A 288358-nucleotide genomic window follows, 5' to 3' on the forward strand; every position below is an offset into this window, starting at 1 on the left:
CCATTGACACTGCAAAAGCCAAACCAACAGTATAACAACATTTGGTGAATAATCATTTACAGTTTGACACAATACCAGTTATGCCAGCATATGTATTGCCTCATGCCATCTATCTCGAATTTTAAAAATTCCGAATGCCTTAGATTCAACTGTGTGTTTTAGATTTGTGTGCCTGTTAGTGTTACTTCTGTTGCTCCCATGTCAGTGCTTGGTAAACAGAGGCTCTTCTTTGGTATAAAGTATTGTTGATGTTGTGTTCAAAGCTGATACGGATATACTTACTTTCTAACAATTTATTTTATGTGATCTGGCTTTTTACTAGCAGAGAATGTAGACAAAATCATTCAACATTAAGGTTATTTTAGTAACATTGGAAGTGTAATTATCATTGTGGTCATTTACTAAGTAGTGTGATATAGCAGTTAACATCCAAGACATATATTCAGAAGATATGGTTTACAAATCTCCATTTGAAAGTCCATTTCTAGGCTTTTTGTGATTTCCTCAACTCATTTAAAGTGAATTCTGGATAAAAAGTTAATGCTGGGTAGGATAGTTCTTTCAATTAAGTGCGGTTAGTTCAGTTGGTAAAAGCACTTCACACAAAAGCCCAGGGATTAGGTTTCGATTCCCACTCCAGCACACTGGTTTATTCTGTTGGGAAGTTTCAAAACTAAGATGTTTTTGATGGTGATGATCTGTGTAGATAATGACAATGTGACTCAACACTTGAACTCATTACAGCAAAAATCCACCCTTCAGAACTTGGAATTCTCAGAATATCTAAGAGTTTTATAGTAAAATGACTGAATCTTCATTTGGCAAGAATGTTTTCAAAAATATTACCATAGGAGTCTTGAGCATAGAGCAGTGAAAAGCTTACTAAGAACAATACTCAGGAACATTCTTAAAATTCACAGCTTATTACTGTAATGACACAAATATGAATAAAAATACTTTGATTGGAGGTGAGCATTGCATTGCTTGTTTGTGATTATTACATAAACAGTTAAGAGAAAACAGACATAATTGACTTATGAATTGAACAATGTATTTCATTATAATAGATCTTTCAAGAATGGATTTGAAAGAAGGGTTGGATTAAACAAAGTTTCTCCATCATTGTTTTTGATGGTTAAGGATCAGACAGTGGGCTAAGCATGATCACCCAGCAACTGAGGATTATGAGCACTAAAGACGTCCAAACCATGAGAATGGAGCAAAAGTTCACTATACTGTACTCAGTTACTGCGATGAAAGTTACACGAGATCACTAACATTACAAAGATCTTCACTGACCACTTTCTGCAAAATTTACATACAAGTTTTGGCTGTGACATTTTTCCTCTACAGTTAGACAGGACACCACTTTAAGGTATTTAGACTTGTTTAATGTAATCCACTAAATCCTCCAGTATTTCACAACAGCAGAAGAAATATGCAGCTCTCATTACATGCAAAGGATCATTTGAAACAAAGGATGACGAAAGGAGAAACTGCATCAAAGAAAGTAAAAATGTATCCACTGGGAGACAAAGTAATGGCCCTAATTTCTGTGATTCTTGAGCTTCAGAGCTTTCTGATAACTCCCTTAAGTGCATGCAGAACCATCATCCTCAAATATAAGAGTTCACTGCTGAGAGAACTGAGTAATTTATTGAGGCTTATCTTTCACAGTTTGTGAAGGAGAAAGTTCTCTTTTGTCTTGATAATGTGCTATCACACATGTCTCAGACTGTTGTTACATTCAATGGGTTTCACTTTCTGTAGTTACTTTTTGTCCCAAAACATTAAAAATGTTTTTTGGATGAAGTTCCCCATTAGATGTTGTTGCTTAAGCTTATTTTGCACTAGAGGATTAAATAATATTTTAATTAAGAAGTTAGAAAACCATAAAACTAAATATATTCTATAAGGACACTATGTTGGAAAAACAGCATCTATCCCTTAACACAAGAACTATGGAACTTTTTATATACCTGAAACCACAGCAGCGATGAAATTGACTGCAATGGTAAATCTATCCTTTTTCTATTTTTATGCTATGTTAATTGGATGGGAAAAGTTTTGTTCATGAAAAGAACATTCAAAGTGAAGTCTCACATTAATTCCATATATAGTTATCATTTTTACATGCGAATAATTTCATTTCAGAGTAATGATGTGATAGAAACTAAGATTGGGTTTTCTTAGCGGTCCTGAAAGCAAAAGATGCATTACCTTAAAATTGCTTCCATACATTTTCCACACACAGGTTTATTAGAAGTGTTATATGTCAGTTGTCTTATTCTTGCATTTTAACACTCTGGACTGCACTTCATCACAGAAATTTCTTACAGTGGTGCTTTTGACATTATTACTGTTTTTGGTATTGCTCTTCTTGATCAGTTCACTGTACTCACTCTAAGCTTATACTCTTACCTTCCAATATTTTAACCAGATGCAAAGATGTGAAAAAATTATCTGCTGTCACACATTCCTTCAGCTTCCAAGGAATGGTGCCATGTGCTTCGTGACAATACATTTGAAAATGGTTGGATTCTCTAGTCAATTTACTCCTTAAGAAAGCAAACTTGTCTGTTTTGAGTCTTTTGAATTTTTGTGCTTGATATCTAAGTTTAAAACTTTCCTAAAAAACCTCTAAAGCAAACAAATACTGAGACCTGAGTAACAAAGTCCACCTCTAGCAGAATAAATTACATTATACTTAGTAAACATATTAAGTTAAAGACAGTGTCATGTGCAGAAATATTGATTTTCAACACTTTGGCCACAAATGTCAGTACACAAGTATCTCAAATATGACAAAAGTTGTGGAAAATAAATTATTTCTAAAGGATCATAACATCAGTGCCGTAAAAATAGTGACTGAGGATTAGGATCTGATTTATCAGGCTAAAGGGTCAGAAAACAAATTAGCCAAATTCTATCATATTACGCTAAGACATTTTGCTTTTGCTGCCCAGTTAAGGAAATACAGAGGGTGCTAACCCATAACCAAGATGTAGAAAATCCAGGTTGCCATTTCCAGCAAATAAGATTAAACTCGGGTAAAATATTGAGGACCTGGGTGTGCTACAAGAGTCAACAAAGCTGCAGAATTTCAGGGATAAGTGTAATGAATCCAGAAAAAAAATCTTTCAGAAAGAGCTTATAAATCTAAGAAAACAGATGTACAGGAATGAAATAGCTCTATCAGCCAACATAGTCAAGACTTCATGGAATGTAATAAATAAATTTTGCAAAGTCATTCCAAAACCAGGAACTGAAACTGTAAACACTAGATGTGAAGGAAACACAGTTTAAGATCTAATAAAGTATGCAGTGTTTTAGTAAATATTTTATATTTGCAGCTGTCAATCCAGTTAATACCACAAATGTAAGTGTTAAAGCAAAGCTCTGCCCCATGCAAGAGTCATTCTGTGAATTCCAAGAAATGAGTAAACAGGAAATAGGCATGATAATAAATTACTTAAAGAGTAAGTACTCATCAGGTGGTGTAGTGTTGTGATTAAAGATGTAGTTAAAATAGTTACTCATCTGATTAACTATAGTATCAGAGAACACACTTTTATAAAATACAGTGAAGTGTAGCACAGTTAAACCAGGGCACAAAAAAGGATCCAAGGAAAAGGTTTCAAACTTTAGGCCCATAAGTTTTAATACGCATCTGCAGTACAGTATTTGAAGTTGTACTGCTGACACAACTTATTGACTACTCCTCTTTCTCAAAAACTAAGTTACAAACAGAAACACAACATGGCTTCCTAAAGGATCACAACACTATCACAGCAATTATGGAGTTCCTTCATAAAGTGTGTGGTGGTATCTTTGATCAAGAGGAGTTTCTTCATAAAGAGTATGGTGGTGTCTTTCATCAATGAATGTAAAGACCCTGTTAGCCTACAATTTGGTAAACCATGATTTACTCTTAAGTAAACTTGAGGCATACAATGTACATGCCATACCCACTTAACTGATGACTACATACCTAGCTAATCGTAAGCAGTGTACAAAGCTGCATTACAAAGTAAATGAGGTCATAAACTTCCAGTCCAGATGAGAAACAGTCACACAAGCTGTATCCATGGCTCACTTCTGGGCATTTCCCCCTTCCTAGTGTAAATAAATTATATAGAGCCACCTCTCAACTCCCAATTGCTAAGCTACTTAGACGATGCCTCACAACTATTTGTTGGCAAACAAAATGATGAGTTAACATTGGCAGCAAATTTGAGGGTCTAGGTCAAATAACTACTTATTTCCATGATCAGGGTTTGAAGATTAATGTCAGTAAATCTCAATTAATTGACTTTTAAACTCGCAAATTCACACTAAACTTCTGTCACTAACATAGGCAAAATTGAAGCAATAGAAACAGATGAACATCAATTTCTAGATATATACCTAGATGAAAATCTACAATAAATAAACAATATCAGTTTTATATGTAATCGAATCAGTAGTTCACTAACCTAATTAGCCAATCATCAAAAGTAGTCTCTAATAAGACATTATAAGCAATTTATTATGGGACAATTTTTGCACTGATTAATTCTGGGATAGAGACATGGGACTGTGCTGCTGACATACATAAGAGCAGAATACTAACCCCACAGGAAAGAGCGGTCAGGAGTATCCATGGACTAGGGTACAGAGACCCCTGCAGGGAAATTTCCGTACATAACACATGACCACAGTTTACTTGTTGTATCTTTACAAATTAATTACATTTTTTGTGACACATCAAAACAATGCAACCAAGTGCTCTGATATGGATGTCTACAATATAAAAAAGGAAAGACTGCTTTTATAGACAAACAACTAAACTAAAAACAATATGTGATGGTCCATGCATTGATGTCCAGATATGTTATTACAAACTGCCTAGTTCTTTGTCACAAAGAGAACTGAAATAATTCCTGATAGATAAGTGCATATACTCCCTGAATGAATATTAATATTAAACTAAATTGAAATCTTTTTATATTCTGTTCTGTAAAATCTGAATATACATAATAATTACGGTGTATCACACAATTTTGTGGTCTTATTAAGTACACTGATGTCTGTATTATGCATATATAAAATGTATGTATTCTCTGTTTGTACAAAACATGTAAAAAAATTGCTATGGAGTTTGCAAAAGCCATCAGTTGGTGGCTCCATGCAAAAAATACAATAAATAAATAAGCTACTGCTCAACAGTTCATGTATACAATGAATTCTTTTCTAGGCACATTAAATTGTACTGTATGAGGAATTTTCCATTATGATTATGACAATTTAATTACTAAATGTTACTTTCTTTGCATATTTTAAAAATATGAGATGATTTTCCTGTGCATAATATGATTCAAATACGAAAATATGTAGAAAATAATTTCATATTATATTGGAAAGACAGTCACAGTAAATGCTATGACTACTGGTAGAAAACACATACAATAAAAGGTAAATCATAATTTTGCTTTATAAAAGCAAAATTGCTACAATTAACAATGTGAGAAATGAACATGTGTAACAAATCAAGACAGAAAAATCTCGCGTCACTGGAAATATTTTAAAAATAGTTTTAGTTAAAAAATGAGAAATTTGTGATATATTTACACTCTATATACAATGACTGGAATTCAGTGAAATGTCTCATTTTATACTGATTATTTCCCACATATGTCCTCACATTTAGTACATTATCACAGACTATAATTTAACTTCTTAAAATGTGCACCCAACACTTCCTGTAAGGCCTACTAATGAAAGACTTCTGTTTCATAACACATTAGTTTTATGGGATTTCACTGGTTACTGCCAATGTAAAGAATCACATGTTTCTCCTGCAAAACTCCCAGTCACATTTAGTTTCTTGCGGTGTCATCTGCTGTTGAGTTTCAACATACATACTGCAATCATTGTTTGCACTCACTATCCTGTTCTCTGGTGTAGTTTTGTCCTCTTTGCCGTTGTATTGACCGCCCTTAACTGAAGGTGATCGGATTGTAGGAACTGTTGCCAAAAGACCTGCAATGCATAGATTACACATACCAAGTTCAGACATCAGTTCTCTGCAATAAGCTTCCCTTCAGCTGTAAACAGTTTCCCCTCATGCAAACTGTTTACAGCCAAAGTTTCAAATAACTAATACAAAAATATCACTTCTTTAAAAAGTATTTTTTATAAAAATATTAATAATTCTAGAATGAGGAAAAATTATTCTATAATCTTTCAGCAGTGAGTATTAAGACTTTGCTGATGAGCGAATCATTTATTCATTTTTGGTTAATGGCTAGATTTGTCTCATATTATTGGCATTTTAATAGACCTCAATTTCACCTGCATATGATCAAACTGAGGCTGCCTTATCATGTAAGTATACCTACTTTCTCCTAATGGTCACATATGCGTTTTTGTTTTTTTTTTTTCCTTTTGGGGTTGGGGGGGGGGGGGTGAAGATTATAGTATTGGACTACAACTAACTGCTCTTCAGTTTACAAGCTATCATCCTGGTATCTATGGCTATTATTACTTCCAAAATGCTTCTAATGCATTTTTAAAGCTACATTAGACATTCTACTTAACTGTATCTCTGTTACACAAAATTGTTAAGGCTTTCGTGGCCACTTGTTGACAAACTGCCTATTGGCTTCTGTCTCGGGTTCTTCGGCCGACGTTCATCTAATGATTTTTCTGACGTTTTGCCAGCACGAGTGGCTGGCATTGTCAAAGCTTCACCCTCCATTGCCGGTGGTGAACTGGAGCCGAGCTCGCGGCCGCAGACTACATGTACCTGGTGCACCAACGTCTGAGGGCTTCTCTGCAGTCATTTCCGGTGCGGTTCTCCTCTTGCTACCCGCGACAGTCATTCCTCGGACGTTGGCGCGCCAGGTACATATAGTCTGCGGCCGTGAACTCGGCTCCAGTTCACTGGAGGGTGAAGCTTTGACATTGCCAGCCACTTGTGCTGGCGAAACGTCAGAAAAATCATTAGATGAAAGTCGGCCGAAGAACCCGAGACAGAAGCCAATAGGCAGTTTGTATCTCTGTTGATGTGCCTGATTTTTGTAGATCTAAACAGTTTACTTAATTATAAGTGGTATATTATGTCTTATTTCCAAGTAAGTAAAGCATACAAGATTATAACAGATCCCAAAGACAAGATGTGGGCTTGTTGGTGGTAACAAGCAGACAGGTGATAATGAGGTGGTTGACAGAAACCACTACACTACAATAGTCCACTCTACATTACACTACATTACAACCATTGCATCTTCCATCCCAAGCACTGGAACACTCAACTGACACAATAAGTGAGATTGGCAGATACATATTAGCAGCAAAGTTTAGCCTCCAGGAAGTACCTGAACACAATTACAAAGTACATTACAATAGCTGTATTCCATGAATCTTGTCGACAGGGTTCTCTGAGATGTGGAAAGAAGGCAAAGACATACATGTAATTTAAGTGTGTAAGTGCAATGCAGTGAAATAGTGCAGAGGTACAATACAGTGAAATGACTCAATATTACAAAAGACTAGTATATTAATGTGCTAATATCAAATAACTCAAAACATCACATTTGAGAATTTCTGTGAAGACACTTCTCAGTGGTACAGAGTGAGTTGTCCAATAAGAAGTTCCTTAATTGAGTCTTAAACTTCACCATATTATGTGATACTTACATGACATTTGATGTGCTCTAATAGGCAGTTGATTACATGTTTGCTCATGTATCTGACTCCTTTGTGTACTAATGTTAACTCTTTGAAATCTTTGTAGAGGCTGGGTTTTGTCTTTGTGTTATATTCACACTTTTCATATTTTTTTTTATATATAAGGAACTGGTAAAATACCAAGTTCTTTTAAGCAATTTCTGCAGGATATTCTAGAATGATCTCTGTATACAGTTTTATAACATGCTTCTGCATTCTGAAGTAATGTTCCTAAAAGTTGAGTTTCTAGACAAAATTATTCCATTACTAATCAGGAACAGAAGTAGGCAAAATAAAATAGTTTCTATGTTTATTAAATCACCAATACCATTGATCATGCATATTGCAAACTTCGCTTAACTAAGGCCCCCCATTAATTCTTGTCAGTGAGTTTTCCAATTAAAATTGTGATCTATCTCCAGTCTCAAAAACCAACACCTTCTACCTCTTGTATTTCATTATTTCAGAAGACTCTTTTTATAGCTCGACATGTCTGTGACAAATACAGAACTGCATGTACTGAGTTTCATCAAAATTCAGTGACAGTTTATTTGCTCTGAAGTACCTTCGATGATTTCGAATATTTTGTTAGCTGCCTTTTCAGTAAGAGGACTGATGCTACTTTTTATTCCCATACTTCTATCATCTGCAAAAGTAGAAAATTTGTGTGTTCTGAAACTATGAATGGAAGATCATTTATAAATATCAGAAACAAGAGAGAACCTCAAATAGAAACCTGTGGTACATTATGTCTGACAACTCTGAAAGTCTATTATGTGGTTGACTTGGGACTGATACATACTGCTTTCTGTCTCAGATAAGATAAAAATTATGAACCTCTGTTGAAATGTTTTGTTGTCATAACAGACATGTACAGCCACATTTGTGAGAGATGTAAAAACAACAGCCAATCAATATACAAGTCAGCATTTCTGAATTTTCAAAGAAAAAAAACATAGCAGATTAAAGAGAAATCCAATAAAGAAAGAAAACCTTTCTTTCTTCCAATGACACCACATACTGAGAACCATAGTTCAAAGTACAGGCTTCAGGTGACTAATATTTTTACAGACAGACACCAAATAGGGAGGAAACACAAAGACACAAGAACATTACGACAGTCATAGAATATGAAATAGAGAGTATGATCATGTAGTGTGTCCACTTCTGTAGCTGAGTGGCCAGTGGACTGACATGCAGGGGCCCCGAGTTTCATCCCCCTGTACTATCAGGAATCTTTCCTTGGTGGGAGGATTGTAATGAGGACCCTACATCACATGATGCCAACTGCGAAGCTACATGAATGAGAGGTAGTGGCACCAAGCTCTGCTGAACTGACGACAGGCAAGAGAGCAGTGTGCTGACTCTCATGCCCCTCTATACAACATCCACTTCATGCCATGGAGTAGATGATGGTATGGTAGTCAGTTGGTTCTGATAGACCCATCTGTGGTCAGAATGGCAGTGCTAATCTTGCTAAGCATCATGTAGAGTTATGATGAACAATACTCAATTGCCATGCACCTGACAAACATTGTTAGTGATTAGTAATGAAAACTTCATAGAGACACCTTAAACACATTAGAGCAAGGTGAAGACTGGAACATGAGATGCAACAACAGAAATAAAATGGAGACAGGTACTAAGGAGAGGAAGAGTCAGTCTGGTTTATGAGGATATAAAATACAATGTAGGTGTCTGGTACATGAGCATCGGAACACACACTGCCTAGTTATGGAAGTCTCAAGGGAACAGTGTTAGCAAAACCACCAATTTAATATAGTTTTTCTTATGGAATCATCCCTACTTGAAGGGTGTAGTGGAGATTCACAATGTGTTTAACTAACTTTGGCAAGCTCACAGTAGGGAAAAAAGAGCAAGGTCAAGGTGGTACAGTGGTAAAATATAATGGACCTGCATTTAAGGGGAAGGATGAAAAGCTCCTCCTTTCAGATGAATTTCCCTGTAAATCGCTAGGAAACACAGTGGAAATCCTTAAGGTAGGATGGATATTGCTTTGGTCAGAGTGGATGCTTCTGGCATTTAGCTGACCAAGTAGCCTCTTACTGATTTTGTGTAACATTTGCACAATATCTTATAGTTATTGGATAACTTAAAATTAGTTTACTACAGCAGTTTCATTTGATAATGTGAAACAACAAGTGGCCAACAACCATGAAGGGTCTTCTTTACAATGTCACCTATAAAACTCTCTCTTTGTCCCTGTGAGTATTTATTAATTAATTAATTTATTTTTGGTGTGCCACACATGTAAATCCAAAATAATTCTTCTATTTATATAATTACCATTTTTTGTAGCTGTTCTTTTATTTTAGTGCGATGCCAAATTAATCCATATACTATGAGCAAAGAAATTATATATCAGAGGTTTACATGAATGTGGTGATGGAGCAGAGATGGTTAGAAATGTGCACAGATATCAAACTACTGCAAGTCTGCCAGTCCCATTTAAACTGGAAAATATAGCATTTAACTTGTACTGCCACAGTTCCACCTTAATTTTTATTTCAGATGTTGAACCTTAATTATTGTTCCTTTCTTTTAATTTTTATTGCCATGGCTCTTATTTTACTGCTTTTAATAATCCGGTGAGTTCAAATCCCTGCCTGATGAAATATCCGACAGCAGTAAATTTCTGTTTTTGATCATTTTTTAGTAATAACTTAAGAAAGAAATGCAAGTTATAATTTAGGTGCAGTACAAAAATGATTTTCTTTAGAAAATTACTACGAATTCTACTCTTGAAAAATTAATACAATTAAAATTGAAATAATTAGTTTGTCAGTGTCTGCTGCAAGTTGCATACATTTATTCACATGATCTCTTATGAAAGCAGATGCACAGAAATCTCCTTGCAACAAATAAAAGTAAAGTAGATGTCAATAGAGCTTCAGGGTGGTTTGTGAATGGATTAAAATCTCTTCAATATACACTGAGTAGTTATAAGTTATGGGAAGGCCAAGGGATATTATAAATGCTCATCATTTGCTGAAGCCTAGGCAGTGCATTTGTCTCCATGCTGTTGTGATAAAGATAGATTCCTGATGCCACAATTCAAACTGGCTGTGATATCATTAACAGAACATTATCGATCACCTGATATGGCTCCAAATAGATGACATGAAATCAATCAAACACCTGTAGTCACCCTAGCTGGTGGTTTACATACACTGATGGAAAAAAAAATCACAACACCAAAAAATAATTAATGTTGAATAACAAAATTTCAGGAATAAATTTGTCTAGGTGACATATTTAAATGATTGACATTTCAAGATCACAGAGTAATGCAAGTGTGAGATAAGCCACTGCAAATGTGACATGCTGGCACATTAATAATTGGTATAACTGCTAAAATGTTGAAAGCAGGCATGGAAATATACATGCATTGTGTTGCATGGGTGGCCAGAAATCAGTTAGTAGGATGGAGTTCTACATCTGTTAATACAGGCATTGTTAATGCTGTCTGTGGATGATGCTGGAGTAGTCGTCCAATGATGTCCCATACATGCTCGATTGCGGACAGATTTGGTGAAGCAGGACAAGGCAATATGATGACACTCTGTAGAACATGCTAGGTATATGGACAATATTTGCATTCGGTTTGGGACTCTGGCACATCATACTCCATCTGCACCAGCAATTTGAGCAGCAGTTGCCACACAGTGCCACAACGAACTGTTACAATTCAACTACTTCAAGGACAGTTCCGAACCAGACACCCTGTAGTGTGCATTCCACTGAACCCAAGATACTACCATTTGTGATAGAGAACATCCTCCTGACAAAATATGGGGAAATTGTTTTTCATGTATCAACAAATCCAAATACATGATGGCAACATACAGTACAGTCAAAGACTGTAGGTCTCACAAAAATACTTTTTGTGGTAGCAATATTCCACATAAAGACAACATATTGGTGCAAGCTAAACAAGAATATGATGCCACAATGAGCCATTATATCAACACTACTGTGGCCAAAATAATCTTGCATTTGTCAACCTTGCTTTGCTGTGGGAAAGGACACATTACAGAAATCAGCTGGATGCAAATGACCATGAACTCTTGGCTGCTCATCTGCAACTGATGGACTCACCCTCAGCCTTAGACTGGAACTTAACTGATCTGGCCACAGTAGAGCCTCAAAAGTCTCTTGGAAGATATCCACAACAGAAAAAAAAATTCAGATGACCTTTGCAACCACAACATGGCGCACAATATAATTCATTAAAATGCTCCATACAGTAGCTTTATGCAAAACAATGAATGGTGTGGAACATGCAGTATACAAGATGCTAAGATGACAATGAAATTTGCTGTAAAATGAGCCGGATCCTTTCAAAATCCATACAACCAGCTCTCAACTTGACAAGGGCTGAGAGCAACAAGTCTCTCTACACTATTCAATAATCCTCCATTGTCATCCAGTCAGCTAACAAGAGCATAATTTTGGAAAAAGTTGAATATGACCTGAAGATCCAGTTGGTACTGGAAAAGGTTGTCTATCACAAATTGCCATATAACCAAATCTCATGGATAATGTGAGAGACACTAGAGCTACTAACTGGTGATCACTGGAAGAGTATGTTATTAAGAATTTTCTCCCTCACATCTTGCTAGTGTCTTTACTTAAAATGTGGGCTACTGTACATGACATATAGAATATGGGTGATTTTATCAGCCATATTAAGCATCTGCTCTCTTAGAAATTGATATTGTGATCAGCTCTGATGTGTTCCCATCAAACACCTGGTGGATCTGTTCAAGCATACCCTGAAATTGTCTTATTTTCATAAGGCAGAAAGTACGAGTCATTCAATCAGATGTGCAGTGTTCTAATGGAGCCCCTGTTACCTCCAACTGTAGCTAACCTGTTGATAGAGAACTTTCAGGATATTGCCCTGGACACAAGCTGCATTGTTTTCATTGCTATGTCAACAGCACGTACATTGTTTTCCCCCCCGAGGGCTTGAAAAATTGGCAGAGTTTCTGGAACACATCAATAGCATCCATGACCACATCAGGTACATGATGGAGGTTGAAAAAGATTGTGCCTTGCCCAGCCGTGACATTCTTGTCCACCAAAAACCCAATGGATGCCTCAGCTATGACTTAAACAAAAAATCCATTCATACGGACTGGTATTTTCATGTTTTAGCTATCACTACCTGGTCCAGAAGCACATTGTTCTGAGGACATTGGTTGATTGAGCAAAAGCCATCTCTGGTGTCAAAAGCTTCTCATAAGAACTGAACCATTTACAAAAAGTATTTTATGAGAACAGCTACAACAACAAACAAATACTACAAGCAATTCCATAAATTATACACAAGCAGACCATGATCAAGTAGAGGAATAAAAACTGGTATTTTTGCCTTTCTTTGATTCAGCTCCTGTAAAGGCATAAAATCAAGGCAATCTTCAGGCCTTTAACTAAAATACACCAAATCGTGAAGGCTGTGAGAGACAATGTATGCCACAGGCCTGCTGGCATACAATATACCACTCAACTGCAAACAATCGGGCATACCATACGCATGACAGAAAAATACCAGGATGAGCATGAGAGGTGTCTGTGACTACACTGTCCGGGAAATCTTTTTCTGGGATAGTGCAATAAAAGAAGCTATACAATATGGAACACAGCCCTTGTTAGATTATAGTGGGTGTAGCAGATGCAGGCAGAAAACATTGCCTTATAAGACAATGGACTGAGCACCAGTAACAGCACAGCTAGTACAGCAGCTGAGGGACATTTGGCCAGAAGCTTGTGCATGTGTAACCACTTGACTGAGCATGAACCCTGAGAATATTTACTGAAGCTCAATTTTTGTTCATTGGAGTCTGTACAAAATAGATGCACGATGAAAATTTCCAAGTAGTTATTAATAACTAATGGTATATTGTATGAGTGTTAAGTTGCACATTAGAACATAAAATTAACTCCCCCCCCCCCCCCCCCCCCCGTGTCTCTCTCTCTCTCTCTCTCTCTCTCTCTCTCTCTCTCTCTCTCTCTCTGTGTGTGTGTGTGTGTGTGTGTGTGTGTGTGTGTGTGTGTGTGGTGACTCTGAAAGGGCAGATTATTACTAGGCAGAACCTGTGAATGGTTATCTTGAAAACAGTAAAGCTGGTCAAATCTACACGTGCTACAGTCATAAGCCTTTACGGAAAGAGGTAGAAGAACAGTAGAACTACCAATAGGTGCTAAATGGTTGGACACCTACAACTCTTCACAGAACATGGGGTTCAGAGGCTTGTCTGCTCTGTAAACTAGGATAGATGGTGATTGTGGCATCTCTGCTGAAAGAGCGTAGTGCTGGTGCACATACGAGTGTTTCGGAGCAAACCATTCACAGCACACTATTGACCATGGAGCTCTGCAGCAGACCCCCCCCCCCCCCCCTCCAAGTGTTTACATGCTGATACGACGACATCATCAATTACGACTGCAACGGACGGAGCACCAGTAACACCACAGCAATGGAAACACATCAGCTCTTCAGCTGAAACACAGTTTTGCTAGAATATATTGCTGGTCATCTCCAAAAACACTATCATCGAGGTGAACGGTGGCCCAAACGTGCAGTGCAACACAGACATAGGCTGGTGGGAGCAGTATTATGCAACGGGAGATATTCTCCTATGTTTGCATGGGACCTGTGGTAGTAATCGAAAACATGCTGTCAGCTGCAAACCACCTGCATCCCTCATGTTTGAAGTCTTCCCCAATGGCGATGTCATCTTTCAGTAATATATTTGCCCATGCCTCAGAGCCAGAACCATGCTATAGTGGTTTGAGAAGCATTCGGTGACCAAATACACCTGATATAAAATCGTGGGGAACCCATCTGGATCATTATTGTGTGCCATCACCACATCCGCTAATCAGCAGCCCATTATTTACATGAATCACTGTGACCTGTGTGTGGACATCTACTGCCACATGCCTCCACATGCCTACCAACAAACTGTTGGATCCCTGATACACAGAATTAGTGATGTACTTTGTTCCAAAGACGTATAACAAGCTATTAAGCAGGTGGTCATAATGTTTTGGCTCATCAGTATAGATCCATCACCATCCTTTTAGCAGAATCTAACAAGGGAACCTCCCCATCGCACCCCCCTCAGATTTAGTTATAAGTTGGCACAGTGGATAGGCCTTGATAAACTGAACACAGATCAATTGAGAAAACAGGAAGAAGTTGTGTGGAACTGTGAAAAAATAAGCAAAATATACAAACTGAGTAGTCCATGGGCGACATAAGCAACATAATGGACAATGCGAGCTTAGGAGCGCCGTGGTCCCTTGGTAGCGTGAGCAGCTGCAGAATGAGAGGTTCTTGGTTCAAGTCTTCCCTCGACTGAAAATTTTACTTTCTTTATTTTTGCATAGTTATTATCTGTCCATTCGTTCATTGACATCTCTGTTCACTGTAATAAGTTTAGTGTCTGTGTTTTGCGACCGCATCGCAAAACCGTGCGATTAGTAGACGAAAGGACGTGCCTCTCCAATGGGAACAGAAAACATTTGATCGCAAGGTCATAGGTCAACCGATTCCTGCACAGGAAAACACATCTGATATATTCTATACGACACTGGTGACGGCATGTGCGTCACATGACAGGAATATGTTGTCGACCCACCTAACTTGTACACTTGGCGAATGGGTAAAAAGATTCTTCTACTCCGCCCGATTTAGGTTTTCTTGTGGATGTGATAATCACTCCCAAAAAAGTGATGAAAACATAAGAGTTTGTCACATAAACTGAAAATAAAGAATTAAACTTTTCACTCGATGGAAGATTTGAACCAAGGACCTTTCGTTCCGCAGCTGCTCACGTTACCACGAGACCACGGCGCTCCTGCCTCCCCATCCTCCTTAATGTTGCCTTTCTTGCCTTGAACTACTCAGTTTGTATATTTTGCTTATTTTTTCATAGTTCCACACAACTTCTTCCTGTTTTCTCGATTGATCTGTGTTCAGTTTTTCAAGGCCTATCCACTGTCCCAACTTATAACTAAATTTGAGGGGGGTGCGATGGGGAGGTTCCCTTGTAAGAACTATATGAGAACAGGAAATCAGAGATCTATTGAACTGATTAAGAGACAAGGTGTCTCTAACAGCTGTAGTCTCACTCTGGTACTTTTTCTAAAATATGTTGATTGGAAAATTAAGGCATGTAGCATTATAGTTACAAAGCTGACCACCAAAATTATGAGATGGAACTGGCTCAATAGACCAGCCTGGAGTTTCTGCAATACCTGATGATAGTAGTCTCTACTTAACAATACCTCCAACATAACCTCAATGTTTGGATGGAAGTATTTAAGAATAAAGGAATGTAGGTAAATATCTGAAAAAGCAAAGCTATGATTATAAATAAAAAGCATGAAAGGCATAGCATTATATGATTTAACGACTTGGGAACCCACAGCTTACATACATGATGGAAGTACTTTTTTTTTTAACTAGTAAAATCTACTAATAAAACTTTTTAGTAGCTGCATTAGCTGTTCACAGGTATAGGATCATACACAACTCATAGCATCTTCAGATGTACACATATGTGAATAAATGTAATACGAATTAGAAGGTATAATAATGGTAAAAATAAGGCAATTAACCAGAAAGACACCAGAACAAATACTCAATTAACTAATTTAACATTGGTTTGTTAAAAATACATGGTTTCGAACCTTCAGGTGGCATTAGAATTGCAGAACTGCCTAAATTTGATGGTTACAAGATGAAACAATCAAAATTTCAGTGGGTAGTAGGCACAGATAGTGCACATGAGCACTGCAAGCCACAAGTATGGACCTACACCCAAAGGGGTTGAAATAAGACCCCAGAGAAAAATTTTTTGGAATAAACCATTTTTGGAGATAAAAATATAATGACTCACCAGTGATGAAAAAATCAACAAATTCCCACAAATGCCACATGATGAAGATGTGACTATGCATGAAGTAGCTAGGAAGGCCAGGCCACCCAAAAGTCCAGCTGATGTAGTATTATTGAAATTCCCAGCACACACTGTGCCAAGAGAAGCAGCCAACAAGCATTATGGAAAATGTCACTGGAGGATGCAAAGATGGAGGCAGAAGAAACACTATTATGTACCAGCCGAAGGCTGCAAACTGTTGCAAAATAAATTAAGGAGGAACAAGTCAGTGAGAAACATAGCAAATACGTAGAGGGCAATTACAGGGCGCAAGTACTATACAAAAACTTCCTGTGATAAAATATGAGTAATATAAAGATTAAACAGTGACCTATAGAAATTGTTACAATAGCAACAAAACTGATTAGGAGAACATATTAAATGAAGACTAGTAACTTTTGCATAGCCTGTCCACATATGTATACGTACTACCTATGTCTGATATCATGTTATGAGTGCAGACTGGTTACTTGTCTCAGTTTAATGTTCCAAATGGGTTTTGTTGCTACTGTAACTATTTATAGGTCATTATATTACTATTGTTTTATAACAGGAAGTTTTTGTGTGGAACTTTTAGTTTTAATTTTATCTTAGTGACTCTTACTGCACAACCTGTAAATGCCATTTGTTGTATTACTTGATGTCTCATTCCTCCTCAATTTATTTTGTAGCAGTTCCCAGCCTTCAGTTGGTATGTAATTGTGTTTCTTCCCTCTCCAGCTTAGCAACTTCTCATGGCATGTTTCCAAACTTCTTGTTGGCTGCACTGCGTGCGGTTGTTTCAATAACATTATGTCAACTGGGCTTTTGGGTGGCCTAGCCTTCATACTTCAGGCAATGTCATATCTCTACCAAGTGGCTTTTGTGGACATTTTTTGGGTTTTCATTATTCATGCTGAATTTCCTCAAAAAGAGAGATATATCAAAAGGCACAAAGGTAGCAGTACATAGATGAACTTATGTCTTGACTTTGATCTATGATTGTGAATCTTAGACAATTTTGTTGTTGTTGTTCCGGTCTGAAGACTTATTTGATGCAGGTCTCCGCACTACTCTATTATGTGTGAGCTGCTTCTTCTATGCAGAACTACTGCAACCAATATCCATATGAGTCACTGAATCACTTACTGCACTCAAGCCTTTGTCAACCTCTATGATTTTTACCCCCCCCCCCCCCCCTCCCACAGACCATTCTTCCATCACTATACTGACTAGTCCTTGTTGCTTCAGGATGTGTCCTATTAACCATTATCTTCTTTTAGCCAAACTGTGCCATACGTTTCTTTTTCCGCCAGTTTGATTTAGTACCTCCTCACTAGTTATTCGATCTACCCATCTAATTTTCAGATTCTTCTGTAGCACCACATTTCAAATGCTCTTTTATTCTTATTGTCTGCACTCTTGATCATCCACTTTCCGCTTCCAAAAATGACTACAGTCCATACAAATGCCATCAGAAATGACTTCCTAAGATTTAAATTTATATTTGATATTAACAAATATCGGTTTTTTTAGAAATGCTTTTCTTGCTACTGTCACTCTGCATATTATACTCTTTCCCCTTTGGCCATCATCATTTATTTTTCTGCCCATATAGCAAAACACACCTACTACTTTCAGCGTCTCCTTTCCTAATCTAATTCTGTCACAATCAACTGATTTAATTTGACTATTTCCCACAACCCATGTTTTACTTTTGTTGACATTCATCTTACAACCTCTTATCCATCCCATTCAACTGCTCTTCCAAGTCCTTTGTCAACTCTGATAAAATTTCAATATTACTGACAAACCTCAAAGTTTTTAGTATTGGATAGATAGTAAACAAATAAAAAGTCAGTAGTAGAAATGAGACACCACTGCAAAATAAACAAGACAAGGGCAAACATCATCTGAAACACAGTGATTTGGGAAAATTTAATGCAGTGCCTGCACAGATGAATATCCAATAGTAAAAACACAAGTGGCTTGGACACATCCAGCAAATTTCAAAAGACAGCATGCCAGTGTTAGTGTGGGGGGGGGGTAAAGGTGAATGGCGAACGACTGGCAAGGACGGCCAAGAAAGACATGGGAAAATGGAATCAAAGAAGTGCTGAGAGGCAGTAACCATGGCTACAGACAGAAAGAGACAGAGATATCTCGTATTCTGTACAATGTGAAGTAGTTGAGGACCAGGTAAAGTAAGTATTACACATATGTTCAGAAAAAACAGAACACCTTGCACAACTAGAGATAGGATGGTCATATTCATAGGACATGCACATTAATGTCTTTTGCAGAAATGATTAACATTTCAGTCACTTCAGTTGTATGGCCATCCATGCTGCATTCACCTGGTTCCAGAGTTCATCTGTTGTGTTTGGCACTAGATCACAGTGCTGCACCCATCATTTCACCATATCCAACACATTTTCAATTGGTGACAAGTCTGGCAATCTGGTGGGACAGGCCAAAAGGCTGACATCCTATGACACCAATAAGGCACATGTTCATGCAGCAACAAGTGGTCATGCATTGTCTTGATGAAAAATAGTACCTGGGGTGGTGTGCAGAAAGGGTACGGCTACAGGTTGCAGAATGTCATTCATTCACATAGGTCACAGTACCCTGGACATGTGCCAACTGTGATTTGTGGTTGTACCGAATAGCACCTCACACCACAAGGCCTTGAGCTGGTGCTGTATGTCTTGTGTGAATGCAGTCACTGTGATGCTGCTCCCCCTGTCTGCAACGACCCAAAATACGGCCATCATTTTCAAACAAACAGAATCTTCCATATACCATGGCTGTCTAACATGTTTCCGCATATTTTTCAGAGGCAGGCAGAGAAGTGGACAATGTGCATGAAACCCATGCCATAATAAACAGTAACAGACTGTCACATCTGATAGTGAACAATGTGTTACACTATTCCACTGTTGTGCCAGACCCAAGGAAGACACAGATCTGTTCTGCAATGCCATTCAGATGAGGTGTAGATTACATCTTCATGGGGGGGGGGGGGTTCTGGGTGGTGTGACCTGACCCATCTTGTCGTGTTCTTCGGCCTTCTGTGAACCATTCTGCACACACCCATTACACTGCTGAAACACTTTGTCCCATATCAGCAGCATTTTCCTCGATGGATGCACCACATTCTCTCACGCCAATAACGTCCCAGCTTTCAAACTCACTGGTTTGATAGTATGGTTTGCACTTATGACTGCGAGGCATCCTGCATGTCTGCTCATTGCACACCAATCCATTACCTTCCGTTTAGAGCAGCAACAAGAGCTGCAGGCACGTTTTACCAGTAGGTGGTGTTGTGCTGCGATATTGATGTTGACCTGGAACCCACATGACTCAAATGCTAATCACTTCTGCAGAGCATACTAATGTACATGTCCTGTGAATATGAACGTCCTACAGCCAGTTGTTCAAGGTGTTCTCTTTTTTCTGAGCATGAGTGTATAATCTAATGCATTAACATAGTACTACTACAGAAAATTATTGGTTCCATTACAAATAGTGGTGCGTGACAGACCATTGATAACTGTACAAATTGAGCATTATATAGACACAAAACCAAGTAGCACTGACCAGGATATAAACACACAAGGGAGGGGGAGATGGTGTGTTCCATCATATTACTATTATTACTTTTAGTTTAAACAATGCATGATTTAGACATGAAGACATGTCAACTTTAAGTAACAATAATGACTTTAGTAAAGAGTAAAAACAAACTGACAAACAAGCCATGAATCAAAAAGACATTCACCCCTCTTTGAACCAAACTCTACAAAGTACACAGCTTATTACTAGTTCCTTATTTGGGGAAAGTGACAACTGACACGAAAAACTGGTAATTTAGTACCTAAAACACATAAAACCAATCATTCTGGCTCTCCAATTGTAGCAAACTTCAAAGTTCCAACCAGTGCATACCGTTTCTGACACATAACGCTTGTAAATGCGGAAACCATTCAAAATAGCGTATCTGTTCATATGAGATTTTTCGCTTCAAATACTGACCATTCCTCCTTGGACACCCTGAATATGAAGTGGTAAACTATAGATAGTCACTTTATTAACTGTTTTTTCAAAAGTAATAGAGACAGTCGTGAAACACAGGGTAACAAATTACCTTGAACAGTTCATCTTTTGTCTGTAAATAGACAAGCTTTTTACAGAGGAATGAGTACAGTCACTTATTACTCAGTTCCATAAAAATATTGATAGAAACAACAGTGTAATAGGAATAAACTTGGTCTTATTGAAGGCATTCAGTACTGGCAAACATGATATTTTACCACATAAATTAGAGGCTATTGCTATATGTGTAGTTGTTAGAAACCAAAGTGCTGTTTACAAATCTGATATTCAGACTGCACCAAGAGAGGTACAACAGAACAGTGTTGTAGGACCTCTCTTTTTACTTATTCATGTAAATGACATTAAGATTTGAATCTGTGGTATTTACAGAACTCAGTTTGCTGATGACACAAATGTTATTGTAACTGGTATAAAAGTATTCCCAACATCTGCAGCCAGAGTTCTGGAATATATACAAAACTGGTTTGGAATGAATAAGTTAACCTTGAATCTTTCAAGAACTAATAATATTCATTACAAAAAACAAACTCACATCATAACATGGACTGCAGAATTCAAACTAAACAAATTGAGAGGGTAAGCTGTCATCAAATTTTTAAATGTGCATATTTACAAAAATTTGTACTGGGAAGTCCATAGCCTCTACTTCACTAACAAACAAAGTTCTGCTTGCTTTGCATTACAAGTAATTAGTATTGTGTGTATTAGACAGTGTAGCAGTACTGCCTACTTTGCATACATTCATTCTGTTATTACCTATGGCCTCACAGTCTGGTGTCATAATAAGACACACATGGAACCGAGCTGTTAGAATAATTATAAACAGTTCAACGCTAACACCCTCCAAACAATTATTTCAACAGCTAAATATTCTATCCTTGTCATGCCTCTATATACAAAAAGGTGTAATTTATATAAAAAGGCACACTAAGAATTTCAGAACTAACTCAGATCTTCTTTCTCACAGTTCAAGACTGTGAAATGACATCCATATACAAAGAGAAAACAAGGCTTCAGCATAAAAGCAAACTGTCAGGTTACTAGTGTTCACAAACTTCCAGCATAGATTCAAAAAAATTAAAAATTCTTCATTTAAGGTAGCAGTACTCAAAATTTTAGCTGGTTAGTTAATTAGTTACAAGTTCTATGGATAATTTTGCACGATAGATCATAATGATGTGGAATGAGTCATAATAAGACAAACCTGGAAAAGAGCTGTCAGAATAATTACCAACAGATCAACTGTTGTTCTACTTGCAGTAAACAAACTGCAACAAATTTGTAGCAAATAACTATATTCATTTACTTATATATCAATAGTGTTTCTAGTCAAATGCTTCCTATAATGTGAACAGATGTTTTGAACGAAAGTGATACAAATGAGATTTTATTTTTACATAAATATCTACTATGTATTCTGTATAAAATACCTTTTTCATACAATCTAAAATCCAGGTTGGAATAATGGCAGTATTATAAAAAGGATAGATTGCTACTCACCATACAGTGGAGATGTTGAGTTGCAGATAGGCACAACAAAAAAGACTGTCAAACAAGTAAGCTTCTGGGCAAAAGAAATTTTACACACACACACACACACACACACACACACACTTTCCGATGAAGGCCCTTCTGCTCAGAAGCTTACTCGTTTGACAGTCTTTCCGTTATGCCAATTTGTAACTCAATATCTCTGCTATATGGTGAGCAGGAATCTAGGCTTTTCATAATAATAGCTTTTTCACACATTTCTATAATTCATTACAGTTGTATATGTTATTTTGAATGTGTTATTGTGTATGGCACTATGCATCCTTGTATTACGCGGGGGACTATACACCCTTATATCCTTTACGCTGTGAGTTTTCTCACAAAATTCATGCAATGTATATTGTCTCTGGTTCAATAAACTACTACTACTACTACTACTACATACCATGGTCATAATACAAGAAGGAAGGCTGACCACCACTGTGATCTCAAAAATCTAACTCGAGGTACATGAAGAAGATGAACATTATTCCAGTATTACAATATTTAAATCATTGTCAGAATCAAAGGTCTACTTAGTAATAGCAGCACATTGTTTAAAAATAAATCAAAGATGTATTTACTTGATAAAACTTTTCATTCACTAGATGAATTTTAACAGAAATGCGTATACCTTTCAGGCACATACTTTTACTGTTTGCTTGTTATGTATTGTACAACAAGTGCTAATTATTATGTCTTCTTTTCACTTTACTTCTGTTTTGTTCTAGTTTTATGTCTTTATTTTCTCCACAACTGTTTTTGTAATATGCTCTATATAACCTGTACTTGTATATCCTTTAACTCATTCCATATCCTAGCGTCTCAAACCCTAAAAGGATCTACAAAATATGTATACAGATAAAAATAAAATAAAATCACAATAGATCCAGATGATGTTTCAATAAATCTGTTTAATGTTCTCCCATGAGGTGCACTGAGCAAGGTGGCGCAGTAGTCAGAACACTGGACTCGAATTCGGGACGACAATGGTTCAAACCAGCATCCTACCATCCAGATTTAGGTTTTCCATGATTTCCCTAGATCAGCCAGGCAAATACCAGGGTCATTCATTTGAAAAAGGACACAGTCACATTCTTTTCCCATCCTCAACACAATCTGAGCTTATGCTCCATCTCTAATGACATCAATGTCAATGGAATGTTAAACCCAATCTTCCTCCCTTCTCTCTCCCCACAAGGTGCATGCATTTATTGAGATGAACCAAGATGGAAGTAAATGAAATAAAATTCAACTTGTGAGAAATAACTGTCAATCAAATTTTACGAAAATAGTGATTCACAGTCTGCGAAGAAGCTCACGTGAAACAACACTGTTCTCAGGCACTGCAAATTTTTGACAGTAAATGACAAAAAGGACAGAAACTGTCAATATTTAAAGTGATAAATTTGTGAGATAATGGAAAATTCGAACAATAAAGTGTTATAACTGTGAACATACTAATAGGAGATTCTTGGGACGCTCTGCATATGATTCATAAAACCTCAACCTCAATTTTTTTAGACATAAGATTTTTATTTTGGTAAATTACGCTAAAAGATAATACCAAAACGTGTGATTTGTAATGCCATCCGAACAGGCCTTGGAAGGCCCAATGGTATCAACCAACCACCATGTCATCCTCAGTCCATGGGCATCACTGGATGCGGATATGGAGGGCATGTGGCTAGCACACCACTCTCTGCTGTTGTCAGTTTTCATGGCTGGTGTCACTACTTCTCAATCTAGTAGCTCCTCACTTCGTCTCTCAGGGGCTGAATACACCCTGAAACTTCCTGGCAGATTAAAACTGTGTGCCCGACCGAGACTCGAACTCGGGACCTTTGCCTTTCGCGGGCAAGTGCTCTACCATCTGAGCTACCCAAGCACGACTCACGCCCCGTCCTCACAGCTTTACTTCGGCCAGAAGAGCTTCTGTGAAGTTTGGAAAGTAGGAGACGAGGTACTGGCAGAAGTAAAGCTGTGAGGACGGGGCGCGAGTCGTGCTTGGGTAGCTCAGATGGTAGAGCACCTGCCCGCGAAAGGCAAAGGTCCAGAGTTCGAGTCTCGGTGCGGCACACAGTTTTAATCTGCCAGGAAGTTTCATTGATAGAGTTGTTAGATGTCCTTCTGAGGATATCGTGCCAAATTCTGTCCAACTGCCGCGTTCGATCGTCAAAATCACGAGGTGGTTGGAGGGCTCTATCCATGGTGCTCCAAACGTTCTTAATCGAGGAGACATCCTGCGACCTTGCTGGCCACGGTATGGTTTGGAAAGCTCGAAGACAGGTAGTAGAAACACTTGCCACGTGCGGGGGGACATTATCTTGCTGAAATGTGGGCCCAGGATGGCTTGCCATGAAGGGCAACAAACTGGGGCGTAGAATATCGTCGAAGTACCGCTGTGCTGTAACGGTGCCGCGGATGATAACCGAAGGAAAGTAGGAGACGAGGTACTGGCAGAAGTAAAGCTGTGAGGACGGGGCGCGAGTCGTGCTTCGGTAGCTCAGTGGTAGAGCACTTGCCCGCGAAAGGCAAAGGTCCCGAGTTCGAGTCTCGGTCGGGCACACAGTTTTAATCTGCCAGGAAGTTTCATATCAGCGCACACTCCGCTGCAGAGTGAAAATCTCATTCTGGAAACATCCCCCAGGCTGTGGCTAAGCCATGTCTCCGCAATATCCTTTCTTTCAGGAGTGCTAGTTCTGCAAGGTCCGCAGGAGAGCTGCTGTAAAGTTTGGAAGGTAGGAGACGGGGTACTGGCAGAAGTAAAGCTGTGAGTACCGGGCGTGAGTCGTGCTTCGGTAGCTCAGTGGTAGAGCACTTGCCCGCGAAAGGCAAAGGTCCCGAGTTCGAGTCCCGGTCGGGCACACAGTTTTAATCTGCCAGGAAGTTTCATATCAGCGCACACTCCGCTGCAGAGTGAAAATCTCATTCTGGAAACATCCCCCAGGCTGTGGCTAAGCCATGTCTCCGCAATATCCTTTCTTTCAGGAGTGCTAGTTCTGCAAGGTCCGCAGGAGAGCTTCTGTAAAGTTTGGAAGGTAGGAGACGGGGTACTGGCAGAAGTAAAGCTGTGAGTACCGGGCGTGAGTCGTGCTTCGGTAGCTCAGTGGTAGAGCACTTGCCCGCGAAAGGCAAAGGTCCCGAGTTCGAGTCTCGGTCGGGCACACAGTTTTAATCTGCCAGGAAGTTTCATATCAGCGCACACTCCGCTGCAGAGTGAAAATCTCATTCTGGAAACATCCCCCAGGCTGTGGCTAAGCCATGTCTCCGCAATATCCTTTCTTTCAGGAGTGCTAGTTCTGCAAGGTCCGCAGGAGAGCTTCTGTAAAGTTTGGAAGGTAGGAGACGGGGTACTGGCAGAAGTAAAGCTGTGAGTACCGGGCGTGAGTCGTGCTTCGGTAGCTCAGTGGTAGAGCACTTGCCCGCGAAAGGCAAAGGTCCCGAGTTCGAGTCTCGGTCGGGCACACAGTTTTAATCTGCCAGGAAGTTTCATATCAGCGCACACTCCGCTGCAGAGTGAAAATCTCATTCTGGAAACATCCCCCAGGCTGTGGCTAAGCCATGTCTCCGCAATATCCTTTCTTTCAGGAGTGCTAGTTCTGCAAGGTCCGCAGGAGAGCTTCTGTAAAGTTTGGAAGGTAGGAGACGGGGTACTGGCAGAAGTAAAGCTGTGAGTACCGGGCGTGAGTCGTGCTTCGGTAGCTCAGTGGTAGAGCACTTGCCCGCGAAAGGCAAAGGTCCAGAGTTCGAGTCTCGGTGCGGCACACAGTTTTAATCTGCCAGGAAGTTTCATTGATAGAGTTGTTAGATGTCCTTCTGAGGATATCGTGCCAAATTCTGTCCAACTGCCGCGTTCGATCGTCAAAATCACGAGGTGGTTGGAGGGCTCTATCCATGGTGCTCCAAACGTTCTTAATCGAGGAGACATCCTGCGACCTTGCTGGCCACGGTATGGTTTGGAAAGCTCGAAGACAGGTAGTAGAAACACTTGCCACGTGCGGGGGGACATTATCTTGCTGAAATGTGGGCCCAGGATGGCTTGCCATGAAGGGCAACAAACTGGGGCGTAGAATATCGTCGAAGTACCGCTGTGCTGTAACGGTGCCGCGGATGATAACCGAAGGAAAGTAGGAGACGAGGTACTGGCAGAAGTAAAGCTGTGAGGACGGGGCGCGAGTCGTGCTTCGGTAGCTCAGTGGTAGAGCACTTGCCCGCGAAAGGCAAAGGTCCCGAGTTCGAGTCTCGGTCGGGCACACAGTTTTAATCTGCCAGGAAGTTTCATATCAGCGCACACTCCGCTGCAGAGTGAAAATCTCATTCTGGAAACATCCCCCAGGCTGTGGCTAAGCCATGTCTCCGCAATATCCTTTCTTTCAGGAGTGCTAGTTCTGCAAGGTCCGCAGGAGAGCTGCTGTAAAGTTTGGAAGGTAGGAGACGGGGTACTGGCAGAAGTAAAGCTGTGAGTACCGGGCGTGAGTCGTGCTTCGGTAGCTCAGTGGTAGAGCACTTGCCCGCGAAAGGCAAAGGTCCCGAGTTCGAGTCCCGGTCGGGCACACAGTTTTAATCTGCCAGGAAGTTTCATATCAGCGCACACTCCGCTGCAGAGTGAAAATCTCATTCTGGAAACATCCCCCAGGCTGTGGCTAAGCCATGTCTCCGCAATATCCTTTCTTTCAGGAGTGCTAGTTCTGCAAGGTCCGCAGGAGAGCTTCTGTAAAGTTTGGAAGGTAGGAGACGGGGTACTGGCAGAAGTAAAGCTGTGAGTACCGGGCGTGAGTCGTGCTTCGGTAGCTCAGTGGTAGAGCACTTGCCCGCGAAAGGCAAAGGTCCCGAGTTCGAGTCTCGGTCGGGCACACAGTTTTAATCTGCCAGGAAGTTTCATATCAGCGCACACTCCGCTGCAGAGTGAAAATCTCATTCTGGAAACATCCCCCAGGCTGTGGCTAAGCCATGTCTCCGCAATATCCTTTCTTTCAGGAGTGCTAGTTCTGCAAGGTCCGCAGGAGAGCTTCTGTAAAGTTTGGAAGGTAGGAGACGGGGTACTGGCAGAAGTAAAGCTGTGAGTACCGGGCGTGAGTCGTGCTTCGGTAGCTCAGTGGTAGAGCACTTGCCCGCGAAAGGCAAAGGTCCCGAGTTCGAGTCTCGGTCGGGCACACAGTTTTAATCTGCCAGGAAGTTTCATATCAGCGCACACTCCGCTGCAGAGTGAAAATCTCATTCTGGAAACATCCCCCAGGCTGTGGCTAAGCCATGTCTCCGCAATATCCTTTCTTTCAGGAGTGCTAGTTCTGCAAGGTCCGCAGGAGAGCTTCTGTAAAGTTTGGAAGGTAGGAGACGGGGTACTGGCAGAAGTAAAGCTGTGAGTACCGGGCGTGAGTCGTGCTTCGGTAGCTCAGTGGTAGAGCACTTGCCCGCGAAAGGCAAAGGTCCCGAGTTCGAGTCTCGGTCGGGCACACAGTTTTAATCTGCCAGGAAGTTTCATATCAGCGCACACTCCGCTGCAGAGTGAAAATCCCATTCTGAATACACCCTGTTTGCCAACAGAGCTCAGCAGAGCCTGACAGTCATCCATCCAATTGCTAGTCAAGACAACAGTGCTTAACTTGGGTGATATGATGGGAATCGGAGTTACCACAGCGACAAGACTGTAGGCTATGAATACTAGCAGTGGAAGTAAAAAGATCTTGTAACAATTATGTCACCAATATTCAATGTCCTCGTAGTTACAAATATGGCTGAAGTCAATCTTCTTAAGGTCTGTAAGGTATGAGGTGAGACTAATATCTACATTTGTAACATTTAAGAATTTTGTGCAGTACTCTCTTTGTATCTGTTTACTATTGTGGAAAATAGGTATCTCCTACGGGCTTCTGTGATCAGCATAACGCTGAAGGATGTATGTTTGGCTCAAGTTTATTGGTAGTGAATTTACTTTGAACAAAGTAAGTTTGTTGGCATCACCTCTGTGTCAGTGGAGAATTTGTTGTCCCTTATAATACTAGTGTCAGCAGCAAACATTGTAAACTCACAAGTTTAATAGATGAAAATTAAAAGGTACTAGTTGTTAAATGTTTTTTGGCTTTGCTGCAAACGTCACAGAATTCTCGCAAATATTCCTGCATTTAGATATATATTCCTGTTTGGTTTCAACTATAACAAATAAAAATAATTTATATTATTGTATATAAATAAGTGTATAACATGTGTAATAAAATGTACACACCACTTGCAGATTAAGCCTTAGGCCTGTTCCGACTGACCAGCTGCTGCCTACAAGGCACTACGAGGAGCAACCTATGATTATATTATGTGTAATGGAAATAATTTTTCCAATATAGAATAGCACTTATAGTCCCAGTAAAGCAACAAAATAAAGCAAATAGAAACTGACCCTATGAGAGAATCAGAGATGGGCTGCTGCTCTGTGGTAACAGTTGTCACCTCAGCTTGCCTATATCTGATGTGATTATCTACAACAAAGTGATAAAGTGAGACATTGAACAAATTTTGGAATTAGTATTAACTGTATCATGTAACTGTGTAATCAACAGCAACTGGTCTATATGTAAATAACAAGTTATACTTTCAGTCATGTAGTTAATTAGAGACACATTAAGTCCTCAAGTAACTACAGTAGCAGAAATTACCAATATCAAGAATACAATGTTCAATGAATGTTTAAGTTTAAGTGTTGGCAAAGTAAAGAGGAAGTTTCTATTAAGTGATTAAATTATAAGAAATTGGTATCAATCCACTAACTGGACAGTTTTCAGTACATATCCCTCATTAATCTGGATGGTACATGGAAGGCCTGTGAGATAAGTCTGACATCAATACCAGACTTTTACACAATAGGGTATCTAGTCAGTGATTGGTACTCACCAGTCAGAGGATGAGAAATCCTGGACAAACAGAATTAAAATTCTGGGATGGAAACAGTGGTTTTTGTTTTAAAGAGTGGTTATAAAATTTCAAGGTGGTTTTTAAAAATTATACTTCGCTAATTTGTATGAAAGCCTATATTTCAGCCAGTAACTGAATCTGTGCAAAATGTCACAGGCATAGCCATCCACTCTTCAGTTACGTCTGCATATACAGATTTAAGAAGTAATGGACTATGTTGTTTATGTAAACTGTTAATTAAGGTGCAGTGCAGAAAACATAGCGCAGCTCATACAGTTGTGTCAAATTAAGGAAATCCCTGACACATTGCAGCACAATTGACAGCTTTCAACTGCATATCACAAATGGTTGTAGGCAAAAAACAGTATCCATCTATAGAGCTATGAAGAGGCATTGCCATAGCGATGTTTGCAAAATAACATTGTAGAGACATGGAGCAGCTGTGCTCATTATAGACACATGGGGTACCTGTGCTCAGCTACCTAAACTGTCCGGGATCATGTTTCTTAATTTGGATACTGTACTTATACATTTCTACATTATGCATATTTCTTTGTACGAGTGTCACAATTTCAAACATGATTCAATGAATACACAGAAATGAAATTTTTTCAGTGCTTCACTACAAACACAGTTAATTTTCTTGTTTTCATATCTAATAAATAAATAAATAAAATAAAAATTTAAAAAAAAACCAGGAAAATTTAATTCCTGGGCAATGCTGGGTATGGCAGCTAGTACTAATAAAAGTGTCAGAATTGATTCCATGCTAGTTTAGATGAAGAAAGATAACAAAGAAATAGCTATTAAGTTAGCCCAATGCAGCACAGCATAATCTGTAGAGTCTATAATCTTCTGGCTTTTTCACAATGAAAAACGTTTTACAGAATGAATATAACAGTACATACTGCAGTAATTACAGTATATGCTTCTCCCATGACAACATGTCATCTATTATCAAAATATGAAGAAAATAGTTTGGGGAAATGATTGTTCATATTCAGCCACTTGATTGTAATTTTCCTGCTTTTTAAAATTTATATAATTTCATGGTTCTACTCTGTTGTACACCAAAAGAGAACCTATTAAAAGTGATTTCCTCTTATCATCCTGTTATAAAAGTTATTCCTTTTCTTGTTTTGCACCATGATTCACAATGAAGTAACCTCAGATGAAAAAGATCTGATGTTCAGTTAAGAAAATCTTACTACGCCAAGGCACAAGCTATCTAGAGCTGGAAGCTCATAAAAAGTAAATGTCCTCAGACTCGTAGATAAATTATTACTTTTTGCTCAACCAATTCATTAAAATTTTTAAAAATAAAACTGTATAAGAGGGTGCACTCAATCCATTTTACAGGGCAGGAGCATGTGGAGGAACTGCAGCTGAAGTTTAAAAGAATAGTTGACCATGCACTGGATAGGTATGTACCCAGTAGAAAGCGTTCATTATGGGAGTGAACCTCCGTGATATACGATCACTGTAAAAAAACTTCTAAAGAAACAGATATTACTGCAAATAGATGTCAAACAAAGTGTAGGACTCTAGATAGAGAGATGCTGAATGAAATGTGTTTGGCTGCCAAGAGAGCAATGCATGATATGTTCAATGACTACTGTAGCAGCATATTGTCAAGTGATCTTTCACAGAACCCAAAGAAATTCTGGTTGTATGTAAAGGCTGACAGTGACACCAAAGTTTGTGTCCCATCCCTAGTGAATGAGACAAGAAACAGAATTGAGGGCAGCAAAGCAAAAACTGAAATGCTTATCCATCATAGACCCTTCAAAGAAAAAACCCTGCCCAGTTCTTGGAAAGAGGCACAGGTCATACCTGTCTACAAGAAGGGTAGTAGAAGTGATTCACAAAACTACCATCCCATATCTTTAACATCGATTTGTTGTAAAATCTTAGGACATATTCTGAGCTCAAACATAATGAGGTACCTTGAACAGAGTGACCTCCTCAGTGCCAACTAGCATTGATTTCAAGAACATCAATAAAATAAAACCCAACTCGCGCTTTTCTCACATGACAAACTGAAAACTTTGGATCAAGGCAATCACATAGATGTTGTGTTTCTTGCTTTCCGAAAAACTTTTGTCTCAGTACTGTAACTACTCTTATTTTCAAACGTATGGTCATATGGGGCATCAAATGAAATTCGTAACTGGATTGAGGGCTTTTTGGTAGGGAGGACACAACATGTCATCTTGGATGGAGAGTCTTTGTCAGATGTAGAAATAACTTCAGGTGTGTGCCACAGAAGTATGTTGGAACCCTTGCTGCTCATGTTGCATATTAATGACCTTGCAGACAATATTAATAGTAAACTCAAGCTTTTTGCAGATGACACAACTGTCTATAATGAAGTTCTATCTGAAAGAAGCTGCATAAATATTCAGTCAGATCTTGATAAGATTTCAAAGTGATGCAGAGATTGGCAACTTGCTTTAAATATTCAGAAATGTAAAATTTAACACTTCAAAAAATTAAAAAAATGGTATCCTATGACTATAACATCAGTAAGTCACTGTTGGAATCAGGCAACTCATAGAAATACCTGGGGGTAACACTTTTTAGGGATGTGAAATGGAATGATCACATAGGTTCAGTCATGGGTAAAGCAGGTGGTAGACTTAAGTTTATTGGTAGAATAGTGGAGAAGTGCAATCAATCTACAAAGGAGATTGATTATAAATCACTCATGCAACCCGTTCTATAACATTACTCAATTGTGTGGGACCCAAACCAGACACGTCTAACAGGGGATACTGAACATATACAGAGAAGGGCAGCATAAGTGGTCACAGGTTTGTTTAACCCATGGGAGAGTGTCACAGAGATACTGAAGGAACTGAACTGGAAGGCTCTTGATGATAGAAGGCAAAGAGTTTGGCTTTACAAATGTCTGCTTGTGTCTGTGTATGTGCGGATGGATATGTGTGTGTGTGTGTGTGCGAGTGTATACCTGTCCTTTTCCCCCTAAGGTAAGTCTTTCCGCTCCCAGGATTGGAATGACTCCTTACCCTCTCCCTTAAAACCCACATCCTTTCGTCTTTCCCTCTCCTTCCCTCTTTCCTGATGAAGCAACCGTTGGTTGTGAAAGCTTGAATTTTGTGTGTATGTTTGTATGTCTATCAACCTGCCAGCACTTTCGTTTGGTAAGTCACATCATCTTTGTTCTTAGGTATATTTTTCCCATGTGGAATGTTTCTCTCTATTATATTTATATCATAGATAAAATAATATTATGATATCCATTTATTGTCTTAGGTTCTTGGCATAGCCTACTATTGTGCTCCAGTATGAAGCCAGTTTCATGGTAAAGTTTATAAATTAGTTGTAAAAAGTAAGCTTTAATTGTGAGAAGGGTAAATAACTCACAGAAATGTTTGATACAGCACTGAATGGAGTATATCTTAAAAGTTTTATTCCCCCCTAACACTATTGATCCCCTACATTCCCATAGTTGGAAAATGTGAATGAGTTATTCCAATAGTCATCATGGAGTCATATTACTGTGCAGAGCATGCACAGTGTTGTTTATGGTTTCATGAATCCAAATCTGCAACCACAGAGACAGTTCCAGACTAAATAGCACAAACCACCAAAGACAAACTGTTATTAATTGGTACAATCGTTTCATTGAAACTGATTGTGTATCACATAGGATGCTGCATCAGGGTCAGCCAGCAGTCTCTGATGCAGCAATTGAACAAGTCTGTGCAGTCTTACATTCATAGTCCAGGTAAATCAATGAGACGTACTAGCTTAGAACTGAAAATGTCTAGTGTTCAGTGTAGAAGGTATTATGGAAATGCCTATTATTCAGACCCTACAAATTGGAACTGTTGCACACTTTAAGAGAAAGCGACAAAGAAAAAGAGCTAAATTTTGTGTAGAAAATTTTAACAAACTGCATACAAAATGCATACTGATGACAATTTTCTTAATAAAATTGTGTTTAGTGATGAAGTCACCTTCCATACCTGCAATAAAGTGGATCGGCATAATGTTCAGATACGGAGTGAGCAGAAACTATGTCACATAATTGAACATGTATGAGATTCACTTAAGTCCTATTGTTTTTTGCTGAGTCAACTGTAACTGGCATAGCATACCTGGACATAGTTGAACATTATCTAATACCTCAGTTATAACAGGATATGGGCATAAAAACAATTTTCCAGCAACATGGAGCACCACCACAACGATATCCCGACCACCACGATCGCCTTATTTAATCTCAATGGATTTTTGTATACATTAAAGACAGAGTATTTATTCCCCTGCTTCTGGGAAATGTTGATGAACTATGATAATGGATAACACAAGCAGTTGCCACCATACATCAAGACTAGCTTCAGAGAATTTAGCAGGAAACTGATTACAGTTGGGCATTGGTCATGTTACAAAAGGCAGCCACATTGAACACTTGTAAATAAAACTTCAATGTATACAGCATACAGTGCTGTATCAAACATTTCTTTAAGTTCTTTACCGTTTTCACATTTAAAGTTTACTTTTGTAAAACTATTTACACATGAACTGTATAAGTTGTGAATAAGGATTCCTTCTTCACATTACAGGGATTCACTAATAAATATGTTTTCTAAATTACTACAACAATTGTAGGACTAACCAATATCAAGATTTCTCCTTGGTATGTTTCTTTAGTCCTGTGGATGCTGTAGTAAGGTAGAAAGTATATTTATTACTGTACTGGCTTCATAGAAGATTAGAAGTGCTGAAATATTAAATTAAATAGTATGCATGAGATTTTGGAACTGCATAGAGAGTGACATAACAAGCCAAATCATGGTAAACATAACTGTTTGGGGAATGGCAAGTGAAGATGACACATTCTACTGTGAGTTGGAGATGAAGCACAGTGAAATTTACAGACCATTTAAGGGCTATGCATTCAGAAATCAGATATTTGAAAACAGGGTGGGCTCTTGCAATCCACGAACTACAAACAACAGATAGCCACATTGATAGGCAACTCAGAAGGAGAGGAAGCACTAGAGCAAATATAACAAAAAACTGACATATAAAAACATGGCAGCAGAAGGGAGGTAGAAAGTGAAAAGATACTGACCAGAATCATAAAGGAAAATGATAGATTACTAATAATATCATTTCAGAAGTATGGACAGTGACGAAATACTTAAAAATCAAATGAAGACCTGTTAAGAATATCTTCATACCAAAACTATGGCTATCTGATCTAGGCAGACTTATTAAATGGAAAACACTTTTAAATTAATTTAGTCATGAACATACATTAATTAATTACAATGTGTTCAGAGAATTGCAGATGACAGAATACCAAAAAGGACAATTAAAAGAAGGTTTCATTGCAACAGAAGAAATGAGTGGTCACAGGTAAGAGGATGTGCTGACTGAGACTCACTAGATGAGACATGTGAGGACACACAAGAGAGCAAAGAACAGATACAAAACAGAATTGAATTGAATTGAATGAAATTTTATTGTCGTTTAGCTATTACAGCAATTGACAAAGTCAAGTTACATACCAGGTGATCAAAAAGTGTGTCAATTTTTACCTCTCTATCTACATTATTCTGTGGTTTATTAAGTTTTCAAATGTATACTGACTTTTTGATCACTCGGTATATACAAGTTATACATGGGTTGAAGATCAATTTGTCACTATTGGTTTTCCATAAAAGACAATATTTAAAATCAAATAATATGAAAACATTGCATCATAAATTACTCAGTTAAAGAAATTATGCTGTACTCTCCAAACCGATACCACTATGATATTTTACAGTCATAAAATTCCTGAAGTGAGTAGCAAGGATTTGCAGCTAACCAACTGAATAATTTGTCTTTAAATAAATCAAATGGAGCTTCTACCCATTCTAGTGGCAGTTTGTCAAACATCTTCATACCCACCACTTCGTAGCTGTTCAGTGACTTGGATAATCTGTAGTAAGGTATGTCAATATGGCTACTATTTCTGGTTCCATGAGAGTGTAGATCTCTTCTATGCTAGTATTCTGATAAGTTGCTCTTTATATGGAATAGGGCAGTGTAAATATACATGTTTATGACAGATAATATTTTTAAGTTGATAAACAGTGGTTTGCAGTGGGCCAGTTTATCACTGTTTGTGATAATTGGAATTACTTTCTTCTGAAGTACCAAAATGCCCTGAAGATGTGAGCTATTGCCCCATATTAAAAGCCCATAAGATATAATGCTTTGAAAAAAAGCAAAGTAGGCCGATCTTACATAGGCCGCAGGTACATGGTTTTTTAAATTCCTTAACAAATTCACCACTCTAGATAGCCTTGCACTAATGTATTTAATATGTGGCTCCCAAGTCAATTCACTATCTATAACAATACCTAAGAACTTAACACTATCCATGAAGTCTGCTACTGGCAGATCTCTTAAACTAAATACAATCTTTTGAGTTTTACTCTCATTAAGCAGGAACCCATTAGCTCGAAACCAGACTGATGCTTGTGATATTGCGTCATTTGCCACAGTTTGGAGCATATCCATGTCTGAGATGATATTGAAAAAAGTGGTATCATCTGCATAGAGAATGGAGTGAGTATTTATGTAAGATGGTAGATCGTTTGTCATTAGGATAAATAGCAGAGGTCCTAATACTGAGCCTTGTGGCACAACGCACTTAACTTCAGCTACCTGTGATCTCTGTTTACCAATACAAACAATTTGTTTACAGTTATCAACTCCACTGTTTATGATTCCGTAATAGACTAGCTTGTTGATGAGTGAAATATGCTCCACACAATTGAAGGCTTTGCTAAGATCACAAAAGGTAGCCTGAGCAAAATTTCTTCCTTCATAAGCATTAAACACTTTTTAAATCAGGGAGTCAATGGCATGGACTGTGGATTTGCCCTTCCTAAAGCCAAATTGTACCACAGTAATAATGTTATTACATGTCAGATAATCACACAACTGGGAGCTGATGATGGATTCCAAAACTTTAGATAAAATAGGTGTCAGAGATACTGGGCAATAGCGGCAAATTGCTGAGAAAAACAATGTATGGCAAGGACTGCTAAACAAAGGTAAAAGAAGAATGAGTGTCCCACATGCTGAGAGAAAACTTACTTCACAGTAAAAATTTTCCTGTTTTCTGATATAAACTTCAGAGGGCTTCTTCCTTCCCTTATTTACATATGTCCCTGACTATTTGTTGCTCCCAATAAAGATCCTATTTTTATAGATCCCTAGTTCAGATATAATCTTTGCTTTTCAGATCCAATTTTTGCTTTTCCTGTTTATATGCATATCAGCTTCATTCCAGTGTTTTTGTTTTGACAACTCCGGAGCAAGCACCTTTCCATAACTTCTGCACTTTGAAATAAAATAAAATAGATGCTTTATTTTGTACCAGACATAACTATCACGTTCTGCAGCGCAGAAGGTGTCAGTCCATTTGCTTAAGTTTCAAACAATGGCTCAAATAAAAGATCATTTCTACACACAATGATATTCTTACTCTTCATTTATATGCAGAGGCTGCAGAAAGTGGCACATTGCCATAAGAGAATGCAATGTCACATTCAGGCACAGTGAAATGATGCCGACAATTTGACAGAAGCCACAAACAAGTGGGTGATGCTGATCAGGAAGTCCAGATCCTGCACCATGCAATTTCCATCTTTTCACACCAGTACTATGACCTTGTTCTGTGCTCAACAGGTTTAAATCCATTTACCAATATTTTTGGTATCCTGAAAGAACGCCGGGGGTGGGGGTGGGGGGATGGGGGGGGGGGGGGGGGGGGGAAGAGATTTTCCAGTGATGAGGATGTTCACACAGCAGTGACAAATTAAGTGACTGGTAGTTCTGACCACTGTTTACAGACAGCTCATCATTATGTTCAAAAATAGTGTCATTTATCTCTGTCACTTTGAAATGTAAGGGAGCACTCAATGAAGGTTGCTTCTCCTGCCATAATAAAGTGTAAATTACTTTTTGAAGTCCCTCTTTATATCATATTATCATTTACTTTGACTGCGAAGTAGTTCCAATTCTTTGTTGTGGCCCAGAATTCAGGACATGAGGAATCAAGCTTGAAAATAAAGCACAAGGATATAATATGGTAGTACTAATTTTTTAATGAAATAAAAATAAAAATTATTTCATTCATTTGTTCACTCATCGTCTTACACAAATCCCATCATGAAGGAGCATCTTTAAGAATGTGGAATGTGTCAAATTTTACGTTAATTGGCAGAAGCAGCCGCTGCAGGCTACATCTATACCTTATACTGATAGCAAGTTATGACTACTGCTAGTCAGCTCACATTGATAGCTGTATATATAGTAACAGAAAGTACTGATGGAATTTAAATAATTTAGGGAGTAAATGTAACAATGGATTGAACAATAGAGGAGTTAAGTCATCAAAAGGTACACAAAAAAGCCTGAAGATTCTGCTAGCTTTGGGACAAAACCTTTTTTAGTACTATAGAGTGCTTGTGCATATGTGAGCGTGTGCCCCCCCACCCCCCTCTCTCCACACACACACACACACACACACACACACACACACACACATCATTTAAAGCCAGTTCTTGAAACTTTTAAGTAGGCTGTTTTGGGATAGTTTATGTCTATCTTCAAGAGTCTGCCAATTCAGTTTCTTCAGCATCTCTGTGAGACTTTCCCATGGGTCAGATAAACCTGGGAACATTCGTGCTGCCCCTTTCTGTATACACTGAATATTCCCTGTTAGCCCTGTTTGGTATGGGTCCCACACACCTGAACAGTATCCTAGGATGGCTCACACAGGTGATTTGTAGACTGATTACATTTCCCCAGTATTATGTCAATGAACTGAAGTGTACCACCCATTGTATGCATGGCTGAGTGTACGTGCACATTCCGTTTCATACTCCTACAAAGTGTTGCACCCAGATATTTGTATGAGTTAATCGACCCCAGCTGTGGCTCGTCAATACAGTAGTTATAAATACCATGTTTTTTTGTTTTGTTTTTGTTTTATGAAGTGGACAATTTTACATTTCTGAACATTTAATGCAAGTTGTCACTTTTCACAGCACTTTGAAATCTTATCAAGGTCTGGCTGAATGTTTATGCAGCTTCTTTCAGACTGCACTTCATTGTTGATAGCTGCATCACATACAGAAAGTCTGAGGTTATTATTAATATTGTCTGCAAGGTCTTTAAACTACAAGGGGCACAACATACTTCCCTGGCGAGCATCCAAAGGTACTTCTACATATGTTGTTGACTGTCCATTCAAAAACTTGCTGCACCCTCCGTACCAAAAAATCCTCAATCCAGTCACAAATACTCCATGTGATCATACTTTTGATAACAAGTGTAGCTGTGGTAATGAGTCAAATGCTTTTCGGAAATAAAGAAATTCTGCAACTGCCTGTCTACCTCAATCCAAAGCTTTCAGTATGTTATATGAAAACAAGTGAGAAGTGGTTTCACAAGGTCAATGTTTTCAGAATCCATGCTGGTTGGCACAGAGAATGTTATTCTCTTCAAGGTACCTCAATATGTTTGAGCTTGTAATGTATTCTAAGATTCTGTAACTAATGAATGTAAAGGATGTTGGACAGTAGATTTGTGAGTCAGTTCTACTACCCTTCTTATACAGGCTGTGACCTGTGCTTTCTTCCAATTACTGGGCACATTTTTTGTTCAAAGGCTCTACAACAGATTGTTGTTAACAGAGGGGCTAATTCAGCTGGAAATTCAGTATGGAATCTGACAGTGATTTCTTCAAGTCTAGCAGATTTCTTCAATTTTAATGATTTCAGATGTTTCTCAACATCACTGACACTAACATTCATTTCACTCATCTTTCCAGCTGTACAAGGATTAAACTGGTGAACTCTACTGGGTTTTCCTTTCTAAAGCAGTACTTGAAAACAGAGTTAAGCATTTCTGCTACTGCTTTGCTACTCTCTGTTTCAGTTTCTCTTTCATCTATGAGTAATTGACATTAACTCTGGTGCCAACAACAGCCTTTACGTGTGACAAGAATTCCTTTGGGTTTTGTGAAAGATTGTTTAGCAATATTCTTCCATGATAGTCACTGAAGGCTCCATGCACTGCTATCTTGACAGCCAAATGTGTTTCCTTTAGCATCTCTCTATCTACAGCCCTAAGATTTGTTATACTTATTATGCAGTAGTCCCTGTTTCTTTAGAAATTGTCTACAGTGATTGTATATCATGGAGATTCCCTTCATTTATGAACTATTCTTTTGGGTATGTATCTACCCAGTGCATGGTCAACTATTCTTTTAACCTTTGAGACAAAATACTACTGTTTTATCTAGTTTGTTGAACAGATACATCTTTCTTCTTGTATGAGGGCTATTCAGAAAGTAAGGAACAGTCAGGTGAGAAATGGTGAAAATAAAAACTGTTTTATTTGCAACAGTAAGCTACACCTTCCAGCTATTTCTCTACGAAGTTGCCACTCCTACTTAAGACATCTGTCATAGCATTGTATCAACTTTCCAATGTTCTCAATACGGAAGGCAGCCTCCTGTGCTTTCAGACAATTTTCTATGCTGAACTACAGCTTGTTGTCTGTGCCAAAATGTTGTGTTCACAGTCAGCCATTCATAGGAGCAGAGATGAAAATCAAGGGAGCCAAGCCCAGACTGTATGACAGGTGATCAAACACTTCCCACCATAAACATTGCAGGAGCATCTTCATTGCCCCTGCAGTGTGCAGCCGAGAAGTGACATGAAGATGAAATTCGTGCCAGTTACGTTATGTGGGGTTGCATGAAATTGGGTGAAATTGCCTGGCAGGCATCCATACTTAGCAAAGACACTATTTTCTAGGCGTCTTATGTGCTCACTGTGTGCTCAGAACTGAGAAGAGCACCATGATGCTATCTAGGCCCGTACTAGAGACACTGTCCAACACTTCTGTACAAAGTTTCATCACATTTTCATTGTGGTTTCAGTTTTGCGACCAATCATTCTTTACTTTCCAAATAGACTTTGTACTTTGGTAATCATTGTTGCCAGAACTGCCTCATGGTCACTGATACCATTTTTGATGTGGACATCCTCAAAGAGGTCAGGTCTATTTGTTACCGTTAGATCTAATATATTTCCATCGTGAGAGGATTCCAAACTATCTGTTCTAAGCAGTTTTCAGTAGAGGAATTTAGTAACATTTCACAGAATCCCCTGTCAAGCCCATCACTGAAAAAACCGTAATTTTACCAACTGATCATTGGATTTTAAAGACTCCACCAATAATTACAGTATCATTGGGGAACTTATCTCCTATCGAACTGAAGTCTTCTCTAAAGTTTTCAGATACATCAGAAAGTGAGTCTGGTGATCAACAGAAGAATCAAATTACAATTTTACACCCACTGCTGCTAGTAGTCTTGCCCAAACAGAACCCTCGAAGTCTCTCTCTCTCTCTCTCTCTCTTTCATGACAACATGGTGAATGATCTTACCTATGTATATTGCAGATAAACCTGACACAAACTAAACTTTGTAAGAAATTAACTGTTTGTAAATGCATTTTGGATGGGTTTTGTTGATGTAGTAGTTCATTTCTAAGAGAAAACTGCCAGTGTCAGTGTAAAAACAATATGCCATGTATTTGATGAGAATAACAATATTTCTACTCTTGTTTGTCCAAACAATGCAGTAGCTTATGTTGTTTATGTACTACAACTAGTTAGAATGATAACTTCCAGATGATTACAGAGAGATTATCATCTTTTCAATTACAGATGAAAGTAATAAACAGTAAAATATGAGAATGCAAAACAAAATATGTCTCAAAATCAATGATAAATAAACAAATAACACAACAAAATAAAGATTCTGGGGATACATTATTCAGGTTAGTGAAAGGACATACTGGAGAGTTTTGAATACGACAAAAGATTACTCATAAAAACTAAGAAAGTTGTTTCACATTTAGCAAGCTTGATAGAAAAGTACTTATTATATTGATATGAATCTAGGTGCATCCCTTTCCTAGGAAGATATGTAGGATTTTTGAGAAGATATTGATGACATGTTGGATAAATCTTTTGCTCACCTAAAACCTTACACGCGCTTGAAGTAATATCTTCCTTGCCTGCAAAATTGTTGAAAAATTTCATTTAAAACAGTGGTTGATCTGCTGCCATGAAAATTTTGCTGAAATGTAGAGGAAAAATGGCTGAGATTAAAAAAAGTGATTAAAAACAGAAAATAATGAATCTTTCTGCAAACCTTTCTTTAATCTCATTTCATTTTGTATCTAGTTCCTTCAGTAACTAACACAATATGGTTCATACTGAATTACCATAAATACAATGTAAGTCTAGTTGCTGCAGCAGAGATTTTCGATGTGTTATTGAAAGCTTCTATTTTTTCAGTGTATTGTATGGCAAAACTGCATGTAACAGTACTCAACCCTCACCTGCATGTTATTTAAATATTTTATAAAATCCCCAATTAGATTTAATCATCGTTCATAGTTACTCTTATAGTGTCCAACCAGTCCATTGTTACTTTTATGAATTTGTGATTATGAGCGAAATAATACAACATATGATACTAAAATGGTACAGTAGTTTATTTCCTTTTGTTGCTGAATCACATCTTGTGCAGTTAACCTTACACACCCTTCAACATTTTGGTGTTCTATGATACAAATCTACAAATGTTTTCAAAAGTAATTATAGTTCAGAAATAAAAGTTACGATATATGCTAGATAACTGCTATGTAACTGAAACTCCGTACACTATCAGAAACATTGTTGTCTTCCTTGTGGTCCTTAAAAAATGAGAAAAGAAAGAAAATAGATTAAATGAAGGAGCTACCGATGTGAAAGGACATAATTTAAAAGAGCACTTGAAACATAGCAAGTTGTATCTATTCCTGTTTCTGTTGTTATACTCCTGTTAATAATTATTTTTTTCTTAGTGTTTAAGCTGATTGTACTTCTGTAAGTAGGGCATATGCCAAGTACATGTTCAAAATGATTAATTTCTTATTTATGTAGTATTTCATTTAATTTCATAAATTGTATCAGAATTTACCAACTGCTGATGATAGAGGTATATTTAATTTACTGAAAACCATGTTAATTAATATAAATCAGTAATCAAAGTAATTACAACATATAAGGGGCATTCAAATGAAACCTAGTCACAAGTGTAAAGTAACGGTAATGATTTTATTAACTCAAAAATGTAGTTATACACAGTACACATACTCAAAAATAGTCACCAAAACTGTTGGCACTTTTATCGCATTGTGACACTAACTGGTCGATTCTATCCTTGAAGAAGCTAGCAGGCTGCTGTCGGATCCAGGCCTGGACCCAGTCACACACTTCATTGTCCTTTGTGAATCAATGTCCACGAATAGCTTGTTTTAGACATCCAAACATATGAAAGTCAAACAGTGAAAGTTTGGAACTGTACGGTGGATGTTCCAGCATTTCCCACCAAAACTGCTGCAATGTCATCTTCACTACATTGGCCATGTGTGGGCGGGCATTATCATGTAGGAGGATAACACCATTGGACAACATGCCTCGGCATTATGACTTGATGGTTCGTCTAAGGTTCTGTAAAGTGGCTTGATAAAGCTGGGCATTGATGGCGGTTCCCCATTCCAGGAACTCAGCAGGCAGTGGGAGACATCATGACGTTACCAGAACTGGTGTGCATGGCCTTTGATTTCCTTGGAGGTGGTGAAGTCGCATGTTTCCACTACTTGCTCTGATGCTTGCTCTCCAGTTCAAAATGTTGACACCATATTTCGTCACCTGTGACCATACGTGACAGAAAGCCTTATTGTTCCTCATGATAATGTTGAAAATGACTCAAAGACAGTGCCATTCAAGTATTGTGCTGTTCAGTGGTCAGATAGGGGGGAACCCACTGCGCATGTATTTTTCAAAAGTTCAAGTGTTGATGCATTGTGGTGTGGGCAGTGCCCATGCTAATACCTAGTAACCAATGGATCTCATCCACAGTGATTCTGCAGTTGTCCAAGACTGAAGCATTCACTTGCACAACCACTTGCATCGTCTTCCAGTGACTTGCGCCTCTCAAGGAATCATTTGCGCCATCACACAACACTTGAAAAACTCAGACTGTACTCATCATACACAGCCTTCATCTGTCGATACATTCCACAGCCTCCAACTCCCTCCACTGCCAAAAATTGAACCACTCCTCATTGTTCTTGCTTATTACTCACCTGCATGTTCAGTAGTGGATGATAACTTCTGTAACCACATTTTCTTCGTCGTGAAACCACAGTGGCTCTATGCAACATCAAATGGTGTGCACACATCAGCCTCTCTACCAATAGATGGCGCCATCATACCCACAGTTACATGGTGCCATCTTACGTGTAAGGCAGAAGTAGATGCAATGACCAGGTTTCATTTGAGTGAACCTCATATAATGGTGAAATTCATGTGAGGTAATCAGCAGATCTGAGTAAATTGACACCACTCATTAGAAAGTTCTCATTTCATTCTTTCTTGTGTCTTGTTTCTATTTTCTAAAAACTAATTAACTTACAAGATATTCTTAGTTAAAGAGCATTCACACCCAAATTTACTTTCACCAGCTGAGCCATTATGCTTGTCATATTCCAGGATTTTACTTTATATTTTTATTGCCCCACTCTTCCTGAGCCAGATAATGCCCTTCATCATTCAATTAAAACAAAATTTTCAATGTGGCAACTTTACACAAAAACAGATAATCCACCGCAGAGGCATATAGTGTGCTAATCATATAATACTGAAAATTTTTATAATTATCTATCTCGCTATCTTCTAGTTGAAGCAAATCACTGCTGCGACATACAATCATCTTCAATATTAAATTTTCACCCTCAAGCTTTATAAAGTATAATGTGACAACTGTTATTTGTGCAAATGTTTAAAACATCTGATACAACTGTACAGTTACTTATTGACTGAAGTCTTTACACTACCAGGTTTCAGGGACTCAGCTCCATCTTCAGGAGTATCTATAAATAGTAGGTCGAACTGTACATGTCAAAGCTAACTTACAAGCCAACTCATTTGCCATACAAGGCTCATCAGACTGAATACCGAAATCTGCCACTGCAACAACCACTTTTCAACTGTAATTGTCGTAAGTCACCCTCATCCTGAAAGGGCCGGCGAGACGCCACAGAGTGAAAGGACCAAGTGAATAAATAGTTAGTGCTGTCGTTGGAAGGCAGCAAGCAGATAAAATATAACAAATATTCATACAGAACTAATGTGTCCCACTTGCCAACAGAAAGAGAAATTGTCTCACAATGGGAAGAATGTATTAACAGTTGTGGAAATTATTTTTGAGATCATAAACAGTTTACTTACTTTTCTTCCACATGTCTTGTTTTTATTTGACTGCCCCTAATAGTAACAAAATTAGTTAAAACAATGCGTACTGGTGAAATCTGTGTGAGCTAATCAGTAGTTCTGACAGAATTGACACCTCTTGTTAGAAAGTCCTCATTTCATTCTTTCTAGTGACCTCTTTCAGTTTTGCAAACACTAATTAACTTAAAAAACGTTCATAATTAAAGATCAGACACACCATTATGCTTGTTAGATTCCAGGATTTGACTTTATGTTTTTTTGGCCTAAATTTTCTAAACCAGATAACAAGCTTCATTTTTCAGTTAAGCCTTTATCTAAAAGTTTACACAAATTAACAAAATTTTAAACAAGGCAACTTTACCTATGCTAATGAAATAGTACTGTGAACTTTTATGAAGTGTGACAATGAAGTGATGAGACTGTTTTCCTCCTCCATAGGGTGGCAACCATGCAGCCTGCTACTGCAGGCAGTGTGTGATGTTTGCCTTTCCCCACCACAGCCACAAGTGGCATGCACCTACAATGTTTCAATCAGGAGTAGTGGCTTGAAGAACGAAGTCCTGTGTTTGCTCCTCATCACAACAATGACAACTTAACACATTGTGCAGCAGTGTCCCAGCTCTTCATGTGTGAAACTCAGTGAGAATGCTGCTGTAACATATGTGAAGTTTCAGCAGGCTTTTGCTTTTGGAAATGAGGTTTTATCAAGGGCAAATGTGTTTTGTTGGTACAAAATGTTTTCTGAAAGTGGAAACAATGCTGAAGATCAACAACGCATTGGGTGATCATCAACAGCATGAACAGGTGACAATACAGCCAGAGTGAATGGACTTGTTTCAATTGATGGAAGATAAACTCTGAAAAAGATTGCAAATGAAGTGAACATTAGCTGAGCGAAACTGTTTACTTGAAATTGACTGGAAATCTGGGAATAAGAAAACTTCATGCCAAAATGGTTCCCAAAAATCTCACACAGCAACAAAAAAATCAACAGAGGATTGTGGCTGCTGATCAGTTGGAGCAAGTGGAACTGAACCCAGAATTACTGAACCAATTTGCCACTTGTGATTAAAGTTAGTTTTTCCAGTGTGATACTGAGATAAAACATCAAAGGTCGCAATGGTGTTTGAAGGAACTGCCAAGACCAAAGAAGCTGGTCATGTTGAAGTCAAAGGTGAAATGTATGCTTGTGTGTTTCTTTGTTTCCATTGGCATTGGCATATGAGTGGTTACCTTCAGACCACACAGTAAATCAATATTACTACCAATCAATTCTTAAAAGGTTTCAAAAAAGGGCCCTTCATGATAATGCACCATCCCACACTGCATTGTCTGTTAGACAATTTTTGGAGTCAAAGTTCATTGTGTGGCTTGTGTGATTTTTTTAATTCCCAAAATTGACATCAGTTGCTAAAGGACACCATTTTGGAACAGCACAGGAGATCCAAACAGCTTTAACTAGGGCTTTTACTGGTATATCAGAAGTTGAGTTCGAGAGATGCTACCAACATTGGAAACACCAATGGAGCAATTGTGTGCAGATACAAGAGAATTACTCTGAAGGTGATATAGCATAGTTGGTTAAAAACGTAAGTAAAGCTGTTTTTCTAACCAGTTTCATTATTTTACTGTTGTATTTTGGTTACTTTTCTAACCAGCTATCTTTTACTTAAAGCTAATCATTGTCAGAACCTGTAAGTCATCTATACTATAAAATTTTCATCTTGCAGTTTTATAAACTGCAATGTAATTATCAAGATTACAAAATACCATTACGCCAGACTTTATATAATACCCCCAACCCAAAAATCTTCAGTCTGCTCCCAGTAATCACACAAGTAAGACCTACACACAACAAATCTGTCGCCAGCATATGTACAGTCAACATCATTTGTTAAATATCTCTATAAACTTTTGCAGTCAATACACATATGAACTGTGTCTGCCTGTCTGCACTTTAAGTACCTTTACTGTTTTGAAAGTGATTGTTGACTCATATCAAGAACTGTGCACAACTGACTATTGTTCAAAGAACTGTGATCTGTGGTAGATTAATGTTTACAAAACTTGTTGCCACTGAAATTATCAAGAAACGTAAGCACTAGCTTGGTGTTGATAGTATGTAAACAGTAACGTAAGGTTCAATGTCAAATTTGAAAAATGCGAAATCATGAAAAATTTTGCTCAAATGTCACTGAACTGTATGATCACCAACAAAAGAAATTTCAGATTATGAAACTATAATTCTGCATGTGCCAAAGAGGAACTTCAAACTACAACCAGGTTAGTACATATAAAAATTCTTAGTGTTTTGACACACTAAATAACCTCTACATCCTTCTGTTAATTCTGGAATTTTTCTGTTTGTTTTTGTTTCTTCTTGTTAACTTTCCAAACACAAAAGTGGCTTTGTGGCTTTGTAACACCTGAGTTTCACTGCCTTTCATATGTCTTAATTTGTCTCATAACTGCCAAATTAACTAAGTAGCTCTGTTTACTATGAAATGTAATATGTATTCATTTTCTGAAACCCTTTAGTCCAGCTTACAGTACTATCTAGCAAACATAAAAAGTGCCATCAGTTAGGAAAAAAATAAAAAACAGAAACAATGGTCTACATCTTCATCTACATCATATTCCACTAGCCATCTGATCAGTGCGTGGCAAAGGGTACTTCTGGTACTACTAACTGATCCCCCTTACCCTGTTCCACTCATGAATGGCGCACAGGGACAATAATTGTTGGTAAGCGTCTGTACTGGCTCTGAGTTCTCGAATTTTCTTGTCATGGTCATTATGCAAGATGTATGTGGAAGGAAGTAATAAGTTGTCAGGGCTCTCTCGAAATTTCAACAGTAAACCTCTTCATGGAGCATAACACCTCTCTAGTAACACCCATCAATGGACTTTGTTGAGCATCTCAGTAACACTCTTTTGCAGAGTAAATGACCCCATGACAAAATGCACCACTCTTCCACTGAATCTTCTCTATCTCTCCAATCAGTCCTATCTGGTAAGGATCCCATACTGATGAACAATATTAAAAAGTCAGTCAAACAAGGCCTTATAAGCCACTTCTTTGTGGATGAGTTACACTTCCTTAAGATTCTTCCTCAGTCTGATATTTGCTTTGCCTATTATTTGTTTTATGTTGTCATTCTACTTAAAGTCACTTTGGATAGTTACTCCTCGATATTTTATGGTAGGACTGTTTCCAGCAGTTTGTCACTGATAGGCAGTTGTAAAATAGTGGATGTCTTTCCCCATGTATGCACAATACCTTACATTTATTTACATTTAGGGTCAACTGCCACAGCCTGCTGCATTCACATTCCTCAGCAGGTCATTCTGCAAATTGATAATGTCTTCTGGCACAGCTACTTAGTTATAAACAGCTACATCATCTACAAACAGCCTTAAAGAGCATCCAATGTTTTTTTAGATTATTTATATACATTGTGAGCAGTAACGACCCTATCACACTTCCTTGGAGTACTCCAGAAATTACCTTTTCACCTGTCAATTTTTTTCCATTACGAGTGACATGTTGAGTTCTATCTGCAAGGAAGTCTTGAATCCAGTCGCAAAACAGGTCCAGTACTCAATAATCTCATACTGTGTCCCACCCCCCATCCTTCCCTGTCTGGCAGTGTGGGACTGTGTCAGATGCCTTTCTGAAGTCAACGAACACAGCATCAACCTATCAACCTCAGTGCTGTGGTCTACATTGGTCTGGATCTCATGGAGGAACAGAGTGAACTGAGTTTTGTTTGTGGAGTCCACGATGATTTTTATACACGAGATTTTCGTTCTCCGAGAAAGTCATAATTCTTAAGCATAAAAGATGTTGCATAATTCTACAACATATCAACGTCAAAAATTTAGGTTTATAACTGTTTCTGTATACCCATGGGATTATGAAACAGACAAGAAAAATAAAGGTTGAAGGGATGAAAGAGATGACGAAATGCAGAAGAAGAGGAGCGAACAAAAGAAGATGATTAAGGTAGTGGTGGGGATTACAAAATCAGGTCCCTGTGCTGGCAAATTTTAGTTTGAGACAATGAAGCTATGTTTTTTGCAGGAAACTAAATGGTTACCCATGGTTTCAGTGAGTAATTCATGTCTGATGTATTTTGTAACAGTGAAATTGAGATTGAGGAAACAATTATGTGAAAATGTTATTTCTTTTTGTTAACAGTTATTGCCACAACAGGCAAATGCCTAATGGTTGAAGTGTAGAGGAAGCAAATTAATAGAGTCATTTTGGATCAAAACAGGTGTTTCAGATTACTGACTGTGTAAAGTGATCTATACAGTAAGAATTTACGGAACAATAAAAGAGTGCAAGTGCTATCATTAACACTTTTGGTGAAATTTAAAAATCATCCAGGAATTAATATTAAATTCAAAATATCACTTAACAGATTTTTTTCACTATTAGAAGTAAATTTCATAATAAATTATTAAAAAGTATGTAATTAAACTTTATAAAAGTCTACAAATCAGTAAAGGAATTTATATGTCCTACAAGTTAAAATAAGAAATTTTTATAATGACTAGGACAAGTTAGTATGCCATGAATTTGCAGAAACATAGAAATTAGTGCAATCTATTAAGAAACATGGCTAAAGAGCAAAATCTAATACATTAATAATGCAAATTAAAAATTTGATTTGCATCTTATGTAATGAAATGAGAGACAAGAGAACAACTCATTAAGCAGGAAAATATCTCCATTAAAACGAGTTGGTTTTTTTTTCCTCACTTGGGGAGGGGATGGTAAGGTGCTACTAATGTCAACCACATGTAATTATCTTTTATTCTATACAGAATGTGATGAATTTACCCCCCAGAAAAAACCTGTGTTACTATTATAATCAGTCCTAAACTGGAACCAACAACTTTTTTTTTGCAGGGGGGGGGGGGGGGGGGGGGGGGATTCTTTCAACCTAGAGGTAACTACAGTTATATACAGCACAGAATCTATAATACTGAGTGACTATCTAGGAGCCCAGAACCTGGTACCAGTTGAATGTTGCCTATGTTATGGCTTCTAGGGAAAAAAAATTTTGTTTAACTATCAACCAAATTTAAGAACTTATAATGCTGTCATAATCTACTCATACATCACTGAACATATCTGCAAAATTGTATCACCGTATGACACACAGTTCAGGAGCTATGAAGTCATAGACATTTACGTGTGTGAAAAACTACCTTCTGCTTAAAATGGTGTGCAGTAAAACTTCTACATCAGGCATGACATTTTAATTTGTTACTTCTTTATTACTAACTCCATTCGCAACACATTTTGCAGGCAGTAGCTATTTATATCACTGAATGTACCTGCAAAATTATATTATTGCAAAATGGAGTGCAAATTACCCAGGCTATATTCATCCAGTGTTTCACACTGAGAACACTTAGTGACTTCCAACAAACTTTACGCATGATTTTAAACACTTTCTAATTTTTTTCCTCACTTAGGTGCTGAATGTCAATTACTTAACATCCCCCCCCACAGCCTCCCGACGCTGCACCCGGCAGCCTTGTCTTGTCACCAACTAGTCCCTGCATGCTCTGCCAAGCAGTGCTTACTTCTCTCCCCCCACCTGACCCTTGTATCCCTCCCTCTTCCCCTCTACTCCGGACTGTTGCTTCTGTTTGACGCAGTTGCATTCTGACCAGAGTGACCAAAGATAGTAGTCATGTGTGCATGAGGTGTGCTTCCTCGTGTGAAAGTGTGTGTGTTTCCTTTCCGAGATGGATTTGGCCGAAAGCTCAGAGTGTAACAGTCTTTTCATTGTGCCTGTCTGCAACTCAACATGTCATCCTTATGGTGAGTAGCAATCTATTCTTTTCATAACATAGTTGACATTGCAACCTGAATTTTCCATTGTTTAATTTAACACATTAACTCATTTGTAAAGTAATCAGACATGTATGAATAATCAAGCTCTTTATCATTCTCGCTTCAAGTCAATGTCATGAAATGAGTAAGATGGCATATTTTGCCATTTTCCATCCATCAACTGCTTGTCACAGGGTAATGTGAGATGATTCTTCAATTAACAGTAAGAAAAAAAACCTTTGTTGTCAAAAATCCTTAAGTTGTAGGGCCCTCTTTAGGAAGTAGGCATATTAAAAACGAATTCACTACAAATACTTTCATAACACACTTATTGATATGAGGTACAGCAGTTTGAAGACCATAAAACGGTAACACTACGAAGGGAAAAATGCTTTCATCACTTTTCTGTAAAGCTGGCTTTGATTCAGATAGGGCCCAATTATATATGCTCATGTTAAAAATCTGCCCACTTCCCTACTGTCAAATAACACCCAACATAGAAGAATGGTGCTTTTAAAACACCACCTTTTTTGCTTCCTATATGACCTACTGCACAAAATTATTTATGTTACAATAATTGCAACAATTGGCTTCCAAGTTCATTTCTACACATACAAAATATAAACTTTATGCTATTCCTTCTGTAGGCTTCATATAATGTGAATGATTTATGGAAAAGGAACTAACTGACAGAGAAGAATAATGCAGCATACAATGGACCAGATGACATCCAGGGAAATGGGAATCAACTTTATGACAGTCCACATACTCAGGAACTTGCAGTGCCACTACTAAAGTTGTATGCTATAGCAATGGAATTCACCAACAATAAAAAAGTAAGAAATTATCATAACATAAGCATCAATTATATAAACTGATCACAATCATTAAGAATTTGCCCCCTAGGATATCACATATGAAGCAGAGACCTGTTCTTGACATTGCAGGAAAAATGTACAATAATTCGTGGAAACACCGCTTTTTTGTAAATGGGAATGTCTTTTCCTTACAATTATTCTGGGTCAGGGACTTGAGTCACATTACGAAAGAATAGTAAGTTTCTGATTCTCTTTAAACCTCATTTTCTTTACTTTTTTTAAATTTATCATTGTCTCACCCAAGACTCCCCCAGTTCCCTACGTAGTAACCAGAAGAGTAGTAGCTACCATCCACATTACATTAATCTTCTCCACAAATTTAAACTGCCAACAAAGCCCAACAGTACAGCTTGGTTTTGTATAATTTGAACAGATGGTCCCAGTTTTAGCATTTCTGTTGTTGCTGATACAGTTTTCAAGAACCAGACTCAAATGACTAATAATCACTGGATATTTTTCTTTTCATTTCTTTCCCTCTGAATAATGCTGCCTCCCTGTCGTTTGTAACTGGTGTCCTATAAATACAATTTAACTTAATAAGGTAAATGTTTTAAAAAAATGGTTCAAATGGCTCTGAGCACTATGGGAGTTAACATCTGAGGTCATCAGTCCCCTAGAACTTAGAACTACTTAAACCTAACGACATCACACACATCCATGCCCGAGGCAGGATTTGAACCTGCGACCGTAGCGGTCGCGCGGTTCCAGACTGAAGCGCCTAGAACTGCTCGGCCACACCGGCCGTCGGTAGATGTTACTTTCACTTCTAAATTTAATAACATTTATGTGAACTAGCTGCAGGTATGTGGTCAATCTTACAGACACCCCGGGAATTATACACAAATGTTACCAAACGAAGTGTGGAACAATGGTTCCAGAAGTAAAAATTGTTCAAGTAAGGATGTATGTCATATATCAAACACTATTTTTAACAAAACATTATTGGTATTGATAATGATGTAATGTAAATCTGTGAATAAACAACTGCTTCTTGATAAATGTCTTGTGATCATGACAATAAACAACTTACCACCCTATCACGTGACATCAACTTCTGCACAAATATGTGGGTTAAAGGAAGTGACAATGTTTTGGGATAATTCACACAGGACATAGTGCAAGCATGTACTGGTGCACAAAAAACAGAATTGCTCACTAAGTTAATATTTATTTATAGTTCTGTTGGTATGAGGAACTACTCACAAGAAATTATCACACTGTCACAAACTATTGCCCGCTGCAAGTGCAACCACTTTGCCACTGAACATGGGCCCTCACACAAGCAAGCACCAACATTGTCCACGCAATAGTTTGGTGGGGTGGAGGGGCGCAAATCGAGGAGATATGAAGTATTTTTAATATTTTGGAAGGCGAATGGCAGTTAGTAAAAGGCAACCACTGAAATCACAGCATTTGTCACAGCACAGGCTAGCACTGATGGCTTTACACAACTCGTCACTCAGGAGACCACTGAAACTGCAGCACCATGAAGCTCTGTCAGGCACCTGTGTGTAGCTATATACTGTTACAGTTAAGTTTCAGCAGAGTGGACACAATAGATTTACACTACTGTTGGTAGGAATTGTATGCAGCACTGACAAACTCTATCATGGGGTTCCTGTATTTCTGCTTTTATGTCAGCTGTCTCACCCGCATACTAGTCATGCACTGCTGTGATCGCTGCTGTAAGCCTGCAGATTGGCCAAGGCTATTAGCAGCCCTGCATTGCGACCTGTGCTGTTAAGTCCACACCATCGACAAAAGATGGCAGTACCGTGGCTGGCTGTATTTGGCTGTCATGGATGGTAGTCACCACACAGACACCTCCCCAGGAATAGCAGAGCACCGAAGCAAATTGAGCTGGTAAGCACAATTGTCACCCAGAGCAGGACTGACTGTCTTGAATCGATGGCCATGCTGACTGGGGAGGTGGTGGTAGCAGTGGTGTTGGCGGCAGTGGTGGTGGTGGTGGTGGTGGGGGTGGTCGGCCATCTGAGAGGGGTGTGTAGGGGCAGGCTCAGGTGGGAAGATGTGGCCAGCTTAACACTGTCCAGTGGCGCTGTATATTCCCACTGATGGCAAACTCCAGTGTATGGTAACCATGTCCAACAATTATGTGAGAACTGGAGTATGGAGATTGACGATCAGGTCTGACCTCTTCACACCGGATCATTATCTGTGTGGCAGTAGACAAATGTGTACGAATGAATGAAGGTGAGGTGCCATGCTTAGAGCTGGCTCAAGAAAGGATGTGTGCAATGTCGGAGTGCAGCCCATCCAGGAAGGGTGGTACATCAGAGACAGAAGTGGCAGCAGGGAGCTTGACAAATTCTCCAGGTATCTGAAGGGGCAAAGGGGTTTACCACAGACCAGTTCCATCACAGAGGCATTGAGCTCCACCTTAAAGGTGGTGCACAGGCTGAGAGGCTGAGAAGGACAATAGGGAGTACAATATCTCATGCTGTGTTGTGGCAAAGTAGAGCAGTCTTCAAAGTTTGATGCTATCGCTTGATTATACCATTGCTGGCTTGTTGGTATGAGGTGGTGATAAGTGCCACAGAGTCAGGCAAGCTTGTTGGACTGCTGGGATCAAATTACCTTCTGCGATCTGTGGTGATCTGGAATGGGAAACCGCTGGCCATGTGAGGTGGGGAGTGGACTGACATTGTCAATGTGGATCTAGGTAAACCTCCCTGTATTCTAAGGGAAATCACCAAGGGGAGCATAAAAATGCTGGCCAACCTTACTATGCTGACAAGCAACACAACAGCAAGACCCAGCTGCGGCAGTCTGAGCAAATACCAAGCCACACATAGTGATGGATAACAAGCATTGTAGTTGCCTTAATGCACAGGTCTTGGATGCTGTCAAAGGTCTGCCAGTGGAAAGCAGCTGGTAGGAAAGCTTGTGGCTTGCCAATGGAGGTGTCACACAATAGTTTTGTGTCTATGCCAAGGATAGAGACAAGTTTCAGTCTGAGGCCAGTGTTTGGGTCATGGCGTCCAGCTCCATATTGACCTCTTCTGCTGCAGTGAGTGTGGTAAAACCAGTGATCACGGTGACTTGTGACATATGATCGGTAACAGTACTTTCCATTCCTGAGACATGCCAAATGTCTGCACTGAACTGAGCGGTATATTCTAATACAAAGAACTGGGTTGGTGGGCAGAAACAGTCTGTCTGCTGGAAGGCTTATATGAGGGGTTTGTGGCTGGCAAATATCATAAAGTTCCTAGCCTTCAGTAATTGGCGAAAGTAGCAGATCATCTCATAGAAGGCAAGGGACTCCACTTACGTTGTATAGGCATGAGCTTCTTTGAAAACAAGGCCAACGGTTGTCAGGAACCAATGAAGAGGTGCTGAAAGACTATGCTTAAGACTGCTGTCTGGCATCAACCACCAGTGCCAGCATGGCATCATGTGCTGGGTGAGACAGAAACGCCCTGTGGCAAGGCTGTTTCGGCAGCAGTGATGGCGATTCCTATTTGATTCATCCAAGGAAAGAGATCGTTGCTCTCAGTGTTAGGATCAGCAAGAACATCTACCAGTGGCTTTTGAATGGAGGTTGTGCAGGGGACATAATGATGGTACAAGCATCCTGAGGAACCAGTGAAGTTCTTGGAAAGTTCTTGGGTGCTGAGTTTCACAAATAGTCTGAATTTCTTCAGGAAGGGGGAGTGATACTGTCTGCACAAATCTGGTGGTCCAGGAATGTCACCTTGGAGGCACTGAAGATGAATTTGGAGGGATTAATGATAACCCTGAAGTCATTTATCTTTTGAAACACTGTTGACAGGTGTTCATGGTGTTGCTATGGTGAAGAATAAAACACCAGGTCTTTGAGATAGGCAAAGGAAAAGGGTAGGTCATGTAGCACACTGTGGATGAATTGCTGCCATGTCTGTGCAGCTTTTCGGAGACAAAATGTCACATTAAGTGATTCAAAGACGCCAAAGGGCATGCTGTTGGCTGTCTTCCATGGCAAGTGTTGTCAGCATGGGTGCCTTCAAGCAGTCGATGGACTCACCACCAAAGCACCACTGAGGACATGACTGAAGTGGTGAAGGTTTAGGACCAGTTACCTGTCCAGGATGGTGTGATGCATTCAGAGCACGACAGTTGCTGCAGGTTAGCAGGATGAAGCCTTCTTCAATGTGAGGCGGGGAGCAGAGGGCCAGGGTTTGTATGAATGGTGAATGATGCCATCCCAAAGCACAGCCTTAAATTCAGCTTTGGCTGCAGCAAGCCACTGGATGGCTAGGCGTGGTACAGATGTGATGGACTATGCTATACTTTACCTCTTGTAGAACTCCAGGTGGCATGTGATGGCTGGGAAATGGTCAAGAAGGTCTTGGTACTGCCCTGTGTCAATGGCACAGATGAGCTTCAGCACAGAGTTCTGCACAACATGGCGGAACTCCTTGTCAATGAGATGAGAGCTGGCAATTTCAGGGAGGAGTTAAAATGTGCTACTAGATCAGCACCAATGATTGGCACTGTGACACTTGTGCAGTGGATTGCCAACTGAAGGTGCGGTGCTGTCCTAGGTTCAACTGCATCAGGTAGATACCATAGTTAGCAAAGGACAAGCTGTTGGCAGCTGGCAGCCAAAATGACATCGTTGGTCAACACCCAGGAATCAGAAAGTCAACATGTGTGGATAGGCAAACAGATTGGAACCAGAGTCTATAAGTAAAAGCATGCAAGACCAGTCGGAGATGAAAAAGTGCTTTGAAGTAGCATGGCATCCATGTGGGCTCACTTGCAGATGCCATGGTGATTGTGTGGTTGCATGGTGGGTAAAAGTGGGAACCTTGCTAATCAAAGTTAATCTTCGGCATGTTGATGGTCCCAGTTGTGCTGGCAAAGGCATGGTGACTGGGTACAAAGTGCAGATACTTGCACCAAAGGGTGCAAATCCACTGTACTGTATCTCAGTGTAGTCGTTGTGTTTGAGGCAGCAGCAACAAGTGTTGGGGTAGAACATAGGGCCGCAGTGAGGGACCATAGTGTCAGCAAGGGCTGCTAATTGCTGCAGCAAAAGTGACTGCTGAGTTACAAGGATTGCAAGTGCCTTGCTGGGCATCCAGTTCAGGCTGGGCAGCCAGTTCAGCTAAAGCACACAGAGCAGTTTGTCTGGAACTGTGATGCTGTCGACCACGCTATGGAGGTGGTACAGGAGCTATGACGGAGTCCTGTCACCACTGTTGTTGCCAGAAATCAGCCAATGTATGCTCACAGCTGGAGATATGGAGAGGTGGCATATGAGTTCCCTCTTGAGGCACTGGTGTGGCTCATTGGGTGGTGTCATGTGATGATGCTGGCAACATTGGTGGTGTAGCACTGATCAAGCTGGCCGACAACATAAGAGTGTTTCGTATGTTCTGACATTAAGCCATTGTAATGGAAGATGGTGTCAAACTGCATGAGCTAGAGCACGGCATAGGTAGGCCAAAAAGGTGGTAGTCACAAGGCAATTGATCTGTGCCAACCAGGTATCATCACTTTGGCATGTTATGGCACATAAAAGACACAACTGCTGACTAAGTTAATGTTTATTAATAGCTCTGATGGTACAAGAAAATAGTCACAGAAATGGTCACATGGTCACAAAACATTATCCGTCACAGGGGTGACCACTTCGTCACTGAAAATGTCCCGCTGGATGAGCAACCACTCAAACCACTCAGGAGATCGTCATGACTACTGACATATTCTATCACACAAGGGACCTCTGAAGACACTATACAATCTGTTGCTCAGGTAACCATTTAAATCATGGTGTATGCCATCGCACAAGTGACCACTGACATCACCACACAATCCACTGTTTGAATGACCATTGAAATCATGTGTGTGTGTGTGTGTGTGTGTGTGTGTGTGTGAGAGAGAGAGAGATTATTTATGGGTCCAATGAAGATTCAGCAGGCAGAACATGTTAGATTTCACTGCTACATGATTGTGCTGAGCTCCTAAAACTGAGAATGACACTGTATGTTTGCAGGTTGGCTAAGACCAGCACTGTATTGTGGACTGTGCTGTAATTTTGCATCTTGGGCAACAGATAGTGGTATTGTGGTGCTATGCTTCACAATCATAGCTCATAGGCACCAGCAGTATAATTGAAAAGCTCACACAGCTAACTTGACTGATGATCTCATTATTGCTAAGTGGAATATACACGTCAGGATACAGTACTGATAAGTGGAGTGGTATTTAAATTATGATGATGGTATGTGCATTTATTAAGTGTGATGTATCCGTGGGGGCCATACACAAAAAATAAACTGTACCAGAAAACACTCCACGTTGAAATAAGATACTGATTGAGTAGGACTGAAAGCCAGATAGAAGGAAAATAATTGTCTTTAAATGATGTATAAGCTTTGTTCTTTTCATAAGAAAACATATCATTTTTGGCCATTACTACATCAGTTATTGAGACCATAATGGATATCTATTGCTTTTCTGCAAACTAATTGTATATTTCTGAAAGCTGTTTCCATTCTCAAAATTTCAGATCTTCTGGGAAATTTTACTGTACTCCACATTGTGCTGTAACTGTCTTAATAAATATTAGACATCTCATTTCTGTATGGCAGAGTTGAAGTAGAGTCTATTAGTGTAACTTGTCACTATTGTTACAAGCTGTGCTGCAATGCTAAGAATATGTTTTCACTAGATCTGAAGGATGCTTGTTGTGTCATTTATAGGCTAGGATACCCTTAAAAAGATTTCATTTCAAACTATTTTTACAAATTTCACTATACTACCACAGCAATAAAAGGAGAACCCACATAAATCTGGCCAGTCTTCAAAATTGAAAAAGTCAAGTCTATAATAATTTCTTTTTAAAAATCATAGTTCCAGAGCTGTACAGCTGAGTGATTGTATTAATGCATTACTTTTTTCAGCCCTGAAAGTTTGTTAGACTGAGAAGACCTTGAACCAAACATGCAGCTACCCTTCTCAAGAACTGTCATTTTGGAAAAGGATTAAGTTGACCCCATAATAAACAAGCAAAGTATTATCTGTACCTTGAAAGTATCACACTCCATCAAGCACAAGAACAGGGTTAGCTGTCAATTTATATGTGGCACTACTGAAACTCATACAACATTTCTCACCTGCTGCAAAGAAGAGTGCCACAAATTCTGAAACATGCTTTAGTGAAACATGAATAGGTGTACTTCACTCACAATGTTGTGGTCCATACAATTTGGCATATATTATAAAGCAAATTGAACACCATTTGAAAATCTCTGGGCAGCTGTGTTAGTTATTTATTATAATTAAGTGTTAGTGAGTAATAATTAACACTGATCTATAATAAATATTATGAAATATAATGCCTTTTAGATAGCACACTATTTTAAAGAAAACTTCAGTCTTAAGAATCCAAGATCCTTTCTGTACCTGCATATAAGGTTACCATCATTTTGAATTACTCAATCAAGCGTGTAAAAACAGAAAATAAAAACAAAAAAGGCCGTAAAGTTGATCACAAACAGAAAAATGTGGTATTTGGACCAAAGAAAACAACTTCCAAAGGGTTGGCATAAGCTGACTTCATAAAGCTTTAAATACACATATTTAAGGCTGAAAGTAGAATAAGGAAGAAAATAACACAAAGTTAGTACAAAAACAGCAATTAAGACTGGTACAAAGGCAATCACAATTGTCTCTCTAATGCAACAACATGTAATGCAGATGTTACTTCTTAAATGAATTTTGTCAAATTGTGCAACAAATGAATATGAAATAAAGCACTGGTTGAAATGACAGTGAAGAGGATGTTTGCTTTATTTACAACATGTTGGCCCTGAAAAATAATTTGTATTTTCTCAACAGTGCGTTACAGATGCTGTGAATGTCACAGTATAGAAAAAAGAAAGAGCAAAATATTTATCCATTGCAGTCTCGCAATGTCATGCATTAACAAGTACAATGCAGAGCAATACAATCTACTCACTTGTCCCTATTTTCTAATTTATCAGTACCATGTGACAGTTTGGAAGAACTTACTTTGTCCAGATTGACGCAAGAATTGCCTTACGTGATGAGGTTATTTGTCTTTCAGAGAATACATTAAAGCAACCATTACAAATTATATTCCAATGGACAAATTCTATTAACAGAAGTACAGTTCATTTAACTGTGCATATGTCAGCTGCATGACAATTTAAGGCCTCAACAACACAATGGTGTAGCTCTTCTTCAAATGCATAGTGTGCCTACCAGTTTTTGTATTCGCATCGTGACATTAAGTTCAAAATAGAGAAGCACCACTTTCAATTATTAATCATTCCTAAAAAACTAAACTAAACTCCTCCTGAACAGGCCATGAAGGCCCAATGGTACTGACAGGCCGCCGTGTCATCCACAGCCCGCAGGCATCACAAGGATGTGGATATGGAGGGGCATGTGGTCAGCACACCACTCTCTCGGCCATATGTCAGTTTCCGAGACTGGAGCCCCTACTTCTAAATCAAGCAGTTCCTCAGTTTGCCTCACAAGGGCTGACTGCACCCTGCTTGCCAACAGTGCTCGGCAGACCAGATGGTCACCCATCCAAGTGCTAGCCCAACCTGACAGCGCTTAACTTCGGTGATCTGATGGGAACCAGTGTTACCACTGCGGCAAGGCATTGGAATCATTCCTAACGGTTACAAAAAAACTTGTCCAAATCATTTCTTTGAAATAAAGTGTTTCATGTTACATCTTGTTGCTGTAATAATTATTATTATTGTATGAATTACCTACCATTTAAATACTGTTTAATTGAGGTGAAGAAGTAGAGGTGCAAGATCACCTTTTCTGATGAATGACTTTGCTCACACAACAGCATGACTGCAGAGAGACTCTCCTGCAAGATTTGCTTTGTTCCTTAGAGCTGGTAAGCACAAACTTCAGAATATATTGTATATTTTCTTTATAATTTACTGATTTATCTATATACTGACTTTTGACCAATCACTCAAGTTTAACTCCATTTATTTATACACCTGTTTTTTACACCATATCTTCTACCCAGCAATTTCTGCATTCTGTGTTCTAAATTCTTGCAACAGATACTGCATCTGCAGGGATTGTCACAGGTCTAAATTGGTGTCTTCTGCTTAGATGACAAAAAATTGTTATGCTTATTTCACAGAAAGATTACTGAAGAAAATTTTCCATTGCAAAATGACCCAACAAGCAAGACAACAACACCTATCACAATATTAAAACTTCAGTTAATATTTACAAAAAATAAGGAAGGAAACAAGCAACGAGGGCAAAAAGGATATCACTGTATTCTTTTCAGTTTAGGGAAACCCTAAAAACCTTGAACTGGCATTGCTATTAAGGAGTAATTCACTGGCTTAACCTTGGTTGCTGTGTAATTTATATTTACACAATATTCAGTGTCTCTAAAGGTTATTCCGAAATATCTATAACAATAGCAGGATGTCCTACACATTCTTCAGCTTATAAAGAGCATGAATGTGTCCATACTACTAGATTTTGAAAAGTACTAGTTTTTAGCTAACATTTAGTGACATTACTGATATGTATAAACATTTACTTCTTGTGATAAAGAAAGTACTTTGTTTTAAGGATTTTTTTCCCCAATGCACATAAAAAAAGGAGTTAGAGCCAATATCAAGTGATTCTCTTTCTTTCAGTTTTTGGACAGTGCAGAACTGAATGTGTGGCCTTACCTAAAAGACAATAAGCTGTCAGGATGTACAAAAACCAGTATGACCAATGAGGTTGCAATAAAAATCCATGATGATGTACTTTATGATCTAAATTTGGCTTCCTGTGTACTTGAACTGTTCAGGAATGATCAAATGAATGCAGATTCATATCAAGTGGTGATGTTAAAAGTGAGATAGATGCTTATTCTGCACAGTTGGACAAATAGTATCTTTATGAGGATGATAAAAAATTGGAAAGTCATTGGAACAAATCTGTTGTCTCTCAAATTTTGTGTTTTATATACCAAGCTGAATACTTTTCAAAAGTAATTCTCAAATACATAAGTACCAAAAGACTCACTGTGATTTATCTGAAAACAACTTGTTGAACTTCATCATTAAATTAAGATCATCTGTCATCTGTGTGCCCTGCAGCAGTCAGAGCAGATAAAATCACTGGAAGCATCTGAATGGGTAAGTGGACAACATCCCCGATAGATATCAAAGCTTCACAATAGTAATCAGTTTGAAATGGATATAGGTTGCAGTTGTAGTAACACTGTTCACGTTTACGTCGCACTTCACTTAACGTAGACCGGGACTGTGTCCTATGCATGCCTGATGTTAACTGACTGGGCACGGCCCGTGCTGCCTGAGTTGTTGTTGTTACGCCGGCAGAGGTCGCGTCCGAATTCTCACATGCCCTCTGATGGATGGGACTCTACTTGCGGCAACTACCGTCCGTGATGCGCCGTGCCAATGTGCGCCTCCTGCGATCTTTCCGGTGGCTACTGCACTCCTCCTCCTTCGGGGGGTGAAGCCACTGTGAACCACTGCGTTGGAAGGTGGAGCTTCGGGCAGGAGCGATGACCTCCACATCCATTGGAAGGCCGGAGTCGAGGAGATCTGCCAACCCTCGAGCCGGAACCTTCGAATACGGCTGGAAGTGACCCACACGAAGAGGCCCCCGTCGTCCCACCACCGGAGTCCGGGACAGAACGGGCGACAAGCTGTCGAACTCCGGATCCCGTTCCACCTCGGGGGGGACAAGACCCAGTGGCGGTGACGATGGGGAAGGGACGACCACAGGTGAACCAGCCTCCTGAGAAACCGGGCCTGCGAGGGGGGCCGTTCTCGCTGGGGCATCTCGCACGATGGCGATACCGGTGCTGGAGCTACTGGAGGCTGCCAAGTCTGAGAACCATTGCAGTGTGGCAGAGTCACAGCGGGGAGAGGCGGTAACATCCCCTGGGAAACCAACACGGGTGCTGGCAATGGGGAAGCCGGTGTCCGAGAGGTCGGAGGGTGGGTGCCCAAACGTGGACGTAGCTGATTTTGGTGACGACGTACCACCCGGTCCCCCGCCTGCAAGGTATAGAGCCGGCGGCCATTTCAGCGCAAGACCACCGCCGGTATCCAACATGGACTGCGACCAAACCCACGTGCCCAGACCGGCATACCCAGTGGAAAGCCAGGTACTCCGTTTTGCGAAGACTGGCGAGGACCAGGCCAGAGGAGGTGCAGCAGAGTCCTAGGTTGGCGCCAATGGAGGAGCTCTGCAGGGCTGCGGTCTCCCATTGGTGTGGTCCGGTATGCCGTCAGGAAAAACGTCAACGCCTCCTCCGCAGGATAGTTGTGCACATACTTTTTCATCTGCGTCTTAAATGTGTGCACCATGCGCTCGGCTTCCCCATTCGATTGTGGATGGAAGGGGGGAGAGCAAACGTGCCGGATACCGAAGCGCCTACAAAAATCCTGGAAGGTCTGCGAAACAAACTGCGGTCCATTGTCCGAGACCAGGGTGATTGGCAGACCTTCCACAGAAAAGATTTTTGCTAGTGCCTGGATTGCAACTTCTGAAGTGGTTGAGTAGCAGTGAACCACATATGGGAATCGGGAATAAGCATCAGTGACAATGAGCCAAAAGCCATTGAGAAACAGGCCCGCAAAATCGATGTGAACACGTTCCCATGCGTGGGTTGCCGGCGGCCATGGAGAGAATGCTGCCCTGCAAGCCAAGGTTTTAGTACGGGAAACACCCCAGTGTCCCGCATGTAATAACGTGAGGACCTCCCATCGTAAACTTGCAGGAACAACCACACGAGGAGCTGGATCATCAGTAGCCAGAAGGAGAACTCCGTCCAAGACCGAGAGGCGGTCTCGTAGAACAAAATAATTACGAAGAGGGTCTCGTAGAACAAAATAATTACGAAGAGGGTACGAGGCCCGGCCTGGAGAGCGGGATGACCACCCCTGCTGAATGAGGCGAACTACCTGCCGGAGAACCGGGTCAGCTGCCGTTTCCCTGGCGACTCGAGAACTAGTGATCGGGAAGCCGTCAACCGCTTGGCGGGACGCCACATCCAAATGAAAACACATAATCTCCTCTCGATCGAACGTAGGATCCGGGTCCACTGGAAGACGGGAAAGAGCGTTGGCGTTGGCATGCTGTCCGGTAGGGCCAAAATGAATGTCATAATGGTACTTAGAGAGGAACAAGGCCCAGCGCTGTAGTCTGCGGGCCACCCTATCCGGAATCTGAGAGGCAGGGCCAAATAACAATATTAACGGCTTATGGTCAGTGATTAACTGAAACTTCATGCCATACAAGAAAGGGTGAAGCTTGGTAACAGCGTAGACAATGGCCAAAGCCTCTTTTTCCACCTGGGAGTAATGGGTCTGTGCGGGACTAAGAGTTTTAGACGCAAACGCCAGTGGTTGCTTGGAACCATCTGCGTTGCGATGGGCCAGGACCGCCCCCACCCCATACTGCGAAGCATCGGTAGCCACGACCAACGGCTTATGGGGGACAAAAGTAGCCAAAGAAGGCGCTGATGTGAGGAGGCCCTTCAACGAGGTGAACGCTTGCTCGCATGCAGGCGACCAATCAAAAGGAACACCCTTGCGCAGAAGGCAGTACAGGAGGCGGGCTACGGCGGAAGCCCTGGGAATGAACCGGTAGTAATAGGCTATCTTGCCTAAAAAAGCTTGTAACTCTTTCAGCGAAGCGGGCCGAGGAAGGTCGACGATACCTTGGACCAAACTTCCTAGTGGCTGGACGCCGTGCCGAGAGATGGTGTAGCCCACATACTCAATGGACGGTTGGAAGAAGTTTGACTTATGCAGGTTGCAACGCAAGCCCACAGACCTGAATTTGAGAAAGAGGGTGCGAAGGTTGTGCAAGTGTTCCTTCGTGCTGCAGCCTGTGACAATTATGTCATCCAGGTAATTAATACAATGAGGGATTGTCGACGTGACGTGCTCAAGATAACGCTGGAATATCGCCTGGGCACTGGATATTCCGAAGGCCAACCGCTGGTATTGGTAAAGGCCAAACAGGGTGTTGACGACCGCCAGCCGTTTGGAGTCCTCATCAAGTGGTATCTGATGATAAGCCTCCGAAAGATCGATTTTCGAAAAATATTGGCCTCCCGCCACGGCGGAGAACAATTCATCAGCACGAGGCAAAGGATAGGTGTCCACCACCAATTGGGAATTAATGGTGGCCTTGAAATCGCCACAAAGACGTAATTTTCCAGAGGGCTTCCTTACAATAATGAGGGGCGAAGCCCACTCATTAGAAGAAATGGGAAGAACGACCCCTAGGGCTGTCAGCCGGTCTAGCTCTTCCTTTACCTGAGGGCGGAGAGCCAAGGGGACCTGCGTCACACGTAGAAAACGCGGGCGAGCCGACGCCTTCAACGTTAAGTGAGCTTCAAAATCTGAAACACGCCCCAGGCCCTCCTCAAAGATATCGGGAAAGTCTGAGATCAAAGATTCCAATGATTGATAGGGAACGTCTTCGGAGACCAACTGTATGGTGTCAGCAATAGAAAAACCGAAAGCTTGAAAGGCATCTAGGCCAAAAAGGTTAGTGGAGCTCGCATCACTGACAACAATAAAAGTAATAGGCCGAGTGACTGATTTGTAAGTCACGTCGGTAGTGAATTGACCCAGTAGGGGAATGAACTGTTTACCATAACTGCGTAGACGCCGGTAAACTGGCGCCAACGGGGGCGATCCAAGGTCGGAATAAGTTTGGGCATTCAACAACGAAACTGCCGTGCCCGTATCTACTTGCAGTTGTAACCGGCGCGACAGAACCAACACCTCGATAAAGAGTTTGCGTGCCGATGCGTTGGGAGCCTGGCCCCATGAAACTTCCTGAATGTCAACGTCCATGTCCTCTGTACCTCCTTCCTTCGACTCTTTGAGGCTGAGCGGCAAACTTTAGCAATGTGTCCTTTTTTATTACATTTGCGACAAACGGCCCAACGCTGGGGGCACTCTGACCGATCATGATGTATATAGCACGACGCACAGGATGGCAACGGGGGCCAGCGGCCGGAATTTCTTTTACGCGCTGTGCGGGAGCGGCCTTAACGGCCGGATTGTACCGCTCGCACGTCGTCCACCCCGGACACAGTGGACGCGGCCGCGCCGCCCTGAACCGCCGCGACGTCGCACCACGCTTCCAGCTGTTGACCTGTGGCGTGAGAGACTTCATACGATTGAGCAATGGACAGGACTTCCTCAAGGGAAGGGTCTTCTAACTGCCGGGCCCGTTGCCAGACCTCCCTATCAGGGGCCGAACAAACAATGACGTCGCGTACCATAACATGGGCATACGACTCTCGCGACTGCTCCGTGACAAAATGACACTTGCGACTAAGACCGTGCAGGGTAGCGGCCCACGCCTGGTAAGACTGATGGGGCTGTTTCTTGCATTGATAGAACTCGACCCTAGCCGCCACAACATGCGTGCGGTGGCGATAATATGAATACAGCAATGAACACAATGCATCAAAAGACAAGGACGAGGGTTCCTGCAATGGCGCTAGCTGCCGCAAAACTTGATACAGCGAGGGAGATATCCAAGGCAAGAAGAGAGCACGACATACCTCCGCATCGGCAACATGAAACACCTGGAAATGCTGCCAAAGGCGATGTTCATATGCGTCCCAATCCTCCGCCGTCTTGTCATATGGGGGAAAGGGGGGAGGGAATGGCGCTGGAGCAGACGGTGTGGAGAGCAACGCCGGAAGCACTTGTTTCATGGTGGCCATGAGCTCCGTCTGCTGCTCAACCAAAACCCGCACTAAATCCTCCATGCCGTGGAGAAGCTGCGAAACCGGAACAACGACGCAATACGCGAAAGAACGACCCTACTCGTCGCCAATTGTGTAGTAACACTGTTCACGTTTACGTCGCACTTCACTTAGCGTAGACCGGGACTGTGTCCTATGCATGCTCGATGTTAACTGACTGGGCACGGCCCGTGCTGCCTGAGTTGTTGTTGTTGTTGTTGTTACGCCGGCAGAGGTCGCGTCCGAATTCTCGCGTGCCCTCTGGTGGACGGGACTCTACTTGCGGCAACTACCATCCGTGACACGCCGTGCCGATTTGTGCCTCCCGCGATCTTTCTGGTGGCTACTGCAGCAGTGGTGACAGAGAGATGTAGAGGCTTGCACTAAATAGATTACTGATGATAGCTTAATCAAACCACCCTATGAGAGTAACAAACAGCCCATAACATGCAGCAAATGCTGGTCTCAAGAGAAGAATGGCAGGTTAATGAAGCAACAAAACAACAGTTCAAAGCCCACAGGAATTTACTGTCTCAGAAAGTTATTTCTATGAAGGTCATAGTATCAGCTGTTGTTTACATGTATTTAATTTATTTAATTTTGCATGATTGGTCAATTTCTCTTTTAGGTTTAATGCTTGCACATATGTGCTCACTTTCAGAACTGCCATATCCACTGCCAAATAATAAGATATATTATGACATGTTGGCACCTACAGCACTTAAGAATGACCTGTAAGGCCAAATTGGCCAATAATGCAAAATTAAATAAAGTAAATACACATAAACAACAGCTGAGGTGAAACCACAACTACAAACTTCAACAAATATATGGCTGTGGTACAGACATGAAGAAAATTATTGTTCTTTCTACGATTTTCTCTGATCTAACACAGTTCTGGATTTCTTTAAAAAAACTTGAGTTTTGCTTCTCCCTTGTCATAGTTGTATGGTACATAATGGATGCCAGCTAGGGAGGAGCAGGAAGAGGCTGAGAAAAACAAGACAGAAGCTGGTTTCCTATGCTACAGTACAATACTTGATCGAGACTCTCATACTAGTGTATGTGTAATCTTCAGTCACTTATCTGTGTTTCACTCTAACACTTTATGTTTCATACTGTCTAAATTTCTCATAGAGTTGTTCAGCTCATTGACACAGATTCAATTCAACAACTGATCACTTTATATGCATATCTTCAATATTATATGTATTTTAGCTGTGACAAACAACACTTTTTGCACAGACTGTAAATCAATTGTTCACCAATGATGACAACAGCCTTCCCCCTGTCACCTTGAGTTAAGATGATCATCGTTTACCTCAAAACATTTCAAATACAACATATGACTACACTTGAGATAGTATGTACAAAAAGAAGTTAATTTTCTCCCATTTCCTACACAATTATGAAAATACAGCACTATAAATATAAGGTATAACTATCTTACACTATCTTACTAATTGAACTGGCCTTCCTGTACTCAAAGACAAATCTACAGATTTCTAATGAATACATCACTATATTGTACTTATAATAATATCATGGAAAAATGCAGACAGCTAGGGTGGTGGGAGCTAGTACTAAACCGAGCTACACATTTCTCAAGCACAACATTATGTAAAATACTGATCCAAATTTAAAAGTTAGTTCACAGTCTATAACTGGTATTACAGCTCACCTGGACCTCGATATTTGCTTAACTGTTGATACACTTGCTTCATTCGTTCTATGTTTATTCGACTTGCGTATTGGTGGTCCACTACAGGCAAAGGAAACTCCTTCCCAATGATGCACTTCGCTGTTATCTGTACTGATTCAGGGGCTTTCCAAGGTTCATGGATATACCGTGTTGGAAAGTTCTTCAAAATGGGCAGGTACTTCCTGTTTGCAACATGAAAAAAAAATTGATTTTACGAGATGATTCAACATTCATTTAAACACAGTCCATATGCAACTTTAACAACAAATATACGAAGATATGCTATGTCATAATCATAATATTTCAATACCTTATGAAGTCCCCATTTGGATCTGCCTTGCGACCAAACCGGACAGGACAATAACAATGGAAGAACTGCTGAAAGAAGGATGAGCAAGACAGCCACATCCACATTCCAGCATTAACAGACCAGTCAGCATCAAGCAGTAGTTCATCAAACACCTGTACAATAAGATAATTCTGTAATGCATTAAATGCTTCCAACAAGAGAATGTGGATATTACTGACCATAGAAAAATGTGTCTTGATGACAGTAAATATGTTGTATATTCCATAAATCATAGTGAGGAGATTATGAGAAAGTTGAAAACATCAGAAAAACAAAATGCAGGGTGCATATTTTATGCAAGAATTGATATATTTAGATTTACTCTTCATTCTGCAGATCCAAAGTGAAGTGTTGTTTAAGATGTGGAGCAGTCAAGCTATACCTTAACAGACAGCAGCAACTTCTGCAGACTACTGTTGTAAAGTATGCAATCAATAAATTACGATTAGTGCTTGATTTTCTAACTATGGGAATTAATTCTAGATTATTTTAGAGGTGTAAGAGCTACTTTGAAGTAAAAAACTCACTGTTCCTCTTCTTATATTACCTATCTGCTTTTTTTAATTGAATATTTAAAACAGCATTTCTGTACCCTTACAAAGAACACTATCAGCTGTCAGTATACTGGATATGTCAAGATCTGTTTAATGCCAGCATTAGAGTTAAATTATAATTACTTCCTTGTGTTTTGATATTCTGATAAATTTTGGAAGGAAGCACACTAATAATGTAATCATTTATCTTGTTATTTTAGTATATGGCAATTTTCAATTTTATCCCTGACATCTGATTGCAACCTGTTTAGACTTGTACTAAAACATAAAATTCTGTTGTGAACAGTAAATAAGGGTGCATAGTCTACACAGAAATTATTTTACTCTTAGTGTTGTGGTTGTGAATGGCAATAGTTCAACTTAAATTCACTCTTATTACTGTACATTACCATAGAATGAATACAGTATTTTTAAGAATTTACCAAATTGCCCCAGAAGATAAGGTTTCAGTCATTAATGAGTGGAACAATGCAAATTGGACTAGCAATTCTGTTTTTAGATCAATGCAGTGACAGGGATCTCTAAGTGCACAGCAGGCAGGACTCAGAATTTTAGCTAACTTATCCCTTTGTGGTCTCAGCTCTCTGAGACTGCAGATGTGTGTGCAAGTTGCATTTATGTGTGTGTGTGTGTGTGTGTGTGTGTGTGTGTAGTTGTGTCTAATGCTGACAAAGGCCTTAATGGCCGAAAGCTTTAACTGTGTGACTCTTTATATTGTGCCTATCGTGACTCAGCATCTCCGCTATATGGTGAGTAACAACTTTCCTTCTCTGGTATTGTTACATTCCATCCTGGATTTTCCATTGTTTGATTTATCCCTTTGTTTGTGCCATCTCAGTTTATTATCTATCTGCAGGCTCTCAAATAATTTTTTGCTGCTGCTTCTTTGTGACTGGTGGAAGAAATCTTGTGTTTGCTTTGCATCCATATTCTCTCTTTCTTCTTTTCAGTAAACGTAAATGTAGAATGATTAATTAGTTTAGTGAATAACTTAGTCCACATCAACCTATTTCGTGATGCACCATTTATTTTACCAAACCTGTTACAAAAATTTGGGTGCACCTTTCTTTGCATCTGCTCAGTTTCACAACTCCTAGGGGAAGACAAATAACATCTGCCTCTCCCGCTTTTCTTTTATTTCAAGGCAAATGAAAATGAGATGGCAACAGAGAAAAAATGCTATTGTGTGCACCTAACTGATAATAAAGAATTCTAGAAAAATAAATACAAGAACGTTACATATGTCGCAGCTATGAGAGATATCATATACACTCCTGGAAATTGAAATAAGAACACCGTGAATTCATTGTCCCAGGTTGGAGAAACTTGATTGACACATTCCTGGGGTCAGATACATCACATGATCACACTGACAGAACCACAGGCACATAGACACAGGCAACAGAGCATGCACAATGTCGGCACTAGTACAGTGTATATCCACCTTTCGCAGCAATGCAGGCTGCTATTCTCCCATGGAGACGATCGTAGAGATGCTGGATGTAGTCCTGTGGAATGGCTTGCCATGCCATTTCCACCTGGCGCCTCAGTTGGACCAGCGTTCGTGCTGGACGTGCAGACCGCGTGAGACGACGCTTCATCCAGTCCCAAACATGCTCAATGGGGGACAGATCCGGAGATCTTGCTGGCCAGGGTAGTTGACTTACACCTTCTAGAGCACGTTGGGTGGCACGGGATACATGCGGACGTGCATTGTCCTGTTGGTACAACAAGTTCCCTTGCCGGTCTAGGAATGGTAGAACGATGGGTTCGATGACGGTTTGGATGTACCGTGCACTATTCAGTGTCCCCTCGACGATCACCAGTGGTGTACAGCCAGTGTAGGAGATCGATCCCCACACCATGATGCCGGGTGTTGGCCCTGTGTGCCTCGGTCGTATGAAGTCCTGATTGTGGCGCTCACCTGCACGGCGCCAAACACGCATACGACCATCATTGGCACCAAGGCAGAAGCGACTCTCATCGCCGAAGATGACACGTCTCCATTCATCCCTCCATTCACGCCTGTCGCGACACCACTGGAGGCGGGCCGCACGATGTTGGGGCCTGAGCGGAAGACGGCCTAACGGTGTGCGGGACCGTAGCCCAGCTTCATGGAGACGGTTGCGAATGGTCCTCGCCGATACCCCAGGAGCAACAGTGTCCCTAATTTGCTGGGAAGTGGCGGTGCGGTCCCCTACGGCACTGCGTAGGATCCTACGGTCTTGGCGTGCATCCGTGCGTCGCTGCGGTCCAGTCCCAGGTCGACAGGCACGTGCACCTTCCGCCGACCACTGGCGACAACATCGATGTACTGTGGAGACCTCACGCCCCACGTGTTGAGCAATTCGGCGGTACGTCCACCCGGCCTCCCGCATGCCCACTATACGCCCTGGCTCAAAGTCCGTCAACTGCACATACGGTTCACGTCCACGCTGTCGCGGCATGCTACCAATGTTAAAGACTGCGATGGAGCTCCATATGCCACGGCAAACTGGCTGACACTGACGGCGGCGGTGCACAAATGCAGCGCAGCTAGCGCCATTCGATGGCCAACACCGCGGTTCCTGGTGTGTCCGCTGTGCCGTGCGTGTGATCATTGCTTGTACAGCCCTCTCGCAGTGTCCGGAGCAAGTATGGTGGGTCTGACACACCGGTGTCAATGTGTTCTTTTTTCCATTTCCAGGAGTGTATTTATAGGCTTAGGAACTTCACATATGGAGCCTCATCTAGTGTATGCCTATTGATGTTTATTTCTTGAACCAGTAAATTTATTTATTTATTTATTTTTTAATTGAATAATATGTGCCTTCAACAAACAAAATATTTTTTTCAGAATCCTCTGATATCCCAGATAAGTCATTTACATATGGCAAGAACAGGAGTGGACCAAGCACCAAAGGTTACAGTGGTGGTACCATATGTTAATGTGAAGCTTCATTTTCCCTTGTTAAGATACGATTCTGTCCAGAGTTTCAGAAAAGGTACATCAATTCATCAACTAGTTTCAAAGCAGAACTCAAGGGTGGCACAACCAAGTTAGCACAATATTTTAATTATTTAACTGAAGCATGCAGCTTTACTGTATGGATAAATGATGATGGCGTCCTCTTGGGTAAAATATTCCGGAAGTAAAATAGTCCCCCATTCGGATCTCCGGGTGGGGACTACTCAGGAGGACATCGTTATCAGAAGAAAGAAAACTGGCGTTCTACGCATCGGAGTGTGGAATGTCAGATCCCTTAATCGGGCAAGTAGGTTAGAAAATTTAAAAAGGGAAATGGATAGGTTAAAGTTAGATATAGTGGGAACTAGCGAAGTTCGGTGGCAGGAGGAACAAGACTTTTGGTCAGGTGAATACAGGGTTATAAATACAAAATCAAATAGGTGTAATGCAGGAGTAGGTTTAATAATGAATAAAAAAATGGGAGTTCGGGTAAGCTACTACAAACAACATTATTGTGGCCAAGATAGAAATGAAGCCCATGCCTATGACACTAGTACAAGTCTATATGCCAACTAGCTCTGCAGATGACGAAAAAATTGAAGAAATGTATGATGCAATAAAAGGAATTATTCAGACAGTGAAAGGAGTTGAAAATTTAATAGTCATGGGTGACTGGATTCGATAGTAGGAAAAGGAAGAGAAGGAAACATAGTAGGTGAATATGGATTGGGGGGGAAGAAATGAAAGAGGAAGCCGCCTGATAGAATTTTGCACAGAGCACAACTTATAGCTAACACTTGGTTCAAGAATCATAAAAGGAGGTTGTATACATGGAAGAAGCCTGGAGATACTGCCAGGTTTCAGATAGATTATATAATGGTACGACAGAGATTTAGGAACCAGGTTTTAAATTGTGAGACATTTCCAGGGGCAGATGTGGACTCTGACCACAATCTATTGGTTATGAGCTGTAGATTAAAACTGAAGAAACTGCAAAAAGGTGGGAATTTAAGGAGATGGGACCTGGATAAACTGACTAAACCAGAGGTTGTACAGAGTTTCAGGAAGAGCATAAGGGAATTATTGACAAGAATGGGGGAAAGAAATACAGTAGAAGAAGAATGGGTAGCTTTGAGGGATGAAGTAGTGAAGGCAGCAGAGGATCAAGTACGTAAAAAGACGAGGGCTAGTAGAAATCCTTGGGCGACAGAAGAAATATTGAATTTAATTGATGAAAGGAGAAAATATAAAAATGCAGTAAATGAAGCAGGCAAAAAGGAATACAAATGTCTCAAAAATGAGATCGACAGGAAGTGCAAAATGGCTCAGCAGGGATGGCTAGAGGACAAATGTAAGGATGTAGAGGCTTATCTCACTAGGGGTAAGATAGATACTGCCTACAGGAAAATTAAAAAAACCTTTGGAGAAAAGAGAACCACTTGTATTAATATCAAGAGCTCAGATGGAAATCCATTTCTAAGCAAAGAAGGGAAATCAGAAAGGTGGAAGGAGTATATAGTGGGACTATACAAGGGCGATGTACTTGAGGACAATATTATGGAAATGGAAGAGGAGGTAGATGAAGATGAAATGGGAGATATTATACTGGGTGAAGAATTTGATAGAGCACTGAAAGACCTAAGACGAAACAAGGCCCCAGGAGTAGCCAACCTTCCATTAGAACTACTGACAGCCTTGGGAGAGCCAGTCCTGACAAAATTCTACCATCTGGTGAGCAAAATGTATGAGACAGGCGATATACCCTGAGACTTCAAGAAGAATATAATAATTCCAATCCCAAAGATAGCAGGCATTGACAGATGTGAAAATTACCGAACTATCAGTTTAATAAGTCACAGCTGCAAAATACTAACGTGAATTATTTACAGACGAATGGAAAAACTGGTAGAAGCCGACCTCAGGGAAGATCAGTTTGGATTCTGTAGAAATATGGGAATACGTGAGGCAATACTGACCCTAAGACTTATCTTAGAAGCTAGATTAAGAAAAGGCAAACCTATGTTTCTAGCATTTGTAGGCTTGGAGAAAGCTTTTGACAATGTTGACTAGAACACTCTCTTTCAAATTCTGAAGGTGGCAGGGGTAAACTACAGGGAGCGAAAGGCTATCTACAATTTGTCAGAAACCAGATGGCAGTTATAAGAGTCGAGAGACATGAAAGGGAAGCAGCGGTTGGGAAGGGAGTGAGACAGGGCTGTAGTCTCTCCCCGATGTTATCCAATCTGTATATTGAGCAAGCAGTAAAGGAAACAAAAGAAAAATTCGGAGTAGGTATTAAAATCCATGGAGAAGAAATAAAAACTTTAAGGTTCGCCGATGACATTGTAATTCTGTCAGAGACAGCAAAGGACTTGGAAGAGCAGTTGAACGGAATGGACAGTGTCTTGAAAGGAGGATATAAGATGAACATCAACAAAAGCAAAACGAGGATAATGGAATGTAGTCAAATTAAATCGGGTGATGCTGAGGGAATTAGATTAGGAAATGAGACACTTAAAGTAGTAAAGGAGTTTTGGTATTTGGGGAGCAAAATAACTGATGATGGTCGAAGTAGAGAGGATATAAAATGTAGACTGGCAATGGCACGGAAAGCGTTTCTGAAGAAGAGAAATTTATTAACATCGAGTATAGATTTAAGTGATGGAAGTGAAACATGGACGATAAATAGTTTGGACAAGAAGAGAATAGAAGCTTTTGAAATGTGGTGCTACTAAAGAATGCTGAAGATTAAATGGGTAGATCACATAACTAATGAGGAGGTATTGAATAGGATAGGGGAGAAGAGGAGTTTGTGGCACAACTTGACAAGAAGAAGGGATCGGTTGGTTGGACATGCTCTGAGGCATCAAGGGATCACCAATTAAGTATTGGAGGGCAGCGTGGAGGGTAAAAATCGTAGAGGGAGACCAAGAGATGAATACACTAAACAGATTCAGAAGGATGTAGGCTGCAGTACGTATTGGGAGGTGAAGAAGCTTGCACAGGATAGAGTAGCATGGAGAGCTGCATCAAACCAGTCTCAGGACTGAAGACCACAACAACAACTGAAGTACTACCATAGCCAGAAGAAAGACTCCTTTTGAGTAACCTAATGATTTTTGTGATGTCTTTTACAATTGATTTGGCAAAACTGATGTCTACTGGTGAAATATGCAATGCCTGTCACAGTAATTCCAATGAAACTGCTTTCAGTGGTGCCTTTTTTGTCCCTGTGTTCTCATCTGTTGGTGGGAAGAATTTATTGAATTTAATGACCAATAGATATTACATGAATGAAACAGCACTGACCTATTAAGTAATTCATTAAGAAATTCAGTGAAAACGTGAGTTTTATCTCACATTCTAAACAATTTTTCCTCTATAAATCCAATTTTTATGCCCTCTTTTTCTCACTGAACTGAACATCAGTTATAACAACTATTGTTTTGAAATACATACCTTCATGCCTTCTTCCCATGAAATCCACAAATCTCCTCGTGTAAGGAAACACGCCACAGCATGCCTAGCTAAATAATGTATCCAACCTTCTTCACGCAACTGGATCATTATAGCATCAATCCACGGATAACCTGTTTGGCCCTGAAATATTAAGTAATAATTATTTCACAAAAGTGTAACAACGATGTGATGTTAACTTATTTTGCAATATTATTTTGTAGCACATGACAAAATATATTTGCTTGCAGTTTTTCCAATAATGTGTCATCCTGGATAGAATATAAGCAATCTTATTAGATACAGAAGAAGCACTGTAGCCTACAGTGAAAGAGCACATAAATAAGATAATGATGGTCATAGTCTTCAAGCATTTCTCCACTTTGATCTGAATACACACACACACACACACACACACACACACACACACACACAAGCACGATACAAAGTAGGCCTACCAGAATTCTACATCATGAATTTCCATTTCATCTGACAGGGCAGTCAATTACAAATTAAAAACTGTAGTTCAGCAGAAATAACTTTAGACTGTTTTTAAAAAGGATTTCATTTTTCTCCAGTTTTATGTAGTCAGGCAGGTTGCTGTAAATTGTATTTCACTATAGGACACTTCTTTTAACAGGAAGATATTTTGTATTTTGTATTATGGTCTGGGAGATGTGAATGTATTTCATCAGCTTCAGGATTCATGATTGTGATCAGAGATGTTTTGTTAAGAAACATCAGAAGTTCCTGCATATTCTCTTACAATGGATATTAATACTTATTGTTATATACGCTGTCCCCACAAACCATGAACAATGATGACGTGGGATGACTTGTGTGCCTCTGCGATACAGATAGCTATAGAGCAGGTGCAACAACGTATGATGAGTATTTGTTTGTAGCCATTATAAACAGTAACTATCAAAATTTGTAAACAAATTTATAAATACTTTTTAGTTTGTGTATTATATTTTGCTTCAATGGTGCAATGATGTTTAATGACATTTGTAATCCATGTATTGCTTGTAAATTCCTAAATTACTTGATATTTCATTGTTTATATTGGTGCAGTGGCTACATTAATTTTAATAAAGATGCTTCTCCCCATCCCTGATATGTCCCCTTCTCCTCATACCCTCTCATGAGTATGCACTTTTTTTTATGTTATTGGTCCTTACCCTTATGAATTCCACTATGATTCTCCTGCCCTCCCCCTCCTGTTCTCCTTTCATCCCCTTCCCCACTGCCCATCAAATGAATTATACAATATATTACGGATAACCAGAAAGTAAGGTTACAAGGCCCTTTGCTCTACCAGGGAACTGAATTTTTCATAGTTGGTGCCACTGTTGTGTATGGTAGAGTACACTGAAATGAATGTATGATAAGGGTCATCAAGAGCATTCTGATTCTCACTGTGGTGATGGTTAAAAATGAGTCCCACCAAATGCTAAATGTGTTCTGTAATATGCTACTTGAATGCGAAATGCATGAGTGCCACGGTGATTCATCACAATTTTGTGTCAGTGAGTGGGGAGGGTATTATGTCATGGCAACATGTGACCAAATGGGTACAGCATTTCACTTTCCTGGAAGAACAGAAATTCATGATGAAGAGAGAAGTAGATGCCCGACCATGGTGAATAATGAACGGGTGCAAAATGTGAAAAGCATATTTGTTTTGATCACCACATGATCACTGATGACCTGCATGAACTGTGTCCTGAAGTTTCTTGAACCGTTTTTCATGGAGTCGTGATTGATCGACTAGAATATCATGAGCTCTGTGAGCGATGAGTTCCGAACATGCTTACTGCAGAACACAAAGTCAACAAAGTCTAGGATATTCGTGAGAGTTTCTTGGTCATTTTGCAAGTGACAATGAGACTTTTCTCAGCTCCATAGTGATGTGGGAAGAAACATGAGTTCACTAACATATCTCAGAGAACAAGCAGCAATCAAAGCAGTGGTGCTACACTCAATCCCCTTCAACAAAAAAACTTCAGAAGTCAGCAATCAGTTCAAAAAGTAATGGCTACCATTCTATGGGACAGAAAAGGGGTTCTGCATGTCAAATTCTTCCCAAGAGGTGAAACAGTCAACTCTGCATGATATGGTGAGACCATTAAGAAACTCTGCAGAGCCATACACAAAAAACAGTGTGAAATGCTGATGAAGGGAGTCTGCCTCCTTCATGAAAATGTTTGGCAGCCTTCCAGTCAAGCAACTTAAGAGTTGCTGATTTCATTTCATTGAAATCTTTTAAACCACTCCAATCACAGTCCTGGTCTTGCACCTAACTTACACCTAGCAACTATCATTTATTTCCTAAATTGAAGGAATATGTGGGTGGAAAATACTTTTCCCACAATGAGGAGGTGCAAATCAAAGTAGAGTTGGTGGGAGATATTTACAAAGCAGGAAATAAGAAGCTCATCCTGCAGTTGGCAAAAAGCATGAATGGTGATTATGTGAAAAGATGATGTAATACCTATGCTACTGCTCCAATATGTTTCATTGAAATACATGCATTTGTGTACGTTTGAAAAATCTTGTAACACTACTTTCCCGATATCCCTTGTATAATTGTATTTTTATAGGTACAATTTGAATTATTGCATTTAATTTTACATTTAGGTCTCCATCCATATTTTCTTTATAATTTTCAAGTACTGTTTTGGTATCAATTTGCTCACTTATCTCTATGAATGCTTTTAACACCACTGCTATCATACAACCAGGCCCTCTTCTGGCATGTTTTGATAGTTATCCTTTGTAACAGTGACTCGTCATTAGTTGAGCAGCTGATGGTGAGGGCATACAAATGTGATGCTACACTTTGTATGAAGACATTTTGTATGATATGTGATTTTATTTTTAAAGGTTTTTATAACATCTGTACTCTTAATGGTTATTGAATGGTAGACTTGTGCTTTCATGAATTTGTATTTTACTTGGCTGGCATTTTAAAGATTGTCTACACCCAAGACATATCAAATATTGTTTGTTGAACAACAAGTGAACTGTTCATTTCCAGCAACCCATTCAGCAGTGATATAAGAAGTGCTCTGAAGTTGTGTATGCTCATTACCAATTTGGAAGAAAAAACATTTTATTGATAAAAGGTAAGTTTTTTTTCTTTGTAAATATTACATTATGTTTTGATCACCTTTAGGTAGAGTTTCAGCACTTGGCTCAAAAACCAAAGAAAGCAGATGCAAATGAATGCTGCATTGTGCAGTGAGAAAATTCAGGGTTGTACACCAGGCAGTTTCAAGTGTGGAAACAACGCAAAAAGTGTCTTACTTCATAATTACTATTGATAACTTACAGTTCATGTTGGCAGCTGAAATTTTGTAGAGAGCAATTTTGCAAGGTAGTTAACAGTGGGAAAGAAATTGAATAGGTTGACATGACACGTCTGACCATATCCTTGTGAGGTTACCCATAGGTTTAGTCATTCGTGAAGTTTGCCAGTGCAGAAAAAACATGGTAACCCATCTTATTGTCCATGAGATAATTAGTACTTTTAATCATTTAGCCAGGCTTCTTGTAATCTTGATCTCACTCAACATATTCTGCATTCTGCTTTGCCATGCTTTTTCACCTATAAGCCACAGGAAATTTATGATTTTACTCCCTACTAAGACCCCTCATAAGATCTATAAGCACAGCATATTGTAGGTACTTTCAGGGTACAAAGTCATTCACAAATGGGCTCACATTTGCAGATGATAAATATGATGACATATTAATCTAAAGAAGGTATGGTACCACACATTTGGAAAGAAACTCCAATGTAGATTTACAAATGTACAGAAAGGCAAATAAATAGTAAAACAATGCTTACTGTGGCCCACTTGGCAAGTGCTTCTGGATTCCTGTCCCATGGAATTTGTACACATATTGGGTTTCCATACATTTTATCAAAATATGGATTTTTTGTTGCTGCACAGTAAAAAAATTCCCGCCATAACAGCTGTCCATGTAAAGAAAGAGGCGGGCATGCCTTTTTTATCTGGAACACATTGAATAAACAATAACATCTGTGAGAAAATATTTAAAAAAGTTATGAAAGAATGCACACTGAAATAACTATCCAATTTTTTGCACAATTGTTATAAAAAGTATTTTGCATTTGACTCTGAGTTCACATTTAACTATCAGCTAATATGTCAGTTAGCTAATGGTTAAAACAATTTCTCAGTTCAAATCATATATAATATGACAAAAACACTGTCAACAGAGCCCTGATTAAGCAATTAGAATAAAAAAGCCCTACTCAGAAGCTATAACCAACAACAAATAATAACTGTAGAAATTGGAAGTACCACTATGTGCTTACCTTTTTGTAAAGATCAGTAAGCTGGTAATAGAAAAGCCTCGTAGACAAACAGCCAAATCTTAAATACGGACTGAGACCTGTCTGACTGGCAAGCAATGACTGTGATGTCATTCTAGGTCTTCCAAAGGATGCCACCCATGCCTTTCTTTCGAGGTGCCTTTCCAGCCTCGCAAGTGCCTCAGATTCTCCTCCCTGCCACACAGGAGGCATCAAGCCATCAGTATCAAAACCTAATATAGAAAAAAAGAAATAATTAATAGTGTAAAATACATTATTACGACAAACAATATAAAATCCAGGATGGATTACTGATGATATTATGAAAAGGACAGATTGTTGCTCACCATATAGTGGAGATGTTGAGGAGAAAGGAAAGAGGAGATTAGTGTTTAATGTGCCATTGACAATGAGGCCATAAGAGATGGAGCACAAGCTCAGATTAGGGAAGGATGGAGAAGGAAAGCAGCTGTGCCCTTTTGAAGGAACCATCCTGGAAATTGCCTTAAGTGATTTAGGGAAATCACGGAAAACCTAAATCAGGATGGCTGGATGCAGGTTTGAACTACTGTCCTCCCAAAATCAAGTCCAATGTGCTAACCACTGCGCTACCCTGCTTGGTGAGATGTTGAGTCACAGACAGGTGCAACAAAAAGACTGCCAAACATGTGATCTTTTGTCCAAAAGTAATTCTTCTAAAATAGACAAACCATTCACACACACACACACACACACACACACACACACACACACATATATGCATTTTGTCTTCTTTACAAGAAGGCCTTTTTGGCCAAAAGTTCACTTGTTTTTGTTGTGCCTGCCTGTAACTCAACATCTCCACTAAATTATTATAATAAATATAAAATTTACATTGTACCTTCAAGTTTCCAACTGGGAAACAAAAACAGTTCTTGCATTTAAATGAGTACTGTAACACCACTTTGTATCATAGCAGATTTTGTAAGTTTTCTAAAAATGATGTGTGATATCTGCATGGAATAATTTTCCCACAATGCACAACAAATTTAATGCTCAAAGTGACTAATTAACATCCATTATATTGCATGAATACTAACTTCTAATGGAATCATTAATGTTTCCTCTACCAACCTCCCAACAAAGAAGCGAATAAGAATAAATAAAACAAAAAAGAGTAATACATCAAATCAATAAGCAAGAAATTCCATGTTGAAATACTGCCCTCTCCCTCTTTTTCTATGGTTTCCCAGCAGTCCCAAGATGTACCAAGGCTACGATAAACTGGTGATGGAAAACATAGGGTTATCCACAAACTGCTCTGTACACCAAATCTAGAAAACATTTTGAAAAAATATAACCACAAATGGGGAATGACCCTCAAATAAAGAACACCTTTAACTGTCAGTCAGCAGCGATAAAACTCCCATGTGGCACTATGTTGCTGAAAAATCTGTGGAACTAAATTCCCAGTTGGTCACACTTACCCACAGCTGAGTCAAGATTGCTGCACACTCATCACTTGTAAACCATAGTACTGAACAAGTGTAGTCATTGTTATTCCATCCTAATCCATCCCTTAGGAAGGAAGGATTATCCCAGGTATAAAAAGGAGGAAAAGTGGGGGGGGAGGGGGGGGGGGGCGTGCCACCCCTTTTAACAGACTAATGGTCTTCTACTCCTACCAGCTCACTCCTCAAATCTAGAGGCCAGGCAAGGGAGCTCTTCACTTTGTCTTGACACTATAAAGAGAGAAGCAGAATGGAGTCACGGGCAAGGAAACAGTGACACTTCCACCATTTGGGGTCTCATGACCCAGAACTACTTACTTGCACATCTCCATCCATACTTGTAGGTACCATTCCTCAAGGTAAGTGCGTCTCCATATTCACTGCCATGATTCACTTCATAGAGTCCCATGCAATAGCCCGAAGCTACTACAAAATCCTCAGAAACAGGTCTACAACATCTTAAATTCTTTCGACAATGCTTACTCTAGAAAATATACGGGGGTGACTTTTTAACAATATTGTGAAAAGGATCGACTGCTACTCACCATAATGATGACACACTGAGCTGCAGACAGGTACACCCAAAAGACTGTTACACATTAAGCTTTCAGCCAAAGCCTTCTTCAGAAAGGGAAACACATACACATTCACACAAACAAGCACACCTCATGCAGATATGACTGATGTCTCTGGCCGCTTCAGACAGATCCGCCCCGAGTGGCCAGAGGTAGTGGTTATGCAGGCATGCGATGTGCTTACTTGTGGTTTGCTTTCCGGAGAAGGCTTTGGTCGAAAGCTCAGTGTCTAACAGGCTTTTTGTTGTGACTATCTGCAACTTAACATGTCATCTTTAGGGTGAGTAGCAATCTATCCTTTTCATAATATTGTTGATATTCCTTTCCAGGGTGACTTTTTGATGCATACAGGAGTGTCACTTGTAGAAGTGCACTTAATTTGCAAAAAAATATTCCTCTTCCAGTTTCTGTTTGTCCTATGGTTTAGCCAATAATTAATATCAAAGCTTTTTGTTTATAGGAACAACCTTCAGAAACTGCCTGTGGTCACATCAGGCACCAGGGTGATGTTACTGTAACAAGCAGCTGTGTAGGACACTTCTTGGATGAGTTGACAATATGTAACAAATACACATAAGGAAAAGTATGCCACATTCATTCATGGCACTCAGAAAGTAGTTCTTCTGGCTGTGTCATGCAGTAATAAAAGTTTCCACAGTTGTGACACTCTTTCACTTGGATCATTACTGAAAGTTTTCTTGTATCATGCAACCAATGTGGTTCATTTACATGAATGAGTTTCACAAACTCTTTATATTATGCTCATTTTAGAAACAAAATATTTAGTTTTCCATTGATCCAACTTGTTGCTTTCAAGCTACAGAAAAACAACAAATGTAAATGTTAGTGTGTGTGAACTGCGGTATATAATTTTTCAATTCCTTTCAGCGTTATCTGTATGGAATTAAATTTTCCTTAACACATTCAAAAGTTACCCTGTATATTTGCTTGTCTAGCCATGTTGAAGATTCCAGTTGATTCCACAATATTTTGATAGCTGATTTAGTTGTCTTCATCACACAATGAGAGCAATTGCTTTAGAATTTCCTACTGCTCGACTCCAAGCACTCTCGTAGAAACTGAGGTACTGAGCATGGTTAATTAATTCATTCATTCATTCATCCATTTGTCCATACTTCATGTTCCATACATCACTTCATGAAAGAGAATCTTCATAGGTGTGAAATGGACCAGCTTATACACTATCGAAGACAAATTGTTTTTAAAGATGGCATTAATAATTAACTGTTGTTAAACTCCCATAAATTAGTTGTGCACATAACAAACTGTTAAAAAATGGTTGCTTCCGTCTCAATTAGTTTCATTAAAAAGCTTCTGCTTATAGCTTATCATTTTCATACAACAGTTATCAACATTTGTAGCAACATAAATTTGTTTACAGTGAATATTGCTACTTTTCATGCAATGAACAGAAGTATTAAATCCTAAGACCACACTTGCAGTACCTGATAAACCTGACTAGGTCAGTCGTAGAAAGATTGTGCACAACAATGTAATTGTTTTACTTCACATCTTGAAAGTATCTGTTGTCCATTAAAGGCATTAGTCTGGAATCTTAATCTCAGCAGCTAGTCCTTGTTACAGCCAAACATTTCCAATTACCTTCTGACTAGCATCTGAATAGGTTTCAGTAATGTCTACGCATCCTAATCCTCTTCTTTCTTGTTTCATTTATTTTTTTTAATGACTCAGTTACTTTTTAAAAATCTGGTTCAATAATGTCAAACAATGGAAAATCCAGGATGAAATGTGACAATACCAGAGAAGGAAAGTTGCTACTCGCCATATAGCGGAGATGCTGAGCCGCGATAGGCACAACAAAAAGATTCACACAATTGTAGCTTTTGGCATAAAGACCTTTGTCAGCAGTGGACACACATACCCACATGCACACACACACTCATGCAAACGCAACTTGCACACACGTCTGCACTCAGAGAGCTGAAACCACACTGCGAGCAGCAGCACCAGTGCATGATGGGAGTGGTGACTGGGTAGGGGTAAGGAGGTGGCTCGGGCGGGGAGGGGGAGGGATAGTATGGTGGGAGTAGCGGACAGTGAAGTGTTGCAGTTTAGATGGAGGGCAGGAGTGAATGTGCGGAGGGGGGAAGTGGTAAGTAGCGGAAAGGAGAGAAATAAAAAGAAATTAAAAGACGGTGTGGCGGTGAAATGACGACTGTGTAGTGTTGGAATGGGAACAGGGAGGGGGCTGGATGGGTAAGGACAGTGACTAATGAAGGTTGAGGCCAGGAGGGTCACGGGAATGTAGGATGTATTTCAGGGAAAGTTCCCACCTGTGCAATTCAGAAAAGCTGGTGTTGTTTGGAAGGATCCATATGGCACAGGCTGTGAAGCAGTCATTGAGATGAGGGATATCATGTTTGGAACATTGAGATGAGGGATATTATGTTTGGAACATGATATCCCTCATCTCAATGACTGCTTCACAGCCTGTGCCATATGGATCCTTCCCACCAACAGCAGCTTTTCTGAATTGCACGGGTGTGAACTTTTCCTGCAATACATCCTACATTCCCGTAACCCTCCTGGCCTCAACCTTCATTAGTCACTGTCCTCACCCATCCAGCCCCCTCTCTGTTCCCATTCCAACATTACACAGCCGTCATTTCACCGGCACACCCAGTCTTTTAATTTCTTTTTATTTCTCTCCTTTCCGCTACTTACCACCTCCCCCCTCCACACATTCTCTCCTGCCCTCCATCTAAACTGCAACACTTCACTGTCCGCTACTCCCACCATACTGTCCCTCCCCCTTCCCACCCCAGCCACCTCCTTACCCCTACTCAGTCGCCACTCCCATCATGCACTAATGCTGCTGCTCGCAGTGTGGTTTCAGCTCTCTGAGTGCAGACGTGTGTGCAAGTTGCGTTTGCATGAGTGTGTGTGTGTGGGTGTGTGTGTGTGTGTGTGTGTGTGTGTGTGTGTGTATGAGTGTCTACTGCTGACAAAGGCCTTTATGGCTGAAAGCTACAATTGTGTGAATCTTTTTGTTGTGCCCGTCGCGACTCAGCGTCTCTGCTATATGGTGAGTAGCAACTTTCTTTCTCTGGTATTGGTTCAATAATGTTTTTAATTTGTGTGCCAGTCAGTAATGTCCAAGTTATCTCCCTGCAGTGCTCTTCTTTGTTGCATATGTTGTTAATATTCAATCCTTGCTTTCATAATGAATAGTTCATTAATAGGGATAGCAACAGTTTTACATGACTGAAAATCTAGCAAACCATTCATGCATCATGATCCAAACATTCCAACACAAAGAACAAACTAACACTTGAAAAATGCAAAGGCCTCAAATACATGTTTGAACATTAAAAACACCACACACATATTCTATCATATTCTTAACTAGAAATGTAAAAGAGGTCTAAACAAAAAAAGTTTTACTGGCATTCAACATACGAGAAGATCGAAAAGATAAGTCTCTTTCTTATCAGTTTAGGGATGACTAAGTTGAGACAATGGGAAGAAGAAATACTGGAGCTAACCCCCCCTTTCCATGCACACACACACACACACACACACACACACACACACACACACACACACACACACACACACGTAAAAGATTATGTATATATCCATTGTGCAGTGCCTTCATTACAACTTGCATGCCAATTCTGCAGAGTAAAGAAAAAAACACATTTAAGGTACTTAGCCAATTTACTGTAACAATTAAAACTTTAATAACAATGTTACCTAATTCCTCTAAGGTAGGAACACCAAATCGTTCATCATGGTCATCAGAAATAGGGGTAAATTTATCTTTCACACATGCTGGTGTGATACTGGGTTCAGCTGGAGGTGGTGAGTCCATGGAAGCCACTATATTTTGAAACTGGTGGTAAGTTAAAGGTGCTTTCCCTCCATTTTTTTCAATGATCCTGTAAAAACATATATTACATCAATCTACAAGTGCAAAAAAGGGATTTTACTTTAACACAATGTTTCTGGTAAGGTGATAAACCAGAATTTGAAATGATCCCAAAAGTGGGCAATCCTGGGAGCAGGAGAAAAGTGATGGTGCTTCAGAACTGATGGCAGCTAGAACATAAGAAAAACTAGAACTGATGTGGAGCTTGTAGAAAGTTGTTCTTCCCAGAAATGGAACAGGGAAGGGGTAAATAATAGTGGTAGTGGATGTATTCTCCATCACACCCTGTAAAAGTTGGCTTGAGGAGCATAGAGGTACATGTATAAGATTATATACAAGATGATATACAGACTGTAATATCCCCTGTAACATTTTAGTTGTAAGAAGATTTATAGAGAGAAGTAAAGTGAAAACAGAACTGAAAAGGGGGTGGGGGGAGAAGATTATAAGAGAAGATTAGACAGGGGGTAATAAGAATAGGGGCACCATTCTGGGTGAGGAGGAAGATCTGTTATTTTCTTAAGAAAGACGCAAGGGGTAAAGATCTAAGTGGCAGAACAGTGGAGTAAAGCGATAGCAAAATGTAAATTGCAGTGTTGCAACAATGAACACAGCTGGAACAATGTAGCCACAGAGGTCTGTGTGTGTGAGTGTGTGTGTGTTTTTGGTACCAGTTAGTTCTGAAGAAGGACGTCATCCAAAAGCTTAGCAACATTTTCAGTCTTGCTTATGACTCTATCGACTACCAAGTGCCTGAACTACACAGTGAGTTGCTTACCTTTACTCCTTACATTACTTAAGTGAATCAAATTATAGATAAGGAATGCGTGGAAGGAAGAGGTATGTTAGAAGCTGAGAGAGACCAGTAAATTAATGCAGAGTCATATTAGTGGTAATAATTTCTACAGATTTTGCCAAGGTAGAGATGGTAAGTTAATTTCTGCAGATGTTGTCAAACTGGAGATAACTTCATTTTATCATCTACATTTTGTAAGTTTCTCTGAAGTTCTGAAGCAAATATTTAACTACTCTTATTACACAAGAATCAGTCTATCACTTTTGTATGTCATAAATTCCATTAGCACATTGAAATACAGTATGCAAAACAATGAAAAGAATGTAGTCTTAAGGAGACAAGCTGGTGCACAGTGAGGTAATTGAGAACAGTGGAAAATAGATAACATGTATGAAAGCAATGACAAGCACAAGGTAGTAGGAAGACACGTAAGGTCAGTACCAGTATGGAAGGCAAACTGAGCAGAAACAGAAAGGAAGGAAGTGTTAAATGGAATTTAGTATTTGTCTGAAAAACTGTTTTCATTTGCTGGAATGATCACTTGGATTGGGCTTTTGAAGGGACAATCATACTTTCAGCATCTGTTTTTCATTTCTCTGCTCTCCTGTTATGTGCTTTCATAGATATACAAAGCTTTCTTCACTGCATTAAAATATACAATAGTCTGCCATCAGAAATAAAAAAAAAAACAGTAAGTCCCTGACTGTATTTAATAAAAAATTAAAATCATTCCTATTTGATCATTGTTTCTACAGTGCAAGTGAATTTCTGCTCCACATGGGTGGAAAGAAACATAAACAAATTGCAGCAAAGAATTTTGTCAAGAGTAAAACATTAATGCAAGTATGTGCCCAAATCTTGCCTCTATATCATCTGCTACTAAGCAAATTAAGTGCAGAAAGAATATTCAACCAGGTACTGTTGTGTATATGTGTGAGAGGAATAAAGCACTAAAATACAAATGTGTAACTGAGTATGTAATTTGTGTATTCATAAATTTGTGTGTTCATAACTTCTCAGAAAATATGTATGTACGCTCATGTTTGTGTAAACTTTTGGCATATTACTTCATGCCAGCAAATTATCATAATGTCCAACATCAAATGTATGTTTATGCATCACCATGTGCATGTCATGCACAGTATTGATTCAGAGGACAATAAATATATAAATAAATAGACAAACATGCATAAAATAACACTTAGCTACTGTTAGTAATAATCAAAGTTTTTCTACTTTTGCTTAGAAGGCTACAAATGATTGTCTTATACAATTACCAAAAAGACCATTACTGTGAAAAAATCTAATTTTAAGAGAAATTTTGTCAGTTTATCTTAAAAGTTTCAACAATAATCACAAATATTACGCATAGTGACAGAAAAATCAGTAGCACCAAAGAACAAAATATAATAACTGAAACAACTCTGACAACTAAATTAATGAATCACAAAATTTACTCACGTATCAAGACTGTACAGTGTGTGTGAAGCTATGGAAATTACTGAGATTCCCATTTCTCTACACATTGCCATTATGTTCTGATCACGCACTTTTCCAAATGGTTCAGGATCTTCCTCAAAGGTCAAGTTTGTTGTCCCCCATTCCTGCTAAAAAGATTAGCATCTCTGTTTTATTCATCCTTCACATCAAGAAAAATTTTCATCTTTATTAAATTTTTGTAGAATACTGACCACTAATAAATCACATTAAAACACCAGGTCACTCACTATATATTGTAATCATCACTAATTCTAATTGTGAGGAAAATCTTTGTTTCTACAGGCTTTACTTTCGAGTTCCAGGGACTTTATACACACAATGGTTAACTTACTCTTAAATACAAAACTTATCTGCCCTTCTCTGTTATTTGAAATTCAGTTATACAGCATAACAGAAATCTTTTACTGACAATTACATTCCATCTGAAAACAGAGTGAAAGTAAATTACTGTACTTGTGAATGATGCAACAACCATTCCCCAAACTCATTCACTCCTGCTCGCCCCTCCCTCTCCTCTCTCTCTCTCTCTCTCTCTCTCTCTCTCTCTCTCTCTCTCACACACACACACACACACACACACACACACACAATTGTCTTAAATATGAGCAGTTAGTTCAAGTGTCTGATCTAAATCACAGGAAAGACATTAATTTGTTTGTGTTGACTTTTTAGTTGTGTTACTCGGTAAATTACAGATGAACAGATGTCTATTGATGGCTTTTTTAAGACTTATAGTGCTCCTTATAATTAACAATACCACAAGTCATCAAAAATACACATTATTTAGCTCACAAATAAACAAAACTATTGCTCCTGTAGAACAGGTAAGTACAAAAAAAGACAAAACACTTTGGCTCTTGAGCTACTGGAGTAATAGTCAAGTAGGAGACAGCTATTAAAACGAAGTACACACAGTGGGGAAAACATGCTCAAATTATTTGAAAGGAATAACTTCTTTTGTATTTTGATCTGTTACTTCCTGTAATTTCTCTCTCCATTATACTCATTCTTGCTGATCACCGCTGAACCCCCCCCCCCCCCCCCCTGCCCTCTTCATGTCTAGTTAAATTATTTTGCACCTTGAAAAAAGTAATTATTCCTTTTAAAAACTTGAGGTCTGCTCTCTCTCTCTCTCTCTCTCTCTCTCTCTCTCTCTCTCTCTCTCTCTCTCTCTATCTCCTCCCCCCCTCCCCCCTCCCCTGTCACTCTAACTCTTTTTCCCAGTTCTATTAACTCTGCTCCACAGTTTCAGTTGTGGCAAATGATGATGAGAATCTCTTATTCCACAACAGTGTTGGTGGTAGTAGTAGTACTGGTAGTTTTGTTCATCAATCAGCCACTTTTGCAAGTCTATTGGACATTTCATGGTGTTATGGTTGAAGAAAAAATGACACAATTCAAATATGCATGCATTTACATTTGTTCACAGCCAATCACTTTTACAATGATACTGTAGATTTCACAACTTTATGGCTGACAAACAAAAAACATAATTCAGATATACATGCATTTACATACTTATAGGTCTTGCTTGACAAGAATGCGACATGTAGACATCCATGGTCTTATAGCAGAAAATATTCCAGCATTTGCTTAAAGTAATTTAGGGATATCAGGAAAACCTAAACCAGGTCACCTGGATGGGGATTAGAAACTCCATCCTCCTGAATGCAAGGCCGGTCTGTAAAAACTGCACAAACTAAACTTACAGAATTTTGCCAAAGGAATGGTAGTGATGTTGCACTAGGCCTATGTTATGGTGAATAAATGGCAATATTTCTTTGTTTTCTACCCCCAGTGTAGAAACAAATCATACTGATATCTAAATATAAAATAATTATGAAAAGAATAAATACCACCTATGACAAAATAGGACGAAGGTTCACATCACTCTGTGTGTCTGTCTCCCTCTTTTTAAAGGCAGAGAAGTTTGCCATTGGAAGCAATAAAGTGCTTTTTGTTCATAGATCCTTCATTATCAGATATCTTTCATTACAAAAAAGCATACAAAACCAGCAGCATATTTTATATTACTATAAAAGAAGAGATGTAAAAACCATAAAGGTATTTGAAAAGCTATACTGTGTCTTCTGATTGCTATAAAAGCAAATGAATTTTAAATTCTCAGAACCATATTCCCAGTAGACAAACATAATATGTTTTTGTATGGTATTCCAAGATCCAAGTAGGAGGTGACACAGTACCTAACTATATAATTTACATAAAACAAGTAAAATAAAAATATCACAAACAATTTATATGAAAAGTTTGTAACTGTGAAAAAGTGGAAAGAGAAAATTAAGGAATACCATAAGGCATTTTGGTCATGAACCAAAGGAAATGTAACCTGCATTTGCATATGGTGGTTGACAATCAGTTAGTCACAGTTATCTAAATTGCATTAGAAATGCAACCAGACTTTGATGAGCTTGTGAGCAAATACAGACAGCTCCACCTTTCACACTGTATCAAGTGACTGTAATTGTTTATACTCACATTTGCACTTGCTTTTGTCTCAGGTTGTTATGTATTCATTTAGATTAGGCATACACAGCGGGAGGTGGGAGGGGAATAATCAGCTGTAACCCCTCCACCTACATAAGCCAGAGGTCTTCCTCTGAAAGACCATATTTTCTTTTTCTGATTGTGAGTTTCTGTAGTATACCATATCTAGTTGATATCTGATATCCTACAACCCAATTCCCCCCCCCCCCTCCCCCAAATCCTACTTTTCTAGGATGAAGCTGCCTCCCTGAAAGGTTCATTTGCTGGGTGTATGGAGGGAGGGGGCAGGGGCATTATCTAGCATGAGCTGCTCCTCCATGCTAGTGCTGTGTAACCAAGAACTCTGGAACCAGCCCACAAACAGAAAACACTACCTGTCTCCCACCCCGCTCTATGCTCAACTCCTGTAGCTCATGGTTTCTGCTCATAATGAACTGTTAAGCGGTTTTAACAGATACAGATTGAAGAAACAAGCCAGCAGTCATCCTACAGGAAGTCAACTATATCTTGAGGAAATGCAACCACTGTTCAGGTATAAATTGCATATTTCAACAAAAATTGGTTTGTCATTGCACATATCAGTTCCAAATTTGATTAGATAGATTAAATCTCTATTCCCAAACCTCAACCCCTCAGTAAATGACTGTAAATTCATAACAGATTTAAAGTGCAAACCTTTAATAGTATAAAATAAGATATGCTGAAAAGAAAATTACATGCCATAAACTTTCATAGTATAAAATAAGATAAGCTGAAAAGAAAATTACATGCCATCCTTATGCAAAATTGTTATTAGTCAGTCACAGAACATTTAGATAATGATAAAGCTAGAGTACTGCAATAAACTTGTAATGACAGTTGTAAAGTAAAATTATTTTCATTTTTCATATTGATGAAACCAAGTAAATTAAATCAGTGATTTTTGTAGACCTATGTATGTAATATTACTAAACAATATCATACTTTTATTGTTTTGTCACACAGTTGAATATATCGTTGCAACATTTTATATTCCACAGATGACTAATGAATGGTTGAAGGATATATCAGTGAGAAATTGCTTAGCAATTGTATCAGTGAATAAATATTTGTCACAGTAGTGTCTATTACCTTACCCTATCCTATGTTTAATTTTCTTTCCTTCATTCCAAGCAGCAAAAAAATTGAATTTTTGCCACAAGAATGAAACAATATACCTGGCACTTTTAAGCTTTGAGTAACAGCATGGAAATAACTTGCCTTAAACAATTTTGGAAGGGCATCAGCTGGCTGCCCTCTAATGACGAACAGTCGAGAATTGAGCTTCCGCAAGCTAGAATCGAGGTCTTCAAGACACTGGAGAAGAAACCTGAAAAATAAAATGAAAAAGCCTAGTACAGCAATCTGAAAAACTAAAATAATTAGCGGGAAATATATTCTAAAACGTAGGAATATCTGTGGACCAAGCATAGTGTACTGCACGTATCACCAACATCCCACCAGAATTGTCATCTAGGACATTAATAAAACTCTACTTGTTTACATTTTGCACTAAGTGTAAGACCAAGCAATTAATATTATATGTATTTGTCCTGTATTTACGTATTTATTTATTTATACTTGCACAGAAGATTGACTTACTGTTTTTATACTTCATGAAGCGAGCAACTACCGGAAGGAGGGCTCATTGGAGAAACTCTGCGGTGTGCAACAATCATTCTACATGTTTATATTGTTAACATAATTTGTACTGTAAAACAGAGAACCGTCACGTGTGTACGAATACTAACTACATTTGCCGAACTTTTCTGAGAGATTGTGTGTTTGGATGCGCAACAGTGAGCTCACGCAGGCTTACGAACTATTTGAGTGCGGGCAGTCTCGACCAGTGTCATGTCACGGTGGAAAGTATCACCATTTTCAAATCCGATTACAAAAATGCTCTTCATGCACAATTTAGAACAGAAACCGCAGGAATAACGACTGACATACGGCACAAATGATTTTAATACTGGTCATTTCGTGCTTGTGCACGGAAAAATGCGAAACAATTGCCGTCTTTCTAGACATTAAGTGTGAATAACTTCTGGTAAGTATAACTGTTTATGCTTTTTCTAAATGAGATCAGGTATCTCACTCACGCGAGTGTGCTTTACTCATCTGTCATCAAAATGTTGTAAACTGTCTGATATTAACGTACCAAGAAAGCAGGTGTTGACAGATATGAAAATTACCGAAATATCAGTTTTATAAGTCCCAGCTGCAAAAAACTAACACGAATTCTTTACAGACGAATGGAAAAACTGGTAGAAGCCGACCTCGGGGAAGATCAGTTTGGATTTCGTAGAAATTTTGGAACACGTGAGGCAATACTGACCTTACGACTTATCTTCGAAGAAAGGTTAAGGAAAGGCAAACCTACATTTGTAGACTTAGAGAAAGCTTTTGACAATGTTGACTGGAATACTCTCTTTCAAATTCTAAAGGTGGCAGGGGTGAAATACAGGGAGCGAAAGGCTATTTACAATTTGTACAGAAACCAGATGGCAGTTATAAGAGTCGAGGGGCATGAAAGGGAAGCAGTGGTTGGGAAGGGAGTGAGACGGTTGCAGCCTCTCCCCGATGTTATTCAACATGTATATTGAGCAAGCAGTAGAGGAAACAAAAGAAAAATTCGGAGTAGGTATTAAAATCCATGAAGAAGAAATAAAAACTTTGAGGTTCGCCGATGACATTGTAATTCTGTCAGAGACAGCAAAGGACTTGGAAGAGCAGCTGAACGGAATGGACAGTGTCTTGAAAGGAGGATATAAGATGAACATCAACAAAAGCAAAACGAGGATAATGGAACGTAGTCGAATTAAGCGGGTGATGTTGAGGAAATTAGATTAGGACATGAGACGCTTAACGTAGTAAAGGAGTTTCGCTATTTGGGGAGCAAAATAACTGATGATGGTCGAAGTAGAGAAGATATAAAATGTAGACTGGCAATGGCAAGGAAAGTGTTTCTGAAGAAGAGAAATTTGTTAACATCGAGTATAGATTTAAGGGTCAGGAAATCGATTCTGAAAGTATTTGTATGGGGTGTAGCCATGTATGGAAGTGAAACATGGACGGTAAATAGTTTGGACAAGGAGAGAATAGAAGCTTTCGAAATGTGGTGCTACAGAAAAATGCTGAAGATTAGATGGGTAGATCACATAACTAATGAGGAAGTATTGAATAGAATTGGGGAGAAGAGGAGTTTGTGGCACAACTTGACAAGAAAAAGGGACCAGTTGGTAGGACATGTCCTGAGGCATCAAGGGATCACAAATTTAGCATTGGAGGGCAGCGTGGAGGGTAAAAATCGTAGAGGGAAACCAAGAGATGAATACACTAAGCAGATTCAGAAGGATGTAGGTTGCAGTAAGTACTGGGAGATGAAGAAGCTTGCACAGGACAGGGTAGCATGGAGAGCTGCACCAAACCAGTCTCAGGACTGAAGACCACAACAACAACAACTGTGATTACTCTGTAACGGAAACGAGCGGTTAATGACGAACAAAATACTTTTCTGCAGCTCTGAATACTGAAATAGTTAACAATCGGAGATCTGCTTCAGTTTCTAAAAAGAAAGGACTAGACAATCAAACAGTAGTTTCCAAGTGGATGAAACGCATCATTTGCTCTGCCTATAAGTGATACTATGCGATCGGCTGCTTCACGTCATTAGACTTGTTATCGTTCTCCCGTCCCACTTATATATGTAACACATCTGCTCAAACATTAGTGTTTCGCCAGTCCTTGCACAAGGCTTATAGTGAGTGTTTTAAAACGAAGAGTCACTTATAAATTACTTGTCACACTAGAAGAAAATTTCCTATAATGACATGTCTGGAACAATGGCGCTCATACGCTAGTTTTTTTTAAGGGGAGCCTATACTTGGGGGTATGCGGTATTTTTAATATTTTGGAAGACGAATGGGAACCTGCAAGTAGCCATAAAAAGTTCCAATTCCGACCAAGCAAAAAACCTGCGTATTAACGACTTTTTTAAAATCCTTTTCTCGAAATAAAAACACCTGAATAAACTAAGTTTTTTTCCCTTTCGATGAGAACAAGGCCGCAAAGGTGGGGGGGGGAGGGGGGAGGGGGTCGTTGACCACGGATATGGGCGCCCTTGGTTCGGAAATAAATACCAGTTGAGAATTGAGATATGGGCCGCTGAAGATCCGCAATTCGCATGCTGCATTTTATTTACAGATGAGGAACGATTCACAAGAGATGACACAGTAAATTACAACACGCACGTGTGGGCAAAACCAAATCCTTGGAAATCACGGGCATGAGGCATCAGGATCGTTTCAGTATCAACGCAACGTATGGGCAGGAATTGTCAACGACATACACATTGGGATGGGGCCACATACGTTACCAAACAGATTAGCCTGTGCTGTGTATCACGATTTCTGAGCGATGTACTGCCAGCGCTATTGGAGTACTTTACCCTTGCAGAAAGACAAGAGTGGTATACGCACGACGGCGCACCAATTATTTTCTAAGGGTCATGCTGTCGTGTTCATAGCGAAAAGACAAGTTCTGCGAACAATATCGATAGCAGAAACGGAATTTTGGCGTGGAAGAAGAAGACCCGAGTACATACATGTTTGGCCAGAAGAGCGCAATATGGAAGGCCTACTGAAATAAGTTATTTGACGAGATATTTGAGGCGAAGTCCTTAGGCGATAAAAGACTGAATGAGGTAACATAATCTATGAAGCGAAGTCCTTAGACAGGAAACGATAAATTAGATGATAGAATTAATGAAGCAAAGAGTTAGACAGTAAAGGATAAATAACGTGGCATAATAAATTAAGCAAGGTCCTTCGGTAATAAAAGGGCAACAATTGAAGCAGAGGAAAAAAAAGAAAGAGAGAGCGGCTTGTGTTGGAGACTACGCTACGTCATGAGGAGCCAATGGAAGGTTTAGGATGGATTCCTTAGCCATGTAGGAAAGGGCTTTCTACCCTCTCCTCTCACTCTTTGAAAGATTTCTGGAGAATAACGAATCAAGATATCCAATGAGGCGGTGTGAAGCCTACGACGCCGCGTCATGTCAGGGACTGGTGGGATCGAAGGCGAAGGCGGACAAAATGCTAGGAACTGGGGTCTAGGATCACAGAAACATGTAGAAAGAAGTAGCAGTCTGAGTTACAACCTGGAGTTAGATAGCTTCAAGGCTCTTCAGATCTTAGATTTACACGAGGATTTCAGTTAGCAGTCGGAATAGCGATAAGCAGTCACTGTCTCTGCATAAGGAACTGACTTTAATGTGGAGGCACCTCACTTAGAAAAGTCACTCCGCAAATTGAGATTCAGAATAAACTTGAAGGTTAATTGCACATTCTGAATGGTTATTCTCCTCAAATCATCTATATCCATCTCAGGGAATTCACGCCTGACAATCAAATCTCCCTCTCACTCAGGTCAACAGACTGAACTTCCTTCGACAGGAACACCTGTCGCTCAGTCCCTGGCAAAATCCACGCTCGGGACTCGACAATGGAACAGTACCTAACTGTAACGTTTCGTGGTCCAGGAGGTCCGTTCCCATGGCCATCCCCTTCACCAGACCTAAAGTAGTTGAATTTCTGGCTATAGGGACTTTAAAAAGGCTCGGCGAATGCTCAACGCATCAACAATGGGCGGACTTTACAGGAACGTGTGACCAATGCATGTGACGAAATACGAATATATTTCTAAGGGTGCGTGATTCTCTGAGAAGATGGACTGAAATACATTGGTGTCTAAAATTAAAGCAACAAACCGCGCTATTTCCCCCCGTCGTGTGTCTAATTCATGACATAATCATACCAACTGTCAACCAGATGTCCGTACGATCGTGTTATGCACGGAAGATGGAATTCCGGTCAACTGACAACCATGCCAACGATGACGTCAGGGCACTTATGAAACAAGGTAGTAACTCCACATGTACAGGGTGTTTCAAAAATGACCGGTATATTTGAAACGGCTATAAAAACTAAACGAGCAGCGATAGAAATACACCGTTTGTTGCAATATGCTTGGGACAACAGTACATTTTCAGGCGGACAAACTTTCGAAATTACAGTAGTTACAATTTTCAACAACAGATGGCGCTGCAAGTGATGTGAAAGATATAGAAGACAACGCAGTCTGTGGGTGCGCCATTCTGTACGTCGTCTTTCTGCTGTAAGCGTGTGCTGTTCACAACGTGCAAGTGTGCTGTAGACAACATGGTTTATTCCTTAGAACAGAGGATTTTTCTGGTGTTGGAATTCCACCGCCTAGAACACAGTGTTGTTGCAACAAGACGAAGTTTTCAACGGAGGTTTAATGTAACCAAAGGACCGAAAAGCGATACAATAAAGGATCTGTTTGAAAAATTTCAACGGACTGGGAACGTGACGGATGAACGTGCTGGAAAGGTAGGGCGACCGCGTACGGCAACCACAGAGGGCAACGCGCAGCTAGTGCAGCAGGTGATCCAACAGCGGCCTCGGGTTTCCGTTCGCCGTGTTGCAGCTGCGGTCCAAATGACGCCAACGTCCACGTATCGTCTCATGTGCCAGAGTTTACACCTCTATCCATACAAAATTCAAACGCGGCAACCCCTCAGCGCCGCTACCATTGCTGCACGAGAGACATTCGCTAACGATATAGTGCACAGGATTGATGACGGCGATATGCATGTGGGCAGCATTTGGTTTACTGACGAAGCTTATTTTTACCTGGACGGCTTCGTCAATAAACAGAACTGGCACATATGGGGAACCGAAAAGCCCCATGTTGCAGTCCCATCGTCCCTGCATCCTCAAAAAGTAATGGTCTGGTTCAAATGGTTCAAATGGCTCTGAGCACTATGGGACTCAACTGCTGAGGTCATTAGTCCCCTAGAACTTAGAACTAGTTAAACCTAACTAACCTAAGGACATCACAAACATCCATGCCCGAGGCAGGATTCGAACCTGCGACCGTAGCGGTCTTGTGGTTCCAGACTGCAGCGCCTTTAACCGCACGGCCACTTCGGCCGGCTAGTAATGGTCTGGGCCGCCATGTCTTCCAAAGGTATCATTGGCCCATTTTTCAGATCCGAAACGATTACTGCATCACGCTATCTGGACATTCTTCGTGAATTTGTGGCGGTACAAACTGCCTTAGACGACACTGCGAACACTTCGTGGTTTATGCAAGATGGTGCCCGGCCACATCGCACGGCCGACGTCTTTAATTTCCTGAATGAATATTTCGATGATCGTGTGATTGCTTTGGGCTATCCGAAACATACAGGAGGCGGCGTGGATTGGCCTCCCTATTCGCCAGACATGAGCCCCTGTGACTTCTTTCTGTGGGGACACTTGAAAGACCAGGTGTACCGCCAGAATCCAGAAACAATTGAACAGCTGAAGCAGTACATCTCATCTGCACGTGAAGCCATTCCGCCAGACACGTTGTCAAAGGTTTCGGGTAATTTCATTCAGAGACTACGCCATATTATTGCTACGCATGGTGGATATGTGGAAAATATCGTACTATAGAGTTTCCCAGACCGCAGCGCCATCTGTTGTTGAAAATTGTAACTACTGTAATTTCGAAAGTTTGTCTGCCTGAAAATGTACTGTTGTCCCAAGCATATTGCAACAAACGGTGTATTTCTATCGCTGCTCGTTTAGTTTTTATTGCCGTTTCAAATATGCCGGTCATTTTTGAAACACCCTGTACAATCACTGTGTACACAGTCACAAAATGGTTCTGAGCACTATGGGACTTAACATCTGAGGTCATCAGTCCCCTAGAACTTAGAACTACTTAAACCTAACTAAGGACGACACACACATCCATGCCCGAGGCAGGATTCGAACCTGCGACCGTAGCGGTCACACAGTCACAGATGGTGCGTTATGACACAGAGAAGATACCTACCAGACTCTCTGTAGTGGAGAGCCATAGAAAGAAAGAAAGCAGGGCAGTCGCAAACTGATATGGCCCGATGGCTTAATGCGAATCTTCTGTTGTTTCTCGGATGTGGCGTCAGTTCATAGAGACTGAAACTGTATATCGAAGCATCGATCACGTATGATTTCTGAAGAGAGGAGCGTTATTTGGCTGTAAGGGCACGACAGTACCGCCTGAGTACTGCAAGGCAACTGGCGTGTGAGCTCGCAGCATCTACTGGACGTGTTGTATCGAGACAAACGGCGTGCGCAAGGCTTTGGCAGAGTGGCCTTTATTGTCGGAGACCTGCTGAATCTACCGCTGACACATCTTCACAGAAACGAACGTCTAGAGTGGAGTCATCGACATTCCACCTGGACGGTCAAAGAGTGGGCCAATGTTATTTTCACAAAAGAGTCCCGGTTTACTCTGGAGAGTGATTCTCAATCAATTCGCATCTGGAGGGAACGTAGAACCCAAACATTGTGGAAAGAGACCGATGTAAGGGAGGATCACTAATGGTGTGGGCAGGTATTATGTTGACCACTCGGACCCCTCTTCATGAAACTGTACGGGTGAATCGGCAAGGTTTAGCTGCTGTCAGGTATCAGACGAGATCTTGGGAGCTCATCTGCGATTGTTGCGAGGTGCTGTGGGCCCAAGCTTCGTATTGATGGATGATAATGCTCGATCGCATGGAGCACGGGTGGTTCTTCTTCAGCTGCTCTTTCTCGTCTTTTGTCGTCTCTGACAGAATTACTATAAAGTTATTACACGAAATAAAAAAGAATCGCTGTCATAATTCAGCAGCTATAAATATTAAAAATTACTCGTATACATCAGACAGTTCGCCACACTGCTAAAGCCGCATTTCGATGTACAGCGTGTCAAGAAACAGTCTGAAAAGCTTGTGAGGCCTTTGCAGCATAGGTTAATGATTATTAAGAAAAATGTTTGATACGTTGAACCGGCTGGTGTGGCCAAGCGGTTCTAGGCGCTTCAGTCCGGAACCGCGCGACCGCTACGGTCGCAGGTTCGAATCCTGCCTCGGGCATGGATGTGTGTGATGTCCTTAGGTTAGTTAGGTTTAAGTAGTTCTAAGTTCTAGGGGACTGATGACCTCAGATGTTAAGTCCCTTAGTGCTCAGAGCCATTTGAACCATTTTTTTGATACGTTGAGCTGTTTCCGAGTTAATTAGTATTGAAGTTGGCCAATCAAGCCGTTGCGCGCGAATTCAAGTGGTCCGCCAGATACAGTTAGCGTCAGTTGTTCCCACAGCGTAGGCGATAGCGCACGAGACTGCTCACCGTTGATTTTCGTATCGCGCTCTTGTTCGGTTTTAGGAAACGATACGAAGAACATGTTTGGCGACACCGACTCTGGCGGGCCGCATAAATTTCGGCGCGCAACGGTCTGATTGGCTAACTTCAATGTTAATTTACTCGGAAACGGCACAAAGTATAGATTTTTCTCTTCGCAACTATTTCTGAGCACAAGCTACCCTGCAGCACCCTTACAAGCTTTTCAGACTGTTTCTGACAACCCTGTAACTAGTCGTTGTGGATATGTTTGTGTTGGCCTGTCTTAGCTGAGTCATCCCGTAATTCCGAGAAGAATATGAAACGTCAGTTAGAAAAAACTGAAAATCTAGAACGCTGATGCGAAGCAACACGTGAATGGCACAGACCAGAAAATCGGTCAAATGCTTACCCCGCCATTAACTGTACAGTCTACAGGATGGTTGTAATTAAACTTCCGATGTTTGAGAGGGGCCCCATGAGAAACGAGTGGTCGTAGGACAACGAAAGTAATTCATCCACAAAAGAAGTAGCTTATAAGGCGCTTGTTCGCCCGATTCCTGAGAAGTGTTCATCTATTTGGGATCCCTACCAGGTAGGCCTGATAGAGGAGATAGAGAAGATCCAACGAAGAGCGGCGCGTTTAGTCACGGGATCGTTTAGCTGACGAGAGAGCGTTTCGTAAAAGGAACAAATTGTCCACACGATTGATTCTCCCGACTGAATACAGTGTTTAACAGTAATAATAAATGTAAAGATCTTTTACAGCAAGCCAGCCGCTGATTACCAAGACGAAGAACTCCACCAAAGATCCTATTTGGCTGATTTCACGTAATGAAATATTATAATAAAAACTGTACATAGATAAAGGAGAGAAAGAGAGAGAGCGAATGAAAATAGAGATAATATTAATAATCCTCCATTAGTATAACTTTTCGCCTGTCGTATCACGGATCAGCCAAGACACGGGAGGCCCTTACATAACTGTATAGATTTATGTGTGAAGGTGAAAGGGTCTTAAAGACAACAGATACACGTCTATACAGACAAGACATTACACAAAGTTAGCGGCTAGCTGCATTCATCATCTATTCATAGAGGAAGAGACAACTTAATATTATCATGTTAAAAACGCTTGCATGACAGACTCACGTTTCAGCTAAATGGGTTGAATCTAAATACATCAAAGACTCACGTGATGCAGTTCAAAACCAAACAGTCAAAATGTGAGCAGATTAAGATTGTACACAACAACCAAGGTATAGAAGAAGTTGACTCAATCAAATTCTTAGGTTTAAATGTAGATAAAAATTTGAGCTGACTGGCTCACATTGAATACTTGGCAAACAAAGTGAGCAGCTTTGAATTTTGCAATGCACATATTATCAACTTCAAATGACATGGACACACGAGAAGTAGCGTATATAAGCTATTTCGTATCCATTATTAGGTATGGTATTGTTTTTTGGGGTAACTCGACAAACATAGTGCGGATACTAAAAATAAAGAAAAAAATCATTCCAAATATGTGCACTGCAAATCACAAAGAACCATGTCGACCATTATTTAGAAAACTTAAAATATTAACTCTTCCATCCTTATACATATATGAGATTATTATATTTTTGTACACCACACATGAATTATTTGAGGGAAACCAGTTTGTCCATTCACATGATAATACAAACAAATAGAATTTAATGCTCCGCACCCACCGCCTCAGACTGTATGCCCAGGGACCTCAATACATGGGAATGAAAATTTGTAATAAATTAAAAGGGAACAAGTTGATGCAGATGAATTTAGGTTCACTGAAAAGAAAGCTATATGAGGTACTGACTCTGAAGTGTTATTACTCAGTGGATGAATTCATGCGGAACGGACTGGAAATCTGAGCTGGATACAATGTGTTACACATTCCAAGAAATATCCTTATACAGGGTGAAAAGTGTTTAAACCGACAAATTCTGGGACGCTGTAGGGGACATCAAAACAAATATTTTTCCCTAATGTCATTTTTTCCTATGAGGATTATTTAAACCGGTGGAGGCCGTATTACGCTCTTCAGTTGTTAGAGGCGGTATTAGGCTCTTCAGTTGTAGGCAACTGCTGTCCACCAGTGCAGTAGTGCAATGTCTCTGTTTACTAATGTAGCGATAGACCTGGAGTGAGTACACTGATATGGTTGGTGCGTACTACGTGGTGCACCACAACGGACGAGCTGCACAGCGGGTTTATCAACAACAATATCATAATCGCCGTATCCAGCATCGTACGACCTTTGCTGCTGTGTACCAACGTCTGCATGAGACCGGGTCATTTAGCAGATTACCTGGACAGGGACGCCGTCGCACGGTAAGAACGCTGCAAGTTGAGGAAGCTGTCTTGCAGCGTGTGGAGCGGGATCCTTCAATCAGCGCTCGTGAAATTGCGCGTAAGATGGGGACGAATCAGACGAATGTAAGAACAGTCCTTCGAGAGCAATTGTTATGTCCATTTCACTTACAGCATGTCCACAACCTGGAACCAGTTGATTATCCACCCAGAGCACAGTTTTCGCAGTGGTACCTGGAACTGTGTGAAATGCAACCTACACTTCCATCCTCTGTGTTGTTTACCGATGAAGCAACGTTCGGGGGTGATGGTGTCTTCAACATGCACAATTCGCATGTTTGGAGTGAGGATAACCCACATGCCACAGTTACTAGCGCTCACCAAGTGCGGTTCTTCGTTAATGTGTGGATCGGTGTTGTTGGGGACTGTTTAATTGGGCCGTATCTGCTACCTAATTGTTGTCTTTTGGTCGTAAAAAAATGGAAAAGTGTTTGTTGGTTTAATTATCTACCGCCAGAGAAATCTTCCTCTACCAGTTTAAATACTCCTCATAGGAAAAAATGACTTTAGGGAAAAATATTTGTTTTGATGTCCCCTACAACCTCCCAGACCTTGTCGGTTTAAATACTTTTCACCCTGTAGTATTATTATTTATAATAGTGCTATTATTTATTAATGTAAAAATCATTGTAACTGTTTTATAAATTTCTGACATGTCTCCTGTACGCAAACCAAATGGATTGCAAATGTAAGCTATGAGATAAATAAAACACAATACACAATTAAGGGCGTCTATGCTCATTTGCTTGTATTGAAGAATCTCTCCCATTAGTCTCTTTTTAATCACAAAGAGTGATACTTCTTCAAAGAACGGTAGTTCAGTTAAGTACTGGTTCAATTTATGTGCCACATCATTAACGTCATGTTTCAGTAGTTGTGAGGGCAAAAGTACATTGAATTTTAAATGATAAATATTTTCTACAGCAAAACGTTCTCTCATATCAGTCGTAACACGGTACCAGTACCGACGCCTAACGGCAAGTGATGATACTAACAGCCTAACACCGCTGACAACGGAAATCCCGCAGCGCACAGTCTGAACATAAATCCTATGAAGTTGGGAACTCTTGCGGTAAAATAGTTTTGCGTCTACACGGGCTCGAGTAGCCGAAGTTTAATTATAACCACCCGGTATACGCGGCGCTCGGCGAGGCCCGTGATCGGTGGCTTATAGCACGGCGGCGGGCGGCCCAAGACTCGCGCTGCACGTGGGGCCCGGGTGTCACGTTGGCCCACAGGCGCCCCGCTCAGCCGCACACCCACCCACGTTGCCCGCTGTGTGCGCCCGTGGCCACGCGCACCAACGCGCCCCCGCTTTATTTTCGATTTTCCTGTCAGCCGCACGGCCATGCGTTTTTCCTCTCGCTCTCCCCTGTAATCCAGTGGTTCCCAGTATTTGCGAAACCATCCCCTCGGGACGAGATCATATGCCATGCAATACCCTATACAAAGCCTGGGACCTAACTAAACATAAGTCTGCAAGAATTGACATTCCTATTTTGAAAGAGAAAACTTATATAAAAATTATACACTACTGTCCATTAAAATTGCTACACCAAGAAGAAATGAAGATGATAAACGGGTATTCATTGGACAAATATATTATACTAGAACTGACATGTGATTACAGTTTCACGCAATTTGGGTGCATAGATCCTGAGAAATCAGTACCCAGAACAACCACCTCTAGACGTAATAACGGCTTTGATACGCCTCGGCATTGAGTCAAACAGAGCTTAGACGGCGTGTACAGGTTCAGCTGCCCTTGCAGCTTCAACACGATACCACAGATCATCAAGAGTAGTGACTGGCGTATTGCGACGAGCCATTCGCTCGGTCACCATTGACCAGACGTTTTCAATTGGTGAGACATCTGGAGAATGTCGTGGCCAGGGGCAGCAGTCGAACATTTTCTCTATCCAGAAAGGGCCGTGCAGGCCTTGCAACATGCGGCCGTGCATTATCCTGCTGAAATGTAGGGTTTCGCACGGATCGAATGAAGGATAGAGCCACGGGTCGTAACACATCTGAAATGTAACGTCCACTGTTCAAAGTGCCGTCAATGCGAACAAGAGGTGACCGAGACGTGTAACCGTTGGCACCCCCTACCATCACGCCGGTTGATAAGCCAGTATGGCGATGACGAATACACATTTCCAATGTGCGTTCACCGCGATGTCGCCAGACACGGATGCGACCATCATGAAGCTGTAAAAAGAACCTGGATTCATCCGAAAAAATGACGTTTTGCCATTTGCGCACCCAGGTTCGTCGTTGAGTACACCATCGCAGGCGCTCCTGTCTGTGATGCAGCGTCAAGGGTAACCGCAGCCATGGTCTCCGAGCTGATAGTCCATGCTGCTGCAAACGTCGTCGAACTGTTGGTGCAGATGGTTGTTGTCTTGCAAACGTCCCCATCTGTTGACTTAGGTATCGAGACGTGGCTGCACGATCCCTTACAGCCATGTGGATAAGATGCCTGTAATCTCGACTGCTAGTGTTACGAGGCCGTTGGGATCCATCACGGCGTTCCGTATTACCCTCCTGAACCCAACGATTCCATATTCTGCTAACAGTCATTGGATCTCGACCAACGCGAGCAGCAATGTCACGATACGATAAATCGCAATCGCAATAGGCTACAATCCGACCTTTATCAAAGTCGGAAACGTGATGGTACGCATTTCTCCTCCTTACACGAAGCATCACAACGTTTCACCAAGCAACGCCGGTCAACTGCTGTTTGTGTATGAGAAATCGATTGGAAACTTTCCTCATGTCAGCTTGTTGTAGGTGTCGCCACCGGCGCCAACCTTGTGTGAATGCTCTAAAAGCTAATCATTTGCATATCGCAGCATCTTCTTCCTTAAATTTCGCGTCTGTAGCACGTTATCTTCGTGGTGTAGGAATTTTAATGGCCAGTAGTGTAGTTACTGTTCAGATAATTGAAACTAACACGTTTTTAATCTTCGTATATCTATAATTAAGACGGACGACTTGGGACGTCAACTCGTATAATATATGTTAAAAATGACGTAATTCCTCCAGCTGTATTAAGGTGTTGGTTTTATTGGCAACTAGTTTCGATGTTGTTACAACATCATCTTCAGGCCCATGCTTGTTGACAGTAATCGTATGTGTCTAACACTAGTAGTCAGTAGTGAGATAGGCGTGTTCCATGGAACGTCACGGCCTGGACAGATGACTCCCGATTTCAGTTGTTAAGAGCTGATGGTAGTGTTCGAGTGCGGCGCAGCCCCACGAAGCTATGGACCTAAGTTATCAAAAAGGCACAGTCCAAGCTGGCGGTGACTTCGTAATGGTGTGGGCTGTGTTTACATGGAATGAACTGGATCCTCTGGTCCAACTGAACCGACCACTGACTGGAAATGGTTACGTTCGGCTACTTGGAGACCATTTGCAACTATTCACGAACTTCATGTTTCCGAACAGTGATGGAATTTTTGTGGATGACAGTGCGCCATGTCACCGGGCCACAATTATTCGCGATTGGTTTGAAGAAAGTTCTGGACAGTTCAAGCGAATAATTTGGCCACCCAGATCGCCCAGCATGAATCCCACTGAAATTTTACGGGACATAATCGAGAGGTCAGTTCGTGCACACAATCCTGCACCGGCAACACTTTCCCCATTATGGACGATTATAGAGGCTGTAAGGTTGAATATTTCTGCAGGGGACTTCCAACGACTTGCTGAGTTTATGCCATGTCCAGTTGCTGCGCTAGGCCGGACTAGAGGACGCCTGACACAATATTAGGAGGCATTGCTCGACTTTTGTCATGTCAGTGTATATTGCAGTCTACCGAAATTTAGGCAATGTCGATTATTTTAAACAAATTAGTTTAGAGTTGTCACTAAATCTTCATGGAACCCGTTTTCCTTTTACCCATCAGAAATTTTCTTTTTACCCATCAGGGGGTAATCACGCTCAAGTCGGGTGCCACTGCCGTAATCGAACATCGGCCTCTTCTATAACTCCCAAGATCGCACGTCGCGGGGCATCACTCACCAAATTACACAGCTGGGCGAAAGCACTGTATCTTTTCTGGAGAAATGTAACTTCAAAGCGGGCTAACTCAGCTGACAAACTTTCAGGGTCTGAGATGACATGCGCCCTGTGAACCAAGGTACGAAGTGCCCTTTCACGTTGAGCCAAATGTTTGCAACTATCCAGCTGAAACACAAATCAGTCTGAGTTGGCTTCCTATAAACGTCACGTCCCAACGTTACATCCTCCTTTCTCTGATCACTATATCAAGGAAGAGAAGACAGCCATCTTTTTCCACTCCATAGTGAAGTGAATATTGAGACGGATTGAATTGAGATATTCTAACAAGCTGAGCAAACTCTCGTCGCAATGAGACGAAATAACAAAAGCATCATCTACGTATGTTAGAACGCATGCGGGTTTCAATGCCACCAATTCCAGAGCACGTTCCTCGAAGTCTCCAACAAACAAACTGGCAACAATAGGTGACAGAGGACTCCGCAACGAAACTCCATATGCCTGCTCATAAAACTGGTCACTGGATAAAAAGTAAATGATAGTCAAGACTTGTCGAAACAGATTATTTAATGCAACACCAAACCTAATGTAATTAAGCATGACGAATCGGTCGGAGGAACGGCAGTAAAAAGAGACAGGACATCAAAACTAACTAGAATATCACTATCAATCAAACACCGTTCATTTGATCGGCATATGAGGGCTTCTGAATTTCTAATGTTATAGACACACTAACATACTAATGGGCTTAATACAGTAGAAAAGTGTTTTGGTATATGGTACGTCGGAGCACCTATAATACCGACAGTAGGTCTAAGACAAATCCATTTCGGAAGTCAGTATAATCTAGGTGGGACAGCACAGTAAGAGATGAGACAAGGGACTTCTTTTCAGGAGGATGTCTGTCTTCCTCTCAACCCTTTTTGTCGGGTCAGCACTGAGTCTAAATGGGTTACTCGTTTTGCCTATTTCATCCTCTGCTGCCTTCACTCTTTAATTTCTCAAAACTACCCATTAATCTTGTACTGTATTACTTTCCCCCATATGTGTAAATAGTTGCCTAAAGCTCCCTTTGAAACTCTCAACCTCAGGTTGTTTCAACTTAACCAAGTCCAATCTCCTTCATTTCCTACTTTTTTGCAAGTTCTTTAGTTTTAATCTTCATAAACAATAAATAATGATCAAAATATGCACTTAGAAATATTCTACAATTTAAATTCTGGTCTGTCTTATCGTTGTATAATTTATCTGAAACCTTCTGTTGTTCTCTCGGTCTCCTCCGATTTATAACTTTCCTTTATAATCTCAAACGAAGTGTTTGCAATTATTAAATTTGTGCTATGTACAACATTATACCAGGAGGCATCCTCTTTCACCCCTTTCCCCCGGTCAGTGTTTTCAAGGTGGCAGTAAACGCAAATAAATATTCATTAACAGCCATGGTCTTAGTAAGGGCGACTTACATTGATGAGATCTTCTCAGGTTATCAGCCGAATAGTGGCATCGGCAAGTCGCAACGTTTCGATTGGCTTACTGTTCGCTATCTTCAGGCAAAGTTTTCAGTTTCTGCGGCAACACGACGCCACGCGCGTCTCGGCTGATAACCCGAGAAGCTGTCATCAGTGGTCGTAATACTTAGCTACTATAATAGGTGACCAGCGAATCGCATTAACCGGCGAGTAAGTTACCTCCGGTACTACTGCAGGAGCCGACGTGCAAGCGGAATCCCGCTGGACAAAAGCTGAGGAAAGTCATTTGACACATGTGTAGCTAATTTAGCGGATCATGTTATTAAGTGAGTAAATCGGAGCTTCCAATTAGTGCGATCTCTCTAGCGACAGTGCTATCATAGAAGGCGACGAGAAAACAGAGGAGGCGGGCATTAGACGGATGGCATTAACGCTCTATGTTCTAATATACATTATTTCATGCGTGATACAGAGAAGCAGGTACGTTGAGGTTTATATAGTTTCGTAGATGCTAGCTCCACAAACGATGAAGAGACTGAATGATTGTATGATGAGATAATAGAAATTATTTAGACGGTTAAGGGAAGTGAAAATTTAATTGTGATGGGGTAACGTAATTCGATAACATGAAACGGAATGGAGAGGAAACACTAGAAGAACAAGGAATGGGAAAAGGAATGAAAGAGACAGGTTTTTGCATAGAGCATAGTTTAATCAGAGCAAATATTTGGTTTAAAATCAAGAAAGGGGGTTGTACACGCGAAAGACCCGAAGACACCGGAAGGTTTCAGATAGGTTATATAATGGTAAAACAAAGATTTCAAAACCAGATTTTAAAGTGAAAATATCCCCAGGAGCAGATAGCTGAGCAGCAATTGTTAGAAGACAAAAGCAAAGTTATAAAAGCATGCATAACTAGGGGAAAAGATACATAGCACACATAGGAAAATTAAAGAGATCTTAGGATAAAAGAGTAGCATCTACATGAACTTCAACAGTACATATGAGAAGTCAGTACTAAGCAAGCAACGAAAAGTTCACATGTGGAAGAAATATATAGACGGGCTGTACAAGGGAAGTGGACTTGAAGTCAGTATTACAGAAAAGGAAGAGCAAGTGTACGAAGATGAGGTGGGTGATACGATATTTCGAGGAGGATTTGACACAGCACTGAAAGACATAAGTCGTCACACGAGCCTTGGAGTAGATGATATTCCCTCAGAATTATTGAGAACCTTGAGGCGAGCCTGATATGAAAACAATATTTCACATAGTGCTGAAGACACATGAGACTCGAGAAATAGCCTGAGACTTCAAGAAGACAGTAATAATCCCAATTGCAAAGATGGCAGATGCTGACAATTGTGAATATTACAAGATTTTCAATTTTAAAGCTCATGGTTGCAAAATAGTGGCGCGAGTTATTTACAGAAGAATGGAAAGATTGGTAGGAGCCAAACTAGAGGAAGATCAGTTTGTTTCCGGAGAAATGTAGCAACTGGCTAAGCAATACCAAACCAGCGATTTGTATTAGAAGATACGTTGAAGAAAGACAAATATATGTTTATGGCACTTATAGATTTAGAGAAAGCGTTTGACATTGTTGTCTCGAATACACTCTCTGAAATAAGTACATGGAGCGAAACGTTATCTGCAAATTGTACAGAAACCAGACTGTAGTTATATTAGTCAGAGGACATGTAATAGAAGCATTGGTTGAGAAGGGAGTGAGACAGGATTGTAGTCTATTCCCAAAGTTATTCAGTCCGTACATTGACCAAGCAGCAAAGAAGCCAACGGAGAAATTTGCAAAGGGAATTAAAGTTCAGACAAGAAATAAAATATTTTCGGTTTGCCGACGACATTGTAATTCTGTCAGGCACACCAAAGGACATGTAAGAGCAGTTAAACAGAATGGATAGTATATTGAAAAAATGTTGTAAAATTAACACCAACAAGTGCTATGATATGTAGTTGAATTAAATCAGGCTGCACTCGTGGAATTAGATTTGGGAGTGACACTACAATCAGTAGATGAGATTTGCTATTTGGGCGCCAAAATAATTGATGATGGCAGAAGTAGAGAGGATATAAAATGCAGACTAGCAGTAGCAAGAAAATAGTTTCTGAGAATGGATCCACCTTGAGATTTCTCTTTCATATTACACACGAATTTGTGTTATCTTTTTCAGTTGTACGCGTAATATTTTGACCTTCTTTATAAATTTTCAACTACGTTCTTGGAAAATTACCTAAAATTTAACTGCTTACCGGAGAGTTTACTCCATGTCTAACACACAACTCTGACAGTTAAATTGTCTTACGTTTCACACATCAGTATAAATTTAGACGATGTTTTTTGGTGTTTCTGTCAAACACTTTTCGATAGAACGTGAAATAATTTGTGAATTTCATTACTAAACTAGAAACATAACAAATTTAATTTTTCCATCATTTCCACCCGATGTAACAGACAGCACATTTTATTGATGCTGGAACAGTAGTTCAGTTCTTTCTGCTTTCACTAAAAGCTTTCGAAGATCTCAGGAACTACCTTAAGTGGAAATGAACTGTTCTTTTAATATTTATCACTGTAATAAGATTCTGAAATTTATTTCTGTTACAGAGGAATGTACGAGGGTTGGAACTTTAATGGTGACAACTATTTATTTACAGCTCGTAAAAAATAGATACGTGTTTCAAAGTTTTACTGGCCTTCTAAGTAGTCGCCAGCATTGTGTATAGCTTGTTGCAAGCGATGTGGAAGTCGTAGGATACTCTTAGCAGTGCCATTTTTGTTGACAGTTCGAGCGGCGCGGTCTATTGCCCGACGAATTTTAACAGTTCTGAAAGCGAAGGGTATCCTACGACTTCCACATCGCTGGCAACGGATTATACACAATGCTGGTGACTACTCTTAAGGTCAGCAAAACTTCGAAACACGTATCTACTTTTTACGAGCTGTAAATAAATAGTTGCCACTATTAAAGCTCCAACTTATTTTAAAAGGAAAAAAAAAAACATTCCCGCTAGCTATATTTAGATTTATTTTTAAAGACTCTAACAACAACACTAGGAAAAAGCAACTGAAGTGTGAGGAGGACAGGGGCGAAGGCGCCAAACATGTCCCTTGTGTGGGAGAAGGTTCCCAAACCTCACTATATCTATGATTCGAGGAAGTGAAGCTACTCCGAGACTCACTGAAGCGGGCTGTTTGTGATCCTCTCTCGTTGGCAGTCTAAATGTTCAGCAGGTACAACGCATAGGCTCCAACTGAAACGGCGAGAAAACCCCGCCGCCGGAAAAATCGCTCCGTGATCGTCAGCCACTATGGCCACAAGTAACCTTTAGTCATAATGTCTGCAATATTCTTTCACTTCATTGTTTCTTCGATGCACCAGTTAACAACAGTAGCGATAAGTGATAAGCCAGCCCTTTACTTTTTGCTATCGGGAAAGAAGCTACGAAGGTCATGTTCTGATATCTCGTCATTGTCGTCGTCACTGCAGACGGAGTTCCAGCTCGAATCGGGCATGGAAGAAGTACTTTATGTAAAGAAATATCCCGTCAGCCACGGTTAAAATGCTGTACATTGGTACAGCCGGACAGGGATTTAAACCCTGCTTCTCCTGAATCCAGGTCTCAGTTGTTTTAGCCACCGTACCGCCTCGTTCGGTATCATCACGAGCTAAAATACCTGTATATTGGAATTTCAAAATTTTCACTGTACTTCATATCCAGGGCCGTAACAAGGGAATGGCAAACGCATTACGTGATATGGGCCCTCATTAATTTAACAGGCGGAAAAAAATGAAGAAATGCGAAAGAAAGGGGGAAGAGATAGGGTGAAGTATGGGGACAGAAGAAATTGCATTAATAGTAGTAGTAGTAGAAGAAGAAGAAGATGATAAGAACAAGTCGGAGGGCACTAAATAAGAATTAGGCGGAGATGCAAGATAAACCATGAAGAGTTGTGGACTGAACTGTTTTGAGCAACAATTCCTTAAGATCTGTCTGTGCATGGTCGTGCAGTGACTCTCGTTATGCCACGTGAGGACGTAGAGTACATTGCATTTGTTGTTTCATTTGTTTCGAATTTGCACTGATCTGCAATGAAACAATGAAAACAGGATGAGCCATGAAGCATTTGTTGACTTGAATAACAGAAATGAAATGATTGTATGGCATTATTGTCTGGGAGAATCTGTCTGGGGCTGTTAAAGTCTTTCTATTTCACGCCACTTCGGCAACTTGCGCATCTTTGTGGTTAAGATTAGGGTATTATTAGAACAATACAAACACCCAGTTCCCGAGCGAAGCAAATCTCTGACCCAGCTGGGAATCAAAACCAGGACCCCATGATCTAGATGCATCGACGCTAAACACTGAGCACGAACTGCGTATTTCACTCCATTCCAAATTCGTGTTGATCTGAATAAACGTGTAAACAAGCTAAACAGCGCGAGCACATGCATCTTCATGACTACTCTGCAACTCAGACTTAAGTGTTTGGCAAAGGGTTCTTACAAGGGAACCTCCCCATCGCACCCCCCTCAGATTTAGTTATAAGTTGGCACAGTGGATAGGCCTTGATAAACTGAACACAGATCAATCGAGAAAACAGGAAGAAGTTGTGTGGAACTGTGAAAAAATAAGCAAAATATACAAACTGAGTAGTCCATGGGCCACATAAGCAACATCATGGAGAAAGAGTGCTTAGAAGCGCCGTGGTCCCGTGGTAGCGTGAGCAGCTGCTGAACAAGAGATCCTTGGTTCAAGTCTTCACTCAACTGAAAATTTTACTTTCTTTATTTTTGCATAGTTATTATCTGTCCGTTCGTTCATTGACATCTCTGTTCACTGTGTTTTGCGACCGCACCGCAAAACAGTGCGATTAGTAGACGAAAGGACGTGCCTCTCCAATGGGAACAGAAAACATTTGATCGTAAGGGCATAGGTCAACCGATTCCTCCACAGGAAAACACATCTGATATATTCTATACGACACTGGTGACGGCATGTGCGTCACATGACAGGAATATGTTGTCGACCCACCTAACTTGTACACTTGGCGAATGGGTAAAAAGATTCTTCTACCTTGCCCGATTTAGGTTTTCTTGTGGATGTGATAATCACTCCCAAAAAAGTGATGAAAACATAAGAGTTTGTCACATAAACTGAAAATAAAAAATTAAAATTTACGCTTGATGGAAGATTTGAGCCTAGGACCTTTCGTTCCGCAGCTGCTCACGTTACCACGAGACCACGGCGCTCCTGCGTCCCTAACGTCCTTATTGTTGCTTATCTTCCCTTGAACTACTCAGTTTGTATATTTTGCTTATTTTTTCGCAGTTCTACACAACTTCTTCCTGTTTTCTCGATTGATCTGTGTTCAGTTTTTCAAGGCCTATCCACTGTGCCAACTTATAACTAAATCTGAGGGGGGGTGCGATGGGGAGGTTCCCTTGTTAGAACCATTTTCAGACTATTTCTCGACAGTTCCATTGTCGAATAGCAAGTGGGAAAAATCAACACCTAAATCCCGTGCGAGCTCTGATTTTTCTTATTTTATTACAGTGAGCATTTTTCCCCTGTGTAGGTGCACGTCAACAAAATATTTTCGCATTCGGAGGAGGAAACTGGTGGGCACCTTCTAAGAGTACTGCCAGTAAAACTTAATCTTTGGTTCGCCTTCTCCATAACATTTTTTATGTGATGGTTCCAATTTAAGTTGTTCGTAATTGTAATCCCTATATATTTAGTTGAAGCGATAACCTCTCAATTTGTGCGATTTATCGCGTAACCAAAATTTAACGTGTTTTAGTACTCATCTGGAGGACCTCGCACTTTTTACTGTTTACCACTTTTCGCACCATATAGATATACTGTCTAAATCATTTTGCACCATTGATTTTGTTCTTCTGATTATTAGATGGTAAACTGCAGTGTCATTGTAAGCAATCAAACAGGGCTCCTCAGAACGTCTTCTAAATTGTTTATACAGGGTGTTAGGTGTATAATTGCAGATATTTTTGTTAGTGACTGAGGACAGTGCACTGAATAGCATTACATCAGTATTTACTGCATTTGAGGACTAATAAGTACAGCGATTAGTAGTACGTTTTTAGTTTGGTTAATACAACCAAGCACATGATTAATACAACCAAGCACATGTGGCAAAAGTAAGCTATTAAATGCTTATTTTCTCCTGGGCGGGTCCGCATCTCGTGGTCGTGCGGTAGCGTTCTCGCTTCCCACGCCCGGGTTCCCGGGTTCGATTCCCGACGGGGTCAGGGATTTTCTCTGCCTCGTGATGGCTGGGTTTTGTGTGCTGTTCTTAGGTTAGTTCGGTTTAGGTAGTTCTAAGTTCTAGGGGACTGATGACCGTAGATGTTAAGTCCCATAGTGCTCAGAGCCATTTGAACCATTTGATTTTTCTCCTGGGCAGCAGGTCAGGTGCCGAAATGTACTTGACAGGCGTAGCCCACTTTTGTGGTGCAGTTACGACCGTGCAGAAAACATCAGGCAGTAAATTATGTGAGATGTTTGCAGGAAGACTGATAGGCCTAGATAAAAAACAGCTAACGCACTGAAATGGGTACTCATTAAGGTACCAATGATTACAATATCTGCATTTACACCCCGAACAAACTGTACAGATTAAGAACAACAGGGAGACTATACCACTTCCTTGAGGAATCCAATACACGACTTCTGTTTCATTAATAATTTCACGTCAATTAAATGGTTCAAATGGTTCTGAGCACTACGCGACTTAACTTCTGAGGTCATCAGTCGCCTAGAACTTAGAACTAATTAAACCTAACTAACCTAAGGACATCACACACATCCATGCCCGAGACAGGATTCGAACCTGCGACCGTAGCGGTCGCTCGGTTCCAGACAGTAGCGCCTAGAACCGCACGGCCACTCTGGCCGGCTCCCGTCAATTAGTGTGGCCTTCATGAAACAATCACGAAACTGGCGAGATGTTGATTGATGGGGAGAAGAGGGTGGCAAAGTTCGCCCTGGGGGCAGTGACTCGAGTTAAGCCACTGTTGCCACCCATTCTACTTTTATTCGACTTTATTCCTCTGTAGCGACAAATGTTACAAGAGTCTTCCTCGCCCGCCATAATTTTCCTCTCGAGTGTAAACAAGCGATCGAAATATCTACTGTGCCTGCTGAAATTACTGCCGTGTGATCACGAACAGAGTAGCATTTTAGTATTATTGAGACACTGCGACTCAGGATATTTTAGACGACAGTTTTCGTAGCATGCGTGACGTAAGACATTTTCTCGGGCCTGTTGCTTCGCCCGGCTGTGAGCACAGTAGGGCCGAGTTGACGTGGCAGGCCCCACCTGCCACCTACCGGCGTTCGAGTGCCGAGCCGCTCAATAACTCAGCGGCCCAGGCGATCATAGCTGTCGTGGCCACAGCAGCCGATCGAGAAGCGATACGCCGATGGCGGCCGTGTATTACGCTTGACGGCACGGCAGCATCAGGTGCCTTTCTCACAGGAGGCTGGATAGCGAATGCGCAAAAAAGTAAAAGAAATTCCGAAAAAAATCAACTTTTCACTATTCCCGTAAAAGATAAATTTTCAGTGTCGTTCAATTAAATTCCTAATTAAAAACTACTTAAGTTTTGCAACTCTGCGTTTATTGTATACCATCCTGCATACATAACTATTGCTGCTTGTAGATGGCACTATAACGAAGACTGTGGGTTGGCTCTGGCAGTATTTACCCCCTGACGGGTAGAATGAAATTTTCAGAAGAGTAAAAACAGAAAGGTTCCGTCAAGAAACTAAATTGTTTTTTAATGGTAGTTACCGTTATCACTATTTCGTAACACTGTAATACTGATTACATAAGATACCAATAATATTAATATTTTTTTTTTCAAATTCCAGCATTCATGCATGACACACCGTGGTGGGGATTATAACTTGCGACAAGAATGTATGGACATCTTTTCCTCACATAATACACCCATTACAGTCATACTTTGTACTTTCTACCATGCCCATGGTACAAAAACTCAGGCATATACATATACACTGACGGAAAAAAACTCACAAAACCAAAAAAATAATTAATGCAAAGTAATGAAATTTTGTGAATACGTTTGCTACATAACATATTTAAGTTATTGAATTTGCAAGATCACAGGTTAATGTAAGAGCGAAATAAGCCACTGCAAATGTGAAATGATAATACATTAACAATTGGTGTAACCGCCAGAGGGTTGAATGCAAGCATGCAAACGTGCATGCATTATGTTGCACTGGTGCCTGATGTCAGTTTGTAAGATGGAGTCCCACGCCTGTTACACTTGCTCGGTCAATACAGGGACGGTTAATGCTGGTTGTGGATGACGCTGGAACTATCGTCCGATGATGTCCCATATGTGATCGTGATGTCACGCATGTGCTCGAATGGAGACAGATCTGGTGATCGAGTAGCCCAAGGCAACAAGTCGATACTCTGTACAGCATGTTAGCTTATTATACGGTGAGCGTTATCCTGTTATCTACATCTACATCTACATCCATACTCCGCAAGCCACCTGACGGTGTGTGGCGGAGGGTAGCTTGAGTACCTCTATTGGTTCTCCCTTCTATTCCAGTCTCGTATTGTTCGTGGAAAGAAAGATTGTCGGTATGCCTCTGTGTGGGCTCTAATCTCTCTGATTTTATCCTCATGGTCTCTTCGCGAGATATACGTAGGAGGGAGCAATATACTGCTTGATTCCTCGGTGTAGGTATGTTCTCGAAACTTCAACAAAAGCCCGTACCGAGCTACTGAGCGTTTCTCTTGCAGTGTCTTCCACTAGAGTTTGTCTATCATCTCCGTAACGCTTTCGCGATTACTAAATGATCCTGTAACGAAGCGCGCTGCTCTCCGTTGGATCTTCTCTATCTCTTCTATCAACCCTATCTGATACGGATCCCACACCGGTCAGCAGTATTCAAGCAGTGGGCGAACAAGTGTACTGTAACCTACTTCCTGTGTTTTCGGACTGCATTTCCTTAGGATTCTTCCAATGAATCTCACTCTGGCATCTGCTTTACCGACGATAAATTTTATATGGTCATTCCATTTTAAATCACTCCTAATGCCTACTCCCAGACAATTTATGGAGTTAACTGCTTCCAGTTGTTGACTTGCTATATTGTAGCTAAATGATAAAGGATCGTTCTTTCTATGTATTCGCAGCACATTACACTTGTCTACATTGAGATTCAATTGCCATTCTCTGGACCATGCGTCAATTCGTTGCAGATCCTCCTGCATTTCAGTACAATTTTCCATTGTTACAACCTCACGCTATACTACACCATCATCCACAAAAAGCCTCAGTGAACTTCCGATGTTATCCACAAGATCATTTATATATGTTGTGAATAGCAACGGTCTTTCGACACTCCCCTGCGGCACACCTGAAATCACTCTTACTTCGGAAGACTTCTCTCCATTGATAATGACATGCTGCGTTCTGTTATCTAGGAACTCTTCAATCCAATCACACAATTGGTCTGATAGTCCATAAGCTCTTACTTTGTTCATTAAACGACTGTGGGGAACTGTATCAAACGCCTTGCGGAAGTCAAGAAACACGGCATCTACCTGGGAACCCGTGTCTATGGCCCTCCGAGTCTCGTGGACGAATAGCGAGACTTGGGTTTCACACGACTGTCTTTTTCGAAACCCGTACTGATTCCTACAGAGTAGATTTCTAGTCTCCAGAAAAGTCGTTATACTCGAACATAACACTTGTTCCAAAATTCTACGACTGATCGATGTTAAAGATAAAGGTCTATAGTTCTGCACTCTGTCCGACGTCCCTTCTTGAAAACGGGGATTATCTGTGTCCTTTTCCAATCTTTTGGAACGCTACGCTCTTCTAGAGACCTACGGTACGCCGCTGCAAGAAGGGGGGTGACTTCCTTCGCGTACTCTGTGTAAAATCGAACTGGTATCCCATCAGGTCCAGCGGCCTTTCCTCTTCTGAGCGGTTTTAATTGGTTTGCTATCTCTCTGTCATCTATTTCGATATCTACCTTTTTGTCGTCTGTGCAACAATCTAGAGTAGGAACTACAGTGCAGTCTTCCTCTGTGAAACAGCTTTGGAAAAAGACATTTAGTATTTCGGGCTTTAGTCTGTCATCGTTTGTTTCAGTACCATTTTGGTCACAGAGTGCCGTTGCTGCTTAATAATGTGAGGTTGAATTCTTAACGTATCTGTGCTTTTTTGTTTGCCCACAGGAACGTATCTGTGCTTTATTGTTTGCCCATAGGCAGATGAAACATTCAAAAAAGATGACTTTGATGGCGTTGCTGCGGCGTACATGCAGAGTATGGCGCGAATTCGACGCGGGTATATAAGCACCGACATGTAGGCAGGGGATTACTGTGGTATTCGTGTTTTTCCGACGTGCGGGCGATAAATGCGGAAAAGTCAACTATAGCGACGTTATTACCGAATTCGTCCAGAGCCAACGTGCTGCTATTCTTTTCTCGGCTGCCGAAGGACAAACGCCAGTATAGATCAACTGGAGAGCGAAGAATGTGTATGGGGTAGCACCCCTGTCAAAGACCACCGACGTCGAATAGAGCGCCATCTTCATGATAGTGCACGTCTCCACATCGCTTGTTTTGTAGCACAGAAGTTACGCTAACTCCACTGGGAGATACTCGAGCACCTGCCCTAAAGACCTGATCTCTCCCCACGCTGTTTTCACGCCTTTGGCCCCTTAACAAAAAAGCCTTGGAGGGTCGATGATTGCTGTCGGACTAAAACGTGCACTACACAATTACGGACATATGAAGATAGTAACTGCTCTCGAAAGAACAGATACCATTGATGACCGTGCAGCTTCTCTACAATAAATGATAGTTTATTGAAAACCTCAGCTGCCGACAGGTGTTGTTGATATACCTCGATGGGGACAGCTGAAAACATGTGCCCCGACTGGGACTCGAACTCGGGATCTCCTGCTTACATGGCAGATGCTGTATCCATATGAGCCACCGAGGACACAGATGAATAGCGCGACTGCAAGGACTTATCCCTTGCACGCTTCCCGTGAGACCCGCATTCCCAACTGTCCACAAGGTATATCAACATCTGTCGGCAGCTGAGGGTTTCAATTAATTATCAGTTACGGACATCTTCAAGCCCCAGAACACGGTGTTTTGCTAAACGGGTAACTTCAGTAGGTTGATTGCGTCGATACGGCGATTTTGCCTGATTGGCATACCGATCTACGATCGGTAGTTTCATTTCCTTTCGTAGTTAATGTAATATTCTTGAATACTGCTACACTCTTTTATAATCTGCTCTTAGCACATGTGCGAGTGATCGTATCAGCTTCTGTTGCCAACATTCGTGTAACATCGTATGGACGAAATACGCACGGATACAGGCTTACCTTCGGTTCCGTGCAACATGCAGGAGCAAGGTGGAGTAGTGAGTTAGGCAGTGTGCGGAACTCCAAGGTCTCTTTTTGTGCATTAAAAGAAACGTGTAAACAGGCACTTAAATAATCAGGCTGCCTGCAGTGTAGAGACTGCAACAGCTCGCCAACACTGTCGCAAAGGGAAGCAACAGTGGAGAGATTGATGACACTCGTAAAATTGCTTCGCGTGAGTCCCGCTTATCTCGGGCTCACTGCCAGCGCCGAGCTATCTTGTAAACTGGTGCAGTAAGTATTCTGTTATGGAACAGTTACAAACAGCCGGAAATATACTGTAACTGCCAACAGGTCTCACTTCGAGGAGCCCACCGGCTGCATCTGAAACAGGTCACTTAAATGACATCTCTACAACCTTTTATCCTTCTGAAGCAACGAGGGCTTGTACTGCGCTGCTCAAAACAAATAGCCGCGCGGGATTAGCCGAGCGGTCTTAGACGCTGCAGTCATGGACGGTGCGGCCGGTCCCGGCGGAGGTTTGAGTCCTCCCTCGGGCATGGGTGTGTGTGTTTGTCCTTAGGATAATTTAGGTTAAGTAGTTTGTAAGCTTAGGGACTGATGACCTTAGCAGTTTCGCAGGTTCGAATCCTGCCTCGGGCATGGATGTGTGTGATGTCCTTACGTTACTTACGTTTAACTAGTTCTAAGTTCTAGGGGACTAATGACCTCAGAAGTTGAGTCCCATAGTGCTCAGAGCCATTTGAACCATTTTTGAACCTTAGCAGTTAAGTCCAATAAGATTTCACACACACACACACACACACACACTCACTCAAAACTAATAGGGGAACATGACTTTGGGAGTCAGCCGTACTCTATTGAGCAATCATTGCAGGCTGGATATTTTATCAAATCATACTTTTATCTTTGACAAATTAACTACACAGCAATAACAAAATATTATAATTCCTCGATCATTTACATAAAAAGAACTGAAATGTCCGACAGGTGCCGAAAACAAAGTGGGAACAATAATTATAGGTGCTTTTCATTGGACTCAGAGCTTGAAATACATCTGTGTGCTCCATGACCTTTTATCACTATCTGATACCTACGTGGCATGCTCCTTATAAGTCTATGGAGGCCACCCTGTGGTATCCGTTCCCATTCTTCAGTGAGAGGCCACGAGAGTTCTTGGAGATTGTTTGGTGGAACAGGACACCATGAACACGTTTGTCAAGCAAGAGGTCCCCGCAGATGCCCGTCACACAGGCCCTGGAACCAGAAGGAATTCACGGCCACCACCGTACGCAGCAGTCACCACATCGTCCAACAGGGTCAGTTCGATGTACTGCCTGGCGGTAAGGCGACTACGGGCAACGACAAGATCCGACTGGCTGTCAACACAAAAGCCTTCCCACAACATTACAGAACCTTGGTAATCTGTCGATTTCCTGAAGTTGCCAGTTGAACTACAGAACTGAAGACGAGCTGCAAGATAGTGCCGTGTCAAGTGGGGTTCTCGGGCAAGATGTCTAGGTCGTACGGTCCTTTCTCTTAACTTGTTCATTACAGTCTGATCGGATACAGCGGCTCCAGTGGCCCTTCTGAGATCTTCTTGCACTACTCTGGCGGCATACGTACGACAACGCAATGCATAGATGCGCAGATGTCGATCTTCACGTGGGCTTGCAGTGCTTCGGCGATCTTGTCCGAGTCGTCTTGTGTACTGATCTCTCTCCTTGTAACGAGACCACAACCTACAGATGGCACTTGGAGAGGCTATGGCATCTGCAGCAGCATGAACGAAAGTCCATCCTTTTTGGATCGAACAAACTGCACTTGCAACTTGCACTGCATTAAGATGTCGTGTTGCATGTGCTTGATTGAATACAACGTCCACAACAGACAAATGTCATCATCTGTGTACCTCACCACAAAACACTGAAACAACGGCACGCGGTTCCTTCTGAGAGGTCACCTGACACTGTTAAGTACAACACAGCCAACAAATAGGGAGCGATTTTAATTGTTGCCTACAGTGAAAGCGAGGACCTCAAGCCGTGCAATAAGACCTGTACCGCCTGTATCAAAACAGATTTAACATACCGCACATTGATACACATGTTCCCCTAATTCTGCTGAACAGTGTGTTTACTTACGATTTCCTAAAAGGTTTTAGTGTGACTTTCAGCATGATAAATGAAATATGTGCATATTGATCGTCGTTTAAGCTAATCATGAAATGGCGCTGTTGATGAAATGCAGATTTTCGTAATATAAGGTAGCCTCGATTGCGGGCATCATCATTATTACTTAGGCTTCCTATAGTTTCGATAAATCATTTCAGACTAAAGTCATTTAAGATGGCGCAGAAATATGCACTGTTCTTTACATGCTGCTGTCTGGAACAAGCGCAATGGCTAAGTGCATTGCCGTCTGGAAAGACGCTACCGCTGTTTAGGGAAAGTGTTCAGTACATGTACGTCGAGAACAAATCGGGAATCCGAAAACCAGTCGTCCATCTCTTTACAGAGTTGGGTTGGATTGTTTTTGGGGGAAGAGACCAGACAGCTAGGTTATCCGTCTCATCGGATTAGGGAAGGGCGGGGAAGGAAGTCGGCCGTGCCCTTTCAAAGGAACCATCCCGGCATTTTCCTGGAGCGGTTTAGGGAAATCAGGGAAACCTAAATCAGGATGGCTGGACGCGGGACTGAACCGTCGTCCTCCCGAATGCGAGTCCAGTGTGCTAGCCACTGCGCCACCTCTCTCGGTCCCTTTACAGACATTTTAGGTCAAAGTCGCTGCCATGTAAACATATCCCGACATCATACTACCGCCCTACAGACCAGCGCAATGCATGACTGATGCGGCTGAAGGCCGCCTCCCCCCCCCCCCCCCTTTCCCGGTACCCCACCAACACCATACAAAACCTACGGTTTCATAACCACCAGACCTCCGCACCCCCAACATATGCTCATCTGCCAATTACGAAACATCTATACATTTTTGTCCGCCATCACAGTCGAATATTCATTGGTGCTGATTGAATAGCGCGTGTAAGACAGTATGTGTAGGGGAGATACACATAATAAGGAGTAAATACAGTGGGGTGAAAAAAGTCGTAGGATACTTCCCAATATCGTGTCGGACCTTCTTTTTCCGACATAATGCAGCATCTCGTCGTGATGTGGACTCAACATGTCGCTCGAAGTCCCCTGCAGAAATATTAAGGCCGCGCGTGGTAACCGCGCGGTCTAGGGCGCCTTGTCACGGTCAGCGTAGCTCCCTCCGTCGGAGGTTCGAGTCCTCTCTCGGGCATGGGTGTGTGTGTGTTGCCCTTCGCCGGCCGGAGTGGCCGAGCGGTTCTAGGTGCTTCAGTCTGCAACTGCGCGACCGCTACGATCGCTGGTTCGAATCCTGGCTCGGGCATGGATGTGTGTGATGTCCTTAGGTTAGTTAGGTTTAAGTAGTTCTAAGTTCTAGGGGACTGATGACCTCAGAAGTTAAGTCCCATAGTGCTCAGAGCCATTTGAACCATTTGTTGCCCTTAGCGTAAGTTAGTTTAAGTTAGACTAAGTGGTGTGTAAGCTCAGCAGTTTGGTCCCATAAGATCTTACCACAAATTTCCAATTTCCAGAAATACTCCGCATGCTGCCTCTATAACCATCCATAATTGTGAAACATTTGCCTGTGCAGGACTTTGTGCACGAACTGACCTCTCGATTACGTTCCACAAATGCTCGATGGGTTCATGTCGGGCGATCTTGGTGTCCAAATCATTCGCTCCAGAAAGTTGCTCAAACAAGTTGCGAGCAATTGTGGACCACTGGCATGGCGCACTGTCAGCCATAAAATTCCACCGTTGTTTGGATGCATGAGGTCCATGAATGGCTGCAAATGGCCTCCAAGTAGCCGAACATGACTATTTCCAGTCAGTGATCGGTTCAGTTGGGCCAGAGGATCCAGTCCATTCCAAGTAAACACAGCCTACACCATTATGGGGCCACCACCAGCTTGCACAGCACCTTGTTGACAACTTGGGTCCATGGCATGGTCGAGTCTGCGCCACACTAGAACCCTACCATCAGTTCTTACAATTGAAATCGATACTCATCTGACTAGGTGTCCAACAGATACGGTCACGAGCCCAGGAGAGGCGCTGCAGGCGACGTCGTGCTGTTAGCAAAGGCACTCGCGTCGTTCATCTGCTGTCATAGCTCATTAACGCCAAATTTCGCCGCACTGTCCTAACGGATACGTTTGTCGTACGTCTCGCATTGATGTCTGCTGTTATTTCACGCAACGTTGTCCGTCTGTTAGCACTGCAACTCTATGCAAACACTGCTGCTCTCGGTCGTTAAGTGAATACCTTCGGCCACTTGCTTTGTCCGTGGTGAGAGAAATGCCTGAAATGTGGTATTCTGGGCACACTCTTGACACTGCGGATCACGGAATACTGAATTCCCTAACGATTTCCGAAATGTAATATCGCATGCGTCTAGCTCCAGCTACCATTCGGCGTTCAAAGACTGTTAATTCCCGGCGTGTGGCCGTAACCACGCCGCAAACCTTTTCACATGGATCGCCTGAGTGCAAGTGAGACATCTCCGTCATTGCTCTGCCATTTTACACCTTGTGTACGCGGTACTAACGCCATCTGTGCATATCGCTATCCCATGACTTGTCACCTCAGTGTGTATTTGTACTATGTGACGCATCAGGAAATAGTGTCATTCTATCTTTTGTATGTCGCACGAGTTTGGCGTGAACATTGAACATTTAATTATGTTTGGTGAAGGTTATTTTGTCGCTATGCTCCACTACGGAAACAAGCCAAGCGTGAAACTTCCTGGCAGATTAAAACTATGTGCCGGACCGAGACTCGAACTCGGGACCTTTGCTTTTCGCGGGCAAGTGCTCTACCAACTGAGCTACCCAAGCACGAGTCACGCCCCGTCCTCACAGCTTTACTTCTGCCAGTATCTCGTCTCCTACCTTCCAAACTTTACAGAAGCTCTCCTGCGAACCTGCAGAACTAGCACTCCTGAAAGAAAGCCAATCGTCATAAAATCACCGTTTCATTAGTCGTCGGTAGAAACTGAGTACCTACATGGAGCCTAGCGCAGCGTTGTTATTCTCCAGGAGACTGCAATTGAACTAGGTGGCGTAGTACTAAGATCCCAAATTATTCTCTGTATCTCTTCTGGAGCAAAAAGCATTAAAGTTTCGCCTTCCTTAGTCTACGCTGCGGTTTATAGCTAGCCAAGGTAAAGACGATTCAGTGATCTCTTAGTGTACACAGCGTGTTTCGAGGGGTAGTAGTACAGAATAATTCGAATAAAACATTTATTATAATATGAGTCCAGTTTTTATTGATTACAGAGCTACAGATGTTCGAATGCAACCATTCCCTTAAGACCACCACGCATACCTCTTCCCATGTCGTCTTGGTGTTCTTTAATGGGGCAGCGCTGTTCATAATACGGACGAGCAATTGGTCTACTTCACTTTCAACCATGCTCACAGGCAAAAATCAAAAGAGGATGACCAAGAAACGTGACTATTCCTGCCGGTCCATTTTTCGGGTTTGTTTAGGTTAGGTTTATATGATGTATGGCATGACGACTATAATAACCAAGGGTGTCGTCAAGCTGGAAGAACCAAGCCGTGTAACCAAAGGAAGTACTTTCAGTGAAGTGAAAGTTCGTTTTAAAGAGTCTAGATAACTGGGCCCTGTAAGGCGACATGGTAACACAACAGGCTCAATAAACTGGTTATCTTACCATACCGCAGCATACACTAACAGAGAAACGTCCTTGAAAACAGGCCTCTAAAAAGGAATGAGCGTTTTCGTCAGACCTCCGACTTTTGACCAAATGTTACTAAGACCGTTACGAATGGGTGTTGAATCAGCTGTAAATTGTAAGAATAGTGGCCACACATATGGGAGGTCCGCCATATTCTTGTATATGGAGCATCGATACTTATCGAAATTCTGCGTGTACTGGTTGCAGGATTATATCATACCAGCTGAGCAGTGTCTTCTACTTCATCCGCGCACTGTTCATTTTCAAGTTTAGATGAAATATGACTGCTGAGCACTAGAGATGGGCAAACTCGTCCGTCCTTGGGAACTAGTTCACAGGTGATCGCTCTTTTTTGGGAACCGTTCATTTTTACTCGTTCACCGTTCATTTGTGCTTGGTATACGGTTCTTATGAAAAATTGAAAATTGGTAGTATAGATGACTGAAGATGGAAGGCGCCAAGAGGGGGCACTTCCCTCTGCCCTGGAGTACAGAGTTTTTATTCATACCAGAATTCTCACACAATTGTAATTTTCGTGATTCTGCAAAACCTCTCGTTCAGCCAACTGTAGCGTACGAGAAACCGGCCCCGAGTACAGACTGCTCGCCAATTACGCAGGACTTGTTGACCGTTACGAGCAGAATAGATAAACGTGTAATAATTAGGCAGTGAAGATATAACACATAAGGTAATGCAATGCAAATAACAACTTCGAAGTAATAGATGACGATTGGTAGGCGACAATGAGCAGTATAGTACTCGGGGCCAATTTTTCGTGCGTCTCCCTGTACCACTGAAATAATATTGTAGAAGTTATCATATTCTCTTTGCAAAATGTAACACCAACCACTTGATTATGGAACGCGGACTTCATTCGGTTGTAAGTCGGTCTGCCTTCCATAACAATGAACGTGCTCTTTTACCTTGGATCAAAAAAAGACGGGAAATGGCCACTCGTGTGTGCCGTGCCGACTCTCTTTGCACGTGTAATAAAAAAATCTTGCCTTTTTACAAGTATTTCGTCTGCTGTTTATCGAAATAGTGAAGTGAGCTGATATGCCGTTTTGTTACCTGAAAAGATGTATGTATTACATACAACGTAATTTTATGTAATTTGCGTAATTATAAAATACATTTTAACTACCGGTCATGGACGCTGAATAGAATACGAAAAGAACCAGAAGTCCAGAGTTAAAAAAAGATATAAAACAGATCTAGAATGGGCGTGCGCAGCGAACGAAATGAGTAACTCTATACTGAACTATGAGCAGTCGGCAGTGGAACTGCGACGAGTGGCCACGCGAAGGACGAGTCCGGCCGAGCGAGGCCGAGACCGAGACAGGCGGAAACGGGACCGAGGCTGGAACGAGACCGGCCAGCGTGCCGTTGCGGGAACGAGACCGACCGTTTTCCCGTTCCCGGGAACTATAAGCAGAAAGCCCCGACCGAAGTGAACTGTGAAAGACCGTTCCTTAGAATTCGTTCACTGCTCGTTCCGTTCATCTTGATGAACCGTTCCTTTGGACCCGTTAGTTTGCGAAAGACCCATCTCTACTGAGTACTGTACAAGTCTTATGCAGTTTAGTGAAAACATGAGTAACATTTGTGAGTATTAGATGGGAACTGTTGTGTACTAAGCAAGAGGCACGTAACTAATATCGTGAGAGGCAACCATCACAGAGTTATAAAACTATCTCACACCTCAGTTTCGTGCAGCAGCCTCCAGATGATACTCATAAATGCAGACCTCTACCTGCTTCCGCACCTTTTTCTCCAGCGTGTCGTATACGTCTGCCGATAGTATGGACAGCAGCCGTATGGAGCACTGTCAAATGTGTTTACATTGCTTTCGCCTCATACTGGCGGACATGTAAATCCTTCCGCTGACAGGTACCAAAACACGACGCGCTGCAGACTTTCAAATATTTACGAACCCACAATTAGACAGTTCAGTCCAGCCTCCAGTCAGCTCAGTACAATACTGACTACCTTCAAACTTGTCGCTATTTATGGAGGTCATGGACCACTAATAGAATGTCTGCAACATTACATTCACTTAGAGTGGTAATATCATAGACTGCCAAAACAGCTATGTTATTGCTATAGGACATCAAGGCCACGCAGCAAAGTTAAGTAGCATTTTGAGATATACTCTTAATTAATGTTATTAGTGAGTTCTTATCGTGTTGCCACGTCTCTGTTATAGTCAGACAAGTGTTTAATAATCATTGCTGTGATGACTACCTTTACGGAACTGTACCTGGGAATCTTTTTCTACTATCGTGAATGTTTGGGCCGGACTAATAATAGCTGTAGTTACTACATTCAAAATAGGAACTAGACCAAAAATTTTGCATTCCACGTTCATTTGTGATAACTACAAAGATACTTCGTACTCAAGTTAGTAGCGGTTTGTAATCACAAATCCAGAATTATATCACAAAAGGCTCATTTGAGGTTTCATGTTTACTGGAACATTTTTGCTTCTCATATCGCATATTTCAACCCATGGCAGTTTTCGCTGTCAAATATTGTACACCCCGTATAATTTCGTATAGAACAATCAGAAGAGAGAGCAACACTGGAGGTATGTTCCATCTGATTCGCATTCGGTGCGCCACTTCTGTGCCACCTGTTATTATTTACTGACGTAAAAGAAAGCTAGCCGGCCGCTGTGGCCGAGCGGTTTTAGACGCTTCAGTCCGGAACCGCGCTGCTGCTACGGTCGCAGGTTCAAATGGCTCTGAGCACTATGGGACTTAACTTCTGAGGTCATCAGTCTCCTAGAACTTAGAATACTTAAACCTAACTAACCTAAGGACATCACACACATCCATGCCCGAGGCAGGATTCGAACCTGCGACCGTAGCGGTAGCGCGGTTCCAGACAGTAGCGCCTAGAACCGCTAGGCCACTCCGGCCGGCCGGTCGCAGGTTCGAATCCTGCCTCGGGCATAGCTGAGTGATGTCCTTAGGTTAGTTATGTTTAAGTAGTTCTAAGTCTAGGGGACTGATGACCTCGGACTTTAAGTTCCATAGTGCTTAGAGCCATTTGAACCATTTGAAAAGAAAACGATAAACGTAGCCAATTAGTTCACTATGCTCGACTTCAGGATTATCACCAGTCAGACACTCTTCAAGCGACCCAAATTTGCTTTCTGTAGCTAGCCTATTGACAAATGGACTTTTTATCGATGCTAAATGTGTTTCATGCGCCCACTGAGATTTCTCGGCGCTGCGCCTATTGTACCAAAAACTGCTGGGGCCACTTAGAATGTTTTACGCCAAAGCCACTGAAGTTCTATTTTCCGGTCTCCGTATCGTGTAAGTTTATTCATCTGTTGTTCGTTTAGACTTCTGTCGCCTGCAATAGCAATGTCGACCCATACTTCATTTCTCTCCACGATTGTGTTCCAGCGTTCAGTGAGTGTATAGGGAAGTCCCACAGTAGTTTGCTTTCTTCATTTTCGGCGATATTGTCTCGTCTTTGATCCCATCAGCTGTTCTCTACTGGTTGACGACATTACTGACAAGATCCAATGTATCACGAGATTGTACCTCTGTTTGCAATCCGTCTGTGCGGTTCTTTTTACAACAGCTCACTCTGCACTGTGGACCTTTTGATGATTTCTAACCTCTGGCTTTAATAACGTTCTTCCTTATGGTCTGCTTCTGTACTGCCTGACAGAACCGCTCTGTTTTGTTTTCGGTTCCACTGATCAGCCACAACCTGGCTTTTTCAGTGTATACTTTGACTTCTATCTTCTCCATGACTGCGATAAGTTTGTTAAAATGCGTAAACCTTCAGGTCAGAGGCGTATCGCAAACTGGGATGTAAGTGTGAATACTGTTAGTGTGTTCTCAGACCGCTACGGTGTGGTGTACGCCGCTGTCTGAAAGTAAAGCGCAATTGAGGGAAAGAAGAAAATAGAACGAGAGTAGAAAATAAATGTTTCCTCTTAATGAAGGTTTTTATGTTACATTATTTTGCCCACAATATCCGTCTGGATTGTCATACGACAAGCAGTGGCACAGTCTCAGTGTTTCTCTGTACTGAATATCTCTCTCTGGTATAAGAAGGTATGAGTCCCTCCACTTGTTGTCCCGTCATCAAATGGACGACATAGGAAGTGCTAAAGAGTGCGGAACAGAATGCCCCGTTAGCGCCTTACTAAACTCACGTCGTAAGCGGCATATAATTATACTAAATGGATTGAAAGCGCATGCGAAAGTTCCAAGGAAGTGATTGTCGGGAGGGAGGGGAGGGGTGGGAAATTCTGGTAATTTCCCCACCGTGCTGGGGTGTGAATGCCATCAGACGGCTGCGAGAACTAGGACAGAAGCAGGCCCTCTACAATGTCAGAACTTGCCCTGCATAAGAAAGAAACCCCCTGCCTTTGATCAATCGCGAAGATTTTAGACAACGATTAACAGACTGCGCACCAATCTACATCAAAACCTGCACACACACTCCGCAAACCACTGTACGATGCATGGCGGAGGGTACATTGTACCACTACTAGTCATTTCCTCGCCTATTCCATTCACAAATAGAGCGAGGAAAAAGCGATTTTCTAAAAGCCTCTGTACGAGCCCTGATTTCTCGCATCTTATCTCATTGGCCCTTACACGAAATGTATTTTGGCGGCTGTAGAATCGTTCTGCAGCCGGCCTTAGATACAGGTTCCCTAAATTTGCGCAATAGTGCCTTGCGGAAAAAGTATCGTCTTAACTCCACGGACTCCCATTTGAGTTCACGAAGCATCTCCGTAATATTTGCGTGCGTACCGGTAACTAATCTAGCAGCCCGCCTCTCAACTGCCTCATGTCTTCCTTTAATCCGACCTATGAGGGCACCACACACTCGAATAGTACTCAAGAATGAGTCGCACTAGCGTTCTATACGCCGTCTCCTTTAAGGATGAGCTGCACTTCCCCAAAATTCTTCTAATATAACGAAGTGGAGCGGAGTGGCCGCGCGGTTTCAGGCGCCATGTCACGGATTGCGCAGCCCCTCCCGCCGTAGCTTCGAGTCCTCCCTCGGACATAGGTGTGTGTGTGTGTGTGTGTGTGTGTGTGTGTGTGTGTGTGTGTGTGTGTGTGTCGTTCTTAGCGTAAGTTACTTTAAGTAGTATGTAAGTCTAGGGACCGATGACCGCAGCAGTTTGGTTCCTTAGGAATTCACACACATTTGAACATTTTTTTACAACCAATCTGACATGCTTATTCCACTTCAACACGCTTTGCAACGTTAAGCCTAGATATTTACTCGAAGTGACTGCATACTTCTAATGCGGTATCCGAATGTAGCATGACCTTTTTTCCTACTCATCCGCCTTAACTTACAACACTTTTCTACATTTAGGGCAAACTGCCACTGATCTCAGCTATTAGAAATTTCGTCTAAGTCATCCTGTACTTTGTACAGTCACTCAGCGACGACACCTTCCCGTACTCCACGCCGTCCTCAGCAAACAGCTGTAAACTGCTGCTCACCCTGACCGTCAGGTCATTTATGTATACAGAGAATGAAAACGGTCCTGTCGCACTTTACTGGGGCACTTCTGACGATACCCTTACCTCTGATGAACACTCGCCGTCGAGGACAGCGTACTGGGTTCTATTACTTAAAAGGTCTTCGAGCCACTCACATACTTGGGAACCTAAACCGTACGCTCGGACTTTCGTAAACATTCTGCAGTTTGGTACCGTGTCCAATGCTTTCCCGAAATCATCGTGGCAGAAGCGCGGATACTCGTTATAAATGTGGTAAGACTCCATCTCCAAAACGTGATGATGAAGCAGCTAGGCAAACCGTTCGCCACATTGTCACAGAATGTCACAGCAGGGCACATCGTGGAACATTCAAGGATTTCTTGATGGCAACGAACGAAACAATTGATTATATAGGGTGAACGTTAGTAAAACTGACAAACTGCAAGGACGGATTTCTAACTGAAAATGGAGGAAGAGAAAACTATGAATATGTGTCTGGAAATGCGTCGTTGCCACGGTAGATGGGTCTGACGAGTGACAGCTCCTCTGACCACGTGTCGTGTGTTTCTTGTGTGTTGCACGCTGTGTGATTGACGCAGCGTACTGTAAGCAGCAGAATGGTCTACTATTCACGTCGGGAACAAGCCATGATGGTGTTTGTGTACGGCGAAGCAGGTGGAAACACTCGAGAGGCAGCACGGCTTCATCAAAACAAGAAACCTCACAGACACCAACCACATCACACAACATTCAAGAGCTTTTTTTGGCGTTTGTGTGATCGTTTGTGTGATCGTGGGTCCTTTCACACAGACGAACGTGCAGAGGGGCAGCGGACTGTGCTTACATCACATCTGGAGGAGCGGGTCTTGCTCCAGGCAAGTGGTCCGCCAAGTACGACTATGTGTCGCTACTATCCCATGGAAGTCACTCTGAACATCTGCTGTGACGTGGATGCGATGCGGCTGTGTACTATGTTCCAGTCAGGGATCCGCCCCTGCAGTTTGTCGGTTTTATTAATTTTGTTTTATTAATTAAACGTCAGATATGCTACTGGATGTATTTTATTTAATTTTGTGCTTAAAAACCATACGATAAATAAGGAAGTGGGACTAGCCCCAGTAAGATGCGAAAATAGTGGTATGTACTGCGGGTGCGTCTTAAGATGTCCACTGTCAGAGGAGCGAGAGACACGGAGAACACAGCCCAGTGCGCATGCGCAAGATCAATAGCGAAGACCTAGAGGCTAACATCGGCCGTCTCATTGTAGCGTGGTAAGCGAGCTAATGCTGGTAGTTCAGGTTATAGCGTTGGGGCAACTGACCTGCCTATATGCTACAGCAACTTATTCTTATTCTGGCAAGCGTGTAGTACGATTACTTGAGCTCCGGTGTATATGCCAGACGCGAGCGTGAGACGGAGAGAGAGAGAGAGAGAGAGAGAGAGAGAGAGAGAGAGAGAGAGAGAAAGAGAGATGAAAGAAGAAACTGCGCGCGCCAAGAGTTTACACCGCCCACACAAGTATCATTAAACATTTGCTGACCAAGTGATATTAAGTATAAAAGCATGGAACGCAGCCAACAGATACTGCCACATGAGCCGCACGTGTGCCGATGTTTTACGACCGTCAGTGTCATGTACAAATAAATGGATGAATACAGACTGGGTAATTCCCGTCCCGTTTTACGCAAAAGCTGATTTTTCACGTATTTCAATGTTTATGACGTCATGTGTCCTGAAGTATGTGCCGTACAATTTATAGGAACAGTCGGTGGTATACGTGGATACTGTCAGCAAAGTGCTGCGAATAGCGTCAGTAGTAAAGAAGTAATAAATTAAGTCGTCATCTCTCGTTGTATTTTCCCTCAATTGTGCTTTACTTTCAGACAGCGGCGTAGACCGCGCCGTGGCGGTCTGAGAACACACCAACAGTATCCACACTTACATTCCAGCTTGGGGACCTGATCCATGAGCTCGATACGCCTCTGACCTGAAGTTTTACCCATTTTAACAAACTTACCGCAGTCTTGGAGAAGACAGAAGTCAAAGTTTTACTGCATGAGCAGTGAAAACATAGAAGGAATAAATTTTTTTTCCTTTCATTGTTTTGTATATATGTGTGTGTAGCGGGGAGCGTCAGCTTCAAATACCTTCTCTCTAAAATTACTCAGCAGGGTTCATCGAAATGAATGTCTTCTTCCTTCCAGAGATTCCCACTTGAACTTCCGAAACATACCCGTAACACTTGCATGCTGAACGAGTCTACCGGTACCAAATCTACCAGCCCCTCTCTGAATTGCTTCGATCTCTTCTTTCAGTCCGACCTGGTGCAGATACCAAACACTCGAGCAGTACTCAAGAATAGGTCGCACTAGCGTCGTATATGCTGTCTCCTTTACAGACGAACTACACTTTCTAAAATTCTCCCAATAAACCGAAGTCGACCATTCGTCTTCCCTACCACAATCGTCACAACCCAGTGCACTTCGTATCGCTTCGCAACGTTACGCCCAGGTATTTAAACGACGTGACTGTGTCAAGCAGGACACTTCTAATGCTGTATCCGAATATTACAGGTTTATTTGTCCTATTCATCCACATTAACTTACATTATTCTACATTAAGAGCCAGCTACCATTCATTACACGAACTAGATATTTTGCCTAATCATCTTGCATCAACCTAATCACTTATCTTCGACATCTTCCTGTACACCACAGCATCATCAGCGAACAACCACAGACTGATGCGCACCCTGTCTGTCAGATCATTTATGCATATACAAAATACACTACTGGCCATTAAAATTGCTACACCACGAAGATGACGTGCTACAGACGCGAAACTTAACCGACAGGAAGAAGATGCTGTGATATGCAAATGATTAGCTGTTCAGAGCATTCACACGAGGTTGGCGCCGGTGGCGACACCAACAACGTGCTGACATGAGGAAGGTTTCCAACCGATTTCTCATACACAAACAGCGGTTGACCGGCGTTGCCTGGTGAAACGTTGTTGTGATGCCTCGTGTAAGGAGAAGAAATGCGTACCATCACGTTTCCGACTTTGGTAAAGGTCGGATTGTAGCCTATCGCGATTGCGGTTTATAGTATCGCGACATTGCTGCTCGCGTTGGTCGAGATCCAATAACTGTTATCAGAGTATGGAATCGGTGGGTTCAGGAGGGTAATACTGAACGCCGTGCTGGATCACAACGGCCTCGTATCACTAGCAGTTGAGATGACAGGCATCTTATCGGCGTGGCTGTAGCGGAAAGTGCAGCCACGTATCGATCGATCCCTGAGTCGACAGATGGGGACGTTTACAAGACAACAACCATCTGCACGAACAGTTCGACGACGTTTTCAGCAGCATGGACTAACAGCTCGGAGACCATAGCTGCGGTTACCCTTGACACTGCATCACAGACAGGAGCGCCTGCGATGGTGTACTCAACGACGAACCTGGGTGAACGAATGGCAAAACGTCATTTTTTCGGATGAATCCGGGTTCTGTTTACAGCATCATGATGGTCGCATCCGTGTTTGGCGACATAGCGGTGAACGCACACTGGAAGCGTGTATTCGTCATCGCCATACTGGCGTATCACCCGGCGTGATGGTATGGGGTGCCATTGGTTACACGTCTCGGTCACCTCTTGTTCGCATTGACGGCACTTTGAACAGTGGACGTTACATTTCAGATGTGTTACGACCCGTTACTCTACCCTTCATTCGATCCCTGTGAAACCCTGCATTTCAGCAGGATAATGCACGACCCCATGTTGCAGGTCCTGTACGGACCTTTATATATACAGGAAATGTTCGACTGCTGCCCTGGCCAGCACATTCTGCAGATCTCTCACCAAATGAAAACGTCTGGCCAATGTGGCCGAGCAAATGGCTCGTCACAGTACGCCAGTCACTACTCTTGATGAACCGTGGTATCGTGTTGAAGCTGCATGGTACCTGAACACGCCATCCAAGCTCTGTTTGACTCAATGCACAGGCGTATCAAGGCCGTTATTACAGCCAGAGGTGGTTGTTCTGGGTACTGATTTCTCAGGATCTGTGCACCCAAATGTAATCACATGTCAGTTCTAGTATAATATATTTGTCCAGTGAATACCCGTTTATCATCTGCATTTCTTCTTGGTGTAGCAATGTTAATGGCCAGTAGTGTAGCGACGGTCCTATCACACTTCCCTGGGGCACTCCCGACGTTATCCCTGTCTCCGATGAACACTCGACGTTGAGGACCACATACTAGGTTTAATAAGTCTTCGAGCCAGTCACATATCTAGGGGCCTGTTCCATATGCACGTACCGTCGTTAACAGTCTGCAGTGCCCAATGCTTTTCGGAAATCTAGAAATATGGAATCTGCGCTTTTTTCCAGTCGGTTGGTACTATGCTCTGGTTGAGATATACACGATAAATGCAAACTAAGTAAGGGGAAAATGACATAGAGTACTCTTTGTAAAACCGAATTGGGGTTCCATCCGGATCTGGCGACTTATTTGTTTTAAACTGTTTCTGTTGTTTCTCTACGCCAGGGATGCTTATTACTATGTCATCGATACGGGACTTATATGCGCTGGTCAAACGACGGTACGGTTGTACGATTCTCCTGCGTCAGCGTTTATTACGTCCAGAGACAAAGGGCAAAGCAAGCAGTAAAACATGTGAATTCATCGCCGCCGAGAAAGACGAAGATCTAACCTTCATTGCGTAGGATGATGCTGTTTCTTGGGACAGTCGTGGTTTTGTGCCGATAAATTAAAGGGTGGTGGTAAGTTGCCCAACGGGGTTTTCTTGCTCTACAACACCCTGAAGCATTCTGCAAGGACATGGATATGCTGCTCCTTTCGGCTTTTAAGTCGGCTTCACCCCCGTATTCTTCTCACACGGAATCCAATGACTTCGTCCTCTTTCCGCGTGCAAAGAAATCATTGCTTGATAGGCATTTTCAGAACGACCACTTAGTGATTTTCTTGGTGTAGCGTTCCCTATGCAGCCAAAATTCATCCTCTTACAACCTAGGTATCCATTGTTGTGAACTACGTATCGCATTGTAGGGTAACTATCAGAGGAGGAGCAAGTTTTATGGTTCAAATGGCTCTGAGCACTATGGGACTCAACTGCTGAGGTCATTAGTCCCCTAGAACTTAGAACTACTTAAACCTAACTAACCTAAGGATATCACAAACAGCCATGCCCAAGGCAGGATTCGAACCTGCGACCGTAGCGGTCTTGCGGTTACCGACTGCAGCGCCTTTAACCGCACGGCCACTTCGGCCGGCAGCAAGTTTTATGGGTGCAGCTCAGTTTTCCTGAGGTGATGATAACACATCGTACTCAGTTGTTTCGAGCATCGTAATAGGTTAGGAAATGTAGGGCGATAGGACAATTTCGTTAAACGTAATTCACATAATTATTGCACTTGCAGAATCATTATGGAACTTTGGTTTATGCATGTTTATACAAACTGCAAAATCTTCTTTCATTACTTTTCTTGTCCGAACAGGTTTCCCCATATTTGTGCCGTTTTCAGTGTGGTCATATGTTACTGAGGAATGAAACTGCATCATGTTTTACAGGTAATTCATAGGTGAAAAACAAGGCATTTTTAATGCATTGTAATCTTTTACCTTAATTTCTATTAGGTTATGCTTTGTAAGAGCCTCATTAAATGGTCAGATAACTTGTCATCTGCAACAACGTTTTCTCTGACGGTAGTTGGAGACATTTAGCGATAGCATATTGTGAGTACGAACGGCTTAACAACGTTATCCATTACGGCTATGTTGAGATTGTTAATTGCAAAGGAAAAAAATATACATAATTCTGCGTCACTTACAAAGCTCTTACTTGAACCACTGCGCGTTTCGAACGTTAAGCCATAATCATCAGGTGGAAGAGAATTTTTACGTAGAGGTCACTACTTGCAGTAGTATGTAAGTTGGCCATGACGTTCGGTGCAAAGAGAACAATACATTTACTGCATTCTGACGTGAAATCTCGCGTAATCTTCTCATTGTATCTGAATCACACGGTGTTATGGTTCGATCACAAAGAAGTCACCGATCACAACTTTCTATGATTAATGAGCTGCACAGTGAGAAGCCAACATGATTTTCCAACAGGTGGAAGCAGCATGAAGTAGTATCTCTTACGATAAAATCCGATGCCTCTGTGATATCATGCATGCACTACTAAATGGCTCTGAGCACTATGGGACTCAACTGCTGTGGTCATTAGTCCCCTAGAACTTAGAACTACTTAAACCTAAGGACATCACACACACCCATGCCCGAGGCAGGATTCGAACCTGCGACCGTAGCAGCAGCGCGGCTCCGGACTGGAGCGCCTAGAACCGCACGGCCACCGCGGCCGGCCATGCACTACTGCACACCTTTCTTGTAGCTAGAGGAGGCTACACGACTTACTTAAATTTTGTTCTTCGTGACATTCTGACTAGAGATGATGGATACTATGATAACAAAATACAATGAGCAAACTTTAATTATTTAGCGTATGCATGTATATATCGAATTCACAGTAATATTTACATAATGAGGTACAACAGGAATATGCAAGAGCTCTGGTGCCAGTTGATCTTACAGAGTTATGTCAAGAGAGAGTATCCATTCTAAAAAGAGACATTGATAATATCCCTCCAGTCTCCACTGAAACATCTCTTGGGACAGCTCTCTAAATGAGATCAATGGTGTGTTCTGCAGCTTCAGAGTCACATAATAGCGTGTCAGTGAGTACCCATTTGTACAGGAAGGACTTAGTTCTTGTGTGTCCACATGACCTGACACCAGGTTCTTCTAGGAATCTGCAAGTCTGATATGGGATGTCTCGAGGCCATGACTACGTACGCTGCTGTTGTTTTTCCATATCTTCTTCCACGCATCTTCATTCTTCAGTGATTGCATCTCATGAGCTGTCCAGAATGTTTTCCCAGACTTGCGACGCATGCTGGGTGGACTGAGCAAAGTTTGCTGGACAGGTAGCCTTTGGGAAAACTCTTAATTCCCACTCAAGGGTCACTGCTTGTTGTCGTCTCAAATGTGGTGGAACGATGTTACTGAGAGCAGACCGCCAAGATAGAGGAGTTGATCTCAAGATGCCTATTATGATTCTCATGGCTTCGTTCAGATGACCAACCAGCTTACTGACATTCACAGTCTTGTACCACACTGGTGCGCAATATTCAGCCACAGAATATACAGGAGACAAGGCGGCTGCACGAAGTTCCAGCCAGTTTGCGGGTTATCTTGTTCCTGGTCTTTAACTTTTCTGAATGTGACGTGGTCGAATGGCAGTGGTCGATCCAATGTGAATCTCAGATTCCAAGGGGGAGGGTTATTCTTAACTGTTTTCTTATGGAAGATGACATTTAGCGACTGGTTTGCTAAGCGGTTGTTAATGTGAAAAGCTTTCACTACAGTTTTTGTAGGGTTAGGGCACAATAACCAATTTCTATAATGATCACAAAGTACTTCCAGGTCTGTAGTCGAATTAAATCGGATGATTCTGAGACAATTAGATAAGGTAATGAGACGCTTAAAGTAGTAAATGAGTTTTCTATTGGGGGAGCAAAATAACTAATGATGGTCGAAGTAGAGAGGATATAAAATGTAGACTGGCAATGGCAAGGAAAGCGTTTCTGAAGAAGAGAAATTTGTTAACATCGAGTATAGATTTAAGTGTGAGGGAGTCGTTTCTGAAAGTATTTGATGGAGTGTAGCTATAGTATGGAAGTGAAAATAGTTTAGACAAGAAGAGAATAGAAGCTTTCGAAATAAGGTGCTACAGAAGAATGCTGAAGATTAGATGGGTAGACACATAACTAATGAGGAGGTATTGAATAGAATTGGGGAGAAGAGAAATTTGTGGCGCAACTTGACTAGAAGAAGTGATCGGTTGGTAGGACATATACTGAGGCATCAAGGGATCACCGATTTAGTATTGGAAGGCAACGTGGAAGGTAAAAATCGTAGAGGGAGACCAAGAGATGAATAAACTAAACAGATTCAGAAGGATGTAGGTTGCAGTAGGTACTGTGAGATGAAGAAGCTTGCACAAGATAGAGTAGCATGGAGAGCTGCATCAAACCAGTCTCTGGACTGAAGACCACAACAACAACAACTTTTAGGTCTAGTGTGAGCACATTTTCTCCATCCTCTAGGTGCTTGCTTCGAAATGCAATCTGCTTAGAAGAATTTCTTGGAAATAGTTTCTGGCATGTCATTTATATACAGGTTGAACAACAGTGGAGTCAGGACAGATCCTTGTGGTAAACTGTTCTGTATGTGACTTGCTCGTTTTGGCTTAATGTGTGAATATATCATCATTCATATGGGATCATTATTACAATATTTTAATTTTTCATTGGGATCATTATTACAAATTTTTTAATTTTTCTTTTACCACTAGTGAAGATATTAAAAATAAAATACATTCTTTTCTTGGGAACGTTCGAACATGAGTCTGTTTTATCATGTGCAAGAAACCATAAATTTGCAGCAAATTGTAGTAATCAACAGGAACTGACGTGATATACTCAGACATTAGGCATAGATTGTTACGATCTGTTTCAGCTGTTCTGCATTCTCTTGTGCAAAAGTTACAAGTGTAGCTGAAACGTCATACTGGTTTTATCATAACTAAATTGCTTGGCCTTCGTGCAAGTTACATCATCGTAAATGTGTTTCAGAAAAGAAATATGAGTGACGGACTGCTAAGCATGTTGCGTTCGGAAATTTCATCACATTGGTTGGAGCACCGTGCTCATCTTCAACAGAGGCAGAGTTCAGATCGCCGTCCGGTTATCTTCATGCATCGAACAAACTTCGAAATAAAAGAAGAAGTTTTATTTCACTATACAAGAAGATTTCAGTTAAACATTATTATTTTTATTTATTTATTCTCTACAAAAATGAATACATCGCGAAGAAAACAATTCCATTGAGAAAATTTGTTTGCTTTAACAAGAAATGAAAAACAAAAGCAAAAAGGCAGCATGCATAGTTTTCCGTGGTTTCCCTAACATCACACCAGACGAATGGCGATCTTATTCCTCCCATATGGCCAATTCCTTTGTCCATACAGTAACAAGGTGTGTTATCGTTTCTAATGATCCCGCCGCTCTCAAAGATAAGTTCAAGTCGGATATTCCTGTAACAAGAGAAAATACGAAACCAGCAAAAATTAGCCAACTGATAATGTTTTTATATGTAACAATTTTCGGGGGTAATCCCGTCTTCAGACGGAGTTGCACATTATTAACGCAATTATGTTCGTCTATCATGAAGTGCCAGTGTCATTTTGTTTAAGGGGACCATACCCTGCCTATCTAACCCATGTTAATTTAGGCAAGTATTTGACCCATTTCTGAAAAACACTATTTGATGCAGGACCTTAACATTTTTACTGTATGTTACATGATGCTAATAGAGTCAACGGTACTAAAATCTACTTTATCCATTTTATAGTTTTTATGAAATACTTTTTTAAATTTATTAACAAAAAATATTAAGTTTTTTCTAGAGAAAATATTTTTTTGTGAACTTCCTGATGGGGGAATATTAATGAATGTAGTACCAGAGGTGGCTTTTTATGTTATGCAGAGTCCCTGAAAATTTCATTCATTTATCTATGATAGTTTCTGATATAATGGGGCATATGTACTGAAAATTTTAGTTTGCGGGAAATTGACTTTAAAGAAAAAACTTTTGAAATTTGTTGCTTACAGTAAATTAAAACTGTCCTGCTGCATATGATGGCCCTTCTGTGGCCTCTAGCAGGTCTTCCAGCTTCTTTTTCACCTTCCTGGATGTTTGTCTTGCTTTCTTGGCCATATTAGATGCAGACCAGTCTGCATCGGCTATCCTCATTTAATGACAATGTTGCAGCCCAGTGATCATATTTTCAGCAGGATTAATTCCCAGCTTTATCAGTACCCAGCACTTTCCAATATTACCACAACTGAATGTAATAACAGCATCATGAACTCCTAGTTTCATTGTATGCATGCCTACAAATACAGTTTTAGGAAAGCGGTTCCAAATTATGCTGTTGAAATATTCATTTGGGTTCTGTGTTTGCCCATGCAGACATTTCCTTAGAAGGTCAGGATGAGTCACGTCTCTGAAAATAGGTTTAATTGCTGTAATAACAGCAGCAGGAATAGAATGCTGGTGAGAATAAGATTTTCCAGTTGCCTGAGCCCTATTGTATTTGCACCACGAATTTTCTCCTGATGGACACAATCCATGACACGGCTTATCATCAGTAGAGGACTTAAGGAAGAATATGGCCCAAACATCTCTCTTCATTGCCTCCAGATTTTCTTTATTTCTCCTAACTGCCTGCCCATAGTATACCCGCATGTTTTCTATAACAACTGCTCGCAATCAAACTTGAACAAAACTAACCGTGTGTTTGAAAGCGTGTTGTTTACAAACAGCAGAAACAAAATAATACCGACCGTTGCATTCCAAGGATAGCCAACACACTCGGGAGTAAAAAAAAATCCCTAACGTGCAATGTAGGGGATATAAAGATCTAAAATATACGCAGAAAAGTGGGTGACAGAAAAGTGGGCGTGGCACATAACCACACGTGGTAGGAAAATGCTCTTTAAAAGCCCGAAAAAAATTTTTTTCCGAAAAATCCTTTTCAGAGTACTCAAATAAAACCGTAATCTATCGAACTATAATGAAAACCGAAAATCGATTTTTTCGACCTGAACACGGTGTGGTCCCCTTAAAAATTATCCACCGCCACCTAAAGATGTATTTAGATCTAAAATTATTTAACATGAATATTTCGTCCACTCTAAGAACTGTATCTGGTAGCAGTTCATTTTTTCTTTTCCTGTATTTCTATATAGTCACAGAGTTTCCAATCACTCGTGAATGGAAAATATCTCCAAACTGAATCTTCGCTCAGCAGCGGAGTGCATGCTGATTTGAAACTTTCCAGCTGATGAAAATTGTGTGTCGGGCTGGCACTCGAATCTGGGACATTTCCCTTTCGCCAGAAAGTGCTCTACATACTGAGATACCCAAGCACGACTCATGACCCGTCCCAAGAGATGTCATTTCTCCAGTGCCTCTTTTCCTATCTTGCAAACTGGCAGAAGTAAAGCTGTGAGGACGGATCGCGAGTACTGCTTGGGAAGGTGAGCCCGTAGAGCACCTGCTGGCAAAAGGGAAAAGTCGCTGCTTCGAGTCCCAGGACGGCACACAGTTTTAATCTGTTACAAAGTTTTAAATCAGTGTTCACTCCGCTACAGTTTGAAGCCATTTTCCCGCAATATCCTATCTTCCAGGAGAGCTAGTCCCACTAGGTATACAGAAGAACTAGTGTGAGCTTGGAAAGCAGAAGTAGTACCGCCCGAAGTAAAGCTGTGAACGTGAGTCGTGCTTGGATAGCTCAGTCGACAGAGCACTCGCTCGCGAAAGACAAAGGTCCCAGGTTCAAGACTGTTTTATTCAGCCACGAAGTTTCAATAAAAATTATGTTTAGAGTGTCTGATTACTGGCAGATAATAGATTCTAGCCAGAGCAAGAAGTCAAGCATCCCTCCGTGGTTCACTCGAAGTTTAGAGGGAAGTTAAACCTCCCGTCTGAAACATCGCACTGCTGCCCACTGCAAGACAAAACATCAATCGGCTTGAAACCCACTATTCTCTGGGCACCAACTCTCATCAAACGAATGGATCTTTGTTCCCCATTTCCTATTGGCTACTGCTGCGTGTGGACGCGTCACTGGCACCACTTGGCCACAGATAGGAGTTAAGTGGTTTGCAACGCAGTTATAATTCAGCATGTACATAACGAACGTTCGACAGCGACTAACCGACCTTAAAAATATAACTGGTACTTTGGCTGTATGACGTCCAATATTTAATGATTACTTCAATATTCTACCTGACTATAGCCCTTAAGCAGTCAAACTAATATTTCTCTCAAATATTATTTCTACTGACGGCCAAAGTAATACATTTCTTTGAAGTTGAATTGCGAAAAAACACTGGTACTTTTATGTTATGGTTTTAAATCAGCTGGGCAACGGCCTTGCCGCACTGGACACACCGGTTCCCGTCACGTCACGGAAGTTAAGCGCTGTCGGGTGTGGCCGGCACTTGGATGGGTGACCATCTGGCCGCCATGCGTTGTTGCCGTTTTTCGGGGTGCACTCAGCCTCGTGATGCCAACTGATGAGCTACTAGACCGGCTCCGGTCACAGAAAACTATCGTAACGACCGGGAGAACGGTGTGGTGACCACACGTCCCTCCTATCCGCATCCTCAGTTGAGGATGACACGGCGGTCGGATGGTCCCGATGGGCCACTTGTGGTCTGAAGACGGAGTGATTTAAATCAGCTGTTCACAGTAACGAAATCTACCAGTTAATAAGGATAAAGCGAATTTTCAATACGTGGGCATTCTGCCTTTCATTCAATAACGTAAAATTTAAGTAATGAATGAGGCAATAATATTAATATTGCAAAAAAGAAAGCGCGGTTCCTCGAATTTTAAACAGAAACAACCGAAACGACACTACTTGGTTTCACGAGAGTTACAAGATAGTAATGTAAGGGAGATTGTCGGGCGTCAAACAATGTTGTCATGTACTTCCACAGCTTGGACTCATAGGCGATTTAAATTTGTCTCTACATGCAGATGATATTTTTCTCTCAACTAGGTGACTCCCAAACTAAAATGTCTATCAGATCAACAAATTACATTTGCGCAAATCAAATACCATCAATTTGTTGCTCAAAGTATTTCAAATTTTGTGAACAGTGCAGGTACAGAGATTTCATATTTTACAGAATGTAACTGCACGATGCTTTTCAAGGTTCTGTATTCGAGATTCTACATCAACATATCTGCATTAACACAACAGAAGGTGCAAGCAGTTATGGTTATATTAATAAGATAATACACCCGTACTGCTTCGTGTTGCGTAAAGATTACGCTTTGATTTGCGTAATCAAGTTTCTACATACTGAGGAGCTACTTGATTGAGAAGTAGCGGCTCTGGTCACGAAAACTAACGGTCAGGAGACAGGTGTACTGACCACATGCCCCTCCATATCCGCATCCAGTGACGCCTATCGGATGAGGTTGAAACGGCGGTCGGTCGGTCCCGTTGGCCCTTCCGAGGCCTGTTCGGACGGAGAGTTTTAGTGTCGTCCTATTAAACACAAACACTATCCTATCTTTCCCGATGCTCTATTTACTTTAGATGACTCTCGGCGCTGTTGCCGACCGTCGAAAAATGATTTCAAAAAAATGGTTCAAATGGCTCTGAGCACTATGGGACTTAACATCTGAGGTCATCAGTCCCCTAGAACTTAGAACTACTTAAACCTAACTAATCTAAGGACATCACAATCATCCATCCTCGAAGCAGGATTCGAACCTGTGACCGTAGCGGTCGCTCGGTACCAGACTGATAGCGCCTAGAACCGGTCGGCCACACCGGCCGGCGCGAAATGATTTATGTGGGTTATGTACAGACGGACGCTTCTCCTGCTAGAAACTCCACAATTTACACGAATCGTACCTAATATTCTGGAATTTTTGCCAGTTTTCCAGTTTTTGGCTTAGCTGGTCTTGCTACTGATCGACGAAGTCAAGAAAGGCGAAAACAGTCGTCGCTTATCGCCGAAGATACCGCCGGTCACAAGACGTTGGCAGCTGACAGACATGACGCAACGACGCGCTGGCCTGCGGCACGTAAATAGCAGTGCAGAGTCAAACATGCTAAATCAGCAGGTTTGATCACAGTCAAGTGTTTGAACGGCGGCAGCTTTACAGCTGCGCTCAGAGAGGGTTCTGCAGCTATGTTTGCAACCAAAAATGTGAAGAATTTGCGGTACCAAAAGCCATTACTGACTGCCCCTTTTTAGTGCAAATTATGTAAGGGCAAAATAATCATTACAAGGAGAATCATCAAAATTGCTGAAGCCATCTTAAAATAGCAGCGATCAGGATTCAGCAGAAGAAGGAGCTGTACTGATAACGTAATTAGTTTAAAGCAAGTTATTGAAAGACACAAGGAGTACACTAAGTAAATAATCTGCGTTGACTGCATTGTATCTTTTGATCTTGCTAAAAGAAGGAAGCTCTTCCATGTGCTTGACAATATGGGTTTCTCTAGAAATTTCATAGAAGCCATACAAATATGTAACAAGATCACATACATATTTACTATGACACAGAACTGCAGCGCTATGCCGCTGATAAAACAAAACACAATTACGACACTCTTATGTTTCATTAAGAAGAAGTAGGTCTTGTACAATAGCTGGTGCGGGAAGCACGTATATTTTATTAACTGGTACACCGCCATATTTGATGTTATATAAGAACACTGCGAGTTGCAATCTCACTAGGCACTCGACTCTGTAAAGATTCTATATTTATGAAAGTAAGTTGAATTATTTAACTGTAGGCTTATTCGTTGAATATATCTGATTTAACTAACTGTGTAAACTTTTTTATGTTTAGTAGACAGTCACCTCTGTACAACGTATTGACATGGCTGGCAAATTAGTCTAATATTGAGATTTTGAGTCCGCACCTACCGCAGCAGCCTTTGGAAACGATTTAAATGCGAGGTCCGATTATTTGAGTTACATTTCACGGTCAACTACGAATAACATTGCATTTACGTAAAATCCATTGTCAAGCGTCTGATACCAAATAATTAAACGTCCACGTTCTAGATAAGCAAATATTAATTACAACCAATCACTATCATACATATACAATAATTAATATTTTATTTTATTTTATAAAAGGGCAGTGCATTGGTGGAGCTATCGTTTGTACTCTGGTGATTCAAAAGAAAAAGTTTCCGACCTGACTACGGCCGCACGAAGGGTATTAACAGACTTTGGACGTGGAATGGTAGGCACATGCGGCATTCCATTTCGGAAACCATTAAGGAATTCAGTATTCCGAGATCAACAGTGTCAAGAGTGTGCCGAGAATACAAAAATTCAGACATTTCCTCTCAACACGGGCAGCACAGTGGCCGATGGCATCGATTAAACGACAGAGGGCAGCGGCGTCTGCGTAGAGTGGTCACTGCTAACAGACAAGCAACAGTGCGTGAAATAACCGCAGAAATCAATGCGAGACGTAAGACGAACGTATCCGCTGGGACAGTACGGCGAAATTTGTCGCTGAGACCAGTGCGGTGAAATTTGGCGTTAACGAGCTATGGCGCATACGACCGATGCGAGTGCCTTTGTTAATAGCACGACATCACATGCAGCGCTTCTCCTGGGCTCGTGACCATATTGGTTGGACCCTAGACGATTGGCCGGCCGCGGTGGCCGAGCGGTTCTAGGCGCTACAGTCTGCAACCGTGCGACCGCTACGGTCGCAGGTTCGAATCCTGCCTCGGGTATGGATGTGTGTGATATCCTTAGGTTAGTTAGGTTTAAATAGTTCTAAGTTCTAGGGGACTGATGGCCTCAGAAATTAATCCCACAGTGCTCAGAGCCATTTGAACCATTTTCTAAGTTCTAGGGGACTGATGACCTCAGATGTTAAGTCCCAAAGTGCTCAGAGACATTTGAACCTAGACTATTGGAAAACGGTGGCCAAGTCAGATGAGTCCCAATTTCAGTTAGTAATAGCTGATGGTAGGGATCGAGTGCTGTGCAGATACCACGAAGCCTTGGATGCAAGCTGTCAACAAGGCACTGCGGAAACTGGTGGTGGCTCTCTAATGGTGTAGGCTGTGTTAACACACTGGTCCTTTGGTCCAGCTGACTGGGAATGGTTATGTCCAGCTACTTGGAAGTCATTTGCAGCTATTCAACGACGGAATTTTTATGGATGACAGCACCCCATTTCAACGGGCCATAACTGTTCGCGATTGGTTTGAGTAATACTCTAAATAGTTCGAACGAATGATTTGGCCACCCAGATCGCCCGACATGAATCTCATCGAACAATTTTGGGACTTAATCGAGAGGTCAGTTTGTGTAAAAAAAACCCTGAACCGGCAACACTTTCAAATTATGGATGGCTGTAGAGGCAGCATGACAAGAGTATTTCTGCAGGGGACTTTCAACGAGTTGTTGAATCCATGCGGCGTCGAGTTGCTGCAATACGCTGGGCAGAACGAGGTCCGACACGATGTTAGGAGTTTTCAATGACATTTGTCACTTCAGTGTAATGCGTGTAATGCAAACTAATAATCTACTAACAAACGAACTTAGAACGTGTAGTTCACAACTGACAGACGAGGAGAAACGGTGGTTAATGCTCAGAGACATCATAAACAGAGATCTAGATAAACTCACAACCAACTAATAAAGACAGACAAGACTCAACATGTTGAATGGTAGTATTCGGAAAATGCGGTGTAAACAAAGACAGATACCCTCTCGCTAGAAAACAGAATGTACAGAAACTGTTGGAAAAAAAACTTTGTGATTCTATTTCTTTGTCAGTGTGGTATCGATACCTACGATGCCACTGCTTAGGTTGGCACTACGACAAGACACAGACGACAGAGCCCTCCAGCCGGTGCTGTCGAGGTCTACGAGCTCCGCGACTGCTTCAGCCCATTCCATCAGGTGCAGACAGCCAGGACACTTCGCTTTGACCAAGCGGTTCTAGGCGCTACAGTCCGGAACCGCGCGACCGCTACGGTCGCAGGTTCGAATCCTGCTTCGGGCATGGATGTGTGTGATGTCCTTAGGTTGAAGTAGTTCTAAGTTCTAGGGGACTTATGACCTCAGCAGTTGAGTCCCATAGTGCTCAGAGCCATCTGAACCATTTGAACACTTCGCTTCAACTTCGTACCACTTTGCAAGTTATGTAATACGTTTGCTTATGTTATCCGCTAGTAAAGGTGCTTAAACCGTATTTGCAGTACCGAGAGATTAGTACCTTTTCCTGTTCCTTACCCACGCGCCGCCTCCCAGGCGGGATACAAAAGTCAGGTGTTATGAGGAAGCGAATAGGCCCTCGGAAGTGGCGGCGTCTGTGAGAGCCTGGTACAATAGCCTGTTGTCCGGTCGTGACTGCGGCGTGGAGCGCTCGCGACGTAGAGGCGTATAGGGGCAACGGAGACTGCACGTTTGCCCGATACTCGTACATCAAGACGAGTTATGCGAGAAAAAATGGTTCAAATGGCTCTGAACACTATGGGACTTAACATCTGAGGTCATCAGTCCCCTACATCTACATCTACATCTACATCTACATTGATACTCCGCAAGCCACCCAACGGTGCGTGGCGGAGGGCACCTTACGTGCCACTGTCATTACCTCCCTTTCCTGTTCCAGTCGCGTATGGTTCGCGGGAAGAACGACTGTCGGAAAGCCTCCGTGCGCGCTCTAATCTCTCTAATTTTAGATTCGTGATCTCCTCGGGAAGTATAAGTAGGGGGAAGCAATATATTCGATACCTCATCCAGAAACGCATCCTCTCGAAACCTGGCGAGCAAGCTACACCGTGATGCAGAGCGCCTCTCTTGCAGAGTCTGCCACTTGAGTTTATTAAACATCTCCGTAACGCTATCACGGTTACCAAATAACCCAGTGACGAAACGCGCCGCTCTTCTTTGGATCTTCTCTATCTCCTCCGTCAACCCGACCTGGTACGGATCCCACACTGATGAGCAATACTCAAGTATAGGTCGAACGAGTGTTTTGTAAGCCACCTCCTTTGTTGATGGACTACATTTTCTAAGCACTCTCCCAATGAATCTCAACCTGGTACCCGCCTTACCAACAATTAGTTTTATATGATCATTCCACTTCAAATCGTTCCGTACGCATACTCCCAGATATTTTACAGAAGTAACTGCTACCAGTGTTTGTTCCGCTATCATATAATCATACAATAAAGGATCCTTCTTTCTATGTATTCGCAATACATTACATTTGTCTATGTTAAGGGTCAGTTGCCACTCCCTGCACCAAGTGCCTATCCGCTGCAGATCTTCCTGTATTTCGCTACAATTTTCTAATGCAGCAACTTCTCTGTATACTACAGCATCATCCGCGAAAAGCCGCATGGAACTTCCGACACTATCTACTAAGTCATTTATATATATTGTGAAAAGCAATGGTCCCATAACACTCCCCTGTGGCACGCCAGAGGTTACTTTAACGTCTGTAGACGTCTCTCCATTGATAACAACATGCTGTGTTCTGTTTGCCAAAAACTCCTCAATCCAGCCACACAGCTGGTCTGATATTCCGTAGGCTCTTACTTTGCTTATCAGGCGACAGTGCGGAACTGTATCGAACGCCTTCCGGAAGTCAAGAAAAATAGCATCTACCTGGGAGCCTGTATCTAATATTTTCTGGGTCTCATGAACAAATAAGGCGAGTTGGGTCTCACACGATCGCTGTTTCCGGAATCCATGTTGATTCCTACATAGTAGATTCTGGGTTTCCAGAAATGACATGATACGCGAGCAAAAAACATGTTCTAAAATTCTACAAGAGATTGACGTAAGAGATATAGGTCTATAGTTTTGCGCATCTGCTCGACGACCCTTCTTGAAGACTGGGACTATCTGCGCTCTTTTCCAATCATTTGGAACCCTCCGTTCCTCTAGAGACTTGCGGTACACGGCTGTTAGAAGGGGGGCAAGTTCTTTCGCGTACTCTGTGTAGAATCGAATTGGTATCCCGTCAGGTCCAGTGGACTTTCCTCTATTGAGTGATTCCAGTTGCTTTTCTATTCCTTGGACACTTATTTCGATGTCAGCCATTTTTTCGTTTGTGCGAGGATTTAGAGAAGGAACTGCAGTGCGGTCTTCCTCTGTGAAACAGCTTTGGAAAAAGGTGTTTAGTATTTCAGCTTTACGCGTGTCATCCTCTGTTTCAATGCCATCATCATCCCGTAGTGTCTGGATATGCTGTTTCGGGCCACTTACTGATTTAACGTAAGACCAGAACTTCCTAGGATTTTCTGTCAAGTCGGTACATAGAATTTTACTTTCGAATTCAATGAACGCTTCACGCATAGCCCTCCTTACGCTAACTTTGACATCGTTTAGCTTCTGTTTGTCTGAGAGGTTTTGGCTGCGTTTAAACTTAGAGTGAAGCTCTCTTTGCTTTCGCAGTAGTTTCCTAACTTTGTTGTTGTACCACGGTGGGTTTTTCCCGTCCCTCACAGTTTTACTCGGCACGTACCTGTCTAAAACGCATTTTACGATTGCCTTGAACTTTTTCCATAAACACTCAACATTGTCAGCGTCGGAACAGAAATTTTCGTTTTGATCTGTTAGGTAGTCTGAAATCTGCCTTCTATTACTCTTGCTAAACAGATAAACCTTCCTCCCTTTTTTTATATTCCTATTAACTTCCATATTCAGGGATGCTGCAACGGCCTTATGATCACTGATTCCCTGTTCTGTACATACAGATTCGAAAAGTTCGGGTCTGTTTGTTATCAGTAGGTCCAATATGTTATCTCCACGAGTCGGTTCTCTGTTTAATTGCTCGAGGTAATTTTCGGATAGTGCACTCAGTATAATGTCACTCGATGCTCTGTCCCTACCACCCGTCCTAAACATCTGAGTGTCCCAGTCTATATCTGGTAAATTGAAATCTCCACCTAAGACTATAACATGCTGAGAAAATTTATGTGAAATGTATTCCAAATTTTCTCTCAGTTGTTCTGCCACTAATGCTGCTGAGTCGGGAGGTCGGTAAAAGGAGCCAATTATTAACCTAGTTCGGTTGTTTAGTGTAACCTCCACCCATAATAATTCACAGGAACTATCCACTTCTACTTCACTACAGGATAAACTACTACTAACAGCGATGAACACTCCACCACCGGTTGCATGCAATCTATCCTTTCTAAACACCGTCTGTACCTCTGTAAAAATTTCGGCAGAATCTATCTCTGGCTTAAGCCAGCTTTCTGTACCTATAACGATTTCAGCTTCGGTGCCTTCTATCAGCGCTTGAAGTTCCGGTACTTTACCAACGCAGCTTCGACAGTTGACAATTACGATACCGATTGCTGCTCGGTCCCCGCATGTCCTGACTTTGCCCCGCACCCGTTGAGGCTGTTGCCCTTTCTGTACTTGCCCAAGGCCATCTAACCTAAAAAACCGCCCAGCCCACGCCACACAACCCCTGCTACCCGTGTAGCCGCTTGTTGCGTGTAGTGGACTCCTGACCTATCCAGCGGAACCCGAAACCCCACCACCCTATGGCGCAAGTCGAGGAATCTGCAGCCCACACGGTCGCAGAACCGTCTCAGCCTCTGATTCAGACCCTCCACTCGGCTCTGTACCAAAGGTCCGCAGTCAGTCCTGTCGACGATGCTGCAGATGGTGAGCTCTGCTTTCATCCCGCTAGCGAGACTGGCAGTCTTCACCAAATCAGATAGCCGCCGGAAGCCAGAGAGGATTTCCTCCGATCCATAGCGACACACATCATTGGTGCCGACATGAGCGACCACCTGCAGATGGGTGCACCCTGTACCCTTCATGGCATCCGGAAGGACCCTTTCCACATCTGGAATGACTCCCCCCGGTATGCACACGGAGTGCACATTGGTTTTCTTCCCCTCTCTTGCTGCCATTTCCCTAAGGGGCCCCATTACGCGCCTGACGTTGGAGCTCCCAACTACCAGTAAGCCCACCCTCTGCGACTGCCCGGATCTTGCAGACTGAGGGGCAACCTCTGGAACAGGACAAGCAGCCATGTCAGGCCGAAGATCAGTATCAGCCTGAGACAGAGCCTGAAACCGGTTCGTCAGACAAACTGGAGAGGCTTTCCGTTCAGCCCTCCGGAATGTCTTTCGCCCCCTGCCACACCTTGAAACGACCTCCCACTCTACCACAGGTGAGGGATCAGCCTCAATGCGGGCAGTATCCCAGGCAACCACAGTCGTAGTCCGATCAGGGGATGCGTGGGACGAGCTGGCCGTCCCCGACAAACCCCCATCCCGACCCCCACAGTGATGCCCATTGGCAACAGCCTCAAGCTGTGTGACCGAAGCCAACACTGCCTGAAGCTGGGAGCGAAGGGATGCCAACTCAGCCTGCATCCGAACACAGCAGTTGCAGTTCCTATCCATGCTAAAAACTGTTTTGCTAAGAACGTCTGAACTAATCTACAGAGAGCGCAAACAAATCGACAAAATTTAAACGGTTATTAAAATACAAGATTGCCTAGGAAATGCAGTAATGCTGCTACTTGCGCACTGCTGACACTGCTCGGCGGCGGAAGGAGACTAAGCGAAATTACACTATTCAGGTACTAAAACACGATGCTACACTCTCAAATACTATAATACGCCCGAAATTTATGAACTAAACAATGCAAGTACCAAAAACACGCAAAGAAATTAAGAATTAAACTATGTAACAAATGAGTGAGCTAGGAGTATACGACTTGCTGCTCAGCTGCTTATCCAACGGCGGCAGGGAGCACACTGACTGCGACCAACCGACACTGGCCGTTCAAAACAAAACAGTAGACAAACGACTACGCGAATTTACACTATTCAGGTACTAAAACGCGATGCTACAACTCTCAAATACTATAATACGCTCGAAATTTATGAATTAAACAATGCAAGTACCAAAAACACGCAAAGAAATTAAGAATTAAACTATGTAACAAATGAGTGAGCTAGGAGTATACGACTTGCTGCTCAGCTGCTTATCCAACGGCGGCAGGGAGCACACTGACTGCGACCAACCGACACTGGCCGTTCAAAACAAAACAGTAGACAAACGACTACGCGAATTTACACTATTCAGGTACTAAAACGCGATGCTACAACTCTCAAATACTATAATACGCTCGAAATTTATGAATTAAACAATGCAAGTACCAAAAACACGCAAAGAAATTAAGAATTAAACTATGTAACAAATGAGTGAGCTAGGAGTATACGACTTGCTGCTCAGCTGCTTATCCAACGGCGGCAGGGAGCACTAGAACTTAGAACTACCTAAACTAACCTAAGGGCATCACACACATCCATGCCCGAGGCAGGATTCGAACCTGCGACCGTAGCGGTCGCGCGGTTCCAGACTGAAGCGCCTAGAACCGCTCGGCCACTGCGGCCGGCAGTTATGCGAAAAGCATACGGTCATTTCCACAGTCAGATCCTGTCAAAATACCATTTCAAAAAATCCGGGAAAATTCTGGTCATAAGTAGTCGTAAATTAAATTATCGGTCCTAAACCTTCTAAATAGTGCCTCTTACATCAGTCTAGCGCTGAAACTGATCAGTCTACCGCTGAAACTGAAGACGACAGGACACCGAGAATATCTCGAGCAACAAATATTCCCGTGTGACTGGAAATCTGCGGAGGATAGTCCTATTAACAAGCATGGGTACAGAAAAACCAAATCACTCGTATGTGGAAAAACAGCTTGCTTTATTTGCACACTACATTTTGTAAATAGTAAATGCATGTACACACATAGACCATGTCATCTTAACTTTCTGAAAGGCGTTTCTCACTGCATCACCTAGGTAAAGAGGGCAACCAAGTTTACATCCTGGGTCACTAGTATCTCCCATATCGACTATCATTTCTTATTCTACCGAGTCATGAGACAAGTTTTCCCCTTGTAGAGGCCTTCTCTGTACCCTTTCCACCTACCCACTCTCTCCTCTCCGTTTAACAATCCAATTGCCATTGAACGCTTTAATGTTTCCGACCTTGCTTTTAATTTCCCCGAAAGTTGTTTTGATTTTCTGTATGCTGAATCAGTCCTCCCCACGACCATTTATTGGGAACAACGTCTGGTGGGTTTGGTGTTCCCGTTGGTGTTTAACGTCCTATCATTTCGCCCTAGCCCATTTAGATTTATACTGCTACAATTACGTTCGTGGTGTCACTTCACATATGTTGCATTGTGGTTTGCGACTTTGCTTCTGAAAGTGGCCCGCACGCCCACATCTATAAGGGGTGGTCAAAAAGATCCCATTTGAGGGCGTTGCTGCAGCGTATATGCAACGTAGCGCGACCCTGATGCGGGTGTATAAGGACCTACGTGTAGTATGATTTAGGGAAATCACGGAAAACCTAAATCAGGATGGCCGGACGCGGGATTGAACCGTCGTCCTCCCAAATGCGAATCCAGTGTGCTAACCACTGCGCCACCTCGCTCGGTGGTAAATACGGAAACGTGATCTATGGCGACTTTATTACCAAATGCATCCAAACAGGACCAACGTGCTGTTGGTCCTTTCTTGGCTGCCGAAGTAGAAACAATGGTAGACATCCACTGGAGAACGGAGAATGTACATGGGGCATCATGACTGCCCCAATGCTCCAGCGATTTTGCCTGATTGGCATACCGATTCTGTACTGTACAACCTTCGAACGGAAAATTTTTGATCAAAAAATGGTTGAAATGGCTCTGAGCACTATGGGACTTAACTGCTGTGGTCATCAGTCCCCTAGAACTTAGAACTACTTAAACCTAACTAACCTAAGGACATCACACACATCCATGCTCGAGGCAGGATTCGAACCTGCGACCGTAGCGAATTTTTGATCACCCCTTACATAACACCTTACGTCTGCAGACAAGACACCTCTTTTGTCTCGTACCCAAGCCACGTCTATTTCTTCCAGCGCCGTGTCTAATGTAATAGCAGCAGTAAGCTCCTTTGGGTTTTCTGTATGCACCGTTCTTGACATATAGGGTATGCATACAATGCTCTTCGTTCTACTTCCTGAAGAATAACTCTGTTTGTCTCGTCATTCTCCGACAACTCATAGGTACGAGTCATAAATTATCCCAATCGAGAAAAGTTTCCACCCATTCATTTCGCTCTGCTGCACTCCACTGAGCTGCTTACAAAAGAACTTCATACTACACAGTTTCTTATGGCACTACACGAACCCTGTCTTAAGCTGCTGAATGTACATACAAAGTTCCCATGATACATCAAGTAGGGCTTTCCTTCACCTGTCATACTAGTGATCGGAAAAACCTAATGAAAACAATCAATTCAATCGGTTGTAGTTTTACACATCAATTGGATTATTATTTATTCATTCTTTCCAAGTGAAACTACTCTATGGGAGCAATCGAATGAAACAGTCGTCACATTCTGTGGTATTTTTTCATATCTTTTCAAATGAAACCAGTCTAGCTTTCTTCAGGAAGCAGAAGGAAGAGCATTGGCTGCATTCCTGAATGACCTATGAGGGTGCATATACAAAACACAAAGGACTTTCCTGACGCTAGCAGTGTAGCCACAGATCTAGAAGAAATAGATATAGTGGCAGGGGTACAAGAAGAATGGGATGTTTTACCTGCAGACGTAAGGTGTTACCGATGTGGGTGTGCGGAGGCACATTCAGAGGCAGTGTTGCCAGCTACAATGCAACAAATGCGGAGAGGCTGGACACTGGGAAAATTACTGTAGAAGTAAAAAGCGGCATGGGCAAGGACGAATTAATCGTTCGCTAAACACCAACCGAAACTCCAAATCCACTAGCTGGCATTCCCAATACGTTCCAATGCTATGAAGACATTTGCAGAAGCGGATTGTTAGTCAAGTGGCGTAACAGATGGTAGAGAGGATAAGTTATTATTAGTCACAGGACCCATGTGTCTGTGGCAAGTCAGGACCTCTTGGGTAAGAGGAGACTGTAGTCTCTGCATTATAGATTATGTGCGTATAGGAAACAATGATGTGACATCGCTAGGTTCAGCAGTGCTTGGGTATCACTTTCGAGCAAAATAATTCCGAGGGTGTATGGTAATTTTGCCCCATGTAGCTGAAGGGTGTTGCACAATCCTAGGGTTACATTTCTTAAATAAGCATCATGCAAAAAAAGTTCTCTCACAACGTACCATGGAACTCAGTGGGGTATTGTTCTGACTGGAGGAAACTGTTGCCAACAACACTCAGTCGGAAGGTTCTCCTGTCATAAAGGCTGAACCAATTAAACTGCATACAAAGTCATTTAAATTCAATTTGCGTGATAAAAGTGCCGCAAGGCATAGAAATATATTGCTATGGATGAGTGTAGGTGCAGAATTACAAACCAGTCTCTTATGTGTACTAGAACTGTTGCAGATCAATGGTCAACCAGATGAACTTGATGTTTTATTCACAGGAGTGTTGTACGTGTATAAGAAGTAGATGGTAAACATATTGTTCCTGCCAAAGCGGGTAAATCTGGCATCCATGAAGTGATTTCGGCAAAAGGATTTTTAGTTGCCAGTTAGTACATCCTGGATGAGAAAAACTTAGACAGATCAAGTATGGTCCTTAATCTTAACCAAAGTGCAGTGCAGCTGCATTACATGCAAAAGTTTAGCATTTGGAAAGAGAAGACAGGATAGACATGGAGAAGTCGTTAGCAGAATTCAAGGACCTATACATTCCCTCCGAAATATTGTCGGCAGAATCCATAACACATAATAGAATTCCAACAGGAGACAAATCACCCGTATGCCAGAAACCTTGTAGAATGTTCCATCACATACAGGCAGCAATGGAACAGTTTATTAACCAGCAATTAAATGATAGCATAACAGAAGAAATTACTTGTCCCTGGGAAGCATCAGTCATTATCGTATCCAAAATGTCGTCAAACAACACAAAAAAAGTTTAGGTTCTGCTGTGATTATCGCTACTCGAACGCTAGAACTATTATGGATTCATATCCAACAGCAAATATTATCGAGATCCTGGATAATCTGGATTAGTGCAAATACTTTTTTATATATACTAGTAAATGAAAAATGGTTAACCTCAATTAGAAGTAATGACAGTCGACTGGCCAAAAACTGTTGGCAGCCTATTGGTGCCATTGCCAATATTGGCGAATGCTCTTTGGTTTAAAGAATGTACCTGCCCTATTTTAATGGTTTCTGGATGGATTCCAAGAAGTTCAAAGCCATGCCAATGCACTGTTACCTGAGTGACACAATTGTATTTTCGAAGGGTATGAAGGAATTTCCACAGTAATTGAAGTTTTTAAAAGGTATTCTGCACGCCTGATCGAGTATCGTGGAGTGTCATTTTGCATTAACAGAAGTGATCTACATGGGACATGTGATTAGCCAAGTTGGTGTAAAAATTGATGTTAGATTAATAAATGCAGTTCACCAGCACCAGAGGGGAGTTAAGAGCGTCAGTCTTCCTTGGGATTAGCTAACATGCGAAATTTGTTGTGGGATCATAGGATATTACAAGACTACTGACACGATTATAAAAGAAGGGTGTAATGTATCAATGACTGGCAGACTGTCAAGTTGCGTTTGAAAAATTGCAGGCGGCACTAACAACTAGCTCTGTGTTAATATCCCCAGAAACTACACATCATGAGATCTGAATAAGGCTGTGACAAATTACTGGATCAGTGAAAACGAAATTTTAGGTTTTTTATGTGACATCACTTACTTCAAATGTTGCCTAGAAAGAAAGAAATTTGGTATTAGCAGACGGCACACAGTTAAAACGGTTGTTAAGTCTAAATGATCCATCAAGCAGGCTGACTCAGTGGACATTGAAACTGAGTGAATCCGAATTTAACGTCATTCGCAAACCGGGTAATAAACATGGCAACACCCATCGACTGAGCAGGAAGACTGGCGTAATATGAGCGCTTGGTCATGGCCTTGAGAGATGGCAGAAGGCACAAACCGCTGACATAATCTGCGGGGCATTCAAAACACTGCTGCAGATTGCCATTGACAATAGATTGTTCTGCAGTATGGGGAACACATCACAGTGTCTGCTGTGCCAAGAGATAAAGTGTTGAAGCACATGATCATGTGTTACCTGGACACACAAGACACACGCCAACGTGTCGCAGTGTGGCCAAGTATTATTGATGGAGGACACACAAATGATATATTGACCAGAATGTGAAGAATTGTGTGCCATGTGAACAATGTGCAGACTTAAGTCATCAGCAAATACCGTTTTACACGCTACCAGAGACAATCAAGCCATTTAAGCTGTTTGGGTGAACATCTTACACTTTTTTAGCCAGGCAACACATACCGGGTGATCAAAAAGTCAGTATAAATTTGAAAACTGAATAAATCACGGAATAATGTAGACAGAGAGGTACAAATTGACACACATGCTTGGAATGACATGGGGTTTTATTAGAACCAAAAAATTACAAAAGTTCAAAAAATGTCCGACAGATGGTGCTTCATCTGATCAGAATAGCAATAATTAGCATAACAAAGTAAGACAAAGCAAAGATGATGTTCTTTACAGGAAATGCTCAATATGTCCACCCTAATTCCTCAACAATAGCTGTAGTCGAGGAATAATGTTGTGAACAGCACTGTAAAGCATGTCCGGAGTTATGGTGAGGCATTGGCGTCGGATGTTGTCTTTCAGCATCCCTAGAGATGTCGGCCGTTCACGATACACCTGCGACTTCAGGTAACCCCAAAGCCAATAATCGCACGGACTGAGGTCTGGGGACCTGGGAGGCCAAGCATGACGAAAGTGGCGGCTGAGCACACGATCATCACCAAACGACGCGCGCAAGAGATCTTCTACGCGTCTAGCAATATGGGGTGGAGCGCCATCCTGCATAAACATCGTACGTTCCAGTAGGTGTTTATCAGCCAGGCTGGGCATGATGCGATTCTGTAACATATCGGCGTACCTCTCACCCGTCACGGTAGCAGTTACAAAATCAGAATCACGCATTTCCTCGAAGAGAAAAGGCCCGATAACGGTAGATGTGGTAAATCCAACCCACACCGTGACTTTCTCGTCGTGCAATGGAGTTTACACGACAGTTCTAGGATTTTCGGTAGCCGAAATTCTGCAGCTGTGGGCGTTGACAGACCCTCGGAGCGTGAAATAAGCTTCGTCGGTCCACAACACGTTACTCAACCAATCGTCATCTTCCGCCATCTTTTGAAACGCCCACACCGCAAATGCCCTCCGCTTCACTAAATCGCCAGGTAACAGTTCGTGAATCCGATGGATTTTGTACGGATAGCATCGGAGGGTACGCCTCAGTGCCAACCAAACAGTAGTGTATGGAATGCCGGTGCGACGTGCGACTGCACGAGCGCTGACCTCCCCGTGCATAAATGAACCCGATACAGTCTCCATTTCTTCCTGAACTGTCTCAGCAGCATTACGCCTTGTGCTCGGTCGACCACTACGAGGTCTATCGTCTAAACAACCCGTGGCGTCGAACTTCGAAATCATTCTCGCCACAGCTGCATTTGTCAATGGACCTTTACCCGTCCGAATCCCCTTCCTATGGCGATAGGATCGTAACGCTGAACTAGTACATTCCCCATTCTGATAATACAGCTTCACTAAAAGCGCCTTTTCAGGTAACGTCAACATGCTGCGACTGCTGGCACATCTGATTCTCTCTCTCTCATTACAGCTCCTTTTAAACACGATTGTCATGCACAGTCACTGACGTTTAGCTGTCCAGCGCCATCTGTCGGACATTTTGTGAACTTTGCTTTTTTTGTTCTAATAAAACCCCATGTCATTCCAAGCATGTGTGTCAATTTTTACCTCTCTATCTACATCATTCCGTGGTTTATTAAGTTTTCAAATTTATAGTGACTTTTTGATCACCCGGTATATTCTATCAGAGATCTTTACTCGAGATATGTTGCAATGATTGCCATTCCAAATCAGCTAGCAAGCACAGTTCCGCATATGATGGTGCATAACTGATCGTTGAAGTTTGGCGTCTTTGAGACTATAGTCATGGCTCAAGGCCCCAACTTCTTGTCAAATGGAATGAAACAGGGGAGTCACCTGTTAAGTATCTATAAACTGTGAATTAGATCATTGCACCCACAGGCTAACGAGAGGAATAAACTCATTCAACAAGGGATCAGTAAGATGCTTAGCTATTACAGTATTAGTTACCATAATGACTGGGCTGTTTACTTATAAGTCATGACGGCATGTAATTGAAGGGTGGATAATAGCATTGGTCTCTCGCCATATGAAGTAGTGTATGAGATTATTAAGAAAGATCGGAAAAAATGGACAACTTTCACAGAACATCACTAGAACATTGCAGGATGTATGGAAGTGGTCACAGAAGGTGAATACTTGGGCACTCGAATGTCAGGAGAAAATGGGATGATGTAGTGATAAACTACCAGAATATCAGATTGGCCAATGGATGAAATTAACTAAATACGCAGAAAGGTAAGATGGAGAAATTTATCACATGGTATCAGGGACCATACCAAGTTGTCGAAATGACACTGCCAGTAAATGTTAAATTGCAAACTGCAACAAACAAGAACAACTATTGTCAAAGTGGGCCATATTTGCCCTTTTAAATGTGTTCCAAATGCCTTCCCGCAGGTACCAGCACCACTGCCTGAGAAGAAAGTAAGGGGCTAAGCGAGGGGTAAGGATATGGAAGCTCTCACAAAATGCCATATGCATTGAGGTCGCGAATAAAGATAGGTAGGCTACCATGTGTATTGAGGGTATTCATTATAAGTGATTAGTTATGTAGGATGTAAGGGATGCATGGGAAATGTAGTGGAAGGTTATGTTTTGTTCATATGTTTTTTATTGATTTGGCTTTGGTTATTGTTTGTTTATATGCTGAAATTTATTTTATTTTCGTGTATTTTGTAGCCACAGGCATGACACAGAGTTTATTTTGCAAGAAATGATGTATGACGAAGGTGTGTTAACATAACAGAATAATTTATATATTCATAATGTGTATGTTGATGGATCACAAACATCCAGTCTTTTCCGGAAATTGAGGGGGAGGGGGAGTGATTGTGGCTTCCTTTCCTCAGGTGACGTCACCATCAAGAACGACCGTAATGCATGTCATACTTCTGTGAGTACTACACCTCTTCAGTGGTTAACAGGTAGGCATCTTGCAGAAGCAACTGGAAGTGGGGGTAATGTTCTGCAGGCAGGAGGATATCATCCTACCCAGCCACGTTTGGACGCTGAAACTGACATGCAATGCTTGGCAAGTGAGGAACGAAGTACAGAGGCTGGAGGAGTCATTCACTGAGTTACAGCTTGAGGTTGCTGACATTCTAGAAGTTGCTGACTGGGGCTTCTGCAAGAAGACCTTGTGACACCACTACAGTAACACCACGACTGTAGAGCTGCTGACATAAAGAGAAAAATGGAGCAATGATGCCACGGTTGCTCCTTGACTTTGAGGGCAAAATCGCTACCACTACCATTTCAGAAACAACAGTAGACCAGGCCAGTATATACACTGCCAAATTTAGGCAGTTTCAGTGATTGCCAGCCGCGAGGGGAGAGTCGTGCCAGACTTGAGTTAAGATGAGTCAGCAAGCCACCACTGCCAGACACTGTCTCCGGTAACTGCAGGCCGCGAACTGCCCTATGTCTGAATGGTGTCGACTTGTCACAGTTCCACCGGCACCCATCCACCATCTGGATGACCGTCACGTCCTGTTGGCTGCCTTCCTGGTGTCCTGGAGTTCGTGCATGGGTCATCAAGCTGCCCAGCCTTCACCGCCTTTATGGGCAAATACTGTCGTTCTTCACCGCTCTGGGAGGGCACACGCTGCTGCTATTAACCATCGCTCTGTGCAGGTACGCATCAACACCATTGTCCATCCTGAAGACCACAGTCTCATCCCCCCTGTCCCATTCGACTTCCTGCTGAGCGACGAGGGCAGCCAGGTTCTGCGAACTTTGGGCACTGTCGTAATCACGCCACTCCACTCCATGCCATTTCTGAATCAGGGCTATAGACACGGTGCTGACATCATCACGTTGCCGGTTGCCACCAAGGCCTGAGTGGGAAGACTCAATGGTCCATTTGCTAGGCTGCTGCTCACACTAGGACGCTTTGCTAGTCGAGGCAAGCCTATGTCATGGCGGGCACTGGTTGCATTCTCAGTACTATCTTCGCTGCTGTAGCTTGTTTTGAAATAAAGGGATTTTATTAGCCTGTACTGTTTACATGGCGTAACACCACCTAACGCCTGCCACCACACCACTGCAGCCAAGCCCAGGGCGGTGAACTGAAGACATTATGAACTACCTCAGCCAGCATTACTCACAGTAGCGGTTGGCACCCTGGCTGCTACAGAGCAGTTATTCACTGTGAATCACGGATACTGAGTTTCTACATCTGTGGCAGCAGCAGCTGCAGCTGAAACAGAAACAACTGCAGCAACAACAAGACAAGCAGTTGGAATTCCAACACCAACAGGAATTGTTGTTACAACCACCACGAAACCAACAACATTCTGCAGCTGCAGGATCACTCCCTCCCCCTCAATCATTCACTTGCTTCGAGAATGCAAGCGAGGGTTATGAGGTCTGTTTATTTTGTTTTGTCCTTCACTGCAAGGCGAGTCAAATAGCTGACGCTGAATACCAGAGTGCACTCTTTCTTTCTTTTAGAGCTAAATTCAACGAATTTGTGGAAAAACTACGCCCACTCTCGGTTCCCTGTAGTTCGAGCTTTCCTGATGTTTATGGTTTGCCGACGAAATATTACGGTCTCCAAACTCACATGGTTGAAACTACGCTCAAATACAGTCAATGTATAGTAACATAAACAAACCTAAACAACACGTGCTGCTGACTTACAAAGCTTAGCTTGCAAGTGTGATTTTTCCTGTATAGAGTATGGTACATCCTAAGCGGAATCATTAATTTGTGATGTACTTATACGAATAGCTGCTAATTACTGATAGATAAAATGGGGCGAAGGCTTTAGAGTCGTCTGATCCAACCCTGGGCGATGTGTTAAAAATTGCCAAAACTTACGACGTCACAGCATCAGTGTACGCATTTCATGATATTTCTGGTGTCCACTTTCTTGGCAGTAGCAGTCGCCATTATGGTCTAAGATCAACTGATGATAAACAAACGACTTCGTGAGCCCCTCCGTTATCGATCACAGGAACTGCTTGTTTGTTCCACCGTCTCCGCCAGTGCGAGTGATCAAAAAGTGTGTTCTCCCTACTGCGAATACGATGCAAAACTTTCATTACCTTTACTCCTATATCCGTCATGGAGCCAACCTCTCCTCTCCCTTCTCTCTCTCCGACACAGTGTCGCCGGAAATTGACGTTTTGGTTCCCGTTATAAACAAAACACTGCAGAAATTACAATTTTATCATCGCAATCGATACAGAAGCCTTTATTTATCTGGTGTTGCATTCACCTAAAGGTTACTTACTGACGGCGACGACGAAATACGAAGAAAAATCGGCATTTTCAGCAGCGAGCTGTGCCCCGCTGACTTCCCTGCAGATAATGAGACTCTGAAGTCAAGAGTAGTGCGGCAAAGGGGCCGTACTCGCTCTCTTGCTGGAAACATAAAGAATTCTTCGTCTTCCTCAGTCACAAAAAACTACAAATCTGAATTCTAGTTTATGGTAACAAACCACCGGCGTACCCAGGAGATGTGCTTGGGAGGGGAGCACTCAGTTTCATGGAGGGAAGCGAAATTTCTTATTAAAACAAAACAAAGATGTTGGAAAACTATGTTTATTAATAATGAAACATACTAGTGTTGCCACTTTACAACGCGTATGGAGCGAGAGGAAAATGGCTATAAACTTCGGTACGAGCGCTAGACTGTATCTTATTCTCATGACTCCACGCGAGGTATAGGGCTGAGGCAGTACGACTGTCGCACAGTATTTCGAGAATACTCTACATTCACTCAACACGAATTCACGAGAACAATATCGTCTTCCATTTTCACATAAATTCTATGAGCGTCACTGCCACACTTCCGCACTGGCTACATTGATCTTTTACGATCCTAGAAGCGCGCTTCTAAACTTGTTCGGCACCTACTGTCACCTCTACTCGGTAAAAACTCGAAACTCGAGAATAATATCAAGATTTAGTCGCAATGGAGCCCAGTTACTGGTCTCCTTTAGACATGTACCACGCTTTCCAAGAAGCCTTACAACAAATCTCTGTCCCATTCGCCTTCCCTAATGTTCATCCCACGTTTTCGAACCATATAACATCGCTTCGTAGCATTACGGCCAAGTATTTGAACTATATGCTGTGGGACGAAGTTTGCAACTAATTTTGTAATTAAATACTACAATACTTTGTAATATCCACAGCTTGCGTGTATAATATATTAATTCTACCCCCTAGTTTTATCGCAGTAAAAAATGAAGGCCTAAATAAAACACAATACAGAGTTTAACATTACGCAGCTAAACGAAGAAAATAGTCACTGTCCCTGAAAGCGGTCAATGGCCGTAATCAAGTGCTGATAACGATTAGAACAAGAACTTACTGTGCAAACTGTTATCAGCAGAAGATTTCTGCGTGCAGAGGCACAGTGATAATACGTAGAGACTTCACACAACAAACGTTGGGTAAGCACTCTAGGACGGCCAATTTGTCTGCCTACAATCACGTAATCTAATGAATAAACATTCAGGCCCCTCCGCACAGTATTGCTTATTGACGAGTTTAAGCGTGTAGAGTAGCAGGCAGTGCCAAGCTGTGATCGCTTGTTATGTGGTCCTTTTTAGGTTCTAACTAGCCAGTAAACCCTCGTTCACCTTAAAAGGATTACGGGGCAGCGGACGGTGATTATGTTGGATCGTTCTGGACTCTAGACGGCCGTACATGCCGCACGAAACTCAACGTGACCTTGAAACCCGCTATCTCTGCGCTCTGCTGCAGCTTCATGTGCCGCACTCGTCACGCGCTATCTTGACTCCTACGCTGTGCAAGGCAGTTACCTGAATGATCCTTACAACACGTCGTAACAACACATCTCGCAAACGTGCATCAAAAGCATTGCTTCAACTACAAGAAGACATAAAAAAAAGGCGACAAAAGAATCTCATTTCTAAAGATTTTCAATACCTAGTTTAAATGTACATCGTGAAGCGCAAACAAATGCATGCTCAACACAAACGTAGCTAGGGCGAACGGTGCATAAAGTGGTGTTAAAATGAGATGACAGCTGTCGTGGGATACCTCCTAATATCGTGTCGCATCTCATCCGTGCGGTCTGGGGCACCCTATCGTGGTTCGCGCCGCTTTTCCCCCGTCGGAGCTTCGAGTCCTTCCTCGGGCATGGGTGTTTGTGTTGCCCTTAGCGTAAGTTAGTTTAATTTAGATTAAGTTGTGTGTAAGCCTAGGGACCTATGACGTCAGCAGTTTGGTCCCATAGAACTTACCTCAATTTTTTTTTTTTCCCCCTCTTGCTCGGGGTAGTGGCATGGACTCGACAAGTCCCCTGTAGAAGTATTTAGCCATACTGCCTCTATAGCCGTCCATAACTGCGGAAGTGTTGGCGATGCAGGATTTTATGTCCCATAAATTTCCGATGGGATTCATGTCGGGCAATCTGGATGGCCACATCATTCGCTCGAATTGTCCAGAATGTTCTTCAAACCACAATTGTGGCCCGTTAACATAACGCACTGTCATTCATAAAAATTACATCGTTGTTTAGGAACATGACGTGCATGAATGGCTGTAAGTGGCCTCCGAGTAGCCGAACTTAACCATTTCTATAAAATTACCAAATATGCAGCAACCAGTCGCAAAATCATGTTTTATTTATTCACTTCTGCAAATCGATTTCAACTGATTAACAGCCATCATCGGTGCTTTCAACCATTATGTTCCCTCAGTAGTAATACTGTCTTAAGCAGAGGTCAAAGTTTTGATCTCTGCTTAAGACAGTATTACTACTGAGGGAACATAATGGTTGAAAGCACCGATGATGGCTGTTTATCAGTTGAAATCGATTTGCAGAAGTGAATAAATAAAACATGATTTTGCGACTGGTTGCTGCATATAAGGTAATTTTATGGTTTACGGTGGCTGCACGACTTGGGAACCACATGGAGCCCAACATTCTTAACCATTTCCAGACATTTGGACCAGAGGTTCCAGCCTATCCCATGCAAATGCAGCCAACATCATTATGGAGCCATCACCACCTTGCACAGTGCCTTGTTGACAACTTAGGTCCATAGCTTGTGGGGTCTGCGCCATACTCGAACCCTACCATCAGCTATTACCAACTGTAATCGGGCTCATCTGAGAAGGCCAAGGTTTTGCAGTAGTCTAAGGTCCAACCGATACAGTCACAAGCTCAGGAAAAGTGCTGCAGGCGATACCGAACTATTAGAAAAGACACCCTCGTCGGTCGTCTGCTGCCATAGCCCATTAATGCCAACGCACTGTCACAACGTCGTACGTCCGACATTGATTTCTGCGGTTATTTCACGAAAAGCTGCTTGTCTGTTAGCACTAAAACTCTACGCAAACGCTGCTGCTATCGATCGTTAAGTGAAGACCGTCGGCTACTGTGTTGACCGTGGTGAGAAGTAATGTCTGAAATTTGGTATTCTCGGCACAATCTTGAGGCTGTGGATCTCGGAATATTGAATTCCCTAACGATTTCCGAAATGGAATGTACCCATGCGTCTAGCTCCAACTACAGTAACGCGTTCGAAGTCTGCTAATTACCATCATGCGGCCATAATCACGTCGGTAACCCTCTAGACATGAAGCACAGAACTCTGTGTTGCAGTTGGTCACACTGTTACGAAGAGTGCTTCACGTGCTGTGTAAACAAGCGCACGCCGCGCTGAGGCGCTCAGTCTTGGCTTGGCAACCGTTGGGAATGGTGCTCCCGTTGGATGTTACCGCCAAGAGCGAATTGCGCGCAGTTACTCGGTTTTTGAACGCTAAGGGCACTGCGCCGACTGAAATCCGCCGCCAATTGACGGAAGTGTATGGTGAGTCGTCCATGGACGTCAAAAATGTTCGTAAGTGGTGTAGAGAGTTTGCAGCTGGTCGGACCGAAATTCACGACGAACAAAGGAGCGGGAAACAGTCAATTTCTGAGGATTAAGTGTTGAAGGTTGAGCAAAGCATGCGTGAAGATCGGCGGATCACCCTGAATGATCTCTGCACGTTGGTTCCTGAGGTTTCCCGAAGCACCGCTCACAGAATTTTAACGGAGACCTTAAATTACCGGAGGGTGTGCGCAAGATGGGTGCCACGCATGCTGACTGAGGACCACAAGCGGCAACGAGCTGATGCTTCCCGCGCTTTTCTTCACCGCCTTGCGGCCGAACAGGACAACTTTCTGGACTCAATTGTTACGGGTGACGTGACGGAACCTGGGCATACCACTGTACACCTGAGACCAAACAACAATCACGCCAGTGGCGGCCTCCTTTTTCGCCAAAGCCGCGGAAATTCAAACAAACACAGTCTGCCGGTAAAGTCATGACAAACGTCTTTTTTTTTTTTTTTTTTTTTTTTTTTTGGGGGGGGGGGGGGATCGGAAAGGTGTATTGTTGGTCGACTTTATGCCCACTGGGACCACAATTAACGCTGACAGGTACTGTGAGACTCTGAAAAAACTCAAACGGGCAATTCAGAACCGGAGAAGAGGAATGTTGAGCAAGGGCGTACACATTCTCCATGCCAACGCTCGCCCACACATCGCTCGGCATACCATTGCTCTCCTGCAACAGTTTCAGTGGAACATAATCACCCACCCACCCTATAGTCTTGACTTGGCGCCCAGTGACCATTAACTGTTCCCTAAGATAAAAGAACATTTGGCCGGAAAGCGATTCGGCTTCGACGACGAGGTGAAAGAAGAGATTTATAACTTTCTGAACAGCATGGCGGCGAGCTGGTATGACATGGGCATACAAAAACTGCCACAGCGTCTACAAAAATGCATCGACAGAAATGGTGATTCTGTCGAAAAATTACTAAATGTTCAAGCTGCAAAGTGATCTAAACCATTGAGGAAATAAATAGGTCTATGTACTTATAAAAAATAGGAGACCTTACTTTTGGGATTACCCTCGTACCTTGTATACGCGATACCATCGCCATCTGTATATGTGTGTGTTGCTATCCCATGACTTTTGTCGCCTCAGTGTAATAGCCAATGCACAGGTGCTGAGTTCGAGGAAAAATGTGTTTTGGCTGTAAAATAGCAGCTATTTATAGGACGGATTCAATAGTTCTGTAATTATTGATTTCTTCTCGTCTCAACGATGCGAATTCTCGAAAGCAAGCCCATGCTGCCGTCCAAACGCCTTGTTGACGCACGGGGAAGCGCTACTGCCGGGGAAACAAATTGGCAGGTTCAAGGCAGGTATCTGTTGTGATATATTAGTTCAAATGATTCAAATGGCTCTGAGCACTATGGGACTTAACTTCTGAGGTCATCAGTCCCATAGACTTAGAGCTCCTTAAACCTAACTAACCTAAGGACATCACACACGTCCATGCCTGAGGCAGGATTCGAACCTGCGACCGTAGCGGTCGCGCGGTTCCAGACTGTAGCGCCTAGAACCGCTCGGCCACCCCTGCCGGCGATATATTAGTCAAACAGTTTCTGAGAAGAGACGCCAGTATCGCTTAACTCATGAGATAGGGTTAAAAACGTGGACGTAACTGATTACTGCCCAGTAACAATCAGAAATATACATGTAAGTTATGGGGAGAGACGGATAATATACAGTATTTACGAGCCCCAATGAGAATGAGTGACCAAGAGAGAAGTTATCGGATTAAAAAGGGTGTAAGGCAGGGATGCAGTCTGTTCAATCAGTATATCGAAGAATTTATCAAGGAAATGAAAAGTACAGGAATAGGGTTAAAAGTCAGGATGAAACTATGTTAATGATAAGGTTCGCTGATTGCATTTTTATGCTTTGTGTAAGTGAGGAACAATCACAGGACCTTTCATTGACCTGAAGAGTCCTAATGAAAACAAAATATGGACTGAGAGAGAAAAGCAAAGAAGACGAAGGTAATGGGGAGTATGAGAAACGAGATTAGCGATAAAATTGGGGGCAGCGTAGTAGAAGTAAAGGAGCTGTGTTACCTTGCAGTAAGGAGGATATGAGAAGCAGCCTAGCACAGACAAGAGGAGATTCCTTGCTAACAAAGGTATACTAATACCAAAAATAGCACTTCATTTGAAGCCGGCCCGGAGTGGGCGAGCGGTTCTAGGCGCTACAGTCTGGAACCGCGCGACCGCTAAGGTCGCAGGTTCGAATCCTGCCTCGGGCATGGGTGTGTGTGATGTCCTTAGGTTAGTTAGGCTTAAGTAGTTCTAAGTTCTATGGGACTGATGACCTCAGATGTTAAGTCCCATAGTGCTCAGAACCAGTTGAACTTAATTTGAAGCCGTAAATTTCTGAAAATGTACATCATAAGTACAGCAGTGTATGGACGTGAGTCATCAAAAAAATAGGAAAGAGCCGAAGCTTTTAAGATTTTGTACTGAAGAATTACAAAAATTAAATGGCCTAATAATAAATGATAAGTTTCCCTGTACAATCGGGGAGGAAATGTTGTAAACACTGATTAGAAGCAGGACAGGATGATAGGACAAGAGTGAAGACGTCATGGAATAACTTCCATAGTACTAGGAGGAGCAGTAAGGGGCGAAAACGGCTGGAGAAGCCACAGATTTAAGACGCTGGATTCAGTGCTACTCTGGGGAAGTTGGCACAGTCATAAAAATTAAGGAACCCACATCCAGTCACAAAATGGAAAAGCAAGGAATCCATCATATTGCACTGAGATAAATCCCACAATTTGCCTACTGGGTTCCAAATACGCAACTCGAACAACTCTTACTCAACCTCCAACTGGCTCTTTGCCACGTCCACTGTAATCTCAGCAAAGACAACGTCTCATAACAAGACGTCAAAGATGTTAAAGTCACAAAAGTCAGAACAAAATCAAACGCTCCAGTTTCATAGGAAGCAACACTGTTTATTCTTATTGAAATAAACCTCGTCTCATCGCCGGCAAGAGTGGCCGAGCGGTTCTAGGCGCTACAGTCTGGATCCGCGCGACCGCTACGGTCGCAGGTTCGAATCCTGCCTCGGCCATGGACGTGTGTGATGTCCTTAGGTTAGTTAGGTTTAAGTAGTTCTAAGTTCTAGGGGACTGATGACCTCAGAAGTTAAGTCCCATAGTGCTCAGAGCCAAACCTCGCCTGATCATCTTCTTCAATAATCACCCTCTCCAGCTATTACCCATCCATCTGATACAAAACTGTCACCAAATAATAGCGATAGCTCATGAGGAACTATTGTACTGTTGACTTTGAGAGGTACAACAGCCGATCAGTAATTACTACCGCAAAGCTGCCTATGTATCATCATGAATCTTCAGGACTAATAGTAGCTTCGCGTGCACCCTGACGACTATTACTGTTCAAAATGCATATACAGTGCAAATCGAAACTCCGCCGACAAACTTCATCGATGGTATTTGCTGTGTGTCATTTTGAAAAACAAACTTATTCCTTCCGCTTGCTTACGAGATTCCGATCGATGCTCACTCGGGCCTGGTTGCTAGGATTATAGCAGCCGCGGAAGTAGACGCCAAACTCCTAGAATTTTTGAGCGTATAAGAACGTCGACGGTGCGTCGCTGTACACCCTGCCGTGATCATGGTGGACTTCTAAGGGAACAGTTTTGCATTTGTTACATGCTATACCACACACTGACAGAACCTAGTTATCACACTGTAATAAAAGTGTATGTGTGTTGTCTGAGGGTCGTTGCATCACTCTGTGTTTTGTGTACGTTTTGATTATTGCATATTACAGGCTTCTTCACTGTTGTGAAAGTATTTTCGCAGGAAAAAGTGCGATTGTGGTAACAAACCGAATAAATCATAATTATTTGGGAATGCAGGCTATTTCGGCGAATTTCGATGATGAAGTCTCGGCTTTTCAGCTGAGTCAAGGCGTCGTTCTGTGGTAAAGTTTCGACAAATTTCCTACTCGTTATCTTCAGGCTATGTTTCGGATTCATGCCCATTTCGTATCTTTACAGCCGCTGGATCGCAGGCTCCTCTGCCTCGTCCGCAACGGCTGGGACAATCGCGCGCTTCCCGAACGGGAGGTGGGCTGGAGGGGAAAGGTATGGGGGGGGGGGGGGGGAGGGAGGGTGAACTCCCAGCATGTTGGAGTGTCCTGGCGTTGCGTCCTGGAACGGCCTGTTTATTCCATCCGCTGCCTTCGCCCCTTTCACATCCCATGAATATGACGAGTAGGAAACTTGTCGAAACGTTGTCGCTGAATGGGCCTTGACTGACAAACCAAGAAGACTTCAGCATCAAATCATAATTACATTATTACTCCATAACAACTCGCGGGAGAACGTGGGTTCCTAACATCGAAATACTCACAAGATATCTCTGAGCAACCTCTGGAACTTTGTCGGTAGATTTCTTGTTCACCCTGTACATAAAGAATCCTGGCCTATCCTAATAATGTTAAATTTGCTAATTTCACGAGCCATTTTCTCAATAACTACTCCATGCAACTTAAAGAAACTTTTGCAGCTTAATCATACATTCTTCGCATACCTTGTCATCAAGTTAGTTTGACGTTTCTATTCTAGGACTTAATACAGAATTTTTGCTGTTGTATTTTTTATTACATTAAAATTCACATTTTAATAGAAACAACAAGTAAAATGAGGTAGCGCTGATAGTCTTTATCATCTTCTACGCTATCTGAATGCATCCTCTTAAGATCTTTCCTCGTTGAAAGCTTTTTGAGGATGTAGTTCAGCCTAGTCGACTGGTTCCTTTGTTCATTTATCCCATTCTTGCGTGGGTATTCCAACCAGTCTTCACTCCCAGCTCCTCTAAGAGCTTCCGTCTACCAGTATTACCGTACTTTAATGTGATAACAACATCATACACACCAAGCTTCAATGTATGGTAGCCTACAAATACATTTTAGGTACTCTTGTGCACACGACATTGTTCAATGCCTCAGTCAAATCTTGTGTTTTTCCTGTCCGACATTTCTTAAATAGATCTAGATTTGCGAAATCTCCAAAAGCTGGCTTTATAGCCAACATAACAGGCAGAATTCTTGTGGATGAACTTATATGAAGTTCCCCCAGATGATTCAGCTGTTTTATAGACAACTGTTTGGAAAAAATGTAACACCAGCACCGACAGCCGTTATCAGAATGAAATTTATTCCACCGATTACGGACACAACACTACACAAATGATTATCATTGCAGACCTGCGACTGAGGAAATTCAGTAGGAGTAGCGCCACTACATTGCTGCAGTCAGAGCTGCTATATGTCGTGGCATGGAATCAAAGAGCGACTGGATAGACATCTGGGGAATACTCTGCCACGCGGTTTGTACTCGCGTCTACAAATCAACTGTGGCTGCAGGAGGACCTGAATGAACAAGTTGCGGTCAACCATATCCCAGACATGTTCGATGGGCGTCACGTCAGGCGAACAGGCAGGCCATGAGAGCAGTGGCATCAAGCATTCTTTGAAGAAGGCTTGCACATTCATCGATACATGCGGCCGGTGTTTGCCCAGCTGAAATATGGCATACGGAACGGCCATCTGAAGGGGCAGTGCCTCGAGCTGTAAAACTTCCCTGATGTAGCGGAAGCTGTTTAGATCGCCCTCAAGGTGTAGAAGGGGATAATACGTGTTGTAGGCAATGGCGCCCCAAACCGTCACACTTGGCGGCTATACTGCTCAACAATACAGTCTACGCGATTGCGTTCAGCAGGGCGGAGTCGAACGCGTATGCGGCCATCACTGTGGGACAAGCTGATGCGCGCATTACATTTTGCCACTCAGCACGCCAGTGTCGGCGTTCACATGCTCATTGCAGTTTGCGGCATTGGTGGATTCTGGTTAACGGAAGCCGACGCAACGGCATGCAGCCACCAGTCCAGTCCTCAAAAGACGGCATCGAACCGTCGAAGCTGACATGTCCACACCTGTTGCACTGCTCCATCGCGCCTACAGTGCGGACAAAGTCCTGTCCGTTACGGCCAAGCGGACAATGGCGGTAATCTCGCGGTGTGGTCGCACTCTGTGGCGCCCGCAGGGGGGGGGGGGGGGGCAGTGGGGGCAATTGCCCCTAGTGAGAATTCAATACCTGAACTTTGTGGCTCAGTTATGTACGATTTAAAATACCTGTAAAATTACCACTAAAATAACCGGAAAATATCGATAAAATTACGTAAAAATGATATAAAACATATGTAAACAGAATTAAAGGATGAACTAGAGCAATGAAAAACTTTAAAGGAGAATCGAACTAAAATTAAAAAATGATGATAAATTTAAAAATTGTGTGATTTTCTTTAAGAAATATCGTTCGTTGAAGATGTGCAAAATTGTTATATATCCGTCTTACAGCTATTGCCTACGAAGTATCTTCATTTTTATTTCTACACCCACACGTGGTGGATATTAACAACAACAAGTGAGGCCACAATGGGAATAATCAGATGAACCAGCAGTTTATTGTTAACTTTTACAAATGCATTCTTGAGCAATATTTAAGCGTTTTTCCTGAAGGCACGTTCATTGTTCGTTCTTTACATAATAAAAGAATCAGTTGTGTCATAAAGGGACGTTAAACACAAACGTAAAAAAATGATATCTTCCTTGAAAAATAATCTACGATACAGTATCTATATGACGAAAAATACAAAATTAAAGATAAATATCTATAGCCGGAATATTCGAGGTTTTAGTAAATGTAAACAATGCATATCTGATAAGGAAAGACCGTTTACATGTTAAAAACTCTGGGCATTACTAATAAGCTATAAGAAAATAAAGCGAATCTGCCGATCGACAAACTACTACATGTGTACGTGGTCCCATTAAGAATGGTACCCATGGTGAGAGTTCCATCTCGAAAATGCTCACTTACAGGGTACTAAAATGCCACCCTCTCTGTTCCCACCTCACTATATACAAACCTTTTCATAAACCTCAACTGGCAACACAATACAGTTGCACAACAAAACACACTCGGCAAAATTTTATTCTTTCAAATTTCAAATAATGGTTAACAATTGTCAGACGCTAATTTAAATTAGCGTATTGTATTATGTTCCTTTTCGTTGCTGAAGAAGTGTTCGAGGGTACTGGGTGGCCACTAATATCGCTACTTGTCTGTAGAAGTAGGCAATATTCGTCATTGGAACTACTGTCAACGAACGTGATCTAGCAGGGTGTGGCGTGAGCTACCTTCATTTCCGGAATGTTCTAGATGAGTCTTGCTGTGTTCTAATAGGAACATATCGCATAAATATTTCCACATCCATCGCAAGAAACAATTATTAGTGGTAAGAAAACAATGTATTGGCAGAATACGGTTCAGAAACATAAAATCTGGGGAATATATATATATATATATATATATATATATATATATATATATATATATATATATATATAGGGTGTTACAAAAAGGTACGGCCAAACTTTCAGGAAACATTCCTCACACACAAATAAAGAAAAGATGTTATGTGGACATGTGTCCGGAAACGCTTAATTTCCATGTTAGAGCTCATTTTAGTTTCGTCCACCTACGCTCAATGGAACACGTTATCATGATTTCATACGGGATACTCTACCTCTTCTGCTTGAACATGCGCCTTTACAAGTACGAAACAACATGTGGTTCATGCGCGATGGAGCTCCTGCACATTTCAGTCGAAGTGTTCGTACGCTTCTAAACAACAGATTCGGTGACCGATGGATTGGTAGAGGCGGACCAATTCCATGGCCTCCACGCTCTCCTGATCTCAACCCTCTTGACTTTCATTTATGGGGGCATTTGAAAGCTCTTGTCTACGCAACCCCGGTACCAAATGTAGAGACTCTTCGTGTTCGTATTGTGGACGGCTGTGATACAATACGCCATTCTCCAGGGCTGCATCAGCGCATCAGGGATTCCATGCGACGGAGGGTGGGTGTATGTATCCTCGCTAACGGAGGACATTTTGAACATTTCCTGTAACAAAGTGTTTGAAGTCACGCTGGTACGTTCTGTTGCTGTGTGTTTTCATTCCATGATTAATGTCATTTGAAGCGAAGTAATAAAATGAGCTCTAACATGGAAAGCAAGCGTTTCCGGACACATGTCCACATAACATATTTTCTTTCTTTGTGTGTGAGGAATGTTTCCCGAAAGTTTGGCCGTACCTTTTTGTAACACCCTATATATATATATGGTGAAAATGTTTTGCCCCTACTGACAAGGGAACCTCCCCATCGCACCCCCCTCAGATTCAGTTATAAGTTGGCACAGTGGATAGGTTTGAAAAACTAAATACAGATCAATCGAGAAAACAGGTAGAAGTTGTGTGGAACTATGAAAAAATAAGCAAAATATACAAACTGAGTAATCCATGTGCAAGATAGGCAACATCAAGAATAATGTGAGCTCAGGAGCGCCGTGGTCCTGTGGTTAGCGTGAGCAGCTGCGAAATGAAAGGTCATTGGTTCAAGTCTTCCCTGGGGTGAAAAGTTTACTTTCTATAATTTCGAAAAGTTATGATCTGTCCGTTCGTTCATTGACGTATCTGTTCACTGTAATAAGTTTAGTGTCTCAAAGCCGTGCGATTAATAGACGAAAGGACGTGCCTCTGCAATGGGAACCGAAAACATTGGATCGCAAGGTCATAGGTCAACCGATTCCTCCACAGGAAAACACGTCTGATACATTCTATACGACACTGGTGACGGCATGTGGGTCACATGATAGGAATCTGTTGTCGACCCACCTAACTTGTACACTTGGCGAATGGGTAAAAAGATTCTTCTACCTTGCCCGATTTACGTTTTCTTGTGGATGTCATAATCACTCAAAAAAAGTGATGAAAACATAAGCGTTTGTCACATAAACTGAAAATAAAACGGTAAACTTTTCACCCGACGGTAGGCTTGAACCAAGGACCTCTCGTTCCGTAGCTGCTCACGCTAACCACAGGACCACGGTACTCATGGGCTTACTCTATCCTTGTTGTTGCATATCATGCGCATGGACTACTCAGTTTATATATTTTGCTTGTTTTTTCATAGTTCCATACTTACTTCTTCATGTTTTCTCGATTGATCTGTGTTCAGTTTTTCAAGGCCTATCCACTGTGCCAACTTATAAGTAAATCTGAGGGGGGTCCGATGGGGAGGTTCCCTTGTGAGACAAAAACCTGCGGGCGTCCCTGGTCGCACTGTCATCCAGAACCGTCTCTGCGCCGTGTATGGCCTTCCTCTCTCCATTTTTCCCTATAGGCCTGGTGAAGCAGTATGCCCGGTACGAGCTGAAATGTCACGGAACGACAAATCCGCCTCCCGGGGCCCAATTATTCTGCCCGTTCAAACGCAGCCACATTCCGAACTTCCAACCTGTGTTGTCGGTGAGGCAAGAGTGGCACGTTGCGTTTCCACTGCGTACGACGGCTCCGTACCAACTAAGCGTTGCATAACACTAACCTGTCCGACCAGACAGAAGAGGGCGCGCTGCTGGGCCTATGTGCACACCACCTCTGTCAGTGAAACCACTGTTCAACACGTCCTCTTATCCCTGTGTTTTGGAGACCATTTCTTCTGAGTGTTTCACTTTTTACATACAGTAGTATACTTATACCTCTCGTCTAGACGAAGAGTGTGCACCGATTTGTCTTTCTTTTATGTAGAAACGTTGCCCACACAGCCTTTATCGTGCCATCTAAGTTATTTTCCGAGCTTGTTATGACTTCCGAGAGTTGACTGATGGAAATGTCTAGTAGACGACTCCTAATAGTCTTGTCATCAAACAGTGATGTCAACAACCCCTGCTCCTACATTATATCAAGGATATCGCATGCACAACGTAAACAAGAATCACAACTGTTATGCCAGTCCTACCAACATATGCAAAAAGGTTTCCACTAGAATTTAAATCATACTACCGAATTCTAGACCCTGTGATTCGTGATATATTTTTAACTGACCAATAGTTTATGCAATCTTAAAAATTTCCGATCAACAACTTACATTAAATTTACTTCTAGTCAGCCAAATTTAAGAAATTGTACGACAAATTCCAAACATTATTCCTGCTTCAAACCAAAGATTAAAATTTTTCAACAAACCATTAATAGTCCCCTTCAAGAAACGTAATTCATCCAGGAAATAGGTGTCTTGCGAAACATTCGTTTCACAGAAGCTAGAGTCTGAGGCCCTTACCAAACTGGTGTAATGCAGAGGTGGTTTTGAAAATTACAACATTAGAAGGCATAGTAAACAACGAAATTTACCTTATAGAACGTATACAGTATAGTAGGTAGACTAGATGATTATATTTATAGGTGACTGCAGTGAGCATACAGGCCCGAAACTTGTTGTACCGCGCTCCCACCGTACAGACGTTTATATTCATAAAAAATGAAATAAAAAATAAAAAGTGATCCAAGTATGACGAGCCCTGATAATGGCACACGACTCCCTGAGCACTATGCGACTTAACTTCTGAGGTCATCAGTCGCCTAGAACTTAGAACTACTTAAACCTAACTAACCTAAGGGCATCACACACATCCATGCCCGAGGCAGGATGCGAACCTGCGACGGGAGCGGTCGTTCGGTTCCAGACTGTAGCGCCTAGAACCGCACGGCCACTCCGGCCGGCTATCAAGAACAACCTATACGATGTGGACTTGCTGGAACAATAGTCTATAACTGCGTAAGTAAAGGGAAGTCTCAAGGCACCAGAGATCTAAATTCAATGTAGACATAAAAAAAATTCGAATGTAGACAGCTAAAATGAGCTACTCGACACAGAATATACAAGCAGAAACTATTCAAATCATCCGCTGCAGTGGATTTGAAACCACGATGATATTCTCGTTCCTTTCGGCACAAAGGATAGTTTTCTTTTTAATTCTTTAGTTCGTCCGGCATGTGCCAATTAGTTTCCTTTCCTTGAGCGTCCCACCAAAAGATAACCTATGATTATTTTACTGAATATGTGACGCAAGTTTATGACAACAATAATAGGTCGATATATCCCAGGTACGTTTCGTTGGTCCTGTGAATTCAAACGCCGTGCGCTAGCAGCAGATGGCCTGAGTATGTTTCCGGCAACAACTACTTCGGCCTTCCTACGTTTCTTACAAAATCTTCAGTATGACTGTAAAATTAATTTGTGACCTGAACTGTCTGGAGAGATTAGTTCTATTTTCAACGACTCGTTATACTATTCCTATAGAGTTCACGTTAATGATAATTTAGTATATTTTGTAATTGTGAAGTGCAGTCATCACGTTGCGAAAAAGAAGCTAACTTCGATATTTTTTCAAAGAGCCAGGCATTAGAATGAAGTGTCACTTGTGTCGAGAGACAGACTCAATTTGAGGCGTCTCCACAACAAATATCAAGTAAATAATAGGCAGACCCACAATCATCTAGAAAAAAGAAAGAATAAAGAAAACCTGAAAACTATTCCAATGAAATTTTACGGAAAAATGTCCCAACAAATAGAAAAGTGTTTGAATAAATCTAAGGTTAGATGTGGTTTTCAAGTTAACAACACTCTGAAACTCCGTGTAAAACATAGTTTGAGTAAAGACTCTGATAAATTTGACGGTTCTGGGGTTTACAAAATCATTTGTAGTAGTTGTGACAAATTTTACATCGGTCAAACTGGCCACTCTTTTAAAATTTAGATTCAGGGATCATTTGCAAGCACATAACAAAACTGCATTAGGAATGCATTTAGCAGAACCCGGCCACACTGTAGGTAATATCGAGAGTTGTATGCGTATTTTACACACAGCAGAGAAGGGTCGCGCTCTCGACTTATTGGAGATTTACAAAGCCAAAAAGCATGAGCCCACTAGAGTACTCAAGGGACAAAGCGATGTTGTGCCCAACCCCGTACTTTGCTTTATTTGATAACATACTACGATAACCAAATAATGCCTCGCATATTTATATCTAGCGTTACTTGATGAGTTATGTTAAGAACAGTAGGCATTTGCCTTACATCCGTACATTAGTCGCTGTAATCCTGTAACTGATTATCTCCTACCTATTCATGGAATGTATAGCCAGACTATATAATTTTATTTATTGACAGCTTATATGTTGTTTAAACGTTTTCTGTGGGAGACATGTCACGACGTATGTAAAGGCCTCTAGTGGTTAAGTCCTTACGATCGTCGCGCGCCTACATAACATCCTAGCGGCCGACCCAACAGAGAGCGCTGACCATTGATCTGTCTCTTTTTCAGCTGTCATATAGACATTTTATCTTTCATAAGCAATTTATAGGTTGCCACAGGCAATGTATTACGTATATTAATTGTTGACCGTAAATTCACCATAAAAAAAGGATCGGACCTATTCTCTTCATATATTTCCTTTTAATAATTTTATGTGGGTAACTGCATTCATCTTTTAATGTATCACAATTGGTTTCTATGATAGTCATCAATTTCAATAAGTCTGCTACATGCATTTTACCTAATGTGTTTTAATCAGATTATGTTTTTTGCGTAAATGATGACTCCATCTAAGTAAGCCCACAATAGCGACATCTAGGGAGGATGTAGGCAAACAGATTTCTGGTTGCTACTGTACTTCAGTAGCCAGTTGCAATAATCACAATGTGGACGACGTGGCCTATTCTACACCTTATTTTACATCCATGTGACGATGCTGTGCTGATTATATTTATATGTTTTGACCTTAGGACTTGGTGTAAAAAAGGTACATTATACCTTATTTTATCTGTACATTTCCCTGGTTGTATGACAGTATATCGTGATACATATTGCTGTTTTATGCTGAAAGACACACTGCTCACTAGATGTACATATTTATATGTTTTAGATCTGTGGGTGGTCATTACGGACTGAAACCGGTCATCGTCTAAAGAATTGATATTGTGATCAGAGACTCGAATAAAAAGCATTTGAAACATCAAAACATACTCGTACGTAATGACATTCAGTAACGAAAGTAACGAGTAACGAATACTTTTTAACGGATAGGTGTCTCGACATTACCAAATACGTAAGTTACAAAATTTAGTCGTTACTTTTTTATCACTAGTAATAACGTAACGTCCACAATAGCGACAATACTAGAAACGCACATGAAGATACACAGGAGGGGAGTTATAAAACACGCGTTGCACTCTAGTTTTGCGAGATGCATTTCCTTCGTCACGGCATTACGGCTAACGGGGTGATAACAGCAGGAACTGCAATTAACTTTTTCAAAAGACGAAAAAGGTTGAAGTTCATTCAGACAGGAAAATAACAGGCGCGGCATTAGATGGACCATAGTACGCTGGTTGTCGGGGCATTCTCGATGGCGTACCGTAGGAACTTGTTACGAAAAAAAAAAGACACGGCGTGCCGGGAGAGGTTACGTTTGATGCAGTAACCAGCGGCGGTGACGAGTCGCTGTCAGTCCAGCGGTCGCTAACCGTGGGCGGCCATTGCGTAACGCAAGCGGGCGAGGAACGTGATAGCCTGAAGTCTATCTGAGATGCACCCAGCTCCTGCGTCAGGCTCCGATGCACTATACAAGAGGAGGAAATGGTCACCCATTTAGCGTTTTGACTAGGGTCGGTTTAAAATAGCGTGAGGCCCATAGTCAGTAACTATGAGGGCGTGGTGAAAAGAAATACCTCAGAATTTTTTCTATGAAAACTCTTGAAGCTTTTTAAATTAAACTTCATTAACATTATACCTATTCATGTCTTCATTTTTAATTCCCAAAATAGTCATTCTGGCGAACAACGCATTCCTCCTACCGAGGTTCAAATGGTTCAAATGGCTCTGAGCACTATGGGACTCAACTGCTGAGGTCATTAGTCCCCTAGAACTTAGAACTAGTTAAACCTAACTAACCTAAGGACATCACAAATATCCATGCCCGAGGCAGGATTCGAACCTGCGACCGTAGCGGTCTTGCGGTTCCAGACTGCAGCGCCTTTAACCGCACGGCCACTTCGGCCGGCCTCCTACCGAGAGACCAGATTATTGATGCCATCACTGTAGAACGTTCTGACGGAGCCACGGCCAGCTCTACTTACACCGCCTCGTCACTGTCAAAGTGAAGTCCTCGAAGGTGTTCTTCAAGCTCTGAAAAGACATGTAAATCGGATGGGGGCAAGTCGGAACTGAGGTGCAGGAACTCTTCGAGGTGGTGCTTTCAGTTTCCTGCGGGTCTCTCAAGTACAGACATAGCTACGTTTTGCACTGTCACGTTACACAATTCGGAGTGTAGAGGCAGAGGATTGCAATTTGCGTCGGCGAAGCGGGACAGTCGACCGAGTAATAAGTATGACATGTAATACCTCAACCGAAAATTCGGACGCATTATTTTTTTAGCTCGCCCTCGCACTTTTTTAAATGCGTTATTTTACTTTCTTGTGCTATGTGAATATAACGTCCAATAACATTTTATTTCATTAATTTAAGCACCAATAGATGATGTGGTCCTTTGACCATAGATACATATAAATGCCGTCTCAGGAGGAGTAGCCAATATCTAGGAGTATTTCAACAAAGATAAAAAGTCAGGCGTGAGTTGCACAAGAAAACCTTTCATTGGTTCACTTTACCGGTTTCAACAGTTTAAACGGTCATCCTCAGAAGGCGCTACAGTCTGGAGCCACGCGACCGCTACGGTCGCAGGTTCGAATCCTGCCTCGGCCATGGATGTGTGTGATGTCCTTAGGTGAGTTAGGTTTAAGTAGTTCTAAGTTCTAGGGGACTGATGACCTCAGAAGTTAAGTCCCATAGTGCTCAGAGCCATTTGAACCATCCTCAGAAGGCTCAAATCATTGGTAAGACAGTAAGAATCGAGCGGTAGTGTCTTCTTATTTTTACGCTGACAACGGCCTTGCCGCAGTGGTAATACCGCTTCCCATCAGATCACCGAAGTTAAGCGCTGTCGGGCTGGTCTAGCACTTGGATCGGTGACCATCCGGTCTGCCGAGTGCTGTTGGCAAGCGGGGTGCCCTTGTGAGGAAAACTGAGGAGCTACTTCATTGAGAAGTAGTGGCTCCGGTCTCGTAAACTGACATAAGGCGGGGAGAGTGGTGTGTTGACGACATGCCCCTCCACATCCGCATCCAGTGATGCCTGTGGGCTGAGGATGACACGGCGGCCGGCCTGTTCGGGTGGAATTTTAGTTTTCTATTTCGACGTTGGCTTACCAGTGATTTGAGCCTATTTCTCTTCTGAAGAAGATAATTAAAACTGTTGAAAGCAGTAAAGTGAACCAAACAAAGATTCTCCTCTGCAGCTGACGACTGACTTGTTATCTTTGTTGAAATATTCTGCAGCTGTTCAGTAACAGCCATGACCAAAATCATAACTCAGGAATATGATGGGAACGATCATTGGAAGCAAAAAAGTCCAGTAAACATGAGCTCTTAACAGGTATATAGTATCTTCGAACAAATCTCTTCTACTGGAAGCTCTTTGCTTTTCATATTTTGAGAGGAGCATTTAGAGTATGGACCAAAGCAACAAAAAATGTCCAGTAAACAAGGGTTTTCTGCATATGTCGTCCAATAGTTTGATACTATGATTAGGTAAAGACATTAACGTGTCATCATCAATAACAACTAAATTCAAACTCGAAGTGCTGAGTGAAAGGGGGAAACTCCGCAGATCGAATAAAAATAAAAACCGGAAGAAATTTAAACCGCTAAACTACTGTCAATTGCATTTAAGCCTGACTAGGGTTTAAGGCCGGTAACGTGAAATGTACAATATGCTAATCTTCCAGGTCTGTAAAGCCCTTAAAGACGGCAGCTTAAACAGGGTAGATTTGTGCTTGATATCTGTTCCACAGTTTAAAGGCGCAGCAAGTAACTCGGTTGGAGAGAGAGTAACCGCGAACTTATAGACTGATTTATCTCAATGTGAACTCATTTACAGAGACGTCGGTAAGCTTGTAAATCCAGATGATCGAATTGGGAGTTTAAACTCAAAAACTCTCAAACAGGAGCAAGGGGACTAGCACGTTTGTTCCCGAGGCTGACCTTCATCCCAAGAACACCGCTTGCTTGGAAAAAAGTACAACATAGTCAATTATTTACGACTGAAACAAGTGAACCCCGAATGGAGACATGGCACACGACACAGGCAGAAGGCTTTTTGGCAGCAGTTTAAAGTTCAGGGTCGGCGCGGCAATGGAGCAACACAAAGAATTTTTACGAAAGGCTTATATATATATATATATATATATATATATATATATATATATATATATATATATATATGGCATGAGTACATATTTCTTTAGCATATATTTTACTTCATTGTGACGCATTTCAACATGTTTCGGTCGATCTAAGGTCAGACGTAGTTGTACGTTCGACGTATACTTTTTGCCCTTCGTTGAATTGTACTCGACACTGTAGTTCCTATGCACCAATAAGATCAATGAGGTGGCGACAAAAACACAAGAGGAAATAGCTTTCAATTAAAATTATGGAAGTTCATAAGAAAACCACACTCCTCAGCAGAGTTAGACATTCAGGTTGGTTGGTTGGTTTGGGGAAGGAGACCAGACAGCGTGGTCATCGGTCTCATCGGATTAGGGAAGGAAGTCGGCCGTGCCCTTTCAGAGGAACCATCCCGGCATTTGCCTGGAGTGATTGAGGGAAATCACGGAAAACCTAAATCAGGATGGCCGGACGCGGGATTGAACCGTCGTCCTCCCGAATGCGAGTCCAGTGTCTAACCACTGCGCCACCTCGCTCGGTAGTTAGCCATTCAGTCTGAAAACATTATCCGTGGTATGTTTCCTCTCAGGAGTCCTAGTAGGCTAAGCAAGAATACCGGAGTTCCTTTGTGGAGATTCGAAAGCGGTCTAGAGGTACTATCAGATCAAAGATGTGGGCCTTAAGCTTCCTTAGCGGGCGCAGTCACCACTCACTGACTTAAGTCCGTGTCAGGAAACTGATAAAAGAAAGCTGCATAGTTAATTAAAAACGTATTTCCCGACAGAATGCAAGAGACAGTGTAACAGCGTTCCTATTCTAGAGTGTCTCCAAAACGGATACAGGACTTGTTAAAATGCAGCTGACAAACCACTGGTGGTGTGATGAGAAATCTACCGTTTTAGGCCTTCGAATTTATGAAGGGAGGGCGGGCATTGCACAACGTAGTGAATCACTTAATACGGCCGTTCTGGATTTGGTACTGCAAGCGTTATAATTCTAATTATAATAACAGATCTGTCACATACCTACCTAAGTAAACGAAACTACAGTTTGGCGGTAAAATGTTTCCCTTTGTCCGTTAAACTACAAAAATAGTATTTGTTCTTTATCCCATGACACCTAATTACTCAGTGACGACCATTTTTGATCTTGCTCTCATCAATCAACATCAGTGGACTGTCACTACTCTAGAAATGTCTTCGAAACTTCATTATTTCAACACATCCCGCGCGCTACAGGTAACAATCTTTTACTTTGCTTCTCATCAAAGCGGTCAACGGCATCACGAAACATCGCGTGCAGTTTAGCTCACAGTCCCAAATACAGCATCGCAATCGTCAGCTGTCACACAACTCACCGCTCCTGTCAGTCGTAAATCGGACGTGAATGAATTTGCTATCCCAGTACCTTTCTTGATAATACAGCAGGATAGTTGTGACGAAATGAAGAATAATGTAAACTACCTATTATAAAAGCACGTCCTTACGCCAGTCGCAATTCTACCCAACTTTCTGATTCTACTGATAATGACGGAAACATGTTTGTGTTGAGAGTTGAAGCTGCCTCTCGCAGAGCAATGGCGCCGCAAATTGTAAGTAAGAAATGCTTTGATACAACGATTTATTCATCGTAACAGATTCATCTTCAGATGGATACATTAATTGCTACATTAAACAAAATGTTACTTACTGTCGTCCCTCGCCCATGGTTTCATAATAGCTAACATTCATGGAATTCTACAGTATGATTCAAAAATATTCAACCGATTTCGCAGTAATATATCTTATCCGTGAATGAAGACAGAAATTTGGGGTGAATTTTGACTCATGCATCGAAACTACAAGAGCTTACCAGGGCGCCAGTTCGTTACCCAAAGTGAGTCGGGTCGAGATGCCCACAACAAAAAGAGTTTTGCCTTTCCCGTTTCAACAGATGCAATTCAGTTACAGCTGTAAGACATGATTTTCGCTGAGATTGTCGCAGAACTCCTACAAGAGGAAGGCGCGAACGGATTTCGCACTGCAACGCTTTAGAATGTCTTCATCTACGTGCCTCTCCTTACAACTTTAGATGAACTGTGGCGGCGCATGGCAACAGCAATGGATGCAATAACTCCACACATCCTCGTAAAAGTATGGGGCGAATTTGGCAATGTTTGCTGTGCGTCAGGTAGGGGGCTCATTATATACTCTAAGATAAAAAAAAAAAAGACGCACCGCTAAGGAATTATCGGAATGGGGTGGAAATCGGTACATATAGTGTACATATACAAACAAACGATTATAATTTCAGAAAAAAACTGGATGATTTATTTGAGCAAGAAACGCGTAGGTCCACCTCTGACCCCTATGCAAGCAGTTTTATGGTTTGGCTTCATTGATAGAGCTTCCAGAATGAGATTTTCACTCTGCAGCGGAGTGTACGCTGATATGAAACTTCCTGGCAGATTAAAACCGTGTGCCGGACCGAGACTCGAACTTCAGGACCTTTGCCCTTCGCGGGCAAGTGCTCTACCATCTGAGCTACCCAAGCACGACTCACGCCCCGTCCTCACAGCTTTACTTCGGCCAGAAGAGCTTCTGCGAAGTTTGGAAAGTAGGAGACGAGGTACTAGCGGAAGTAAAGCTGTGAGGACGGGGCGTGAGTCGTGCTTGGGTAGCTCAGATGGTAGAGCATCTGCCCGCGAAAGGCAAAGGTCCAGAGTTCGAGTCTCGGTGCGGCACACAGTTTTAATCTGCCAGGAAGTTTCATTGATAGAGTTGTTAGATGTCCTTCTGAGGATATCGTGCCAAATTCTGTCCAACTGCCGCGTTCGATCGTCAAAATCACGAGGTGGTTGGAGGGCTCTATCCATGGTGCTCCAAACGTTCTTAATCGAGGAGACATCCTGCGGCCTTGCTGGCCAAGGTATGGTTTGGAAAGCTCGAAGACAGGTAGTAGAAACACTTGCCACGTAAGGGGGGACATTATCTTGCTGAAATGTGGGCCCAGGATGGCTTGCCATGAAGGGCAACAAACTGGGGCGTAGAATATCGTCGAAGTACCGCTGTGCTGTAACGGTGCCGCGGATGATAACCGAAGGGCTCCTGCTGTGAAAACAAATGGCACCAAAGACCATCACTCCTGGTTGTCGCGCTGTAGGGCGGCGACAATGAAGTTGGTACCCAATTGTTCTCCGGGGCGTCTCCAGACACGTCTTCGGCTAGAATCTCACTGGACGGAGTAGAATTGTCTTCAGTGACGAGTTCCAACTGAGCTCCGATGACCAGTGAAGACCTGTCTGGAGACGCCCCAGACAGCGTGTTGGGATCCAACCTGACTATCTTCCGCCATATGGCCCGACAACCATGAGTGACGGTCTGGAGTGCCATTTCTTTTCATAGTAGGACCCCTCTGGTTGTTATCCACGGCATCCTTACAGCGATAAGCTGACGATGTTAGCCATGGTTTGTCGCCCTTAATGGAAATCCATCCGGGGCTTATATTTCAGCAAGGTAGTGCCCGCCCGCACACGGTGCGAGTTTCTGCTGCTTGTCTTCGTGATTACCTGTTACCTTGGTTAGCACGGTCGCCGGATCACTCCCCAATTGAGAACCTTTGGAGCACTATGGGCAGGGCCTTCCAACAATGTCTGGATTTTGACATGAAGGCACTGAACGTCTTGTCTCATAGTCGTACAAATGTATCAACAATTAAGGCAATTCCTTTTGAAATAATAAACTGTTTACTTACTTTTTTTCTCTGTTTCGTTTTCATTGGACTGCCCCTTATATTCAACCTCCTAAAACTGACTGGTTCATTGGTGAGATACAACTTAATAGTCCTATGAATAAGTTAAAGTTCACACAAAGTTCTTCATTCATGGAGAAGATACAGTCTTGTGAAATCGGATGAACCTTTTGAAACAGCCTGCACATTCGCCACGGAAAAATGAATTGAGTGCACATTGGACAGGAGCATTTAGAATGCCAGATAAGATTACAATGTCGTCATCATCGAGCTTCCAATCGGTATGTCGTTCAATGCGAACCTTGATCTATATACTTAATACATCTACGGTACAGTCCGCAACAGTGATACATTCGTGTCATAACAATTTTCCTAATTTCCCGCTGCAGACTGGAAATGAAAAAATGGCTATGCAAAATATTAATCCACGGATAAGAGACTCATCTACGATAAAGCTGCGCCCTATCAGTTAAAAGACTGCAGAACACTTAGTACTTCCCCAAATGCAACCGAGGACTTTTCATCTGGTTTAAGCTGCTCACCAACCGTACTGCATATGTCATTGAAAGATGTGTAGACTATTAAATATTGTTGACATTGCCTTTTCACGGTGGAGGGGGGGGGGGGGGGGTAGCCACGCGGTTTGAGGCACCTTGCCATGGCTCGCGCGGCTCACATGTGTGTGTGTGTGTGTGTGTGTGTTGTTCTTAGCGTAAGTTAGATTAAGAAATGCGTAAGCTTAGGGAATGATGACCTCAGCAGTTTGGTCCCATAGGAACTTACCACCAAATGCTTTTTCCGTTAGACAGATAAATAAAAGTTCCACTACTGTCAACAGATAGTCCTCCTCAGATAGGACTTCTCATCCCTTGGTTGTTTTCTTCTCTGCTAAACCAAATTTTAGCACAATGAGCTTGCGACAAAATTAGGGGTGCAAGTTCGCCATGAGATTACTCGGAAATTTTACGGTCAAGCTGTATTTGTTATTCCCTTGAGGAAAGATATCTATATCCCTATTTTGCAAATTACAGTGATGCGCACAGCAGAGGACACTTCATCGCTTATTAGGGTTGCTTCCCATTTCTGTCACGTCTGGAACGCGGGAAAAATGACGGCTCAAACGCCCTTGTTCGGAATGTAATTACTCTTAATTTGTTCTAGCTGGCTATACGGAAGCGATATGTAGGAGGGTTGTGCAATACTAGATTCCTCAGTTAATATTGCTACATTAAACGTTGTAAATGGTTTTCGCGCCTGCCAGTCCAGATTATTCAGCATTTCCGCGAGGCAAACAAACTTGTGACCACAGGACCTGATCTTGTTGCTCTACATTCAGTGTCTCCTGTTACTCTTATCTGTTATGGTTCTCACACATTTGAGCAATATTCTAGGACGAATCAAACAATTTCTTTTTAACAACCTCCTTTCTAGGCCAACTTCATTTTCACAGTTAATCTACCAGTGAGAAGAAATCACCTCCGTTACCTACAATTGCGCCTGTTGATAATATCCATTCACCCAGTCGCAACAAATGACGAGTTGGAATCGCATGAAGCTGCTATGGCATTTAAATCATATGATGAGATCAGTTCGCAATGCGCCCTTCATCATATGAATGTTTGAAATTTAATTTTTTTTTCAGCAACTATCAACAGCATCGATATACATCTACATCTACATCTACATCTATACTCCGCGAGCCACCTTACGGTGTGTGGCGGAGGGTACTTATTGTACCACTATCTGATCCCCCCTTCCCTGTTCCATTCACGAATTGTGCGTGGGAAGAACGACTGCTTGTAAGTCTCCGTATTTGCTCTAATTTCTCGGATCTTTTCGTTATGATCATTACGCGAGATATATGTGGGCGGTAGTAATATGTTGCCCATCTCTTCCCGGAATGTGCTCTCTCGTAATTTCGATAATAAACCTCTCCGTATTGCGTAACGCCTTTCTTGAAGTGTCCGCCACTGGAGCTTGTTCAGCATCTCCGTAACGCTCTCGCGCTGACTAAATGTCCCCATGACGAATCGCGCTGCTTTTCGCTGGATCATGTCTATCTCTTCTATTAATCCAACCTGGTAAGGGTCCCATACTGATGAGCAATACTCAAGAATCGGACGAACAAGCGTTTTGTAAGCTACTTCTTTCGTCGATGAGTCACATTTTCTTAGAATTCTTCCTATGAATCTCAACCTGGCGCCTGCTTTTCCCACTATTTGTTTTATGTGATCATTCCACTTCAGATCGCTCCGGATAGTAACTCCTAAGTATTTTACGGTCGTTACCGCTTCCAATGATTTACCAGCTATGGCATAATCGTACTGGAATGGATTTCTGCCCCTATGTATGCGCATTATATTACATTTATCTACGTTTAGGGAAAGCTGCCAGCTGTCGCACCATGCATTAATCCTCTGCAGGTCCTCCTGGAGTACGTACGAGTCTTCTGATGTTGCTACTTTCTTGTAGACAACCGTGTCATCTGCAAATAGCCTCACGGAGCTACCGATGTTGTCAACTAAGTCATTTATGTATATTGTAAACAATAAAGGTCCTATCACGCTTCCCTGCGGTACTCCCGAAATTACCTCTACATCTGCAGATTTTGAACCGTTAAGAATGACATGTTGTGTTCTTTCTTCTAGGAAATCCTGAATCCAATCACAAACCTGGTCCGATATTCCGTAAGCTCGTATTTTTTTCACTAAACGTAAGTGCGGAACCGTATCAAATGCCTTCCTGAAGTCCAGGAATACGGCATCAATCTGCTCGCCAGTGTCTACGGCACTGTGAATTTCTTGGGCAAATAGGGCGAGCTGAGTTTCACATGATATACTTGGGGAAATGCATGATACACACTGTGCTATCTCTCAATACATTTATTCACTACCGGTTTCCATCATCGACCATCTTCACAGTGGAAGAATACATGCTGTGACATCATCACGTGGCGTACATGCTATTTAACCAGGAACGTATATGCCATTGCCGATATGAAAACGTAAGGAAATTGGTATTAAACGCCATAATACAGGCTCAACGAAGCCGAAAACATCTTGAAAACACGAAAACAAATAAGACCAGTTAGAGCATAGCACCATTGTTGAGGCACAGTCATCAAGCCAACAATTGCCTGTACTTTCCTGGTTAAACAGCAGGTATGCCATGTGAACATGACACAAAGGGTCTTTTTCCACTGTGAAGATGGTCCATGAACGAAACCGGAAATGAGTAAACGTATTGTAAGACAGCACAGTGTGTATCACGCAGTTTGAAATTCAATTTCTAACTAAAAGATGGCTCCTAAATGTATTCTGAAACGAAGCACAGCCATGTCTGTCAGTGGTAGCTGATCTTAGTAAACAAACAACAAGCCGGTGAGAGTAATTCGTGGTGATGATGAGGAGGGGGGTTTACAGAAGCTTGATGATATTATTTTCAGCAGCGATAAGGAAGTGATTTGTATATCAGTGGTTCAGATTCTGAAGACCTGCAAGCAGTAGTTTACAGTGTCTTTCGACATCATTAAGGAGTGGATGGCATATGTAGACCTGTAAGACCAGATGACAGATCCCTTTCCAAACGTGCGACGCACGATGAAGGGGTGTAGAAAGATGATATGTGTATTTTCAACTGCTTGTTTGTGTATCATAAGTTAAGTGGAAAGAAAAAAACCTGCTATGATAACCTAGGTGACGATATTTTCGTTAGTATATCACTTCCGCTATTTTTCTTGTAGATGAGCGTGACCTGCGATTTCTTCCAACCACTGGGTGCAGTTTTCTGGTAGGGGAGATCTACAGTATATTATGGCTAAGAATGAGGGTAGCCCAGCTGTAAATTTTGTGTAGAATCTGATAGTGATTCCTGCAGGTCCCAGTCCATAATTTCATTTGTATCTCAATCTCACAATTACTACCACTCAAATTTGAAGTGATGCAAGAATTAAACTGAGGCGATACTCCTACATCATCCTTTGAAAGGGAACACTTGAAAACGGAATATTCTTTCTACCCTCAATTTCCGTTTCTGTGTCATCATTGGATCAGGACCCTAACTCTGCTGCCACTAGCACTTTTGATAAATTACCAGAATTTATAAGCGTTTTGTGGGGTAGCCTTTCGAGAAGATATTGCTACTGTCACAGAAAGTTTCGTTTATTGTCCCACTGACAGCCAACACGCCTTATTTGGGGTCCCTCTATGGACTTGCATTTTGTTTTGTACCTACTGTGCAGCAGCCGCTGTTTCTTTAGAGTTTCTTTACAGACACCACCAGCGTCCCTCACATTATGAACTTATCTACTAGGTACGTACACATCTAGTGCTTGATCAACTATCCTAAACTGAGCTATAATACCTCTGGAGGCACCTGTCCAGTGCTCAATGTTTCAAATTCCTCAGTGAAATATGAAACTACTGGCTTTTTATGTAGTTCACTTAACATGTACAATTACTATTTGTTGCAGTTGCCCTTTGTTCTTCGATAATATTTTTTGCTACATCTGCATCAGAGACAAATCTACCACTCTCAATGCGGACATAGTAAAAGAGGTAAGGTCTGTTTGTTGTCATTAAGATCAACAAATTTCCGTCATGAGTGGACTTCGCGAAATTTTTACTTTTCTGTGAACAGCTAAAAATGCAAATTCTTATTCCTGAAATTTCGTTTCTTCTACACACTAGTCCTATGATATTTGTTCCGCCAGTAAAGATCTGCTATTCCCCTACAATGTCTTGAATCCTGTCATTTCTCACGTATTGAATTCTGTCATTTATCATGAGGAGTCGTATACCAACGAGAAGCATTTATGGAGGCACATCGACATACACAATAATCGCCAACAATACTTTCAATTTTCTGAACAACCACTGCGCAGTAAAATGTTCACCAAGATCACAGGCGGAAAGCATTTCATAGATGAAACAATTTACCATATTTGAGAGAAATATTACACGTCTGTGACAACAACCACTGCGCACTAAAATGTTCATAAAGACCACAGGCTCACAGGCGGAAAGCATTTCGTAGATGAAACAATTTACCATATTTGAGAGAAATATTACATGTCTGTGACAAATAAACACCTAAGGGAGATGGTAATTACTAGAATTAAAAGCCCACGCTCGTTCTGTAAACCTTTTCCCACTGAAAGCTTCATACTATTGCCCCACCCTTTCGAGTGCGATATTATATACACAATAATAAAAATATCTGCTGAGTAACAGCGGTATTACTATTGTGACAAAAGGTAGGCGTGATGGTATCTTTCTTGGGATGACTCTAGTGTTGCAACAATGACAAATGATGCTGCGTTACCTGGCCTAGCTCCCCACCTAGCCCCTCCCTCGCGCTGTAGCGGACGCAAACATTAAACGGTGGGCGACTGGAGGTGATGACTAATCTCCACGGAGCGCCATTACTGAAATAAATTTTGAACACGAAGAAGTGACAGCCAACTGATAGGTGTCAACAGGACACCGTAAAAGGTACTTCGTACTTATTATCACTTCCGGTATCCACTTACTGATCTGACAACTACTATTCGGTCGCTTTAACACTGAATGAATCCATTTCAACGACCGTTTCTAGTGATACACTACCAAAAAAAAAATGTTGGTGGGTAAACAACTACAATATTACGCACATCCTTTCAAACACAATTGCGTTTCTGAGCACAGACTTTCACTTCTTGTAATGGAATACACTTACGAAGGTCAAACCATCCAGCCTGAGCACTGTCGAACAACACACTTGCAAGGAAAATACACTGAGAAAAACCAACGGTTATCGCCAGTTACGTCACAAGAGAAGAAATGTTTATTACAGATTCACCATACGTATGCAAACTTAAATCTAGCATTGACACAGCTACAGCGAGGGAGAGAACTGAACAAAGCGTTACTGCATAAAATACAAATTAGACAAACAAACAGAAGGCAAAAAGAGTTTATAAAACGGAGCATCTTAAGAATATGAAAATTAACTGTTGATGTCAGCACTCACCTCCACTTGTTAATGCCGACATTAGATGAACCCGCGAACCAAGGGTCCAGGATGAAAATACACCGAAATGTCGTCGCACCTATGAGTCCCGCACGCAGACTAGGGTTGTCATGTAGACGAAGTCCCCTTCTGAACCAATGCACAGTGTGTTCCTGAGTGGTTTTCGCACACATAGTTGATTTATCCCGGACACTGATTCACTGGGTGCGAAGCGAAGCTCATCTTGGCATTCTTCACGAACGGCGGGCAGTTGTCGACGCTGCGTTTGCTCTAACAAAAGTAGTGACGCGGGTCAGGGACACAGCTGCTCGCTGCCAAACGTTGGACACTTCTTGAAACGTACGCGGTGGGCGCCCAGTGGCGGGCGAAGTCAGCACGCTGCGTGCAACGTGACATTGTACGTCAGGCGCTTCGCTATTGGAGCCAGTGGTCACGTGGTACGAGAAGTCACGTTGAGCTCGGCGTGGCCATCGACTGCGCGAGGCGGCGGAGGTGGGGGAGAAGCGAGCGACGTGTGTTGCGAAGGTGTTTACCGCAGCCGTTAAAAATACGGAAACGGCACGTTTTGGCAGCGTCGCTCCTTCTATCTGTCGGGAGCGGCATCCGGTTAAACAAAAGAGAGCGCTGTCGCTCGTTGGTGATGCTGTTGTCTCGCAGATATCTCTCTACGCCATTTCGAAAGATCAATATGTATATCAAGGATCATCATTTCACTTCATGACACGAAATATACGCAGAGGAATAAATAATTTATGCGACGAGATTGTTGCCGCCTCGTTAAATCTGATGCTCTCCATAGAACATGTGGTTACGAAACGTTCTTTCCTGGACCGAAGAAAAAGCCTGAGCCTCTGACCTTTCTGCTGCTGCCCGGGAATTAACACAAGGCTACGACAACAAGGTGAAATTTCTTAGCTTTCAAAGAGAGCTTAAACGTGGTTAACAGTACTCTTTGACTCGCAAGTTAACGGAAAATTGTTTTTTTGGAGTCTTGGCGATTTTTGCATGAGAGTCAAATATTTCTAGTTGTGCGATACATATAATTTTTGCGGATCCTCATGTATATGCGTATAGTGTGATGAAGTAAAATCTTTTCAACTCAGGAATCGGTTCGGTAGAGTTTTCTAGCCGACATAGTTCGTGGTTTTCTCGCCTCTTTGCCTGATTTTGTGCGCAAGTATACACATTTTTATAGATATTTATTAAGAATCATTACGACTTTTGAGAAGGGCGACCAATCCAATGCATAAGAAACACTAGGTTATCAAATTTACGAAAACTTTATTCACGTCTGAAAAATATCCATTTTAAGTCTGTGAATGGTGTAGCATGATTCAGTCAGAGATCAACTAGATTCAAATGTAAGAAAACGAAAAAAAATATTCAAAATTTTCAAATTGATCTTGCGGCGAATTCCAGGTAAGCGCAGAAGATCATGATTGGGGGGAGTGTAGGCTTGATGTCACCTAAATATAAACTAGATTTATCCTACCCAAGAAAATAAGAAAAGGACTAAAAATGCCTTGATACGACGTGGCGTAAATGGAGCTTAGTGTGAAAATACGGACTGACTCACGAAAAACCGGCCCCAAGTACTAGACTAATCATTGTCGTCCACCAATTGTCAACTATTGTTTCGAAGCTGTTGCGACGATCCAGTGTTGCCTGTCAGATTTTTCAAGAACTAACTCTGGCTTCTTTTTAATAGCGTTTAGCTGGCAAATGAGTGATTCGGCTGGGGTCCGAAAGTATGGCTTTCTTCACCATCATTTGTTTTCTTTTCTAGCTTTTTTTTCTTGACAACAGAGAAGCAATGAAATTAGGGTGCCCATACGTCCCGATTAATCGGGATTGTCCCGTTATTTGGCGCTCAAAAATTTGTCCCGACATTTTTTTTTTTTTTAAAGAAGCAATTTGTCCCGATTTTCAAGGATTATTTTCACACATTTACAAAGTGGTTAAAATATTCTCTGAGTGTTGATTTTATAAACTATCAATTGAAACTGATATTCCGTACGTTGGAACACCCTGATAATGACACTTAACCACTACAATGGTTGCGTACTCTTATTTTCTTTGCTTTTGCTTGCCATTGTTGTCAGCACTCAGTGTCAGTATCGTGCTAGCACGTCGTGGCGATGCCGAAACGAAAATCAATGTTTTCGGAAGAGCTTCAGAGGAACAGAAAAACGTAGCTGCAGCATAAGGAACCCTGTCATTCCGTGTTGTTAAACACCACCAAAGCTATCGTTCTAATGACTGCAGTGTTCAACTAAACAAAAAAATATTTTCCTGATTCTAAGATTGCAGAAAATGTTTCTTGTGGAAGAACAGAGTGTGAAGCAATTATCAACAATGTTATAGCTCCTAAATATGGCGAAATGAAAAGGGCATTCTAGTAAATGAAAGCCTCTTATTTGATGAAATACTTAATATACAGTCATTTGTAAAACAACAAGTTGAAACAGACAGTGAACAATGGAATCAGTTGATGGCACATAAAAAATGGTGTAGGTTTTCCAGAACTTGCCAGTGTAATGAACAGTTCAGAGAATCGCTTAATATAGCGCAGTACTTCTTTTCACTCCCTGCCCACAATGCAAATGTTGAAAGAGTTTTCAGCTTACTATCGTCACAGTTGACAGATGAGAGGAATAGATTTACGTTGAGGAGCGTTAAGTGTATTTTACTGACCTGTTTAAACTCCAGTAAATACAGTTGCACTGACTTCTATTCATACCTATTAGGCAAACCTGAGTTGCTGAATGAAATTTCATCTTCGAAGAAATATGATTGCAGTGTGGAATCCACAAAACCATAAATTCCTTGTGTTCACTTAGAACTTTTTTTTAGTGATTGTTACTGTGTGTCTTTCTACATTCTATGTTATAAATGTTACATTTCTTAATAAGTAAATTTCTGAAAACTTGAAATGTACTTGTTTCCAGTCTTTCCATTCTTTGTTTGGTTTTGTACACACACACACACACACACACACACACACACACAAATATCAGTGAAGGCTATATTTGCAGAGGAAGAAGAAATGTTAGCATTAAAAGTGATATTTAACGAGAAATAAAAATTGTCCCACCTTTTTGGCCAAGAAAATGTATGAAAGTCCCACTTTTGTCCGAAGAAAATATGGTCACCCTAATTGAAATCCATGTTGATTAAAGGAAATTTTTTTGAATTGAACTAATATTTCAAAACTTATTTCAGTATCACATGAAAATGTTTTATTAGATCGAATTAAAAAGCACAAAAACGCAAACTAAAGCTATGTTGGCGTGTGTACTGGGCTCGTCAGCATACACATGGCAGACCGAAAACGTAATTACGAACAAGTAATAGCTGAGAGCCTTACTGGAAACGCTGTTGTAACACAGTTGACGTCAGCAAAGTATCGCAACCTCACAATAATGAAGGAAGCTGTTCGAAGCAAACCAGATTTTGAGTTATGCAGGATGAATCACAATTCACAGATGTAATAAACTCTGTGTCAGCATCGGTCACAGAATTGGGAGAGGAGCACCGAGCTTCTATTCGGTGCAGTAGTTTGCTAAGTGTACGAAATAATTTAACGTTACAGTGCATATGTACTGAAGTTTGTCCTGTAAGTACCTAGAAAAAACATTATTTATGTTCTTGTTGTGAGAAAAAGAAAGTTATGCGAAACAAACTGACATGAAGATGTTTAAATTCATTTTCGTGCCAAAATATCGAGTTTCAAAACCGGGTAGATATTTTATGTGCATATCATAGAAATAAAAACTCAGATTGTTGTATCTGCATTCAAAGCACTAGTTCATCGAGAAGTCATTTCTCTAATGAGACGCACAAAGCACGCCTCTAAATTTTTAGTATTTTGCCTGGCTATTAAAGCCCTTAAAATAAAACGCAGTACACGCCTTTAAGATATGATGCAAAATACCGTGTAAAAGTAGTTCCCTGAAGCTGTTTTAAACTGAATTACATACTTGACATGAGTAAATGTGAGTAAATTATTTTTCAAGATCTTGAATTTAAAATTAACGTAATGTCAGCGTTATTACATTTTGGCTTGCCTGTGAAGCGTTATTACATTTTGGCTTGCCTGTGAATAAAATTTGATCAAATTGTTCTTCATACAGTTGGAGTTATCTAAAAGTATCTATCTTACTGAATTTTCGTATGTGTCTCTCCCACACTCAAATATCACACAAAGCTCAATTATTGCAAAAATAAAAGTGCCCAATAATACATCTTGTTCTGCAAAAAGCAATATACAGAATTTGGTAACCAGTGGCGTACTACAGGGTCAGTTGCAAACGCGAAAAAGAATCGAGCCTCGTCCGTTCGTACACTAGTTGTGATCGCTGACATTAAAGCAAGAACGATCCAGAGTCCAAAGAAGTCGGCACGTAAACTGCCGCCACAAGTGAACGTTTCGAGTAGGTCTTGGCAACGTGTTTAACACCATCCATGGATGAAGCCCTACAAAATGACATGTCTCCAAGAACTGAAGGAGAGGCAAAACTTGTGGATTGCACGTGCCTGTGTCAAACAACTGAGAATAGAAATGATGGATCCGCTGCTGTATTTTGTGGGTGTTGATACCTAGTTCCATCTGACAGGACATTTGAACTCCCAGAACACACTGGTCAACACGTAATCCCAATACGATTAATGAGGAACATCTTCACGTGAAAAAATCGGAGTGCGGTGTTCTGTGTCAGCAAGTCGTATTGTGGCTTTCAACATGATGGGGCGGCTTGTGACACTTCACGCGAGTCAAGCTCAAGAATTCGTGAAATATTCACCGAAGAAACAAATGTGAGCAAAGGATTAAGGCCACCTCGTTCACTGCATCTAACCTTTTGTTACTTTTATCTGTTGGCAGTCTACAGGGAAATGTGTACGCAAATAACCCAATGACGTTAGAAGGTTTGAAGGACAATGGTCGTAATGAAATTTTGAGAATTGATGCGCCAGAGTAGCGCAAAATGTATATTAACATGTTTGGGCGCAGAGAGAAGTGCTTTGAAGCACAAGGATGTAATTTTCAGCACTTAATGTCACATAATGTAAAAGACAAAATGGTTCAAATGGCTCTGAGCACTATGGGACTGAACATCTGAGGTCATCAGCCCCTAGACTTAGAACTACTTAAACCTAAGGACATCACACAAATCCATGCCCGAGGCAGGACCGTAGCAGCAGCGCGGTTCCGGACTCAAGCGCCTAGAACCGCTCGGCTACAGCCGCCGGCAATGTACAAGACAGATCAGGTCAGTAAATATAGACCTTTGCATTAGCTTATTGGTTACGTCTTTATTATGTAATTATTGCATGGTTATCTATTTATTGTTGTACCTGCGCGTGGTGGGCAGCAGTCCCCTAGAACTTGGAACTGCTTAAACCTAACTAACTTAAGGACATCACAGACATCCATGCCCGAGGCAGGATTCGAACCTGCGACCGTAGCAGTCGCGCGGTTCCGTACTGAAGCGCCTACCATCGCTCGGCCACCTCGACCGGCTCGACCAGTCTATACACTTGTACCCTGCACATTAGCAACACCAAGAGGAGCTCAAGATCCTGAAACAAAATAAACAGGATGATATTAACGACATAGGAGACAATCTGCGTAGCCGTCTTAGATTGTTTGCAGATGATGCTGTCATTTCCCGTCTTGTTAAGTCATCAGGTGATCAAAACGACTTGCAAAATGATTTAGATAAGATATCTGTATGGTGCGAAAATTGGCAATTGACCCTGAATAAAGAAAAGTGTGAAGTTATTCACATGAGTACTAAAAGAAATCAGCTAAATTTCGATTACGCTATAAGTCACACAAATCTGAAGGCTATAAATTCAAGTAAGTACTTAGGGATTCATGACTGAGTTTACATGGAATGCACTGTGTCCTCTGGTCCAGCTGAACCCATCATTGATTGTAAATTGTTATTTTCCGCCACTTGGAGACCAATTGCAACCATTCATGTACCCAAACAACGATGGAATTTTTATGGATAACAATGCGCCGTGTCACCAGGCCACAATTGTTCGCAACTGGTTTGAAGAACATTCTGGACAATTCAGACGAAACATTTGAGCACTCAGACTGCCCGACATGAATCCCATGGAACATTTATGGGACATAATGGAGAGGTCAGTTCGTGCACAAAATCCTGCATTGGCAACACTTGCGCAGTTCTGGGCTGCTGTAGCAGCAGCATGGCTGAACATCTGCACTACGCCGAGCCAAAGGAAGCCCCACAAGATACTAGAAGGCATCCCATGACGTTTGTCATTTCGGTGTACTGGGTGGCGCACGGAATGTGTTACCATTTTGTTTTTGAATAAAAACTTTATTGTCAATACAATCTGAAAGGAACCTAGACTACGATGAAGAGCCGTCCATGGAGATTTATTCTAACTCAGCACATGCTCAATATGTCCACCATTTCGTTTTCTAACTTCCTTCAAATGAACACTGAAGTTAGTGAGTACCCGAAGGCACATGTCTTCCGTAATTTCACATGTCTTCCGTAATTCACTGCAAGCTTGAAGAATAAGTCTTCTGAGCTGCATTAAACTCCACAGCTTCTTGCTACTGCCTTGCCCTTCAACACGCAGTGGTTCATGCTAGATGGAGCAAGGCCACATACTGCAAACACTGTGTTGGAGTTTTTACACGAGCATTTCCACATGCGGATCATTTTACTCAGGTTTCCAGGTCGCTTCAATGACGGACAAAATTGGCCCCCCAATAGTCCAGACCTCAATCCATGTGACGTTTTTCTTTGGGGGTACCTAAACGAAAAAATTTTCCCGAAACGTCCAAGTGATTTAATGGAGCTCAGAAGACTTATTCTTGAAGCTTGCAGTGAAATTACGGAAGATATGTGCCGTAGGGTAATCACTAATTTCAGTGTTCGTTTGAAGGAAGTTAGGAAACGAAATGGTGAACATATTGAGCATGTGCTGAGTTAGAACAAATCTCCATGGACGGCTCTTCATTGTAGTATATGTTCCTTTCAGACTGTATTGACAATAAAGTTTATATTCAAAAACAAAATGGTAACACATTTCGTGCGCCACCCTGTACTGCCAAGCCCAATAACACAAACGAGTAAACTATTGTGTGATAGAAATGTTGTGCGAAGAATCAGTAATTAACAATCCAATGGTTCAAATGGCTCTGAGCACTATGGAACTTAACCTCTGAGGTCATCAGTCCCCTTAGAACTTAGAACTACCTAAACCTAACTAACCTAATGACATCACACACATCCATGCCCAAGGCAGGATTCGAACCTGCGACCGTAGCGGTCGCGCGGTTCCAGTCTGAAGAGCCTAGAACCGCTCGGCCACTCCGGCCGGCTTTTCTTTAATCGTAGTGAGTATTGTCGAGATCAACATCGGGGATACGTAAGTAAAAGCGATGAGGATTATCAATGTAAACAAATAAGCAGTCAATAAAACTGACTGTAAATGATTTTATCTTCTGCAAATAGTTGTCTGTGCACCTGTCCAGTCAAACAAGTAATGTGGTTGCTGTGTCTTCGTGTCTTCTCATCTCGAAATTTAGAGATAAATACACACATCAAAAAAAGGTTTGCATCACCCCGGTTCCCATAACTTCTGAAGATACACGTTAACTGTGGATGTTTATCACAGACGCAGTCCCTTTGACTGCTCCGAGATGTCACTAAACCCACCCAAAGGTGTAATCAACTTTGCATGAGCAGCACCTATTAGACGGAGGGGGTCCGATAGCCGATCAGTTCCAGTCATCCCACCAGGAAGGAGGTACACGGCTCATGTTGTCTGTAGTTCAACCATGTCTAGACGATCAATACAGCGGTTCGATCACGTCCGCATTGTTACTATGTGTCAGGAAGGACCCTCAACAAGGAAAGTGTCCACGCGTCTCGAAGTGAACCAAAGCAATGTTGTTCGGATTGGCATCACGCTCTCTTCACCGATGAGTGTCGCATATGCCTTCAAACAGACAATCGTGGGAGACGTGTATAGAGGCAAACCGGTCAGGCTGAACGCCTTAGACACACTGTCCAGCGAGTGCAGCAGGTTCCCTGCTGTTTTGGGGTGGCATTATGTGGAGCCGACGTACGCCGCTGGTGGTCATGGAAGGCGCCGTAACGGCTGTACGATACGTGAGCCATCCTCCGACCGATAGTGCAACCATATCGGCAGCGTATTGTCGAGGCATTCGTCTTCATCGACGACAATTCGCGCCACCATCGTGCACATCTTGTGAATGACTTCCTTCAGGATAACGACATCGCTCGACTAGAGTGACCAGAATGTTCTCCAGACATGTACCCTATCGAATATGCTTGGGGTAGATTGAAAAGGTCGGTTTATGGACGACGTGACCCACCAACCACTCTGAGGGATCTACGCCGCATCGCTGTTGAGGAGTGGGACAATCTGGACCAACCGTGCCTTAATGAACTTGTGGATAGTATGCCACGACGAATACAGGAATGCATCAATGCAAGAGGACGTGATACTGGGTATTAGAGGTACTGGTGTGTACAGCAATCTGGACCACCACCTGTGAAGGTCTCTCTGTATGGTGGTACAACATGCAATGTGTGGTTTTCATGAGCAATAAAAAGGGTGGAAGTGATGTTTTTATTGATCTCCAATCCAATTTTCTGTACAGGTTCCGGAACTCTCGGAACCAAGGTGATGCAAAACTTCTTTTTTTATGTGTGTATTTCTCCATGCAGACATAGATTTTAGACTGTCGGGCGAGGTTCGTGACATTTATATGTAGGGAAATTTCCAGTTTGACGTCCTCCCCCATTAGCTGAGTGGTCAGCGCGGCGGAATGCCATGCCAAGAGGCTTGGGTTCGATTCCCGTCTGGGGCAGGAGATTTTCTCCGCTCAGGGACTGGATGTTGTGTTGTCCTCATCATCATTTCATCCCCATCTCCGACGCGAAGGTCGTCCAATGTGGCGTCGAATGCAATTAGTACTTGCCCACGGCAGCCGAACTTCCCCGAATGGGGGACTCCCGGCCCACAATGCCGTACGCTCAATTCCATTTCCAATTTGACGATTGTCTAACAGAGTTTGTCTTGTTGCCTGACGTAGCGGGAGCAGCCGTCGATGTCTATGTACTGAATGTTTCAACTCTGAATACCACGTTCTTTTAGGATTGGATAGTTGAATTCTTGCAACGTTTCGTCATCCTACAGGTGTCCCATATTCATCAAAAGTCTCTTTCGTTTAAATTTTTCGATACAGTCATACGTTACTTCTGAAAATCAAAGAGATGACAGTTCATTTTCGAGTTCCAGGACTGATGGTCTGGTCTTGCGAGGTGGTCCGCCAAACTTTTACAGTAGAAAGACTGAAAATGTCAAGGAAGAGAGATCTCAAGGACAAGAGAAAAATGTTTTAGAAAAATTCTTGAATGTGAAAAAGAAACGTGTGCAGAAAGAAGCTTTGACGTAACAACAAAGGTACAAAAACACAAAAGGAATGGTAACAGCAATTAAAAAAGGTAACACATCTCTACAGTTTTAAATTCATGAAGAATACAGGTCAAGAAACGATTAGTATTTTCTGCTACTTTAACCAAAGGAAAACAGCGCCAAACTGATTACAAGAAGTGAGGACGGATCTCGCCAGATTAACAGTCGAAGAAGGGGACTAACTGAACATACTTGAATTTAGACCAAAGGTCAATTAGTTCATGATATTCAGGAGGCACAAAAAATCAAAAGAGAGGTCAGCGAGAGAATGATGAAACATTGGCTGTAAGTGAAGGAGAGAAAATACTACGCGAAGACTGTGAAATGGGAGGTATAAAAGAAACGTGAAAGAGTAATGAAATTAGATACAAAAATTTTTCGAGATACGCTGAACGTAAGTCTTTTCAGCAGTCGAGTACTATCCAAAGAAAAGGGCAAAGTAAGCGCTTAGTCTTCCACGGTTACTGCCAATTTGAGTAAAATTGATCTGCGATCCGGCGGCGTCAGTGTGAAGCACTAAAAGCAGCTATAACACCGACGTTTCGACCGCCCTTTGATACGGTTCTCTTCAGCATCATCATCATCATCATCATTTAAGAATGATTATGCCATTCAGCGTTCAGTCTGGAGCATAGCCCCCTTATAAAGTTCCTCCATGATCCCCTATTCAGTGCTAGCATTGGTGCCTCTTCTGATGTTAAACCTATTACTTCAAAATCATTCTTAACCGAATCCAGGTACCTTCTCTTTGGTCTGCCCCGACTCCTCCTACCCTCTACTGCTGAACCCATGAGTCTCTTGGGTAACCTTGCTTCTCCCATGCGTGTAACATGACCCCTTCTAAGCCTGTTCGCCCTGACTGCTACATCTATAGAGTTCATTCCCAGTTTTTCTTTGATTTCCTCATTGTGGACACCCTCCTGCCATTGTTCCCATCTACTAGTACCTGCAATCATCTTAGCTACTTTCATATCCGTAACCTCAGCATTGTTGATAAGGTAACCTGAATCCACCCAGCTTACGCTCCCATACAACAAAGTTGGTCGAAAGATTGAACGGTGCACAGGTAACTTAGTCTTGGTTATTTGGTAACCGTGATAGTGTTACGGAGATGTTTAACAAACTCAAGTGGCAGACTCTGCAAGAGAGGCGCTCTGCATCGCGGTGTAGCTTGCTCGCCAGGTTTCGAGAGGGTGCGTTTCTGGATGAGGTATCGAATGTATTGCTTCCCCCTACTTATACCTCCCGAGGAGATCACGAATGTAAAATTAGAGAGATCAGAGCGCGCGCGGAGGCTTTCAGACAGTCGTTCTTCCCGCGAACCATACGCGACTGGAACAGGAAAGGGAAGTAATGGCAATGGCACGTAAGGTGCCCTCCGCCACACACCGTTGGGTGGCTTGCAAAGTGTGGATGTAGATGTAGATGTAGATGTAGACTTCCTTCTTGCAAAAGAGAGTAGATCGTAGCTGAGCGCTCACTGCATTACCTTTGCTACACCTCGCTTCCAGTTCTTTCACTATGTTGCCATCCTGTGAGAATATGCATCCTAAGTACTTGAAACCGTCCACCTGTTCTAACTTTGTTCCTCCTATTTGGCACTCAATCCGTTTATATTTCTTTCCCACTGACATTACTTTCGTTTTGGAGATGCTAATCTTCATACTATAGTCCTTACATTTCTGATCTAGCACTGAAATATTACTTTGCAAACTTTCAATCGAATCTGCCATCACAACTAAGTCATCCGCATATGCAATACTGCTTATTTTGTGTTCACATACCTTAATCTCACCCAGCCAGTCTATTGTTTTCAACATATGATCCATAAATAATATGAACAACAGTGGATACAGGTTGCAGCCTTGTCTTACCCCTGAAACTACTCTGAACCATGAACTCAATTTACCGTCAACTCTAACTGCTGCCTGACTATCCATGTAAAGACCTTTAATTGCTTGCAAAAGTTTGCCTCCTATTCCACAATCTCGTAGAACAGACAATAACTTCCTCCTAGGAACCCAGTCACGTGCCTTTTCTAGATCTATAAAGCATAGATACAATTCCCTGTTCCACTCATAACACTTCTCCATTATTTGCCGTAAGCTAAATATCTGGTCCTGACAACCTCTAAGAGGCCTAAACCCACACTGATTTTCATCCAATTGGTCCTCAACTAATATCTGCTTTTGTCCAGTCTGATGGCACCTGTCCCGACTCCCAGGCCGTTTCAATTATCCTGTGTAGTCATTTAAGACCTGACATACCACTGTATTTGATGAGTTTCGATTTAATTTCATCCACCCCAGCTGCTTTATTGCACTGCAATCTATTGACCATTTTCTCCACTTCCTCAAATGTGATCCTATTTCCATCATCATTCCTATCCCATTCTACCTCGAAATCTGAAACATTACTGATCGTATTTTCACCTACATTGAGCAACTCTTCAAAATCTTCTCTCCATCTGCCCAAGGCATCCACAGGATTCACCAGCAGTTTTCCTGACCTGTCCAAAATACTTGTCATTTCCCTCTTACCTCCCTTTCGAAGACTGCTAATTACACTCCAGAATGGTTTTCCAGCAGCTTGACCCAAAGTCTCCAACCTGTTTCCAAAGTCTTCCCAAGATTTCTTCTTGGATGCTGCAATTATCTGTTTGGCTTTGTTTCTTTCTTCAACATAACTTTCTCTGTCTGCCTGAGTTCTAGTATGTAGCCATTTTTGATACGCCTTCTTTTTCCTTTTACAGGCTGCCTTGACTGTGTCATTCCACCAAGCTGTTTGCTTCATCCTACTTTTACACACTACTGTTCCAAGACATTATTTAGCCACTTCTAGTACTGTGTCCCTGTACCTTGTCCATTCCTTTTCCAATGACTGTAATTGACTACATTCAACTAACTGGTACCTTTCTGAGATCGTTGTTATGTACTTGTGCTTGATTCTCTTCAGGTAACAAAAAATCGCCTTAAAGCGGACCGCTGCAAATACAGGCTAAACGACGGTTTTATAATTGCATTTAGAGTAGCAGACGTTAAGTGGATAACATTTAACCGGGAAAGTACCTGGTTTCTTCTAAATCTGCAGGCTTTCGTGGCCGTTGTCACGGAAGTTAAAATTTTCTGGGTTATTAGGCCGCGTCATGATTCTTCTAAAATGTTCGACGTTTCGACCCCTCTGTTGGGATGAAACGTCCCCTTTGAACAATTTATACACGACTGTCCTTAAACTGACACAATATTTTGTTAGCGCAACGCAATCTGACTTTCAATAATCCCTACAAAAGAATGGGCCCTGACTAACATTAAACTATAAGTTTCACAAATCACTTACCTCACAAAAATCTTCGCTACTCAAGCTACTGCAATACAGCGAGCGCCACTACTGCCAGCTAAATAACAGATTCAAACTACTGAAGGCACTAACTACTGATAGGGATAGTTAGCAAGTGAAAGATATTAATAGAGAACAAACAATGTATTTACCTTGATATCATCATACATAAATATAGCAGTTCATGACAAATTTCAAAACTCCGCCATCTCTCTCCCCACATCCACCACTGCTGGCGGCTCACCTCCAACTGCGCAACGCTACGCGCTGTTCACAGCCAGCTGCCTAACACTACAATGGCGAGTATTACAACAATGCAAAGCAGACACAGACTGCACACAGCACAGCCAGTGATTTTCATATTGACGTGGCGTTACCAATAAAAAACCTAAACAGCCTACTTACATAGCCCCCATGCTCCCCACAAAAAATTTTACAAATTGGATTGGGCAGTGGCCAATACAGATTTTAAAAAAATTTTCATAGTTACAATAACAAAGAAATCAAATGCACACACTTATTGATACTATGTTGGTCAAAAGCTAAAATTTTCTCACAGTCCATAAAGATAGTCGTGATCATTCATCATAATAGTAATTACAGGTTTTTTTTCACAAATTCTCATTAGTAAAAGAAATTGCACACAGAAGTAGTGGATTTCCATGCAGTCTTGAAGAAGTAGTGTTGTCCTTCCAACGGAAAGACAGTGCTGACTCTTGACATGCTGACAGGTAATGGGCCACAACAGAGCAAACCCACAGCAGAGTCAGTCGAAATTTTGAAGAGTATTGGTAGGTAGGTCATCACAGAGCAGACCCACTGTAGTCCTGGTAGAGATTGTGGTATTGGTGGGCCACCAGAGGTGTAGACCCACTGCAGTCCTTGTAGAAATAATGGTATTGTTGGGTCATCAAAGATGCAGACCCACTGTAGTCCTTGTAGAAATAATGGCGTTGGTGGGCCACCAGAGGTGCAGACCCACTGTAGTTCTTGTAGAGATGGCCAGCAGCCATCTGTTGCGATTGTGCAGGTGCACATTCACCATCGAAGAGTCTTGCGGAGAATATAGCAAGTCCATAAACCACCACTTGTGCACTCACAAAGTTTTTGGAATTGTCCTTAGAACCAGCAATGCTGTTATCCAGTCCCTTGCTGAATCATTAACACACGTGCAAACACTATCAGTCTCTACTTCTCACATATTGTCCATATACTATGACCAACAGAAACGTGTGCAGTGAAATGTAACTTACAGGTTAATAATATCATGAACTGGTGACAATTACAATTTTATAACATAAGAATACAATAACAAAGGTACAAAATACATCATTAAAAACATAACAATACAGATAACATTTGTAGTACAGGCTTTACAAAAGAATCGAACTAACATATACATCAGTGGAATTATGACATGAGTACATACATAAAAGATCACAATAACTTTTGAAACATCAACTTCACACATGAGCATTAAAACAAAACAGAATTAATAATGTCTAAGCATATTTACAAGGTAAATAACATATTATTAATGCAAATTATATTTGAGGATAACAGTATTCCTCATCATAGTGAATGTGGCTTAGTATTAGAAAAATTCTACAATATAAGTCTTATCAGATAAACATATAAATACAGGAAAAACATAAATACCCAAGGGTACACAAACATATAGCGGAATGATACAAGGAAAGGACAGGGTTTGTTTTACTGCAGTATTTTGCAAACAAAACTTTCTTTACTTCTCGGAGATCTCCCTTCGTTCTTCATTATTTCCAAAAGTCCTAGCTATACCTGCTTTCTGTACTTTTCTTGTATAGCCTCTCATTGCATTTCTTCAAATTCATCGCAACTCATTCTCTTATAGGCTACCCCCTCTTAAGCTAACTTAAATCTACTGAGCTCAGATGCTAAACTAAGGGACGAGGCAATGCAGCAGCACAAAACAATTAACACAAACATCAATGACAAAAAATTTAAATAGGCAAAGCAATTGCAATATTACAACTAATGTAAGGCACTGTGCAGCAAACAAAAAAATAAATCTGGCTTAGCAGAGTAACACAAATTAAAGTTCAGTAGCACTATGCCTGGCAAACAGCAGCTTATATCTAAACATGACATAGCTCAAGCAGAAAAAATAGTACACTAAGGATAACAATGCAGATAAGGGAAATGTATAATCACATCTTAATGTCTAAGTAATTAAAGTGGTGCACCACAACAACTTATTGTAAAAAAAATATTACCATGTACTTGAAAAGAAAATTATGTGTACAGTTACTGTTACTAGTCCCTTCTTATTGTTCTTTCCTTTCCAAGTGCTCCTTTTTTTTAAGAATGTGGATTACAAAATTATTATTTAATAGATCTGTTGACAGAAAGTGTTCACATTAGCAAATGCACTTTATTTTATAAAAGCAATGCTGCAACACAGCTGGAAACTAGATATCAAATGAAATAAGCAACTATGTACAAAGTAAAGCATAAGAACATCATTCAGTAGTCATTAGGCATTTCATAAGTTAGTAGAAAAAATCTCTCAACTAGAGAGACAGTAGTCATAATCAGGTGTATAGACATAAAAATATTTCTCATCATTTCATTAGGCATTTCAGTAAATATCATAAATTAAGAGCTCCCAAGTTCGACCGTGTCGTTTTTGCGATGCTTTCTACAAAGGAACGTCAATAGCGAGGATAATGGCCTCCCCTTTTTTTTTTCTACCTGTGCCGCTGAAAGGCTAATGGCTTTTTTTCGGGCGGCTGTCGCCCAGGTGGGTGCCCGCGACGCATTACGTGCAGGTGGTCACTTAACTTTCTTACGGAAATATTTACGACAGCAGTTTCCGCTACAGTGACAGTCTCATACACAAAATTTCACGGGTCGAGAATTTGCGTTGCAAATGTGTAGAAACAAAATCTTATCAATATAACAGTGTCATCTACCTCAAACGTACTTTGAAAATCATGCTCCCTTACGAAATACGACATTCAACGCTCTCATAGTATCACAATGGTTCCGAAAAAATATGAAGAGTTCACACAGTACAGACAAAATACAATTTCGTAAGTGTGAAGTTATCCAACGGTGTCATTACATAAACATGTGTCACTGACGTAGTAAAAAGAATGTTTGTTTCTCTGTCAAATAATCAGATAGCTGTGTAATTCTGTGTTAGAGAAATATGGTACCGATGTGTCAAGTTGTATAAGCAAATACCATATTAGCTAGGGTTCCTTGTGGTTGCCACACACATGGTACACAAAGCAAGCGTGTACCCCCCTGAGGATTAATGTAATTATGCCCTCAGGTGTTACAGATTACAGCAATGGAATGAAATGTATCACGGAAAACCTTTGTATCATTGTACTCCAAATATCTTTAAAAATAAATATTTTAAGTACAAAATCAATCACTCAAATACGTGTCCTGTAGCGCTAAATGTGCGTCTTGTTGCAACATAATCTCTGTGGAAGTGTCGTAGTTATCGTCCTCCGAAAGCTAAGTTCTGCAGAAGTCAATGTACTTACCTCATGATAAACAAAAGTGAAATGCTTTGTGTATAGATATCATAGTTATTACGCTTGTTGTTGTGATGAAGAAAGTACTGTACTGTAACGTATTGTTGTGCTACGGAAAACCCTGTCTCATTGTAGCTATACTACAAAAGTTACTACTAAAACCTGTTTTACTTTCCAGAAGAATTCAGAAAAACTGTGCAGATATAAAACAGATACACCGCAAAAGCAACATTGTAAATTGTCACTCATTAGTAGCGTCGTGATAAAACCGTGTAGTTGTCACATAAACTAACCACTGTGTCGTCTGGTATCTCACAGAAAGTACTTTAAATCCAGAATGTATTTTCAAGTAAACCAAAATGTTGCATTAAAATCTCATTAGCAGTACTGGTAAATGTTCTAAGTATTTGAGCCTTATAGTCGTTACGTAAACGTGCAACTAACAAGCAAGAATGTACACACACAATAACACTGTGTCGTCTGTTCACAATAACAATGCATTCGTAATTTCTGTTTCAATAAGTTCTCTTGGTTCTTCACTGGATATTTAACTTCAAACATTGTTGCATGTTAACAGATTCTAAGTCTGACAAGCATACTAGTAATGTAAAGTGAAAAGTTTTATGGCAAAGACAAAGTTCAAAAGCAGATTGTCTTTCAATAAACGGTTTTACATTTGAAATGTGGTACAATCTTTTACTCTTCAAAGTACTCAGAGTTTCAGCTTGAACGCAATTATCATGCAGTATACGTCGGTAAAGAATACTGGAATTTTTCTCAAGGTTAGCTTCTATGTTATTTTTCTCTGAGCCAGCCGGTGCACGTGGGTGCCTGCGGCGCGAGTCATTGTCTGTCTCTTTGTTGCCGCGCGTCGTTACTGGGATTAGGAGGCCTAACTTCCACAAATTCGCCTTGCCGAGAGGGCCCAGCTCTGTTTAAAGCTCGCCAGATCTGATGAAATTCAGGTCTGTCGTTATGATTATATCGTCTGTCGTCATGTCGGTAGTTCCTGTAGTTTCTTTGTTGTCGGTTAAGTGGTGGAGAACTTCTCCCTGAATCGTAACTGCGCGCTGGACCGTTGCGTCTAAAGTTATTCTGTCTCCCTTGATAATAATTATTTTGGTTCCCAAATTGTCTGTTTCTCATATTGTCTCTCTGATAGTCACTACCGCGGAGAGGTGATCTTTCCCTGTAATTATTACTACTCTGCCAACGGTTGTAATATGGGTGGTGTCTGCTTCGGTCACGATTTGTGTTGTGAGAATAGCCTTGTCGCGTCCAGTTATTATTTCTTTCATCGCGGAATTGCGACTGATGTGATCTGTAATTGTTGTGCTCCTGCGTTCCGCGATTGTCAGTGTCACTTTCCAGTTCTTGTAACAGTCCCTGAAAAGCTTCAATGCCGTCTTTGCAACGTCCTGCCAAAATAATATGTCGTAAATGTTCAGGTAATTTGATTAAGCAAATGCGGATGAGTTCTGAGGGGCTGTATGGGTTTGACAGGTACTGATTCTTGTGCAACATGTCTTCAAAATATTTCACAAGACTGGAGAATTCAGATTGTTCGAAATGTTTCATCATTATGATGCCATGTTTTACTCGGTCTTGTGTAGCTTGAGACCAATATGCTGAGAGGAAGGCATGGTAAAATTCTCCTTCACTGTGACAATCGTGAATGACCGATCGCATTCTTACCGCTGGTTCATTCTCTAAATAGCCACACATAAATTCTAACCTGTGCTCCAATGACCAGTTGGGAGGAAAACAATGAGAGAATTGATGGAGCCACGCTTGTGGATGAATGTCGTTGCCGGAATTCTTAAATGTTTTGAATTTACGTGTAGTAATGAACAGCTTATAGTCAAAATCATCATGTCAGCGAGTCGCATGTCGGTCATTGTTACGTCGTGTCGGCTGTTCAATCTCAAAATTCGGTGCACATTGCCAATTTCTTTCATAATTTCCGAAATGCCCTGTTATTATTTTGCGGCTTTTCCGTATTTCTAAGTCCCTCTTCCCGTGTTGGAGCGCGAGTGTCCTCTGAAATACGTAATTCTTGTATTACCTGTGTCACCTGATCTTGTACCTCCCGGATTTCTCTTTGGTGTTGTGTATTAATTTGATTCTGATTTTGTTTGAATTTCCTAATTTGTTCGTACTCTTCTGTGTCATTAAAGACTACCGGTCTTGCGTCAATCAGATTATCATCTACCTTCGTAGATAAATTAGTGAACTGATCCAAAAGTTCGGCTGCTTTCTCCGATAGTGTACTTATTTCCTCAGTGTGTTTTTCTGAACCAAGTTTCAGAGTATCTACTGTGTCCTTAAAGTTTTCCTGAGTTTTTACAAGTTGCGTAAGCGAATCGGTAGATGCAACTGAGTCAAATTTAGCTTGCAAGGTCTCATGATTTTCATGAACAATAATTTGCAGTTCTTTTATGGCTGCTTCGTGATTCTGTAATGCATTTTTATGCCGCGAAAAAATAGGTTGAAAATGCTCACAAATTTGAGTTTTTACGTCATTACAGACTTTTTGACATTTCGATTCAATGTTATGTAACTCAGTAGTTAAATCTTCATGCGTTTGTTCAAGAGTTTGTTCCAATGAGTCTAACTTTTGAAGCTGTTGCTGTGTTTGTCTCTGATTTTGTTCCAGTGTGTCTAACTTTTTGAGATTTTGTTCCACTGTGTCTAACTGTTGCTGTGTTTGTCTCTGGTGTTGTTCCATTGTGTCTAACTTTTTGAGATTTTGTTCCACTGTGTCTAACTGTCGCTGTGTTTGTCTCTGGTGTTGTTCCATTGTGTCTAACTTTTCAAGCTTTTGTCCCATTTGTTGCATTAATTGTAATAACAATGCACTGGTGTCTGAAACATGTTCCTCAGTGCTTTTCGGCAGTGAAGTTGCACCGGCAACATTCACATTTTGACAAGCGGAAAATGTGTCTTGACTCATTTGAGAAAACGGTGAGAACCCAAAACCTGAGTCTGCAGTATTTGCAATATTGCGTTCTGTCATTCCCGATTCCTGAGGCGAGCTGTTGCCGACCAATCGATCGATAACGCTTCCCTGTTCACTACCTGTTTCACTGTCTACACCATTGTTTGCCGCCCGCTCCATTTCCCTATGTGCAATTACCAAATTACTACTTTGAACATTAGTTAATTCATTACTCGGTGGCGCTAACACACTGCTTTCACTTTCACTGTCATTTCTCAGTTTACTTTGGAGCCTAGTATTACGTTTTTCACACGCCATTATTGTCACAGTATTTCACACGACAACACAGAAAAACACAATTTGAAGATCAAAAATAAGAGAACACCTTAACATAGCACTGAAAATAATATCTAGTTAATTGCAGCTGTGAAATACTTGGTGCAAATCTGCATGCATGCCACAACTGTTTTACTGTACAACAATGAAAAACTACAGCTACAAAGGAAATTCTCTCTATGATTACACGCTATCAATAAACAATAGCTACACCAATTACACAAACTACAAGAAAAAAATCAGAAGATTCCAGGTTCGAATCCTGGCAGGGTTGCCATACGAAACGTCCCCTTTGAACAATTTATACACGACTGTCCTTAAACTGACACACAATATTTTGTTAGCGCAACGCAATCTGACTTTCAATAATCCCTACAAAAGAATGGGCCCTGACTAACATTAAACTATAAGTTTCACAAATCACTTACCTCACAAAAATCTTCGCTACTCAAGCTACTGCAATACAGCGAGCGCCACTACTGCCAGCTAAATAACAGATTCAAACTACTGAAGGCACTAACTACTGATAGGGATAGTTAGCAAGTGAAAGATATTAATAGAGAACAAACAATGTATTTACCTTGATATCATCATACATAAATATAGCAGTTCATGACAAATTTCAAAACTCCGCCATCTCTCTCCCCACATCCACCACTGCTGGCGGCTCACCTCCAACTGCGCAACGCTACGCGCTGTTCACAGCCAGCTGCCTAACACTACAATGGCGAGTATTACAACAATGCAAAGCAGACACAGACTGCACACAGCACAGCCAGTGATTTTCATATTGACGTGGCGTTACCAATAAAAAACCTAAACAGCCTACTTACATAGCCCCCATGCTCCCCACAAAAAATTTTACAAATTGGATTGGGCAGTGGCCAATACAGATTTTAAAAAAATTTTCATAGTTACAATAACAAAGAAATCAAATGCACACACTTATTGATACTATGTTGGTCAAAAGCTAAAATTTTCTCACAGTCCATAAAGATAGTCGTGATCATTCATCATAATAGTAATTACAGGTTTTTTTTCACAAATTCTCATTAGTAAAAGAAATTGCACACAGAAGTAGTGGATTTCCATGCAGTCTTGAAGAAGTAGTGTTGTCCTTCCAACGGAAAGACAGTGCTGACTCTTGACATGCTGACAGGTAATGGGCCACAACAGAGCAAACCCACAGCAGAGTCAGTCGAAATTTTGAAGAGTATTGGTAGGTAGGTCATCACAGAGCAGACCCACTGTAGTCCTGGTAGAGATTGTGGTATTGGTGGGCCACCAGAGGTGTAGACCCACTGCAGTCCTTGTAGAAATAATGGTATTGTTGGGTCATCAAAGATGCAGACCCACTGTAGTCCTTGTAGAAATAATGGCGTTGGTGGGCCACCAGAGGTGCAGACCCACTGTAGTTCTTGTAGAGATGGCCAGCAGCCATCTGTTGCGATTGTGCAGGTGCACATTCACCATCGAAGAGTCTTGCGGAGAATATAGCAAGTCCATAAACCACCACTTGTGCACTCACAAAGTTTTTGGAATTGTCCTTAGAACCAGCAATGCTGTTATCCAGTCCCTTGCTGAATCATTAACACACGTGCAAACACTATCAGTCTCTACTTCTCACATATTGTCCATATACTATGACCAACAGAAACGTGTGCAGTGAAATGTAACTTACAGGTTAATAATATCATGAACTGGTGACAATTACAATTTTATAACATAAGAATACAATAACAAAGGTACAAAATACATCATTAAAAACATAACAATACAGATAACATTTGTAGTACAGGCTTTACAAAAGAATCGAACTAACATATACATCAGTGGAATTATGACATGAGTACATACATAAAAGATCACAATAACTTTTGAAACATCAACTTCACACATGAGCATTAAAACAAAACAGAATTAATAATGTCTAAGCATATTTACAAGGTAAATAACATATTATTAATGCAAATTATATTTGAGGATAACAGTATTCCTCATCATAGTGAATGTGGCTTAGTATTAGAAAAATTCTACAATATAAGTCTTATCAGATAAACATATAAATACAGGAAAAACATAAATACCCAAGGGTACACAAACATATAGCGGAATGATACAAGGAAAGGACAGGGTTTGTTTTACTGCAGTATTTTGCAAACAAAACTTTCTTTACTTCTCGGAGATCTCCCTTCGTTCTTCATTATTTCCAAAAGTCCTAGCTATACCTGCTTTCTGTACTTTTCTTGTATAGCCTCTCATTGCATTTCTTCAAATTCATCGCAACTCATTCTCTTATAGGCTACCCCCTCTTAAGCTAACTTAAATCTACTGAGCTCAGATGCTAAACTAAGGGACGAGGCAATGCAGCAGCACAAAACAATTAACACAAACATCAATGACAAAAAATTTAAATAGGCAAAGCAATTGCAATATTACAACTAATGTAAGGCACTGTGCAGCAAACAAAAAAATAAATCTGGCTTAGCAGAGTAACACAAATTAAAGTTCAGTAGCACTATGCCTGGCAAACAGCAGCTTATATCTAAACATGACATAGCTCAAGCAGAAAAAATAGTACACTAAGGATAACAATGCAGATAAGGGAAATGTATAATCACATCTTAATGTCTAAGTAATTAAAGTGGTGCACCACAACAACTTATTGTAAAAAAAATATTACCATGTACTTGAAAAGAAAATTATGTGTACAGTTACTGTTACTAGTCCCTTCTTATTGTTCTTTCCTTTCCAAGTGCTCCTTTTTTTTAAGAATGTGGATTACAAAATTATTATTTAATAGATCTGTTGACAGAAAGTGTTCACATTAGCAAATGCACTTTATTTTATAAAAGCAATGCTGCAACACAGCTGGAAACTAGATATCAAATGAAATAAGCAACTATGTACAAAGTAAAGCATAAGAACATCATTCAGTAGTCATTAGGCATTTCATAAGTTAGTAGAAAAAATCTCTCAACTAGAGAGACAGTAGTCATAATCAGGTGTATAGACATAAAAATATTTCTCATCATTTCATTAGGCATTTCAGTAAATATCATAAATTAAGAGCTCCCAAGTTCGACCGTGTCGTTTTTGCGATGCTTTCTACAAAGGAACGTCAATAGCGAGGATAATGGCCTCCCCTTTTTTTTTTCTACCTGTGCCGCTGAAAGGCTAATGGCTTTTTTTCGGGCGGCTGTCGCCCAGGTGGGTGCCCGCGACGCATTACGTGCAGGTGGTCACTTAACTTTCTTACGGAAATATTTACGACAGCAGTTTCCGCTACAGTGACAGTCTCATACACAAAATTTCACGGGTCGAGAATTTGCGTTGCAAATGTGTAGAAACAAAATCTTATCAATATAACAGTGTCATCTACCTCAAACGTACTTTGAAAATCATGCTCCCTTACGAAATACGACATTCAACGCTCTCATAGTATCACAATGGTTCCGAAAAAATATGAAGAGTTCACACAGTACAGACAAAATACAATTTCGTAAGTGTGAAGTTATCCAACGGTGTCATTACGTAAACATGTGTCACTGACGTAGTAAAAAGAATGTTTGTTTCTCTGTCAAATAATCAGATAGCTGTGTAATTCTGTGTTAGAGAAATATGGTACCGATGTGTCAAGTTGTATAAGCAAATACCATATTAGCTAGGGTTCCTTGTGGTTGCCACACACATGGTACACAAAGCAAGCGTGTACCCCCCTGAGGATTAATGTAATTATGCCCTCAGGTGTTACAGATTACAGCAATGGAATGAAATGTATCACGGAAAACCTTTGTATCATTGTACTCCAAATATCTTTAAAAATAAATATTTTAAGTACAAAATCAATCACTCAAATACGTGTCCTGTAGCGCTAAATGTGCGTCTTGTTGCAACATAATCTCTGTGGAAGTGTCGTAGTTATCGTCCTCCGAAAGCTAAGTTCTGCAGAAGTCAATGTACTTACCTCATGATAAACAAAAGTGAAATGCTTTGTGTATAGATATCGTAGTTATTACGCTTGTTGTTGTGATGAAGAAAGTACTGTACTGTAACGTATTGTTGTGCTACGGAAAACCCTGTCTCATTGTAGCTATACTACAAAAGTTACTACTAAAACCTGTTTTACTTTCCAGAAGAATTCAGAAAAACTGTGCAGATATAAAACAGATACACCGCAAAAGCAACATTGTAAATTGTCACTCATTAGTAGCGTCGTGATAAAACCGTGTAGTTGTCACATAAACTAACCACTGTGTCGTCTGGTATCTCACAGAAAGTACTTTAAATCCAGAATGTATTTTCAAGTAAACCAAAATGTTGCATTAAAATCTCATTAGCAGTACTGGTAAATGTTCTAAGTATGTGAGCCTTATAGTCGTTACGTAAACGTGCAACTAACAAGCAAGAATGTACACACACAATAACACTGTGTCGTCTGTTCACAATAACAATGCATTCGTAATTTCTGTTTCAATAAGTTCTCTTGGTTCTTCACTGGATATTTAACTTCAAACATTGTTGCATGTTAACAGATTCTAAGTCTGACAAGCATACTAGTAATGTAAAGTGAAAAGTTTTATGGCAAAGACAAAGTTCAAAAGCAGATTGTCTTTCAATAAACGGTTTTACATTTGAAATGTGGTACAATCTTTTACTCTTCAAAGTACTCAGAGTTTCAGCTTGAACGCAATTATCATGCAGTATACGTCGGTAAAGAATACTGGAATTTTTCTCAAGGTTAGCTTCTATGTTATTTTTCTCTGAGCCAGCCGGTGCACGTGGGTGACTGCGGCGCGAGTCATTGTCTGTCTCTTTGTTGCCGCGCGTCGTTACTGGGATTAGGAGGCCTAACTTCCACAAACTCGCCTTGCCGAGAGGGCCCAGCTCTGTTTAAAGCTCGCCAGATCTGATGAAATTCAGGTCTGTCGTTATGATTATATCGTCTGTCGTCATGTCGGTAGTTCCTGTAGTTTCTTTGTTGTCGGTTAAGTGGTGGAGAACTTTTCCCTGAATCGTAACTGCGCGCTGGACCGTTGCGTCTAAAGTTATTCTGTCTCCCTTGATAATAATTATTTTGGTTCCCAAATTGTCTGTTTCTCATATTGTCTCTCTGATAGTCACTACCGCGGAGAGGTGATCTTTCCCTGTAATTATTACTACTCTGCCAACGGTTGTAATATGGGTGGTGTCTGCTTCGGTCACGATTTGTGTTGTGAGAATAGCCTTGTCGCGTCCAGTTATTATTTCTTTCATCGCGGAATTGCGACTGATGTGATCTGTAATTGTTGTGCTCCTGCGTTCCGCGATTGTCAGTGTCACTTTCCAGTTCTTGTAACAGTCCCTGAAAAGCTTCAATGCCGTCTTTGCAACGTCCTGCCAAAATAATATGTCGTAAATGTTCAGGTAATTTGATTAAGCAAATGCGGATGAGTTCTGAGGGGCTGTATGGGTTTGACAGGTACTGATTCTTGTGCAACATGTCTTCAAAATATTTCACAAGACTGGAGAATTCAGATTGTTCGAAATGTTTCATCATTATGATGCCATGTTTTACTCGGTCTTGTGTAGCTTGAGACCAATATGCTGAGAGGAAGGCATGGTAAAATTCTCCTTCACTGTGACAATCGTGAATGACCGATCGCATTCTTACCGCTGGTTCATTCTCTAAATAGCCACACATAAATTCTAACCTGTGCTCCAATGACCAGTTGGGAGGAAAACAATGAGAGAATTGATGGAGCCACGCTTGTGGATGAATGTCGTTGCCGGAATTCTTAAATGTTTTGAATTTACGTGTAGTAATGAACAGCTTATAGTCAAAATCATCATGTCAGCGAGTCGCATGTCGGTCATTGTTACGTCGTGTCGGCTGTTCAATCTCAAAATTCGGTGCACATTGCCAATTTCTTTCATAATTTCCGAAATGCCCTGTTATTATTTTGCGGCTTTTCCGTATTTCTAAGTCCCTCTTCCCGTGTTGGAGCGCGAGTGTCCTCTGAAATACGTAATTCTTGTATTACCTGTGTCACCTGATCTTGTACCTCCCGGATTTCTCTTTGGTGTATTAATTTGATTCTGATTTTGTTTGAATTTCCTAATTTGTTCGTACTCTTCTGTGTCATTAAAGACTACCGGTCTTGCGTCAATCAGATTATCATCTACCTTCGTAGATAAATTAGTGAACTGATCCAAAAGTTCGGCTGCTTTCTCCGATAGTGTACTTATTTCCTCAGTGTGTTTTTCTGAACCAAGTTTCAGAGTATCTACTGTGTCCTTAAAGTTTTCCTGAGTTTTTGCAAGTTGCGTAACCGAATCGGTAGATGCAACTGAGTCAAATTTAGCTTGCAAGGTCTCATGATTTTCATGAACAATAATTTGCAGTTCTTTTATGGCTGCTTCGTGATTCTGTAATGCATTTTTATGCCGCGAAAAAATAGGTTGAAAATGCTCACAAATTTGAGTTTTTACGTCATTACAGACTTTTTGACATTTCGATTCAATGTTATGTAACTCAGTAGTTGAATCTTCATGCGTTTGTTCAAGAGTTTGTTCCAATGAGTCTAACTTTTGAAGCTGTTGCTGTGTTTGTCTCTGATTTTGTTCCAGTGTGTCTAACTTTTTGAGATTTTGTTCCACTGTGTCTAACTGTTGCTGTGTTTGTCTCTGGTGTTGTTCCATTGTGTCTAACTTTTTGAGATTTTGTTCCACTGTGTCTAACTGTCGCTGTGTTTGTCTCTGGTGTTGTTCCATTGTGTCTAACTTTTCAAGCTTTTGTCCCATTTGTTGCATTAATTGTAATAACAATGCACTGGTGTCTGAAACATGTTCCTCAGTGCTTTTCGGCAGTGAAGTTGCACCGGCAACATTCACATTTTGACAAGCGGAAAATGTGTCTTGACTCATTTGAGAAAACGGTGAGAACCCAAAACCTGAGTCTGCAGTATTTGCAATATTGCGTTCTGTCATTCCCGATTCCTGAGGCGAGCTGTTGCCGACCAATCGATCGATAACGCTTCCCTGTTCACTACCTGTTTCACTGTCTACACCATTGTTTGCCGCCCGCTCCATTTCCCTATGTGCAATTACCAAATTACTACTTTGAACATTAGTTAATTCATTACTCGGTGGCGCTAACACACTGCTTTCACTTTCACTGTCATTTCTCAGTTTACTTTGGAGCCTAGTATTACGTTTTTCACACGCCATTATTGTCACAGTATTTCACACGACAACACAGAAAAACACAATTTGAAGATCAAAAATAAGAGAACACCTTAACATAGCACTGAAAATAATATCTAGTTAATTGCAGCTGTGAAATACTTGGTGCAAATCTGCATGCATGCCACAACTGTTTTACTGTACAACAATGAAAAACTACAGCTACAAAGGAAATTCTCTCTATGATTACACGCTATCAATAAACAATAGCTACACCAATTACACAAACTACAAGAAAAAAATCAGAAGATTCCAGGTTCGAATCCTGGCAGGGTTGCCATATGAAACGTCCCCTTTGAACAATTTATACACGACTGTCCTTAAACTGACACACAATATTTTGTTAGCGCAACGCAATCTGACTTTCAATAATCCCTACAAAAGAATGGGCCCTGACTAACATTAAACTATAAGTTTCACAAATCACTTACCTCACAAAAATCTTCGCTACTCAAGCTACTGCAATACAGCGAGCGCCACTACTGCCAGCTAAATAACAGATTCAAACTACTGAAGGCACTAACTACTGATAGGGATAGTTAGCAAGTGAAAGATATTAATAGAGAACAAACAATGTCTTTACCTTGATATCATCATACATAAATATAGCAGTTCATGACAAATTTCAAAACTCCGCCATCTCTCTCCCCACATCCACCACTGCTGGCGGCTCACCTCCAACTGCGCAACGCTACGCGCTGTTCACAGCCAGCTGCCTAACACTACAATGGCGAGTATTACAACAATGCAAAGCAGACACAGACTGCACACAGCACAGCCAGTGATTTTCATATTGACGTGGCGTTACCAATAAAAAACCTAAACAGCCTACTTACATAGCCCCCATGCTCCCCACAAAAAATTTTACAAATTGGATTGGGCAGTGGCCAATACAGATTTTAAAAAAATTTTCATAGTTACAATAACAAAGAAATCAAATGCACACACTTATTGATACTATGTTGGTCAAAAGCTAAAATTTTCTCACAGTCCATAAAGATAGTCGTGATCATTCATCATAATAGTAATTACAGGTTTTTTTTCACAAATTCTCATTAGTAAAAGAAATTGCACACAGAAGTAGTGGATTTCCATGCAGTCTTGAAGAAGTAGTGTTGTCCTTCCAACGGAAAGACAGTGCTGACTCTTGACATGCTGACAGGTAATGGGCCACAACAGAGCAAACCCACAGCAGAGTCAGTCGAAATTTTGAAGAGTATTGGTAGGTAGGTCATCACAGAGCAGACCCACTGTAGTCCTGGTAGAGATTGTGGTATTGGTGGGCCACCAGAGGTGTAGACCCACTGCAGTCCTTGTAGAAATAATGGTATTGTTGGGTCATCAAAGATGCAGACCCACTGTAGTCCTTGTAGAAATAATGGCGTTGGTGGGCCACCAGAGGTGCAGACCCACTGTAGTTCTTGTAGAGATGGCCAGCAGCCATCTGTTGCGATTGTGCAGGTGCACATTCACCATCGAAGAGTCTTGCGGAGAATATAGCAAGTCCATAAACCACCACTTGTGCACTCACAAAGTTTTTGGAATTGTCCTTAGAACCAGCAATGCTGTTATCCAGTCCCTTGCTGAATCATTAACACACGTGCAAACACTATCAGTCTCTACTTCTCACATATTGTCCATATACTATGACCAACAGAAACGTGTGCAGTGAAATGTAACTTACAGGTTAATAATATCATGAACTGGTGACAATTACAATTTTATAACATAAGAATACAATAACAAAGGTACAAAATACATCATTAAAAACATAACAATACAGATAACATTTGTAGTACAGGCTTTACAAAAGAATCGAACTAACATATACATCAGTGGAATTATGACATGAGTACATACATAAAAGATCACAATAACTTTTGAAACATCAACTTCACACATGAGCATTAAAACAAAACAGAATTAATAATGTCTAAGCATATTTACAAGGTAAATAACATATTATTAATGCAAATTATATTTGAGGATAACAGTATTCCTCATCATAGTGAATGTGGCTTAGTATTAGAAAAATTCTACAATATAAGTCTTATCAGATAAACATATAAATACAGGAAAAACATAAATACCCAAGGGTACACAAACATATAGCAGAATGATACAAGGAAAGGACAGGGTTTGTTTTACTGCAGTATTTTGCAAACAAAACTTTCTTTACTTCTCGGAGATCTCCCTTCGTTCTTCATTATTTCCAAAAGTCCTAGCTATACCTGCTTTCTGTACTTTTCTTGTATAGCCTCTCATTGCATTTCTTCAAATTCATCGCAACTCATTCTCTTATAGGCTACCCCCTCTTAAGCTAACTTAAATCTACTGAGCTCAGATGCTAAACTAAGGGACGAGGCAATGCAGCAGCACAAAACAATTAACACAAACATCAATGACAAAAAATTTAAATAGGCAAAGCAATTGCAATATTACAACTAATGTAAGGCACTGTGCAGCAAACAAAAAAATAAATCTGGCTTAGCAGAGTAACACAAATTAAAGTTCAGTAGCACTATGCCTGGCAAACAGCAGCTTATATCTAAACATGACATAGCTCAAGCAGAAAAAATAGTACACTAAGGATAACAATGCAGATAAGGGAAATGTATAATCACATCTTAATGTCTAAGTAATTAAAGTGGTGCACCACAACAACTTATTGTAAAAAAAATATTACCATGTACTTGAAAAGAAAATTATGTGTACAGTTACTGTTACTAGTCCCTTCTTATTGTTCTTTCCTTTCCAAGTGCTCCTTTTTTTTAAGAATGTGGATTACAAAATTATTATTTAATAGATCTGTTGACAGAAAGTGTTCACATTAGCAAATGCACTTTATTTTATAAAAGCAATGCTGCAACACAGCTGGAAACTAGATATCAAATGAAATAAGCAACTATGTACAAAGTAAAGCATAAGAACATCATTCAGTAGTCATTAGGCATTTCATAAGTTAGTAGAAAAAATCTCTCAACTAGAGAGACAGTAGTCATAATCAGGTGTATAGACATAAAAATATTTCTCATCATTTCATTAGGCATTTCAGTAAATATCATAAATTAAGAGCTCCCAAGTTCGACCGTGTCGTTTTTGCGATGCTTTCTACAAAGGAACGTCAATAGCGAGGATAATGGCCTCCCCTTTTTTTTTCTACCTGTGCCGCTGAAAGGCTAATGGCTTTTTTTCGGGCGGCTGTCGCCCAGGTGGGTGCCCGCGACGCATTACGTGCAGGTGGTCACTTAACTTTCTTACGGAAATATTTACGACAGCAGTTTCCGCTACAGTGACAGTCTCATACACAAAATTTCACGGGTCGAGAATTTGCGTTGCAAATGTGTAGAAACAAAATCTTATCAATATAACAGTGTCATCTACCTCAAACGTACTTTGAAAATCATGCTCCCTTACGAAATACGACATTCAACGCTCTCATAGTATCACAATGGTTCCAAAAAAATATGAAGAGTTCACACAGTACAGACAAAATACAATTTCGTAAGTGTGAAGTTATCCAACGGTGTCATTACGTAAACATGTGTCACTGACGTAGTAAAAAGAATGTTTGTTTCTCTGTCAAATAATCAGATAGCTGTGTAATTCTGTGTTAGAGAAATATGGTACCGATGTGTCAAGTTGTATAAGCAAATACTATATTAGCTAGGGTTCCTTGTGGTTGCCACACACATGGTACACAAAGCAAGCGTGTACCCCCCTGAGGATTAATGTAATTATGCCCTCAGGTGTTACAGATTACAGCAATGGAATGAAATGTATCACGGAAAACCTTTGTATCATTGTACTCCAAATATCTTTAAAAATAAATATTTTAAGTACAAAATCAATCACTCAAATACGTGTCCTGTAGCGCTAAATGTGCGTCTTGTTGCAACATAATCTCTGTGGAAGTGTCGTAGTTATCGTCCTCCGAAAGCTAAGTTCTGCAGAAGTCAATGTACTTACCTCATGATAAACAAAAGTGAAATGCTTTGTGTATAGATATCGTAGTTATTACGCTTGTTGTTGTGATGAAGAAATTACTGTACTGTAACGTATTGTTGTGCTACGGAAAACCCTGTCTCATTGTAGCTATACTACAAAAGTTACTACTAAAACCTGTTTTACTTTCCAGAAGAATTCAGAAAAACTGTGCAGATATAAAACAGATACACCGCAAAAGCAACATTGTAAATTGTCACTCATTAGTAGCGTTGTGATAAAACCGTGTAGTTGTCACATAAACTAACCACTGTGTCGTCTGGTATCTCACAGAAAGTACTTTAAATCCAGAATGTATTTTCAAGTAAACCAAAATGTTGCATTAAAATCTCATTAGCAGTACTGGTAAATGTTCTAAGTATGTGAGCCTTATAGTCGTTACGTAAACGTGCAACTAACAAGCAAGAATGTACACACACAATAACACTGTGTCGTCTGTTCACAATAACAATGCATTCGTAATTTCTGTTTCAATAAGTTCTCTTGGTTCTTCACTGGATATTTAACTTCAAACATTGTTGCATGTTAACAGATTCTAAGTCTGACAAGCATACTAGTAATGTAAAGTGAAAAGTTTTATGGCAAAGACAAAGTTCAAAAGCAGATTGTCTTTCAATAAACGGTTTTACATTTGAAATGTGGTACAATCTTTTACTCTTCAAAGTACTCAGAGTTTCAGCTTGAACGCAATTATCATGCAGTATACGTCGGTAAAGAATACTGGAATTTTTCTCAAGGTTAGCTTCTATGTTATTTTTCTCTGAGCCAGCCGGTGCACGTGGGTGCCTGCGGCGCGAGTCATTGTCTGTCTCTTTGTTGCCGCGCGTCGTTACTGGGATTAGGAGGCCTAACTTCCACAAATTCGCCTTGCCGAGAGGGCCCAGCTCTGTTTAAAGCTCGCCAGATCTGATGAAATTCAGGTCTGTCGTTATGATTATATCGTCTGTCGTCATGTCGGTAGTTCCTGTAGTTTCTTTGTTGTCGGTTAAGTGGTGGAGAACTTCTCCCTGAATCGTAACTGCGTGCTGGACCGTTGCGTCTAAAGTTATTCTGTCTCCCTTGATAATAATTATTTTGGTTCCCAAATTGTCTGTTTCTCATATTGTCTCTCTGATAGTCACTACCGCGGAGAGGTGATCTTTCCCTGTAATTATTACTACTCTGCCAACGGTTGTAATATGGGTGGTGTCTGCTTCGGTCACGATTTGTGTTGTGAGAATAGCCTTGTCGCGTCCAGTTATTATTTCTTTCATCGCGGAATTGCGACTGATGTGATCTGTAATTGTTGTGCTCCTGCGTTCCGCGATTGTCAGTGTCACTTTCCAGTTCTTGTAACAGTCCCTGAAAAGCTTCAATGCCGTCTTTGCAACGTCCTGCCAAAATAATATGTCGTAAATGTTCAGGTAATTTGATTAAGCAAATGCGGATGAGTTCTGAGGGGCTGTATGGGTTTGACAGGTACTGATTCTTGTGCAACATGTCTTCAAAATATTTCACAAGACTGGAGAATTCAGATTGTTCGAAATGTTTCATCATTATGATGCCATGTTTTACTCGGTCTTGTGTAGCTTGAGACCAATATGCTGAGAGGAAGGCATGGTAAAATTCTCCTTCACTGTGACAATCGTGAATGACCGATCGCATTCTTACCGCTGGTTCATTCTCTAAATAGCCACACATAAATTCTAACCTGTGCTCCAATGACCAGTTGGGAGGAAAACAATGAGAGAATTGATGGAGCCACGCTTGTGGATGAATGTCGTTGCCGGAATTCTTAAATGTTTTGAATTTACGTGTAGTAATGAACAGCTTATAGTCAAAATCATCATGTCAGCGAGTCGCATGTCGGTCATTGTTACGTCGTGTCGGCTGTTCAATCTCAAAATTTGGTGCACATTGCCAATTTCTTTCATAATTTCCGAAATGCCCTGTGTTATTATTTTGCGGCTTTTCCGTATTTCTAAGTCCCTCTTCCCGTGTTGGAGCGCGAGTGTCCTCTGAAATACGTAATTCTTGTATTACCTGTGTCACCTGATCTTGTACCTCCCGGATTTCTCTTTGGTGTATTAATTTGATTCTGATTTTGTTTGAATTTCCTAATTTGTTCGTACTCTTCTGTGTCATTAAAGACTACCGGTCTTGCGTCAATCAGATTATCATCTACCTTCGTAGATAAATTAGTGAACTGATCGAAAGTTCGGCTGCTTTCTCCGATAGTGTACTTATTTCCTCAGTGTGTTTTTCTGAACCAAGTTTCAGAGTATCTACTGTGTCCTTAAAGTTTTCCTGAGTTTTTGCAAGTTGCGTAACCGAATCGGTAGATGCAACTGAGTCAAATTTAGCTTGCAAGGTCTCATGATTTTCATGAACAATAATTTGCAGTTCTTTTATGGCTGCTTCGTGATTCTGTAATGCATTTTTATGCCGCGAAAAAATAGGTTGAAAATGCTCACAAATTTGAGTTTTTACGTCATTACAGACTTTTTGACATTTCGATTCAATGTTATGTAACTCAGTAGTTAAATCTTCATGCGTTTGTTCAAGAGTTTGTTCCAATGAGTCTAACTTTTGTAGCTGTTGCTGTGTTTGTCTCTGATTTTGTTCCAGTGTGTCTAACTTTTTGAGATTTTGTTCCACTGTGTCTAACTGTTGCTGTGTTTGTCTCTGGTGTTGTTCCATTGTGTCTAACATTTTGAGATTTTGTTCCACTGTGTCTAACTGTTGCTGTGTTTGTCTCTGGTGTTGTTCCATTGTGTCTAACTTTTCAAGCTTTTGTCCCATTTGTTGCATTAATTGTAATAACAATGCACTGGTGTCTGAAACATGTTCCTCAGTGCTTTTCGGCAGTGAAGTTGCACCGGCAACATTCACATTTTGACAAGCGGAAAATGTGTCTTGACTCATTTGAGAAAACGGTGAGAACCCAAAACCTGAGTCTGCAGTATTTGCAATATTGCGTTCTGTCATTCCCGATTCCTGAGGCGAGCTGTTGCCGACCAATCGATCGATAACGCTTCCCTGTTCACTACCTGTTTCACTGTCTACACCATTGTTTGCCGCCCGCTCCATTTCCCTATGTGCAATTACCAAATTACTACTTTGAACATTAGTTAATTCATTACTCGGTGGCGCTAACACACTGCTTTCACTTTCACTGTCATTTCTCAGTTTACTTTGGAGCCTAGTATTACGTTTTTCACACGCCATTATTGTCACAGCATTTCACACGACAACACAGAAAAACACAATTTGAAGATCAAAAATAAGAGAACACCTTAACATAGCACTGAAAATAATATCTAGTTAATTGCAGCTGTGAAATACTTGGTGCAAATCTGCATGCATGCCACAACTGTTTTACTGTACAACAATGAAAAACTACAGCTACAAAGGAAATTCTCTCTATGATTACACGCTATCAATAAACAATAGCTACACCAGTTACACAAACTACAAGAAAAAAATCAGAAGATTCCAGGTTCGAATCCTGGCAGGGTCGCCATATGAAACGTCCCCTTTGAACAATTTATACATGACTGTCCTTAAACTGACACACAATATTTTGTTAGCGCAACGCAATCTGACTTTCAATAATCCCTACAAAAGAATGGGCCCTGACTAACATTAAACTATAAGTTTCACAAATCACTTACCTCACAAAAATCTTCGCTACTCAAGCTACTGCAATACAGCGAGCGCCACTACTGCCAGCTAAATAACAGATTCAAACTACTGAAGGCACTAACTACTGATAGGGATAGTTAGCAAATGAAAGATATTAATAGAGAACAAACAATGTATTTACCTTGATATCATCATACATAAATATAGCAGTTCATGACAAATTTCAAAACTCCGCCATCTCTCTCCCCACATCCACCACTGCTGGCGGCTCACCTCCAACTTCGCAACGCTACGCGCTGTTCACAGCCAGCTGCCTAACACTACAATGGCGAGTATTACAACAATGCAAAGCAGACACAGACTGCACACAGCACAGCCAGTGATTTTCATATTGACGTGGCGTTACCAATAAAAAACCTAAACAGCCTACTTACAGGGATCTTCCTCAGGATCTTTTGGTGTCCACTACTGCTAGAACACTGTCAGAGACCATTTTCGCGTCCACTTATAAAGGGGGAATTTTCTGGCGTTCGTGCTGGAGAAGTGATAGTATTGGTTAAAATCCATATGGCTACCATTGGTGGGCCATAGTATAGGCTAATACAGAAGAAGCTGGTAGCTCATCTCCTGTGGATACCATTGGCGGTCATCGTCATTGGATAGAACGGCGCTGTTCCACACTTATGCTGGAGAAGGGTTATTTGTTGAAATACCTGCTACCGCTATTGGTTGGTCGTCATCAGTGGCTAGATTCGAAACGGACAGAGCAAGAGAGGGGGAATGTTTACCCAAAATATTATTGTCCGCCGAGGTGTCTTGCAGCGCGTTGTTTATGCCGGTCACACACCGCGGCCACGTATTTAATTCCTTGATGGCGGGGAGCCACGATGCCGGAAGCCTATAGCAGTCCTCTCTATTGAAATTAGATGCATTCTTAGAAATTTCAACCGCTTCTCGGACCTTTCTTCTATAAATGTTTGTTTCTTTAGCCAGTACACGTACGTTATTAAAATCGATGTCAGAGTCACAGTTCTGGTGATGTTCCGCTACTGCCGATTTTGCACTTTGATTTAGCCGCATGTGCCGTTCGTGTTCCTTAATGTGTTCTTCAACAGTTCTTCCCGTTTCGCCTATATACATTTTGCCGCAGCCACATGACACTTGATAGACACCTGCATTGTGGATGTAATCAGGTGCATCCGTTTTCCGTCGAAAAAAGTCTTTTATTTTGTTTTGAGTAAAGAAAGATGTCTGAATACCATTTTTCTTTAAAATTCCTAGATGTGTTGGTATACAGAAGATCTGACAGCACTCTAGGTCACAGAGTGTACAGAAAGCCGACTAACACAAACAGGTATTTAGATGCCACTTCGCACCACCACCCAGCCCAGAAGCATGCAGTACTCAACACTCTGTCTTCACGTGTCTTCCGTATCAGCGATGACGACAACTTAGAATCGGAGTTGATTTTTTTTAAAGAGGACATTGAAGGCAAAAGGGTATGATAGTTATTCAATCGACAGGGCTTTTAGGCGGAATATTTATACCGCTAATACCGCTAATAAGAATGACGAGGAACCGCCTTCTCACTCCGTCAGGTTACCGTTCGTTTCTGGGGTCACTGACCGCATAAGCAGAATTTTAAAGAAAAATGATATTCAGACATCTTTCTTTAGTCAAAACGGATGCACCTGATTACATCCACAATGCAGGCATCTATAAAGTGTCATGTAGCTGCGGCAAAATGTATATAGGCGAAACGGGAAGAACTGTTAAAGAACGCTTTAAGGAACACGAACGGCACATGCGGCTAAATCAAAGTGCATAATCGGCAGTAGCGGAACATCACCAGAACTGTGACTCTGACATCGATTTTAATAACGTACGTGTACTGGCTAAAGAAACAAACATTTATAGAAGAAAGGTCCGAGAAGCAGTTGAAATTTCTAAGAATTCATCTAATTTCAATAGAGAGGACGGCTATAGGCTTCCGGCATCGTGGCTCCCCGCCATCAAGGAAGTAAATACGCGGCCGCGGTGTGTGAGCGGCATAAACAACGCGCTGCAAGTCACCTCGGCGGACAATAATATTTTGGATAAACATTCCCCCTCTCTTGCTCTGTCCGTTTCGAATCCAGCCACTGATGACGACCAACCAATAGCGGTAGCAGGCATTTCAACCAATAACCCTTCTCCAGCATAAGTGTGGAACAGCGCCGTTCTATCCAATGACGACGACCGCCAATGGTATCCACAGATGAGCTACCAGCGCCCCTTCTTCTGTATTAGCCTATGACTATGGCCCACCAATGGTAGCCACATGTATTTTAACCAGTACTATCACTTCTCCAGCACGAACGCCAGAAAATTCCCCCTTTATAAGTGGACGCGACACTTGTCTCTGACAGTGTTCTAGCAGTAGTGGACACCAAAAGATCCTGAGGAAGAACCCAGCAGAGGGGTCGAAACGTCGAACAATTTAGAAGAATCATGACGCGGCCTAATAACCCAGAAGATTTTAACTACCTGGTTTCTGCCTGCGAGAAGTTCAAACCCAGCACTAGTGCTGAGTAAGCGTACAGCTGTTACGGACAGAAATTCTCCTCACAGGGCTCACTGTGACTTCGTGCGTCGTAAATTACGTATTTAATGCGTTACAAAGGAAAAATTGAGCGTAGCTAAATCCAGCGGCCGCTAAGATCACACAGCTGTGCTGGGCTCCTCGAAATGTTTAGTCGGGATGATTCAGGGCATCTATCGCGAAGACACGTGGAGAGGCACGACTCTTTAGAAAATAAACAGCTGCGATGGCTCTCTGACTCTAGTAGAAGCAATCAATTTAGACTGCTTTGATTTCCCTTAATCATTGTGGGGAAAGGACGCTATTACGGTCTTGGGTTCATATTCGGAACGTTGCCTATGCCATACCCTCTACAAACCCTTGACGTCTGAAACAAGAGTAGGAAACCGCTAAGTGCACACTCACGAGCAACTGATTTTTTTTCTGTTTACTCGCCTTCATAGCCGTACAGCATTTTCTGAAATGCAACATTTCAACTCTCTGTGAAGTGCGTCAATGGATATTCATTCCTGTTAAGACACTATCGTCCTCGTGTCAACCATATTTATATATTTCATGTCAGAATTATTGAGATCTTTGGGAGATGCAAACAGGACAAAACTATTGCATCTGATTCTGAACAAAAAATTTCAAATGAACTTATGTCCTTTTCTTAACCGATATAGCATACAACTGTTTGAAAATCGCGAGCGTCATTCGCATATCTTTCTTCACCAGCACTCACATGCGAATACAATCAAAGCTGTTGTGTTGGCAGAAGAGCCAACACCGTGTTACGAGAGGAGGCCGAAATGTACGCGTTTAGCTCACGCAGGCTGGCGTGAGGAGGGAAGGACTATACTGACGTGAGGTCTGGAACATGACCAGGAATTAGCATTCAGAAAGCGGACGTAATTAGTTTGATACTTAACTTTAATCCATTAATGATGAAAGTCGCTCTTGACGGTACATGATTCACAATATTATCTGTTCAGAAGACATAGTAACTGAATATGGCGCCTTGCTAGGTCGTAGCAAATGACGTAGGTGAAGGCTATGCTAAACTGTCGTCTCTGTAAATGAGAGCATATGTAGGCAGTGAACCATCGCTAACAAAGTCGGCTGTCCAACTGGGGCGAGTGCTAGGGAGTCTAGGCGCCCGGTCTGCAATCACTGATAGTGGCGACACGCGTGTCAGACGTATACTAACGGACCGCGGCCGATTTAAAGGCTACCACCTAGCAAGTGTGGTGTCTGGCGCTGATACCCCAAAGCGACGTTAGGCTACGTAGTGTTGCGCACTTTACTTGCACTCGTATTTTACAAGGGTATGCTCATGACCAGTAACACAGCATCCGTCTACAAGAGCTCCAAAATGCGTTACAGTTAAACATCTCTCTTTGTGAAGAATGTACACAATAAAACAAAACATTCATCCTGCCCCCCTTTGTTTTCATTAGTTTTCCTCGTTTCCTCGGAACTGTTAAGAACAAGAGATTGTTCACATGACGTTTTTCGTCAAAACCACTAACACTATCACTCCTCAAAGCAGTACCTTTCCTCCTGTCTCATCCTTATATGAGGCAGTCGAAAACACCCTTAGACTTCAAAAATAATGTATTAATTCCCGTTTATTTTAAAAGATGAATTAAGGTTGGTTGGTTGGTTTGGGGAAGGAGACCAGACAGCGTGGTCATCGGTCTCATCGGATTAGGGAAGGATGGGGAAGGAAGTCGGCCGTGCCCTTTCAGAGGAACCATCCCGGCATTTGCCTGGAGCGATTTAGGGAAATCACGGAAAACCTAAATCAGGATGGCCGGACGCGGGATTGAACCGTCGTCCTTCCGAATGCGAGTCCAGTGTGTAACCACTGCGCCACCTCGCTCGGTGATGAATTAAGGAAAGGCAAACCTACGTTCATAGCGTTTGTAGATTTAGAGAAAGGTTTTGACAGTGTTGACAGGACTAAACTCTTTGAAATTCAGAAAGTAGGGAAAATACAGGGTGAGAAGTGTTATTTACAACTTGTACAGAAAACAGACCGAATTTACATGAGTCGAACGACATGAAAAGGAAGCAATGGTTGAGAAGGAAGTGTGACAACGTTGTAGCCTACCCCTGATGTTATTCAATCTACATATTGTTCTTCTGGTCTGAACTTGCTATCTATGGACGATCTTCGATTTTAATATGTATAAATTACTTTATTGTAAATCACTGACTTCTTTATGTAACTAACATGTATTCTGCCTTTCACAGTGTTTTTCTGAAGATGGCCTAAAACTAAGCCGAAACCAATCATTTTAATAAAATACCTCGCCATCCCAACGTCGTGGCCTACTCTTGTAAGATAAACTTTTAAACCTGTTATTGTATCGGTCAGGCAGCTCTTGACAAAATAACATGATGACGACAATGCTATCGCCGATTTTTTAATTTAGACAGAGTATACAGTGTCAGCATTGTGAAACCATACATGCTGGGCAATCAGACTATAAGTTTAACGGATAACATGATACAGTTCGGTGATAGGGAATTTCAAAGAAAACCAGGTCTACTGAACTTTATTTTCCTAAGACCTTCAAAAACCGTAAATTATTTACAAAAACGTTCTAGAAAACTGACAGATGTACCTAAGAAAGCAAATGGAGTACTAAAAACCCGAAGCAGCTTGAAACATAAAACCATTATAACACCTATATTAGATTCTCAAAATAGCAGTAATGACGTTATTGACATTCAGCATAAAAGAGTGAATAATCGACCCCCTTACAGCATATATACTATGACGACCCCAATGAACTAATAAGTTAGCTACGACTGTTCATGACATCAGCTGCTGCTGATAATACAGCTCATTCAGATGAGATTGTTTCAATAACTTCCGAGATTAGAGAGAGTGGTATTATCAAAGAAGTATGAGACAGTAGTCTGAGAACTACACAAACCGGCATGCAAAACGTATTTTCATAGACAGTTTATGATTAAAGGTCTGGATAACTTGTGGCAAACAGATCTTGCAGATATGAGGGAATATTCACATGAGAATAACAGCTTCGAGTATGTTTTAATGGTCATTGATAAATAGTCTGAACATACCTGGGAATTACCTGAAAAAGTAAAAATGGGGAGAGATGTTGCGCAAGTGTTTCAGCAATTGCTGCAGCTGGTGACGAATCGGTGTCTGGTCAACCTTCAAATAGGTCATGGTGGAGAGTTTTACAACAGATATTTCAAGACTGATGGAACAGTATGGAATACACCACTAGTCAACCATCACCCACTTCAAGGCAAGTACCATGGAACATCTGAACAGAACAGTGTAAGCTCAAATATGGATGAGCTGTAATCTTCACAGTCCATACAAATGGACAGACATCCTCCAGGACCAAAGATAACACAATAAAGATGAGACCAATAGATGTTCGTGATAATGTACTCGTAGCTACAGTACACAATTGTATTAAAATGCTGGATTCACGCAAACAGAAACTTAATGTAGGTGATTTAGTACATATCTCAAAACACAACACAGCATTTGATAAATCATGCAACGAAAGGGTCCCAGAACTTTTATCTTAAGGGTTAGCAGCAGTACTGAAACTGCAGGATGCTTTTAATCAGAGGAACAACAGAAGAGCTTGGAACCGCATGCGTTTCTCGTAGAACATGTCATAAGACGTCAAGGGAATAGAGCACAAAACAACTGGATCAACACCAACGATTTGCTATGTAATGGGGTGTGCAGACCACAACCACCTCAGTAGTGTAACATATGTGATAGGAGACACATTGGAGGATGTGGTGGTATTCTCAAAAAAATGATGGTCGAATTACACATTCTGAAATATAAGTACTGTAGCCTTACAACATAGCTTGAACTTAGTGAGAAAGGGATTGATCTGTTTGATGAGTTGTGTATGAACATGGCGTCCCATACACGGCAAATAAAGATCTCCCAGGATGTCAGACTGCAGATCGAATTTTAGCTGATAAAGACAATGCAATACATGCAAGAAGGGTTACTGGTATAGGACAGCGGATTGCAGCATTTGCAACTGATAAAACCGTGCATACTAAAATGAAGTTGGGTTTGGGTATGACTTTCAAGCAAGTTATGAAAGCAGCATTTCATGCACTAAGTAAAAAGAAGACAGTGACGATGAAGAAGAAGAAGAAGAAGAAGACGAAACAGGAATGTTTAAAAACCTGTATCCTGGCAGCTATGTATGCCGCTGAAAGTGCTCTGAAGCATAAAGGGGCGGTTAAAGCACTCAGGGTTCTGCCAATATCCAAGACATCAGATGGAATTATTCCTTCCTTATTCCGGCCCTCGCGGGTCTGTGAGCATGTTGCTGCTCCCAGGGTCAGTGAGACAAACCGCAACAAGTGGAGCCTGTCAGGTTTGCGGGAGCTACTAGCCGCCTTCTACTCCTTGATGTTAGTTTGGATTTAGTATTATTCCTGAGTGAATTGCAACCAGCGGTATTTTCTGCCTTGTGGCCGCTAACACCCCAGTTACCTGCCCTGGAGGTTAGCATACTTTTCCGGCAGTGGAACTTTCCTCGTTGTGTTGATGCTGTCCAACACATCATGCAGTTCGACAGCCTCTTGAATTGTACTGTGCATATGTTTTTGGAAGGTCTACCTTGCTTCTGGTGTTTCCTTCGGCCTTGGGTATGTTTCTGAAGACGTGGTGCTGTCCATCTCTTCGTCTTTGACTAAAAATAGTCTGAGTTGCCATCCTGTTATGTGAGTATGACTCTTGGCTGCCTGTTTCACCGCTTACACAGCTGTAGTCACCTTCCTCAAGTCGATCCAGGGAGCACTGGCTGTGGATCACTCTATCTTATTTGGACAAGTTGTCATAATTGTTTAAAATTTACCCCAATGTTTTAACATGTTATTGCCTTCCCCACTTGTAATTCCGGCCTTCAGCCATTAATAGTTTGTAACACTTCTTGTGGCCTTCTGCCGACAAATAATTTTCAATTTTCTCTTAATAAGGCCTGCAGCCATCACTATAGCCTATTACAGTTTGTTAAGATTGTTTTAAAAAGGTTTTAGTATTTTAACAAGCAACTGCCTTCCTTACTTGTAATTCAGGCCTTCAGCCATTGAGTATTGCGAAAATTGCTTGTGGCCTTCAGCCCCTAATTATTTTGAATCCGTTCTTAATTAGGCCTTCAGCTGTTAATTCTTTGTAACATTTCTTGTAGCCTTTAGCCGACTAATAATTTTCAATCATGTTTTACTGAGGCCTTCAGCCATCTCTATAGCTTGTTACAAGTTATTAAGATTATTAGAAAGGGTTTTAGTATTTTTAAAGTGCAATTGTCCACCTTATTTGTAATTCAGGCCTTCAGCCGTTGTGTATTCTGAAATTGCTGCTGCCCTTCAACTGTTAATTGTTTGTAACATTGCTTGTGGCTTTCAGCTGACAAATAGTTTCAGTTCTGTCTTGATAAGGCCTTCAGCCGTCACTATAACTTGTTACAGTTATTAAGATTGTTAAAAGGGTTTTTGGTATTTTTTAACGTGTAATTGTCCACCTTATTGGTAATTCAGGCCTTCAGCCGTTGTGTATTTTTGAAATTGCTTCTGGCCTTCAGCCGACGAATAATTTTGAACCTTCTGAATCAGCCCTTCAGCCGTTGATTGTCTGTAACACTGCTTGTGGCCTTCAGCTGACAATAACTTGCAATTCTTCTAATAAGGCTCTCAGTCGCCAGTGTAGTAAAATCTTTAAAAATGATTGTTGCGAGTTTTGTTTTTTAAAAATAAAGTATATGTGTTTTCTGTGCAACCAACGGCAACTGATTAGACCCCGTTCACACCTTTCCTCCTTTCCGTAAGTCCCACGTATCAGTGGTAGCAGAGTGTAGTTGCGATTGTAATATGCCCATTAAGTTACCATTGGTTTGAATTGTAACATGATATTTGTCTTGCTATTTGTTGTTTTAGGTGACTATATCCAATAGCGGTCAGGCAGTGCCCCGGGATTGGCCTGTTGAGGAGGGATTACCTCATTTATGAGCTGGTGATAGGGCACCAGCCTATTGAGGGTAGCGTTCCGGACTTAGCAGCTCATTTGCGTGCTACCATTCTTCAGCCTGTTCACGTCACCCCGGATGTGTTTTTGTTTAAGGCCATTAGGGGCCGTGAGGACACCATAGGCTTTTTGGAGCGCACTCAACCTAGTGGCAGTCAGTTAGACAGGGTGCGGGAACAATTAATGCATGTTTTTGAGTAGGTGGCCAAACTTTTGTGCCCCTTCAATTCTGGTAGCTCCTTTTGGTTGGGCAGCTTCGAATAGTTCTTGAAGTTGGTCATCTTGTGAGACTTAGCTCGGTACCGTCTTCAGTGCAGGGATGTTGGGTTGCCTATGGGCGTAGGTTCCTCTGCATGGTTGATGTCCGAGTGGGTATCTCGCTTCTTTTGTTGCTGAGCTAGCAATGGTTTCTTGAATTGGTCATCTTGCGGGACTTCGGTCGGTCCTTTCCTGGTGCAGGGATGTTGAGTGGCCAGTGGGCAGGTGTTCCCTCGGCAGAGTTGGATCCGAGTGAGTGTCTCACTTGGGACTTTCTCATGGCCATTATTTTTCGCCTTCCTTAAGGAGCTGCCAGTCGATTTCATTTTGAGATCTGATTGTCTGTAAAATTGTTTGTGTTTTTGGGTTATTAGGTTAACAATAACCAAGTGCATCCTTATCAAACTAAATTGGTTAGGCTTCTCATTGGTATCCCCGGGTTGATGTCTGAGGGGGTGAGGTTGAGCCATGTGCGACTCGCGTTGATGCCGTTCATAGCTTGGCATCTCGTAATAGTGGTAGTGGCGTCTCGATTCATTCTTGTGTTATTGGTGCCACTGAGTTGCTAGTCTTGTTTGTCCGCGAGTGGCAACAGCAGCGGTTATCGATAGCCCGTACTGTGGTACTATCTTTCGTGCCACGGCTTGTATTCCTGGGTCGTTCGGTGTGTCAGGCAGTTCGGGGCTTCGGACAGAGCAGCGAGCAGGTCCGCAGCGCGAGGGCAGGCCGGAACCACTGACGGTGTGCTGGCACTGTCGGATCGAGGGGCTGTAGCCGATGACCGAACCCAGGACGTTTGAAGTTGAGTGAACCGAATCCAGTACTGAAACCTCCACTGCTTTGAGATCGCACTGTTGTTTGCGTGTTGCTGCTCCCAGGGTCGGTGAGACCAACCACAACAAGTGGAGTCTGTCAGGTTGGCAGAAGCTATTAGCTGCCTTCTACTCATTGATGTTAGTTTGGATTTAGTATTATTCTTATTAGTGAAGTGCAACCAGCGGTATTTTCTGCCTTGTGACCGCTAATGCCCCAGTTACGTGCCCTGGAGGTTAGCGTACTTTTCCAGCAGTGGACCTTTCCTCGTAGTGTTGATGCTGTCCGACACAGCATGTATTCGACAGCGTTTTGAATTGTACTGTGCATATGTTTTTGGAAGGCCTACCTTGGTTCTAGTGTTTCCTTCTGCCTTGGGTGTGTTTCTGAAGACGTGGTGCTGTCCGTCTCTTCGCCGTTGCCTAAAAATATCCCATCGTTGTACTGGTGATCGAACGTTAGGCAGATAGGTTAGTCGGTCGGTCGTCGCTTAAGCTACCCCTAGTGTGAGTTGCCATCCTGTTACGTGAGTTCAGTGCTTTTTAGGATTCCTTCAGACTCTGGCACTTTGTTGCGATTGCTTCGATAGTTGACCACCAGAATTTTAGGCTCTCACCTGCGGGAGGCATTTCTTCCTTAGTCTGATAATTCTTAGTTTCCTACAGCTGTCTTTCCCTGGACTGGATGGTGAGTCAGCCGGCCGCGGTGGCCGAGCGGTTCTAGGCGCTTCAGTCCTGAACCGCGCGACTGCTACAGTCGCAGGTTCGAATCCTGCCTCGGGCATGGATGTGTGTGATGTCCTTAGGTTAGTTGGGTTTAAGTAGTTCTAAGTTCTAGGGGACTGATGACCTCAGATGTTAAGTCCGATAGAGCTCAGAGCCATTTGATGGTGAGTCGCCTAATCTACACTCCTGGAAATGGAAAAAAGAACACATTGACACCGGTGTGTCAGACCCACCATACTTGCTCCGGACACTGCGAGAGGGCTGTACAAGCAATGATCACACGCACGGCACAGCGGACACACCAGGAACCGCGGTGTTGGCCGTCGAATGGCGCTAGCTGCGCAGCATTTGTGCACCGCCGCCGTCAGTGTCAGCCAGTTTGCCGTGGCATACGGAGCTCCATCGCAGTCTTTAACACTGGTAGCATGCCGCGACAGCGTGGACGTGAACCGTATGTGCAGTTGACGGACTTTGAGCGAGGGCGTATAGTGGGCATGCGGGAGGCGGGGTGGACGTTCCGCCGAATTGCTCAACACGTGGGGCGTGAGGTCTCCACAGTACATCGATGTTGTCGCCAGTGGTCGGCGGAAGGTGCACGTGCCCGTCGACCTGGGACCGGACCGCAGCGACGCACGGATGCACGCCAAGACCGTAGGATCCTACGCAGTGCCGTAGGGGACCGCACCGCCACTTCCCAGCAAATTAGGGACACTGTTGCTCCTGGGGTATCGGCGAGGACCATTCGCAACCGTCTCCATGAAGCTGGGCTACGGTCCCGCACACCGTTAGGCCGTCTTCCGCTCACGCCCCAACATCGTGCAGCCCGCCTCCAGTGGTGTCGCGACAGGCGTGAATGGAGGGACGAATGGAGACGTGTCGTCTTCAGCGATGAGAGTCGCTTCTGCCTTGGTGCCAATGATGGTCGTATGCGTGTTTGGCGCCGTGCAGGTGAGCGCCACAATCAGGACTGCATACGACCGAGGCACACAGGGCCAACACCCGGCATCATGGTGTGGGGAGCGATCTACACTGGCCGTACACCACTGGTGATCGTCGAGGGGACACTGAATAGTGCACGGTACATCCAAACCGTCATCGAACCCATCGTTCTACCATTCCTAGACCGGCAAGGGAACTTGCTGTTCCAACAGGACAATGCACGTCCGCATGTATCCCGTGCCACCCAACGTGCTCTAGAAGGTGTAAGTCAACTACCCTGGCCAGCAAGATCTCCGGATCTGTCCCCCATTGAGCATGTTTGGGACTGGATGAAGCGTCGTCTCACGCGGTCTGCACGTCCAGCACGAACGCTGGTCCAACTGAGGCGCCAGGTGGAAATGGCATGGCAAGCCGTTCCACAGGACTACATCCAGCATCTCTACGATCGTCTCCATGGGAGAATAGCAGCCTGCATTGCTGCGAAAGGTGGATATACACTGTACTAGTGCCGACATTGTGCATGCTCTGTTGCCTGTGTCTATGTGCCTGTGGTTCTGTCAGTGTGATCATGTGATGTATCTGACCCCAGGAATGTGTCAATAAAGTTTCCCCTTCCTGGGACAATGAATTCACGGTGTTCTTATTTCAATTTCCAGGAGTGTAAAGAAAAACCTTGTGTGCACCCCACACCTACCTGGGTAGCAGCCTATGATGTTCAGAGCACACGTGACCCATTTAGGGGTCCTCACAGTTCTCAACTACATGACAGAAGTCTAGAAAGTCGCAGCCTAGCTTGTCACACAACCTTCGAATTCTCTGGTTCAGTCACTCCGCACCGCTCAGAACCAGGGGGCCACTATCAGTTCTGGGGACTATGTTGCAAACTGTGAGCTTTGCTGAAAATCAATCTTCTATGTCAGTCGTACGATCCAAGTATGACCTCGGCACACAGACGACATGCATCGTTTGTTCCAGCGTGCGCCACAAACTGCAGTTGGCTGCACCCTTTTCCTCAGTGACTGCCTGAACAGAATTTTCAACATGTTCAATCAGACCTCCAGGAATACACAGTGAGAGCACCTGGTGTTTCTTCATGCCCCTGCTGCAATCCCTAAACGCCATACATTTAAATTGCTGACGATTAATAGACACCAATCCTTTTACATTTGCGTCCTCTTGACATGGTACAAAGCAGGTTTCCCCAAAGCAGGTGAAATGAGTCCCACTGGCTCAGTTTTACTCAAAATTATCATCTTTAGCGATCAACTCGTAGTCGTGACGTGTATTTACGTGGATCTGATCATGAGACTTGAAGTTGTTTCTTGATTTCTGGTGTAAGAACCTTTACGTGGCCTCCCTGCTGTGTGAACAAAGTAAAGATATCATGAGCACAGACTATCCTGCTGATTATAATATATAAGTGGTTCTATGCAGAATGAATCCCAATTTGCATAATATTTTCAAATATAATTGTAGTTAGGGAATGTATTAATTTTAATGGATAGGTTCAGCTTCAGTCAGTTTGTAGCTCACTCTCTTTCATTCGTGTGGTTTAATGGGTGTGGAGAAGGAACTGTCTCTTTTAATCACTATTATGTGTGTAATCATTCTAACTACAGTGTAGGATTATTTTCCTGTTTGTTTGGTCTCCCAGTTTTCATATTCTTGCCTCTGAAGTCATTCATGCTGCTTTAGGTAATAGAATATTTGTTGTAAAGTTTAGTGCACAATAGTTACTTTTGTTCTTTATTTATTTGTCAGAAAGCACACTGGTGCAAGGCTACTGGCCGTGACATTCAAAGTTGAGAAGTAAATTTATTGGTTTTATGTAAAAGAATTTAACAATGGATATTATTGTCACTTAATTTAGAACGTGAGAGTGGTCAAGCGTTGATTATCTAAATATGTTAAAATGTAAAATAATTTAGAATAAGCTGTAGGCAATCAGATGGACAGCTTCAGAAAAGGGAACTGCCCTAGTCAGTTGAGCGAGGATATTCGGCGCGCGGTAAACGCGGCCGGGGACGGGCAAAGGGACAGTGCTGGTGCAGAGGCGAAAGCGGCCAGTTCTGCAGGAGACACCAAAGTGAACAGTTCGGATTGAGACACGAAAGCGGACCTTCGGTCTTAGGCAGCTAGGAAGTGAAACAACTTAGAAAATTTCGCGTTGTGTGACATCGCGGGACTTAGTCTCTGAGCGGTGAGCAGCCGCGCGCCTTGTGTGAACTTTTTGCGTAGGTAACTTGTATTTTGCGATGAGATTGTGAATGATCGAACTGTGTCAAATTGGTATGCGCTCGAGTGTAACAGTAACTCTAAATACGACCACTTTCGCTATTACACGACTGGCCATTAAAATTGCTAACCACGAAGATGACGTGCTACAGACGCGAAATTTAACCGACAGGAAGAAGATGCTGTGATATTCAAATGATTTTCAGAGCATTCACACGAGGTTGGCGCCGTTGGCGACACCTACAACGTGCTGACATGAGGAAAGCTTCCAACCGATTTCTCATACACAAACAGCAGTTGACTGGCGTTGCCTGGTGAAACGTTGTTGTGATGCCTCGCGTAAGGAGGAGAAATGCGTACCATCACGTTTCCGACTTTGATAAAGGTCGGGTTGTAGCCTATCGCCATTGCGGTTTATCGTATCGCGACATTGCTGCTCGCGTTGGTCGAGATCTAATGACTGTTAAAGAATATGGAATCGGTGGGTTCCGGAGGGTAATACGGAACGCCGTGCTGGACCCCAACGGCCTCGTATCACTAGCAGTCGAGATGACAGGCATCTTATCCACATGGCTGTAACGGATCGTGCAGCCACGTCTCGATCCCTGAGTCAACAGATGGGGACGTTTGCAAGACAACAACCATCTGCACGAACAGTTCGACGACGTTTGCAGCTGCATGGACAATCAGCTCGAAGACCATGGCTGCGGTTACCCTTGACGCTGCATCACAGAAAGGGGCGCCTGCGATGGTGTACTCAACGACGAACCTGTGTGCACGAATGGGAAAACGTCATTTTTTCGGATGAATCCAGGTTCTGTTTACAGCATCATGACTGTCGCATCCGTGTTTGGCGACATCGCGGTTAACGCACATTGGAAGCTTGTATTGCCGGCCGAAGTGGCCGTGCGGTTCTAGGCGCCACAGTCTGGAGCCGAGTGACCGCTACGTTCGCAGGTTCGAATCCTGCCTCGGGCATGGATGTTTGTGATGTCCTTAGGTTTTTTTTTTTGTCATCAGTCTACTGACTGGTTTGATGCGGCCCGCCACGAATTCCTTTCCTGTGCTAACCTCTTCATCTCAGAGTAGCACTTGCAACCTACGTCCTCAATTATTTGCTTGACGTATTCCAATCTCTGTCTTCCTCTACAGTTTTTGCCCTCTACAGCTCCCTCTAGTACCATGGAAGTCAGTCCCTCATGTCTTAGCAGATGTCCTATCATCCTGTCCCTTCTCCTTATCAGTGTTTTCCACATATTCGTTTCCTCTCCGATTCTGCGTAGAACCTCCTCATTCCTTACCTTATCAGTCCACCTAATTTTCAACATTCGTCTATAGCACCACATCTCAAATGCTTCGATTCTCTTCTGTTCCGGTTTTCCTACAGTCCATGTTTCACTACCATACAATGCTGTACTCCAGACGTACATCCTCAGAAATTTCTTCCTCAAATTAAGGCCGGTATTTGATATTAGTAGACTTCTCTTGGCCAGAAATGCCTTTTTTGCCATAGCGAGTCTGCTTTTGATGTCCTCCTTGCTCCGCCCGTCATTGGTTATTTAACTGCCTAGGTAGCAGAATTCCTTAACTTCATTGACTTCGTGACCATCAATCCTGATGTTAAGTTTCTCCCTGTTCTCATTTCTACTACTTCTCATTACCTTCATCTTTCTCCGATTTACTCTCAGACCATACTGCGTACTCATTAGACTGTTCATTCCGTTCAGCAGATCATTTAATTCTTCTTCACTTTCACTCAGGATAGCAATGTCATCAGCGAATCGTATCATTGATATCCTTTCACCTTGTATTTTAATTCCACTCCTGAACCTTTCTTTTATTTCCATCATTGCTTCCTCGATATACAGATTGAAGAGTAGGGGCGAAAGGCTACAGCCCTGTCTTACACCCTTCTTAATACGAGCACTTCGTTCTTGATCGTCCACTCTTATTATTCCCTCTTGGTTGTTGTACATATTGTATATGACCCGTCTCTCCCTATAGCTTACCCCTACTTTTTTCAGAATCTCGAACAGCTTGCACCATTTTATATTGTCGAACGCTTTTTCCAGGTCGACAAATCCTATGAAAGTGTCTTGATTTTTCTTTAGCCTTGCTTCCATTATTAGCCGTAACGTCAGAATTGCCTCTCTCGTCCCTTTACTTTTCCTAAAGCCAAACTGATCGTCACCTAGCGCATTCTCAATTTTCTTTTCCATTCTTCTGTATATTATTCTTGTAAGCAGCTTCGATGCATGAGCTGTTTAGCTGATTGCCATCTTCGGAATTGTGTGGATGATTAGGTTTAATTAGTTCTAAGTTCTAGGCGACTGATGACCTCAGAAGTTAAGTCGCATAGTGCTCAGAGCCATTTGAACCATTTTTGAAGCGTGTATTCGTCATCGCCATACTGGCGTAGCACCCGGCGTGATGGTATGATGTGCCATTGGTTAGACGTCTCGATCACCTCTTGTTCGCACTGACTGCACTTTGAACAGTGTACGTTACATTTGAGACGTGTTACGACCCGTGGCTCTACCCTTCATTCGATCCCTGCGAAACCCTACATTTCAGCAGGATAATGCACGACCGCATGTTGCAGGTCCTGTACGGAGCCTTTCTGGATACAGAAAATGTTCGACAGCTGCCCTGGCCAACACATGCTCCAGATCTCTCACCAACTGAAAACGTCTGGTCAATGGTGGCCGAGCAACTGGCTCGCCACAATCACGCCAGTCACTACTCTTGATGAACTGTGGTATCGTGTTGAAGCTGCATGGGCAGCTGTACCTGTACACGTCATCCAAGCTCTGTTTGACTCAATGCCCAGGCGTATCTAGGCCGTTTTTACGGCCAGAGGTGGTTTTTCTGGGTACTGATTTCTCAGGATCTATGCACCCAAGTTGCGTGAAAATGTGATCACATGTCAGTTCTAGTATAATATATTTGTCCAATGAATACCCGTTTATCATCTGTATTTCTTCTTGGTGTAGCAATTTTAATGGCCAGTAGTGTAGTTTGAATAAACATTATTCTAACCAAATCGCAACTGTGTGGCCTACATCATTTATGGTTCGTTAATTTAGTTCCCGATATTAATATTACTGTTATTATAACTTTATATTTTGCAAACTTACCATCAGCCAGACAATTTAACCAAAGGGTCACAAGTGTCTAATTTAGGGCGTGTAATGCGACACTTGCGGTTCAACTCCTAGACGAGTTTGAGCCAAGACATTTCGACGAAGAGGAACCGCATGTGAGCCCGAACATCTATGGGATGTTATCTCACATCTGACAGTTAACACATACGTAAGCATCCTGTCTGACCACCTGCATCCATTCATGTCCATTGTGCATTCCGACGGACTTGGGCAATTCCAGCAGGACAATGCGACACCCCACACATGCAGAATTGCTACAGAGTGGCTCCAGGAACACTCTTCTGAGTTGAAACACTTCTGCTGGCCACCAAACTCCCCAGACATGGGCATTATTCAGTAAACCTGGGATGCCTTGCAACATGCTGTTTAGAAGAGATCTCCACTCCCTCGTACTCTTACGGATTTATGGACAGCCCTGCAGGATTCATGGTGTCAGTTCCCTCCAGCACTGCTTCCGACATTAGTCAAGTCCATGCCATTTCATGTTGTGGCACTTCCGCGTGTTCGCGGAGGCGCTACACGTTATTAGGCAGGTGTAGCAGTTTCTTTGGCTCTTCAATGTTTAACAATATTGTACTATGTTCATGAAATTTCAGACATTTAGCTCGGTCAGTCGGTGAGAAAATTACCTTCTACAACTTACGAATATGCTCACAATTTCTACAGAATTTGCAGGACACCTTTTCGATACAACTACTAACTCGCTACTGACAGGCTTCTGCTGGCACATACTGACAAGTATGAACTCTACTAGTGTTAGCCTACGTTCATTTTCGCATTCACCTTAGTGACCAGATTCCAATCATCGTCAGGAACATGTTGCAGAAACCTTTGCAAGTGCTGATGTCGCAAATCGTAACAACGAAGCAGCCAGCTTCTTCATGATCAAGCGACCGCCGCGCAACAAGCTGTGCATTTACATTCTGCCACTCTTTTCGCTTCCAGATACACGTCGAAATTCTTTAATTACTCCTTCGGGTGGATGCTTGGCGTTCAGTCGAACCTAGACAACGGTATGTCCACATCCTGTATCGGAAACACGGCGTGCAAAGCCGTTGGTGTGACCTGCGTTGCAAGAGCACTTTTTTGTCGCTTTGCTGACACCTCTTCCTCGAGAGCGGACACTGTTGTTTGTGTGTTGCATAACTGCCGGCTAGCGTCCTGCTCTGTGTGGCGATCTCCGCAATTTCTGTGGTTACTCGCGTTTCCACACTGCTGACTCTCTCATCATACACGTGTCTCATCTCGCCCAGGTTACTAGCGACTTCCGCCTGTAATTTTTTTTTCGCACACCTAACTTCTGCGATCTGACAATCAATCTTTTGATTGCTGAGTTTGAGCGTGGCTTCTAGCTTCCCAAATTGCGTCTGGTTGTCCTCACTCATCTTAGCGAATTATTCCGCAGTTTCTGCATTTCCCTTTTTTAATTCGGCGTACAGCTCCACTGCGGTAGCACTTCCCTGTTTTAGCGCAGCTAGCTGTTCTGCAGGTGTGGCTTTTCAGAGTTTCAGTTCGGCTAAGTAAGCTGCTGTGGCGGCAATGCTTTGTTTAGTGGCGTTTGCTAACATTGCTAGGGTGCGATCGAGTGGACTCAGGCTCTCTTCACTCTTACGGAAGCGCACTGTGCTCTTCCACTCAATCTCCAACTTTCTTCGACTGACTTGTCAGCTTCCATATCTACAACTTCTCAGACTTCAGCTGCTTTAGAACCCAAGAACACGAAACTAAAGTGCTCCACAGAAAAAAGTGACGTAAACAAAACAAAACCAAAGTCAGTGCGAGTAGCAGCAGACAGACGAATGGAAACATAAACCAAAACACTAAAACAACAACAAACTACACGTTCTAAAATTGCATCACAAGATACGGGGGATAATGAGGCTACAGACATATAAGCATACGAACTACATCTGTAACATCTTTGTTTGCTATATATATATATATATATATATATATATATATATATATATATATATATATATATATATATATATCCTGCACCTGACATCGGACGCATTTTCTATGTAAATCAGTGGACGTCATACTTTTTTGCTTAGGAGCCAAAACAGACATTGTGAAGCAGCATCTCGTGCCGCATATTTACCGATATTATTATAAAGTGGTAGCCTACATAAGTTATTGTTATACACTAATAAGCCAGAACGTTATGACCAGCGACCTACTATCGATATAAACCCGCCTAGGCGATAACAGCATCACCTGCCGAAGAATGACTGCCAGTCAGACACATATACGGTGCATGTAGTATCAGTGAGCGTGCTGTCCGTGTGTAAAACGGGGAAGAGAGGCGATCTGTCTGAGTTCGACCGAGGGTAGATTGTGATGACCGGGAGGATTGGCATGAGCATTTCGGAAACTGCAAGACTTGTCGGGTGTTCGAGGAGTGCTATGGTGAGTGTCTTCAACAAGTGGCGGAACCAAGGTGAAACCACGTCCAAAAATCATGGGGTTGGGCGGCCTCCCCTCATTAGAGATGTCGGACTTGTAGACTGGTAAAACAGGATAGGCGGCGAACTGTGGCGGAACCAACATCAGACTTTAATGCTGAACAGAGTACAAGTGTGTCTGAACACACGGTGAACAGAACACTGCTAATGATTGCCCTTCGCAGCCGATGACCCACACATATGCCAATGTTAACACCACGACAATGGCAACTATAACTGTAACGGGCGCGTAACCATCGGCACTGGACGTTGGCGCAGTGGCAGAACGTTACATGCTCTGATAAATACCGATACCTTCTTCATAATACCGATGGGAGGGCGCGAATCCGTCGTCTTCCAGGAAAACAGCTTCTTGATACGTGTTCTGCGGGACGGAGACAAGTTGGCGGCGGCTCCATTGTGCTCTGGGGAACATTCATGTGGACATCCACGGGTACAGTGGAGCTCGTGCAACGCACCCTGATGGCCAATAAGTATCGTTCTCTGGTTGCAGACCGCGTACCCCCCTTTCTACATCTACATCCATGTTCCGCAAGCCACCTGACGGTGTGTGGCGGAAGGTACTTTGAGTACCTCTATCGGTGCTCCCTTCTATTCCAGTCTCGCATTGTTCGTGGAAAGAAAGATTGTCGGTATGCCTCTGTGTGGGCTCTAATCTGTCTGATTTTTTCTTCATGGTCTCTTCGCGAGATATACGTAGGAGGGAGCAATATACTGCTTGACTCCTCGGTGAAGGTACGTTCTCGAAACTTCAATAAAAGACCGTACCGAGCTAAAGGGCGTATCTCATGCAGAGTCTTCCACTGGAGTTTATCTATCATCTCCGTAACGCTTTCGCGATTACTAAATGATCCTGTAACGAAGCGCGCTGCTCTCCGTTGGATCTTCTCTATCTCTTCTATCAACGCTATCTGGTACGGATTCCACACCGGGGAGCAGTATTCAAGCAGTGCGCGAACAAGTGTGCGGTAACTTACTTCCTTTGTTTTCGGTATGGTTTTCCTTAGCATTCTTCCAATGAATCTCAGTCGGGCATCACCTTTACCAACGATCAACTTTATATGATCATTCCATTTTAAATCACTCCTAATGCCTACTCCCAGATAATTTATCGAATTAACTACTTCCAGTTGCTGACCTGCTATATTGTAGCCAAATGATAAAGGATCTTTCTTTCTATGTATTTGCAGCACGTTACACTTGTATACATTGATATTCAATTACCATTCCCTGCACCATGCCTCAATTCGTTGCAGATCCTCCTGCATTTCAGTACAATTTTCCATTGTTACAAACTCTCCATGTACTACAGCATCATCCGCAAAAAGCCTCAGTGAACTTCCGATGTTATCCACAAGGTCATTTTTAAATATTGTGAACAGCAACGGTCCTACGACACTCCTCTGCGGCACACCTGAAATCACTCTTACTTCGGAAGACTTCTCTCCATTGAGAATGACTAGCTGCGTTCTGTTATCTAGGAACTCTTCAATACAATCACACAACTGGTCTGATAGTCCGTATGCTCTTACTTTGTTCATTAAACGACTGTGGGGAACTGTATCAAACGCCTTGCGGAAGTCAAGAAACACGGCTTCTACCTGGGAACCCGTGTCTATGGCTCTCTGAGTCTCGTGGACGAATAGCGCTAGCTGGGTTTCACACGACCGTCTTTTTCGAAACCCGTGCTGATTCCTACAGAGTAGACTTCTAGTCTCCAGAAAAGTCATCATACTCGAACAGAAAACGTGTTCCAAAATTCTACAACTGATCGACGTTAGAGATCTAGGTCTATAGTTCTGCACATCTGTTCGACGTCCCGTCTTGAAAACGGGGAAGACCTGTGCCCTTTTCCAATCCTTTGGAACGCTACGCTCTTCTAGAGACCTACGGTACACCGCTTCAAGAAGGGGGGCAAGTTCCTTCGTGTACTCTGTGTAAAAGCAAACTGGTATCCCATCAGGTCCAGCGGCCTTTTCTCTTTTGAGCGATTTTAATTATTTTTCTATCCCTCTGTCATATATTTCGATATCTACCATTTTGTCGTCTGTGCGACAATCTAGAGAGGGAACTACAGTGCAATCTTCCTCTGTGAAATAGCTTTGGAAAAAGACATTTAGTATTTCGGCCTTTAGTCCGTCATCCTCTGTTTCAGTACCATTTTGGTCACAGAGTGTCTGGACATTTTGTTTTGATTCACCTACCGCTTTGACATAAGACCAAAATTTCTTAGGATTTTCTGCCAAGTCAGTACATAGAACTTTACTTTCGAATTCATTGAACGCCTCTCGCATAGCCTTCCTCACACTACATTTCGCTTCGTGTAATTTTTGTTTGTCTGCAAGGCTTTGGCTATGTTTATGTTTGCTGTGAAGTTCCCTTTGCTTCCGTAGCAGTTTTTTAACTCGGTTGTTGTACCACGGCTGCTCTTTCCATCTCTTACGATCTTGCTTGGCACATACTCATCTAATGCATATTGTACGATGGTTTTGAACTTTGTCCACTGATCCTCAACACTATCTGTACTTGAGACAAAACTTTTGTGTTGAGCCGTCAAGTACTCTGAAATCTGCTTTTTATCAATTTTGCTAAATAGAAAAATCTTCCTGCCTTTTTTAATATTTCTGTTTTCGGCTGAAATCATCGATGCAGTAACCGCTTTATGATCGCTGATTCCCTATTCTGCGTTAACTGTTTCAAATAGTTCGGGTCTGTTTGTCATCAGAAGGTCTAATATGTTATCGCCACGAGTCGGTTCTGTGTTTAACTGCTCAAGGTAGTTTTCAGATAATGCACTTAAAAAAATTTCACTGGTTTCTTTGTCCCTGCCACCTGTTATAAACGTTTGAGTCTCCCAGTCTATATCTGGTAAATTAAAATCTCCACCCAGAACTATAACATGATCGGGAAATCTACTCGATGACGGTCGTGCTCCCTGCTGGCAGTGGCATTTTTAAGCAAGATAATGCGCCACGTCACAAGGCTAGGAGTGAGATGGAATGGTTCGTGGAACACAGTGGCGAGTTCCAGTTGATGTGCTGGCCCCCCAGATCACCAGATCGGAACTCGATCGAATACATCTGGGATGTGATTGGACGTGGCATCAGAGCTCATCGCTCTCCTCTTCGTAACCTACGGGAATTAGGTGACTTGTGTGTGCAGCTGTGATAGTAACTCCCTCCAGAGACCTAGCAAGGCCTCATTGCTTCTATGCCATGACGAGTCGCCCCTGTTATCCGTGTCAAAGGTGACATACCGGCTATGGTCATAATGTTCTGGCTGATCAGTGTATGCCTCCAATATAGTAGCGATTTAAGGGCGCGATAAGTTGGCTGCTGACCACCGTACTAATCGTTAAAAGTCGGCACTATTCGGAGCAGTTCGTGTAGACAGTTCTCCGTTTCACATTACTGCCACCCTCAGTGGCCCCAAAGTTGTGACACTGTAATTGTGTTGTCGTGTTGTCTGTGTGACAGGACGATTACATCTACATCTACATCTACATCTATACTCCGCGAGCCACCTTACGGTGTGTGGCGGAGGGTACTTATTGTACCACTATCTGATCCCCCCTTCCCTGTTCCATTCACGAATTGTGCGTGGGAAGAACGACTGCTTGTAAGTCTCCGTATTTGCTCTAATTTCTCGGATCTTTTCGTTGTGATCATTACGCGAGATATATGTGGGCGGTAGTAATATGTTGCCCATCTCTTCCCGGAATGAGCTCTCTCGTAATTTCGATAATAAACCTCTCCGTATTGTGTAACGCCTTTCTTGAAGTGTCCGCCACTGGAGCTTGTTCAGCATCTCCGTAACGCTCTCGCGCTGACTAAATGTCCCCATGACGAATCGCGCTGCTTTTCGCTGGATCATGTCTATCTCTTCTATTAATCCAACCTGGTAAGGGTCCCATACTGATGAGCAATACTGAAGAATCGGACGAACAAGCGTTTTGTAAGCTACTTCTTTCGTCGATGAGTCACATTTTCTTAGAATTCTTCCTATGAATCTCAACCTGGCGCCTGCTTTTCCCACTATTTGTTTTATGTGATCATTCCACTTCAGATCGCTCCGGATAGTAACTCCTAAGTATTTTACGGTCGTTACCGCTTCCAATGATTTACCACCTATGGCATAATCGTACTGGAATGGATTTCTGCCCCTATGTATGCGCATTATATTACATTTATCTACGTTTAGGGAAAGCTGCCAGCTGTCGCACCATGCATTAATCCTCTGCAGGTCCTCCCGGAGTACGTACGAGTCTTCTGATGTTGCTACTTTCTTGTAGACAGCCGTGTCATCTGCAAATAGCCTCACGGAGCTACCGATGTTGTCAACTAAGTCATTTATGTATATTGTAAACAATAAAGGTCCTATCACGCTTCCCTGCGGTACTCCCGAAATTACCTCTACATCTGCAGATTTTGAACCGTTAAGAATGACATGTTGTGTTCTTTCTTCTAGGAAATCCTGAATCCAATCACAAACCTGGTCCGATATTCCGTAAGCTCGTATTTTTTTCACTAAACGTAAGTGCGGAACCGTATCAAATGCCTTCCTGAAGTCCAGGAATACGGCATCAATAACAGTAATTTTACTTATATTTAAATACATGTTGATAAATGAGACACAATCGTAAATATGTACTGAATATTTTGAATTCAATTTTTCTTCCACTCATATTACAGCAGCCGTAATTTCATATTCCTTGCAATAAATACGTACCACGTTCGAAGATGATTGTCTTTATAATGCGCATTCACGAATCTCCGTTACTATTGTTTGAAATTTATACCACGGCATATACAGGATGGTGCACGAAATTTGTTACCAATTGTTTCTTTCACAATTTGCGACACACTTTAGATATCCCGCTGGGACCTCTACAGCAGTACCAGCAGAGCTTGGAAAAACAAATGAGTTACGGAATGACGTGTAATTCACGATACTGCCGCCAGGAGACTAGTAAGCAGCAATGGCTGACAATGGAAGACTGACGACGCAGCAACGATCGGCAGTTGTGTTACTTTTTCATGAAACGTAAAACCTTGTGACACAGAGGCGTTTTCGACAACAGTTTAACACACAATGGGTCCCTTGCAAGAAGACCATCCACAGGTTGTACGATAAATTTGTACAGGAAGGAACAATATTGGAAACGAAGCGACCTCGGCCTAAGCCTGTTTGTTAGCCGGAGAAAATTGAAGCGGTACGAGTTGCTGTACAGAGAAGTCCCCGGAAATCGTGTAGAAAGGCAGCAGTGCAACTGGGAATATCCAGACGCTCCGTTCAACGCATTCTTAAAAGTAACCTCCATATGTACCCATAGAAGATGACCTGTGCAGAGAAGTTCACTGAAGAACACAAGCAGCAGAGACTACTGTTTGCTCAGTGGTCGGAGGATAGGGAAGAAACTCTCAACAACGTTTGGTTTTCAGACGAGGCGCATTTTCATTTAGACGGTGTGGTTAACAAACAAAATGTACGCTTTTGGGCCACTGAAAACCCACAAGTGCTTCATGAACGACAACATTATGCTCCGAGGATTACAGCGTGGGCAGCAATTTCTAGTCACGGACTTATTGGACCCTTTTTCTTTGAAGAAACTGTGAACAGCGAGCGTTATTTGAACATGCTTCGCAATAGCTTCATTCCACAGCTTCTTGCTACTGCCTTGCCCTTCAATATGCAGTGGTTCATGCAAGATGGAGCAAGGCCACATACTGCAAACACTGTGTTGGAGTTTTTACACGAGCATTTCGACATGCGGATCGTTTCACTCAGGTTTCCAAGTCCCTTCAATGACGGACAAAATTCCCCCCCCCCCCCCCCCCCCCAACAGTCCAGACCTCAATCCATGTGACTTTTTTCTTTGGGGGCACCCAAAGGAAAAAATTTCCCGAAATGTCCACGTGATTTAATGGAGCTCAGAAGACTTATTCTTCAAGCTTGCAGTGAAATTACGGAAGACATGTACCGTAGGGTAATCACTAACTTCAGTGTTCGTTTGAAGGAAGTTAGGAAACGAAATGGTGGACATATTATGTGCTGAGTTAGAACAAATCTCAATGGACGGCTCTACATTGTAGTATATGTTCCTTTCAGATTGTATTGACAATAAAGTTTATATTCAAAAACAAAGTGGTAACACATTTCATGCGCCACCCTGTAATCGATACAATTTGTCGGTACTGTAAGACAAACAATAAAACACTCCCCTTCTCACAGCCTGTAGCCCCGCTGTTGTCGCGCGACTTACCCGTCTGTCCCTGGGTATAACAGGCCAACTTTACTTAGCGCACGGCCGAATCCACCAACGCCAATTACAATTTAGCCCACCTTACAATATTATTGTCTCTGTAAGCTCATCTTATAATATTACTGTCTCTGTAAGTCTATTTGTTTGTTACTGAGCACGAAAACTACATTGTTAAGAAGCTCTTAACAATAGTTGGCGTTTTTGGATTATCAGTGTTTTGACTGGTTTGATGGGGGCCGCCAAGAATTCTTCTCCTGTGCCAGCCTCTTCATCTCAGAGTAGCAGTTTCAACCAACGTCCTCCGTTAGGTACTAGAGGTATTTCAACCTCTGTCTTCCTCTACAGATTTTTAGCCCCTACAGCTCAGTCTGGTTGCATGGAAGTTATTCTCTGATGTCTTAACAGATGTCCTATCATCATGTTCCTTCTTCTTGTCAGTGTTTCCCACATATTCCTTTCCTCTCCGATTATGTGCAGAACCTCCTCATTCCTTACCTTATGAGTCCAGCTAATTTTAAACATTCGGCTGTACACCACATCCCATACGCTTCGATTCTCTTCTGTTCCGCTTTTCCCACAGTCCATGTTTCACTACCATACACTGCTGCGTTCCAAACGTACCTTCTCAGAAATTTTCTTCCTTAAATTTTGCGAAAGATTGAAACTAGTAGACTTCTCATGGTCAGGAATGCCCTTTTTGCCAGTGCAAGTCTGCTTTTGATGTCCTCCTTGCTCCGTCCATCATGGGTTATTTTGATACCTATGCAGCAGAATTCTGGAACTTCATCTGCTTTGTGACCATCAATCCTGATGTTAAGTTTCTTGCAATTTTCATTTCTGCTACTTCTCATTGTTTTCCTCTTTCTTCGATTTACTATCATTCTGTATTCTGTACTCATTAGATTGTTCATTCCATTCAACAGATCCTGTAATTCTTCTTCACTTTCACTGAGGGTAGCAATGCCATCAGCGAATCTTAACATTGATATTCTTTCTCCTTGAATTTTATTTCCACTCTTGAACCTTCCTTTTATTTTCAAGTAGTTGCTAGACGCATGTTGTTTCAAGATACCGCCGAGAAACGCGGGCTGCACGAATAACAGGCCCACGGGCCGCAGTTTGATGACCACTGATGTAGATAAGGGAGATTAACTTTTCCCGAGTCGTGCTAATACATACAGGGTCGTCACGCTAGCATTAAACGGAGGATGAAATTAAATCGTAGCCCCATGTTGCGAACCTAAATCGTAAGTCCATACTTGTTGGTGGAAATTAATCTGCTGATCACCCCACATCGGGGGCCAAAATGTTTTGGACTTGATTGAAGAAATAAGTATTCAATTAACTCCAAGCTGGGCGCCAAAATGTAGTAAATTAAAATTGCTTTGATTAATTGAAAATGACGTCGCTCCATGGAGAGAGCCAAAATGTCGGGAACTGGAATTCAATTTATTGAGGGTATTGATGTGCAAACACGATCACCAAAATGTATGGAATTCGAAGGCAGTAAATACATCGAAATATTCACATTTATTATAGCTCATTATCAGATCAATAATGCAGGTATACGCTCAGGGCCGATTTGACGGGACATAAACTCAGTATTTGAGCAATGAACTACAGGGCTTTTCAAAAAGAAGGAACAGATTTCAAACATTTATGCCTTCCAGATTATAAAGGTAGCACCATAATTCCAACGTTCCTAGACAGAAAACTGTCTATAATTTGAACAGTTCGAGCAGACATTCTAATCATGGTCGCGTTGGCGCCGTTGTTTTCTTCTTCATGGAGAAAACTGTGACAGGACTAACCTATCTAGTATGCTTCAAAACTGGTTATTTTCTCAACTTGAAGATGATTCAGATGACTTACCTTCATGCAAGATGGTGCCTCGCCTCGTTTCCCTAAGCATATCCGAAATTACCTGGATTACACCATTCTAGGACGTTGGGTTGGAAGAGGAGGGGCAGAAGATGAACTTCATTGCCGGTTTCCTCCTAGGTCTCCAGACCTCACACCTTGTGACGTTGGACATACGTAAAAGATCATGTCCCCCCCCCCTCCCCCCCCCTCTCCTGTAACTCACACACTTGGAAGTCTGCGACATCGCATTGTTGAAGCTGTGAATTCTGTAACGAGAGTCCAACGGCTTCGTGTGTGGAAGGAGATGAGTCAACCTTCTGATAATTTTCGTATAGCACTTGATACTCTCATTGAAAAAGTAAAAATTTGAACTTTTCTCTTTCCAGGGACGTTGGAAATGTGTTTCTATCTTTTTTAGTTTGGAAGAAATGAATATTTGAAGCTGTTCCTCCTTTTTGAATGGCCTGTATTTCATCTCACTGTTCGATGGAATCAGTTTTGCATGAAGGCAGGTGCAGCTGATGTGATGACGGCGTGATGTATGTGTTGTTGCCGGTTGACAGCCGGCGACCTTCGTTTTCCGCGTTTTGTGGCTTTGATGCCATGTGTAGGGCAGCGTAATACGGCATTCCTTCCGTGCTCCTGGCGTAATCTCTCCATGTGGAGTGTGGCTGCGTTATTGTCTTCGCCCTCGGCGATTGTTGTCTGTAGTGATTATCTCACAGAGGTGATGTCATCGTAATATGTTGAAGCTGAAATCAGACAGCTGAATGCATTCAGATGCTTAGAGGTTCAAGCATCGGACCACAAGGCATTCTATGTGACATGGAATGGAAAAAGAGCATGTAACAAAGGGACGAAATACATCGTAAGTAACGCAGGGATGCGACTCAGAGTCTGGAACCGGAGTCGACAGTAGCCTGACATGCCTCCAGAAGGCAAGATCAAAAATCTTTATGTGAAAAAGCACGACAATTACTTCACGAGAAAAATAAAGAAAACGTGTCATCTTCTTTTTCTTCTCTTCAGGTATTAGGTGAAGTTGCCTGTTAAGATACTCATCTTTGCCGGGGTCTTCCTCTGTCTGTTCTTCTTTTGCCCTTGTCTTTGTCGGGGTCTTCCTCTATTTCTTCTTCTTTGGTACTTACAGGATGACAATTATTGAAACATATGAAAAAAGGTAAATTAGTTACAAACTACGGCTTGCACACATTTCATTCAACATGTAAAGGCCACTACAGATATTCGGATTTAGGTTACGACATGTTCGATATACCTGCCATCATTGGCGATGACGTGGCGCGGACGAATGGCGAAATTCTGCGTGACCCGCTGAAGCGTCGGAACATCGATGTCGCCGATTGCCTCCTCAATGACTGTTTTCAGCTGAGAAACGGTTTTGGGGTTATTGCAGTACACCTTGTCTTTCGTATAGCCCACCAAAAAGGAGTCGCATGTGTTCAGATGAGGAGAATATAGTTCAGGGAATAGTTCAGGGAGTATGAATGAGAACAGTGGCGTATTTAAGTTTACAAAAATAATGACAAGTTTTATTAATCCTTTTATAACTACAACGAGCTGATAAATCTTACACGCAAAAAAAGACAAACACAAATCAGAAAAGGTATGGTGCTTGATTGACAAAAGGTTCATTCCTGCAAATTATACAAATTCTCCCCCGAATTAAACCCTTTTACAACGCAATCTGACTTTGTTTACACGAATCCAATGTGAGGTCCAACTTTATTCAAATGGAATCAGCTAAGACCAAGTATACCACAAGCTATGGTTCACCAGAGAACAGGGAGCTGTGAATCGTATTTAACGACCCTACGTCGGTACAACAGTATTTTACCCTTTCACTTTGGGCGAGAAGCGGTGCGATGCTGCAGCTGTAATGTTCTGACGCATCGACGAAAATTTGCAAACTACGCCATCTGGCGTTGTGATTATGAGAACGCGGGAAAATTCCCTGTCCTGAAATCCCGGGAGATTTCAGTGTGAGGTGTACCCATTCGCTGGTCTGGCCGGGCCAATTTGACTATCAGGCACGACGGTGCGTGCTGGAAGTGTCAGGCCTCGGTACGGGAGCTGAATTAGCAAAAACGAAACTGCCCCCACATTGCACATACCAATCAAATTATCCTCTACTCATTGAATCTCCCCCCTTAACTGTTGTGTTGGACTGGTAGCCAATCCAGACACAGCACCGGGATTGCCAAGCATAAGGAGTCAAGCCACCACTTTGCAAATCCCGAGAGGAGCCAATCAGGGGCTCAAAATCTCTCTTGATTGAAAAAAGAAGATTTTAGATTAAGGAGGCGCCGTTCTCATGGTAAGCATGGCCAATTTATTAGAAGAGAAAAAAATACCTAGATGGGACCACAGTTCCTCATTTACGGAGAGATCTGATCTTTCCAGGCTGACCATTTCCAATTACGGAAGGCTGTAGAGCTTCCCAGACAGTCGTACCCGTGAAATACATCAAGGGCGTCCATAAAATCCCTTTACAACTTCAAAATTTTATTACAACGGCAGTTGTTGAAATATTATAACAACATTTCTTAATCAGTGTTTATACAAGTTTTTTTAGAGTGGTTATGGGCGTCTTTAGTTGCACGAAGCACATCAAGACGGTACTCGATTTCTTGCCATGTTCGCTGTAGCATAGCGTCATCAATGGTGACAATGGCATTACAAATTATTCGCTTCAAGTCAGCAATGTCCCTTACCTGTGTTTGGTACACGATATCTTTTACATACTCCCATAAAAAATTCCAAGGGAGTGATATCTGGCGAACACGGTGGCCAAGGAATTGGCCCATCCCTCTTAATCCATCTGCCTGGAAATATTTGATTGAGGAACCGACGAACATGCAGTCCCCAATGTAGTGGTGCACCATCTTGCTGGAAAATGATAGTTGGTTGTAAGTCAATCAGTTGCGGTGTTACATAATCGGTCAGAAGGTCGAGGTAAACATCTGCAGTAATTATTGACTCGTTGAAGAAAAGTGGACCAATTATTCGGTAGCACATGATTCCACACCACACATTCAATTCTGGGCTATCCCGGTGGAGCTCCCTAGTCACATGGGGATGTTCAGATCCCCAGATTCTCACATTGTGTCTGTTTAATGTCCCAGAAACATGAAAAGTTCCCTCGTCACTAAAACGAACTCGCTCGAGGAATGCTTCATCCTCCGAAAGGCGTTCCAGCATGTTGAGTGCAAACTCTGTCCATTCTGGCTTGTCATTTGGCTCAAGTGTCTGTTAACAGTTGCACTTTGTAAGCGTACAACCATAAGTTCTTGTGGAGGACCTTAGATACAGTTGAATGTGGTACTGACAACTGCCTGGCAGCAGTGCGGATGGACTTCGTAGGTGAACGAGTGAAGACGTTTGAAACGCGATCGATGTTTTCCTCGGATGTTCTTGGTCGCCCGCTCCTCCCTTTATGCAACACTGTCCCTGCCTCCATAAATTTTTTGTTCCATGCACGGATTGATCTCTTCCATACTTCGTTCTGAAGTTTCATTGAGTCTGAACATCCAATTTTGTGTTAATAAACCAGAACACACATTGTGCCTTCTCTTGAGGAGTTGCCATCTTATAGAGGCTCAGTTCCTTCCACCAACAGAGTATCTGAAACACAGAATATATATATATATATATATATATATATATATATATATATATATATATATATAAACTTTAGTAAACCGTGAAACCGTGATTACAATAAAAGAAATTTTGTTAAAATATTTCAACAACTGCCGTTGTAATAAAATTTTGAAGCTGTAAAGGGACTTTATGGACACCCTGCATATTTCTTGGCGCTCGCTGAAAGAACGTGGCGACTTCCTGGTGTCAGGGGAGTTACAGTCTTTCCTCCAGTAAACATGTGCACCAAATGTTCTGTCCGTATCGTCACAGCTTCTAACATGAGAATGCAAGGAGTTTTATGACCTTTCCACCGTTTACACAGAGGCTCAGTTTACAGCAGTTTCTCTTAAATGGCTTCCTCCACCCATTTTCCATCAACTGGCCGCCTCCGCGACTGACTGCCGCCTGGCCCAGGTAAAATGTTTTGTGAACCAGCGCCCTGCTGCTCCAACCTTAAGCGGAAAGAGGGGAGTGGTACACCCAGAGGACCATCTGCAAACACAATACGCAGAGTTGTTTCAAAAAATGGTTCAAATGGCTCTGAGTACTATGGGACTTAACTTCTGAGGTCATCAGTCCCGTAGACTTAGAACTACTTAAACCTAACTAACCTAAGGACATCACACACATCCGTGCCCGAGGCAGGATTCGAACCTGCGACCGTAGCGGTCACGCGGTTCCAGACTGTAGCGCCTAGAACCGCTCGGCCACTCCGGCCGGCAGAGTTGTTTCCCAGAATCACTCTCACAGCGAGGTCACTGCACTCAGACTTCATGGCCTGGAGTCCATCTCTCTCCCTGTTCTCCGCTGCCTCCACTATGGCCCCTCGGGTATACGTTTTCTACAAGCAAGACATGCAGTTATATGAATGTTTTTCCCACAGTTTACTCATGTAAAAAGTCAGTAACTACACTATATGATGAAAAGTATCCGGACACCGCCAAAAACACGTTTTCCATATTAGGTGCATTGTGCTGCCACCTACACAGGTAGTCCATATGAGCGACCTCAGCAGTCATTAGACGTCGTGAGAGAGCAGAGTGGGGGGCTACGCGGAACTCACGGACTTCGAACGTGGTCAGGTGATTGGGTGTCACTTGCGTCATACGTCTGTACGCGAGATTTCCAAACTCCTACACATCCCTAGGGCAACTGTTTTCGATGTGACAGTGAAGTGGAAACGTGAAGGACACGTACAGCACAAAAGTGTACAGGGCGACCTTGTCTGTTGACAGAGACCGCCGACAGTTGACGAGTCGTCATGGCGGGTCGTAATGTGTAATAGGCAGACCTATCCAGATCGTTACACAGGAATTTTAAACTGCATCAGGATCTACTGCAATTACTATGACAGGCGGGAGGTGAGAAAACTTGGATTTCATGGTCGTGCAGCTACTCATAAGCCACACATCACGCCAAACGACGCCTCGCTTGGTGTAAGGAGACAACATTGGACAACTGGACAGTGGAAAAACGTTGTGTGGAGTGACGAATCACAGTACACAATGTGGCAATCCGATGGCAGGGTGTGGGAATGGCGAATGCCCGGTGAACGTCACCTGCCAGAGTGTGTAGTGCCAACAGTAAAATTCGGAGGCGAAGGTGTTATGGTGTGGTCATGTGTTTCATGGAGGGAGCTTTCACCCCTTGTTGTTTTGCGTGGCGTTATCAGAGCACAGGCCTACACTGATGTTTTAAGCACCTTCTTGTTTTCCACTGTTGAAGAGCAATTCGCGGATGGCGATTGCATCTTTCAACAAGATCGCGCACCTGTTCATAATGCACGGCCTATGGCGGAGTGGCTACACGACAGTAGTGGACTGGACTGCACAGAGTACTGACCTGATTCCTGTAGAAAACCTTTGGGATATTTTGGAACGCTGACTTCGTCCCACGCCTCACCGACCGACATCGATACCTCTCCTCAGTGCAGCACGCTGCGAAGAATGGGCTGCCATTTCACAAGAAACCTTCCATCACCTGATTAAACGTATGCCTGCGAGAGTGGAAGCTGTTATCAAGGCTAAGGGTTGGCCAACGCCATATTGAATTCCAGCATTACCGATGGAGGGCGCTACGAACTTGTAAGTAATTTTCAGCCAGGTGTCCGGATACTTTTGATCACACAGTGTGCATACAGTAAATGTAGATCATGACCTGAAATATGAATATTAATCTGACTGACAGTTCGTTAAAGTGAGAGAGTGGCAGGCCACCTCTCAACGCCGATAGAGCTCGTGCAAGGACCCAGCGGATCTGGTGATGTGCGCCTGCTGAGCCACGCCCTCAGCGGCTCCGACTACGAGCCCCTCTGACGACGGAAAATAGGATGGCCAGGGGCTGCTACACGGCCAGTCTCAGTCGCAGTCTTTGATAGTCTGCAATCTTAGTCAGCCTTTAACATTTCGCTCGTGAATTAAGATCGACAGCTACACACTACAGATGCTTCTTGTGATAGCTGGACTTTATTGTTGTTTGTTATTTTGTAAAGTTTCTTTGCAATGCTTGTAAAAAGCTGTAAGTTAAGTAAATCTTCCGTTTACTGTTTGTGGAAATTTGTGGTAAGGTCTTATGGGACCAAAATGCTGAGGTCGTCGGTCCCTAAGTTTACACACTACCTAACTTAAGCTAACTTACGCTAAGGACAACATACACACCCAGCCACATCTTCATGATTACTCTGCAATTCACATTTAAGTGCTTGGCAGAATGTTCATCGAACCACAATCATACTATCTCTCTACCATTCCACTCCCGAACAGCGCGCGGGAAAAACGAACACCTAAACCTTTCTGTTCGAGCTCTGATTTCTCTTATTTTATTTTGATGATCATTCCTACCTATGTAGGTTGGGCTCAACAAAATATTTTCGCATTCGGAAGAGGAAGTTGGTGACTGAAATTTCGTAAATAGATCTCGCCGCGATGAAAAACGTCTTTGCTTTAATGACTTCTATCCCAACTCGCGTACCGTATCTGCCACACTCTCTCCCCTATTACGTGATAATACAAAACGAGCTGCCCTTTTTTGCACTCTTTCGATGTCCTCCGTCAATCCCACCTGCTCAGGATCCCACACCGCGCAGCAATATTCTAACAGAGGACGAACGAGTGTAGTGTAAGCTGTCTCTTTAGTGGACTTGCTGCATCTTCTAAGTGTCCTGCCAATGAAACGCAACCTTTGGCTCGCCTTCCCCACGATATTATCTATGTGGTCTTTCCAACTGAAGTTGTTCGTGATTTTAACACCCAGGTACTTAGTTGAATTGACAGCCTTGAGAATTGTACTATTTATCGAGTAATCGAATTCCAACGGATTTCTTTTGGAACTCATGTGGATCACCTCACACTTTTCGTTATTTAGCGTCAACTGCCACATGCCACACTATATAGCAATCTTTTCTAAATCGCTTTGCAACTGATACTGGTCTTTGGATGACCTTACTAGACGGTAAATTACAGCATCATCTGCGAACAACCTAAGAGAACTGCTCAGATTGTCACCCAGGTCATTTATATAGATCAGGAACAGCAGAGGTCCCAGGACGCTTCCCTGAGGAACACCTGATATCACTTCAGTTTTACTCGATGATTTGCCGTCTATTACTACGAACTGCGACCTTCCTGACAGGAAATCACGAATCCAGTCGCACAACTGAGACGATACCCCGTAGGCCCGCAGCTTGATTAGAAGTCGCTTGTGAGGAACGGTGTCAAAAGCTTTCCGGAAATCTATAAATACGGAATCAACTTGAGATCCCTTGTCGATAGCGACCATGCCCGAGGGAGGACTCGAACCTCAGACGGGGGGAGCCGCGCGAACCGTCCAAGGCGCCTAAGATTGCGTGGCTACCTCGCTGTATTTACTTGTTTGCTAATCATTTCTGATCCCATGCAGTTTCCCTACGTCGACGTTTGCTGCACCATTCTGTAGCCCAACTCTCCTTACCGCTATGTACGAGGTAATAAACTACACGGTTATTTCGATGATTTTGCTCTGTTCGACGTCCCTTACTCTGCTTTCACCCTATCATCAGGCTGTATTTCTCCACTCTCTAGATTAGCGCTGAACCGCCGCGCCAGGCAAAAGCCATTGGTAATCTTGTAGGTACAATAACACAAACAACGCCATTACAAGTGGCTCTGAGCACTATTGGACTTAACATCTGTGGTCATCAGTCCCCTAGAACTTAGAACTACTTAAACCTAACTAACCTAAGGACATCACACACATCCATGTCCGAGGCAGGATTCGAACGCCATTACACACAGTGCGTCATTTCAGATTGTAAAGGGAGCCAGTCTTCAAGGCAGGATGCGCTCGCCACTTTCCTTTTCACATCTCATCACTGTGCAGCCCACTTTCACAGGTATAGTCAAAGTTGTAAGTGGGCGGTTTCTATAAAAAATTTAAATAAAAATTGCTGATTTGCTTTCCTGTCCTTGACCAATAGAATCTTTCGCTCCATTTTTTTAAATGACGTAATCGATGACCGGTTGTGCGACCCTCCTGCTTATTTTTCCAATTGCACTCGCACTTGCTCTCGCCTAAAATGGCAAACATGAACAGATCAAATTCTAATCTTGTTTCTTTGTGGGATGGATGGCGCACAGTTGCGTTAAATGATGAGAGCAGATGCTGTATTCCGATCAGTGTGAGTCGTTTGCGAAAATTAAGGGTTGGGTTGTTTGGGGGAGCAGACCAGACAGCGTGGTCATCGGTCTCATCGGATTAGGGAAGGAAGTTGGCCGTGCCCTTTCAAAGGAACCATCCCGGCATTTGCCTGGAGCGATTTAGTGAAGTCACGGAAAACCTGAATCAGGATGGCCGGACGCGGGATTGAACCGTCGTCCTCCTGAATTCGAGTCCAGTGTGCTAACCACTGCGCCACCTCACTCAGAGCGGAGGTATCATTATTTGAACTCGCCAAAACAAGTTTTGCACCATCTGCATATCTGAGAACATGTTAGGGAAAGGAATCAAGGGGAGCGAGAAATGAAAAAATAAGTCATATGAAACTAAAAAGAAAATCAACTTTACTGACAAAAATAGAAACAGTCTGTTCGGAAATGCATCTCTCTGCGCATATGGATAATCAGTATCTGCTACCAGATAACATTCGTTCGTCGATGAAGAGCACCCAAATCCACTGATCCAGGGTCTACATCTTTTTATACATTCTTACTCTGCAAAACAGTGTGAAGTGCGAGGCAGAGGGCAATTCCCACTGTAGCAGTTATTAGGACTTCTTCCCGTTCCATTCGCGAGAGGAACGCGGAAAGAATTGTTTCAACGCCTCTGTGTACGATGTAATTAATCTAATCTTGTTCTCACGATCTCGACGGGAGCGATACGTTGGGGGGTTGTAGTATACTCCTAGACTCATCATTTAAAGCGACTGGTTGAAACTTTGTAAATAGGCTTTCTAGGCACAGTTTGCGTCTATCTTCAAATGTCTGCCAGTTCAATTTCTTCAGCACTCTTCCACAGCTGAGACAAACCTGTGACCATTCGTGCTACACTTACCTGTATACGTTCGATATACCCTGTTCTCCTATTCGGTACAGGTCCCATAGACCTGAGCAATATTGTAGGATGGGTCGCACGAAAGATTTGTAAGCAATCTCCTTTGTAAATTGACTGCATTTCCTTGGTATTCTGCCAATCAATAGAAGTCTGCACCCTGCTTTGCCTACGAATGAGCTTATGTGATTGTTCCATTTCATGTCCCTACGAAGTGGCACAGCCACGTATTTCTATGAGCTGACATATTCCAACTGTGACTCTTTGATTCTGTACTCATAGGATATTACGTTTTTTTGTTTTGTGAAGCGAATAGTTTCGAACATTTGAAGCAAGCTGCCAATATTTGTACTACTTCGAAATCTTATCAGGATATTTCTGCAGTCTTTTTTCAGACAGTACTTCATTTAAGATAACTACATCATCTGCGAAAATACTGACGTTACTATTAATATTATGTTCAAGGCCATTAAAATACAACATGAACAGCAAGGGTTCCAACACACTTTCCTGGGTCACATCCGAAGTTACTTCTACGTCTGCTGATGACTACCTACTCATGGTAACACGATGCGACGCCTCGTGATGACTGGGTGTTGTGTGATGTCCTTAGGTTGGTTAGGTTTAAGTGGTTCTAAGTTCTAGGGGACTGATGACCAAAGCTGTTAAGTCCCATAGTGCTCAGAGCCATTTGAACCATTTTGAACGATGCGACTTCCCTATGCAAAACGCCTCTGTCCAGTCACAAATTCGCTTGATGCCCATACTATTGTACTTTTCGCAATAAGTGTAGATGAGATACTGCGCGAAATGCCTTTCGGAAATCGAGACATGCTGCATCTGCGTGACTGCTGGTACCCAAGACTGTCAGAATGTGCCGGCCGGATTGGCCGAGCGGTTCTAGGCGCTACAGTCTGGAATCGCGCGACCGCTACGGTCGCAGGTTCGAATCCTGCCTCGGGCATGGATGTGTGTGATGTCCTAGGTTAGTTAGGTTTAAGTAGTTCTAAGTTCTAGGGGACTGATGACCAAAGTAGTTAAGTCCCATAGTGCTCAGAGCCATTTAAACCATTTTTTGTCAGAATGTCAAGTGAGGAAAATGCGAATTGGGTTTCACATGATCAGTGTTTTCGGATTCTATGGTGATTGGCACAGAGATGATCATTCGGTTCGAGATATTTTATTACGTTTGAGATCAGAATATGTCATAAGATCTACAACTTTTGGATGTCAAGTATACTGGACGGTAGTTTTGTGGATCACTTCTGCCACCCTTCTTGTAAATGGGCGTAACCTGCGCCTTCTTCCAACTACTCGGCATGGTCTTTTCTGCTAGGAGTCTGCAATGGAGTACACCCAAAAGTACGTCAAAATTTGAAATACACTAATTCATGGAATAATGTAGGTAGAGAGGTAAAACTTGACGCACATGCCTGAAATGACATGGGGTTTTATTCAGACCAAAAAAAGAGTGCAAAAACTGGCCAAAAGATGGCACTGGACAGTAACTTGTTAATGACGCCGAACGAGAATCGTGTATAAAATGACGGGGTATGTGACTTTACCAGAAAAGGTACTGTTATTGATGCTATACCATCAGCATGGAGAGTCCGCTGCTTCAGCTTTAGGATACTGTGGCCATAAGAAGGGGATTAGAACGGGTAAAGGTCCTCTGATAATCATTGCTTTGAAGAAAATGACCACGAAATTCGAAGCCTTAGGTTGTTTAGAAGATCGGCCCGTAGTGGGCGACCAGACACAAATGCTACTGATGCTCGGACAGTTCAGGAAGAAACGGAGATTTTAGTGGGTTCATCTCCACATGGTGAAGTCAGCATTTGTGAAGTCGCACGTCGCACAAGCATTCCAGGCACTAATGTTCGGAGGGCACTAAGATTTACCCTTCGATGCTATCCGTACATAATCCAACGTCGTCATGAACTGTTAGCCACCGTTTTTGTAACCCGGAGCGGATTTGCGGTATGAGCACTTCAAAAAATGGGGGAAGATAAAGACGGATGTCTGACTTGTTGTGGACCGACGAAGCCCATTCCACACTCGAAGGCAACCACAACTGCAGAAAATGGGCTACAGAATACTCTATAACTTTCGTGGAAAACCTATTGCAAGACGAGAAATCCAAGCTGTGGTGTGGATTTACCACGCCAATCATAATAGGACCCTTTTTCTTCGAGAAAATGCGGGGTGCTGCTTTTCAAACTGTCAGCGTGATGGGTGCGATTTATTACAGAATCACATAATCCCAAGCCTGGCTGATAAACACCTGCTGGAAGGTACTCCATCCATATTTCTACACGTGTGAAGGATCTCGTGCTCACATCGTTTGGTGAGGATCGCATGCTGAACCACCACTTCTGACATACCAGACGTCCCAGGTCTCCATAACTCAATCCCTGTGATTACTGGTTGTGGGATTACCTGAAATCGCAAGTCTACCGCGATCGTCTGACTTCATTAGGGATGCTAAAAGTCAACATCCGACAACAATTTCTCACCATACTTACTCATATGCTGTACTGTGCTGTTCACAACATCGTCCCTCGACTACAGGTATTATTGGTGAATGACGACCGACATGTTGAGAATTTGTTATAAAGAACATCGTCTTTTCTAAAAATGGATTGTTTCTCTTATTATTGTTTTTGTATCATATGAAACGCCATTAGTTTGCCATTGTGCACGTTTTTGGTTTCGATAAAACCCCATGTCGTTTCAAGCATGTGTGTTAATTTTCACGTTTCCATCTACATTATTCCGTGTAGTATTGCATTTTCAAATGTTACTGGGCTTTTGGGTCACCTGCAGTTTTAAGAGGTACTTACTCAGCCGCAAATTAGGTATTAGAATCTGACAGGGATTTCATCTGACTTTGGATCTTTGTTCGGTTTTAGTGATTCCAGCTGTTTCTCACTAACACTGACACTAATATCTATATCATCGTTGCAGTGGTGCGAGAATTAAATTTCCATTTCAGGTGTTCCCTCGCTCACTTTCATCGCACAGAACGTTGCATGAGGTGAGTGGAGGGGTTGCACTATTATTCGTAAATGATTCCTAGATGCCAAACTGATCATGTGGCGAGGGGGTGGGGAATTCGTATTTACTTGGTCGAGACTGCCCTCAGTTGCCTCTAAAATGGCAGCGTGTACTTCTGCTGAACTACCCTGAGGTAGCAGGTATTGCATGTCGATGAACTCTATTGTTACATCCACATCATCATTCGGTTCATTCTGCTTCTGTTCTTTAAATACCAGCAGCACAATTTCCGTCCAAATTCTTGTCGTGCTAAGCGGTGAGCTCACATATAAGGTCGCCAATTTCTCTGGTAAACAAGAACTCAAAAACTTTGTTGGTAAGGTCCTGTATTACCAGGTTCAGGAACGGTCTGTGATGATCGCAGGATAACGCGTAAGTCGAGCAGTGCTTAACAAAGACTACCGTTTGTTTTATCAGTTTCTCTAAGCATCTCTCGTGACAGTTATTAAATTTTGTATGACAATGTGCCACTACCGTACGCATAACCCTACACATGAAACACGCACAACACTACGGCATACACTCATGCATACTACTACACCCACACACAGCACGCTGGCGCGCGCCAAACGATGAACGTTGTTGAGACCAGAAACATAGAGTAAAGCACTTCGACATTTACATACACCGAGCGAGGCAGCGCAGTGGTTAGCGCACTGGGCTCGCATTCGGGAGGATGACGGGTCAAACCCCCGTCCGACCATCCTAATTTAGGTTTCCTGTGATTTTCCTAAACCGCTTCAGGCAAATGCTGGGATGGTTCCCTTGAAAAGGCACGGCCGAATTCCTTCCCCAGCCTTCCCTAATCCGATTGGACCGATGACCTCGCTCTTTGGTCCCTCCTCCCAAATTAACCAACCATCCATCCACACAACAGTAAACAATGTGTCCATAAAAAAATGTTCCAGTTTCAATGGTAAATTATAACAGTTTAATTTAGACTATTTACAAGAAATTATACGTCAAACTGAAGCTAAACTAACCTAGTTTTTTTACAATGGCCAGTATATAACCTTCAGTTATTTGGTATTAATCGAAACCAAAATCCAATTCTTCCCAAACTTTGGTTAATACGTTCGGAGTAATTGAAGCAATAGCCTCTTCAGTCCTGTGTCTTAACTCTGGCAAATCATTAAGTAGTGATGGAATGGAGCCTAGAAACGATATCTTACAAAGTCTCAAAGGGAAAAATCGCATGGTGTGAAGTCAGGTTGAACGTGGAGGCCAGCGGAAAAGAATATCGTATATGCCATTATGACCAATCCAACGGTCAGTCAGGGATTTCGACATTCAACCATTCTCATGCAAAGAGATACCAGTGGGGAGGAACTCCAGTAAGGAGTGTAAATGTTTTCCTAAAACCTTCCACACTGTCGTCTTTGGCAGCTGAAGTTCAAGACTTTCTTTCCGAACAGACTTTTTAGGACTACAAAGGTAAGCTACTCTGACGCTCTCACCATCCTCTTCAGACACTTTTGGTCGTACCGTTCTTTTCCCTTTACACACACATCCACTCGTTTCGAACTGGCCGCAGGTGGATGTTTTTGCCACATGGGGGATCACAATTAAACTTTAAACGAAATGCACGTCCAAACGAAATTACAGATTCACTCTTAGCAAACTCCAGAACGCAAAACGCCTTACGCTCAGGATTCAACATTTTGTCTATGTGGCGCTGCAAGCGGGAAAACAAGAAAGCAATACTCGGGCATTTGCTTATTCAAAACTGATTTGGGTACTCTTTAATTGTGATCTCCGACCAACACTCTGCAACGTTATAGTTGATACCACCAAAATTTTTACCAGGGACATTATTTTATGGGCAACATGTAAAATTCTGAAAAGTGGTAGAAAATCCACTTTATACAGGTACATCATTAGTGAATTGCTACAAAATTGGAACACCTGAGGTACATATACACTCCTGGAAATTGAAATAAGAACACCGTGAATTCATTGTCCCAGGAAGGGGAAACTTTATTGACACATTCCTGGGGTCAGATACATCACATGATCACATTGACAGAACCACAGGCACATAGACACAGGCAACAGAGCATGCACAATGTCGGCACTAGTACAGTGTATATCCACCTTTCGCAGCAATGCAGGCTGCTATTCTCCCATGGAGACGATCGTAGAGATGCTGGATGTAGTCCTGTGGAACGGCTTGCCATGCCATTTCCACCTGGCGCCTCAGTTGGACCAGCGTTCGTGCTGGACGTGCAGACCGCGTGAGACGACGCTTCATCCAGTCCCAAACATGCTCAATGGGGGACAGATCCGGAGATATTGCTGGCCAGGGTAGTTGACTTACACCTTCTAGAGCACGTTGGGTGGCACGGGATACATGCGGACGTGCATTGTCCTGTTGGAACAGCAAGTTCCCTTGCCGGTCTAGGAATGGTAGAACGATGGGTTCGATGACGGTTTGGATGTACCGTGCACTATTCAGTGTCCCCTCGACGATCACCAGTGGTGTACGGCCAGTGTAGGAGATCGCTCCCCACACCATGATGCCGGGTGTTGGCCCTGTGTGCCTCGGTCGTATGCAGTCCTGATTGTGGCGCTCACCTGCACGGCGCCAAACACGCATACGACCATCATTGGCACCAAGGCAGAAGCGACTCTCATCGCTGAAGACGACACGTCTCCATTCGTCCCTCCATTCACGCCTGTCGCGACACCACTGGAGGTGGGCTGCACGATGTTGGGGCGTGTGCGGAAGACGGCCTAACGGTGTGCGGGACCGTAGCCCAGCTTCATGGAGACGGTTGCGAATGGTCCTCGCCGATACCCCAGGAGCAACAGTGTCCCTAATTTGCTGGGAAGTGGCGGTGCGGTCCCCTACGGCACTGCGTAGGATCCTACGGTCTTGGCGTGCATCCGTGCGTCGCTGCGGTCCGGTCCCTGGTCGACGGGCACGTGCACCTTCCGCCGACCACTGGCGACAACATCGATGTACTGTGGAGACCTCACGCCCCACGTGTTGAGCAATTCGGCGGTACGTCCACCCAGCCTCCCGCATGCCCACTATACGCCCTCGCTCAAAGTCCGTCAACTGCACATACGGTTCACGTCCACGCTGTCGCGGCATGCTACCAGTGTTAAAGACTGCGATGGAGCTCCGTATGCCACGGCAAACTGGCTGACACTGACGGCGGCGGTGCACAAATGCTGCGCAGCTAGCGCCATTCGACGGCCAACACCGCGGTTCCTGGTGTGTCCGCTGTGCCGTGCGTGTGATCATTGCTTGTACAGCCCTCTCGCAGTGTCCGGAGCAAGTATGGTGGGTCTGACACACCGGTGTCAATGTGTTCTTTTTTCCATTTCCAGGAGTGTATATTTCAAAGACTGCAACAATAGATGGTTAACGTTTTTGTCTTACCGTCCATGATGAGTGCATTGCATTGACTTAAAGAGTGATTACTTTGAAAGATGTGTGTTTTTAGTTAAAAGCTGGCCGTTGTGGCAGAGCGGTTCTAGGCGCTTCAGTCCGGAACCGCGCGCCTGCTACGGTCGCAGTTTCAAAAATGGCTCCGAGCACTATGGGACTTAACTTCTTTGGTCATCAGTCCCCTAGAACTTAGAACTACTTAAACCTAACTAACCTAAGGACATCACACACATCCATGCCCGAGGCAGGATTCGAACCTGCGACCGTAGCGGTCGCGCCGTTCCAGATTGTGGCGCCTAGAACCGCTCGGCCACTCCGGCCGGCTACGGTCGCAGGTTCGAATCCTGCCTCGGGCATGGATGTGTGTGATGTCCTTAGGTTAGTAAGGTTTAAGTAGTTCTAGGGGACTGATGACCTCACATGTTAAGTCCCATAGTGCTTAGTGCCATTTGAACCATTTTTTTTTATTAAAAGAACATCTTTTTTTGTTGCTGGACTGAGAAATGTGTACTGCGTACTAGTGTTTCTGACTTCATCTAGTGCTAGCTATTTACAAGTATTGCATGGATGTGTGAAGATATTTGTGCACGCTTAGTTTGCATGACACTGACACCACTGATTGTCCCTGCGCTAAGCTGCGTTGTAGCTGGGACAGAACACAAGGTAATGTGACTGTTGTCCGAAACAACCTTCTCACTGTTTTATCACACTGTTACCACGCTCGTAAACGTTGTACCGCGCTGTGTAGCAAGTGGGTAAAACTACAACATGTGACCACTTGTTAGTGGTGTAAACAACGTATTACTGTAGTTCGAACACCGGTGCTTACCATCCACGTACAAAATGCTGCGAGTTCCTTGGAACGTTTCGAGGCTACGATGTGTGGCAGGTCGGCTGCAGGGCTTAGCTTCGGCACCACAGAGCCGCCGGCGTTGTCACGTCTGTTGCGCACCGCTGGCTCACACACACACACACAAAGCAGGCAGCAGGCAGGCAGTGGGAGAGGGTCCAGGTTTATCTCGCTGCGCGCTAGCAGGGGAGCCCATCTCACACACAAGGTCATATGCGCTCCTATCAAGGTCGGCTGCTGCACCGCTTGGCAGCATCTGTAGCGAGCGGTGAGCAGATGGTATTGCGAGGCCGGAAAACACAAAAGCCAGACTTGACATTACATGCAGCCGGACGTTTATCCGTAAATACCGGACTACCTATTTCAAATAGACTCAAACTACAGCAGTCAGTGCAGCATCCGTGATTTACTGCTGATCTAGATTTCGACTATAACGTAGTCATCATTACGAGAAGAGTCATATAGGCATAAACATGTCAGATCATGTTTATACTCTGATATGATTATGTCTATATGATTCTTCTCGAGCCGGCCTCTGTAGCCGAGCGGTTCTAGGCGCTTCAGTCCGGAACCGCGCTGCTGCTACGGTTGCAGGTTCGAATCCTGCCTCGGGTATGGATGTATGTGCTGTCCTTACGTTAGTTAGGTCTAAGTAGTTCCAGGAGACTGATGACTTCAGAAGTTAAGTCCCATAGACCATAGTGCTCAGCCGTTTGAACCATTCGACTCTTCTCGCAATGTGCGTATGATTACTATGTTGTAATGGAACTCTCCGAGGGTTAGTGAAAAAGTAACGCCTCTTTTTTTCTCCCTAAATAAAGGTGTTAAGTGAAAAATTTGAGTCTGTCGCTATTTCGCAATGCCACTTCTCGAATCCACTGCAGTAGTAACTTTCTTCATTCTACAGATGCCTCTAATGCAATCGCTTCCTAAACGGCCAAATTCGACTCTCATCTTAGACAGCGTTCTGTGATAGAATATTTGAATGCAGAAGATGAAACGCGCATTCGCATTCATGGAAGATTGAAAATGCGATGCAACGGTGGATACCATCTGCAGTCAATCCTCAGACACCACGGATGATATCATCGACTCGCTGCAATAGCGGATCCAGAGGGGAGGCTAACGAGTTCAAGCCCCCTTCCTCCCCCCCTGCCTGCCTCCCCCCCCCCCCAATTAAAGTACCAGTTCCACCCCTAACAAATGTCAAACTTGATTTTATGCTGCTTTCTTAGTATTATACTATCTACAGTAAAGTTTTTACCACTTAGCATTACTTAATCCATACCAAGTAGCTACAGTATGTTTTCAAATTTTAAATTTCTATAAGGTGTTCACGTGACGACTTTTCATTCCGTACGAAGACTTATCCGAGATGCAGCCGCGCTGACAGCTAGCTACCAGCGCCCCCCGCTCGCCCACAAGTGGTACTTTTTTTTACTGAAAAACAGGAACGCAGGCGAATCGAGCGAAAATAAACCAATATTACACATTTCAGTGACTTATCACTATCGAATCAGAGTTCGTCAGATACATCCTTATGACTATATTGTATATATTGAAACGGAATCATATGAGGGTAAGTCAATTATTATCCGCAAAGTAGTTAAAGAAGGTTCTCGGTTGAGCTGCGAACCAGGAATGCACCGCTTCTTTCACTGCCTCTTCCGAGGCAAATCAACGGCCCCTTAATGCCTATTTGAGTGGACCAAACAAGTGATAGTCAGAAGGGGCAAGATCGGCTCTATATGGAGGATGGTCCAGTACTTTGAGTTTCTGGAGCGTTTCAGCAGTGTAGGCAGCTGTATGCGGACGGGCATTGTCGTGCAAACAACACAACACCTTTTGACAGCAATTCTCGGGGTTTGCTTTGAATTGCAGGATTTAGTCTGGCAGTAAGCATCTCACTGTAACGTACACTGTTTATTGTTGTTTCCCTTTCCCCATAATGTTCCAGTACTGGATTTTTTTTTTTTTTTTTTTTTTTTTGTCATCAGTCTACTGACTGGTTTGATGGCGGCCCGCCACGAATTCCTTTCCTGTGCTAACCTCTTCATCTCAGAGTAGCACTTGCAACCTACGTCCTCAATTATTTGCTTGACGTATTCCAATCTCTGTCTTCCTCTACAGTTTTTGCCCTCTACAGCTCCCTCTAGTACCATGGACGTCATTCCCTCATGTCTTAGCAGATGTCCTATCATCCTGTCCCTTCTCCTTATCAGTGTTTTCCACATATTCCTTTCCTCTCCGATTCTGCGTAGAACCTCCTCATTCCTTACCTTATCAGTCCACCTAATTTTCAACATTCGTCTATAGCACCACATCTCAAATGCTTCGATTCTCTTCTGTTCCGGTTTTCCCACAGTCCATGTTTCACTACCATACAATGCTGTAGTCCAGACGTACATCCTCAGAAATTTCTTCCTCAAATTAAGGCCGGTATTTGATATTAGTAGACTTCTCTTGGCCAGAAATGCCTTTTTTGCCATAGCGAGTCTACTTTTGATGTCCTCCTTGCTCCGTCCGTCATTGGTTATTTTACTGCCTAGGTAGCAGAATTCCTTAACTTCATTGACTTCGTGACCATAAATCCTGATGTTAAGTTTCTCGCTGTTCTCATTTCTACTACTTCTCATTACCTTCGTCTTTCTCCGATTTACTCTCAACCCATACTGTGTACTCATTAGACTGTTCATTCCGTTCAGCAGATCATTTAATTCTTCTTCACTTTCACTCAGGATAGCAATGTCATCAGCGAATCGTATCATGGATATCCTTTCACCTTGTATTTTAATTCCACTCCTGAACCTTTCTTTTATTTCCATCATTGCTTCCTCGATGTACAGATTGAAGAGTAGGGGCGAAAGGCTACAGCCTTGTCTTACACCCTTCTTAATACGAGCACTTCGTTCTTGATCGTCCACTCTTATTATTCCCTCTTGTTGTTGTACATACTGTATATGACCCGTCTGGCCCTATAGCTTACCCCTACTTTTTTCAGAATCTCGAACAGCTTGCACCATTTTATATTGTCGAACGCTTTTTCCAGGTCGAAAAATCCTATGAAAGTGTCTTGATTTTTCTTTAGCCTTGCTTCCATTATTAGCCGTAGCGTCAGAATTGCCTCTCTCGACCCTTTACTTTTCCTAAAGCCAAACTGATCGCCACCTAGCGCATTCTCAATTTTCTTTCCCATTCTTCTGTATATTATTCTTGTAAGCAGCTTCGATGCATGAGCTGTTAAGCTGATTGTGTGATAATTCTCGCACTTGTCAGCTCTTACCGTCTTCGGAATTGTGTGGATGATGCTTTTCCGAAAGTCAGATGGTATGTCGCCAGACTCATATATTCTACACACCAACGTGAATAGTCGTTTTGTTGCCACTTCCCCCAATGATTTTAGGAATTCTGATGGAATGTTATCTATCCCTTCTGCCTTATTTGACCGTAAGTCCTCCAAAGCTCTTTTAAATTCCGATTCTAATACTGGATCCCCTATCTTTTCTAAATCGACTCCTGTTTCTTCTTCTATCACCTCAGACAAATCTTCACCCTATGAGGCTTTCAATGTATTCTTTCCACCTATTTGCTCTCTCCTCTACATTTAACAGTGGAATTCCCGTTGCACTCTTAATGTTACCACCGTTGCTTTTAATGTCACCAAAGGTTGTTTTGACTTTCCTGTATGCTGAGTCTGTCCTTCCGACAATCATTTTTCGATGTCTTCACATTTTTCCTGCAGCCATTTCGTCTTAGCTTCCCTGCACTTCCTATATATTTCATTCCTCAGCGACTTGTATTTCTGTATTCCTGATTTTCCCAGAACATGTTTGTACTTCCTCCTTTCATCAATCAACTGAAGTATTTCTTCTGTTACCCATGGTTTCTTCGCAGCTACCTTCTTTGTACCTATGTTTTCCTTCCCAACTTCTGTGATGGCCCTTTTTAGAGATGTCCATTCCTCTTCAACTGTACTGCCTACTGCGCTATTCCTTATTGCTGTATCTATAGCGTTAGAGAACTTCAAACGTATCTCGTCATTCCTTAGTACTTCCGTATCCCACTTCTTCGCGTATTGATTCTTCCTGACTAATGTCTTGAACTTCAGCCTACTCTTCATCACTACTATATTGTGATCTGAATCTACACTCCTGGAAATTGAAATAAGAACACCGTGAATTCATTGTCCCAGGAAGGGGAAACTTTATTGACACATTCCTGGGGTCAGATACATCACATGATCACACTGACAGAACCACAGGCACATAGACACAGGCAACAGAGCATGCACAATGTCGGCACTAGTGCAGTGTATATCCACCTTTCGCAGCAATGCAGGCTGCTATTCTCCCATGGAGACGATCGTAGAGATGCTGGATGTAGTCCTGTGGAACGGCTTGCCATGCCATTTCCACCTGGCGCCTCAGTTGGACCAGCGTTCGTGCTGGACGTGCAGACCGCGTGAGACGACGCTTCATCCAGTCCCAAACATGCTCAATGGGGGACAGATCCGGAGATCTTGCTGGCCAGGGTAGTTGACTTACACCTTCTAGAGCACGTTGGGTGGCACGGGATACATGCGGACGTGCATTGTCCTGTTGGAACAGCAAGTTCCCTTGCCGGTCTAGGAATGGTAGAACGATGGGTTCGATGACGGTTTGGATGTACCGTGCACTATTCAGTGTCCCTCGACGATCACCAGTGGTGTACGGCCAGTGTAGGAGATCGCTCCCTACACCATGATGCCGGGTGTTGGCCCTGTGTGCCTCGGTCGTATGCAGTCCTGATTGTGGCGCTCACCTGCACGGCGCCAAACACGCATACGACCATCATTGGCACCAAGGCAGAAGCGACTCTCATCGCTGAAGACGACACGTCTCCATTCGTCCCTCCATTCACGCCTGTCGCGACACCACTGGAGGCGGGCTGCACGACGTTGGGGCGTGAGCGGAAGACGGCCTAACGGTGTGCGGGACCGTAGCCCAGCTTCATGGAGACGGTTGCGAATGGTCCTCGCCGATACCCCAGGAGCAACAGTGTCCCTAATTTGCTGGGAAGTGGCGGTGCGGCCCCCTACGGCACTGCGTAGGATCCAACGGTCTTGGCGTGCATCCGTGCGTCGCTGCGGTCCGGTCCCAGGTCGACGGGCACGTGCACCTTCCGCCGACCACTGGCGACAACATCGATGTACTGTGGAGACCTCACGCCCCACGTGTTGAGCAATTCGGCGGTACGTCCACCCGGCCTCCCGCATGCCCACTATACGCCCTCGCTCAAAGTCCGTCAACTGCACATACGGTTCACGTCCACGCTGTCGCGGCATGCTACCAGTGTTAAAGACTGCGATGGAGCTCCGTATGCCACGGCAAACTGGCTGACACTGACGGCGGCGGTGCACAAATGCTGCGCAGCTAGCGCCATTCGACGGCCAATACCGCGGTTCCTGGTGTGTCCGCTGTGCCGTGCGTGTGATCATTGCTTGTACAGCCCTCTCGCAGTGTCCGGAGCAAGTATGGTGGGTCTGACACACCGGTGTCAATGTGTTCTTTTTTCCATTTCCAGGAGTGTATATCTGCTCCTGGGTACGCCTTACAGTCCAGTATCTGATTTAGGAATCTCTGTCTAACCATGATGTAATCTAATTGAAATCTTCCCGTATCTCCCGGCCTTTTCCAAGTATACCTCCTCCTATTGTGATTCTTGAACAGGGTATTCGCTATTACTAGCTGAAACTTGTTACAGAACTCAATTAGTCTTTCTCCTCTTTCATTCCTTGTCTCAAGCCCATATTCTCCTGTAACCTTTTCTTCTACTCCTTCCCCTACAACTGCATTCCAGTCGCCCATGACTATTAGATTTTCGTCCCCCTTTACATACTGCATTACCCTTTCAATATCCTGATACACTTTCTCTGTCTGTTCATATTCAGCTTGCGACGTCGGCATGTATACCTGAACTATCGTTGCCGGTGTTGGTCTGCTGTCGATTCTGATTAGAACAACCCGGTCACTGAACTGTTCACAGTAACACACCATCTGCCCTACCTTCCTATTCATAACGAATCCTACACCTGTTATACCATTTTCTGCTGCTGTTGATATTACCCGATACTCATCTGACCAGAAATCCTTGTCTTCCTTCCACTTCACTTCACTGACTCCTACTATATCTACATTGAGTCTTTGCATTTCCCTTTTCAGATTTTCTCGTTTCCCTACCACGTTCAAGCTTCTGACATTCCACGCCCCGACTCGTAGAACGTTATCCTTTCGTTGATTATCCAATCTTTTTCTCATGGTAACCTCCCCCTTGGCAGTCCCCTCCCGGAGATCCGAATGGGGGACTATTCCGGAATCGTTTGACAATGGAGAGATCATCATGACACTTCAATTACAGGCCACATGTCCTGTGGATACACGTTAAGTGTCTTTAATGCAGTGGTTTCCATTGCCTTCTGCATCCTCATGCCGTTGATCATTGCTGATTCTTCCGCCTTTAGGGGCAATTTCCCACCCCTAGGACAAGAGAGTGCCCTGAACCTCTATCCGCTCCTCCGCCCTCTTTGACAAGGCCGTTGGCAGAATGAGGCTGACTTCTTATGCCGGAAGTCTTCGGCCGCCAATGCTGATTATTTATCAAAATTTGGGCAGTGGCGGGGATCGAACCCGGGACCGAAGACGTTTTGATTATGAATCAAAGACGCTACCCCTAGACCTTGCGCGTCCCAAAAAAAACGTAAGCACCAGTTTTCCTGCGGACGGTTGGGTCTTGAACTTTTTTTTGCACGGCGAATTTGGATGTTTCCATTTCATACTCTGCCGTTTACTCTCCGGCTCGTAATGATGGATCCATGTTTCGCACCAGTAATGATCCTGTCTAAGAAGTTGTTCTCTTCGTTACCATAGCGATCCAAATGTTTTTTGCTGATGTTCAAGCGCGTTTGTTTATATAACTGTGTGAGTTGTTTTCGGACTCATCTTGCACAAACTTTATGAAACCCAAGTCTGTTGTGGGTGATTTCGTAGGCAGAACCGTGACTAATTTGCAGACGATGTGCCACTTCGTCAACAGTTAATCGTCTGTCTAACAGAATCATTTCACGTGAACGCTCCTCAATGGTTTCTTCATTTGTGGCGGTAAACGGTCGTCCGGCTCCTCCATCGTGCGTAACACTTGTGCGACCATTTCGAAATTTTTCAGTCCATTCGTAGACACTCCTTTGTAGCAAAACACTGTTCTCATACTGTACCGAAAGTCTTCGATGAATTTTGGTCCCTGATACGCCTTCCCATCACAAAAAACGGATCACTGAACGTTACTCTTCTTTGGTGCAAATAGACAGCGGAGCAGTCATGATTAACAGCACGGCAGCGATAACGAAACTAACCTAGCAGCTTGAAAACAGCAAAGATATAACAACAAATAAACAAAGCATGCGTTATCAACGTAAAACGACAGTTCTACCAAAATAAACAAAAATATAACTAAATTGCGGATAATAATTGACTTATCCTCGTACAAACACAATTAGTCGGGTTTGTGGCTTTTTATTCGGTTGAGTTCATTGATCTTTCGGTCGGTGTGGTGTGGACTAGAGTCTGCTCTCGACCCTCTCCGCCTGCCCTAAAAGGGACAGCGTGAAGTAACGTTCGACGTAAACGCTGTAAAATAATATCAATCATCGGATTTGTTCGGTTTTGAAATCTTTTTAAATCAGCTTTTTTCGCTTGCCTGCCGATGCGAATTTCATTGTGTTATACTGCATTATTTACCTAGAATGGTTCAATAATCCTCTAAGGGCTTAAGGGGCTCCAGAAAGGCTCAAAATCATGAAAAGTTCAATTTTTACTTTTTTGCGTTTTCTGAATCTGCAGACTATTACCTTTTAATAGATATATAATTTATTCAATTCCGAAGACTACAACTATTTTTAAATTTTTTTTGAAATGTGTTCTACATGGGCGTGACCCACTGTGGCGCTGTTAAACTGCTGTCAAATGGTGTTATTATTAACGTCCGTGTTCATCAGGTACATTTTAGTGATGTGAGATAAAGTATGTGTTGTGGCTAACCTGTGATGGTTCAATATATATCGCTGGTGTGATTGTCGATTGTTTCATGTTTATTTACTCTGTCGTTATCTCGAAAATATTCGTAATTAATTCTGTTTCTTGAGTCTCTGTTTTGTTGAAGTATAATAATGAGTAAAAGTAAAGTTATTAGAAATCCTCTGAAGGCTTTTAAGAAAAGGAGAAATGTTGGAAAGCCAAAGGTATGTGTTATTACTGTAAACAATAAAGACGATAACCAAGTGAGTGAAACTAACCTCTCAAGTACACCTGCCCATAGCAGTCAAAGTGGGAAAGAAAATACTTCACAGAAGAAGCTTGGTTCAATGAGTGAAAACTATGAATGTTTTATGGGCGAATCGGATGTGAATGAAATATTTGATATGTCGGTTCTCAAAGGAATTTTTTCAAACTGTGTAAGATGTATTCATTGTAGTGAAGTTGGTCTGGAACTCTCCATAATAAAGCACGTAGGCCTTGCTAGTGAAATAAAACTGAAATGTGATAAGTTTTCATATATGACCACCTTTTGTAACAGTGTTGCAGTAACTGCAACTGAAGAAAATGGTAGCAAAATCTACGAACACAACAACGAGCGATGCTTGCTTTAGACAAGGAACGCCTTCGGGCTGCAGACAGGGCTGTAAAGAGTCTAGAAATACAAGCAAGAGTAAACAGGAGGAGGAACAAGAGGAAGCTGGAGGAGGAGTTTGCAGAGGATGAAGATAATCCATCCTATGGACCTGGAATGCACTAAAAAGTTAATCCAATCTTTGTCGCTCGATTCCCAAAACTTTTATTTTCTCATACTAATTACATGTTTTCTAAGGATCTTCCAAACATATTTGTTTCAAACTTTCAGTAAATGTTACACAGTACCTTCTGCATAATTTAACACAGCCCTTTTCCAAAAAACTGTATATTTTTGAATATATAAATAAAAAATTGCAAAAAAAAAATTGTGAATTTTCATTACAATTGAAAAAAAATCATCTTTAATAACTGAACTAAAATTTTGTAAAATCCCTGTGTTAAGTTGTAGCCCATATTCCAATAAATAATCTGTAAAAAGTTCAACTTCCTACCTCAAATACTTTGTGAGGAAAGATGTAATTTATAAGCGTTATTTTAACATTGCAAGTATAGGGCGTTCCGGAGCCCCTTAACATACTCACGACTAAGAACAACTTGTACTGTGGGGCCATTTACGAAATCGTGAAAAAAAAACAGCAGTTTCATACCATTTGGAGGAGTAGCTTAGTAGCTATGTAACTTTTGTAAGGATAGTTGATTTTTTTCTTTTCGCGATTTCGATGTTGGTCACGTAATAAAAGAAAGGCTGTTCACATCGACTGACGAGTACTATTTTAACCCCTTAAAGGATTATTGACCATTTTTAAATAATCCTGTATAGTAGTTCCGAAGAGTTAGTTTAGTTGTTGGTAAGTTGTTAATTTGTTTATATATGATTCTCTGCTTCTTGTACAAGCTGCAGTTTTTGTTTTCCGTTGTTACTGAGCCGGAACCAGTGCCACTGGAAGTGGCTAGTACACCCACAACTTGCGCTGAAAATGGTTTTGACATTTGTTATGTAACAGGAAAAATACTTGGTGACGAGGAAAAGTATGAACATCTGAAAGTGTGATCAGAACCATCTCGTAGTTATGAATATCCAAGCAGACAGAGGGTGAACAAAAAAGTTTCAATTTGAGTAGCTAAAGCAGTAGTCTTGGCTAGTCTATACCCAACAATATTGCCTTGCGCATTATTTTCTGGTTCAGATGGGGGGGAAGTAGTCTGTGTCTCAGGATCTTTAGTCACTCGTCCTGTTTCCAAATATAAAAAAGCACTAGAAATCTCCAGAAATCATTTCGCTACCGCTTACCACTAAATTACAGTGTTAGAAAGTACACATTTCAAAAGTTTATTTGAAAACTCTGAAAAGGCTGTCAATATCTTAGTCGAAACTGAGAAACTGAAAACCATTAAGTCAAACTAAGAACGGTTCATTCCTATGGTAAGGATGATCATACTAGGTGGCCGAGAAAATAAGCCGTGGTACATTAGATTTTTAGCACTTTCAAAATTTCGCACTAAGTCTCCCTTCAAAAAGGTACAGACAGCTTCGAAAAATACCAGATATCTGAGTAAAGCAACTCGGAATCTGCTGATCGGTGGTTGCTATTGTCATAAAAAAAAAGGTGCTCGACAAGGTCAAAGAAGCAAAATACTGTGATGTACTTGCTGACGAAACAGCGGATACCAGTGGTACAGGACAACTCAGTGTATGTGTCAGATGTTTGGATATACAAAAGAACAATACAGGAAGAGTTAATATATTTCATATCTGCAGCTGATTTTACTGGTGCTGCATTCAATGATCAAATCGTTCAAGAATTAAAGCAAGTCGATCTACAAGTTATAATGAGAGGTCAAAGTTATGACGGAGTTGCCAAAATGTTTGGGCAGTTTAGTGGCGTACAATCCCGAATCAAGCAGATACAACCGCTAGTGATTGGAATCCGTTGGGCAGCACGTAAACTAAACCTAGATATCATGAAGGCCCGCAGCTTGCCTAGTGTTCGCAATATGATGGAAGCTGTAAGTAGTGTTACCAATTTTGTACTTGAATCAGCAGAAAGGGTAGAACTTGTCAAGCGAGATATCCTTGAAAGACACTGAGAGGAGAAAGAGTTAAGTTACTAAGTCTTAGTAACACACGCTGGATTGAAAGACATGAAGCACTCCTTCAGTTCAAAGAGCTCTTTGACTCTATCGTACAGTTCCTTGAAGAAATAGACAGAACTTCTCGGTCATCGGAAAGTGCAAGTCTTCTGGCTTCTATTCAACGTCTCCACTTTGTCTTATCTGTAAAGGTAATCGCCGCTATATTTGAAATTACTGTTTCCCTTTCATGGCAACTTCAGACTGTTTGCATTAGATGGTTTGAGATTAGATGGTTGGGCCTAAACTAGGTTATCAGTGCGTACTAGATTTAATCTTCGCTATGAGATGAAGAAATTTTCCAAGAGGCGTGTCATACTATAGAATATTTGGACATCCCAGTGTAAGCCCCCAGAACCTCTAAACGTTCAATTAATCGCTCAAATATAGAAGTACTGGATGTTGAGGAATACCACAGGTAAAATAAACCTTTAATACATACACACGCTTTTTTCTTGATGCAGCACTTCTTTCTTTCCTGTTACGTTCTTTCGAGCTCGAGAATAGTGTCATGTCGTGTTTTGTTTCAGATTCAATGTATTCCTTCCTTTTATTGACCTTGTGTTGTGACAGTTGAGTCACTTTTCAAGAGCAGAGCACCCTTCAATTCTTGACCTGTTCGCCCTTATTCTATGTGTCATAGTAGAAACAGAAAATCTGAACTCGGTAGTAGCAGGTGCACGTGTTTACTGCAACGACTTGCCTCATCCTCTCTCGTTATAGGGAGTAATAACTCTTTGGAAAGAGCTTTGGAGGGATAGGGTACATTTCCACAAACAGCAACAGAGACGCATCAAGTAAGAGGTACGAGTTTTTCCCAAATATAAAAATTACTTTATAGATTCTCGCTACATTACCAGTAATCACTTGTAGTATGGAGCACAGCTTCTCATCGCATAAAAGAATAAAATCGTAACTCTAAACGAATAAAATCGTAGCTTCGTTCGAGAATGACGGAGAGAGGTTGAACCGTTTGGCTACCATGAAAGTTCCCCCAGACGTATCTGACTCCTGCAACCGGGTGTACGCAGTTTTTTTTTCTTTTTTTTTTGTGTCATCAGCCTTGTGACTGGTCTGACGAATTCCTGCCTGTGCCAAGCTTTTCATTTCACAGTAGCACTTGCAACCTACGTCCTCAATAATTTGCTGGATGTATCCCAATCTCTGTCTTCCTCTAGAGTTTTTACCCTCCACAGCTCCTTCTAGTACCATGGAAGTTATTCCGTGATATCTTAACACATGTCCTATCATCCTGTCCCTTATTTTTGTCAGTGTTTTCCACATGTTTCTTTCCTCGCCGATTCTGCGGAGAACCTCCTCATTCCTTACCTTATCAGCCCAACTAATTTTCAACATTCTTCTGTAGCACCACATCTCAAATCCTTCGATTATATTCTTTTCTGGTTTTCCCACAGTCCATGTGTTCCAAACGGATATTCACAGAAATTTCATCCTGAAATTAAGACCTACGTTTGATGCTAGTAGACTTCTTTTGGACAGGAATGCCCTTTTTGGCAGTCCTAGTCTGCTTGGTATGTCCTCATCGCTCCGTCCGCCATGCGCTATTATGCTGCCAAGACAGCAGAATTGCTTAACTAAATCTACTTCGCGATCACCAGTTATGATGTTAAGTTTCTCGGTGTTCGCATTTCTGCTACTTCTAATTACTTTCGTCTTTCTTTGATTTACATTCAATCCATATTCTGTACTCATCAGCAGTTCATTGGATTCAACAGGTCTTGTAATTCTTCTTCACTTTCACTGAGGACAGCAACGTCATCAGCGAATTTTAACATTGATATCCTTTCACCTTGAATTTTAATTCCACGCTTGAAACTTCCTTTTATTTCGATTATTTCTTCTTCAATGTGTAGATTGAAGAGTAGGGGCAAAAGAGTGCTCCCCTGCCTTATACTCTTTTCAATCTTGGTCTTCCAGTGGTGCATATCGTATATTTACCCGTCTTTTCCTATAACATAGTCGTGGCCGAGCGGTTCTAGGCAGTTCAGTCCAGAACCGCGCTGCTGCTACAGTCGCAGGTTCGAATCCTGCCTCGGGCATGGATGTGTGTGATGCCCTTAGGTTAGTTAGGTTTAATTAGTTCTAAGTCTAGGGGACTGATGACCTCGGATGTTAACTGTCATAGTGCTTAGAGCCATTTGAACCATATGAACCTATAACATGTCGCTATTTTTCTCAGGATTTCGAACATCTTGCACAATTTTACACTGTCGAACGCTTTTTCTAGGTCGACATAGCCCATGATCGTGTCTTGATTTTTTTTCGATCTTGTTTCTGTTAACAACCGCAGCGTCAGAAGTATTTCTCTGGTGCCTACGGCCTAGAGCCAAACTGATCGTCATGTAACAGATCCTCGGTTTTCTTTTCCATTACAGTCTTCTTGTCAGCAGCTTGCATACATGAGCTGTTAAGCTGATTGTGCGATAATTCTCGCACTTGTCAGCTCTTGTTATCTTCAGAATTGTATTGTGGTGCTTTTCCGAAAGTTAGATTGTAATATCGTTAGACTCATACATTCTATACACCAACATTAGCAGTCCTTTTGTTAGCACTTCCCCCAATGATTTTAGAAATTATGAGGGAATGTTATCCATATCATCAGCCTTATCTGATTTTAAGTCTTCCAAAACTCTTTTAAATTCTGATTGTAATACTGAATTCACTGTCTCTTCTATGTCGACTCCTGTTTCTTCTTCTATCACATCATCAGATGAATCCTCCCTCTGATACAGAAATTCAGTGTACTCTTTCCATCTATCCGCCCTCTCCTCTGTATTTATCAGCGGAATTCCCATTGCACTCTTAATATTACCGCCCTTGGTTTTAATTTCAGCCAAGACTGTTTTGATTTTTCTGTATGCTGAGTCAGTCCTTTAGAACATCATTTCTTTTTCGATTTCCTCAAATTTTTCATTTTTCCATTTCGCCTTAGCTTCCCTGCACTTCCTATTTATTTCATTCCTAAGTGATTGGATTTCTGAATTTCCATGAATATTTTTGTACTGCCTTCTTTCGCCGATCAGCTGAAGAATTTCTTGTGTTGCCAATGGTTTCTTTGCAATTACCTTCCTTGCACCTACGTTTTTCAGTCCAACTTCCACGACTGCTCTTTTTAGACATGTCCATTCCTCTTCAACGGAACTGCCAGCTGAGATATTAATTGTATCGCAGCATCTGTAGTCTCAGACAACTTCAAGTGTATCTCTTTATTCTTAAGACTTCCGTATCCCACTTCTTTGTGTACTGATTCTCCCTGATTAGTCTCTTAAACCTCTGTCTAGTCTTCATCATTACGAAATTGTGTGTTGAGTCTATATCGGCTCCTGGGTATCTGACATCGGAATGTCTCCCTGACCATGATGTAATCTAAATGAAATCTTCCTGTCCGCCCCGGCGTTTTCCAAGTATACGTCCTCGTGATTCTTGAACGCCGGCCATTGTGGCCGAGCGGTTCTAGGCGCTTCAGTCCGGAACCGCGCTGCTGCTACGGTCGCAGGCTCGAACCTTGCCTCGGGCATGGATGTGTGTAACGTCCTTAGGTTAGTTAGGTTTAAGAAGTTCTAAGTCTAGGGGACTGATGACCTCAGATGTTGAGTCCCATAGTGCTCAGAGCCATTTGAAGCATTTGATTCTTGAACAAAGTACTCGCTATTACCATCTGAAATTTATTGCAGAACTCAGTTACTCTTTCTGCTCCTTCACTCTTTCATTCCTACTACCAAAACCTAATCTCCCGTGACCATTTCTTCTACTCCTTCCCCTACAACCGCATTCCAATCCTCCGTGACTACTAGATTTTCATTTCCCGTTAATACCCTCATATACTTTCAATATCCTTATATACTTTTTCTGTGTCTTCATCTTCCGCTTGCCACGTCAGCATTTATACCTGGACTATTGTTTTCGTTGTTGGTTTGCTGACGATTCTGATGAAAACAACCCTATCACTGAACTGTTCACAGTACCACACTCTCTGCCCTACCTTTCTATTCATAACAAATCCTTCTCCTGTTACACCATTTTCTGCTACTGTGAAAGGTGGCTACACTGAGCCACAGCGCCAGAGGTTGCGCCAAAGAGTATTATTCAGCCGCCTCCACTGGCAGTGCTTGGAGAGAACTCGTAGTAGTCAGTGCTTGTTGAGAACTCGTGGGAGTCAGTGCTTGCTGAGATGTCGTAGTGTAGTGTGCTTGCTGAGATGTCGCAGTGAAGAGTTCTTGTTGAGACGTGGTAGTAGCGAGTCGGTGTGGAGATATATTGTAATGATTTGAGTGCTTTTCGTCAATATACGAAGGCAAAAGAAAAAAAAAATTTTTTTTCCTTTTCTTTTTATTATCTTAATGTCTTAAATAATGCGTCATTACAGGTTCAGTCAACAAAGCATCTGACTTGTGTTCTGTATTAGAGTGTAATTCTGCTTTTCTTGCGCAATTATAGTATTTCTATTTTTTTCAATTACGTCAGTATAAATGGTGTTTGAAATTTCTTGTCTTATTGAAGAAGAACCGTGCCAGATGTGTACGTTGAGTTATACTTCCACACACAGAACAGTTATACTTGTGCTTTGGTTTCGTAGGTTTTATAGTTGCTGGGGACTTAATTAATTTATTGTGTTAACGAAAATTTTCTTTCATTCTTTGTTGTTGTTCTATGCAGTCAGATTGCGTACTAAGACTAGTCAGGGCCAACCGTTTACGAGACTTGCGTAATCGGACAGACAGCCACCAAAATTAAAAAATTATTTTCAAACTTAATAATTAAGCCCCCATGCAACTGTTGATATTATCCTATATTCTTCTGGTTAGAAATCCTTGTCTTTTGCCCACTTTATCTAGTCTGAGGCTTAGAATTTCTCTTTTCAGATATTCTAGCTTCCCTACCACGTTCAAAGTTTTGATATTCCACGCCCCGACTCGTACAACGTTATGCTTTCGTTGGCTATTCAGTCTTAGCGTTAAATGAGTTGAATAAAATTCTGTTCTTTTTTCAACGTTTGTCTTGATAAAGTTTACCCTCATCTGGATGAAGCCCCTTCGAAACCAATATCCTGGATCCACCACTGATTCGCTGGATGTTATGCAGGGTCACTGCAGTAACCGGCCTACCAGTCCGCCTTTAGTCAGTTGATGGTGTTTGCTCTACAGCTTCCTTACAGCGACGAACCCATCGTCTAACAGAGCTGATATCCACTGCTGCATCATCGAACACCTTTTTGAGTCTTTCATGAATACGAATCGGCGTTTCACTTTCTGCATTCAAGAATTCTATCACAGCATGCTGCCTAATGTAAAGAGACCAACTTTTCAAAAATTCAATGCCAGATTTTGTGGATGTGGGTGGAGGCTGAGGATAAGTGACTATGTGCCTCGGTTATGTTGAAATTAGAAATGAAAAGTAACTTACTAATGTGTTCATTTATTTTTAAATTGATGTTTCTGACGTGAGTGACGTTTTTTGATTAATTCTGGGTTTTGATGAACAATTTAATAGACATATTCAGAATTTTCAATATTAAATTTTACAGTAAGCGTTGCAGTAGCGTTTCATCTTTAAGTGACAATTTTTCCGATGTCCACTTGGAATTCATCGACGAAAATCTAGTCCGGTAGGTGCGTTCGTCCCTGGTAAACGGAATATGTACTGCCTGCAGTTTTTGTATTGTGTTTGCCGGTAAGTAAGTTGTTCGAACACCTCTAACCACCGTTGCTGTGTATTGTTCTTCATCTCTTCTCATCTTTTCAGAACTTCGTGGTCTACGTAATCTGAGACGTAGCATACTTCGTCGAATAAATTACGTTCTGCTATTGTCGTTGCCGTCGTAGGCATCTGCGGCATTAACTGATATGGTTGTCAATCAGAAAAAAATTAGCAACTATGCAGAGACAACAGCCGTATTTGATAACGCCAACGTGCCTTTTATACCCGGAAGAACAACTGTACCCCGCCTCGAAGAAAAATGCCGTCAACTGGTTGAAGGGACACGCGGTATTTTGCCTGCTGTCCAGTAAAGAAAGGAGCGAAGGAGACTTTTGGACGTACATCTCCGACTAGTATCACAAGCTACTACGCATCAGTAATTACTATGATACATACCCCAACTTCCTCTGAAGAACCGTCATGTGTACTCCAATTTTCGATGATGCGATTCAGAACATGGAGAAACGTGAGACAATTGGATCTTTGGAAAAACATACGATCAAATGACGAACATCACTCTCTGGTCTAGACATGGATTTGTTCTAAAATGTCAAGGAACCTGTAATTAATTTTAGTTTGTTTTATTACTTTTAAATGTCAGTTGAAAATTATGCACTACTGTAGAATGTTATGACCAATAAACCGGAAAAAATCGCTCAGTCCAATTATGTGTTTCGAATTCACTGTACTGATGAATATATTTCTGTAGGCACTGGATGCAGCAGTCATAGGAGTTCGTATATGCCCCATAAAATAATTTCTGTCGACTTGCCCTCCCTCCACAAGCTTTTCAGCTCGTTTCGTATGCTTGGAGGAATATAAATGTTTTCTAAGCGGTTTGTGTACTTGTTTTTCAGATCTATCAATAAGTGAGAAATTCTCGTAAAGCTAATTTTGTCTGCTTCCATCATTTTCACGGAATCGTTAAGTAATGCAGCTTGAACGTGAACGAATTTTAGCCACACCGCCGAGCATGCGTTAGAGAAGATTGCATGTAGTACAGCTGCATATTTTTCTGGCGATAAAAATTAAGCTTTCAATAGCACATACATGTGAAATATTCCATTGCGGGCAAAAGTGCATGTCATCTAGTTTTACTGTATACCAATATTCTTTTGTACCGCGTATCTGCCTCTTCGCAAAAATCTTTGATAGCTCCTACATACACTGTGTATATATAAAAGTACCAATATATCTTCGTAACAATATATCCGACGTCCACTGGTAACGGATCTGCTGATGTTCGTCTAGCGTCGTGTGCAATGTGTGCTTAGTGCCTCACACCAACTATTTTTCTTCCTGAGCCCTCTAGATGTTTGAAGAAAACGATATATTGTCTTTCACGTTGAATTCCATTAAAATTTGTATTTGCATTGTCTTTAAGGTCGTGATTTTCAAGAATGTCCATTTAAGAATCATATACGAGTACACTGAAGAGCCAAAGAAAATGGTACACCTGCCTAATATTATGTAGGGCCTCCGCAACCACGCAGAATTCCGCAACGCGACGTGACATGGACTCGACTAATATCTGAAGTAGTGCTGAAGGGAATTGACACCATGAGTCCTGCAGGGCTGTCCATAAATCCGTAAGAGTACGAGGGGCTGGAGATCTCTTCTGAACAGCACGTTCCAAGGCATCCCAGATATGCTCAATAATGTTCG

At 42.0% G+C, this 288358-nt stretch overlaps 1 protein-coding gene across 7 annotated transcripts; it reads right to left on the minus strand.

Annotated features, from left to right (window-relative positions):
• Positions 1–4465: 4465 nt before the first annotated feature.
• On the minus strand, positions 4466–192242 carry LOC126458418 (cryptochrome-1-like). Of its 7 annotated transcripts, XM_050095452.1 has the most exons (12): positions 191866–192242; positions 91486–91594; positions 87703–87848; positions 85271–85455; positions 79471–79700; positions 78976–79143; positions 75126–75266; positions 68127–68278; positions 67796–67998; positions 41306–41344; positions 28705–28783; positions 5828–6021 (listed from the first exon to the last, which is right to left on the minus strand). In XM_050095452.1, exons 1-12 carry the CDS (start codon positions 192036–192038, stop codon positions 5979–5981), a joined length of 1668 nt encoding a protein of 555 aa, XP_049951409.1. In that variant the 5' UTR covers positions 192039–192242; the 3' UTR covers positions 5828–5978. The 7 variants fall into 7 exon arrangements, 6 of the variants coding, with proteins under 6 accessions (XP_049951406.1, XP_049951407.1, XP_049951408.1 ...); XM_050095449.1 differs by lacking the exon at positions 28705–28783 and having other exon boundaries at positions 4466–6021; positions 191866–192241; XM_050095450.1 differs by lacking the exon at positions 28705–28783 and having other exon boundaries at positions 4467–6021; positions 87703–87845; positions 191866–192241.
• Positions 192243–288358: the final 96116 nt, after the last annotated feature.

The sequence above is a fragment of the Schistocerca serialis genome, chromosome 2, assembly GCF_023864345.2.
Source record: "Schistocerca serialis cubense isolate TAMUIC-IGC-003099 chromosome 2, iqSchSeri2.2, whole genome shotgun sequence".
Classification (NCBI taxonomy): Eukaryota; Metazoa; Arthropoda; class Insecta; order Orthoptera; family Acrididae; genus Schistocerca; species Schistocerca serialis.

Bases quoted from the DNA above. Each gene is read 5' to 3' on its own strand.
- LOC126458418 (XM_050095449.1), bottom strand. From the start codon at position 192,038: ATGTGTGCGAAAACCACTCAGGAACACACTGTGCATTGGTTCAGAAGG. The intron at 68,279-75,125 runs GTATGTATTTCA...CTTATTGTACAG, and splicing joins CATGGGAAGAAGGCATGAAG to GTGTTTGATGAACTACTGCT. The intron at 41,345-67,795 runs GTGAGCTGTAAT...ACAATTTTGCAG, and splicing joins AAGCAAATATCGAGGTCCAG to GCAAGGAAGATATTACTTCA.